The following is a 288,358-nucleotide window of genomic DNA, read 5'->3' as shown; positions in this document are numbered from 1 at the left end:
CACATCTGAGTCTGGGAGGGGGTAGCCCCACTCCAGCCTAGATGACGAGGTGAGAGGGGACCTCTCCTCTTCTCTAGCCAAGGCGGCTGCCGGCCTCTCCTGCCCTCACCCACATCCAGGGTCTGCATGCCCACTGCACTGTTTGCAGGCTTGTTCTCGGGGAGACTGGTGGAGCTGACAGCCTCACAGGGGAGAAACCTCAGCACGGAGCCGACAGGAGCCAGACCCAGGAAGACAGTCTGAAGTCAGGCAGCCCTGCGTCCTGTAGGTCAGCACAGGACTCAGGGCAAACCGGGCGTGGTCAGGAGGCACCGGACACAAACAGAAAGTCCTATGTGGTGGGAAAACCGAGACCACATGCCCCTACCATCTTGGGCTGGGGCCTGCCTTTCAGAGGACTCAGAGGAACCACTGATAATTGGATGGAGGGGAGTGTGTTTTGAAATTAAAATGGGCACAGTAGGTAGAAGTCAAGTTAATTAGAGATATGTCCCTTCCTCCTGTGAGACTGAACAGTGTGACTTTCCGAAGAAGGCAGTTCTCACGGTAATGAGGTAAACTTCAGAGGCAGCCAGCAGCACTGTTTGTTGGTGGAGAGACTGGTTTGGAAGTAAGCCCTCCACAGGCCCCATCCTGTTCCTCCGTTACTTCCCAGCCCCCTGGAAGCCAGCAGAAGCACACCAGTAGGTGGCCACAGCCCCAGGCGGCTGTGTTTGCCAGATTCCAAAGGGACAGGGACCCCCTTCGCGTTAGGGGAGGGGCTGCGTTTCCCCAGAGAAGGTTCTGGCACCTGGGCTGGACGAGATATATCAATACCTGGGGGAGCACAGAAACAGGGTGGCGCTGCAGGGAGAGGTGTCTTTAGGAGAGGCCACCATTCCTTAAAAAATGCTCATGTTGAATGCTATGGTGGCCTTCTCTGAGGGCCAGTGACCTTCCCAGGAGCGAGGAGGCGCCCCCCACAGGCAGCAGCGTCTGTAGCAGTCTTGCCCTTGTGGTGTTGAAGGCGATGGGGTACATTCAAGTAATCATGTGAGGACCCTAGTTTCAGGCCCAAATTCGATGTGACTTTGTGTATGGGTATTTTTCCTGAGGTCAAAGGTAACTGACACTTCAACACCTTATTTAAAAATAGAGGGAATTCCCTGGTGGTCCAGTGGCTAAGACTATGCACCCTCAATGCAGGGGGCCCGGGTTCGATCCCTGGTCGGGGATCTAAGATCCCACATGCCGCAACTAAAGATTCCATGTGCCACAACTAAGAGCTGGTGCAGGCAAATAAATAAATAAATATTTTTGGAAAATAGAATTATCTGTGTATCCCTGTGCATATTCCCTCATGGGTCTTTTCTGCTTTCTCCCCTCACAGTGTTTGGTGACTTACTCTGTAAAGGTTGTAAACTCTATTGAAACAGGAGGGGGCTTCCCTGGTGGCGCAGTGGTTGAGAGTCCGCCTATCCATGCAGGGGACGCGGGTTCATGCCCCGGTCCGGGAAGATTCCACATGCCGCGGAGCGGCTGGGCCCGTGAGCCATGGCCGCTGAGCCTGCGCGTCCGGAGCCTGTGCTCCGCAACGGGAGGGGCCACAACAGTGAGAGGCCCACGTACCGCAAAAAAAAAAAAAAAAAAAGAAACAGGAGGGAAGGAGGCAGAGCACAACCTTTGAAAGAATGACACAGCCCGAGGACATGACATAAACTGATTAGAAACAAATGGGTCCAAGATGGCGGACAAGTCAACTTCCACTAGACCTTGAGCCTCAGTATACGCTCACATCAGCAAGCTAAATGATACACCCACAGGAGCCATGACAGTTCCAAGACACCATAAGGATCAAAAGTGGGCGGTGGCCCAATTCCTGGAAATCCCCGCCCCTTCCTAAAATAGCTGGAACACTCCTCCCACTTATTACCCTATGAAATTACCCGCTCCTATAAAAACTGACAGCCCCATGCCCTGGTGCCTTTCTCACCTTCTGAGATGGCCCACACTCTGTCTGTGGAGTGTGTTTCTCTCTAAATAAATCCACTTCTTACCTATCACTTGGTCTCTCAGTGAATTCTTTCTGCGATGAGACATCAAGAACCTGAGCTTCATTAAGTCCTGAAACCAGGTGTGTGATCTCAGTTGGAAGACTAGGTGTTGGCCGGGTTCGAGTCCCGCCTGTGTGGGTTCAAGTCCCAGTCTGAGGTGCACGGTTTCACCATTATTTAACACATACTAAGTCCAGGCTCACAACGAAATAACTTTCCTTTGTATCAATTAGTAGATTATTGTGAATTCTTATTATTTCCTTGTGGAGCCTGAAAAGTAGTCAGAACAGAGCCTCAGGATTATTCCCTTCTTGACTTTCAGGTAATGCATCCAAGAAAGAGTCATCCACTGAGTTATTTCCCCTCATTCGTCTCCCTTCATCCAAGCTGAGGAAAAGAGACAGCCACCTGGCAAAGGTCTAGTCCAAGGTGCCTTTGAAATGTCCTGCGGAAGCACCTCTGGTTCCCCAGCATTCCTGTTAGAAGATAAGCCGTCTCCAGGTAAGTAATGCTGTTAATAACAATGTCAGTAGCCACTTGGGTCTTGATTTGTCCCCTGGGGAGACGTAGGCTCCAGGGCAGGGAGCTGGGAGGCTGAGACTAGAGATCCACCACGGCCCTCAGCCTGTTCTTTGTCCTTGAATTTCCTTTTCACTTTAATCATTCCTGGAATCATGGAGAGAAGTTTAGAGGTTTCTACAACCCAGCTCTCTGGATTTGGATAAGTCTTAACAGAACCAGCCAGGTCTTAACATTCTTCAAAGAATAAAGATCCCGTCACCAACTAGAGGGACCTGAGCTCAGAAATCGGTTGCTGCGGATCAAGGCTTGTCTTACTAGTATGCAAACAATTCTGAGTGTTCCTCAAGTCAACTTTCAATCTGGCGTTTTCCTTGGCTATCAGGTGGAATTTACCCCTGAATGAAGGTCCTCACCTTGCATTGAGTTCTAGTGAGTTTTGTTTTGTTTTACAAAGTGACCGGCACCGTCTTTGGGGACCACTTGATTGATTGATCCCCCGCAATGTCGACTTAAAAAATACACACAACCTAAAAGCTGAGAGTTATATTTTATTTGGTGGGAATTCTTAGGACTTCAAGCCCAGGAGGCAGCATCTCAAGTAACTGACAGACTGCTCCGAGGAGGTGAGGGGGGAGCCAGGTTATGTAGGAGTTTTGCAGCAAAGGGCAGGTAGTTGGAACATCAAAAGATTACTGTTAATTAAAGAAAACCAGATATCCCAAGTTAAGGAATTTAGCACTTTTGTATGTATAGGAAGACGCAAGAGTCTGGGCTCACTGAAATCATTCCTTTGATAAGTATCTCAGCTATCTGGGCCAGTATCCTGTGTTTTCACCTCCTGTGTTGCCTCAGGGCTCATGGTAAGGAGTGGCTGCAGTCTGATGGCTGCTAGATGGCAGGTATTCTTTCCTTCCTGAATTCCCTCAGGGCTCATCAGCTCACGTTGGAGGGCTGCAGTCGCTGATGACTGACTGACATCCTTTGTTTACTGATAGGGTAGGAAGTATTCCACTTCTCAGCAGCCTTCTCTTATTCACGTAGCAGATTTTTATTTTTCTCCTTAAGGGAGGACCCCAGCCCATGGGACAGTTCTGCCTGGGAAGTGGAGAAGTAGGAATGTTTTTCCCCAGTGACTAGAGCAAAGGCAGCAAAATTCCACATTTCATGGGTCCGGGGTCACGGCTACTGATGGTTGGTGTGATTCTAGCCATTACCAAGGGTATAATCTACACTTTGCCCAGTTCTCAGTCACCTCCTCTATACAGAGTCCTTCCACATCCCAGGAGTCCCCAGGGAAGCCGGGACAGGCCCACAGCAGTCCCAAACCTGAGTCATCCTGTGGGACTCGAGGGACATTGTTCCAGCTAATGATTAAGAACTCTCCAGACAATAGGGGCTTCTTAGACAATGGGTGAATTTCCAGGATGTCCGGCCCCCTTCCGAGAAGGAGGGAGATAACAAAATGTAAAAAAGGTGTCTGTCAAAGACCAATCAGGCAGCTGGGGAGAAGGAGGGAGATAACAAAATGTAAAAAAGGTGTCTGTCAAAGACCAATCAGGCAGCTGGGGACAAGTTCCCTCTCTGGTCCGAGCCTAAGCCGGGACCAATCAGCAGGAGAACACAACCAAATCTATAATTTACATACGGGGAAGTGGGAACCTATAAAACTGACATATTCGCGCCCAAAAGGGTTCCTTCTTCGACCTCCTGCGTGAGGACCAAGGAACCCCGGTGCACCGGCCTTCAATAAACCTCTTGCGTTTTGCATCGACTTCCGACTCTTGTTGTTTCCTGGGCGAGTCGAAACTCCTAGGAGACCGCGCAGGTCTAACAATCCTGTGGCCAACAACTTCCCAGGGAAGCCCTCCAGCCAGGGCCCGCCTGCTGGACGGCCTCATTTCAGACAGGGTCCCACAGGCCCCCTTCGCCTCTTCCAGGCACAGGTGTTTGTATCCCGAAGCAGCACCTGCTGAGCCCCCAGCCCACCCACTGTGCCAGTCAGGGTTCTGAGCAGGCCTGTCTTCAAGGTGGATGAGAGCTGACTCTATTTTAAGGAAATGAAGTGCGTCTTTGAGTCAAAGCATGTGATACAAATGACCTTTCTGTGGCAACATGATTAAAAATAGGCAGTTACAGGAAATTTTTCAACTCTTGAGACATTAGTGGATGTAGATGTAAAAAAATAGACTAACTTCCCTCATCTTCCCATTAGTGATGTGTGTGGGCAGACAGGGCTACTTTTTGCCGCCTTGACAGACCGAATACTGCCTGTGCGTGGGATAGGAGCATTTCTAGGCTAGCCATTCCCCCAAAGTGAGGTTGTGGAATTTGTATGTATGGTACTTACTGACTGACTGGCTCACCCAAATCTGAGTGTGTTTCATTCTTTGGGTTTGGTGGCTGGATTTTTGCATGAACAGCAAGGAGTAGCTGAATTCTCCCTTTCAGTTTGCACCCTCTAGATCAAGGGACAGCAAACTTTTTCTGTAAAGAACCAGACAGTATATATTTTAGGCTTTGTTGACCATACACTTTCCGTAGCAACTGCTCAACTCTGCTGGTATAGTGTGTGGGTAGGCAGCCACAGGTAGTATGCAAACAAATGGGCCTGGCCATGGTTACAGTAAACCTTTATTTGCAAAAACAGGTGGCAGGCTTGATTTGGGCCTGAAGGCTCTAGGTTGCCCAGCCCTGCTCTGGAGTCAAAAGAGGTGAGGATATTCACCCTCCTTCCCTGTTTTCAAGGGATGCCTGAGAATTATGCGTTTGTTGATTCGCGCATCCATTCAGCAAATGCTTACCCAGCGGTCTGCTGCCATGCCAAGCTCCATAACGTTAGTTTAGGATGCAACAGAGAACAGCACATACCAAGCTCCCTGCCTCACAGAGCTTACACCGTAGAAAAGAGGGGCGCATCCTCGGGTGCGAGGACCATGTTAGTGGCAGGGGAATGACCTCAGGGAGCTCACGGGAACCGATCTTAGTGTCTGACATGGAAGCAATCGTAAAGACTTTGGGTTTTCCTCGGTGTGAAATGAGGAACCATTGGAGAACTTTGAACAGAGAAGTGACATGATCTAACTTATGTGTTGAAAATAAATGTAAACTGTGTCAATGGTAGACTAAAGGATGGATGCAGGGATACCCAGGAGGAGGATGTAGCTGTAGCAGTGCTTGAGGAGACAGAGGGCGGTAGCGTGAACTAGAGCGGTAACAGGGAAGGGAGTGAGAAGTGTTTAGATCCGTGGTATATTTTGAAGGTAGAGCCAACACGACTTCCTAATGGCTGCGTGATGTGTGTGAGATAAAGGAGTCAAGAATATATTTGGCAGGGGGCTTCCCTGGTGGGGTCCAGTGGTTAAGAATCCACCTTCCAATGCAGGGGATGTTGGTTTGATCCCTGGTCGGGGAACTAAGATCCCACATGCCGTGGGGCAACTGAGCCCGCGCGCCACAACTAAGACCTGAGACAGCCAAAAAAATAAATAAATAAAAAAAGAATGTATTTGGCATTTGGAACATGGAGTTGCCACTAACTGGGATGTGGGAATGCTAAGGGTGGAAGCAGTGTTAAACATGTGAACTTTGAAATTTCTCCTTGACATCCAAGTGGATACATCTCAGCTTGGCATTTAGGAGAGAGGTCTGAGCTGGAGATATACATTTGGATGCTGTCAGCATAGGGAAAATGCACGGTATTTAAAGCCACGGATTATGTGAGATCACCAAGGAAATGAGAATATAGAGAAAGAAGGAGAACCAAGACCCTTGGGCAGTCCAGTATTGAGACGCTGGGGAGAGGAGGAAGAACCTGGAAGTCAGAGCGTTAAGTGACCTCACCTTACTTGCCGGGAAAATATACATGAGAACATTGCATAGTAAATGAACTTAATTTTTAAAAATCTTTAATTTTTCATTCTATATCCAAGGGACAGCTATGACTCTTTTGACTTAAGGAGGTATTTGTATTTCTTAAGTGGATTCAAGTAGGCTGGTGATATTAGTCTTATTATGCAGAGTTTTTTCCCCTAAATAAAGAAAATAATTTGCTTGAGATCTTCCAGACCGTGTTATAGGTTCACCTAATTCAAAATTGTTTAAGGAGTCTGCTTTGCACACATGCCTTGCTCTGTTTGTGCTCTGTGTCCAATGTCTAAAGGTGTATGTAACCTGGTTCGCTTATTGCCAAATAAAGTCTAAGCCAGCTCCTGGGCTGCCCCCACATAGTAAGTAAAGCTCAGATGAAAGTGTACACTTCAGACTGGGACTTGAACCCACGTGCTGGGACTCAAACCCGGCCAGAACTCAGATTGGAACTCGAACCCATGCAGCTGGGACTCAAAGCCGGCCAAAACCCACAGTCTTCCAACTGAGATCACACACCTGGTTTCAGGACTTAATGAAGCTCAGGTTCTTGATGTCTCATTGCAGAAAGAATTCACTGAGAGACCAAGTGATAGGTAAGAAGTGGATTTATTTAGAGAGAAACACACTCCACAGACAGAGTGTGGGCCATCTCAGAAGGTGAGAAAGGCACCAGGGTATGGGGCTGTCAGTTTTTATAGGAGCAGGTAATTTCATAGGCTAATGAGAGGGAGGAGTGTTCCAACTATTTTAGGAAGGGGTGGGGATTTCCAGAAATTGGGCCACCGCCTACTTTTGATCCTTATGGTGTCATGGAACTGTCATGGCTCCTGTGGGTGTGTCATTTAGCTTGCTGATGTGAGCGTGTACTGAGGCTCAAGGTCTAGTGGAAGTTGACTTGTCTGCCATCTTGGACCCATTTGTTTCTAATCAGTTTATGTCATGTCCTCGGGCTGTGTCATTCTTTCAAAGGTTGTGCCCTGCCTCCTTCCCTTCTGTTTCACAGATACTTAATTCCTATGGATCAATCTCTGCATTTTAGTTTCTGATTCTGATATTCAGAGGATGGTAGTTTGTTCAAGATCTGTGAGAATCTCAACCATCTTATCCTTGACTTAAGTTGTAAAAATAATTTGGGGGCTTCCTGTTTTGTTTTTTACTTGGAAAATTTTGGTTAACACTGTTTTTAAAATGAACAATCTTAGAGGTTTTTAAAAAATATCTGTAGACTGTATCAAATATTACGAAGGACTTTTAAAGCAACCTTGTGAAGTATGTTATGATTCTCATCTTATTGATGATGTGTCTGAGGTTCGGATGAGAATGTCATGCAGTAAGAGAAGGCCAGGACTCTCATTCTCAGCCCAGTGCTCTTAGCACAATGAAACACCTTTTTTCTAGAAGCATCATACAGGTCAAGAGCTCAGGCTAATGTGCTAGCCAGATCGCCATCTTAGAAAAGCACGTGTCTTGGCTCTTCCAGTTTTTTGTTTTCTGTGACCCCATTTCATTTAGGACTGATACTCAGAACATTAGTTGGACCGCTCTATGGCATTTAAAAGAAGGAGATAAGTTGGTATAGTTGAAGAGATACCCACATTAAACAGTTCTTTCACAGGCATGGGTCTTTGGGCAAATCAGATACAAAATGTGAGAGAGCTTGAGCTCCCTTGAAAACCACAGAGACGGCAATCACTTTTAGGGTGGGGAAGTGTAGGGTTTGCCATCCCTGTGTGCCCTGTTTACTGGCCTGGTCTCTAGGCTATCACTTAGTTTTCAAGGTGGAAATTACCCTCTTCAGCCTACTGTGCGCTTACGTAAAAAGTCAGATGATAAGCTACAGATTCAAATTCTGTATTCATGGGAAAGGCTGGGAACATTTCACAGAGGACTGCTGGTTGCCTTGGCAACCTAACAGCCCTCTAGGAGAGGAGGAGCGGACAGCAAGGCCGATGTCTGTAGGAAGACGGCTTTCTGTGATTAAGCCTTCCCTGACAACGTTTATATCTGAAACATGAAAGCCCCAAGGCTATGTTCAGGAAGGCTGCCTGACAGTCAACAGAAGACCTAAACAGATCTGGTGTGATCGCCTGAGTAGAAGAACACATATCCCTGTTTTCCCTTTCACAGCTCCACCATTTGGATGACTCCAGAAGAAAAAGGCGCGTGGAGTCATAGCTCTCGTCCAGTTAGCTTACCACCCTCCTGAAAATTATGACTTAGAAAATGGGACGTGATCTTTTAAACAAACACACCAGAATTTACCTCTTCACGTGATGGCTTTCCTTCAAAGACGTGGGGTGGAGAGGGGGCACGACTACTGCCCAAAATATAAGTGGTTCTGAATGTGCTCCTTTTGGGGGAGTACCTTCATGGGCATTTGCTAGACATACGAGACAATCAATCTGGTTAGATTTGGGGGGGCGGGCGGTCACACTCCAAGTCTGGTAGTTTTTAACTAAAAAATGAACTATATATCGATGTGTCTCCCTAGTGCCCAGCACATACTGGTAGTTCACGAAATGTTTGATAAATCTTCAGTTAACCGTCCACCTCCATCACTGGATTTTCCCCAAATCAAATCCACCTTTAAAGACTCACCAGCACCAGTAAGTCAAAAGGATATTCAGTAGAGTCTAGCTGAATTTCCAAAAGGGCACCCTAGAAAGCTGTAAGCAAGGACGGCAGCACTGGGTCAGTTACATGGTATCCCAATGGAGACAGTATTCAGTTGGTGTCCTCTTTGAAGGGGGCAATATTCACTAGGTGCGGTGGGTTTTTTTTTTTATTGAAATATAGTGCATTTACAACGTTGTGTTAACTTCTGTACAGCAAGGTGATTCAGATACATATATATTTATGTGTGTATATATATACACATATATATATGTGTGTGTGTATATATATAGATATATATATATATATATATATTCTTTTTTATATTCTTTTCCATTATGGTTTATCACAGGATATTGAATGTAGTTCCCTGTACTACACAGTAGGACCCTGTTGTTTATCCATTCTATATATAATAGTTTATATTGTTGCAGTGGTTTTAAATCATGGCCACAACTTCTTTGATACTTTTCCCGTGAAAGATGGGGTTTGTGTCCCCTACCTTGAAAGTGAGTAGTCCTGTGACTTCTCTGACCAACAGAATTCAATGGAAGTGGTACTATGTGACTACCAAGGCCAGGTCCTGAAAGGGCATAAATGCCGTTCCTGCCTTGTTGACTGGATACGCATTTTTAGAGCCTTGAGCGGCCATGTAAGAAGCATGATTACCCTGGTTCCACCATGTTGTGAGGAAGCCCAGCACACCAGGAGAGGTCAAGTGTAGATGCACTAGTCAACAGCCCAGCCTTTGAGGCATTCCAGCTCAGGCATCTGACATATGAGCAAAGACGTTTCAGATGATTTTAGTGCCCAGCTGTTCAAGTTGCTCCCAGGTATTTGAGTCTCCCCGACTGAGGCCCGAGACATTGTGGAGCAGAGACAGGCAACCCCTGCCATACTCTGTCTAAATTCCAGACCCCCCAAATTTGTGAACATAACAAAATAGTGTGCTGCTAAACTTAAGCTAGTTGTAAAACAGTAGGTAAGTTGAGCACTTAGTATGACAAGTACTGGATAGCTATTAAAGTAAGTCCTGTTATTTTAAAATCATACCTCTCCTATCTGCTGCAGATAAACCAAACAAAGATTGTAAAAACCAGGGCACTCATTTTACCATGATTGCACCCAATGGTGAATCTAAGTTTTAGATCTCATGGTACTGGTGTCTCCTGTTAAGGCTGCCATGAGTGAGGGGTGGGTCTTTCTGGGCCTTTGTTTCTTTATTTATAAGATGAGCAATAGGTAATCCCTAACGATTTCATGATTCTAAGGTGTCAGGCATGAACTGGGTGCAAAAAGTATTATTTCCACACCAAGTTTGATAGCATTATTCACACTAGCCAAACACAATAAGATAAACAAAATGTGACATAGACATACAACAGAATAGTATTTGGCCCAAAAAAGGAATGAAGTACTGACACATGCTACAGCATGGATGAATCTTGAAAACATCGTGAGTGAAATAAGCCAGACACAAAAGGAAAAATATTATATGACTCCAATTGAATGGGGTACCTAGAATAGGCAAACTCATTACACAGAGAGTGGAACGGAGGTTATGAGGGGCTGAGAGAAGGGACAGGGGAGTTCGTGTTGATTGGGTACAGAGTTTCAACATGAGAGGGTGAAACAATTCTGTACATGGTTAAGCAACACTGTGCATGGATTTATGCCACTGAATTATACACTTAAAAATGGTTAAGGGCTTCCCTGGTGGCACAGTGGTTAAGAATCCGTCTGCCAACGCAGGGGCACAGGTTCGAGCCCTGGTCCGGGAAGATCCCACATGCCGCAGAGCAACTAAGCCCGTGCACCACCACTACTGAGCCTGCGCTCTAGAGCCTGTGCGCCACAACTACTGAGTCTGCACTCTAGAGCCTGTGTGCCACAACTACTGAGCCCACGTGCCACAACTACTGAAGCCCTCACACCTAGAGCCCATGCTCCGCAACAAGAGAAGCCACTGCAGTGAGAAGCCCGCTCACCACAGCAAACAGTAGCCCCCGCTCGCCACAACTAGAGAAAGCCCGTGTGCAGCAACGAAGACCCAATGCAGCCAAAAATAAATAAATAAAATAAATACATTTTAAAAAATAATAAAATAAAAATGGTTAAAATGCTAATTTTTATGGCATGTATATTTTACCACAATAAAAACAATTTTTAAAAAAAGTTTTATTCCCATAAGCTTTGGCACTGGAGCCCTAGGCCTCTCATTGTTGTGAGGAATGAGGATGTGAACCCTTGCTCACCTTCATGCAGTCACCTAGAGGGAGCTGGAAATGTCCTCAGCCTTCTCAGTGGTCCCGAGAGACAACCCGGTCATTCACCAACAGCGATTTCCGGATGCTGAAAAGAGCCTCCAAAATTAGGTGGCTCAACACCCTCACTTTGCAAGTGAGGAAAGAGGAAATATAACTTAAGGAACCACCTTCTGTGGGGAAAAAAGTAATCCAGCTAGATACCTTCAAGTTATAAATAAACCAGATTTGGCATTCTTCTTTCTAGGGTAATAGTCTACTTTCCTCTAAAAGTCCTATGTTTAACTTGTCATTTTTGTGTTCATCATTAGGCCAAGGAAGTTATAAAACCCAGAATAGGACTCTAGTGAGATTATTCTGTTGAAGCTCTAATTTGAAATCTCCTTCTCAACATATTCATCCAGGCAGCCACTACGAATTCATTAGAGTTGGCATGAAAGATGGAGTCTCTTTGCTGTTCCTGTTACAATGTGCCTTATTGTGACATGGTGGCAGGGGCACTGAACCTGAAGTCCAATGACCTGAATTTAAATCTAGACTCTGCCATGACCTGGGGAAATCATTAAACCTCTCTGTTCTTCAATTTGCTTCATCCGTAAATAAACTGGAGGAGATAAACACTAAAATGCCCACTATCTTCTATGAGTCTGTAATTCTCTGATTATATATTTATGTTTGTTTGTGCTTTGAAAATAAGGAAGTGACCTAAATACTTGAAAGTTATGCATTGATCACTTCTGTGTTTTCCACACTTAGATAGAATTTGCCTTGGTGGGTGGGTGGTCTCATTGTAGCGGATGCTTCATTGCGTGGCTCAGATCTTCACGCCAGAGTGAAGGACTTGCTCCTGCAGCTGCTGGGGTGTTGCCTGCAGACAGCTCTCCAGTGTCAGCCCCTCTCAGGGACTTGTTCTTGGCTGAAGAGCCCCACTTTGCCTGAGGCATCCTGCCTTCCCCGGTGCAGCCTGTATCCGTTGACCGACCCGTGTGGGGTACAAAGGTCTAGGCCCTCTACCCCAACTCGGGACAGCTCTGAAAGGTTCTACGAGGTTCAGAGCTCCTTGTGGGGTTGGCTGAGGCCTTTGAAGAGACTACATCACAAGGAGCTCTGAACTTCGTAGAACCTTCAGCGTCTCCCTGTGTCCAGCCTCGCTTCCTCGTCTTCCCTCACCTGAGCTGATTCTGAGAGCAGCTCCCAATCAAAGCCCTGCACGCTAATCTCCATTCCAACTCTTTCCCAGGTAGTCAACCCGCTCATTCACTTAACCCTCCCAAGGACATTACGAGGTAGATACAAATATTAGGGAACTTGTGGAGTAAGTTTCCACAGTAACCTTTCTAGGAAAGGGTAGAGCCAGGATTTAAACCCAGGCTTCCTGGCTCCACCATCCCTGTTCTAAGCTACTATAATATTTTGCCCCCTTGATTTCTCATTCATTTCTTAGATTTTATACAAGTTTCCTCATGTGTACATTTATGAATCACTGCTTAACTACACACATATTTTCCAAGTATGGCATATGTTTTCATGTTAGTTTACAAAAGTGAATGGAAGTTTTAAAATAGACCCCCAGGGCTTCCCTGGTGGCGCAGTGGTTAAGAATCCGCCTGCCAATGCAGGGGACGCGGGTTCGAGCCCTGGTCCAGGAAGATCCCACATGCCACGGAGCAACTGAGCCCGTGTGCCACAACTACTGAGCTCACACGCCACAACTGCTGAAGCCCGTGTGCCTAAAGCCCATGCTCTACAACAAAGAGAAGCCACCGCAATGAGAAGCCTGTGCACCGCAACAAAGAGTAGCCCCCACTCACCGCAACTAGAGAAGGCCCGCGTGCAGCAACGAAGACCCAACACAGCCAAAATTAAATTAAATAAATAAATTTTAAAAATAAATAAATAAAATAGACCCCCCAAAATGACTTTCAAAATAAGTTACCTTACATATACACACTACTATATATAAAATAGACAACAAGGACCTACTGTATAGCAGAGGGAACTTTAGCTCAATATTTTGTAATAACCTATATGAGAAAAGAATCTGAAAAAGAATATATATATATGTATAACATATATATATATATCTGAATCACTTTGCTGAAACTAACACAACATTGTAAATCAACTATATGTCAACAAAAAAATTAATTAATTAAAAAAAATAGAGTTCCTAGAGTTAGGAACCTAGGAAAACATCCATCAGGCCTACATCCAGCCCCTGCAACAGTTCTTCTGAAGACAGCATTGAGGACAAGAAAGCAATCCTGTTGACATCCTGCAGGTGGAGAGAACTGAAGAAAGAAAGTCCCCCAGGGCAGCCCCTGTGGGATGATGCAGACAAGAGAAGTCGCTCTTCACACACCTGGATTATGATTCATGGTTCCTACCTTTGCTGGGGCACTGCCAAGCCTGGGACCATGAGTGATCCCAGGCGAGCCCTGTGCTGCCTGGACCCTCTCTCCCACCATGTCTACGCACACCGATGGTCTATGCCACTTTTCAGTGACCATCAGCTGCAGATAGGGATTTTCTGTTCGGAGAGGGGATAAACCTGATTATCCCCATACACCAGGGGAGCCCATCAGAGTGGCTGTGTAGCCTGACGTCTGGGGTAGTGACAGTAGACGAGGTTCCGGCCTCAGCTCTGCTCCCACCATACTCGGTGGCTTTAGAGCAGCTGCAGGCCTCATCCTGCCTCCGTTTTCTCATCAGTCAAATGAGAATAATAATATTTGTTCTTCCTTCATAGAAAGCAATTGTGAAAAACAAATGTGACATTCGCCTAGCATTGCTTGGAGGTTACAAGTAGAGTTTCCAAAACCCATTGTTGTGTCCACTGGAAATAGAAGTGGAGAATCAAGATTACTGTTTGTTAATTCTGAATTTAAAAAATATTTCATATCCTTTTCTTTCTTCCCACAGATGATTCAGAGCTTACCCTCATTGCTAAATGGCTTCACGTTTTTCTTTCTTGTGTGAGGTCTTGTTGTGGATCTATATTAGCTTAATAGTTATCTAATCCCTGGTCTAAAGGTCTCAGATTGGAGGTCAATGGAATACATTCAGCTTACAAACAGAGTGGATTTTGACTCCCATAATGTTGTGGTTATTTTTTAAACTTGAATTAGCTGACAGCAAAAATCCAGATTTCCAGCTTTGTTAAAACATACCAGAAGATCTGACCTCTTTCCCACTTTGCAACGATAGGCTGGTGCAGAGTAGCAGCTGCCCAGCCTTAGGCAGGGCATGTGGGCTCTGGTCTGCCACAGTCTCCACTGTTCCCTATTGCAGCCCCTTCACTGGAACCTAGTGTCAGCTGTAGTTCATCATCGCACTTACAAATCCATTCTGCTCCTTAAATTTGCCTGGCCCCCAAAGTCTTTTGAACCTGTCATCTCTTATTCTCAAAAATGCCACATTTAAGTCGTGGCCAGTGGCCAGTGGCCCCAAAAGCACACTTTTTTGAGGTGGTGTGGATTTGTGGTAACCCTGGTGCTCTTAACTGTTCAGGTTGGTTTAGCAACTGGGATTTGTGAGCCTAGAGGATTGATAGGCTATTTGCAGGCTGTACAACTCAGCTTTGAGACATCCTCAGATATGCTCGGATACACTGGTCATTTCTGTTGGTTGATCGTGCCTTAAAGCATTCTTTATAGGCTTCCCCTGAATGTCTTTGAAACCAATTCCATCTTAGGATAGTCTCTAAAGTCTTGTTCTGTTTCCTCATTCCTATGGCTATGGGTTATAATTAACACCCTCATCTTATATTATATCACTGTCTCATTTCTTTCTTCTGCAGTCTATGTGCTCTACTGGAGCATTGTTCATCTTCCAACAGAAGATATATAGTCAGCTGTCTCCTCCACTTATAAACCCCTACTGGTTCCTGCTTCCTAAAAGATAAAGTCTGAGCTTCTTATAAAAGGCCCTCCCCCATCTAACCCGAAACCGCTGCTCTGACCCCATCGTCCACCACATGCTGGACTCCTCCCACTTCTCCACAAGCGCCCTGGTATTTCTCAGCAGGCCGGCCTCTGCATTATCAATTCCCTCAGCCTGGACTACGGTTACCCACCCTTCTCAGGTCTTGGAATTTCAAAGACCAGTACCTTTTTTTTTTTAATGTGGGTAATGTGTGTTATTTTTATTGGGCCAAACAAGAGATGCTTGAAATCATAATGATATAATTTGTTACCATCTTGATTTCATAAGAAAACGAAAAACTGCAACACTCCAAAAGTAGGAAGAAACCTCATCTCAAACTAAAATTTCTTTAAATTGAATAAATCTACATTTTGAAAAACTTACTACCTTGCCCTTATTTTTCTCATTTTCCCCGGGCCAGTGAAAAAATTAATCACCAGCATCTGTCCTGGGCTTGCTTTTGAGACCCACTTCCCTACCCATCTTCTTCTTTCTAGAAAATTCCCACTCACCCTACAAGATCAAGTTTGAAAGCTGCTTCTTGAGTCTTTCCTGACTCCCCAGGTCAGAGGTAGGCCCTGTCCCCTTGTCTATATCTTTGTTACAGTGTAAAATACATGGAATTTTAATGGCAGTTTCTTGGGCCTGTGGAAGAGGGAGTAATACCACAGATCCCTAAAGCCCCTTAAAACCCTTCTGAGAAACCTAGGCTTCTCCGAACAGAAAATCCCTATCTGCAGCTGATGGTCACTGAAAATGGCGTAGACCACCGGTGTGGGTAGACATGGTGGGAGAGAGGGTCCAGGCAGCACAGGGCTCACCTGGGATCGGTCATGGTCCCAGGCTTGGCAGTGCCCCAGCACAGGTGGGAACTGCGAATCATAAAAGCCATACCCTCTTCTCCCAAATTTCCATTCCCTGTGGCAGCTGTGCCCGCCTCAGTCTCTCTTCTTTTTTAATAACTTGCTAAAAATAATTTTTAATTGAGGTAAGATCGACGTACAACATTACATTAATTTTAGTGCACAACATGATGATTCAATATTTATATATATTGTGAAACGCCCACCACAAGGTCTTGTTAATACCCATCACCATACATAGGTATAATTTTTTTTCCCATGATGAGAACTTTTAAGATCTACTACTAGCAACTTTCAAATGTGCACTACATATTATTAACTATAGTTGCCAAGCTGTACCTTATATCCCTGTTTCTTATTTATTTTATAACTGGAAGTTTGTGCTTCTGACAATTTTCATCCAATTCCCCCAACCCCGCCTCTGACAACCATCAGTCTATTCTCTGCATCTATGAGCTGGGTTTTTTTTGTTTTTTCTTTTCTTTTTTCTAAATATCCCATATAAGTGAGGTCGTCCGGATTTGTCTTCACAAATTTCACTTCACATAATGTCCTTGAGGTCCATCCACGTTGTTGCAAATGGCAGGATTTCACCCTTTTTTAGGGCTGACCTCAGTCTTTTTAAAACGTCTCTTTCAGCCTTTCTAGGCCCACTCCTCCATCTGCATTACCTAAAACTGCACTGGAACAGAGTTCAGTAAAGCCTAACTCTGTCTTCAGCCCAAAGGTAAGCCACTGTGCCTTAAGCACTCCTTTAGTCCAGCTCGCCACTTATCCATCTACTTAAAGTCTTGCGGCCTCAAGTAAACCGCTAAACGGGGCAGAAAGAAGTCACCTTTGCACGCTGTGCCTCACACACACACACATGCACACGCACGCAAACACATGCGCACACACACACATGCACACACATATACACAATTTAGAAAAATAAAATAATGAGTGAATGAGTGAATGAATGAATGAATACAAGTTCTGTAGCCAGTACTGACACAGTAGATGTCACTGTTCAGTTCTTGGGGACACCCCTGCTACCTTCTCCACTTGGTACATTTCTTGTTCCTATAACCACAGTCCCTTTCTCCTCTAGAATGAGGAATAAAACCTTTTTAAGACATCAGGGTAACTCCACTAGGACACCAACATCTGGCAACCCACCAACATCTGGCAACCCAGGGGTTATGGGAGACGTGATGCTGAAACATGGGTGGAAGCCATGCTCTCTCCTGAGTGCCAGTCAAAGGCAGGGGTCTTGAATGGTGGAACGGAATGGATCCCAATGTGCTTGTGAATGGGCTCCATGTGCAACAGCTTATATCAACTGCATTAGGTACTTGTTCCCATGACCCCTTTGGCCAACTTCTGGGCCCTGGCTGTCAGTCCAGTTTGAGAAGTCAGAGAGCAGAGGCCCCACGTGGGCATTGGTATGGGGAGAAATTAACACAATAACTGTACCCTGGAGTTTCTAGAAACTGCCTGTGGCTCAGCCAGGCCTGCTGTAGGTAGGGTCTCATGCCAGCTATGCAGGTTGGCTAACGAGCAATGAAATTCTGGGATGAAATCATGCCCTCCGTGCTCTTCCCTCTCTTGCAAACTGTTGGCACTGTTGGTTTAACATGTCCCTTATCTGACTGGGGAGAGGGCTGCCCAAGCCGTGGCTTGTAACACTGTGGTCAGACCAGTTGGGAGCAGAGTATGTGTGGCATGTTCAAAGGCTTCTGTTTACTTGATTCTTCCTTGTGTGTCTTGCTGCTTATTGGCAGTTCTCACACAGAAGGCAGTCTGTTTTCAAGGTGCTTGAGAAAAGAAGTACACTTACCCCCCCCCTTAAAGAATACATTATTTCTCCCCTTGGGCTGTTTGTTCAAATCCACATTGAAATAGGAACATCATGTAATCTTCCCAAAGAAGTGACATGATAACCCAATGATGAAAACATGGAGGACAATGGGTGTCTTTTCTTGTGAAGGTAGCACTCAGGTGGCGGTGATCTGGGTGACAGAAATTGGTAGCCATTGAAAGAGACTTTCTCCTTGGAGAAGAGTCTAGATCAGGCCTTTCATATACCTGATTGCTATTATTGTCTTTTACTTTTGCTTTTGTTTATTTGGATGGATAAAGGGGCAGGTGGAGCAGAGAGCAGAAGGATGTTTAGTTTTTATCAAGATCACACCTGGTTCAACATTTAACCTCTGAAAGAAGCAATATCCTTCGTCCAGCTTCTCTGAGGATAAGGGAAGCATGGTGATGGGAGACAGGGGTCTTTCGCAAATAGGTAAGCTGATGCCCCTGCAGCTCTGCCCGTCTCACAGCCCTTGGTGCCCCCAGTGAGGCCAGCTTCCTCCTGACTCTTGAGCTGCTCACGTGGTCCAGCCGCCCATGACTTCTGCTGGTCCTGGGGTGTCTGTTCTCCCCTCACCTGCTCCACCCCTGCTGGCTTTCAGCTGTCTCCAGCCTGTGGGAAGACCCTTCCACTGCTCCAGTCTAGCCTTTTGAGCAGGTTCCTTATCCCGGTGATTTAAGCTCCCAAGAAGATCGTCCTTTAATTTAGTTTAGTTACTTCTTTACAAGTACTCTCCTTCCTGGGGTGCCTGTGCCCCACCTTAGGAATGAGGCAGGGCACATCACCCATGACCTTGGAGAGTCAGAGCCCAAGGCCCATTCTGCTGCTGAGTCTGGCTCTTTCAACCCTCCTTCCTCACCTGTGCGGAGGTAGCCTCCTGGGGACCCGGTGCTCGGACCTCGTGTCTGTCAGGGCCCACCGAGCCCATCAGATTTTCTCCATGTGCACTGGGATCCCAGCTCTGGACAGGATACAAGTTCCTTCCCATGGAGCTTCTGGCAAATCAAGGGTGTGCCTAGATGATTGCTCACATGTCCTTTAACATCCCTTGATTTTTAAGGAGCTTGGCTTGTCCCCGGCACCTGGACTGTCTCTGCATCTCCCCATTTCAGTGTATCTGAGTCTTTGGCACAATCAAAACTCTGTTGCTGGAGTTTCTATGTTTATGTGACAGGAGAAACTGCCACCCTCTCCCCACCTTTTATATGAAATGGCTCTGGAGTCATTTATATGAAATGGCTCCTAGGGGATGAGAGAGCAGATGTTACAGGGGAAAAAGACCCTTTCGTGATTCCAGCGAGAGATTCCTTAGAAGAACATCAAAAACCAAACTCTCCTCCATTTAAGGCTGGAGACCACTAGCCTTAGGAGCCGAGCGAGTGCCTTGCTAATCGAGGAGCTCCTCAGGATGGGTTCAACTCCACCGTCTCCAGGAAGAATAATCATTTGTCTCTAAGAGGTGTGTTTGCTTACTAGATCAGCTAGAAAAATCCCAACAGGCCTGCAGCCCTCTTGGTGCCCTGAGTGGGGAGAAGAACCCATGAATGAGGGTGCACCCTATGGGAAGGAGTGGAGTTTTTCAGAGGGTGGGGTGAACTTATGAACAGAGACACTGGCAGCAGTGGGGGCTTGTGTTGGAATGAGAGGATCATGGATGAAAACTGAGGATGAGAAAATCAGGTTTGCAGGGGTAGGAAGGGCCCTGGGCATCCCCCCCGGGAGACTAGGTCACCAGGGGCCCCGAGGACGACTGTCCATGTGTAGAACCTTAACACTCACTCTCTCACATTGTAATTCTTCTTTTTTTCAAAGCCTCTTTTTTTTGGTAATAAAATATACATAACATAAAATTTACCATTTTAACCCTTTCTAAGTGTAGAATTCAGTGGCGTTAAGTATATTCGCACTGTTGTGCAACCATCATCACTATCAATTTCCAGAACTATTTCATCATCCCAAACAGAAACTTTGTACCCATTAAACGACAACTCCCCAGTCCTCCTTTCCCCAGCCCCTGGTAATCTCTGTTCTGCTGTCTGTCACTATGAATTTGCCCCTTCCAGGTATCTCATATAAACGGAATCATACAGTATTTGTCCATTTGTGTCTGACTTTTTTCACTTAGCATACTTAGCATAATGTCTTTAAGGTTCATGTATGTTGTAGCCTGCATCAGAACTTCACTCCTTTTAAGGATGAATACTATGCTGTTGTAAGTATATGCCACATCTTATGCATTCATCTGTTGACGGACATGTGCGTTGTTTGCGCCTTTTGGCTATTGTGAATAGTGCTGCTATGAACATTGGTGGGAAAGTCATTGTAATTCCTTTTTACAATTGCCCTCACCTTGCAGTCTGGTGGGCTACTATGGTGGAGATGAAAAGGGTCAGGTGGCATAGAGGAGGTCCTAGCCCTCTACTCTCACCTAGAACCTCTGCCCAGGTTCCAGCTGGAAGGACCACAGCTCAGAGTCCCACACAGCAACATGGGCAATGGTAGAAACCCATGATGGCAGAGGGTCATCCAGCAGGGACATTTGCAGGAGAGAAAGTGTGGCCAGTTTCCAATTACTTCTCTGTGTAGAGAATGCTGCCCAACCCCCCCGCCCCCAGAGGAGATGGGGCTACCCATCCCACACCTGTTTGGTGATTGCATTTATAGTACATAATCTGGAAAGATATGAACCAAAGTGTTTGCAGTGCTCATTTTGGAGGATGGCCTTATTGGTGATATTTACTTTCATATTACACAAAAATAGAACTATTTCTGTTTTTAAAAAATAAATGCCAGGTTGATTACTCAGATTAAAAAAATAACAAAGTATTCTATTTTAGTGCTTGTTTCAAAATACATTGTTAACATTCCAGTTCAACTGTCCCTTCTTCTAGCTTTGTCTAGCAGGAAGTTTTTCTACATCAGAATTGTCACAAATTTTATTAAGGTTTGTTTTTTAATGTCAATCTTAAAGACAGTGAATTTGTGGCATTAATTGAGCATCTATTGTGTGCATAATGCTGTGTTAGAAAACTACAAATAAGATGGGTAAATATTTATTCTCTTGAGTTGTTGTAATAAATCCATGTAATATACCTAAAAATATAAGATCTAAAATCGAATTTCCACCAACCTCAATAGAAATGCTTTTATCACATGCTGCATGTGTTTGGAAGGTAGAAAGCTTTATGCACACCCACAGGGCCAGTGTTCTTGGGGTGAAGTTTTAGGGAGATCCAGAAGGCCCTGCTGCTCCTTCACCACCCCAGAGAGCACAGGAGCATGTTGTCACCTCAGATGCTTCCATGGCAGGAACTTAGGTGAGTGAAGCAGGCAGGGTATAGGTGGTGACCATATCATTGATCTTCCAGATGTAAACACTTTTAAGGGTGAAAAGGGGAGCTATTACTAATTGCACAGGGATAACCAGCATCAACTGGGACCATCCAGGTAAATCAGGATATATGCTCCCAGTTGGATATAAGGCAGATGGAATGAGGGGACTCTAGCTCCAGCTAGAGAGCTGGTCCTCATCTAGAGGCAGTGAGATACAGCAGTCTTTAAAATAGGGCTCAGACCAAACACACAGCCACTGATGTACAATATTTGAAAGCAGATCCATCCAGTCCCCGCCCCCAGGGGGTTAAAGGAGGGCGTCTGGGCACATGCCTCCTTTTAGATATGCCACTGAAGCTCAGCCAGTGACACACGTACACACGACTCTCCCTTCTGTTACACTTAAAACTGGACACAGCAGAAATGTTCAATAATATGAAATGATGGGGGAAATCATGGTCCAGTCATATTAGCTTTTACTGATACTGTCCTTAAAGATTTTTCAGTGAGATTACCAAAAATCTCATGATATAATGTTGAATCCAAAAAAGACTACAAGATGACATATATAATATGAACCCAATTATGTGATATATATATATATATATAAATACACACATAAGCACATACATGTATATATATATGAAAGTAGGAAAGAGGTTTGTAAAAGTACAGTTTGCCCCTGGGAGATGGGTGAGGAATGATTTTTGTTTTCTAAATTTTCCATGAGGTTTTTTTTTAAACTGTAAGTATATATTGCAAAATAGGGGAAAAAAGCACTTTATATATGTGTGCGAAAGCTTAATATATATGTAGATGTGTGTATACATATACTGTTTTCTCATATGGTCTGTCCAGCACCAGTCCATCTGGCCAGAGAACCCCGAGTCATCTTACACTCGGCCTTGGCTGGTAGCCTGTGTCAGGATCGTGCAGGGCCCACGGAAGAGCCAAAAGGAATCCTCAGAAAATATCTGCTCCCTGAATTCTCTGCCCAGCCTGGTGCCAGGAAGGCGAGTGGGTGTAATCTTGTTAAAGATTAGCAGGAGTAGCTGTGTACCTATTTGCAGTGAAAAATTTGCCTATTATTACATGATCCTTAAAAATGGGCTTTCCTCTGCTGAGTCTGTTTTCTCAGTTACCTCCTCTCTTCCCTGCCCCACGCCCACAAAAAGGAAGGTTTTTGTTGTTGTCGTTTGTGCTAAAAGCAGTTCTGTTGGTGAGGTTGGATCCCATATCCCGGCCACAAAGGGGGGACCCGTTTAAGACCTCTGCCCCTCCGCGTGTTCCATGGGCAGGGAGCTGGGTCCGAGGGCTGTCACCACACAGTCTAGGAAGAGAACCTTACCTTCTCTGTTTTGCTACTGGTTCTTTGGATTAAAAAGTATCACAGAAGCTAGCAAAGTTGCCATGTTTTCCTCTTTGGATTCAGTAGCAGGATATCATATCTTCATGTGCAGTTTGTACTTCATTAGAAAGGCTTTGAGATGACATAGCAGCGTTTATATTCTTAGGTTTGATTTTACTTATTACATTTGTATTTTGGGGTTTACCAAAATTTATACCTCCATAAAATTTTTAAAAATAAGGAAAGAAATCAGAGCAAAGGGAAAATAAAAGTAAAGAAGGAGGAGACTAGATGGGAAATTCGTGCACAGGATGCCTGTGATGAGGTCATGCTGAGTTACAAAGGTTGAGTGGGACATTGAGCCGTGAGCTCCTTCATGCTTAAAGAGAATCCCAAACAGAAGAGCCGCCTTATAACTGATTCAGTCAGGAATCTTCTTTATGGTTCTAATCATTTGAAAGCACTATCAACGGGTAGCTGATACTGCGTGGAAACTGGTGGTGAAGATGGCGGAGCTAAAAGATGGGAAAAAGATGGAGAGCCTGAGTCCCCACCTGCAGGAAAGCTGTCCACCTACCAAGAATTTATATTAAACATTTGGGAGTTTGTATGTTACAGCAGTCAACCTGCCCTAACACACCCAAGAAGAGAAATCACTATTGCACACATTGGTGTCATAACCTTTTTATATGTTTGGGTTCCCTCTCTTAAGCTGCAAATTCCTTTGGAACCCACCTTTTATTGTTTTTTTAACTAAAAAAAAATTTTTTTATAACCCCAGAGAGTCTAGCATAGAGCCGTGCACACAATGAGCCTTCAGTAAATGCTGATGATAGATTCAGCGAGCTCCTAATGGGCTGAAACTGAGCCTTTGCCTTTTGTTTCCAATAGCACTTGGGATAGGATTATGTGCTATTAGTCACTTTTAATTAAGGTTCTTACTAGTAAGGAACTTGAGACCCAATATTCTTATAAAGAGTGGAGATCTAGAGGAAAGAGATAAAATAGATATGCCCAAAAATCCATTTGGAATTTCTCTGAGAGATGTTTCTCTCTTTAATCCCTGTAGTTATTGAATGTAACGGAAGCTTCAGTAGAACTTGAACAGCCTGTGAGTCGGGAGCTTGGGGTCTCTTGGCTCAGCTCCGCCACAAGTTGTGACCTTCAGTTTCCTTGCCTGTAAGATGAATAGTGGTTCCTAAGTGAAATGCTATAGATGAATGGAACATTGGCTACCATTCAGTTACATATCTGTGTCTCTATGTCTATATAGTCTCCACGTGATTTTGATGCACAACCAGATTTGGGAACCACTGGACAAGGTGATCTTAACCTATGAGTCCATCTTTTATAACATGAAAACATAAATTTGCTTTCCTGACCTGAGGTTGTAGAACTTAGAACTGGAAAGAGACAGAGGACTGAATTAACCCATCTCTTTGTGGGAGTGGGGGGAAATGAACAGTAATAACGAAACACCACTTTTAGCTAGTCTAAGGATGAAATGGAAAAATAAAAATGTTTTAAGATGATTTGGTAGAAGAGATATTTTCTTTGACAGGATATTAGAGAATTCGTCAAGAGTTATTAAACAAGGAAGTCAGAGGTTCCATTGCAGGAACTTAAATATTTGTTGATTAATCTGCTGATGTGCTAGTTCAAGCAGACAAGGAATTTTGTTGCTGTTATAAAGTCAGGGTTTCTAATTGTCCATTCAGGGAAAAAAAAACAAAAAAAACTTTGTGTTGCCCTAAGCAACCTAAATTATCTATTCCATTATTCCAATAAGCACCAAAGAGCATTTAATGTATCCTTTGGCAACCGAAGCTAGAACTCCCACTTAAGCTTCTTTCAGGCAGATATTCATGGTTACTCTTAGTTATTGAGAAATATCACATGATCCATACCCTGAACTTGAGAAGTAGACTTAAATTCTGCCCCACCCCCACCCCCCGGAATCTGAGGCAGAACACCTTATCCTTTAGTGGTGGCTTCATTCTCTGCCCCTGGGTGTTTACCATGATTCTGAGTGAAGCCCAAATGATAATGGCAGAGCTTTTCAAAATAGAAAGGGATCCAAGGTCTTTTCAAAAGTGCAGCAATCAGAAGAACTATTGATTCTGAAATTGAGCAATTTCCAGGGGGACCAAAGAATTGGCATATCGTAGTAATTAGAGCATGTCTTCTATTCAACACATTCCAAATGATTTTCCATTCAAACATATTCAAAATATATTTTAATCCAAAGTATTCAGAATGTTCCTTCTTCAAAAAGTATCTCCCGATTAGCCAGCATCCCTCCTCCCCCCAGGCAGTTGTTCCCACCTTTATTCCTTTTGGAGGGCTTAGCAGCCACTTGAATGCTCTTTGCTCTGAGTTGCTCTCATTGAAACAATGCACTCAAATTTCATGTGAATTTGAATTATGCAAATTTTAAATCATGCTGTGTAAAATAGTAATAAAATATTTGAAATAGTGCAAATTCCTTCAGATTTGTATGATCGATCCAGAAGGGCATAACAAATCCAGAACACCAACTTAGGGAAAATCCCTTGTCTGGGGGCCAACCCACATTAGCGGTAAACAGAAACCCCCAAGGGCCTTGTCTCTGTGAATCAAGCACAGGGGGTTTTGTGAGTGATTTTCGTGACTATAGTGATGTTATTTTAACATTCATCGTTTTGAGAGTTTGACATCTTTTCTATCCTATGATAGTACCATCTAAACTTTTATTAAAAAAAAAAGTACTGTTGGTGAAAATGTGCTGTAAATTACTATGAAATGGAGTTAGATGCAAGAGATAAAGAAGGCCCTAGCCGTGATCCGCAGTGCTGTTAATTTGGGAGAAAGACTGCAAACTAAAAGGGATATATTATTAAGACATTTTTTTAAAGCATCATTAAAGCAAAAATATGTTACTATGATTATAGATTTGTGTACTCTGAGAACATGTTCCCCCCCACCCATTTTGTGATTATAACTATAAGAACATTATACTTGAATTAGACAAGTTTTGAATGGTGTAGTTCTTCAGGAATGCAGTTGTCTTTAAAGCATCTTGTGAATATAGTTTGTACTCCTCCTAGATTACAATCTCTTTAAGAGGAAGCAGAAACCCCCTGCTATTTGCATATAGTCCACTCTCCAAATACCTACTAATAATCATGGTGTCTTTGTTGTAGAAGTTCTCTGTTTACAAAGCTAATTGTCTCAGTTTGCCCTCATAATGACCCTATGAGGTGAGTTTTCTTATTTTCCCCATTTTACCAGAACCCAGGGGTCTAGGTTCCTTGATTTGCTGTCACTTAGCAAGGTGTGGTAGGTTAAGGAAACTGTCAGATTGACCACTGAAATGGGAACCTACAGGCATCTGAATGGACTTTTAATATTCGCCTCATTTAAAGTCCTAAGTCTGATTCCTCCCTCCGTACATAGGCATGTTCTAGCAACACGGAGGATGAGAACCTCTCTCTGTTGGTTTACAAACTGGCCCCTGTACTCAACAGGGCAAGGAGAGACTGAAGAAAGAGGCAAACACTCCCGATCTGTGGGTGACAGGTTTAATAATTAAGGGGAGGGGCTTCCCTGGTGGCGCAGTGGTTAAGAGTCCACCTGCCAATGCAGGGGACACGGGTTCGAGCCCTGGTCCAGGAAGATCCCACATGCTACGGAGCAACTAAGCCTGTGCGCCACAACTACTGAGCCCATGTGCCACAACTACTGAAGCCCGCATGCCTAGAGCCCGTGCTCCGCAACAAGAGAAGCCACCACAATGAGAAGCCTGCGAACTGCAACGAAGAGTAGCCCTAGCTCGCCGCAACTAGAGAAAGCCCACGCAGCAGAGAAGGTCCAACGAAGTTCCAACGCAGCCAAAAATAAAAAGGAAATTTAAAAAAAAAAAAGAAAGAGAAAAGAAAATAAGCAAGGGGACTGACGTAGGACTCTTGTCTTGGGCCCTGAAAGACAGTAGGTTTCCACGTCCATCGCCAGATCTTAGAAGTTTATATAGAAGCCTTCACTGGGCTCAGTCACATATGTCATCCAGATGGTCTCAACCCACATCATTATGTCAAGGCTGTGTCCTTGGGGCAGCTTCTGGGAGCAGGGATGGCAAGCTGAACGCACATTCTAAGGACGGGGACAGGGTGAGGAGCCTCCAGTCACCTGGGTCCAGGTCATGGGTCCACCGGCAGTCACATCCCCTCCATGAACTCCTTGCACAGGCCCCTGTGTCTCTCCTGCATTAGCTGTGACTGTGGGCCTGTATCCATTTCCCCGGAGAATCTTTTAGTTCAGGCAACAGTTTCCTCTGGGGCTGGCTCCCTGTGTGCATTGATGTTCAGGGCCTGAAGTGTGTCTCTAGGGAAGGTGAGAAAGGATGGGGCTCAAGCATGTCAGAGCAGAATTGTCGTAGCTTCAGGTCCCAGCGAGAGCAGCAGTCAGGGGACTGAGTTGTGTTTCCATTCAGAGCTAATCAAGAGATCTCCAGAAAAGCCCTCTCTGAGCCTTAATTTCCTCATTTGCAAAATAAGAGTAACACTTGTCCAAACTACCTTCCAAGACTGTTGTGAAAGAGGGGGATGTTTTCCTTCTTACACTTGCAGCCTTGGAGGGGACAGACCCAAGGGCCTGTGTCTCCACAGGCAGGAAGCCTTCCCAACCTGCCAACACGTCCACCCATCCAGCCCTCCACGGGCTCCCTGGTGGGCACAGGCAGGGTTTTGTTGTTGTTGATTTTGAAAGATAAGCTCAGCTTTTCAGATTCAGAGAACAAATAACAAATATGATAGCTGGCCAAAGAAACTGAAATACATGTTTATAAGCAAACCTACTTTATTCATTTTTACAGATACGAAATTATGTCTTCTTCTGGTCTATAAACTGAGATCTATAAAATTATTCAGGTATAAGAAGTAAAATCAGTTCCAAACATTTTATTTTGAAAATGCCCAGAATAGGTCATGTAGATGCATTATTGATGAATCCTTTCTCCTTGCCCTGAAATATGCCTAGGGCAGAGGTTTGCCACACCAAAGGCCTGGGAGAGGACTTGTCCTTGTCAAACAGAAAACAGTGTGTGACTGTGCAGGTAACACAGGCGAGCAGGAGGGGCCATGTCAGCCAGGCCTGAAAAGGCTCGAAGCTCCTACAGGCGCAGCCCTGGGGAAGGGGCTGGACAAAAGGCAGCAGCCCCTGTCCTCTCCAGGCCCCCACCAGGTAGCATCTTGTCCTTGGGGGCCAGTCTCTCTTTCCCAGGCTGTCTCTAGCGTGCGTGGAATTTCACCTGAGTTCATGGATTTGTGGGAAATGGTTACACACAGTGGGGTTTGCTCCAGGGAAGGAGACCAATACGTTCCATCTTGCAACAAATTGATCCAGGCTGCCTGGAGGGCCACGTTAAAAATGAGTCTCAGGCCAGACCTGGGTGGGGCAGAGAGTGATGAGCACCCATCGCATGTAGCTGCATCCTTTCTCCTGAGCCTCAAGCTCCCTTAGGATGATCGTGGCTGTAGCAACTGAACGTCTTTGTTTTATTTTACTCTTTTTTTTTTTCTTGTGGTATGCGGGCCTCTCACTGTTGCAGCCCCTCCCGCTGCAGAGCACAGACTCCGGACGCGCAGGCTCAGCGGCCATGGCTCGTGGGCCCAGCCGCTCCGCAGCATGTGGGATCTTCCCGGACCCGGGCACAAACCCGCGTCCCCTGCATCAGCAGGCGGACGCTCAACCACTGCGCCACCAGGGAAGCCCAGCCCTGTTTTATTTTAAACACACCAGAATTGGGCATAAAGCAAGGGTGTTATATTAAAGTTCTTTATAGAGAAAGAATATATGCAGACAGGTAAGTAGATAGGTAGGTAGGTAGGTAGATAGATATATAGATAAGAAATATGTTATAGGAATTGGCTTGTGTGGTTATGGAGGCTGAGAATTGGGGGTCAGTTGGTCCAAAGGCCCAAGAACTAGGGGCATCTATGTCCAAGGGCAGGAGATGATGTCCCTGCTCCATCAGAGACAGCAAATTTGCCCTTCCTGGTGTTTTTTATTGTTCTTGTTCTATTCAGGCCCTCAACAGAGTGGATCATGCCCAGTGGTGAGGGCAATCTTCTTTACTCAGACTACCTGTTCAAATGCTAGTCTCCTCTGGAGACATACTTGCAGACACACCCAGAAAGAGTGTTTCGCCAGCCATCTGGGCATCCCTAAGCCCAGTCAGGTCGACACATAAAGTTAACCATCACTGTGTGCATTCATGTGTTGAGAACAAGGGCCTTCCATCTTATTCATGATATAAATGAATTGTGTAAATCACAAAATCCTCAAATTGCAAATGATCCAGGGGACCTCTAGATACTCTCCCCACCTGCCCCCCATTTTAGCAGCTTTAGTACTTGCCATTTTGAGGTTGAGGAGGGAGGCTCAGGGAGGTCACATGACTTGCCTGGAGCTACTTAGCCAATTAGTAGAAAGCCAGGACTAGAGCCATTTCTCTGTACTGTCCTGTCCGGGGTCACGGCTTGCATGACCTGGTTACCTGTCAGATGGGAAGGGGCATGAGGATAAGATCCTGGGACTAGGTGTCCCTACCCGAATGGGACAGGCACCTGGAGAGCACACTGAGAGGCCTTTGCTAAGAGCAGGGACACTCTGCGAAACAGAGTGAGGTCTCTGAAGGCTGTGGCTACAGAAAGAGGTGGTATAACTGACAGCTGTTGGAACCCAACGAGAAGCTGGGAGCAGGTACCGTTGGGAGATCTTGCAGGCAGGTGGGGTTTGGTGCCCTGGGGGCAGGCAGCAGGCCCCAGGCACTGGGCCCATTTTCAAGAACAGGTTTCCTGCTCCTGGAAGAGTGTCTGGCACTAGAAACTCAGAAACTCAGCCCTATAAGGACTGAAGTGGTTGGCAAGACACACACATGGATATTCAAGTTTAAGAAATAGAGCAGGAATCCAACGATCAAGTCCAAGATGGAGTCCATTTGGGGAATAAAGCAGGAGTGCACGAAGCAAGGGCCAGAAAAAGGTGCTACGGCCTTGGGCTAAATCCACTAAACTGTGGACAGGATTGACCCGGGGCCAGACTGAGGTTGAGTCTGCAGATTTAGGACGTGTAAAGGGGGCTGGTGCAGGGACAAAGGTGAAGACTGCTGATCAGGCAGAACTTGGCACTGACCTTTAGCTCAGTGCTCTTTTCTATTAATTATTTATCTGTTGGGAGTTCTGCCGAGCTGGAAACGGTTCTTCCTTTACCTAAAAAACAAATGGAAGAAAGGGTAAAGAGATAAGAGGTTCTGATCCGCTCCTGCCAGTTTGGGGAAAGCAGTGGGATGTACCCAGATTTGGCAATTGCATGTTGGATAACTCAAGCAAAGGAAAGTCACAGCCCTGAGTCTCCCTTGGCCAGGTTTCAAGTTCTTCATCCGTGCTAGGAAAATGGGCACTTTAACAGTGTAACATAGGTCATCCTTTCAAAAAGTCAAGCAGGGCGTAAAATGTAGGATCAGTCAGTGAGCTGATTGTCATGGATGCTTGTGCAGGAAGAGGGGGACTGAGACCCGTATCTGAGACAGGATAGAGGCGGGGGAAGAATACTGGTCTTGGAGTCGGAAAACTTGGGTTCTGGTCAGGGCTCTTCCATTGAAATTGCTCTGGGCAATGTCCTCATCTATGACCCGGGGACTGTACACCTCGGCCAGGGATGGGGAGTTCATGGAATCACGTCTTTGCAAGTGCCCTGAAGGAAGGTGCAGAGAATCGTTCTCTTGTACTTTCATTTCATAATCCCCTCCTTCTTTCTCTGAGACCCAGATATTCCTGGCTGGGTGAGGAGAGAGGACTCCACTTGATTTGGCCTCTGTAGACGAAGCCTCAGGACCACTCCACTATCCTGCAGGAGGTTGGTGGCTGGTCCTTCCAGCAACTACTCACCTTGTGTGTGATCACACTCCACTTTCTGAGAGCAAAAGAGAGGCTCGATTTCTCTCACTCTCCACGCACCTACGATGATTGGGATCAAGCCCTATCAAACTAGGAGAGAGGGAGGTTGTCGAGATCCAGGGAAAGAGGAGGCTGAGGTTCCCATGGAGCCCCCGAAGCTCTTTGTGACTCCCCCATACAAATGCTCTCTCCTGCCTACTTCTCCCAGGGACACATCCATTGTCCACGCCTGTGGGGCAGGTAGCTCATGCTGGCCCCCTGGAATCGGGCAAAGCCAGTAGGCAAGGGACTGGCCATCCTAGAACTGGCATGGCCCAGCACAGGAGTCAGAGGAGGCCCTTGTGGGCCCTTTCAAGGCATACGGCGTTTATTTCCTGGGCACGTTCTGTATGTCTGGCGCTGAGCTACCTGCCATCTATACATATTGAAGAGTGTGTCATCGTAGAGGTGAGTAAGATGAGGAATGTAGAAGTTAAGTGGTTGCTTAATGTTGCCAGCTAGCAGGTAGCAGAGCCAGAATCCAAGCCCAGGTCAGCTACAGAGCAAAGCCATGCTGTTTATATGACACCTGAAACCTCCTTCTCAGAGACGTGCTCATTACCTGGGCTCAGGGGGTAGGCTGTGCACTGGAGCCAGAGAATCAAAGGCTCGCAGCCCATTAGATCAAGGCCAAGAGTCCCACACTGACAACTGAGACCCTCACCCTCCCTTTCCTTCACTCCTTCCCCTCCTCCCTCCTGTTCCTTTACCAGTGGCGGAGACCCCTGGAGAGGCGGGGGGAGCTTGGGCTGGGTCTGGAGGTGCTACCAGAGACTGAGGCTCTGCAGACCAAACCAGTGAACCAGAGCTGTGAATTCAATCCCACAAGGACTCATCGAACGTGTACCACATGTGCTTGATGAGGACAGCTTGCATCTTCATTAGGGAGCAGGACATTCACCCCGAATTGTTCATGACAGTCAGGGCTGTGTCTGACTGGAGGCCAGAAGGAGGGCTGCAGGCAGCGAGGGCTCAGTCGGTGGTTGAGACCAGAGGAGAGCAGTGAGGATGAAGGGAAAGGCTCCCGAGAGGCACAGGGACCCAACTGCAGCCTGTGCAGTGTCTGCCTCAGAGGAGTGTTTGTTGAATGAATAAATGAAAACTAAAGGGTGGTTTGAATTCAGACAGGAAGAAATGAGTTGAGATGACATTCCAAAAATGAGAAAAACACCAAAGAAGTCTTAGGGGCAGGAAGCAGCAGAAAGAGGGAGAAAGGAATGGGGATAACATTGGGTAGTTGTGCGGGACTGAGAAAGGCGGGACTGGGAAAGAAGGCGGGGCTTCAAAGCCCTCGGAAGACTCTGGCCCTGCCACAGGCACGTGCTACTTGCGAGCGCGCTGGCATCTCCTCTGGGAGGCTAATGGCCTCTCGGACTTTACTTGATTCAAGCTGAGCTCTTGTCTTTCTCTGCCAAATCCCCGTTTTCACATCTTAGTCCCATGCTTCCACTTGCTCAGGCCAAAAGTCTTGGAGTCGTTCTTGACCCTTCCCTTCCTCTCACAAACTTTACATCTGGTCCACTAGGGGAGCAGGCAAGCTCTGCCTTCACAGTCTCTAGATTCTAGAACACAGCCCCGTTTCACCTGTCCGTCCACTCAGCACCTCCTGCCGAGATCACCGCAGTGGCCTCTGGGCCGACCTCCCTCTTTCCACCCTTGCTGTCCTAGTCTGTTCTCAGTGCAGCAGCCAAAGGCATTCTTTTAAGCTGTAAGTCAGATCCTGCCACTGCTTTACTCAAAACCTGTCATTGGCTGCCATCTCAGCGAAAGGCCAGCATCCTTACGATGTCCTGGGAGGCTGACGGCTCCGTATACTTCTGTGCACCCCCCACAGCCTCACCTCCCCCTGCCCGTCCCCCTTCACTCCCTCTGCTCCAGCCACGCGGACTCCTTGCTTGTCCTCCATGCTCCAGACACGCTCCGACCTCAGGGGCTTTGTAATTGCTGTTCCTTCTGCCTCGAACGCTCTTCCCCCAGGTGTCGACATGGCCTCCTCGCAGCTCCTTTATGTCGTTGTCCGGTGTCACTTGCTCAGGAAGCTCTTCCCTCACTATCTAACCTAAAACCGTATGACTCCTCTCCCTTGGCACTCGTTACCCTTCCTTGCTTTATTTTCCTTCATAAAATTTACTATAATCTGACATATTTATGTCTGTCTCTGGCAACTAGAACTAAGCTCCATGAGGGCCAGAGTTGTGTGTTTTGTTTATCGCTGCGTATCTAGCCCCTAGAACAGAACCTAGCACATGGTAAGAATTCAGTAAATCTGTGATGAATTGATGACTGAATAACAGAAAACTTGGTAGGGAGGATGCTGAAAGCAGATAACAAGAACAACTAATAATAAGAAAACTTTTCAGTTTCAGCTTGTATCTGCTTCTTTGTTTAAGCTCCACCGGGGTGTTGTTTCGTTATCTGTCTTCTCCCTGTTCAGCCCTGTCAGATGGTAGTTTCGCAGTTCCGTTGACAGAGGAAAGTGATTAGATTGTGTTGTGAGTTGAATTGTATTTCCCCCAAAAAAAGGTAGGATGTCCTAACCCCCAGTACCTCGGAATGTGGCCTTATTTGGAAATAGGTCCTCTACAGAGGTAATCAAGTTAAAATAAGGGCATTAGGATGGGCCCTATTCCAATATGACTGATGTCTTCATAAAAGGGGAAATTTGGGCATGAGACAGACAGGCACAGAGGGAAGATGATATGACACACATAGCGGGGTTGGGGGGCCGGAGGAAGAGGCCATGTGAAGATGGAAGCAGACACCGGAGTTACACTCCCACAGCCAAGGAACTCCTGGGGCCTCCGGAAGCTGGGAGAGCACCGTGGAGCAGATTCTCATCGCAGCCCCCAGAAGGAACCTACCCTGCTGACACCTGATCTGTCTTGGTCTTCTAGCCTCCAGAACCATGAGACAACACATTTCTGTGGCTTGAAGCCACCTAGTTTGAAGTGCTTTGTTGCAGCAGCCCTGGCAAATTAATACAGATGGGATGCTTCCTCTTCACCAGGCAGTCAGCCTGATTTGGGCAGAAAACAGGAAACCCAGGCCTCATCTCACCCTGATGCTGACAGGCGGGGCGTGGAGATGAACTGGGATAGATGTGGAGGGTGTGGGCCCCGGGTTTTGGTTCCCACCTCGGCCACTCCCATGCCTTATGCTGCAGGCAAAACGCTCCACCATCTGGGCCTCCGCATCATCACCTGTCAAACAAACTTTTGGGAGTGAATCTTGTCCCCAGCTCCAGCCAGCTCCAGCCAGTTCCATTGCTCTACAGCATTCTCAGAAGTCTAAAGGTCAGCGGAAGGCAAGAGGAGAGAACATTTGATTAAGTGGTGACCTTGAGGACATTTTCCAAATAACTCTTCATTTGCAGAGCCCAATTAAACAATTTTTAAAACTTTGTCTGTTCCCATTAGCTGGCTTTTCCTCAGTGTTTATTTCCAGCCTGGGCTGATGTCATTGATAAAGTGAATGGAGAGGAGAATCAATGCTTGAGTAGAGTGATAGGTCCTCATGGTAACTCCTACATTAAGCTAGCTGTAGCCTCTAAAGTTCAATTCAAAAGCAAAAGTGAGGGACTTCCCTGGTGGCGCAGTGGTTAAGAATCCACCTGCCAATGCAGGAGACACGGGTTCGAGCCCTGGTCTGGGAAGATCTCACATGCCGCGGAGCAGCTAAGCCCGTGCGCCACAGCTACTGAGCCCGCACTCCGCAACTACTGAAGCCCATGCGCCTAGAGCCTGTGCTATGCAATAAGAGAAGCCACTGCAATGAGAACCGCACCGCAACCAAGAGAAGCCCCCGCTCGCTGCAACTAGAGAAAGCCCATGCACAGCAAGGAAGACCCAACGCAGCCAAAAAATAAATAAATAAAAATATATTTTAAAAAGTATAAGCTCTACAAAAATCTCTATAATAAAAGACTATCGGTAAAGGATTTAAAAAAAAAAACAGCAAAAGTGAGAAAAAATCATGGAAAGGGAGAGGCCCAAAGAAAGATCATTTTCTGTCTGTTAGAGAATAGATTTGCACTGAGGGGCCTGAAATACTACATAATTGGCAAGCTTCCTGTCAACTCTGCTACTTTCGTCCCAGCAGAATTATATGTCAGTTGTGTAAACTGCTATAAATAATTATTGGTTTTGCAAAAATTGTATCCAGGCAGAAAAGCAAGTGTCATGTGGAGCTATTTCTCTGAAATATCCAGATTTGGAAACAGGATTAACTGCCTCCAAAACCTGCCACCCCAGCCTGCAATCACTTTAAGTGTTGCAGCAACACAAGTGCAAGCACTCCCCTCCCCGCAAAATGGGGATGGGGGGCGGAGGAGCTGATGCCAAGTTGGTCTGGACAAGACACAGCTGTTGTCCACGCCAGAAACGGGGACCTTAGAGGTTATTGATGTCACCTCCCACTCACCTCAGGCAAGTAGGGTATGATGGAATGACAGGACCTTTTCTCTGATTCATTCAACATATCCATATGCGAACCCACTACTTCCCAGCGCCAGACCCTAGAGACACAAGACAGACAATATTCCTGCTTTACAAAGCCTACAATTTCAGATAAAATACCTGGAACTTATAAGATCCGGGAAGGAAACAGAAACTAACAAGGTCACAACTTTGATAATTGATCTTTGAAAAGGTGAAATTGAGACCTAACAGATGGGGATGTGAAGATTGAGATCAAGGCCATTCCAAGCAGAGGGAACAGCGTTTGCAAAGGTCCTGAGATGAGAAAGTTAAATGTCTGCTATTGAAGTAGAAGGAAATACCTAGATAAAAATCTGCACATCGGACAGAGAATTATGGATCTAGAAGAACTACAGAGAACAATTTGCCAAACACCATTATTTTATGTTTTCTAAAGTTTAGAGAATCTCGTTACCTTCCCTGAAATCTCATAGAGGCCAGTGGACGAGGGGGACTAAGACCCAGCACTCTGGACTATCCTGTTACCAGCCCCTCTCATTAACCAAGCTGAGCAACTGAGTTTACTCCATCCCATTCTTCCAGAATATTAGTAGCTCTGTGTCATACAACAAGTGAATTGCACATTTGGAAGAGATGTAAGAGGTCATTTTATGCAATTACATTCATTCATTGATTCTTTTTTTGTTTTTTTTTAAGATGGGAAGTTTTCTTTTTTTTAATATTTATATTTTTAAATGTACTTATTTATTTCTGGCACGTTGGGTCTTTGTCGCTGCGTGCGGGCTTTCTCTAGTTGCGGTGAGCGGGGGCTACTCTTCATTGCGGTACGTGGGCTTCTCATCTCGGTGGCTTCTCTTGTTGCAGAGCACAGGCTATAGGCATGTGGGCTTCAGTAGTTGTGGCACGCAGGCTCAGTAGTTGTGGCGTACGGGCTTCGTTGCTCCGCAGCATGTGGGATCTTCCTGGACCTGGGATCAAACCCATGTCCCCTGCATTGGCAGGCGGATTCTTAACCACTGCGCCACCAGGGAAGCCCCCATTCTTTCTTTCACTCACTTTCAACTGCTCAGTGCTCTCCTCAGGGAAGCCCTTGTACCCGTCTCATTGCTACATTTCTGTCAACTGCACTTCACCATGCTGTTCTTATGTCCTGTGTACTGGTCCAGAGGTCCATGAGGAGGTCAGGATCTATCCCGAGTGCCAGAGAACTCCCAGTGCCTACTTAGCCTGGCACATAAAAGGTGCTCAATTAATATATGCTGAAAGCTGAATGAGTGACTGAATGGATAGATGGAATCAATGAAGGCTGAATATCCTCAGCTCCCTACTGGAATGTTCACCTGTGAGAACGTAGCTCTGCATTCATTCATGCTCTGGTCTTGTCTTCAAACATTGCCAATAGGGAGTTGATAAATTATTAAATGCTTGTCTACCATTAAAGACCATTAAAATCCAGTAGCAAATTTTACAAAGACCATGATAATTTCTCGAATATTTTCTCAGTTTTATTTTTGTTACTTCCAATAGGTAATATACATGCATAATTCCAAAGTCAAAGCAACATAACAAGGTGACTTTGTGAAGTGTCACTCCCACCTGGTCCCAGTTACTCTGTCCCCCAGACCCCATTCCCACCCCTCTAGGTACAGACTGGTTTGTCTAGGACTGTACCAAGCTGTACCTATTGTCTTGGTACAAATATTAATAGTGACCCCTTTCACTCTCAAAAATATCCCATTTAGGCAAAAAAAACAATTTGGTTACCCTAGCTATAGTTAACCATTTTCACTACTTCCTTCAAGCTTTTCTTTATTCAAAGTCAAACAAATAATATCTTAATATATGGCATATTTAACCATTCTGCTACTGATGGGCAGCTGGCTTATTTCCAATTGTTTGCTATTACAATCAATGTGGCAATGCTGTATCATTTACACGTGTGGAGTTGTGTCTACAGGAAAATACTTAGAAGTAGGATTGCTTGGTCAAATGGCACAGGAATCTGTAATTGCCGAATTTCCCTCAGTTGGGGTTGTGACATTCTGCAGTCCTAAAACAAGTTATGAGAAATCCTGTTTCCCTACAACCTTCCTCTCAAATGTTACAGAGTACATGACTTGATCCAAAATTAGCAACTGGGACTTAGAGGGGAACACTGTTGGTTAATCCCTTCCCCAGAACTTGACCTGGTTCCCTAGACATGCCAAAGAAATGCTAGTATATTAATATTTTGTTTCAATCAAGTGATGTAAGTTTTAAAAAAAATCTTTAAATCAAGGGCTTTCATCAATACTAAGAACTTTCAGTATTTTCCTATTTTTTTCTTAATAATTAATAGTTTTTCTATTCAATCTCCTAACAATATTATTCTAACCAGTGGTCCTTTAATCTGAGGCATACAAAATTCTAAGAACTATGGAAGATTGTTCTGTCAATAATATGTTAGGGTGCAGTAATCAGGTACATAGCACGTGGGCAGCTCTTACCCATCATCACAGTTTTCAAACCCTTTGTGCTAATGCAGTTAGTTGAGTTAATTGCCCATATCCTACTGTTAGAGTGGTCTTGCTAGAATAAAGAAAATGAGCCCATTTGGAGCAAAAAATCAGGCTCATTAGTGAAGAGTTTCTCAAACTGTGGCCCTTGGGCCACCTACTTCTGAGTCATCTGAAGTGCTTGTTCGGAGGGTAGATTCCTGGACTGGCTTTATATCTACCGAGCTTCACAATTCCAGGCTTTTCACGTCATTGTTCTGATTATTAACACTATTGTTCATAATTATTGTCAAAAGCCATGTGCAGGACACCAGACCAGTGCTCTGTAGGAACCTCCTAGCTCCCCTCACCCTGATTTTTAGAGAGGATTTCCTTTTTGGTTTTTTTTTCACTGTCTCATGATTTTTAAAAAGTATTTTGTTATGAAAAATTTCAAACATAGGTGAAAATAGAGAGAATAGTACGATAACCTCCACGTATCCATGATCAACGTTAGCAGTTATCAACTCATAGCCATTTTGTTTCATCTCTGTCCCTACCAATGGCTCCCCAACACTAGAAACCTTAGACATCTTATTTCATCCGTAAATGTATTTTAGTAAAGTACCGAAGAGTTTCTCCTGCCCCCATAGAGGAGCAGCCGATAGGAGAGGGGGCTGGAGAGGCCTGGGGTGGGTGGAGGGAAAGCACTGGAGGGGTGATGGCCCAGCGGCGTGTCCAGTGGGTCTCCTCTGGGCTGGCTGTTACCCTGCTATGAGAAGTCTGTACGAGGCACATCCTGAGATCCCCGGGCTCTAAGATGCGATTCTGTCCCGTCTCCTGAGGGGGCTGTCCCTGCTGGGGAGAAGCCCTCCTGATGTGGACAGGCTGAGTATCAGTGGCTGAGTGCAGCTTTGCTATAAGTGAAGTACTTTGTTGCAGCTTGAATATGATGCCAGACCTTTTCCATGCTTCAGTAGGTTTGGTTTCTGTATTTCATTAGCATTTTGTCCTCACTCCCTTTCCTTGCACAAGCACGTAATTCCAAAAAGCATTCACTCTTCTGCAATCCTCAATATCCTACCTGAATCGGAAGTGGATTTTTCTCCCCTTTTAAAGAAAAAGATGGCCCTATGCAATATAATAATTTCTGTTCCTGTAGAGAAAACCCAAGCGCTTCACTGACTGTGTGATAAAATGCCATTTCATGCTTTTGGAGCTGTGATTGATTATCACTTGTACAGTAGTCCTCTAAGAGCCTAAAAGCCTTTACTCCATTGTGCTACTGACCGAGACAAGCATAGCAGACAATGGGGAAACCAAAGCCCGCACCTCTCAGGTCAGTAACACAGGTGGCAAGAACCACAAACCCAAACTGCGGGCACTCCAAAAGAAACCTCTTCCTCGTCTCAGAGTTATAAAGTTTCCTACTAAATCCTGAGACGGGATGTGTGGTTAGGGTTAGGCTCTTGATTGACATTTGCCCCCAAAGCAAAGAACTTCTTGCTGTTGGAACTGCTTTTCACATTCTGATTTCTACAGGGTTTGTTCTTTTTTTTTTCTTCTCCAACATATTCCCAATAACAAGGGTCTTTCATCATTTGATAAACTGTTTAAAAAGAGATATATTTCTTCATCCTTAAGACACCATTCTGCAATCTTGTGAAAGACCGTGGTTTCGATACAAGATGCAAAGGGTTGGGACACGGGCTCAGATTTCTCAGCCTAGTCAGCACCTTGCTGTTTGACTGCTCAGGCACTTGGAACCTAAGGGCACTTGGTGGAAGCCTGTTGGGCAAAGTCAGCCACTGTGCGAGGCACTCTGGAGCAAAGAAGAGGCACCAGGTACCATTTTTCTTCTTGCCTCTTTAACAGCTTGGTAAATTGCACCTTAATAAAAATGTGAAAAAAAATGTAAGCAAAAAAAAGTAAATTATAACAACACTAAGCTACTTTTTCACCCATATAATTGACAAATATTTCAAAGAATCATAATACCCTAAGTTAGCAATGGTGTGGGAAAGGAGGTCACTGATAATGGGAATTTAAGTTGATGCAACTCTTCCGAAGAGAAATTTGGCAGGACCTGTCAAAAACCCTTTCAAATGCATATCTTTTAATCTACTAATCTCTCTCCCAAGAAAATAATCAGACTGAGTTTGAAACTGTCTGCAACAAATGTTTATGATAAGAGAAAATTAAATGTCCAAGTATGTAGATTGTGTTAAGTGAGTTGTTATAAATTTGTAAAATGGAAATCTCTGAAGTCCTAAAAAATTATTAGGTAGAGCTATATTTATTGGTATGGAAATATTCCACAGTACATTTTTTTCTTTTGCATATATTTCTTGTCGCTTTATCCCCGCTCTGTCCCTACCAATGGCTCCCCAACACTAGAAACCTTAGACATCTTATTTCATCCGTAAATGTATTTTAGTAAAGTACTGAGACCTTCTTTTGGGAAAAAGTAGCTGAACCGTGTAGTCACAACTCTTATCCTCAGATAATCACCTTCCACCATCATCCTTGGAGGATTCCATGGAGGGAATATTTCCTTATCTCATATTTTTCTCAAAAAGGTCTTGATGGAAAAGTGAAATTAGTGCAGCTGGAAAATTAGAAATAAATGACAAACTGCTAATTTAATACTGAGGTAGGTAAAAAGGAAGAAGGTCCTTTATTATTTAAAAGTCTTTGAATCTAAAAGGTATGTTTCTAGACATTACTTGCAAAGGGACCAAAACGGAGAGCAAACATTGAGATGGGTGGAGAAAATGCTTAACAACAATTAGAAATTTGGTCGAAATTCTCCCCAAACAATGCAAAGTTTGTTTTTAAATTTACAAATTTGTTCATTAAACATTTATCAAGCACCTATTGTGTGGCAGCTCAGATATATAAAGATGAACAAATAGGCTCTTCTCAAAAAGCTCCCAGGCAGAGCTTCCCTGGTGGCGCAGTGGTTGAGAGTCCGCCTGCCGATACAGGGGACACGGGTTCGTGCCCCGGTCCGGGAGGATCCCACATGCCGCGGAGCGGCTGGGCCCGGGAGCCATGGCCGCTGAGCCTGCGCGTCCGGAGCCTGTGCTCCACAACGGGAGAGGCCACAACAGTGAGAGGCCCGCGTACCGAAAAAAAAAAAAAAAAAAAAAAAAAACAAAGCTCCCAGTCAAACTGTCCTGGATTTGGTCAGGAACTACACCATGTTTCAGTTCTGGTCTATGTGGGCAAGTCCCCTTCTGCATAACCACCAGTGACCCATTCCACTCATTTTTTCACATGTTTAAACTAATTTAACTAACTGGCTGTTTCAGTGTCACATAGATATAACCTGTCTCCATATGTTGGGGTGTCCTGGCTCTCAGTCCTGGGCCCTCTTCTCTTCTTTGTACACATTATTTCCCTAGGTGATCTCATCTAGTCTTACTTATGGCTTTAATTACCATCCAAATATGATGACTCCAAATTTGTGTCTCCAGCCCCTACCTTTCCCGAGTTCCACAGTCAAATTTGCAGTGGCCTATTTGGCATCCCGCTTGGACATCTGACACACATCTCAGATCTGTCTGGGGACAATGGCGCAGATCCTGTGCTCTGGTTGGCCAGCCCTGCTGTAGCAGGTGCTAAACTCTGCCGATGCTGGCACTCCACACAGGAGCAGGAAGGAGGAGGGGCCTACCTCTCTCGGTTGTTCACTTGGCAACTTGCTTATTTCCTCGGTTACTTCTGGTCCTTGTTCCCTTGACTCTGAGCTTGGAATTCTGCCAGAAGCTCCCCTGACCCCATAGCTACCTTCTGAATGTGTTTTGGTTTAGGGTTTCCTCGGTTAATATGATCCCTTCTGCTTTTTATCATTCATAAATTTTTTCAAAGTTTTAAGTTTCTGGTTGTGCCTCTTATTTTCTCTCTCTCTTTTGAATTCATTCTTTTAATGTTTTAAGGTATTTTTTCTGAATGTTTTGCATGGGGGTAGAAACGTACACTCAGTTTTCCATCTCAATTCAATATCTATTCTCCCTTTCTTATAGATTCAGTGTTGTACTGAATATAAGCCAATTTAATAACTCAGTTATTTTGTTAATTATTGTCCTGTGCTCTAGGACTAAAATACCTTCAGGAGCTATTGAGATGTGTGGCACTACTGTACCCAAATACTAAGTGACACTCAATTGTTTGTTGAAGAAGTAGAAAGCAATCAGAGGTCTCATGGTTAATGTTTCCTTTAGCTATGAATTCTCACTTCTCACTTCCTTCACTGTCTCACTGTTGTAATTGGTGGTCTTATGTTTCATACAGTTGCCTCTCCTTTAGATAAAAAAACCCAAAAAACATGCATGTGCTTTATGAAGCTTTTGCTTCTCAACACCACCACCCCAGGGGGAAGATTTCTGTCTTTGCAATTACATTATATGGGAAACATTTCCCCAGATTATTTCTTTCTAAATATATGATGTTCTACTATAATTATAATTTTTTAAGCCTTGAAACAAAGTAAAATTGGGTTTGTTTAAGCTGAGAGCCTGTGCTTGAAGAGAGCACTATATAATTTACTTCTCGAGTTGTTCTGTCTTCAGGGTATGGGAAGAAAGAAAAGCTATGTTAACATCCTCTGATCTTAAAATATAATATCCTCCTCTACCTCAGTAGCTAGGCAAGAAGGTTGTGATGGTTAATTTTATGTGTCAACTTGGCTGGGCCATGATATCCAAATATTTGGTCAAACATTAATCTGGATGTTTCTGTGAGGATGGTTTTAGATGAGACTTACATCTAAATTGGTGGGCTTTTTGTAAAGCAGATTACTCTCCATAAGGTGGGTGGGCTTCATCCAATCAGTTGAAGGCCTTAATAGAACCAAGACTTACCTCCCCCAAGCAAGAAGGAATTCTGCCAGCAGATGGCCTTCCAACTTGAACTGCAGCATCAACTCTTCCTGGGTCTCCAGGCTGCTGGCCCATCCTGCAGATTTTGGACTTGCCAGCCTGCAAAATAGTGTTAACTGATTCCTTGAAATAAATCTCTTTATATATGTATGTTTTTTTGAAACCTCTAAATTGACTTGGAGTCCTTGCATATCCTCACAGTGAGGGGTAGACGTTACAGAAATCAGAGTAAACACTACATCTATTCACATATCTGCTTTGAGACTAGAGGTCAAAATCCCTTCTCTAGAGACCCTGTTGGGATCCACCTGCTCATTACTGCCTTTGTAGACTCCCCTAGACCACGAACTCTATTTGTCTACTAAAAGCCGTGATGGCAGCCTTGCTTCTAGTTCATTGGGCATTCCCTGGATGTTGGATTCAGCTCAATTACCAGAACCACTATGCACAGCTGTGACCTCATACCTTCACTAAACTCCTAGCATTTGCATTTGCTTCTGTCTCGCAGTCTCCCTGGACTTCCCAGTCACTGGATTGTGCCTTCATGTCCAGAGAAGTAACATTCACTCATTTCGTCATTAACTGGACTCCCAGTCCCAGCCAGTCCAGGTGTTCTGCCCTGCTTCCCACCCAGTGACCATAGTGAACACCACAGATCTTAGACTCGTTTTTCCTGATTGTCATGACAACCTTACAAATTTATGTTTGTGTCCTTTGTTTTAATTTCTAATTTAGTTCCTATATTTTAATGTTATATTCCATAATATAAAGTTGACCTTAATAAGAAGGATGAAATTTTACAAATAGGAGAAGAAAACTCTTTTCCAAAAATTCAATGCTAAGTATGTCATCACAAACTAATGTTAAACTTGGAAAATACAACTGAGACCTGAGAATTCAAATTAAAAAACTAACTGAGCAGTACTTACCCTTTTAACAATGCAGAACTAGATGTGCAGATTCTACTTGAATCAGTCAGGGGCAAGTCAGGGGGTACAAACCTCAGCAGTTATTTTAACAGACAGAATTTAATATAAAGCCTTATAAACTAGGTAACTACAGCAGCTTCCTATTGCTGCTGTAACAAATTATACCACAAATGGAGTGGCTTAAGACAGCACACATTTATTATCTTATAGTTCTGGAGGTCAGAAGTCCAAAATCAGTTTCACTGGACTAAAATCAAGGTGTCAGCAGAATTGTGTTGCTTCTGGAGGCTCTGGGGGACAGTCTGTTTTTTTGTCTTCTCCAGCTTTGAGCGATCACCTGTATTTCTTGTCTCACTGGCCTCACGTCACTCCAGCCTCTGCTTCCATTGTCACGCCTCCTGCTCTGACTCTGACCTTCCTGCGCCCACGCATGTCGACCCTTGTGATTACATTACAGATAGTCCAGGATACTCTTCCCATCCCAAGATCCTTAAATTAACTGCAAAGTTCCTTCTGCCATGTAAGGTAACATATTCACAGGTGTGGGGGATTAAGACATGGATATCTTCGGGGGACCATTATTCTACCCATCAAAGTAACTGACAAGGCAAAAACAGAACAGAAGGTACCACACTTCATAGATTGAATCAGCAAGTGCAGGAAGCAGATACCCCCCTAGGGTTCCAATGAAGGAAAGATGTTGGAATGTTTAAAACTTAGATGCTTAGAAAAGGGGCCCACAGAGCAGAAGCCTAGGCTCTGAGGCCCTGATGCTGGCAGCTGGTGCTGGTGTGTCTGCAGGGGACAATGAGGCTGGTTCTAGGAAGGTTAGGAGAGCTGCACACTGCTGCATCTGCAACAAGCACGGCTGCAGTGGGGAAGAAGCAAGGCTCTGATGCCGACCAGAACAGGAAGCAACCAGGAAGCCCACTGGAAGCCACCAGAAGGAGTAGATCCCTTTCCTCCTTCCCTCCCACCAGTCTTCCTCTAGGGCTCCTTATTGGCAGGAGGGAGCCAGCTGGCAAAAGAAAAATGTATGTGGAGTCCCAGCCCCACCGTTACAAAGCCGAACACAGAAAGTAAGTTGGAACTTGAGAGACAATAGCTTTACAAGTGACACAGAACTCAGCTTGATGAAAAGCAAAAAGCATAAATCAACCCATTGTTTATATTAAGCGTCCTGGAACCATGACTTTTTCCCCTCAGTTCCTTGGGTTTTTTTTGATACGTTGCAGCCTCAGACCACCTTGAGACATATGTATGGAAATTAGTGTTTTGAGATACACTTTATTTTTTGTGTGTGTGGGGGAGATTTTTTTAATAGATCTTTATTGGAGTATAATTGCTTCACGATACTGTTAGTTTCTGTTGCACAACAAGGCGAATCAGCCATACGCATACACGTGTCCCCATATCCCCTCCCTCTTGAGCCTCTCTCATCCTCCCTATCCCACCCCTCTAGGTCATCGCAAAGCATGGAGCGGATCTCCCTGTGCTATGCAGCTGCTTCCCACCAGCCAACTATTTTACATTTGGTAGTGTATATATGTCGATTCTACTCTCATTTCGCCCCAGTTTCACCCTCCCACCCCATGTCCTCAAGTCCATTTTCTAGGTTTACCTCTTTATTCCTGCCCTGCAACTAGGTTCATCAGTACCAATTTTTTTTTTAGTTTCCATATATATGTGTTAGCATATGGTATTTGTTTTTCTTTCTGACTTATCTTCACTCTGTATGACAGACTCTAGATCCATCCACCTCACTACAAATAACTCAATTTCATTTCTTTTTCGTGGGAATGTAAATTGATACAACCACTATGGAAAACAGTATGGAGGTTCCTTAAAAAACTAAAAATAGGGCTTCCCTGGTGGCACAGTGGTTGAGAGTCCACCTGCCGATGCAGGGGACGCGGGTTCGTGCCCCGGTCCGGGAAGATCCCACATGCCAAGGAGCGGCTGGGCCCGTGAGCCATGGCCGCTGAGCCTGCGCGTCCGGAGCCTGTGCTCCGCAACGGGAGAGGCCACAACAGTGAGAGGCCCGCGTACCGCAAAAACAAACAAACAAACAAACTAAAAATAGAGCTACCATAAGACCCAGCAATCCCACTACCGGGCATATACCCTGAGAAAACCATAATTCAAAAAGAGTCATGTACCACAATGTTCACTGCAGCACTATTTACAATAGCCCGGAGATGGAAACAACCTAAGTGTCCATCGACAGATGAATGGATAAAGGAGATGTGGCACATATATACTTTAAGTAGTGCAAGGATTCCAAACTTTTTAGAAAGGATGCACTCTTGGATTTTTTGGTTTTACAACATCCCACATGGTCTCCATAAATCCCTTCTGGTACATATTTAGTTTTTTAATTAAAGCAAATTACAACTGGTAATTCATTTGTTTAGGGATTTCATACCATTCTTTAAGACAATTTAGGATTACTCAAAACAGGAGGAGGATTTCTGGATCAAATCAGTGGATGAGTCCATCAAACCATTTCATATAATTCGGGAAAAGAAACCCATAAGGGAGACCCCCTGAGTCAGAAAGTGAAATTAAGAAAAATATATCCTGTTTTCAGAGTGAAATCTATGTATTTTCACTTATATTTTGGCCTCATACTTTAGTGGCTTGTATGAACACTGTGTTTCTTGACCCGGTTTTCAGTTTTCATATACCAGGTTTATGTTCTACAGTACTATGTATTTTCTGTAATATGCTCTCCATATTTTCAAGTTGTTCTCCAATTATAAAAGCAGGACTAAAAGAGCTCAATGTTCTTGTGTCTATCTAGCATCTTCTTCTCCATGTTGACTTCTAGAATGTACCAAGCTTGAGTGCCTGCAGTGCTGTACATGGTGTGCTCTTTCATTCTCAAGTAAACGAATTATCATGCTCTTAAGTCCTAGCCTTGGTCGGCTGGTTTTGCTTTCAACCTCATTCAGTAGACTTCCTTGTCATAATAACCAACGAATGGCTTCAAGCTAAAATACTCGTTTAACTGCTTCTAACTCTCCATCTTCACTAATTCTATTTCCTTTCTTCTCCTGCATTTATAAGTGTATCTTTTGACTTTGTACTGTTGTACTGAATTGCTACAACTCTGAAAGTTGTACTTTTACTTCAAATCATTGATTAATCACATCACTGGAACCTTTTTGTAAGCAGGTTTTTATGAAAAAGAAGCCAATACAAGGAAACAAAAATTATATCAGGAATTTTTTCCAAAAACATAGTCCAGGATAAATTGGGTCTGTGTAGATTCATCCTATTCCCATACACATTTCATATTTCCATCTGTCCAATAAAGACTCTGTTCAAATAGTGATCCTAAAAAGCTGATTATAAAGTCCTAAAATAACAAAAAATCTTGAAATATATAATATGCATTGTAACTATTGAGGTGGGAAATAATAGATTAACTTATGTAAGACTGATTTGCAATAAGAATTTATATTTAAGGGAGTTTTCTGTTTAAGAACTTTTATTTCCTTAAATCTTATTCTAGCACCACTTGATTTTCTATTATTTTTGTTGGTGATAATGTTTCTTTAAGATTTCTTTTTGTTAATGCTGCTGTGCTTTTATTTTGGTAGTACTGATCTGCTCTTAGTTTTTTTCACTCCCTCCCAGGAACCGTAGTCATCCTAATTATTATATTTTAAGTCTTTACTATTCTCACATATTTTTATCAACTACATTTGGCCCTCTGTAACCGTGAGTTCCACAATTGCGCATTCAATTAACTGCAGATTGAAAATATATACATTTTTTAAATGCCAGAAAGCTCCAAAAGACAGAACTGGAATTTGCCACACACTGGCAACTATTTACATAGCATTTACATTGTATTAGGTATTATAAGTAATCTAGAGATGATTTAAAGTAAATGGGAGGATGTGCATGAGTTATATGCTAGTACTACCATTTTATATAAAGGACATGAGCATTAGGGAATTTTGGTATGGGAGAGCCGGGCAGGGGTGTGGATCCTGGAAACAATCCCCTGTGAACACTGAGGAATGACTGTAATTAATTTTTGAATGGCAACTTTCTGTCCCTAATAATTAATTTACTATTCGTTCTTTATTATATTGTTTTATTACTAAGTAACTGCAGTGTATACCATTTCTTTTTCCCCCTCTAAATTTCTTATATATTCTCACAAATAACTTGACAGGTTGGGTTTATGTAACAAATTTCCTCACACTTCTCAGGCAAATGTACCAAAATAAGGAGATGAATATTCATAGGGGATAATATATATCCATATATATATGAATATTCATATGTATATGGAAAATCAAAGATAAAAGAAATATTGAGGAATATTAAGAGTCTATAGCTATGTTTCACTTATGTTCATTTTATGTTGTTCATATTTATGTTCATGTACATATGATTTCTAATATTTTATTTTGTAGTCTGCCTTCTCCTTCACTCTGATTCTTTTCATTTATACCTAAACATTTTTGTTCTTAGGAATTCCAGTTCTGGATGTGGTAGTGTAAATAATTTGGATTAATCCTCCTGCTGAGAACTAGAATATCTGAACAATTATTTTTTTAACGTTTGAAGTCATCAAGGAATTATGAAGTCAGGAAGAATCAAGGATCCACAATCTTAAAAAAGAAGGAAACACAAAGAGATGGTCATTGCATTCAGGTCTCTGGAGCTTCCGAAAGAGGCAGATGAGAAGCTGAGCAGCTCAACAGAGGTACTGACAAATTCATGAAGTTAGGAGAAAAACCTGGAATTCACAAACTACCGAAGAAGAGGATCCCAGGAACCCCTCTAAGCTTTGGATAAGCTACAAGGCTACACTCTAGGACTAAGTGTGAACTCTAAATGAACTGACCTTCAAAGGGACTAAAGCAAGCTTCAGATAATCTCAGCTACTAACAAGAAGAAAAACGTAAGTGCTCTATTTAAAGATACCATCATCTTAGACTCCAATTTATCTCCCAATTTTTCATATACAGTATCTGCTACTCATTAAAAAAAAAATCAGGAAAATGAGGAGACAAGTTAATGTGATAGCTAACCAAGGGGGGCAAACAATAATAAAAACAGACTTACAAGTATACAAATAATCCGACACAAACCTTAAAATAACTGTACTTAATATGTTTACAGAGATAAAAGGTGAAATTGAGAATTTATGTAGAAAACTGGAAATGATTTTTAAAATGAAACTTCTATAACAGAAAAATTTTATAATGTGCTTAGCAGCTGGAGAGAGAACAGTGAACTGGAAAATCAGTAATAAACATCCAAAATAAACGCACAGAGGAACAAAAGGATAATAAACGCAGAAAAGAGGCTAAGAAACATACGAGCTATAGTGAAAACTGTATGAGGAATTGGTCCAGAAGAAGAAGAAAGAGAGAATTAAACAGAAGCAATATTTGCCAAGATAACAACTGAGAATTTTCCAAAATGGATGGATGATATCAAACTACAGATTCAAGAAGCACAATAAAACCAAGAAGGTCACTATAAAACATATCACACCTAAGCACACCACAGTACAACTGCTGGAGATGAAGGGCAAAAAGGTGTTAAATGTAGCTAACAGAAGAAGAAAAATGAGCTTCAAAGGAGCAACCAGACTGACAGCAAAAATATCCTTCAAAAATGTAGGTGAAACAAATACATTTTCAGACAAACAAAAATGAAAAAAATTCATCATCAGCAGACCAACACTAATGAAAATACTAAAAGATGTTCTTCAGCCAGAAAGAAAATGATTCCAGCTAGTAGCTCAGAGATGCAAAAAAGAGTGAAAAGAAAAATAGAAGATAAACATAAAGGGAAATATAAACGAATATTGAGGATTGAAACCATAATAGTGAAGTCTTACGGGGTTTTAAATATATAAAAATGAAAATACATGGCAAAACCACTCTGGAAAATAATTTGGTAGTTTCTTAAAAAGTTAAACATACACTTACACGTGACGCAACAATTCCAATGTCCACCAAACGGTGAAGGTATAAACAAATTGTGGAATTTTAACACAATAGAATATCACTCAACTGTACCTAGTAACGAACTAACTGATCGATTTTTCTGAACCAGCCATCTGTGAGTGGGCTCTGTCAGTCTTTGAGGGCTGGCTTGCTGACTATCAGATGAGCTTTGATGAGCTTTGACACAGCCAAGTCCAAACTGTCACGGAATAATTTTGCCCTGGGCTACAAGGCTGCAGACTTCCAGCTCCTCACTTCTGTGAACCATGGCCCTGAATTTGGAGGTTCTATCCAGCAGAAGGTTAAGGAGCAGATTGAAATGTCACCGAACCTCGCTTGGGTGGCTGGCAGTTAAGGATACCCGTTTCTGACATCACCGCTAAATACAAAGTGACTTATAGAACTTCTCTATCTGCTAAAGTAAGTCATGCCAGCCTGATTGGACAGGGCCATACCCGAACACTTTGCCCAGGAGTCAGACTGACCCTATCTGCTTTGATTGATGGAAGGAACTTCAATGCGGGAAATCACAAGGTTGGGTCGGGATTTGAACTAAGAAGCTTAACGTGGTTTTGAGTAATGCACCAGCTTTGTCCCTGGGAATTAAGAGAAATGAACCCACTATGTCTTGACCTTAGTCAAGGTCTTCTGTGAAATTTGAAAAGTGCAAACTTTTATTCTTCCAAAAATTGTAATCTTGCCCATACTGAAGTCTAGAGATCGTAAGTCCATCCTAAGGGAGGTGCTTGAAGGCATTCCTGGAGGTTGTCACGTTTGTGCCACCTTTTAGTTCCGAAGTGTTATTTTGAGTGTGTTCCTCAGTGATGATGTAGTGTCATGTTATAAAGAAATGACATGATCCTCCAGTTTGTACATCACGTCCTGCCTGTCCCTCACTTCCTCATGACCTTTTATTATATTGGTCTCTGTGCTGTAGTGGAATCTTTGGTTTTGCATCAGAAGAAAATAAAATAAAACCATCACATTTGAAACAAAAAAAGAATGGTTTAACACCTGAAAAATTTTGTCATATTAACAGAATTAGGGGAAAATATCATATTACCTTATAGATAAGTGCCAAAAAAGAACTTGCCAAAATTCAATATATATTCATGATTAGAACTTTTAGCAAATGTAAATAAAACTGCTTGAATCTGATAAAATGCACCTATAAAAAAAACGTACACAAACATTATGATTAAATGTTAAAAACTTTCCCTCTGGAACTGAGAATGAGACAAGAATATCTGAGCCAACTAATAAGAAAGATAAAGAAAACAAGTGTAAGAATATGAACACAAGGACGAAAACTGCCCCTATTCACAGGCAATTTGGTGGTGTACATAGACTATCCAAAAAGATCTACAGCTAAATTATTAAATTTAATTAGTTAGCAAGGCTGCTGGATATACCAATATACAAAAATCAATTGTATCCTTCTATCCCAACAACAAGCAAAAAATTAAAATTTTTATTTATTTATTTTTATTTTTAATTATTGAGGTATAATTGACAAATAATGTTATAGTATTAGTTTCAGGTACAACATAATGCTTTGACATTTATATACATTGTGAAATGATCACTATGATAAGTCTAGTTACCATTTGTCATCACAGTTACGAAATTATCTTTTCTTGTGATGAAAATGATTTAAGATCTACTCTCTTAGCAACTTTCAAATACACAATACAGTATTATTTGCTATAGTCAGCATGCTGTACATGACATCCCTGTGGCTTATTTATTTTATAACTGGAAGTTTGTACCTTTTGGCTTCCTTCACCCATTTTGCCCACCCCTCACATCCCCTCTCTGGCAACCACCAATCTGATCTCTGTATCTATGAGCTTGGCTTTTTTATTTGTTTGTTTTGTTTTAGATTCCACATATAAGTGAAATCATGCAGTATTTCAAGGTCCATCCATGTTGTTGCAAATGGCAAGATTCCATTCTTTTTTTATGGCTGAGTAATATTCCTGTGTGTGTGTGTGTGTGTGTGTGTGTGTGTATCACATCTTCTTTGTCCATTCATTCATTGATGGGCACTTAGGTTGTTTCCATGTCTGTCTATTACAAATAATGTTGCAGTGAAAATGGGGGTGCAGATATCTTTTCAAATTTTTGTTTTTGTTTTCTTCAGATAAATACCCAAAGGTGGAATTGCTGGATTGTATGGTAGTTCTATTTTTAATTTTTTGAGGAACCACCATACTGTTTTCTGGAAAGCCATTTGCCAAGCAAATTGGAAAGAAAACATCAAGAGAAGTTTAGATAACATAATTGTCACAGTAATTCACCTTCTAAGAATCTATCCTTAGAAAACAATAATATCACAAACACACTTGGACAAAGGCTTATGTCCAAGGGTGTTGCAGCCTTGCTTACCATGGCAAAAGACTGAAATAACGTAAGTGTTCAAACTTAGGAGAACGATTATAGCGACACTGTCTCTCAATCAGATAAAATGTGCCTGCCAAAAGAAAATAATAAAATGGATAAATATATAACATAATTATAATAACTATAATTACTATCTATGTAAATATATTCATATTATATGTAATATACAATAAGAAATATTTTAATAAAATGGAGAATGATCATGAGATACCATAAAGTGAAAAAAGGAGATGCAAAATTGTAAATATGTACTGGAAAAACCCAAATGTCCATCAAGAAATGAATGGATAAATAAAATGTGAAACACACACACACACAATGGAATAGTAGTCAGCCTTTAAAAGAAATGAAATTCTGTTACATGCTACAACATGGATGAACATTGAAAATATTACGCTAAGTGAAACAAGTCAGGCACAGAGGGACTAATAGTGTATGATTCCATTTATAGGGGGTACCTAGAATATGTAAATTCGTAGGGACAGAAAGTAGAGCAGCGGTTATCAGGGGCTGGAGGAGGAATGAATGGGGAGTACTGTTTAATGAATATAGAGTTTCAGTTTGGGATGATGAGAAGTTCTGAAATGGATGGTGGTGGTGGTTGTACAATCTTATGAATATATTTAATGCCACTGAATTGTATACTTTTTTTTTTGACAATGAAAAAAGCTTTAATTCTGTCTTGAAGAAGAAGAAATGTTACCAGTGAATCACACACAAAAATAATTCTTTAAGCAAACAGACCACACTAGTCCTGTGATTTTTTTTTTTTTTTTGGTTGTGTTGGGTCTTCTTTGCTTTCTCTAGTTGCGACGAGCAGAGGCCACTCTTCGTCGTGGTGCGCAGGCTTCTCTTGTTGCAGAGCACAGGCTCTAGGCACGCGGGCTTCAGTAGTTGTGGCACACAGGCTCAGTAGCTGTGGCTCGCAGGCTCTATAGCACAGGCTCAGTAGTTGTGGCGCACGGGTTTAGTTGCTCCGCGGCATGTGAGATCTTCCGGGACCAGGGATTGAACCCATGTCCCCTGCGTTGGCAGGCGGATTCTGAATTGTATACTTTAAAACCGTTAAAATGATAAACTTTATGTTAGGTGTATTTTACCACAATAAAAACATGCCCAGGAGAAAAATACACAAGTTTACAGAAAATGCATGCTTTGAAATATGGGATGATGTGCAACTGATATTAAGATGTAATCTCTGGATACCGATTGATTCATTTTTAAAATTGGGATTGATTCATACAGAAAAGATGTGGAATTAAACGCCTACTATGTGCCAGTTACTCTTCTAGGATCTGGGGGTAGAGCTTGGTAAACAAGACAGGTGGCCCCTTAGGGCAGGAGATAACAAATATTGAGATTATAAGAAATTCTTTCTTTTTTATCTCTTTCTATATTTTCTAAATCCTTCTCTTGAGTATGCTATTTTTATATTTGGGGAGAAAACATAAGTGAAAGAAGAGAAGCAGTTGAGATGGACTTTCTCCCTTGGTGTAAACTCATACCCCATCCGTAGAGAGAAGAACAGGCCTGATGATGGGTGAGGGGCTGAGGGAGGAATCAGAATTTACGGAACCAGAGAGACCTGTGGTTCCTGCTCAGTCTGCCATCCTGCTTTTCTCCCTGTTATGTTTTGGGTTTTCCAGCTTCCCGAAGCATCTGGACTACAGTTACTCTGTTAATCCTGCCCACTGCATCCCATTCCGATGGTTTACATCCGTATCCGAAAGATTAAGAGCTTCGCTTTTCTAACGCCAGGATTTTATTTCTTTGAAAATAGTCCTGCCACAACTTTTGAATCATTGTGTTGGCCCTCTCTCTACTTACAAAAGGCCATGAACTGTCTTCTAGAGACTCACAAAGCCGATCTGCAAATATCAGGCAGAGGTCAGTAGACTCAGGGGTTCAACACGTCTCCACCGAGGAATCAGAGCAAAACTGAGATAATTTCAAGGCTTTGCAATGTAAGGAGTCCCCAGTGGCCTCATTTCTACATCCTGTCTCTGCCCCCAAATAAGTGACCCTAAGTTTGTTCTTTCTTGTCTGATACGGCTGGGATGAGGGGAGGAAGCTTGACCTGAATGAGTGGAATTATTTGACTTTCTTCACAAGAACCTCCCCCTCCCTCCCCTGCCAGCTCTTGCAATTCTTCTGTAACTTTTGGCCTAGGGATCTATTTTAGGCAGCCCTTTCCACACTCTATTAGAAACCTCTCCTGTTGTTGAACTAGATTTTGGAGGTGTATGAACGTCTGGTTTTTAGACTGTGAGTCCCCTAAAAGCTGATATCATCATGTTTAATTCTAGCTATTCAGTGAATGTCTAATTTATAAGTCTATGATGCATGAATAAAACTGGCTTTCACGGCTTCATTTTCATCTTATTCTTAAGACAAATTTTATTCCCTGTATTTTCCCCACAAAAAACTAATGTTTTTCTCTTCTCCATTTCAATTCTTTTCATTTCTCTTTCCCCAAATCTCCAGTTACCAGTTCTTACCACTGAAAATTCCTTCTCTACTCTCTGTTCCTGCTTGTTCGTGATCTAGCAGCCTTGCCTAGGAAAGACGGTGTGGTTTGGTGGTTATAAAGCACAGGCTGCCTGAGTTCAAGTTCTGATTCCACCACTGGTTTGTAACTTCTGTGTGTCTCAGTGACTTCATCTATAAATTGGGGCTAATTGACAAACTATGTGATAGGGTTGTTGGGGGAGGGGTCAGGAATGCAAGGCACCTAGCGTGGAATCTGGCAACTGAAGAAGGATTCAATGACTGTTCGCTGGTAGTGATGTTGCCTGAATGGGTATAAGGAATAACATTATTTAGGTAGGCAGTCCTTCCTTCATGGACTTTGTCCAACTCTAGACTTGATCCTATGAGGAGAAAATGGATCATTGACCAGTGAGGGAAAATCCAGAAGAATGGGTTTTGGCCCCAGGGGAGAGGTGACTGAGAAGGGTGACAGCTGCCACTTGTCCAGCGCCTTCCAGCTCTGGGAGCACTTCTGTGTGCCTCAGACCCCTTGATGCTCCAGCATCCCCGCCATCGGCACAAGCTCTCTGAGATTCGGTGACCCTCCTCGTCAGCTGTATGGTTCCTCCCTTAAAAGGAAGAAGCCACAACCTAGAGATACAAACCGTTTGCCTGGGGCACACAACCAATGAGTGGCAAAGCTGAGCTGAAGTTCCCGGTCTTCAGAGGACCAACCTAGGACCTTTTGGAGACAGCAGAGCTGCTGGGTCTGTTCTTCATGTCCACTTGATCCACCACATTTCCACGTAATCGACCCTGCTCTGGGGGCCTTGCCTTCCTAATCAACCCGCAGTTACATCCTTCCATCCCCCGCAGCCCTGGAGTCAGTCCTGGACGCCACAGATGCAAACCATGAGTGTCTCCACCCCTCCTCACATACCTAGGGGGCTTGAGGATAAGCCACCAGCCCAGACTGGGTCCTGTGGCCTGGCCACAATTGCTGGGCTTAGGTGACTCTTGGAGGGACCTTGTGTGAGACCTGGCAGCTTCCAGAAGCATCCAGGGGGCTCACCTAGTCCCCAGCCCTCTCTCTCCCTGCGCCCATCTCTAGCTAAGCACTGCTTCCTTAAGTCTGGTCTGTTGCCCTAGCTAGTCTGTAGGCCATGGGGAGGCCAGCCTTATTCTGAATCCCGGTTCAACTGTCAGTGGACTTGGCACCCAGCCTGGCCCCGTCTCTGGGATTTGAACTGACCCATAGTGTCACTTCCTGCCATAAACAGATGTCTGGGAACCGTGCTTCATCCTCTCGGCTCCCGAGCACTAGAAGGCTGCCTGTGTCCCCCAGTCCCAGGCCTTGCCCACCTGCTTATAGACACTTTCTTTACCTACTGCTTCAGAAACGGGCCTCCCATCCCTCTGTTCCTCCCTCCTACCACCCATTTTGTCAAAGGACCCATGATATTTTGCATCCAAGTAACCTCAATTTCAACACAACCATAGGATTGCTAATACCTCTTTATGGAGTAGAATTAGACTATTCACTCCAACTGTGACATTGGGCAAGTTATTTTACTGCTTCAAGACTTTACTTCCTTTTAGTTTTATAGTGGACATTAAATTAGGTGACATCTTTCTGCTATAAAACTCTGTATTTAGAGCTGAAACATCTTTTCTGTTACCCGAGACCTCTAAGAGAGAAAACACGGTTATTGGTCTAATGACTTTAAGTAAGTCTGTCTGTCTTCCAGGGGGAGATTCTGCACATTTTCTCTGCCGTAGACAAAGAACTCTAGTCTTTATTCCCAACTCATATCTCTCATGCTATTGTTTGAGAATGATCTTTTCTGTCTGTATAACCTCTATCATACTGGTCATTTTTTTAAATTTTCAAATCTACCTTTGACACTTCTATAAAATACCCTCAACTTGCTACATTAAGGTACTTGCATGAAAAGCATGATAATTTCCTTCAATCTGAAAGAGGTTTGGAGACCTCAAATAACCTTGGGAACGAAATAGCACCCTGATGCAAAACTGAAACATTGAAGTTCCTAGAGCTCAGCTATTTCAAAACTCTGTACTTTTGTCTCTTAATAAATGCTGTAATTCTTGGCTGAATGATTAATTTTCATAATTCTCATTTCTGTTTCTTAGACTTTTTTTTTTATTTCTATGTTTCTTGGTGGGGAAGAATTAGCTCCCACTATATCCCTATAGAAGCTTCATTAATTTAGTAACTCATTGATTCAACAAATAAACTTTTGCAATCTCCATTTACTCACATTCTTTTACCAAAAAGCACATGAGACCCATAGGCTTTTTGGGTCTTCACAACCCAAAACATCTGTTTGAAATGAAAAATTAAATCATTCCATGCTTATAGGCATGTTGATTGGTAGAAAAATTTGAATCATTATTTGGATTTTTAAAAATCCAACCCAATATTTTCCTCCATAGGGATTAACTCACCCCTCCTATTCCATAATCCTAGGAAAACAGTCAAATTAATTTCCCAGTCACCAGTGCATCTAGGTAGGGCCTTACAACTTGTTCTCATCAATGGAATGTAGAGAAAGTGATCCTGCCACTTAGGGACTAAGGAAGTTCTCTTCCCGCTTCCCCCATTCGCTGATGGATGATTCCAGGATGATCTTGGGTTGAAGACAGCAGAACTTCACTGAAGGAGCTGCTTCCCTGAATTACTATGTGGAAGGCCACCTGCCTAACACCTGATTGGACATTAGAGTTCTGGGATTGTCTGATATAGCAGTTTGCACACCTGGTGAACACATCCCTCTTATCCTTTAAGTCGAACAACTAGTGACTGCAGAGTCTTTGGAGTAAGTAGCCTTGCCTACTTGCCTTGGCCTGAGGCCAACAAGGCTGCTCTGCAGGTGATTTACAGCAAGCTGGCTACTTACTCTGCCTTCACGTCATATAATATAACCTACATCCCCTCTGCAGAATAATACAGGGCTTCAAAGCCATGAATACATGCTCTCCTTTCAATTCTCCTTGGCTGCTTGTCCATGGTGGCCAGTCCCACCAGTCAGAGTTCATCAGCTTGTCAAGATCTCTCCCAATTTTGGCATCTTATGAATATAGCAGATGGGCTCCCTGGCATGACTCGATCTCAGAAACCAAAACAAAGCACCTGTATCTAGCCTTTTTCACTTCTTCCGGTTCACTCAATAAACATAATCTGGTTTCTTTCAAAATAATACGGTTATCTGATTTCCTTCCTTAGTGGCTAGTTAAGCAATGAATCTGTCTTTCCACGAATTTACTGGGTCCTTGAGTTCATTTAAGGCTTTTCCTCTTACTCTTTCATCAGTCACAATCTCACTTCTTTAATATTGCCTGGGTTTTTCTGTTTAAATGTGCTTCCTGGTTTTTTCTGTGTGGTTTACAAACGTGAATGTCTTGGACCCTCTCTTCAGTATTTCCAGCTCAGTGCATCTTCACACCATTCTGTCTCTTTCACTGCCTGAAGATGTGTCTCACAGCATTTCCTCCTGGGTTTATCTCTTCTTTAGGAGAAAGAATTTAAAAGTAAGAGATGAATAATACAGAGATCTACCATTTCTCTGTCCCTATACTACAGTTGATATCAACTCTTTTTCTGTATCTCCCCTACTGGTTCAGGCTTCTTACAGGATAATCTAAACACCATCATTGATTGCTAAATCAAATCAAACAAGAGAATATCCAATTTGCTCCTTTTTCCTCTCACATTTCTCCTAATGTTTAAATTTCCCCATCAATCAATTAACAAATCACTTTGGTACACTTTGCCAAGAGCTTGGAGATGAGAACAGAAGAAACGCAAACAAGTTCACAAGTAACTTGTGAGGCTGATTTATGCAAAACCATTCAAGAATAAGACAGTATATGATACTAGTTGTCTAGTTATATAAAAAGTGCATTCAGAATTGTAGACGGGAGAGACCAATGTGTGCTGGAGTAAAGGAAAACTTTAATAAAGATGGGATTGGGGATTAAGACATACAAACTACCAGTTATAAAATAAATAATCCACAGGGATGTAATGTACAGCACAGAGAATATAGTCAATATTTTATAATAACATTGTAATCTATAAAAATATCAAATCTAACCTAATATCTACTGTCTAATATAATATCTGCTATAATATCATAAGTCAACTATACTCAATTTTAAAAATAAATAAATAATAAAAAATAAAAATGATTAAAAAATAAAAATGGGATTTGGCCTTCAGGAACTGTTAGGCTAGAGCAATATGAAGGACAAGCATTTCCTACGTGGGGAATATCATGAACATAGGCACAGAGGCAGGAATAATAGTAACAGCCACAGTGGGTCCTGTTTATTATGCACCTATTATGTTCCTTGTACCATGCCAGGCCCTTTACATTCATTGTATCGAGTCCTCACAGCCATCCTGGGATTATGAGGTAGGTATTTCACAAATAAGAGAACTCAGATGTAGGGAAGCGGTAGATGTCAGATTCATGATCCAATGTCTGTGCTCCACCCATTACATAGGAAGGTGGGGCCGTTAAGAAAGGTGCCACTCTGGAGAGCAGAAGGCAGTAAACTAGACAGATTGGTGAGGCTAGATTATGGAGACACTGGATGCTGGATTTGACCTGAAAAGCAACAGGAGACTGTTGTAGATTTTTTAGCACATATGTAGCATGACAAGACAGAAGTTCAAGGCCATATTCATGTTAGCTGTAGACTCTGGGAAACATGGTTAACTTGCTGAGATTCAGTAAATGTAAAATGTGTTTAACAGTAGTATCAATTCATAGAGTTGAAAGGCTTAAATGTGGTAATGTATTTAAAGCTTCTACTAAAGTACTTGACATACAGTAAGTGTTTAGTTATGATACTACTATGATACTACTACCACTGCTACCGAAGCAGTGTTTAAGGAAGATAATTTAGAGAAAAACAACAAACATTCTACTCCCTGGAGAGATGTAACGAGATGGCTTGGGCTTCTTGGGATAAGGAGAGACAGGTATGAATTTGCCAACATGGCAAAGACGAGTCCACAGGACTTGGTGACTGATGTAAGGGACAAAGGAACACAAAAGCCCAAAGACACAAATTTAGAAGAATTTGGGTGTGAAGTGTGATAACATGGCCAGAAATTAGGAAGTGAGGGGGGGAGTTAGTTTTGGGAGATAGCTGAGGAGGTAAGTTTTGGATGTTTTGAGCTTGAAATGATAATAATACATAAAGGAGTATGTACTACAAGCTTTGACAAAAAGGTGGTCTGTGGAAATGCAGATTTGGAGATTATTATAAATGTATTTATTTGAAAAGTGAAAATGAACAAGAGTCCAGTATAAAGAGAGCAGACCAGAGGACTAGGATTGACACCTGGGGGTGCCCACAGTTGAGGAGCATGATGTGGGAAAGGAGTCACTGAAAGATGAAAGGAAGGGGCAGAGAGAGAGAGAGAGATAAGACACTAATGTAGGTCACGGAAGTCACAAATCAGGGAAGAGAGTTTCCAAAAGGAGAGAGCCCTACTGTGCCCAGGGCTCCTGTGGGGAGAAAAGACTGAGGGGATTAGGAAAAGACTTCTACCATGACAGCATGGAACCCAGATGGGGAGGAACCCAGTTAGCAGGCACTGCCCATTAATGTGAGACATAAATATACAGAGAGAACGAGGCTGTAGCTAGAGGTAGTAGCAAGACAAACAGAGGAGGTTATTTCTTGTTCCTGGAGAGGCCAACACCACCAATAATCCTCAGAGTGAGCTTCCGTTCATCTCCACCCCTTGCCACGGTCATCTCTTCACGGACATGCCGCCTTTTCCCATGGCTACTAAAACCGTCCTAGTCTGACCTCTATTAACTCTCATCTTCTCCTTTAGATCTCACTATTGCTACTGCACTCATCAACTTCATCCATTGGACCCCAAACCCACCATTTCTGATGATGTTGTGGACCCTATGATCTTTAACAAGCACAACTAAGATTGTTTCTCTTTCAAAGGCATCATCAGGAATGAAGGTTATTTTACCTAATTTATTTTCTTCTGCTTAGACACAGGTATCTAAAAAACGATAGCAATTGTTATTCAGATCACTCATCTCAAGCATGCTCAAAGTTCCTTTACCTCTTACACTGTAATTGCATCATGAAATGTACCCAACAGTTATTTGGAGCATGCACTGGGAATAACCTCCCTGCCCAGCCAACTTTGTGATTCTTAGAATCCTATTTCCTCCACAAACCCTCTGCAGTTGGATTTCTCTGATTCCTGCCCTGTTTAAGCATAGGACTTCAATGATTATTTCCCATTTTTCTTCCTCCAAAACATGCTACCTGCATTCCATTTCAAGTTAACAAATATTGTGTGCCAATGAACAACGTAGATACAGTTATTGCATCGCGTAAGTAGTGTCTTATTTTCCTTCTGTTGTTGGTTTTACCCAATGAGCTAGCCTGAGTTAGCTTCATTTTATGTTACCTTCCATCATACAGGTCAGAAACCATGTCTAATCCAGCATGTGTAATGAAAGGCCATCCTCTACACTCCAGTATCCCTGCACAGTGTAATGTGCGAAATGGTACTTTATTGGTGCTTTTTGTTGATGAGTTGATAATGATTGTGACCCCATTCCTATTCTCTACAAGTTCATCTTTCATGGTAACAGCCAGATAGCCTCATTTTTCTTCCACTTCCTGCAAACCCGCTGCAGGCATCGTTAACTTTCTTGGTTGCCAGCAGCTCTGAGTTCCAGTTCTTCCTTTCAGAGAGTTTCTCTCTTAATATTTGTATCATAATGTTTACCTGCTTTCCTTGCATTGTATTCTGACTTTGGGCAGGTACAACAATTATTTTCTGATTGGAAGAATTCTCCACAGACTAGCTTCCGGTTATATAAGTTTCACACTTTGTTTCTCCTCCACCGCGCATATGTTTTCATTCTAATTCCAGATACCATAGGACACAGTCAGATCACAGTACGAGCTCTGGCCTCGGACTTTAGTATCACATTCCTGGATGAGTGTCAGTAAGCCATAGGAGTGTTTCTGGAAGTCATTTCTGCTTTGGGAAGCCCAGTAATAACAACTATATGTTGAAGTTACTGAAATCCACATCTATAAATCCCACTCCACCAAAACTAAATGTATCCATAATTCACTTTCCCCTTAATAGGATCTCCAAAATGCTCATCATCATTCCAGTGACAACTGACACAAGGAGTAATGTGATGGAGAGGAGGTCAAAGTGGAAAAGTACAATGGATTTAACCAGTTGCAGTTAAGATATCTTACCTCAAAATTTACAAAACATATGACCCTGTGAACACAATTCTGGGATCCTCTTAGGGCCTTGGAAGAAGGTGTCAGTGCTAGTGAGGGGCTCTGAAACTAAAGCTTCATTAAATTCACGGCAAATCCACCTTTCTACTCTTGTCTCTCTCAGTTTTGTTTCCTCATCTGCAAAATAAGAATAATATTAGCTTTGCCTATTTGAAAGGTTGCCATGATATATATAATAAAATTATCTGTGTTTTTTAAAAGTGCTTTATATTACATTTAATGCATCATTAGAGATGGTTCTCACATATATTTTCTAAAATTGGCTATCACTTCTCCCTTCCCACCTTCTCTTCTTACAAAGAACTTTGATGCTCCTCGCATTGGGAGGCAGAGTCCCTGTTCCCTCTCTTTGCACCTGGGCTCCTGCTCACAGCCAAAGTGATACTCTGACTCCCTGAACTAGGTCATAAAGGCGACACGTCTTCCACCTGGCTCTCTGGGAATGCTTACTCTTGCAACCCAGCAGCTGTGGGGAAGCCCAAACTATAGAGGAGCCCACATAAAGAAGAAGAGACAGCCAACCCTCCAGCCGTGGGACGGGGTCCTCATGAAAGTGGATCCCCCAGCCCCAATTAAGCTGATGTTGAGTAGAACAAAGGCAAGCTATAGATTCATGAGCAAAATAAATGGCTGTTGTTGTTTTAAGCCTTTAGGTTTTGGAGTGGTTTGACTTGACGGGAACCAACCATCTTTCCAATGAAACCCCTCTCCACTCACTCCAGACTGAACTTCTCTGCATTCCCTGACCACACCTCACAATTCCCTACCCCTATGCCTTTCTCATACCATTTCCTCTACTGGAATGTCCCCTTCCCATTGAAATCTTACCTATCCTTGATGGGCTCACTCAGTTGCCACGTGTCCTATGAACCTCCCCTCACTGCCTCGGTTGGTTGTGATATCTTCCTCCTCTCAAACCTTGAAGAACTTTGTTTCCACTAGTCATATAGTACTTATTGCCACGATTGATGTTCAGCATATTTCACTACTGGCAAGGCCAAGTACCGACCAGTCAGAAGGGGGCCTCTTGAGTTATCTATCCTGTGATTTGGTGACCCTCCGCCTTGCAGCAAAGTTGGTTCCATGTAGTCTTAGCTCCTCCTGTGGCCTGTATGCACCTTCAGGGCAGGGCGCCTCATATATTTTTGTCAGTATTCCTGTCCCCCATGAAAACATAGGGTCGTGCGTGTAATATACTATATACATTATGAATACTTTGTTGAGACTTAAAAAATAGATCCCTGACTAATAAAAGAGAAAGTCCAGAGAGTATATACAGGGAAAAAAGAGCTTAAAACTGTAAATAACTGAAAAATAAGATAAATTTTCTCAAATCAGGATCATGAAGGTTTTTGATCTGAGAGCTTGTGATCATCTAATTGCGTCTCACACTCTTGTGTGCAAAAGAATGGCTTGGGGAAAACTAGTGTGTGTTGGTGGGGAGAGAATGAAGATTCTGGATTCCACTCCCAGACATTCTGAATAAGTAGGTCTGGATGGGGCTGCTGAAATCTCCTCCTTGGTGAGACATGCAGGGGACTCTGATGCGGGTGGTCCATGGACCACACTTGCAGAAACCCTGGTTTGGTCAGATCCCCTCCATCGGTGTCTGGTTTACGCGCTCACGCTGTGTCCTGTGCCCTTTGAACTGGCTGTGGCTGCGGGCTGCCGTGGACCGGAAGAGATAGTGTGGCCAGAAAGAAAGAGAAGGTGGGAAAGCTGTAACTCCAGGGCTGTCTTTGAAGGAGAAATCATTGCCTTTAATCTGTGGGTGGTGGCTAAATGAAACAAAACACTTCACGGAGCTCAGCAGGGAAGCAAGTAGCCTGGTTGGGGAGTCTTCCTTCCGGGGGTGTCCTCAGGTGGGTTGACCTGTTTCCACATAGTTGAGTAAATTGTTGATGGTGTGCATCACCTCGTGCAGTTCAGTCTCCACCCTTGGCTACCCGGTTGCTACCAGTCCAATGCCTAATTTCATTTACTCAGAGCTAACATTAGAAGCCTGGATTCTAACAGATTAGCTTCTTCAATGCCTTTTTTCCGGAATAAAATCTATGTGGTTCTGAGTCCTTCAACTATTTAAAAATAAACTCACAGGGTCTTTCCAGCTTTGTTCTTCCAGTTTCACTCTCACCATCTTCTAGAATCCTTTGCCCAGTGAGCGAGTCTGCCCTGGAATCTGAGTCTCTGGAAGAGGCCTCTGAGTCACTGCTTACTCCTGTGCTGTCACTCTGGGGTCTCTAAGAGGCAGGGCCCCAGCCTTTCAAATCTCAATATTGCCCTGGAATAAAAACTGCCAGATGACCTGTAACTCAAACAGCTTTTTGTTCCCAGCATCTTCCTCACCTTAGAAGGCAGAAGAGGAAAGCAGGGAAGCAGTAGGCAGCTACCACTGACTCACCACGAATCATCCTCCACCATAAATTATTCAGGAACTGCAGAATAGCCATCTTCTATAAAATTTTAGGCCTTTCTGAAAACACTCTTCATCTTCCCCAATCTTTGTGCATTTTAAAATTTTCATAAATATCTGCCTGGAACATAGTCTAGCAACTGACATCCACTAAGTGATAGAGACCCTGTGGAACTTGCATACTGGGCTAGCGTGCCGTGTTCCACAAATGTAACCACAAAGATGGGGAAAGTCCCTCTCATTGCCACAGACCTTCCTTAGAGCAAGATTCCAGACTTTCTGTTGTTGGTCTTTAATAATTGTGCTTTGTTGATTTTGTTCAACTCGGGCATTCAGCATTTGTATCAACACTGTACAAAGCACTCTCTCCCACGTGAGCTCATTTCATTTTCCACAACACCGTGAGACAGGTATTGGTTTCAAATCAAGAAACCAAGGCTCTGAGAGGCTCGGTGACTCTTCTAAGGTCACAGAGCTAATAAGTGATGATCAGGAGCTTGACCTAGGACCTCAGTGTCAATTCCAGGGCACAGCCCCCCATGTCATGTGGCACTTGCTCTGTGTATGAACCATGCAGGGCCCACACAGCTTGTTCATGAGAGAAACTGGACACGGGCCTGAAAGCGGCCATGGGGGCGCACCTTCCAGACCTCCAGCTACCAGGGGCATCGCTGGTCCAGGGCACCAGCTGCCGCTCTGAAATCCATCTCTGCCTTGGCCAAGGTCTCGCTCCCCACAGGCAGCTCCCCACCGATGACTGAAGGTGGCAGGGGCGCTAGGAACGGCCCCTTCCTGGGGGACATGGAGCTCTTCTGGCTGGCTGGGGACTTTGTCTCAGGCTCCCTCTGGCTCTGCCCAACTTTACCACGACTGCGAGGAAGAGTCCATCCCGGCTTCCTTCCTCTCCTTCCCTCAAGTCCGCGGGCAGGCTCGCCTTCCTGCAGCTCCCTGATCAGTCCTTGTCTGCTGCTTTTCGAAGGCCCCGGGTTATCACAGCCTGTCTCATTCCTTCATTGCCAACGCCCCCGCAAGGCACATCTCTAGGCTCAGGAAGCCAGGGGAGGACCTAGTGTTCAGACTCTCATGAAATAGCAGATGAACCAAAAAGGCAAAAGGTAGAAAGGCTGGGCAATTTTCAACATGCATGCCCACGCTGGGCTGAATCTGTCTTTAGACATGGAATCTTCAGGGAAAAAGTTAAGCAGGGAAACTGCCACAGGCATGTCTGCACGGGCAGCCTTCTTGAAGTGGTCGGGAAGAAGTACTTTTCCTAAGCAGCTTGCTCCCAATGAAGCCCCATCTCACTGTTGGAGCTTCTGCACCTCTCTTAGGTTTCAGAAGCCGCTGTCCTCAAGACCTCTTTTTACTGACCTTTGAACTGCACGTGATGGGGAAGAGGCAACCAGCTATGACGCATACTTGTTAAAGAAAGAAATACCCGTGTTGATTCTTCCTGGGAGGAAGATGTCAGAGAAGGCATTAGTCTTTGTCTATATCTGTCATTTGAAGAAGGAACCAAGTTCAGAAACATAATCCTACACACTTTCCTCCCCTGAGTCATGGAACAAGCATACCATTCCCGTGTTCACTTGCTGAGCACACAGTGAGCCCTACCATGGCCAGGTGCTGGGTATCAGAGGAGAAATACCACCAAGTGGAGTCACCAGCACGTGTCAGGGACACATGACAAGGGAGGTTGTCCACAGAGAATGCGGGATTGAGACAGCTTGATTTACAGAAAGCCAACTTTTTTTTTTAACCTTGCCAGTAAACATATTTACCATGGTGGCAATGCTGCCATTTTAAAAGCACACAGCAGTTATCCTCCAGTGGGTCACTAATTAATCTAGGTGTGGCTGGGGACAGCTGGATACTGATCTGTGGAATGATAACACCTGTGTCATCAGGTTGCCATTGCTGGCCCTTCAGGCAGCATGAACTGATGGTTTTGCTCTGGGGCCGTGATCCTCAGAGGTTCCACCTCGCTATTGTACAGCAACCTGGAGCTCCAGATGGTCCCCGATGTCCTGAGATAATCAGTGGGCAGAGGGAGGGGTTTGCATATCAAGGAGCAAAGTTATACAGCACACTCTAGGTCTGAGCTGTCCAATAGCCACGTATGGCTGCTCAGTGGTTGAAACGTGGTTAATCTGAGCTGAGATGTGCTGTACGTGTAAAATACACAATGGATTTTGAACACCTAATTTAAAAAAAGTAAAATATCTCATTAATAATTTTGATATTGATTACATGTTGTAATGATATTATTTGGGGACATATTGGGTTAAATAACATATATTATTAAAATTAATTTCATCTAATTCTTTTTAGCTTTTTAATGTGGCTACTAGAAAATTTAAATTTACATACGAAGCTCAGATTGTGTTGCATAGTGTTGCAACTATGACCTAGGTGTCAAGGTCGATGAGGGCAGTGATTGTATCTATTTTTACTCATCTTATTACCATTGTAACCACAGAATTCAACACACCATCTAGCACTGAAAAGCACTCAATAAATATCTGAGGAACAAATGAAAATATAAATTGACAAATAGACATCAGTTCCTCATTTCTCTGAAGCCGAGAAGGATTTCTTCCCCCTCCTTACCTTAGCCTAACACCTGAGAAGGAGGTTGGAGATTTGCAAACTCTATCTCCCAGATCTGAATCTCCATTGCCAGAGCTCCCCTGAGTGTACATCTGACAGCCTGCTCAGAAACTCTGCTTAGATGGGTAGTAGACCTCTCAAACTTAACATCTCCAAAGCAGAATTATTTATTTTTTTCTCTCAAACTTGTTTCTGCCAAAGTCCTTCTAATCTCAATAAATGGAACCACGATCCACCAGTTTTTCAGGGCAAAAACCTAATCATTTTAAGTACTCTATTTCCCCCATGAATAACACCACCCAACCCCATCCAATCAAGAAACAAGTCTTGTTGGTTCTACTGTAAAATATATTCCAGATATATCCACTTTCTCCACCACTGCTACCACTTTGGTACAAGCCGCCTTGGTCTTTCACTGGCACTACTGTTCCTAATTGGCCCACATGTTGCTGCCACTGCCCCCAGAAACTCTGTGAACCATTATTATCCTTCTGACAAAGACAAAGAAATGGATGCCCAATAAACTTGACCATAAGAACATTTTTATCTGTATTTAACAAACGTGCTTCAATCAGGCACACAAACTGCGGGATGGAAACAGCTGGGGCAGTCATCTAAATATACGCTTGCCTTCAAGCAAGTATTCAGTTAGGCTGGTCCAGACAGAAATTAACTCTATTTATAAAGCTCTCTGCAGATGTAGGATCCCGAGGCAGACGGGTCGAGGCTTTGCCTATCTGTTTATTAACTGTTTGACCCCGGCCTTACCCCGGTGGTGGGTACAGTAGCCATAGCAGCATCACTCTCCATCCCGGTGCTTTTGGGCACGTCACCAACGATGCTCCCTAGCTCAGAAGCAAGCAAAGCAGAGCCCTCGCCCCTCCACTTAGAACATACAAAACATACAAATAGCTTTCAACTGCTGGATCACAGATAAAATGAATGCTCACAGATAAAAGAAATCAAACATTCATGGGACTAAATCACAGGCACATTTTGCTGACTGGGTTATTTAATGAGCTTGTACTGCTGCAGAATTGCAAGGAAAATTAGCTTAAGGGAAGAGGGACATGCTGAGCAGGAAGCTTTCCCAGGGACCTCAGCCTGTTCCCTTCCATGACAGGAGAGCAGGCATCTTCCCTGCTCATCTCTGCGATTAGACTAAGGCTCTACATCTCCATGGCCTCCCTCCCCCAGCCCCTAAATTTCACCTTGTCCTGGGACGATCCTCCTTAAACACATCCTCTTCCCGTACAAACCACGGCCATCCTCCTAGGCCCCCGATCCCTCATATCCGTCGCCAACTCTTGTGCAGTGCTTCAGATGTTTCTTAGACCTGTGGGCACTACCTGGAGCATCACGTTCTTCCCCGTGACTACACGTTTCCCAGGGGGTGGGCCGCTCTTCACTTTCCTCCCTACTCAGTCCTACTCATCATGTTCATTTCTACCAGGTTAATCTTCCAGAAGCACCATTTTTTCTAAGTCATTTTCCTGAATATGAATCTACGTAGCCCCCAATGGCCTATTCATTCATTTTAAAAAATCCATTCATCCCACAAATATTTATGTCAGGCCATATGCTAGGTGCTGGGGATGATGATGAGTGAAACAGTCTAGTGCTAACTCCCCGAGTCTGAATGAACTCTGCACTCTTCTGTGTGATTTGTAATACCTCACCATTTCTTAGACAGGCCTTTGCAGTCATTATTTCCCCAAATTGAAGTTCCACCTTTGCTCATTTTCATCCTGTGAATTTTGCTCATCATGAAAGGACTGATTCAAAGCCTCCCCCCGCAATACTTCTCTGAATTTATATTATTTACTGATTTGCTTCCGATCCTTCACTGTCTCATTTCTTAAATGCAGTTATCTTTTCGTATGTGTAGGTCTTATCCCCACAGTTAAATATAAATATAAACACCCTGAGGGGGATTCTCCCACAGTGTCTAGTTGGTAGAGTGTTTTGCAATATTTTTTGATTAATTGATTGACTTCTATAGAAATTTATTATTTGAGAGATCTACTCCATTATCAGTGAAAGTCATATATAGATATTTTCATCATCATACTCAATTATCCAATTGAATTTCTATTGTTTGGACTTTATATTAAATCTTTAATAAGCAGATATTTAATATCTATTCTCTACACTGAAAAATTGTTTAAAAATTCTATTCGTAAAGCAGGAGACATGCTTAAAGTCAGGATTTCCTATTTTACTTTTTGTTACTTCTCGTGTTTAATATGGCATTGAGCATACAGCAAGTGCCTGATTAAAAAAACGACTGATGGTAATATTTCCCTGTATTTCAATGATTGATTTCTTGTTGAACTTTGCCGTTACATTCTGATGTTGTCAAAAGTAAGATTGTTTTTTGCCCACTGCTGCATCAGCAGTGCCCAGGACAGGCCTGCTACCGGTTAGAAAGAAAAAGAATCAATGAATGTGATAGATGGATGGATGGAACGGCAGCGATTTCTTCAAGCCTAGGGTATTAGAAATTTCCTGAAGGAACTGGCATTTGAGCTGTGCCATAAAGACTAAGGAAGCTTTACATGTGTGAGATGGTAATGAGGGCAAACCTGGGCAAAGCACACATCTTAAGCAAAAGCTTGATGGACTAGAAGAGTTCGACTGAAGTTGGCAAGATAGGAAGTGATGGAAAATAAGGTTGATGACTGAAAACGTGTTTGACATACTTGGGAGTCCATTGAAGGGACTTAAGCTCCTTGAGGGCAGGGCCAGTTCAGGGCTGTGTTCCCAGAGCTTAGCACAGTGCCTGCCACCCTGATATAAGGGAATAATAAAAAACTTGTGGACGAAGGTTGACCCTTGGCCACTTCTCTGAAGTCATCCCTGTCTGTTTTCCTGGCTCACTCTTATACTCTGTTGATAGCCTTGCCCTCTCTTCTTTTAAACATTTTTATTTTAATAAATTTATTTATTTATTTGTTTATTTATTTATTTATTTTGGTTGTGTTGGGTCTTCATTGCTGCATGTGGGCTTTCTTTAGTTGCATCGAGTGGGAGCTACTCTTCGTTGCGGTGCGGTGGCTTCTCTTGTCGCAGAGCACAGGCTCTAGGTAGTTGTGGCACATGGGCTCAGTAGTTGTGGCTCGTGGGCTCTAGAACACAGGCTCAGTAGTTGTGGCTCACAGGCTCAGTAGTTGTGGCTCGTGGGCTCTAGAACACAGGCTCAGTAGTTGTGGTTCGTGGGCTCTAGAGCACAGGCTCTGTAGTTGTGGCGCATGGACTTAGTTGCTCCGTGGCATGTGGGATCTTCCCTGACCAGGGCTCAAACCCGTGTCCCCTGTGATTGGCAGGCGGATTCTTATCACTGTACCACCAGGGAAGCCCAGCCTTGTCCTTCTTAAACTTGACTCAGAGCTTTTGCACTTGCTTGTCCCATTTCCTGAAACATCCCTTATTCCGTTCTGTCCTCTCTGACCTTCCTGCTCTTCCTTAAACACGCCAACCTGAGACCTTTGCACTCGCCCTTTATTTGATCACTCTTCTTGGAAAATTCTCCCCACCTGTTTTCATGGGACTCAATCCCTTCCTTCATTTAAACCTCTGCTCAAAAAGCTCTTTCACTTCCTCTAGAAGCCTTCCCTCCCAGCCTATGTAGGGAGTGCCTCTCTCCTTCTGTCACTCTCAATCCCAACTTTTATTTTTCTATCGTTTTAATTTTCTTAATAGCATGTATCGCCACCTTACATTGTTAGAGTTGTTTCTTTACTGTTGGCCCCCTCCCTGTTAGAATGTAAGCTCTCATACGGTGGTGAGGACTTTTCTTGTTCACTGCTATTTCCCTGAAGCCTACCTTGAGCAGTGCCTGACACATAGAAAACACTTAATAAATATCTGTTGAATAAATAAATAAGTAGTTTAAGTACCTTTTTCCTAAAGCAGAAGGATTTTTTTTTTTAACTTTATTTTTTGGCTGCACTGCTCAGCACGTGGGATCTTAGTTCCCAGGACCAGGGATCAAGCCCGTGCCCCCTGCATTGGGAGCGCGGAGTCTTAACCACTGGACCACCAGGGAAGTCCCCTAAGGCCTTTTATGTGCATCCTCCAATGTACCTTTAAACTAAGTCCTAGAACTTTAAAGGTAGAATGGACCACATTAGAATTATGTTACCTGTTCAAAGCATTTTAAGATGACACCAACGAGGCCCAGACAGGTAAAGCCCAGGTTGGAAGCCAAATCACACAGTTAATTGGTGAAAAAGCCAGAACTGGAAACTTGGTCTCCCCAGGCCTACTCCAGGCTTACGTAACCCAGGCCAGTTCCTGCCATCTGCCTTCCTGAGTATAAGAGGAATGGAGATTTGAAACGCTGTTATTATTCATTTAACAGGTGTCTGTAGATAATTCACTGCTACCACCAGACTTGGTGCTATGAGCTCTGTGTCATATAAAGGTGAACAAGGCACAGTCTATATGTGTGCATGTTGCACAAACAAGTGATCACAATTGAATGTGACAAGCCCTATACCAGAAACATTATAAAGAGCTGTGGGAGCACCTCCAGAGGAAGGAAGGATTATACCCAAGGGAATGAGAAGCAGTTCTACCGGAGGTGACCTGTCAGCTCAATAAAATAAACGCATATCAAGTGCCAGGCACTGCATTGGCACGGGGCTGGAAGATGTCTAGACGCCGCGTATGCGCTGTCAAGGAGCTCAAAGCCAGGCCACAACAAAGGCCCTGCGTCTGAAGTGCAGGGTAGCACAGCTCTGGGAACAAGAAACGTGTGTGTGTGCACGTGTGCACGTGTCCTGGAGAAAGTGGTGCCTCAGTTAGGTTTTGGAGGATAAATAAGAATTTAAGGGGTTGTAGGTAGAAAGAGGAATAGATACAAAGGCTTTCCAAAGAGAAGCAAAAATACTAGTAATTATAGAGTGTTCACTTGGTGCCAAGCACTCTGTGACATATGTCATGAGAGACACCCCTTTTTTAACGTAATGGTCCTTTCTTGGATAGAAGGTGACACACAGCCCCAAAAGAGCCTACCATACTCCAGACACATCTATCCACCCATCCATCCATCCATCTGTATCTATTTATCTATCAGCATCATCTACCTATCTATCCATATCTCTCCCAGTGTTTATTCAGGAATCAGATATAGGATTTTCTTTCCTTCAGAAATTATAGTTTTCTTCTAATAAGCAGAAAACACATTTTCAAAAATATTGGCTTAAGTATTCCTCTATTAGGTTGGCTGAGTGATTATTGAGCGAAAAGAGAGTACCATGTATGGAAGACAGGACTGTGATTCATACTTAAATACCTTGAAAGGAGCTCTCTTGGTGATATATTTCATCTCGTCACCCTAAACTGTTTAAAGTGACATTCCAGGAATTTGTGGTTTGTCAGAGCAGTAGTGGCTATGAATTGGGAGCTTTAATTCTATAAACTGTGCAGACTCAGTGAAGTTTATGTACAGCTGGAGGGCTCAAATGGTGGACCTGCCAGGAATGCTCCAGAGCAGACACTCCTTAGGGGAAGCTGTGTGTACCATTGTCTTCCGTTGAACTGGGCAGTCCTACATGCTTTCAGGTTGATCAAGGAACTATTTCCTTGGCAAAAACCCACAGAAGCATTATTTTTCCTGCAAGAGCATTATTTCTTCTGTGAAAACAAAAGGACTGCAGGATTGTAATCTCTGAAGGAAATGGGGGCTGAGGGGGAAGGCTTTGTAAGTATCTACTGTTTAGAATGGAGAATATTTGACTTACTTTAGTCATAAGAGTAAAGGGTGGGATTCCTTTCTCCTTCAACTCTAATATCTTCCAACTTTATCTGTATCCTCTTGTACTTCTTTCCCTCCAGTCCCAGAAAAAGGTCTTTTCCTCTGCTAGCAGCTTTACCTGTTTTCAAAAACATTTCCCTCCCATCTCTTCCAACATTGAGGTCAGACTCCACCAATAATTCCTGTTCCCATTTTATTTTCAATCTCTTCCATTTTGCTGGCTTCTGACTCAAAGCTTGTAGGTTTACACATGCTCTAATTTCTCCCACCTTTATAAGTTAAAGCTACAGACAAAATAAATATTCTTAAACTCTATGTTCCCTTTAGCAAATATATTTCTTCTCTCCCTTATGTTCTTAAATTGAGACAAAATTGACATATAACATTATATTGGTTTCAGATGTACAAGATAATTATTTGATATGTATATATTGCAAAATGATCACCATAATAAGTCTAGTTATCACCATAACAAGTCTAGTCCATCACTATTACTATATTTTGTGTATTCTTAGCTGCATAATTTTCCAGATTTTATTTTTTAATTTTTACATCTCTAGAATCAGGATGTGAGGTACATAGTTTGCAAAATGGCCACCACGGTTCCCCTCCTTGTATCCATGTCCTTGGGTAGTTCCTTCCCACATGGATTCTTGACGTGGTCATGTGGCTTGCTTTGGCCAATGGAAGAGCAGCAAACATGATGCAAGCAGAGGTTTGAAAAGCAATTGTACATTGGGGCTTGTCCCCTTTGCTGAGTTACAGCCTTGAGACCACCGATTGAACATGCTTGAACTAGCTAACTGAAGTGGCCGTGTGGAAGAAAACTAAAGGACCCCAGCAAATAGCCTGACAACCATCAAACATGTGAGCGAGGCCATCCCTGGACCATCTGGCCCCAGTTTATCCACCAGCTGACCAGCTGCAAGAGAGAGCCCAAGAGAGACTAACAGAGGAACTGACTAGCTGAACCTGGCCCAAGTGCCAGCCCACAGAATCATAAGCTAATAAACGATCATTGTTTTAAGCCACTTAGTTTTAAGGTGATTTGCTATAAAAGCTAATCAATATAGGATGCATCACCCAACAGATGATGTCTTGCAGTTATAACGCGCAACATTTTTTTTTTCTTTTTCAGGGGTACATAAAGTAATGGTGCATCTTACAATTGATTTTGATTTAGATTGGACAAAATACGGTACTATACTCATTTGGCAGATGAGAAAGCTAGGGTCCAGAGGGGTTTTTGCCCTAGGTCTGCAACCGGCAAATTGTGGAATTTGAATTCAAATGGTCTGACTCCAAAACTTTAGCTCTTAACCTGCAAGTAGTTCCACGCAGCTGGAGAGGGGAGTGGCCAGAGAGCTGGCTGGTGAGAAAAGCAACCAGCATCTTATGAAGGGCGTCTCACAAGTTCTGATAAAGAGTTTGAATTTCATTGGTTGACAATGAGAAGCCAGTTGAATTGGAAGATTGGGGTTCTTACAATTTCTATTTGATGGACTAAAAAACAATCTTCATCCCACCTCAAGAAACAGAAAGTCTAGTGTTGTGGGAGTGCAGGATAGAGTCTGGAAGTCCTGTCCTCATCCAACAGCTCTGTGTTGGGGCAGCCCTGAAAAGCCAGGAGAGGGCCTGGAGAGCGCCTCTAGGAGAGCTGGTGGACCCTCACCCAGGAGGAAGAGGGGCAAACCCAGAGAAGTCACTGCCTGCGCAGCTGTGGTCTAGCTCTCCCTCATAAAGTTAACAGAGTCGGTGGTCCAAGTGCATTTAAAAAATAAAAGGGATGTGGGAGACGGGAGGACTATGGCTTCATTAGGGCAACTAAAGACCATGTGATAATCATCAGTAGCTCCAGAACAGTGTCAGTTTGGAGAAATATCCTCCCTCCCTATTGCTGGAAGCACAAGAGAGCTGCACTAGCAAATCTGACCAGTAGCACGGTAGCTCTGCAAAAAGTCCTGCCAACTGTGAAGCTAACGTAGCTTAATTTTCAGGTTCCTTCCTTACAGGAGCCCCTTGTAAGACCTGGAAAGGGCTCTAGCAACATGTTCACATAGTTCAATGTTTCTGCAAAATTTGCAAAAGTAAGATAATTTAACTGCAATCAGTTAACACTGTTGCCATTCTCTACTCCAAGTCCCCTCTGTCACCACCCCTCCCTTGGCAGTGCTGAAGTGGTCAGGTCGTTTTTGGCACCCAGCTAAGGGGAACTGGAGTTGGGCATATATTACTGTGGGTTTGGGGAGATATATATGGGATGTTCAGTCACTTGCACGCATATTCATAACCTGAAAGTGTAAGAAAGCCTTCAGGACTATTCTCTCTGCCAACTCACGCAGTATCCTGGCAGAAAATCTCAGGGCCAGTGCTCATATTTCCTTATCAACCTGTCCTAAGGCATCTGGAAGTATTTGGGCAATGAAAGAGAAACACAGGGTGAAAGGTACATAGCCAGAAGCTATACTACTGAAAATTCTTCTGATCAGCGTTTCTTTAAAATGGAAAGCACTGGATCTGGTTCTCATCAACAGCTAATCAAAGCTATCATTAAAAAAAAATTCCATCAACCATGCTGAAGGAAAAGAATGAACTTTCCTTCTATTCTCTCTGTAGAAAATTATATAATAAAAATATCATATGTGGTCTTCCTTCCCCAAAATCCATACTTATTGTGAGAAAAACCCCGGACAAATCCCAATAGAAGGACATTTTACAAAATAAAATAACCAGTATTTCTCAAAACTGTCAAGGTCAAAAACAAGGATCGTCTGAGAAACTGTCACAGCCAAGAGGAGTCTAAGGAGATACAACCACAAAATGTAGTATAGTGTCTGGTCAGGAACAGGAAAAGGACATTAGGTAAAAAATAAGGGAATCTGAATGAAGTATAAACTTTAGTTATAAAAAAGTATCAATGGTGGCTCATTAATGTTAACAAATGTACCATACTGGGGACTTCCCTGGTGGTCCAGTGGTTAAGACTCCACGCTCCCAATGCAGGGGGCCCAGGTTTGATCCTTGGTTGGGGAGCTAGATCTCACATGCTGCAAATAAAAGATCCCATGCGCCACAACGAAAGATCCTGCACCCCGCAACAAAGATCCTACGTGCTACAACTAAGACCTGGCATGGCCAAAAAAAATTCATTAAAACAAACATCTTGTTTTAATTCATTAAAACAAGATGGCAGAGCAGAAGGACATGTGCTCACTCCCTCTTGCGAGAGCACCAGAATCACAACAAACTGCTGAACAATCATCAACAGGAAGACACTGGAACTCACCAAAAAAGATACCCCACATCCAAAGACAAAGGAGACGCCCCAATGAGAGGGTAGGAGGGGCACAATCACAATAAAATCAAATTCCATAACTGCTGGGTGGGTCACTCACAAACTGGAGAACACTTATACCACAGAAGTCCACCCAGTGGAGTGAAGGTTCTGAGCCCCACGTCAGGCATCCCAACCTGGGGGCCTGGCAACAGGAGGAGGAATTCCCAGAGAATCAGACATGGAAGGCTAGTGGGATTTGATTGCAGGACTTCGACAGGACTTGGGGAAACAGGGACTCTACTCTTGAAGGGCACACACAAAGTAGTGTGTGGATCGGGACCAAGGGGAAGGAGCAGTGACCCCAGGGAAGACTTAACCAGACCTACCTGCTAGTGTTGGAGGGTCTCCCAGAGAGGCAGGGGCCAGCTGTGGCTTACCATGAGGACAAGGACACTGGCAGCAGAAGTTCTGGGAAGTACTCCTTGGTGTGAGCCTTCCCAGAGTCTGCCATTAGCTCCACAAAAGGGCCTGCAGGCTACAGTGCTGGGTCACCTCAGGCCAAACAACAAACAGGGAGGGAACTCAGCCCTACCCATCACTAGACAAGTGAATTAAAGTTTTACTAAGCTCTGCCCATCAGAGCTCTACCTACCAACAGTCCCTCCCATCAGGAAACTTACACAAGCCTCTTAGATAGCCTAATCCACCAGAGGGCAGACAGCAGAAGCAAGAAGAACTACAATCGGGCAGCCTGTGGAACAAAAACCACATTCACAGAAACATAGACAAAATGAAAAGGCAGAGGACGATGTGCCAAATGAAGGAACAAGATAAAACCCCAGAAAAACAACTAAATGAAGTGGAGATAGGCAACCTTCCAGAAACAGAATTCAGAATAATGATAGTGAAGATGATCCAGGACCTCAGAAAAAGAATGGAGGCAAAGATCGAGAAGATGCAAGAAATGTTTAACAAAGACCTAGAAGAATTAAAGAACAAACAAACAGAGATGAACAATACAATAACTGAAATGAAAACTACACTAGAAGGAATCAATAGCAGAATAACTGAGGCAGAAGAACAGATAAGTGACCTGGAAGACAGAATGGTGGAAATCACTGCCAAGGAATAGAATAAATAAAAGAGAATGAAAAGAAATGAAGGCAGCCTAAGAGACCTCTGGGACAACATTAAATGCACTAACATTCGCATTATAGGGGTCCCAGAAGGAGAAGAAAAAGAGAAAGAACCCGAGAAAATATTTGAAGAGATTATGGTCAAAAAATTCCCTAACATGGGAAAGGAAATAGCCACCCAAGTCCGGGAAGCGCAGAGGGTCCCAGGCAGGATAAACCCAAGGAGGAACACGCCAAGACACATAGTAATCAAACTGACAAAAATTAAAGACAAAGAAAAATTATTAAAAGCAACAAGGGAAAAATGACAAATAACATACAAGGGAACTCCCATAAGGTTAACAGCTGCTTTCTCAGCAGAAACTCTACAAGCCAGAAGGGAGTGGCACAATATATTTAAAGTGATGAAAGGGAAGAACCTATAACCAAGATTACCCAGCAAGGGTCTCATTCAGATTTGACGGAGAAATCAAAAGCTTTCCAAACAAGCAAAAGCTAAGAGAATTCAGCACCACCAAACTAGCTCTACAACAAATGCTAAAGGAACTTCTCTAAGTGGGAAACACAAGAGAAGAAAAGGACCTACAAAAACAAACCCAGAACAATTCAGAAAATGGTAATTCAGAACACACATATCAATAATTACCTTAAATGTCAATGGATTAAATGCTTCAACCAAAAGACACAGGCTCACTGAATGGGTACAACAATAAGACCCATATATATGCTGTCTACAAGAGACCCACTTCAGACCTAGGGACACATACAGACTGAAAGTGGGGGATGCAAAAAGATATTCCATGCAAATGGAAGTCAAAAGAAAGCTGGAGTAGCAATACTCGTATCAGATAGAATAGACTTTAAAATAAAGGGTGTTACAAGAGACAAGGAAGGACACTACATAATGATCAAGGGATCAATCCAAGAAGAAGATATAACAATTGTAAATATATATGCACCCAACACAGGAGCACCTCAACACATAAGGCAAATGCTAACAGCTGTAAAAGAGGAGATCGACAGTATCACAATAATCGTGGGGGATTTTAACACCTCGCTTACACCAATGGACAGATCATCCATACAGAAAATTAATAAGGAAACAAAAGCTTTAAATGACACAATAGACCAGATAGATTTAATTGATATTTATGCAACATTCCATCCCCAAACAGCAGATTACACTTTCTTCCCAAGTGCACATGGAACATTCTCCAGGATAGATCACATCTTGGGTCACAAATCAAGCCTTGGTAAATTTAAGAAAATTGAAATCATTTCGAGTATCTTTTCCAACCACAACGCTATGAGATTAGAAATAAATTACAGGGAAAAAAAACGTAAAAAACACAAACACATGGAGGCTAAACAATACATTACTAAATAACCAAGAGATCACTAAAGAAATCAAAGAGGAAATCAAAAACTACCTAGAGACAAATGACAATGAAAACACGACCATCCAAAACCTATGAGATGCAGCAAAAGCAGTTCTAAGAGGGAAGTTTATAGCAATACAATCCTACCTCAAGAAACAAGAAAAACCTCAAGTAAACTATCTAATCTAACACCTAAAGGAACTAGAGAAAGAAGAACAAACAAAACCCAAAGTTAATAGAAGGAAAGAAATCACAAATATCGGAGCAGAAATAAATGAAATAGAAACAAAGAAAACAATAGCAAAGATCAATTAAACTAAAAGCTGGTTCTTTGAGAAGATAAAGTTGATAAAGCTTTAGCCAGACTCATCAGGAAGAGAGGGAGAGAACTCAAGTCAATAAATTTAGAAATGAAAAAGGAGAAGTTACAACGGACACCACAGAAATACAAAGCATCATAAGAGACTACTACAAGCAACACTATGCCAATAAAACTGACAGCCTGGAAGAAATGGACAAATTCTTAGAAAGGTAAAATCTTCCAAGACTGAAGTAGGAAGAAATAGAAAATATGAACAGACCACTCACAAGTGATGAAATTGAAACTGTGATTAAAAATCTTCCAACAAACAAAAATCCAGGACCAGATGGCTTCACAGGTGTATTCTGTCAAACATTTAGAGAAGAGCTGACACCCATCCTTCTCAAACTCTTCCAAAAAATTGAGGAGGAAGGAATACTCCCAAACTCATTCTATGAGGCCACCATCACCCTGATACCAAAACCAGACAAAGATACTACAAAAAAAGAAAATTACAGTCCAATGTCACTGATGAATATAGATGCAAAAATCCTCAACAAAATACTAGCAAACAGAATCCAGCAACACATTAAAAGGATCATACACCTTGATCAAGTGGGATTTATCCAAGGGATGCAAGGGTTCTTCAATATATGCACCTATGGTCAACTAATCTATGACAAAGGAGCTAAGGGTATACAATGGAGAAAAGACAGTCTCTTCAATAAGTGGTGCCAGGAAAACTGGACAGCTACCTGTAAAAGAATGAAATTAGAACACTCCCTAACACCATACACAAAAATAAACTCAAAATGGATTCAAGACCTAAATGTAAGACCGGACAGTATAAAACTCTTAGAGGAAAACAGGAAGAACACTCTTTGACATAAATCACAGCAAGATCTTTTTTGACCCATCTCCTAGAGTAATGGAAGTAAAAACAAAAATAAACAAATGGGACCTAATGATACCTAAAAGCTTTTGCAAAGCAAAGGAAACTATAAATAAGTCAAAAAGACAACCCTTAGAATGGGTGAAAATATTTGTAAATGAATCAACAAAGGATTAATCTCCAAAATATGTAAACAGCTCATACAGCTCAATATTAAAAAAACAAAAATCCCAATCAAAAAATGGGCAGAAGACCTAAATAGACATTTCTCCAAAGATATACAGATGGCCAAGAGGCACATGAAAAGCTGCTGAATATCACTAATTATTAGAGAAATGCAAATCAAAACTACAATTAGGTATCACCTCATGCCAGTTAGAATGGGCATCATCAGAAAATCTACAAACAACAAATGCTGGAGAGGGTGTGGAGAAAAGGGAATCTTCCTGCACTGTTGGTGGGAATGTAAATTGATACAGCCACTATGGAGAACAGCATGGAGGTTCCTTATAAAACTAAAAATAGAATTACCATATGACCCAGCAATCCCACTACTGGGCATATACCCAGAGAAAACGATAATTCAAAAAGACACATGCACCCCAGTGGTCATTGCAGCACTATTTACAATAGCCAGGTCATGGAAGCAACCTAAATGCCCATCGACAGACGAATGGATAAAGAAGATGTGGTGCATATATACAATGGAATATTACTCAGCCGTAAAAAGGAACGAAATTCGGTCATTTGTCGAGACGTGGATGGATCTAGAGACTGTCATACAGAGTGAAGTAAGTCAGAAAGAGAATAACAAATATCGTATATTAACACATATATGTGGAATCTAGAAAAATGGTACAGATGAACCAGTTCACAGGGCAGAAACAGAGACACATGTAGAGAACAAATATATGGACACCAAGGGGGGAAACTGGCGGGGTGTGTGTGTGTGTGTGATGAATTGGGAGATTGGAATTGACATATATACTCTAATATGTATAAAATGGATAACTAATGAGAACCTGCTGTATAAAAAGATAAAGAAAATTCTAAAATTCAATAAATAAATAAATAAATATTTTTTTAAAAAAATGAAGATAAAAACAGTAAAAAAGAAAAGAGAGATAACTAATAAGAACCTGCTGTATAAAACAATAAATAAAATTAAATTAAAAAAAAAGAGACACATGCACCCCAATGTTCATTGCAGCAGTATTCACAATAGCCAGGTCATGGCAGCAACCTAAATGCCCATCGACAGACGAATGGATAAAGAAGATGTGGTACATATATACAATGGAATATTACTCAGCCATAAAAAGAACAAAACTGGGTCATTTGTAGAGAAGTGTATGGACCTAGAGACTGTCATACAGAGTAAAGTAAGTCAGAAGGAGAAAAACAAATATCGTATATTAACACATATATGTGGAATCTAGAAAAATGATACAGATGAACCGATTTGCAAGGCAGAAACAGAGGCACAGATGTAGAGAACAAACGTATGGACACCAAGGAGGAGAGCGGGGGGCGGGGTGGGATGAACTGGGAGATTGGGATGGACATATATACACTAATATGTATGAAATAGATAACTAATAAGAACCTGCTGCATAAAAAATAAAATTCAAGAATAAAAAAATTAAAGAAAAGAAAGCAAAAACTAAAAGCAAATATACCATACTAATGTTAGATATTAATAATAGCAGAAATTGGGTGTGGGGTTTATGGAAATTCTGCAATTTTTCTGTAAATCTAAAACTGTTCTAAAAAATAAATTTTAGGACTTCCCTGGTGGTGCAGTGGTTAAGAATCTGCCTGCCAATGCAGGGGACACAGATTTGAGCCCTGGTCCAGGAAGATCCCACATGCCACGGAGCAACTAAGCCCATGCGCCACAACTATTGAGCCTGTGCTCTAGAGTCCGCGAGCCACAACTACTGAGCCCATGTGCCACAACTACTGAAGTCTGTGTGCCTAGAGCCTGTGCTCTGCAACAAGAGAAGCCACCGCAATGAGAAGCCCGCGCACCGCAATGAAGAGTAGCCCCCGCTCACCACAACTAGAAAAAGCCCGCGTGCAGCAACGAAGACCCAACGCAGACATAAATAAATATTTTTAAAAATAGAGATTATTTTAAATAAATAAATAAACTTTAAAAAATCTCATATAAAGAAGCAATTAATGAGTATGCAGCCAAAATGGTAGGGGTAAAAACTTATTATAGAGGTCGGAAAAAATTGATAAAATGTTTAGATTTCTCCTAGTTTTTGTGAAGTGTATGGTGTTATAAAGTTTTAAAATTTGAAATTTATTTTTATTTCTTGTTTCAATCTATTGAAACTTTCTATTTTGTATTCAACTTTGTAATTTTCTTAATGAGGCCCCCTAAATTACATAAACTTCCAGTTCCACAAAACCTGGATCCATGCTCGTTTGATCATGTGTGAATAGTTAGAAAAGTATGTCCAGTTCAACAACTGAGTACGTACTGTGTGTAAATAGCATGCTAGGACTTGCATAGGCGTGTGGGGTGGTGGTGGTTTATGAAAATAGGATACAGTGCCTGCTCTCCAGACACTTACAGTTTCATGGGGAGACGGTTATATGTCTAACGTAGATGTCTACTGATGCCAACCCTTTCTTTAACCATCCACCTCCCAAGGTCTGGAAGTAAAAGCACATTGGCCATTATGACTTACTTTATTTATTTTAGCTGTGCCGGGTCTTAGTTGCATCACGCAGGATCTTCATTGCGGCATGCGGGATTTTTTAGTTGCGGCATACAAACTCTTAGTTGTGGCATGCATGCGAGATGTAGTTCCCCGACCAGGGATCAATCCTGGGCCCCCTGCATTGGGAGCACATAGTCTTACCCACTGGACCACCAGGGAAGTCCCAGCCATTTTTTTTTTAATTGTTCATACATTTAAAAAAAATTTTTATTGGAATATAGTTGCTTTACAATCCAGCCATTATTAACTGATGTGGCTTAGTTCAGAGGACCATGCTCAAAAGCAACAGATGTAGACGATTAATAATCATCACAACTTCACAGGGGGCAACTGCAAGTGAGGGCTTTGGAGACAAGGCCATTGTCAACCTGCCCCTCAGCTTGTCTCCAAAGGATGACTTTGACTCACTTTAGCTTCTCTAGAAGATTGATGTAGATTTAGATCTAGCTGGAATTAGCCACAAAATTCTAATCAAGTCAAAATGTAATGGGGGTGAGAACAACTGAGAAGACTCAAGCTTCTGTTAGGAAATTCGTTGCACTGAAACATCCAGTTGGCTCTTGGTCGCTCAGGTAGAGAGTCTTTTGGAAGAAATAAAGTAGAAAAGAGGTTTGAGACTGGATTCCTACTTCTACGCGAGTCACAAAATGGAACCCCCAGCTGTGGAGTCTGGAACTTTCATTTAATGAGAAGACTGAGGCCAGAGGATGGCAGTCCTTGTGACACCCTTCTAAGGTCCGTACTCTTAATCTCGTTTTACAGAGGATGGAATGGGGCTTTATGCAGGTTGGCCCAATCCCAAAGCCTGTGTTCTCAACTTCTGTGCAATACTGCCACCCATCATGTCTATATCTGATGGTCACAGGACAACCCCATAAACTGTGAAAGTTTTTGAAATGATTACAGAGCAAAGGCTTTTTAAAAAGTCTTTGTGACCACCTAGAAGAGTGGGATAGGGAGGGTGGGAGGGAGATGCAAGAGGGAGGGGATATGGGGATATATGTATATGTATAGCTGATTCACTTTGTTATACAGCAGAAACTAATACAACATTGTAAAGCAATTATACTCCAATCAAGATGTTAAAAAGAAGTGTTAGTGCCGAAAAGGACCTGAGAAATTATTTCTTCTAGCCCCCTTAATTCCTGAGGGGAAACCTGGACTTCTGGGGAGTGAAGTTGCTTCCCAGCGTCACAGAGTAGCTTCTGCCAGCGGGCTAGGAATCGAGATGCAATCCCCGGTTGTGTGCCGGTCCCGGTCTAGAGCCTGAATTAAGGGCTAGAACCCAGGGACAGGCATGCTCATTAGGAGAAAAGTGTCCCTGGAGAGGGAAGGGATAAGAGGAGGCAGCCAATGACAACTGTGACATGTTATGGGTGGAATTGAGGGCCCCCCCCCATTTATACGTTGAAGTATTAACCCCTAGGACCTCAGAATGTGACCTTATCTGGAGATAGAGTCTTTACAGAGGTAATCATGTTAAAGTGGGGTCATTATTGTGGACCCTAATCCAGTTGGACTGGTGTCCTTATATGGAGAAATCTGGACACAGGCACATATGGAGGGAGAGCCACACAAAGAGACATAGGGAGAGGACGGCTCTAGAGAGAGGCCTGGAACAGAGTCTCCCCACACAGCCTTCAGAGGGAACCAACTCTGCTCTCACCTTGATTTTGAACATCTAGCCTCCAGAACTGTAAGACGATACTTTTCTGTTGCTTAAGACACCCAGTTTGTGGCACTTGGTTATGGTTGCCCCAGCAAACTAATGCACCACAGACCTTGGGAAGCATCTGAGGAGGCACCGTGGCTGAAGGACCGGCAGGAGAAGTCAGGGGGCAAAGGAGGGGCTGAAATGATGAAATTATGGGTGCGGAGAAGGAGACACAGGCAGAGATCTAAATCCAGGATTAGCAAGTGGAAACCCATACAAACGAAAGTGGAGTCCATTTTTTTCTTTTAAGTGGAGAGTCAAGATCTAGCAGATCTAGATGAGAAGGGAGCCTAGGAGAAGTGAGCTGTTATAGAGGCCACCGGGGTGTGGGCTGCCTCACCATCAGCTTCTGGAGCAGTGAGAGAAGCCCAGGGGGAAGTCCTTAGGAGATTATCGTGGAGTCAGCTGCAGTCCGCTTTGAGGTCTCCGTGAGCACAAGTTCACCAGAATGTTAAGTACAAGTACACTTGCACGGCCTGACTATTATGGACGTGCTCTGGAGGCCGACTGCCTGAGTTCCCAGTGACTTTTGCCCTCACTAGCATTCAACCTCTCTGGGCCTCAGTTTCTGAATCTGAAAAGGGAATAATGACTGCACCCACCTCATAGGGTTATGATGAAGATTCAATAAAATAATGTGTGTGAAATGTTTCAGTAAAAGTTATCTGTCATTATTAGAGGTGTTTATTACAACAATAATTCTTCTCCTGCCTCCAATTCCAAGCAGTACTAGATAAGTGCCCTCCACGCACTGCGGGGCACAAGCGCCACTGTAACTGGGACCACCGGTATTAGAGGTTAAGGATACTGGCAGGCCACAGGTGCTAAGAGGAAAAATAACATTTGGGCTCCGAGCCTGAAAAAAATTGCGTTGGCTTCTGAAAGCCCCAAATCGGCATCGCATGCTCGCAGACAGAAGTCCTCACAATAGCACAGCCAGGACTGAGCAGTGGACAGGCCACAAGAATTGTCAGGTGAACACCGCCCTTGAGCGATGTCGAGCATGCGCTCTGCTCCACCTATACCTGGGCTCATCTGTCCGGGTTGCTTCATGTCCAGGGCTCTGCAGAAATCCAGACGAGAGCCTTCCCAGCCAGGGAGTGTGGCGAAACTCTATGTGGGGGCTGTAGTGAAATCAGGTTAAAAGGGGTTACGCACGTCGCTGCCAACGAAAATAGGAAAGGAAAGTCCTCGGGCCCCCAGGGCGCCTCCCTGCAAAAGCCCCCTCCCGCCAAGGAGTCAGCGGGGCACGCGGTTGCGGGTGGAAAACGCAAAACGGCGTTTCCCGGCCGCCGCAGCACCGCAGCCTTCCGGGCTGAGCCACCACAATTTACCCCTTGCCCTTCCTCGGACTCATTACGAAATCCACGGCAGTTCGGACGACTAGAGATACGTGTGCCCCGGGACACTCCGTGCCCTCCTGGCATGCGCGCGACCAGACGGGAAGGCGAGCACGCGGCGGGCGGGGCGGGGCGGGGCGGGGCCTGAGGGCGGGGCGGGCGCGGCACGAGCACCCGCTGCAGCCGGGCTCCAAGGCGGCGGGGCGTGGGGCGTAGCCAGCCACGCAGTGGCGGCGGCCCCCTTAAATAGGATCCGAAGTTGGCTCGGGGTCAGCAGTGGGCTGCGGTGACAGCCGGCGGTGCACGGCCGAACCTGTGGAGGAGGTGAGTGCTCCTGCCGCGGGGAGCCGCATCCGTGCCCGCTGCGGCGCCGGCGTCTCGGCGGGGCGCGGGGCTGAGGCTGCCCTGCCGGCCCGAGCCCAGGAGGTTGCGGCCGCAGCGGAGGCACGCGAACAGGGCCTCGGCTCGCAGGGACGTTCCGCTTTTCCGGCCTCTGCCGCGCAGCTCCTCGGGTTCCCGCCGCAGCGGAGGCCTCCGGGCCGCCCTAGCCGCCGCCGCTTCCCGTGCCGGAGCCGGGGATGCGGGCCCGCAGCTCCCCTCGGGCGGCGCGGGTTTGGGGCTGGTGCACAGCGTGGTGCGTGTGACGCGCGCCGCCGGACCGGGTCCTTGTTTGTGTGGCGGCGGGGACCGGCCCGGCGGGAAGCCGGACCCGGAGCTGCAGATACCAGGCGATGATTCGGCGGGGCCGTGACGGTGCTCTCTGGGCCGCGGCCTCCTTCCTGCCCCCGTGGCGGGGTTTCAGGCGCTCTCGGACCGCGCGTGGAAGCATCGGAGCAGGCGGTCTCCCAGCCTCGGCGTGACGGTGGCCCCTGCGCGCAGCGCCCGCGGGAGGGTCAAAGGCAGCATCAAAAGTCTGTTGCCACCATGTGGAAATTCTCGCGGTGCTTGCAGAGGAGTGCCCATATCCGCTGCACATGGCCGTGATGGAGTCATTTAAAGAGCCTGGCATGTTTTGAAATTAGGAAGCAAAAATCATGTTATCTATTACCTTGTAGCCTAGACGGTGACTTGAATGAACAAAGAGCCTGGCATGTTTTGAAATTAGGAAGCAAAAATCATGTTACCTATTACCGTGTAGCTTAGACGGTGACTTGAATGAACACGTGCACGAGAACCGAGAGACCGGACTCCTTCCCCACCCCACTCACTTTCAAGGTTATGGAGCTTAACTAAGACCGTTATAAAAGTGCCCTTGCCTTTGAAAGTTCAGACTTTTAAGCTTCTTGTTGATGCAGGAATATACAGAGTGCCCTAACTGTTAATATTCTTACTTTTATTTTTGACCTTTGCTTAGCATAAGAGAAACTGGTTAAATTTCAGTTTCTGACACAGATTTCACCTGTGATTATCTCAGTGTAAACAATTATTTGCTTAACACTTAACAAACAAAAAGCCAGTCAAAACCTCTGGTTTGATGCAGTTTTCAGATGGAGGTGGCAGGTTAGATTGGCTTAAAACTTAAAGTCTGAGTTGACAGTCTGGTTGGGTGGGCTTGAGAAGGTGGGACTTTCACCTTCGCTTGCCATCAGGGTAGAGCCAGTCCTGGGAGACTTTTTTTCTTATTCTGACTCAACTGGGAGAATCCCTTCCTAGTATGAAACTTGACTCCTCATTTGGAAAAGACTGCATTAGACCAAAGTCTTTCACAGCTAAAATTCTGTGACTAGAAAAAGCAAACCCTGAAGAGTAGCACACTTCATACCTCCCTCCCCCACTTAAAATAAGATAGACGCATCGTAGACCATGTGTTACAGATTTCTGTTTTCTGCATTTGCTGTAGAATGAAAAGGCTTTTATTAAATCGCCCTTCTCTCACAATTATAAGCATGTTGACCTATTTCCTTCCCGTCTCTGTTATGCATAGTTTGGCAGTATTTTTATTATCGTTGTGAGCAGCCTGACTAAAAAGAATCTCTGGGCTTTTAAATTTGGGGCATTTAAGAGATAGATACTTGTGACAAAGGCAGGTAGAGACAGGTGTCTGTTTATATCACAAAGGTCAAGTGTTCATAACTGTCTCTGCTTCTGGTTGAGCTTTGGAATAGCTGACAGTGTACCGCATGCCACAGTGTCCTGCTTGATATCCAGGGCTGGTTACATCTTTGGTTTTTGATGTAGCTGTCTTGTGGAAGTTTGGAGGAGGGCCTGGGGAAAGATCATGTTTTGTCATTACAGCTGGGGATTTCTCCTCTCTCCCTTCAAGTTTCACTTTCCTGGAAAGAGGGAGACTGTAGGAATAGTAGTAATTTCTAGATGTGATACTCAGTAACCTTGGGGGAATAGATAATTTTTTAAGGTCGGTTGCTGAATTTATTGTGCAAATTTGCCACCTATGTCCATTATTCTTTTGCATTTACTATCTGTTATAACCAAATTCTGTCAGTGTTGACAGAATTAATCACGTTTTGTGAACAGTATTGTTTGGATGATGCAATGTGTTAGACTCCCTGTCTTAGAAAATACAAAAGAACATCCTTTAAGGCAGCTCAGAGCTGTAGTTATCCTAAGTCCTCTTCAAGCTCTGCTGTCTGACAGGCCGTGGCCAGTCAGGAGGGAGATCAAAGATGCCAGAGTTTTTATTGAAGGTTATCGGTCCAACTTGATGTGCAGACAAACACATTAGAGTCACTTTGCTTTGACACTCCTGCCTGGAGGCCAAGTCTCAGGGAACAGAGAAGGTGCCAGGGGTTGAGTTTGAGTTTCAACGTTCTAGTACTTAAAGGAGCTTTGGAGAGCTTTTAAACAAGCACAAGCCCCGAAGTCATAGCTGTACGTGATGAACTAGAAGGTAGAGGCAAACTTACCAGTGCTTGTGTCCACAACTCCATGCCATTTCCTCACCCTTTCCTCATCTAAAATGCTGAATGCCAGCTCTTAAGAAATCCTAGTTTGTGTAAGCTCGAGGTGATACATAATTTGTACCACAGTGACAAGAGAAAAGGGTCACATAATTTGAGTTCGGTTCATTTTTCTGCTTTCTCACATCCTAACATTTAGGATTTCTTAACTGTGTTGGAGGCAACACAGTTATTAGTCATAACTTTTGTGGAATCAAGAGGGAAGGAGAAATATGACAGAGCCTTCTCTGAAATTTGGCCGGCTTGGAGGGGTGGCACTTTCTTTGGCCAAAAACTTAGCTGGGGGTGAGGACTCTGTTTCCCTGCTGCAGAAGAATACATGTGGCTGGAGGCCAGCGTCTTGTCTCTAGAATCTAAGATTTCAGGCCTGGTGCCTCCATGTAGTTTTCAAGTTCTAAATAAAATTTGAAAGCTGTCTAATATCTAAGTCAAAACTATTTGCCTCAGAAAATCTGTATGTATAAATAAAATTATATGTTTATATAAATACAGTATACAATAAGACATCATTTTTATAATATATACATTTAATGTTGTAATAGGAATCTATGCTTGTTATAGAAAATTTGTGAACTATAAAAAATAAATCTGGGAGTTCCCTGGTGGCCTACTGGTTAGGATTCTGGGCTTTCACTGCTGTGGCCCGGGTTCAGTCCGTGGTGGGGGAACTGAGATCCTGCAAGCTGCATGGTATGGCCAAAAAAAACCCCCAAAAACAAAAACCTCTCTTCAAGAGATTGAATATTAGTAACATTTTCATGTATTTCCTTTTGGTATTTTTCCAGATTTTTTTAAGCTTAAGTGTATATTTTTAATAGAAGATAAAACTTTTGATCAATTTTAATCACCTAAGTTATATCGTGAACAATTTTTTTCATGTTACATACTATTGAAAAAAATGAGTTTTGAAGGTGACTGCCTTCTATGGTTTACGGGATGCGCCATAATTTATTCACCTTTCCCCTATCGTTGGATATTTAGGAACAGCTGTCTATTTCAGAGCAGTTCACCAAGCTTCTTACGTATTTCAGTATATCTTTTTTTTAAGTTTGGGCAAGTTCTGCTTTAAAATTGTTGAAATTGACAATGATTTGGAAATTATTTTTATTAGTGTATGGTTTTAATGGACTTTTGGGTTCATGTGTTCTAGTCAAAAGCTGTTCAAATAAGGATTTCATGCTTTGGAAAGGTAAGTGAAAAGAAGTTAGGGCACCACAGGAGGAAATGTGGGCTGCCTTTTGCACCATTTCCTCATTCTAGAGGGACTTCTGATAAATGTATTATCTGTCCATTTGCACACTTATTTGGCCGCTGTAGAAGTTGGCACTTTCCCCACAGGTTTGTTGTGGGAAAAATATCCATATACGTAAGGCCAAAATGCCCTGAGTACCATTTATTCTTTTGTTAACCAGAGTAAAGAGAAAGTTCCTGCAGGAGCTCGTTTCTCCCTCCAGGCTCAGCTGTCAACTGCAGAGCAAGGCAGTGTCAGCTGAGTGGACAGGATGGGGGGTGATGACAGCTCATAGAGCCAGGCACTGTTCTTGGTGCTTCAGATCTGTTAACACATTAATCCTCCCACCTACCCTGTAAGGTAGGTCCTACTTTTATCCATATTTTACGGAAGGTAAAGGAGCAGGTACAGGGATTAAGTCTCCCAAACCAGGGTTTGAACCTCGGCAGTTTGGCTTCTGGGCCGGAGCGCCTAATGGCTTGGCTCTGCTTCTTGAACTTGAAGGGTTCTTAGTCCGGGGGGGCCTGGAAAGTTCTAGGTTATCCAGCAAGACTGAGGACAGAGCTGGTTCTTCTTCCGTATCATTGCTCCTTGGTCATCCCCTATCTCATTCACACGCTGTCTTTACTACCAGCGGGCTGAAACGACAACAGATTTTGATTCAGCTCCATTCGGCGAGTGATGAGATCACTTGTTACACAGCTGTGACGTTCTAGAAAATTAAAGAGTAAAAGGCTTTGCGTGCCCTGGAAGTTAGTCTTGTTCTAGATCGCGCTGGAGACTTTTAATAGACAAGAGAATAGAATTGTGGATTTGCAGGGTTTGAAGGCACAGAGGTATAGTCCAGTGGTTATGGCCTCCTTTCCCCAGGACAATTTTAGGCAGAACCCCAATATATGAAATAAATAAAAGCAGGGCTGCCATGGTTTAAGGAGGGAGGGGTGGGAATCCCAGATCACAGAGACTCGAGACGCGGCTGCTTCCTCACCTCTGAGACACTCCAGCGCACCCCAGGTTCCCTGGGTCCCTGAGCCTAACTCACTCATCACCCGATGCAGTACCTGGTGCAGGAGAGGAGGTGACTTACCAAGGTTACACACACTGTGTTCCCCTCGGGCCGTGACACACATGGCGTTTGTCCCTGGGCCCTATGCCTGCTCGAGGAACGGCTGGACCTCGGGGTCATCCTTGACTTGTGCCCCAAGATCCTGCCAGTCAGCAGGTCCTGCTTATTCTGTACCGTGCTGCCCAGCACACACACATTTCTTCCTTTCATTGTCCATGTCACTGCCCTGATCCAGAGTCTGTCACCTCCAGTTTAGACAGCAAAAGTCCTTAGTTAAAAAAAGAAGGGGAGGATGATGACTCTTCCTAACACAGAGTTCGGATCGAATCCCTCCTCCGCCCGGAAGCCTTCCAGGGCCCCTCTGGAAGGCCCCAAGTCTTCACGTAGCTTGGCTCTCGGGGGCTTCTGGGGTCTGGTTCCAACCTGCTGTTTCCCATGAGTCTCCCAAACCACCACGAGCTGGGACTTTTTTTTGTTTGTTTTGTTTTGTTTTTTTTGCGGTACGCGGGCCTCTCACTGCTGTGGCCTCTCCCGTTGGCGGAGCACAGGCTCCGGACGCGCAGGCTCAGCGGCCACGGCTCATGGGCCCAGCCGCTCCGCGGCATGTGGGATCCTCCCGGACCGGGGCACGAACCCGTGTCCCCTGCATCGGCAGGCAGACTCCCAACCACTGCGCCACCAGGGAAGCCCAAGCTGAGACTTTTGGAAAGAGACTCTGGTGGCACAGGGTTGAACCAAGGCCTCTGCACCCATTACTCTGTCTTCCACCCAACTCACCGTCCCGTGCCCCGAACGAGCCTCCCGGGCCTGTGTGCCCACCGTCCCCCGTCTGCAGTGACGTTCTTCATCCCACCCTCGTTGCCCATCGCTCCACTCTTCAGAGGCACTTTCCCCAGAGGGACCGTCGCCGTCCTCAGACTCCACATCACTCACTGAAACCCTCGGCTGACAGCAACTGGTGGTTAAAATGATGAAACACTCCCATTCCGGTTAGAAGACAGCTGCTACCCCAAGAGCCCTCACCCCTAATTCAGAAACTGTAGAGTTAGCGCCTGGCCGGGGAGGCTCTCCTGAACCCTGTTCTGGTGGTTGGCCTCCTTCTTTTCCAGTTGCTTGGTGCCAGGCTGTACTGGTTACCCCGCGTTTTGAGCGCCCCCCAGCGCCCTTCCTTTGCCTCTTCGTACGCGCATAGCTCACTTCCGCACTAGGTCCCCCAGCCACGCCCTGAGCTCTGTGCATTTAGGAGACCTAGTCACCGTTGTTTCTGTTTTCAGCAGCGTTTAACGCAGGGCCTCGCTGCCAGTAAGTGCTTAGTGTTATCTGATGATTGATTGAGACCAGGAGACATTCAGATGGACAGATGTCTCATAGACGGTGTCACTGACAAGAATGTACATTTCATCGTTCCAGGTTTGTATGTTATGATCCTGTGCAAGGCTTAGATCTTGTAGCTGAGATCAAGGCGTTGAAAATCTCCGGAGGCGCCCCAGGCTGAGTAGCTGGCAGGGACCTTGCTGTCACACCATCCAACCAACCAGCTCACCGGGGAGGGACCCGCAATGCAGAGGGTATGCCCAGCAGCCCAAGCAGGCTAGATGCCGGAGGCGGTGCCGGGCTGTGTTTCCCCTCCTGGCATGAGTCAGAGAATAGCACGTCAGACTCCAGGGCCTCTCTGCAGGGCACGCAGGGACTCTAGCTGAGGTCCCGGGACAGACCGCCTCCGATGAGCCAGGCCCTTAGCCTGCCGGGGCCCTTGCCTAGAGTCTCCTCCCTCCAGAGCAGCCCGCTCAGTCCGCTTGGCCTCGGCACTAGCCCGGGTGCCTGTGACGTGTGCTGTACTGCCCTCCCCGGCACGCTTCTTTCCATCACAGGGCGACGCGGAGTATTTTTGTCTCCCCCTGGATAGAAAGTCCGTGTGCAGCTTGGGCCGGCACTGTTACCCTGCGTCCTGGGCGCCGCAGGCTTTTGCAGGCGCTCCGGTTAGCAGTTGTATTTACCGCTGCCCGTAGTCGGGAACTGACAGAGACTCTAGCCAGGCAGGTGACAGAGAGGAGGTGGGGCGCTGGTCTCCAAGATGGGGTGCATGTGCCCCAGGTTGGGGAGACCATCTATAAGGGTGCAGGTGGATGTATTAGAACTTCTGTAGATATTTATTTTTTAGCGTTCTTTTTAAATTCATAATTGTATGTTTCATAATGTTCAGAAAATATTTGTACATGTATACAGTTTATAAATAAGTGCATCTACATATCAGGGATACATTTACTTATGATTTTTGATGCATTGTCAGAAGTTTAGAGAGCCAGAAAATTAACTCCTTCTCTGCCACCAGTAGGGCAAGACCCCTCCAAATGCCATTGTTAAAAGAAAGGAATTTGTTAGTTAAGGGGGGATAGACACTGCTTTGTGACACTGGGTTGTGATTCGTGTCAAATTAGCCTCTGACTTTAGGAGAGCCAGGTTAAATCTGGAAGATGTTTTGCCTTTGGCCAAAACTTGACAATGTAGAAAGAAGCATCTTTAGGACAAGGATTTCATTTTTTTCTGTTTTATTCATTCACTCCTGTGCGTCAGGCAGTGCTTGATGTAGAGTGGGTGCTGCCTAAATATTCTCAGTGTGTACATATGTACCTTTTTCTTGCAGGACAATTAAATATCATGCTGGGTTGGCCACTTCAAGTCAATATTTGAGTTGGCTGTCTTTGTTTAAACCTTTGGTCAGTGGCAGGTTACAGCATCTGTGCCCGTTTTACTCCTCTTAACTAAGTTCTCAAAGCTGTAGGATCGTAGAGCTAAAAGGATCGTAGAGCTAAAACGGGCCTCAGAAGTGTCACTTGAATGATAAGAAGTTTGGGATTTCCTTTTAAATTGTTTTTTAAGAATGAAACAATGCTGACAAGATGTTGATCATTATTGAAACTGAAGCTGGGGTTATTATGGGTACATGGTGGCTTCTTATACTACCCTGTATACTTTTGAATAGATTTGGAAATTTTCATAATAAAAATTTAAACAAAACATAAAGGGAAAATAAAGACCCCCCAACTAGCGTCACCTGTTCCGAGGAGGTACGGCCAGATGGGACAATCTCTTTTTTTTCCCTTCCTTCTTTTAAACACTGGGTCATTATTCTATAATCCTCTGTAACTGGTTAGATTCGTTTTGTCTTTAGCTTCCCCAGGGCTAATCACCTCTTACAGTTACCTGAACTCTGGGTGTAACCCTCGCTCACCGAGGCCTCCCTCATCCCTTCTCACACAGTGAGCCAAATCCTGCTTGAACCTTTTCTCTGTTTCTCCTGTCGCTTTCCTGCCGCACCACTGACGGTGTCCCCAGAGCTGAGATCTGTCAACGCTCAAAAGTGGATTTCTTCCAAGTTTGGGAGTAGCTGGCCTTGCTCTCTCTCTGGGTAGAAATCTGCCTTTTATTCTGTGTTCCACTCACCCCTGCTTTGTTAGCCATTTCTCTGGTTTATCTGTCCCTTTGGAACCTTGGTCTGTTTTCAGAGGTGTAAGTATCTCTACCCAACCTTGTGTCCCCTCAGCCTGCTTATCCAGGTCACTGACATTTGCAACCTCTGGGAGCTGCAAGGGCTGGTCCTGCTTCCCTCTGGCTCCTGCACCAGCTTTGCTCAGACTGCCGCCAGGCTGCTCTCCTGGGAGAGAGGCGTGTCGGGGCCTCTGGTCTATGTCACTGTTGTCCTTAACCTACCCGCCACCCCGAGTGCTGCCAGCACAGGCCGGGCCTTGACGTTTCCCCACCCCCAGCTGCCTCTGCCTGTTCCTGTCTGGCTCTCGGCTCGCTGGACTGCCCTCCCTCTGTGCTCCAGCCCATACACAGTGCTTTCTCCCCTCTGGCTCCTGGAGCCCAGGGCCCTGCATAGTTTGGTTAACTCCTGCAGGTGCGTTAACTCCTGCAGGTGTGTTAACTCTTACAGGTTAGGGCAGACGGTGAGAGCTTAGATATATATTTTCTGGGAGGGGCTTTCACCCCATCTGTCACTTTGCTGGAAGGACAGGTTACCACCCAGGGCCCTTTCTGGAGCAGGTGGGAAATACATAAATACAGGAGGAAGTGAACTGACCTGACCTAGTTATAGCTTGTTTATCTTGAGAAACTAAAAAAAAAAAAAAAAAATACAGCAAAGTACAAAGAGTAATAAAACCATAAAACAAATACCCATAGAATTGATGGGGGCTTTTTTTCTTTTCTTTTCTTTTTTTTTTTTTTTGCGGTACGCGGGCCTCTCACTGTTGTGGCCTCTCCCGTTGCGGAGCACAGGCTCCGGACGCGCAGGCTCAGCGGCCATGGCTCACGGGCCCAGCCGCTCCGCGGCATGTGGGGTCTTCCCGGACCGGGGCACGAATCCGTGTCCACTGCATCGGCAGGCGGACTCTCAACCACTGCGCCACCAGGGAAGCCCTGATGGTTTTTTTTAACAATGGGCTGTTTTCTTTTTATGTCCTTCCATCACCCGGAGTTTCTGGGTGGGTGGGATCCTGTTATTTAGTCCCAAGTGCCAGGACTGCCCGGCCAGCTTTTGCCTCCTTGAGCATCACCTTGGAGATGCTCTGTGGTGTTGGAGACAGAAGGGGCGGAGCTTCCCTCTGTTCCCCCTCCCTTCCTTGTCCCCCGGGGGCCTGCGCAGGCAGCAGGGGGCTGGCTCAGGTTTTGCAGCTCACGGGGCACAGCCAGTACCTGGACAGAGAGCTCCGTGCCTGTGGGTCTAGCGTTCTTTCATGATTCTGTTCTGCCCCCTCCCATAGCCACTACCGGAAGTTGCTAGCTTTGGACAGAGCATCTGAAGGGACCCCAGGACTTCGGTGCCTTCTCTGTGTGCAGCTGCTCAAACAAATGGACCTCCTCCTGGTCCTGAGGCCCTTAGAGGAGGGCCCCTGCCAGCTGGGTCCAGCCCTGGTCATTGTGAAAGACGTGGGTCCTGTTTCCTGTTCGATTGTTGTCCCCTCCTCTCGGGGAGCCTTCTGCTTCGGGGTTTACTTTGTGGTTCATTACATGCCAGGAAGGTAGAGAATCTTTTCTTCTGGATTGTTTAGTGGCCACAGGAATTTTATTTCTTCTCCAGCTATTATCATAACAGGCTCTCCTTGTGTTGCCTGACTGCCCCATACCACGGTGTCATTCTCTGTGACATGCAGGCCCCCAGACGTAATCAGGACCCTCCGTGTGCCCAGATCAGCTGAAACAACATGCCTGTCAGACCCACTGATGAGCGGGAAGCCTCGCCTGCAGGAGCCTCTTCTGTCTTGGTTCTCGCAGAAGCCTGGGCCCAGCCTAACAAACAGCCGCCCGGTCTCCAGCCGCTGAAGCAGAGCCGGCGGACTGTGGGTCTGCTCTGTCCAGGGCCGTTCCCTTCTCTGGCTCTTCCTGAGAAACAGCCCTGCCCCGTCGTGACTCGTATCTAGATACCACTTAACAGTAGTGAATCGCTGTTTGAAGACCAGTGGAAACATCTTGCTTCTCTTCGGAATGTTTTTTTTGAATGGAAACATTTCCTCTTAAATCCATGCCACTAAAATTTCACCCTGACAGAGAGGCTTTTAGGTGACCTGCATATCTTCACCAGGCAGGGCCTGACTATAATTATCGTTTTCCCAAGTGGATGTGCCTGACAGGTCTCTGTATCTGTGTTGAAGAGAGAAGGGAGGAGAGCTGTGCTTGGTGGTTTTTTTCTCTCTGGGGAATGCTGGACAGGTCCTGCTTCGAGCATTCCTTGCATCCCAGATGGCCACCCACCCATCCACGCCCTGGGCCTTTCTAAGGGCTCCTCACGCCAGCCCGCCATTGTGTTCCAGCCCCTGGGCAGTTTCTGTGGTTGGGAGGATTTGCTTTCCTTTCAGAGATAAAACTCACTTACAGAAGTTGGTGGCCAGCCCTGGGGTCAGGCTCTGGACTCAGCCCTTCCGCTGGCATTGGCTGTTCTATTTAAGAAAGGGGTTTGCTGTCTTGTCTTCCTCATGGGCAGCCTTGATTTGTTGTAAACTAACCTGCAATCACATGTCTGAATGGATTTCTACAAAGGAGAAGTGAGGACCCTTGCCCTTAGATGACCTTGGGGGTGACATCATACATAAGTGAAAGAGTTTGAGAAATAGGCAATGGGAAGATGGGAAAATGGACATTCTGAGGTAGCCTCTCAGTCAGTGGCTTACCATCCTGTCTGCTGGTTTGTTTCTTTCCCCTTCAGGTCCCCTGGTAGGTGCTGCTTCCTCCCAGCTCACTGCCTCATAGCAGCAGCGAGGGTGCCAAGGGAAGATGCTGAAGTTTGGAAATGGCCTGAATACCCGCTTTCTCTTTGGAGAATCACAGCTCTGTGTACACATCTTCCAGAGGCTTGCAGTAGAGAACTGGGCAGAATCACAGAGGGTCGTTCATGACTCAGGAGATGTTTGGGAAGCACCTGTTCTGGGCAGGGCACCATGTTAAGCACTGAGGGCATCTTGAGACGGTTGGGGCAGGGCTCTGGTCCATGAGGAGGGGTAGCCTCTCCCCAAGGGAAGCATACACTCGCCATAAGCGCAAAACAGGAGACGCTAAGGACCACACGAGGGCTACAACTAAAGCATTCCTGGAATTCAGAGGAAGGACTCCCGGCTTCTGACTGAGTGGGTCCTGTAAGAATTTATTCGGGAAAGCAGCCTCTGGCCTATTTGGGTAGGATTTGGACATTTTTTTTTTTTTTTCTGGCTGCGTTGGGTCTTCGCTGCTGTGCGCAGGGTCCCTCTAGCTGGGGCGAGCAGGGGACACTCTCCGCTGCAGTGCGCAGGCCTCTCATTGTGGTGGCCTCTCCTGCTGCAGAGCACAGGCTCTAGGCGCGCGGGCCCCAGTGGTTGTGGCTCGCAGGCTCAGTAGTTCTGGCTCGCAGGCTCTAGAGCGCAGGCTCAGTAGTTGTGGTGCACGGGCCCAGCTGCTCCGTGGCATGTGAGATCTTCCCGGACCAGGGCTCGAACCCACATCCCCTGCACTGGCAGGCGGACTCTCAGCCACTGCGCCACCAGGGAAGCCCTGGACATCTTAAAGCAGGACCAGGGAGGAGAGCTGTAGGTGAGGGGGACTGCGGAGTGGGTTTGGAGGCACAGGGACCTTCTTCTGGGCTTTGGGGGGCTTGTACGGTGCAGCAAGGGCAGGGGTGCCTAGGAGGAATGGAGGTGGCATGCGCTGTGACACCTGCCTCCGTGGCAGCCCTGAGGCTGGGTTGGCAGGGGAGCCCGGAGGACAGGGGGAGAGGAGGGATCGCCCTTCCACTTGCGCCAGGACGAGGGCCTAGAGATGCCTCACGGCCACCTCCGCACTTCATGGCTCCACCACCATTCTCCAGACTCCAAAACTCACCTTCCAATTCCTTCTCTTTTTTCCATTTATATCCACTTAGTTACTGAATCCTGGTACATATTTTTTTTTCAGTGATTAAATTTTTTTAAATTCTGGTAAAATATGAGTAATATAAAATTTACCATTTTAACCATTGCTAAGTGTGCAATTCCGTGGCGCTAAGTGTGCAATTCCGTGGCGTTAAGTGTGCAATTCTGTGGCGTTAAGTGTGCCATTCCGTGGCGTTACATACATTTCCAGCGTTGTATAACCATCACCACACTCTAGTCCAGAATTTCTCATCTTCCGAAGCAGAAACTGTACTGTGAAGCAGTAAACCCCCCACCCCCGTGTGTCTTTTTCTGTCTCCATGATTCACCTATTTTAGGCCCCTGGTATAAGCAGAATCGTATGGTATGCGTCCTTTTGTGTCTGGCTTCTCTCACTTGGCATAACGTTTTCAAGGTTCACCCACGTCATGGCGTGTATCAGAATTGCCGTCTTTTGTAAAGGCTGAAGAATATTCCATCGTGTGCATGTACCGCATTCTGTTTATCTCTTCACCTGTGGGTGGACATTGGGGGTCACATCCCAGCTTTTTAAAGCCCCATGTGTCCTCGCTTTTTGTCATCCTCTGCATTGTGTCCCACCTTTGTGTAGATTTGAATCACCGTGTGCCTGGGTGCCAGCACTTGCCTCTTAAGGTCCAGTGGCCTTGCCCTCAGCCCAGCCTCTAGTCCTGTTCTTGTGTGGCGCTGGGGAGGGACTTGACCTTCCCCGCACGGTTTCCTGGTCTTTGCATTGACAGTAACAGCTCCGTGCAGTGAGGACTGTTACTACACGTGCTCTCATGGGTGACTGCTTCGCACCGGCCTGACACGTGCTACGTGCTTCACTCACAGTGGCCTCACAGACATCGTAACCTCACGCTGATTTCCCCAAACATCTTCCTTCCCATCTCCCGTGCAGCTTACCCTGTCATGCGTTCCGGATTAACTTGCTCCAAATCCTTGAGCTGAGGTGGGGAGCTGCTTCTCATCCCCGGAGCCTGAAGTTACGCTCATTTTCTTAGGCCACACTCACCTCCTGCGTCCACACACAGCTCCCCCGAGACGGTGTGATGGTGTCCACAGTTTCTTTTGCACCTACTGGCACCTTGTTATTCTCTATTTTCTGTCTGTATTGTTGTTATGCAGTTTACTTCCAAGCCTCATGAATGGCGTCTGCAAGTTTTCGAAGTTTGTACCCCCAAGTGGATATTAAATCATGTACGTGTCCAATAGAAGGTGAGGTTTTCCCAAACCCTCTTTCAGTCCTCACGTTAAAGTCTTACCAAGCCTTTCACGCTACAGAGTGCTCTCTCGGGCACTTTATTTTGAACAACATCAGTAGAGGGGCACCCAGTCTTTTTTTTCATTTATTTATTTTATTTATTTATTTTTGTTTGCGTTGGGTCTTCGTTGCTGCACACGGGCTTTCTCTAGTTGCGGCAAGAGGGGGCTGCTGTTCGTTGTGGTGCGTGGGCTTCTCATTGCGGTGGCTTCTCTTGTTGTGGAGCACGGGCTCTAGGCACGCAGGCTTCAGTAGTTGTGGCTTTCGGGCTCTAGAGCGCAGGCTCAGTAGTTGTGGCGCACGGGCATAGTTGCTCCGTGGCATGTGGGATCTTCCCGGACCAGGGCTCGAACCCGTGTCAATGCAGGCGGATTCTCAACCACTGCGCCACCAGGGAAGCCTGGGCACCCTGTCTTGAAGCCACACCTGCCAATCCAAATCTTGGGTTCTTGTAAAAGTCTAAGGCAAAGAAATTGAATGCTGGCTGGGTAATTACTTCTGGGGGTTGGACTTTACAAAGGCAAGCGTTGGATATTATTATAAAAACCTTTTAAACATCAGTTTAAAAAGCAGTGAAGTATGTGGTTTAGTTATATGAATATGGACCCATAGGACAGATTTTTTTTTTTAACTGTCCTAACATTATACAGATGTGGTCCTGTGACCTGGGAGAATTTTTGCAGTGGTAGCTGCAGATGGGAGTTCAAAAAATGCTTCCACTTAACCAGCTTAAATGGAAGAGAAAAATGTGAAGATAGGCCACAGAAAACTGTTAATCCTCAAAATGTGGCTTTGGAGATTCTGAAGACCCTGTTGGAAGAAGCATGTTCAAAGACTTTGAATAAAATATTAATGAAATGTGAATAGAAAACCAGTAAATATTTCTAAAGTAATGTATATTGTTGTGTGACTTAAATATATGTATAGCTTGGTGAATACAGAGACTGTAATAAGCAGGCATTTGACCAGTTTCATCTGATCCCTAAAAGTTGATCTGTTCCAGTTGGGCACGTTATATTTAGAATCTCTTTATTTTGGGATGTATGTGATAGTGGTGGCCGGTGGCCAGTGTGAACGGGTGAGGCCTGGCCCTAATCTTACTGGTAGAAAGTCAGTCTAGCCCTATACTTGCCTGTGAAAGCTTTGTGTCCCGCTCTGGGACAGCTTTAAGGAGATGGGCAGGGAGTGAGTGTAGAATTACTCAGCTTGCCTCAACTATTTCAATAGAACAGTTTTCTAAAAACAAAGCATCTCCGCTCCCTTTGTCCTTTTAAAATCTTCTTGGAAATGGAACTGGGGATCCACACACAGAATCACTTTAATGAAAATTAGGCGGCTTTAAGGTTTACTATGCTTCCTTGGGGAGGAAAGCCCCAAGGCGGCGGATGGGGATAATTCCCTGTGGAACTACTTGCTCCTTGTGCCTGGGATCCCTGAGTGACCCAAGTGGTCCTTGTCCTTCTTGTGCTCCGGATGAGGAGATGGTCCAGGGGCAGCGACCGCCGTCAGGAATTCCCCCGTGGGATGGGGTTGGAACAGCAGACCTGGGCACCTCTGTGGAGCTTCTGTAGCTCCCACTCTCTGCAGGGAGCCTGACTGCTCCTTCGGTTCCAGAGGGGATGGTTCAAGCAAATCTAGCTTTAGGTACTTTGCCAGCCAGGGTTAAGGAGCAAGAATCCAGCGGGTCTGGAGAGGCCCCGTTGAAAGAACAGCACACGGTCTGGCTGCTGCTCTCTTGTTGCTCTCGAGGCTGAGCTGTGCCCAGCTAGTGCCGGACACAGAGGGCACTTTCAGGCCTCTGTAAATAGCCTGTTGTGCAGGGGAGGAGGTGGATAAAGAATGGCAGCATCTCGCCAGCTTGGCTTTTTGCTACTTGAAGGCGAGACGTCAGGACTTCTTCATTTGCTGCTGCCGGGGCAAGGGTACTATTTGTGTGGGTTTGTTTGAGGGCTGCATTCCTGGTGAAATAGTCCATCAGACCGCTATTATTTAGCTGGATGAAAGCTCGAGGAACTTTAGAAGGAGAGAAACATCCAGCTCACCCATTTGGGGGATTTATAAATGACACGAAGAAAATAAAATGCTAATGTAAGTATCTGTTTGCAGAATCGCAGGAGCTGTGCGTGCGTGTGTGTGTGTGTGTGTGTGTGTGTCCATAGAGAATGATGCCCTTGTGAGTCACCTCTGGCTCTGAGCCACTTTTTTCCTGGTGCAAACGGAATGGTAAGAGGTGACCCTTTGTGTACAGTGGGCCTTGAACCCACATGCTCCCAGGCCAAGGTAAAGGGGTGAATGCTAGCGGTTCTGTAGGACATGGAGAGTGAGATGGATTTCAGATGGCGAGCTCTCCTAATACTGTGGCGTGTGAGTGCTGGAGGGACCTGTAGAGGCCGCCTGCTCTCATGGTTCCTAACCTGGGGTGTGGGCTGTGGGGGGCTTGGGAGCCCCAGGTGCAAACAAGCACGTGCATGTTCTCAGTGGAGCGAGTCAGCGGCCCAGCACAGGGTAAGAATTGTTCCTGTAGAGGAAAAAGCATGAGTTTAGTTGGGTTGATGTCCCGGTCTTGGGAGATACCTTCCGGAAGCCTTGTTAAGTGTCCAGCCTCTGTTTCCTCATCAGATTTTATATTTTGATGTTTAAGTGAGACACACGATGTGAAAGCCTTTCCAAAACACCACATTGATGCTAATTGTATCATTTAACTCCTCTTCCCAAAGTTCGGGCAGATGGGTGCCAGGATTTCTGTTTTCTGACAGTCATGCAGTCCAGTTTCTATTCCCCTGCTCGTACATCTATTTCTACCCAGGTCTATTTAAAGGCGTCCTCTGCTCTGGTTCTTTGCAGTGAGCTTGTGCCAGGTTTCCCCCACCATTGGAACACTCCCCGTCATCCTGTGGTTTTAGACTCCAGCTTTATAGGAATTTCAAAAGACTCAACTGAGCGAGCTCACTTTCTGTCGGTGTGAGAGTAGCTATAGGGGAGGAGGAGCTGGCTGCCAGTAGCCTTGTGTGTGCAACAAATACTGGCCGCTTAAGCCGGCTTAAAAGCCGACTGAATCATGTTCTTAGCAAACAGCACCATGATTATATGCCTGGGCTATAAAAAACTGCCTGAGATGGTGATGTGGAAATTTAAGAATTAGGAAAAAGATTCCAACTAGAGCACCGTTGGAACAAGCATAAAATCTGGGTTTTAACCGCTTGTTGCAAGTACGTGAGTCTTGATACTTCTTAGAGACCTGCTGGGACTGTCTTAAGACGTGGTGTTTGTGTTCAGCTGGAGCATTGAAAGGCTATTTATTGTGGCTAATTTTCTTTGAATGTAGGTCTGCCTCCATTTCTAAATAGCCCAAGTGCCGTTTCCTTAAGAGCAGTTAAATGGCAGGGAAAAGATTTATAACGCTCCCCGTTCACATCGAAGAGTTCTCCCTTACGTGGATCTGCGTGAGGCATTGCCTGCGTTCTTCGCTGTGTGGACTGTAGTTCTCCCATGGACAGCATTAGCCCATTTGTTCAGCAAAGTGGACTGGCAGCTCGCTACCTGGCTGCCAGCTAAAAGGCATGAATTAAACTGCGATAGCTTGTCATCATCACCCACGAAAGATAAGAATTTAGCTGGATTGAAATCCTTAGTGTTACGGATTAGTACCTAATAAAATGTTCTTGCATGGGTGCTACTGAATCAGCACTTTTCTGTTTTGTTTTGTTTTTTTTTAAGTTTTCTTTCCTAAACTTATTTCTAGAAATAGACTTATTTCTTTCTTAGTATAATGCTACCGAATCAGCAATTTTCTGGGTTTTGTTTTGTTTTTTTTTTTAAGTTTTCTTTCCTAGACTTACTTCTAGAAGTAGACATTTCTTTCTTAGTACAATGCTACCGAATCAGCCATTTTCTGGGTTTTGTTTTGTTTTAAGTTTCCTTTCCTAGACTTATTTCTAGAAATAGACATTTCTTTCTTAGTACAATGCTACTGAATCAGCAATTTTCTGGGTTTTGTTTTTTCTTTTTTTTAAGTTTTCTCTCCTAGACTTACTTCTAGAAATAGACATTTCTTTCTTAGTATAATGCTACCGAATCAGCAATTTTCTGGGTTTTGTTTTAAGTTTTCTTTCCTTATTTCTTTCTTAGTATAATGCTACCGAATCAGCAATTTTCTGGGTTCTGTTTTGTTTTAAGTTTTCTTTCCTAGACCTATTTCTAGAAGTAGACGTTTCTTCCTTAGTACAACGCCGTCTACTTGTAGCTTGCCTATTGCTGATGCTGAATATAATAGAATATAAAAAATTAATCACTTGTTTATGACTGTGTTTGTTTCTGGGGGGATGATTTAATATTCTCACACAGGGATGTGAGTCTGTTGAACAACTCCTGTAAATTCGCACGATCTAGGTTTCATGGAAATGACTTCAGGGACTTTGGGGAGAGAGGAGGGAAGGGCAGGCTTGTGTGTAATAAATAGGGTGGGTACCTCCCATCCAGACTCGAAGTGCTGTGGGGTGATGCAGACAGCCAGATGATTGGAGGGAAAGGCAGGTGTGCACACTGTATGCATAAGGTTTCTGCGCAACCGTGGGGTTGCAATACTGTTTGTGAAATCTGACCGCTCGGGGCCAGTAAGACCTGGACTTGATTTGTCTGCTTATCCTCGAGGTCTCGGTGTAAACATCCCCTCCTCAGAGAGGTCTTCCCTGATCACTGGATCTTAACGGTGCTAACACTTACTCCACCTTGCAGACAGATACTGCTTGTTTATCTCCCCCACTAGCTGGTTAGCCCGTTGAGAGCCCAGACCAGCTCATCTGGCACTTTCTTCCCAGCTCCTAGCCCACACAAGATGCCCAGATTTGTTGAATGGCTGGGGTAGTTCAGTTCGAGTTATGAATTCATCTAGAAGAAACCTGCTGTCAGTGTACCGATAATCAGTTACTTTCTTGATCTGTCTTATGTCCGTTTGACATGACCACCCAACATCTGATCGTTCATTTCAGTGGTTTTAAAAAAAATATGCCCATTGTCTCTCCTTCTTGGGATGCTGAGCAGAAAGAAAACAGTGTCTGTCTTTGGAACTGGCACCAGCATTGACACTCACTGGTCCTGTCCCTGCCCAGTGGGGTGACTGCGCCCAGCTTCTCATTGGCCTATCCTCCCCTGTCTGTTCTCTTGGGAAGTCAAGTACGGATTTTGTCTGCTAGTTACCTTTAGCCCAGTGGGCAGCAGCACAGGACTGCGCATGTGACGGATGCCCTGAGAGACCTTGGCAGGCTGGCTAAGCACCGGGTGAGCACGTCCACCCCCTACTCCGCCCCTACCCCGCGGCCTAGTCTGTTTCTGCAGTGGTGTGTCACCCAGCAGCCAGCTGTTGGTGGCACAGATGGTCAGTGGTTTTATAAGTGCTGGTGCTTTCTCTGCACAGTTATGACCTGCAGAAATGCACTTACCTGCTCCTTCTCCGTTGTCATGTTAAAGCTCAAAATTGTCTGTGTGTCTGTGTGTGTGTATGTATGCCTACACGGGGCTGTTGTAGCACAAGATTGCATTACATTGCCTCCTAGAGAACTGACGGCCAGTGAAAGCCCCTGATATTCTGCAGCTCTGTAAAAAGATATATACGGTGATGAAGATTTAAATTTGAAGAGGATTTCTATATTTGGGAAAAAAAAAAACGATTTTCAGTCTTGGAACCTAGCTGTTTAAAAAACATAAAATAAGGAGCTCAAAAATACCGTCTGAATTAATGATAAAGGTTAACATGTCGCATTGCCAGGCAGTTTCTGAGAAAAGTCTTTCAGATCGTTTCCTAGGATTTCCTTCCCTGTACTGCCAAACATACTTTAGAGCAGTTATTCATCAATAATTTTCTAATTAGAATTATTCTTATTTGTTCTCTGTACTGCACATTAATTTTTACATTGATATATATATATATAAATTGTTTATAATATTCAATTTGAGGCTTTAATATATATATGGGGCTGTTCATCTGATTTTCTTCTGTGTGTTTTGGCTTCTTAATTTTGTATGTAAACTCCTCGTAGTTGTGTCATCTTTTGTTACCTCTGTCTCTTACTGTTCTCCATGCAGGACTAATCACAGAATGTCGATAGAGGAAATAATAATAATGCCCAACGTGGATTGAACACATTGTGGTGCCTCACACCATTCTAAGCTCTTTATGTGAACCATTTAGTCCTTATAAAAGCCCTATGAGATAGGTGCTGTTTTTATGGTTGAGGAAACTGAGGCACAGAAAGGGCAAGTGATTTGTCCCCAGTCATACAGCTGATGAGCTGGGGGGGTGGGATTTGGCTGTAGAATCTAGGATCTTAAATACTATTTTGTACTTTCTCTCAAATACTATGCTATAATCTCTCTAGATATTTGCTAGATAAATATCTCTAGATATTTATGCACACCCTTTTATTATTTATTTTAGCTATAATAGCTTGAGGAATATAAGTGACACTGTTTTGTTAGCATAGCCAACGCCAGTTTCCCCTGCGCTTATACGGCTGCTTTTGTGGGGAAGGTGAGGGGCCCACTCAAAACCCGGCTTGGTCTCTTTCACCAGCTGGGGAGCTTGTGCTGAGCTTTGTCAGAAGAAATGGAAACTGATGGCCTTCGGGTGGTTCGGGCTACTTTCTGCTCTCTGTTCTCCCCATCAGCTGTGATAATGAGAGTTGAGTGTGTTTGATTAGGTGGAAGAGAACAAGAGAGAGAATATAAGGCAAGAAAATAGTAACTTATGCCCCTTGGAACATTATATGGCAGGAATTCTGAGTGACTAAATCTTTTTAATATGGTCAACGAAAACTTTACACAAGGTGATAGAAGTAAAACGAATTCCTAAAATGTTTTTAGAAAAATGAGATTTGACAGCCAGGAAAAGACCTGGACCATCAGCCTGTGGCTTTAATGCCCCCGATTGGTCAGCCAGCGTCGAGCTGATGATCGGCCCCGGGGAGTCTGGAGCAGCATCGCGCCACCCTGGAATGAACGTGACGTTTTTCTCTCTGGCAGATATCGGTGTAGGGTGCTACCAACCCAGGACGATGCAAGCCCACGAGCTGTCCCAGTTCTTTCGGATGCCAGAGATGGTTGACTTCCGGCAGTACGTGCGCACCCTTCCAACCAACACGCTCATGGGCTTCGGTGCGTTCGCGGCGCTCACCACCTTCTGGTATGCCACACGGCCGCGGGCCCTGAAGCCACCGTGCGACCTGGCCATGCAGTCGGTGCAGGTGGCGGTAAGTGGAGCCTGGCCGCCCCCGGGCCTCTGCCTCTCTCTCCACAGGTTCCAAGCCCCATCGAAGGCGGCGTCGGGCAAGATCCTAATCACAAGCAGTTATTGGTGGGGCACTTTGTAAACTGAATGTGCTCCCCAAACAGAATTTCAGCAGTGATGAGAAGAGGAGGGCAAAAAAATAGGGCAGAGGGACACAGGCAGTGATGCTGCTTGGGTGTCTGGCCACATCACACGGAGCAGAGGCTCGTCCCGTAATCTCATGGGGCTTCTGCCCTGCGCTGGGCTCTGAGCTGTGCCCGGAGGATCCTGAGAGGGGAAAGGACAGGCACAGGGTCCCTGCCCTCAGCGGAGAAGACGGTAGTCAATTGTTAGAGAAAGAAGGATTTCACCTGTGGTTGTCTGATACCTGGAACACATTGCACAGGGGTTAAAAAGGACTCAGGTATTTGTTTCTTTTTTTGTTTTGGCTGCATACTCATTAATTGCTTCTTTATATCAAATTTTTTTTAGTTGAGATTTTAGAACAGTTTTAGATTTACAGAAAAATTACAGAATTTCCTAAATCCCACATCTATTTCTGCTATTATTAACATCTAACATTAGTATGGTACATCTGTTTTTTGTTTTTTTAAGCTTTTTTTTAATTCTTGAATTTTATTTTATTTTTTTATACAATAGCTTATTAGTTATCTATTTTATACATATTAGTGTATACATGTCAATCCCAGTCTCCCAATTCATCCCACCACCACCACCCCACCCCCGCCGCTTTCCCTCCTTGGTATCCATACGTTTGTTCTCTACATCTGTGTCTCTGTTTCTGCCTTGCAAACAGGTCCATCTGTACTATTTTTCTAGATTCCACATATATGCATTAATATATGATACTTGTTTTTCTCTTTCTGACTTACTTCACTCTATATGACAGTCTCTAGATCCATCCACATCTCTACAAGTGACCCAATTTCATTCCTTTTTATAGCTGAGTAATATTCCATTGTATATATGTATCACATCTTCTTTATCCATTCATCTGTCGATGGGCATTTAGGTTGCTTCCATGACCTGGCTATTGTAAATAGTGCTGCAGTGAACATTAGGGTGCATGTGTCTTTTTGAATTATGGTTTCCTCTGGGTATATGCCCAGTAGTGGGATTGCTGGGTCATATGGTAATTCTATTTTTAGTTTTATAAGGAACCTCCAGTGGCTATATCAATTTACATTCCCACCAACAGTGCAAGAGGGTTCCCTTTTCTCCACACCCTCTCCAGCATTTGTTTGTAGATTTTCTGATGATGCCCATTCTAACCAGCATGAGGTGATACCTCATTGTAGTTTTGATTTGCATTTCTCTAATAATTAGTGATGTTGAGCAGCTTTTCATGTGCCTCTTGGGCATCTGCATGTCTTCTTTGGAGAAATGCCTATTTAGGTGTTCTGCCCATTTTTGGATTGGGTTGTTTGTTTTTTTGATATTGAGCTGAATGAGCTGCTTGTATATTTTGGAGATTAATCCGTCGTCCGTTGATTCATTTGCAGATATTTCTCCCATTCTGAGGGTTGTCTTTTCGTCTTGTTTATAGTTTCCTTTGCTGTGCAAAAGCTTTTAAATTTCATTAGGTCCTATTTGTTTATATTTGTTTTTACTTCCATTACTCTAGGAGGTGGATCAAAAAAGATCTTGCTGTGATTTATGTCAAAGAGTGTTCTTCCTGTTTACATCTAAGAGTTTTATACTGTCCGGTCTTACATTTAGGTCTTGAATCCATTTTGAATTTATTTTTCTGTATGGTGTTAAGGAGTGTTCTAATTTCATTCTTTTACATGTAGCTGTCCAGTTTTCCCAGCACCACTTATTGAAGAGACTGTCTTTTCTTCATTGTATATCCTTGGCTCCTTTGTCGTAGATTAGTTTGACCATAGGTGCTTGGGTTTATCTCTGGGTTTTCTATCCTGCTCCATTGATCTGTATTTCTGTTTTTATGCCATTACCATATTGTCTTGATTACTGTAGCTTTGTAGTGTAGTCTGAAGTAAGGGAGTCTGATTCCTCTAGCTCTGTTTTTTTCCCTCAAGATTGCTTTGGCTATTCAGGGTCTTTTTGCCTCCTTACACGTTTTAAGATTTTTTGTTCTAGTTCTGTAAAAAGTGCCATTGTTAATTTGATAGGGACTGCATTGAATCTGTAGATTGCTTTATGCAAAGCATTTGCATAGCATTGCTAAACTGCTAAATTGCTAAAGCATTGCTAACTTTGCTAAAGCATTGCTAAATTTGCAAAGCATTGCAAATGCTTTGTATAGTCATTTTCACAATATTGATTCTTCCAGTCTAAGAACATGGTATATCTCTCCATCTGTTTGAGTCATCTTTAATTCCTTTCATCAGTGTCTTATAGTTTTCTGAGTACAGGACTTTTACCTCCTTAGGTAAACCTTAGATTTATTCCTAGGTATTTTATTCTTTTTGTTGCAGTGGTGAATGGGATTGTTTCCTTAATTTCTCTTTCTGATCTTTTGTTGTTAGTGTATAGGAATGCAAGAAGTTTCTGTGCATTAATTTTGTATCCTGCAACTTTACCAAATTCATTGATTAGCTCTAGTAGTTTTCTGGTGGCATCTTTAGGATTCTCTATGTATAGTATCATGTCATCTGCAAACAGTGACAGTTTTACTTCTTCTTTTCCAATTTGTATACCTTTTATTTCTTTTTCTTCTCTGATTGCTGTGGCTAGGACTTACAAAACTATATTGAATAATAGTTGTGAGAGTGGACATCCTTGTCTTGTTCCTGATCTCAGAGGAAATGCTTTCAGGTTTTCACCATTGAGAATGATGTTTGCTGTGGGTTTGTCATCTATGGCCTTTATTATGTTGAGGTAGGTTCCCTCTATGCCCACTTTCTGGAGAGTTTTTATCATAAATGGGTGTTGAGTTTTGTCAAAAGCCTTTTCTGCATCTATTGAGATGATCATATGGTTTTAATTCTTCAATTTGTTAATATCACATTGATTGATTTGTGTATATTGAAGAATCCTTGCATCCCTGGGATAAATCTCACTTGATCATGGTGTATGATCTTTTTAACATGTTGTTGGATTCTGTTTGCTTGTATTTTGCTTGTATAGGTTTTTGCATCTATATTCATTATATTCATTAGTGATATTGAATATATTGATATTGTGATATTGTGATATTGTGATATTAGTGATATTGAATATATCACTATATTCATTAGTGATATTGGTCTGTAATTTTCTTTTTTTGTAGTATCTTTCTCTGATTTTGGTGTCAGGGTGATGGTGGCCTCATAGAATGAGTTTGGGAGTGTTCCTTCCTCTGCAATTTTTTGGAAGAGTTTGAGAAGGATAGGTGTTAACTCTTCTTTAAATGTTTGATAGAATTCACCTGTGAGGCCATCTGGTCCTGGGCTTTTGTTTGTTGGACAATTTTTAATCACAGTTTCAATTTCATTACTTGTGATTGGTCTGTTTTTATTTTCTATTTCTTCCTGGTTCAGTCTCGGAAGGTTGTGCTTTTCTAAGAATTTGTCCATTTCTTCCAGGTTGTCCATTTTATTGGCATAGAGTTGCTTGTAGTAGGATGCTTTGTAATATCTGCAGTGTCTGTTGCAACTTCTCCTTTTTCATTTCCAGTTTTATTAATTTGAGTCCTCTCCCTCTTTTTCTTGATGAGTCTGGCTAATGGTTTATCAATTTTGTTTATCTTCTCAAAGAACCAACTTTTAGTTTTATTGATCTTTGCTATTGTTTTCTTTGTTTCTATTTCATTTATTTCTGCTCTGATCTTTATAATTTCTTTCCATCTACTAACTTTGGGTTTTGTTTGTTCTTCTTTCTCTGGTTCCTTTAGGTGTAAGGTTAGATTGTTTATTTGAGGTTTTTCTTGTTTCTTGAGGTAGGATTGTATTGCTATAAACTTCCCTCTTAGAACTGCTTTTGCTGCATCCCATAGGTTTTGGATGGTCGTGTTTTCATTGTCTCTAGGTAGTTTTTGATTTCCTCTTTGATTTCTTCAGTGATCTCTTGGTTATTTAGTAATGTATTGTTTAGCCTCCATGTGTTCGTGCTTTTTACGTTTTTCTCCCTGTAATTTACTTCTAATCTCAGTGTTGCGGTCGGAAAAAATGCTTGATATGATTTCAGTTTTCTTAAATTTACCGAGGCTTGACTTGTGACCCAAGATGTGATCTATCCTGGAGAGTGTTCTGTGTACACTTGGGAAGAAAGTGTAATCTGCTGTTTTCAGATGGAATGTTGCATAAATATCAATTAAATCTATCTGGTCTGTAGTGTCATTTAAAGCTTTTGTTTCCTTATTAATTTTCTGTATGGGTGATCTGTCCATTGGTGTAAGTGAGGTTTTAAAATCCCCCACTGTTGTTGTGTTACTGTCAATTTCCTCTTTTATAGCTGTTAGCATTTGCCTTATGTATTGAGGTGCTCCTATGTTGGGTGCATATATATTTATAATTGTTATTATATCTTCTTCTTGGATTGATCCCTTAATCATTATGTAGTGTCCTTCCTTGTCTCTTGTACCATCCTTTAGAGTCTATTCTATCTGATATGAGTATTGCTACTTCAGCTTTCTTTTGATTTCCATTTGCATGGAATATCTCTTTGCATCCCCTCACTTTCAGTCTGTATGTGTCCCTAGGTCTGAAGAGCATCTCTGTAGACAGCATATATACGGGTCTTGTTTTTGTGTCCATTCAACGAGCCTGTGTCTTTTGGTTGGAGCATTTAATCCATTGACATTTAAGGTAATTATCGATATGTGTGTTCTGAATTACCATTTTCTGAATGTTTTGGGTTTGTTTTTGCAGGTCCTTTTCTTCTCTTGTGTTTCCCACTTAGAGAAGTTCCTTTAGCATTTGTTGTAGAGCTGGTTTGGTGGTGCTGAATTCTCTTAGCTTTTGCTTGTCTGGAAAGCTTTTGATTTCTCCGTCAAATCTGAATGAGACCCTTGCTGGGTAATCTTGGTTATAGGTTCTTCCCTTTCATCACTTTAAATATATCATGCCACTCCCTTCTGGCTTGTGGAGTTTCTGCTGAGAAAGCAGCTGTTAACCTTATGGGAGTTCCCTTGTATGTTATTTGTCATTTTTCCCTTGTTGCTTTTAATAATTTTTTTTGTCTTTAATTTTTGTCAGTTTGATTACTATGTGTCTCGGCATGTTTCTCCTTGGTTTTATCCTGCCTGGGACCCTCTGCGCTTCCTGGACTTGGGTGGCTATTTCCTTTCCCATGTTAGGGAATTTTTTGACCGTAATCTCTGCAAATATTTTCTCAGGTTCTTTCTCTTTTTCTTCTCCTTCTGGGACCCCTATAATGCGAATGTTGTTGCGTTTAATGTCCAGAGGTCTCTTAGGCTGTCTTCATTTCTTTTCATTCTTTTTTCTTTATTCTGTTCCTCAGCAGTGAATTCCACCATTCTGTCTTCCAGGTCACTTATCCGTTCTTCTGCCTCAGTTATTCTGGTATTGATTCCTTCTAGTGTACTTTTCATTTTAGTTATTGTATCGTTCGCCTCTGTTTCTTTGTTCTTTAATTCTTCTACATCTTTGTGAAACATTTCTTGCATCTTCTCGATCTTTGCCTCCATTCTTTTTCTGAGGTCCTGGATCATCTCACTATCATTATTCTGAATTCTTTTTCTGGAAGATTGCCTCTCTCCACTTCATTTAGTTGGTTTTCTGGGGTTTTATCTTGTTCCTTCATCTGGTACATAGTCCTCTGCCTTTTCATTTTGTCTGTCTTTCTATGAATGTGGTTTTTGTTCCACAGGCTGCCCGATTGTAGTTCTTCTTGCTTCTGCTGTCTGCCCTCTGGTGGATGAGGCTATCTAAGAGGCTTGTGCAAGCTTCATGGTTGGTGGGACTGGTGGTGGGTAGAGGTGGGTGCTGCTCTGGTGGACAGAGCTCAGTAAAACTTTAATCTGCTTGTCTAGTGGTGGGTGGGGCTGAGATCCCTCCCTGTTAGTTGTTTGGCCTGAGGCAACCCAGCACTGGAGCCTGCAGTGTCCTTGTCCCTGAGGTGAGCCACAGCCACCACCACCACCACCACCACCACCACCACCCCCACCCCCACCCACCCCCCGCCTCTGCAGGAGACCCTCCAACACTAGCAGGTAGGTCTGTCTCAGTCTCCCCTGGGGTCACTGCTTCTTACCCTGGGTCCCAGTGCACACACTACTTTGTGTGTGCCCTTCAAGAGCGGAGTCTCTGTTTCCCCAGTCCTTTCAAAGTCCTGCAATCAAATCCCACTAGCCTTCAAAGTCTGATTCTCTGGGAATTCCTCCTCCCGTTGCCGGACCCCCAGGTGGGGAAGCCTGACGTGGGGCTCAGAGCCTTCACTCCAGTGGGTGGACTTCAGTGGTATAAGTGTTCTCCAGTTTGTGAGTCACCCACCCAGCGGTTATGGGATTTGATTTTATTGTGATTGTGCCCCTCTACCGTCTCACTGGGGCTTCTCGTTTGTCTTTGGATGTGGGGTGTCTTTTTTGGTGAGTTCCGGTGTCTTCCTGTTGACGATTGTTCAGCAGTTAGTTGTGATTCCGGTGCCTCTCACGTGAGGGAGTTGGGACTTGGAGAGTTCTAATAGGATGAGGCCGGACTGGGAGCCTGCATGGTTAATGTGGCCACAGAATTTAGGATGGGTGTGAAGAATCAAGGACATTCAAGAGGTGTGTAAGGTGGGATAGGGAGGGTGGGAGGGAGGGAGACGCAAGAGGGAGGAGGTATGGGAACATATGTATATGTATAACTGATTCACTTTGTTATAAAGCAGAAACTAACACACCATTGTAAAGCAATTATACTCCAATAAAGATGTAAAAAAAAAATCACGAAAAAAAAAAGAGATATGTAAGGTAGAGTTGGGTGCCATGGTTGTGTTTAACTTGGCCAAACAAAAGGTCAGGCTCTCATCGCTCTAAGAACCAAGCAGAGAGTGATGTTCCGTAATTCGGGCTTACTGCGGGGGGAGGTGATCGGGAAGTCCAAAGGGAGGGTCTCAGCGCTCCTGCTCTACCTTCCTTCCCTCGAGAATCTCTTTTTCAGGTTAATAGAAAAGATGAAGCAGCCAGGTGTTCACTGGTGCTTTGACTCTTTTTTTTTTAATTTTTTTTTTTTGCGGTACGCGGGCCTCTCACTGTTGTGGCCTCTCCCGTTGCGGAGCACAGGCTCCGGACGAGCAGGCTCAACGGCCATGGTTCACGGGCCCAGCCGCTCCGCGGCATGTGGGATCCTCCCAGACCGGGGCACGAACCCGTGTCCCCTGCATCGGCAGGCAAACTCCCAACCACTGTGCCACCAGGGAAGCCCTGGTGCTTTGACTCTTCACCTACTCTCTGTAGTTTCCTGCTTTCCCCTACCCAGGTCAGAATTCATTTTCAGGATTTATGACTCGCAAAAGAAAAGCAGTGGGAAACAGAGAATCACCTCATGTACTTTTAGATGTAGCAGTGAATGGTCGCCCCCCACGCCCTCCCTGCCCTCCTCTGACCTGGACTGATGGTCACGAGCAGGAGAGTGTGTCCTTCCAAATGAAGCCCTGGCCTAATTAATACCTTTTTGTTATTTATAGGGTTTCAGTTCTTTGTTTCATTTCAGACAATTTCTTGGATTCATTAATGTGAAACTCTTAAAATATATAAAATGATATGTCAGTGTAATTCATGCCAAAATGTAAAAAATAGAATGAACTACTGCTGAGGAAAGCTGGCTTTGTATTTTATTTCTAGTTAGAAGGTAAATTTAGTATTTCACAACAGCTAGTCATATACCAAACGTAAATAGAAGTTAATTTTTTCTAATATGTGTGAAGTTTTTGGCATCCCTTCTCTTCTGGCAGAGGACCTGGTGTCTCACCGTAGCATTGCCATCACTCTGAAAAGAGTACTTGGCCAGTATAGATTTAAGATATTTTTAATTAAGCAGTAACTGTGAAAATTTAAAAAGCCAAATTCTTATCGTATGAGAAATTGGAGAGACACTTACAATGTGGTTTTTAAGTTCCAGTTTAGCATAAAGTTATTGAGCCTTATTAAAATAATCATACATGTTCTCTGTAGAACAATTTAAAACTGCAGATAAGCAGAAAGAAAATTAAAATCTCTAATTCCATTACCTGGGGTATGGCTTCCTGATTTTTCTCCTTGCTTATAGGAATAGATTTAGCTCTGATTTTCAGAATTTGTAGGTCTTAGGAAGAGATACAAAATTTGCTTTGCATATCTAAAAAAGAACTTAAAATATTGAATTTGGGATTATGATACTTAGTAACATAGATACTTTTGTCTAGCTAGCATCGTCATATGGACTTGCATGGCAGAAACAGTAACTTAATTCATTAAGTGTTAATCAGGAGCCTGTCTGGCTGGCACTGTTGAAGGGGCTGATCGGCGGAATAAAGCATTGTTGCTTTGTTCCCACTTTGAAGCCAAGTAAGCACCATTTGCCCATCCCCACCTTCACACCCCCCTCCCATTTTGCATAGGCAGTTTTTTCACCCTCCTCTTCCCGTAAACTCTTCATGGCTGTGAGAATGAGAGGAATCTGCCCTTTGGGTTTGGCTGCATCTCATCACTACCCACACGGGCTGCTTCCCAGTCACACTTTTCTTTTAAAGCAGCAGCACAGTGGGGACTTCCCTGGCGGTCCAGTGGTTAGGACTCCACGATTCCACTGCAGGGAGCGTGGGTTCCATCCCAGGTCACGGCACTAAGATCCTGCATGACGCACAGTGTGGCCAAAAAAAAGGAAGAAAATAAATAAATAAAGCAGCAGCACAGAGGTTCTGGATAAGTTAAAGCTTCTAAAATTTCCTTTTACAAATCAGGGTAATAAAGTGGATGTTAGCACCCGTGCTGTAGACCTGTGCAGGAAAGGTGATACAGACACACGCTGTAGCATAGGGCAGCGAAACTGGAGTTGGCAACAGAATCCCAAAAGTCTCTCATAAATGTTTGAGCCTGGTTTGATCAAGACCCTATTTAGAGAGCCGTTGCCCTCTGTCTGCAGGTACAGCTCCCAACCTGCAACAGTACGTGTCCGGGAAGAATTCTGTCTTCCACAGCGTTTCTCTACTGTAGCTCCGTAACTTTGAGCAGGGGATGAAAGCAAGTTTTTGTGTGTATATCTGGGTTTTTTTGGTTTTTGTTTTTCAAATCACATTCACAAGTGATGTGCAAGTTTTCCAGTTTTAGCTGGTCTCAACCTGTTCTCTGGAATTGAGATCTCATGTCCCACTCGTGAAGGTGATCTTTGCTGGAGTGACCAGAAACCCTTTGGGATTGGTGAGGGCCCAGGCCGTGGTAGTTGCAGTTACGGGGCGTAGGAGAGCATTTTGGAGCCGGAAGGGACCAGAGGGACAGGGGCAGCTGTGGCCGAGGCTGGACCTGACCGCTCTGCTTGGACCAGGCGGCCTTGGGCAGCTCACCCAGCCTGACCTTCAGATTCCTCATCTGGAGAACGGAAGTGATGGGACCTTCCCTCCCGCCGTGTTCAGAGACTGCACAGATGCAAGCAGCATCCACTCGGCCCAAGAGAAGTGTTCAGTAAATGTTAGTTTCTTCTTCCATGAAGGTCTTCTCTTTGAACCCTCACATTTTATACACAAGAAAATAACTGAGCCCATAGAGGTGAAATTATACCATACAGTTAGTGGAAGTTCTGGAACTCTGTTATGCTGCCTCATTACGGTAGTTGAAAGTTATGTACTATAACTAGGACTCTGGTCGGGGGAAAAGGATAAAGCAGGATAATAAGGAAACTTTGGATCCGTGTAGGTAGGTAAATTTGATGAGTCAGTGGCTAGAGTTTCTAAACCCAGGGGCAGACTCTTCTGAAAACGGAGTTACAGGCAAATGAGTCCAAAGGTAGTAATGGAAGGAGGAGAAGGTACAGGTAGGGTAAGAAACAGAGTCTGGGGTCCCCCACACAGGTTGGATGTATCGATAGGATCAGAAACTGTCAAGAATGAGGTGGAGGTGGGGGCCGGGGGAGGGGCAGAGCGCTGTCAGAACCTGGACAGCAGCCCGCGCGAGTTGTGGTGAGCTTCTGCCTTCCCTGGACCGGGTTGGGCATAGGTGGGGTTAGAGCAGAACTCGGTGCTCATGGGGTCGTGGGCCTGGGTTTAAGGGGTTTAGGCAACAAACCATTACAAAGTATAGACGAGAACCATTGCCATTGCGGGAAGGAGGTGGCAGGAAGAGTATGTGAATTCCTCCAATTGATGAAAGATGTCTTACACGCATTGAGATGGCTATCTTCTCAAATTACGTTGGAAAGATTTTTGAGACCTACCACGAGATTATAATACACTGAAACGAAAACTCAAGTTAACTGTTTTGTTCTTAAAAATTAGAGAAGGGAATACATTGTAGCGAGTAAAAACGTTTTTATACCTTCCAGTCCTTAGCGTTTTGGTTTTTTTGGTTTTTCTTTGTTTTTTTTTTTTTGCAGTACGCGGACCTCTCACTGTTGTGGCCTCTCCCGTTGCAGAGCACAGTCTCCGGACGCGCAGGCTCAGCGGCCATGGCTCACGGGCCCAGCCGCGCCGTGGCATGTGGGATCTTCCTGGACCGGGGCACGAACCCGTGTCCCCTGCATCGGCAGGCAGACTCTCAACCACTGCGCCACCAGGGAAGCCCCTTAGCATTTTAAAGGCTTCATTTGAAGACTGTCACAACTTAGTTGAAAATGTACCTCTGGTAACTCGACCAGTCAGTCTTTAACAGTCACTGTTTAGACTTGTTACCAGGGCTTGGCTTAGTGTGGGTTCATACCTTTCAATATGTAGAACCAGTTCTCTGGATATAACTCATCCTGTCTCCGTGATGGATGACTTACTTCCACCCCAGATAACCTCATGACATCCAGGTCACATGCTGGCTGGGTGACCCTTTTGCATGAAAGGTTGAGATTTAAACATTCATATGTTGGGATATATATATGGTGAGGAACTTGCCTTAGCATTTTAATCCCGTGCTGCTGAAAGTCAAATATAGAGGCTGTGACACTCTGGATTCGATCCTCCCTGAGTCACAGAGTAGGTGTGAGATGGGCATTCATTCAGCAAATACATGGTGTGCCCAGATCAGGCAGGAAGAGGCTGCTGCCCTTGTGGAGTGTACAGTCCAGCAGGAAGGACCACCAAGGACTCCTTCCAGCCCTGGCAGAGGACAAGGGCCATCCTCAAACTAAGAGTCACATGAGTGACTTGTCTTCATGCCATAAAACTAGAACCACGGTTCTTTATCAGGAAGAACTTGAAAGAAGCAAATAAAGGTAGCACATCCAGCCTGTGGAAGACGTGCTCAGTAAATAGCAAGGCTTTCGAATTCAAAAGTCCCCTCCTCCAGGGAGGCCTTCTTGATGCCATTGCTCATCTGGACAAACCTCTGGCCTCCCAGCTCACGTGCCCACTGTGACACGGACTGGCATTCTTAGTCCATGTGTGCAGGTGCCTATGGAGTCTGTCACTGAGTAGGATTTCCCCCGTGGCTGGCAGAGTCACGCTCAACACAGGGTGTGGGTGTAAAGACCTCCTTGCAAACTGGCAAAGCAGTTTCCACACGAGAAGAGAGCAGGTCGTTGTTTGAAAGCTTTTATGAAGCTTTTATGAAGTTCTTACCCTGGACTTGTGGAGGGGTGATGATGGTGCCCCCCCAAAAAAAGAGTTGAACTCCTAGAAACAGTGAGTAGAATGGTGGTTGCCAGGGGCTGGGTGGGTGGAGGAAACAGGGAGAGGTTGGTAAAGGGTCCAGACTTTCAGCTGTCAGAGGAATAAGGTCTGAGGGTCTGATGTCTGACATGGTGACTGTAGTTGATAATGTTGTATCATATAATTGAAATTTGCTGAGAGAGTAGAACTTAAGTGTCCAAAAAAGATTTAAAAGGGTAAATATGTGAGGTGACGGATGTGTTAATTCACTCGATGGGGGGATCCTTTCACGACGCGTGTGTGTATCACGTCACATTGTCCTCTGTAGATATGTTACAGTGTTGTCAATTACACCTCAGCAAAGCTGGAAAAGCACAGCGAGGATGGCGATGCCCTTCTGGACCTGAGTGGAGGGGCTTAAGCAGCTGTTGAATTGGGCAGGATGAGGGGCAGCAGCGTCGGGACGAGCCCGAGGGGAAGCTGCAGGGGCAGAGCAAGAGGAAGGCTGTCCAGGAAGGGCAGGTGCGGCCAGATGGCGGGATCACTCACTCCTCTGACACAGCCCTGTGGGCGTGCAGAAGACTGGCAGGGCATCTGCGAGGGGCGTTAGCCTCCTCAGGCCTTGGTCTGAGCCAGGTCCACACTAGGAGGAAGGGAGGGGGCAGCCTTGTTCCTGCAGTCATGTGTAAATATGAACGTAAACGTGAACCTCATTCTCATCTCTGGGAAGCCTGGGAACAGTCGACTAGGAGAGCGTGTGAGACTTTGGAAGAATCCTTGGTATGAGGCTCTGGCTTCATATCTGTCTGGGATCCTTGTGTAGATCTGTGATTAGGCATTAACGCTCACTTACTTACCATTTGTAATTGCAAGCTTCTGTCACTGTTCCCCACGGCCTGTTCTCCCCTGTGATATGATTATGCTTGTGGTCAGGTAAAGAGGTGGGCAGAGATGTGCCCTTCTAGCCCCACCACTGGCGACCTTGCTGCTGTGAAATTCAGAGAATTTTCACACAGGTTTTCCAGAAACATCACAACTTCAGAGGGCATTTTCAGCCAGTTGCCCTAGCAGTTGGGGCACAGAGGGTGGGATGGAGGGGACACGGGTTCAAGCCCTGGTCCGGGAAGATGCCACATGCTGCGGAGCAGCTAAGCCCGTGCGCGACAGCTACTGAGCCTGGGCTCTAGAGCCCACGAGCCACAACTACTGAGCCCATGTGCTGCAACTACTGAAGCCCACGTGCCTAGAGCCCATGCTCTGCCACAAGAGAAGCCACCGCAATGAGAAGGCCACGCACCACAACGAAGAGTAGCCCCCGCTCGCTGCAACTAGAGAAAGCCCGCGTGCGGCAACGAAGACCCAACGCGGCCCAATAAATAACTAAATAAGTAAATTAATTAATTAGCCTCGCCCCAAGCAAGGTCCACTCCTGTCGAATGAAACATGGCAGACGTAGGCCTTCTGAGCCTCTGGGCAAAAACCCCGCCTTCACAGCAGCCTCTAAAGGGCCGAGCAAGGGTAAGGAACAGACGCGTTTCCTTCCGCCTGTGAGCTAGTGCCTCGCACGTTCTCAGTGGCCAGCACGCAGAGACGCTACAGGCAGGCTTGTTTTGCTGGACCAGTGTGTGTTTGTGGGAATTTGGATTTTGTGCCTCTGCACTCTCTCCCCTTCCACGGAGGTGGGAGGGAGCTTTTTCCCTCGTGCAGTTGGCTAGTTTTCTCTGGTGACGAGATTGACCTGTGTTTGGCGGCACAGAACTGGTTTGCTAAGTACTGAGTCGGCCTCCCCCACCCCTTAGGCAGGTCCTCCCGTGGGTACAGGGGGCGCTCAGGAAGCTGAAAACTGGAGAGGAAGCTGAGGTGGGGGGACAGGAAAGCCTCCTGAGGATTAGAGGGGAGTGATAGAGAACCAGACCCTCCCCAGGTGGCCACCAGGGTCTGGGCTTGTCTCCTGCAAGGTGGAGATGAACCGTGTGTGGGCGAGTTTGAACCCGGATGTCCTACAGGCTGGTCTGAAGCTCGCTCTGCCGCATTTTAGACGTGGGACTGAGACGGGAAGGTCTCCCCACTGTCTGTTTGTCCATTTTCTCATCTTCGAAGTGAATACTTCCTTCCAAACCTCCCGCACTCAGATGAGAACACCCAGCACCGGTTGTAACGGATGCTTCTGCCCCTTCTTCACTCACTGTGTGTAAAGGATCTCAGGAAGTTGGCTGGTTAAATGGTGAGCGCAAGTAGTAAACCTGAGGGTTCATGGTTGCATGGTTACATTTATGTCAACATAATGGAGGAGTCTAGGTATTTTTAAAATACCCTGTTCATTATCCTAAAACATCTGGTTGGGAACATCACCTATTGGCTGGTCTTGAATAAAGGCCCTAGTTTGCTCTGTCAAAGATCTCGTGTTGCTGGATAGAACTGATGGCCAGAGAGCCTCTAGGTCCCCGGATGGAAAAGTCTCTGTGTGCCTGTTTATAAAAGGCTGCAGGTGATGGTGGCCTGAACAGGTAAGATGCATGTGAAGTCTACATGCTGGGAGGAGTGTATTTTACATGGACGATATTGGAAAGAGCAAAAAAAAGTCATTTTTACCCCCGAGAACTGTGGTTTCCACCTGCTGCTTTTCTCCCTAGAGGTGGATTAGATAAAATCCAGCCCAGTCTTCAGCAGCCTCTTTAGATGTTACTGGGTTCTCCCCACTCCCTCTCTGCTGTCCCTTCCTTCCCCTCCTCCCTCCTTCCCTCCCTCCCTCCTACTTCCTGCCCTCCCCCAATCCATCTCCTTAGAGGAAATAAATGGTAGTAACATAATAGGTGGTTGACTGTTGGGGCCATTTTCTAGATGGAGATAAGTGGGACCACAATTTGTAAAGCTCAGGCCTTTCTATCCCTGAGAAATCCTCAAGGATGTAGTAATTTGCTTTTGCATTTATTCATTCATTCATTCATTCATTTATATTTATTTTTGGCTACATTGGGTCTTCATTGCTGCGCGCGGGCTTTCTCTAGTTGCGGCGAGCAGGGGCTACTCTTCATTGCGGTGCGTGGGCTTCTCATTGCGGTGGCTTCTCTTGTTGCGGAGCACGGGCTCTAGGCGCACAGGCTTCAGTAGTTGTGGCTCATGGGTTCTAAAGCACAGGCTCAGTTAGTTCCTCGGCATGTGGGATCTTCCCGGACCAGGGCTCGAACCCTTGTCCCCTGCATTGGCAGGCAGATTCTTAACCACTGTGCCACCAGGGAAGTCCCTGCTTTTGCATTTAAATATGGGAGTGATGCAAAATGAGTCTCACCATCAGATGTTCCTTTTTCTCAAATATTGGCAAGAGCTCTAGTGCTGGGAACCATCGATTCACAGATGTTCACTGTCTTCCTGTCCTTACTGCCCCTGAGGGGAACTTGAACTTTTATTTCCTAACTCAGCCCACGTGGGGAGACTGACCTCTAGAGGAACCTTTGCTTGTATAGCCATTGCCAAATATCCTCGTGACCGCGATTTGACGGTAGGATGGTCACTACCCACTGACTCACAATCTTTTCTTTTTTTAAAACTGGGAAAACTGTATAAACCACATTAAAGAGGAAAGAAAAAACCCTTGATCCTCCCTGACTCAATCTTATTGGCCAATTTCCTGCACATTCCACTGGGGTTGTCTGCATAGCTCTCCCTGTTTTTTGAGTACAACTGAAACCCGCACCTTCACCCCCCATCTGTAGGTTATGTCAGAAGTCCAGAGAGGCCAGATTTAAAATATTTCTTCATTTAAGTAGGTGTTCCTAGAAATAGTTGCATGTACTTGGATAACCCGATAGTTAAATGCCCTGCCTTTGAAATGGCTCAATTCTGTAGCACATATGGACATTTGAGCTTCTGTTGCACTCAGCATGTAAGCCCTCACCTTGCAGGTGTAACTAAGGTTGCTAACACCCAGGGTTTATGGGTAGCACTTTCGTTCAAGATGAACGGTAACTCGTATGCACATCAAAAATGATGAGTCCCGGGCTTCCCTGGTGGCGCATTGGTTGAGAATCTGCCTGCCAATGCAGGGGACATGGGTTCGAGCCCTGGTCTGGGAAGATCCCACATGCCGTGGAACAACTAGGCCCGTGAGCCACAACTACTGAGCCTGCGCGTCTGGAGCCTGTGCTCCGCAACAAGAGAGGCCGCGATAGTGAGAGGCCCACGCACCCTGATGAAGAGTGGCCCCCACTTGCCGCAACTAGAGAAAGCCCTCACACAGAAACGAAGACCCAGCACAGCCAAAAGTAAATATATTAATTAATTTAAAAATTTTAAAAAATATTACTTCTAATTGTGATAAAATACACATAATGTTTACCATCTTAACCATTAAAAAAAAAAATGATGAGGCCTTATGGGCATACTGTGATCATCATGGAGCAACAAAACACAGACCTTGTTGCTCGGTCTTCCCTACCCTCATTTCACTCAGCTCCTCTCCTGAAATCATAGACTACGCCTTACAGTTAAGTGACAATGTGACCTGTCACCCAGTGTTTCACCTATACCTTAAATTGTACAGTTCTGGCATAGAATTCATTTACTGCTTTATCGTCAAACTTTTGCTACTTTGCTAATTAGAGTAATAATAAATGTCTTGTCCTCGGGTTCCTTTGCCAAGATGATGGCCTTATTTGGGATGTGATTAGCTTCTTTAACTTTGATTTGGCTGTTTTACCAGCATGCCTCTCAAAGTCCTGAAGATCATATACCACCAAAACGGTAGCGTAACCAAAGAATTACTTAGGCAAAAGTTTGTTATAAAACGATACTCCAGAGCAGTGATTCTCAAAGTTGGAACTGGGGAGTTGACCTGTTGTCTTGAAGAGATAGGGTCTCCATATATCCAGAGCTAAACTTCATCTCTTTTTTCAAACCTACCCCCAATCCCTAGTTTCCTATTTTGGATAAATCGGAACTGCTGTTGTCTCAGGCCTCCGACTCTCCCTTCCTGTTTTCCTGCATCCAGTTACCTACCAGTCCCATTCATTCGTGCTTAGCGCCTCCAGTCTCACGTCCCTGCCCTAGTCCAGGCCCACGTCAGCTGGTCTCTGTCCGTCCTGTTCCGTACACTGCTCACCCTCCTTGTAGATTTTAAAGCATTACCCGTATATTCACCACTCCCCTGCTGGGGACCTTAATGCCTCCAGGCTGGCGCACCAGAGTCCCCGGAAGGGCCAGCTGAAACGCGGCTGCTGGATCACACCCCCAGAGTTTCCAACTTGGTAGATCTGGCAGAGGGCTCACTAAATGCTTTCCCTACAAGGGCCAGGTGTTACCTTGACCATCCTCTGAGGACCTCAGCTCTGGGGTGAGCCTGTGCTCTGTAGATTCTAGGCTTCTCCTCTCTATTCGTTCCAGCTCCCTCCACGCTCCTCTGCTCAGCCAGTACTCCTGGAGTCCCTCTGGTCATGTAGGGATAAGGTTTAGCTGCCTTCAGAACAAACCCTGTATCTTATTTGCCTGGTTCCCACCAGCTCTGTTGGCAGCCGTGGGCACCGCTCAGCAGAACGCACTGGGAAGGCATTATTGCTTTTGCAGAGAGACAACTGAGTAGTGCCACGGATGAGCGACCGTCCTGAGGAGAGGTGTAGCTGGCACCACGCTAGGCTGAGGTCATGAGGGCCTCTCCGTGGGCCGCCGGGCTGCCTGGGCCTTCAGGCCATGTGGTGACACGCAGAGCAGGTCGCAGGTCGGCGGGTGGCCAGGAGACAGCTATTTAATGACGGCTGGCTCCCCTTTAGCAGGCGCACCTTTTACTTTTCTCAGCGTTTTCTCTCCTTCCATTTTGTGTCTTTCAGTCTCCTGTCTCTCTCTTTCTGTCTTAGCCTCGATGCCCTGGGTCTTTGGGATAGCTTCCTGGGTTGAAGAGGCTTCTGATGTTTACTATAAAGCCACGAATTGCTTCTGAATTTTAATCTGAATATTTGTTGGTGAAATGATATAGGCTAAGAAGGACTGGCCTTGTAGTTAGGACACGTTATCAGGTGTCTGAGTAACATTCTACACATTAGTGTTTTACAGGAAAGTTCTTGTTTAACTAAAACTAACCCTGGACATGGGCACGTGATATCCCCATTTTACAGAAAAGAAAACAGACTCCGAGATTAAGCAATAATAATGCAGGATTCTCAAGGGAAGAGATTTTTCCATCTTTATGTGCACGAAGAATAACTTCTTTGCTTTTATAAAGTAGCATGTTGTAGTTAATAATTGTATTTTGGAATCATGGCTACAGGTCTTAGAAAGTTTCTGCCAAGATAAGACTGTGTGACGATGAGAAAATACGATTGGGTGATGTTTACCCCAGAAGACTATTAGCAGTTGTAGAGCAAGAGTTAAACACACATATGTAGCACATAGTAGATACTAAAAGAATGTATATAAACATATAAGCAAAAAAATGTCTAGAAGGAGCTCACCAAACTGATAACAGGGGCTAGTCATTTTTTTCCTCGACATACTTCTATACTATTAAACATTTTAATAAGTATATAAATGATAACTTTTTTTTCTTTTTTTTTTGCGGTATGCAGTCCTCTCACTGTTGTGGCCTCTCCCGCTGCGGAGCACAGGCTCCGGACGCGCAGGCTCAGCAGCCATGGCTCACGGGCCCAGCCGCTCCGCGGCATGTGGGATCCTCCCGGACCAGGGCTTGAACCCTTGTCCCCTGCATCGGCAGGCGGACTCTCAACGACCGCACCACCAGGGAAGCCCTAAATGATAACTTTTAAAAAAATATTTATTTATTTATTTGGCTGTGTTGGGTCTTAGTTGCAGCACGCGGGCTTCTCTCTAGTTGCGGAGCGCAGGCTCCCAAGCTCACGGGCTTAGTTGCCCCACAGCGTGTGGGATCTTAGTTCCCCGAGCAGGGATCGAACCCATGTCCCCTGCACTGGAAGGCAGATTCTTAACCACTGGACCACCAGGGAAATCCCCTATAAACAATAACTTAATAGGGGAAGGAAAGAGCTAATGGGAGGAGGAGTGAAGAATCCTATTTTTTAAAAAACAACAACAACAAGGAAAAGAATCCACCAGCACCTGTCTGGCTGTCTCTTTGCCTTATAAAGGGTCTCCACATTGGTCTGTCCCCTGGAGTGCATCCTGTTTCCCCATTAGCTCTGCCTCTTCAGACTGTTTCCTCTTTGAGACCTCGCCTTTTGCCCCTTCGTGAAGCCTTTCCTAGTTTCTTCCTTCAAACCTCATGCTAGAAACAATGTCTCCCACTTTTGAACTGTGCTTTCTTGTGGTACCAGAAGTCCTTGTATCATAATCTAATCTCCCCCAAGAAATTTTAAACAAAAATACATCTCTACCCCTTGCAGTATCTCTGGGGCCCCAGCATGCTGAGCTGCTCACTGGTTGAGAATTCCTGCCTCTTGAGATGACTTGCCAGTTAGGGGTTCTTGTCCATAACGGGTGTACTTTCTGAGCCAACAGATGGCAACTTAGAGGAGGGGGCACAACGGTAGCAACTCTGCCTCCTTACAAGTGCTGCAGGTCAGTGTGTCCATGCACATCCTACATTTTATAGCTGATGATGGTAACTAGTAGATGCTACCTGAGAAACTGAAGTTGGCAAAGAGAAAAAGCAGTACACATGATCTCCAAAAGAATATAGCTAACATGATGGAAGTAAAACTGAACAGTGTGTTCTTTCCTCAAGACCTGACAAAAATCGGTCTTCTGTGCTGCTGGGCACAGTTTGAGAATCAGCACAGTGCATTTAGGGGGTTGGTGTCCAGTCCTCAGACTCCTCAGCCTTGTCTGGCAGGACCAGTGCTTAGAGGTCTGTGAGCCTCTTTTCTTTTTCCCTCAGTTGCTTCCTTTTCCCAGGGGTCCTGGATGGACATGGTCCCAGCCTTGCTTCTCTGAAGCCTGCACTTGTCTCCAGGTGGATGATTTATATCAGACGCCAGCACGTCCCGCCCTGGAGTTCATCCAGCAAATGCTCACCGAGCAGCTGCTCCCAGGCCCTGGAGAGGATTGAAGGTGCACACGGTAGACTTTTATTTTTGATGCTTCCTGCTGACGTGCTTTCTGTCTGTCTGTCTTTTCCCCAGGGCAGCGATGGTGCCCGGAGATCCGTGCTCCTGGACAGTGACGAGCCCTTGGTGTATTTCTATGATGACGTCAGAACGCTATATGAAGGTTTCCAGAGGGGCATACAGATCTCAAGTGAGCATTTGACTGAATCCGTGTGACTAATGCTTCATGTTTCTCCTTCAGAAAGAGGGGTCTTTCGTCAGAAAGCCATATTTGCTCCCAACTTTCTCCCACTCAGTCTGGCTCCCAGCTCCCTGTCTCCTCCCATAACTTCCGCAGAGTGAGTCTCACTGCACACGGGTCCCGCTGGGTGTGCCCCGCGGCCAAGGGGCTTCCGTGGTCACACGTCTTTTAGCTCAGAATAGGCTCTGGCGTTTCTTGCAGTAAAGAGACCTGTTTAATTGCGCCTGATCCAACATTTCTCAAACTTGCTTGACCAGGAGACCCGTATTTTGAGAAATAAACACTGACATCCAAGGAAGCGGGGTTCCGTCAGAGACACTTGTGGGGTGTCAGCTCATGGGACTGCCCTTCATCCCTGAGGATGGCACGGAAGACCCCGGGTACCCAGAAGCTGCCCGGCCTTGCAGCCCCTCTCCCTCCTGCCCCATGTAAGAAACAAAATAGAAATAAAGAAACAAACAAAGACTCAGACCAAAACCCAGGGAGAAAACATTTCCAATCTGAATTCATTGTTTCACATCTGAGGACCACAGTAGAATCTACCTGATACTTTGTGGAATGAAAGATACAAACGAGAATCCAGGAATATTTATGTGTGTTAAAACGAGAATCTAGGAATATTTATGCATGTTAAGTCCATCCTTTTTTTTTTAATTTTTTTCTCCTTTCAGATAATGGCCCATGTTTAGGTTCTAGGAAACCAGACCAACCCTATGAATGGCTTTCATACAAACAGGTGAGTTTGCTGGCTGTGTGGCCGCCTCACGCGAGCCACAGTGCTGGAACGTGGCAGTTCTTGGAGCCGTTGAACGTCGGGCAGGAAGGAGTAATGAGCTGTAGGTCCGGTGGGCAGAGGGATTTCTCAGTGTTTATTCTGCCCTACCAGAGCCAAATAGTAGTTTTCAGATCCCTCGTTTTCACAAGTGGTGTAAAAACAGTTCATGTGTGTTGGAAATTTCACATTGCATGATGGTCTTCAGGCCTCACAGAATCTTCACGTGCTTCTGGGTTACATCATCTTCTTGTCATGTTACTGTTTTGTTCAGGTCTCAGCCTGTCAATAACCAGTATTGTGGCTGGACCAGCCCTCGTGGTTCATATTATGATTGCAAGACGCCTTTCAGCAATAACCATAAGGAAACTTGGAAAAAATAAAGCTTTCTTACTACAGGACATGGAAATGACGCAACACACCTGGGCCACACAAGCGAGGCCTCGGGTAGGGGGAGAGAGAGCGTAGAGCACCTGGGGTTCTGCTTTATTAGGGTCAAAGATGGGGGCCTAGGGTTTCAAGGGCTCACTCTTATTAATGAATTTGAAACAGAAGAGCAGGAACTTAAAGCACAGGAAGAGAGAAAACAAGTGGCTCAGACTGTCAGTTATCAACATCAACGGAGATCTGTAAAACAAAGGAGCCTCATGCGGGGAGGGGGCCTAGCTCCTTATCTAGCCTATGGCTGGTGATGCATCAGCCTTGGCTTGGAAGTGGATGGTCAGCGATCAAAGCTTAAGGCAGGCACTTGCATTACAAAACAAGAGAAAGCCCAGCCTTGGGGTTTACACTACAGTTACCTACAGTGATCTGTTCCTCTATTGCTTCTGATATATTGGCTGGAGGAGAGAAAACAGGTCCATTGCAGGTGGGATGTTTGAAGGCAGATTGGAAATCACTGGGGTTTCAGAAGTACATTTGTACATTTCAGACAGAGGCTGGTGAAGAGTAAAAAAATAGACTTAAGCTAACTTTGAATTTGTATATTTTTACTTTTTTTTTTTTTTTTTTTTGCGGTACTTGGGCCTCTCACTGTTGTGGCCTCTCCCATTGCGGAGCACAGGCTCTGGACACGCAGGCTCAGCGGCCATGGCTCACGGGCCCAGCCGCTCCGCGGCATGTGGGATCTTCCCGGACCAGGGCATGAACCCGTGTCCCCTGCATCGGCAGGCAGACTCTCAACCACTGCGCCACCAGGGAAGCCCTGAATTTGTATATTTAAATCACTTTTTCCCCCTAGCCCAGTGATTCTTAGCTTTTGGGGCTAGGAACCCCTGTAAGGTTTTTTGAAGAAAGGTCTGGACCCTCGTTCTAGAGATACAAGTACATGCATAGAATCCCAATAAGCTCTGAAAACCATCTAGGTACTCGCGGGTTCCCAGCCCTTACACACAAGCAGGAGTTGTGAAACAGTGCATGGGGTATGGAAGTAATAAGCATGTTAATGTCATTCTTGCTGTCGCCTGGCCAGTGTTGCTTTCACCACCATTGCTGCGTACGGTGGGGCACTGTGTGCCAGAACCCACAGGCTTCTGGGGCAGGAATAGGTGTGGTTCTGTTTTGTGCGGGCGTGAGTGTGGATTTAAAGTGCTCTTGAGAATTTACCAACTGAGAATAAAGAAAAGAATTCCAAATTAAGATTCAAAAAAAAATTTTTTAGTTCATTTGGGGTAAGAATGAGGAGAGGATGAGGGATGGGGGCAGGGATATAGCCCTGCCTAATTTTTATGAATCTACCTATTTTTACATAGTTGTAATTAATAGTATGCGTTTTTGTATTCATTTATCTTACTTAAAATTGTTACAAATACTCTGTTTGATATGGTTTTCATAACTGTAGTATTTACTAGCTGTAGAACATTTTCTTAGAGATTTACCATCATTTACTTAACCATCCAGCCATTGGTCTTTTTTCCCCTAGACTTTTGTGACTTTAGATAATTTTGAAATACATATCTTTGTACCTAAAGTTTTTTCAAACCTCTGGTTAGGATTGGGTTATTTCCAAAGAATAAATTCTCAAGAATACAATTGTGGAGCGTAATGATAAGAGCTTGTTCTTATTTTTTTTTTAAAGATCTCCCCCAAACTTGTTGTTTGTGTGTTTATATCAAAGGACAAGTTTTGGCTGCTTGGTTGCTCTTTATAAACACAGACACAAAGTTCTGTGTCCCTGGATTGCTTTTATAATTTTATAAAACTGAAGTATAAAAGTATAGAAACGAAACTAAAGTATAGAAACTCTGACATGTATCATCTGTGACCTGCAGCTGTTGGGGTGAAGTTCATTTGCTTTGCAGAAGGAACTGTATGATCAGTTTTCTTACAGTGAGTTCTGGTGATTCAAACCTTGAACTTTACAAAAATGTGTAACTAAAGGAATACCTGTTTGCCCCTGTTCTTCCCCGCAGGCAGTGCTGCTTCTTGGCTAAGGTATTAGGCTTGGCCATCACAGGAAGCTGTGTTCCTTGAGTTGGGCCTGATGCTCTTCCTCATTTTTTCTCCCCCGTTTTAGGTTGCAGAAATGTCAGAGTGTGTGGGCTCGGCGCTGCTCCACAAGGGCTTCAAGGCGGCCCCAGATCAGTTCATCGGCATCTTTTCTCAGAACAGACCTGAGGTATTAACCATTAGGCACTGACCGTACATGGTTTGGAGAGGTCTCAGATGGAAGAACCAGTTAGGGTTCACACCTGTCTCTGCTTCAGACCAGATTCTTTGGTCTGATTACCTCTAAGAACATGACTTTGTGTTATGCCTTAGAGAGTTACATGTATGAAAACCCAAACCAGGCCCTTCTTAGCCTTTAGGTAGGAAAAAAAAAAAATCACTTTTAAAGAAAATCAGGGTTTTTGTTTTTTTAAAATCAGGTCCCCAAACAAAAACGAGTGAAGAAAGTCTTAGAACAAATAACTAACAAAGAAGTCTTCCCACTTTAAGGGCTTCCTCTGTGATTAGAAAAATGGCATTAATAAATGACAGAGAAACTTGGATACATTTTTATCAGTAGCAAACTCTCATCCTTTCTCTCTAAAAGGTCTGGGCTCTCTCTGCCCAGATTATAAAGTTTAAAATCCCAGGGGCCATGGGGAAGGGGCCTCACTGGGAGCTGGCCTTAATTTGGGCAAGCAGACTGTTGTTTAGCCATCCAGGCCCATGCCTGGTGCTTCTGTAAACCACTGTATTAAATTACATTTAAATGAGAAGCCCTCTGGAGCTATTGCCTGTAGTGTGAGTAAACAAATAGTGGCATAGCTGGTGCAGAAAAATTCAGGCACTGGGCTTGAAGAAATTGAATTGATTCTTAGACCTACTTGGGTCCAAAAGACATGTTGGTTCAATCCCTGTGCTACTATTTTATAAATTAGAGTGGTTTCTCAGCGGTTGTTTTTAATAAATTTATTTATTTATTATTTTTGGCTGCCTTGGGTCTTCGTTGCTGGGCACAGGCTTTCTCTAGTTGCGGCGAGCTGGGGCTACTCTTCGTGCAGTGCACGAGCTTCTCATTGCCGTGGCTTCTCTTGTTGGGGAGCACAGGCTCTAGGCGTGTGGGCTTCAGTAGTTGCAGCACATGGGCTCAGTAGTTGTGGCGCGCAGGCTCTAGAGCGCAGGCCCAGTAGTTGTGGTGCGTGAGCTTAGTTGCCCCGTGGCATGTGGGATCTTCCCGGACCAGGGCTTGAACCCATGTCCCGTGCGTTGGCAGGTGGATTCTTAACCACTGCGCTACCAGCAAAGTCCAAGGTGGAGTCTTGATGCCTACGAGGGTGGGGAGGCCAAGGGAATGTCAGGAACAATGGCACGCTTGCGTGGAGCAGCATGTCTGTGATGGGGGATGAAGCATTTCACTGTGGTGGAGGGTGGAGTGGCAGGATGAGAGAGAGAGACAGCTCCAGGCCAAGTGAATGTGAGTGGGTTGTGCTTGCTCGCCATGGCCGTTGTGCCCTTATCTGTGCCGTGTGTTCTGCGGACGATGGGCACCACTGAGGATTATAAGCGAAAGAGGGACTCTGCTGCATCTGCCTTGTAGGCGGGTCAGTTGCTGTGTGGCTGATGTGTTTAGAGGAAGATGACCAGTGACTGTGTCACTTCTTTCCTTCCTCACTTTCCTAGGGAACCTTCCAGGACAGTTTTCCCGGTAGACACTGTGTCCCTCTTCCCCTAGTCCCAGGCCCTACGGCACACTGTGGCCAGATTGCTGTCCCTTAGAGCCCCAGTTGCTGTTTGGCCGAGAAACCCCAGAGGCTGCACCTTGCCAGGGACATAGAGCCAGGCTCCCCCATGGCCTCAGGCCGGCTCCAGCCCTCGCTCCAGCCTAGCCAGTCCCCACAGCCCTGCTGGGCCGTCCCAGCCAGCCTGGTGGCTCACTGATGCCCCCTCTCGCTGCCTTTTTTTTTAAAATATTTATTTGGCTGCGTTGGGTCTTAGTTGCGGCGCGTGGGATCTTCCTTGCGGCATGCAGGATCTTTCATTGCGGCATGCAGGCTTCTCTCTAGTTGTGGCACACGGGCTCAGTAGTTGTGGCACGTGGGCTTAGTTGCTCCGTGGCATGTGGGATCTTAGTTCCCTGACCAGAGATCGAACCTGCGACCGCTGCATTGGAAGGCAGATTCTTACCCACTGGACCACCCTCCCTGCTTTTTTTTAACATCTTTATTGGAGTATAATTGCTTTACAATGGTGTGTTAGTTTCTGCTTTATAACAAAGTGAATCAGTTATACATATACATATGTTCCCATATCTCTTCCCTCTTGGGTCTCCCTTTACCCTCCCTGCTTTGATCTCACAGTCCCGGCTCCCAGAGTCCCCTTACCTTTCTCTCCACCTGTCCAAATCGTGCTGCTCTTGCAAAGGGCAAGTTCGGTTACCTCCCCGACCAAGGAGGCCCACTGCAGGCTGTCTTGCCTCTGAGCCCGTCACTCTCATGCTGTTCATTCTCTTTTCACATATTTGCCTCAAATTTTCAGGCAAATTGTACTTTCCTTTTAAGAAGTGAGCAAGTGTTTTGCTCTCATTAGGAATCCCTTTGGTGCCTGGCACATAGTAGTAGATACACAGATGTTAGTTTTGCTACATCTGGTGTTTCCATGTTGAATCTCTATAGAGTATTGTTTTCCCTGGAGTGGTTCCACAATATCTTATTTTCTCACCCTGATCTTTACGTTTTCTTTAGTGGGTGATCATTGAACAGGGATGCTTTGCTTATTCGATGGTGATCGTTCCCCTCTATGACACCCTCGGGGCAGAAGCAATCACCTACATCATCAACAAAGGTATGTTTTCGGCCTTCAGGGGCACTTGGCATAGTTATTGGTTAGATACAGAGGCTACATTTGCTGATACATTATATGATAGGGATTTTTCCATTTAAATGTACATCTACCCTCCTATTCAAAAATGTAGTACTTAACCTGGTGTCAGATGTTACAGTCAAGCTTTTAGTATCCCAGAGCTGGTTCCTCACTGTGTCTCTTCACTTCCAGCTGAACTCTCTCTGGTTTTTGTGGACAAGCCAGGGAAGGCCATCCTCTTATTAGAAGGTGTAGAAAATAAATTAACACCATCCCTTAAAACTATCGTTCTCATGGACTCCTATGGCAGTAATCTGTCCGACCGAGGCAAGAAGTGCGGGGTGGAGCTCATCAGCTTGAAGGCGATGGAGGTGAGTCACCCTGCCCTGCCCACCTCGCTGCAGGGTTTCCCTGAGGTCATTTTGGCTCAAATGTGGTGTCCAGTGCGGCCACAAAGTCCCAACTCTGGCTGGTCCTGTAAAAGATGGAGAGCAGAGATCTCTGTCTCATTACCGGAAAGAAGAATTCTACCCGCCTGCCCAGTGGTAATCCATCACATTTTACAGGAAGTGTTCTCGTCAGGTGAGCTGCAGTGCTCACATACTCACTCCAGAGCACTGACAAGCCATGCCAATAAATGCTGGAAATGGGAATTCAGATTCAGGCAGAGATTTAAGTTTGTATGTCCTCTTTAGGCTTTAACACCTTTTACTTACTGATTTATCTCTTAAACGGAGCCAGACATAGAAATCTGCCTCGTTATTCCTTTCCCCAGGTTGCTTTTATAGGGTCCTGGTGAATGTCTAGCATAGAGGCTTGATTTGATTTATTCTTGTATTATATTTAAGATTCACATTAATCACAACTTCAAAGGTAACCATTCTAGGAAAATGAGTGTGGTCCATACCTTAATTGATTGTTTGACTTTGGATCCTACAAGAAGCTAGTCTCCCCAGTTTTTGGATTAAACTTCAATCCAAAACTGGGCAAGAGGAGGCCCTTGTTATTATGTGCACATCACGGGAAGTAATAGGTTCAGTAGAATAAGTCATTCTCTTTCTGAAAATATTATAAATATTTTCCTGGAACTGTTATAAAAATAGGGTTTTGAATTTTATTTACAGTTCTCCTTCTATCAAGAATTTGAGCTACGAGGAAGGATCTATAAAACTTTTCCTGGGGAACTTAGTTGTCACAGAGAATCTGTCATTTGTTCTGTCAGAGCTTCTGCCTCTCTCTCTCTCTCTCTCTCTCTCACACACACACACACACACACACACACACACACACACACACACACACACACGATAGCATACAACAGGAGTCCATAAGAGCTAATGGATGTGCTGAATTGTTAAATTGGGTTTTTAACTAGATTTTCACCTAGCATTTCCCTATTTTTGTATTTTTTACTTGTAACCCCATTTCATAATTATATCTTTTCCCCCATTTTTCCTCTTCCTGCTGCCCCCACCACACACAGACACATACACAAGCTTCTTTTTGTCTTTTTTGACTGCTCTGTATGATAAAGAAGTAATCTTAAGATTAAAATTTAGATAAGTGACCAAAGATTATAATGTAAAGTTTATATTAAAATATTTATAAAAGACATTGTTTTACACTTACCTGTATAATATGATCCATATTGGGTTTTTAAAATTTTTATAAGCAAAATATTAAATTTTTAAGCAATGAATTTAAAACTAACTTTTTGGTTGATCATGTGATCTAATTTTTATTAATGTCTATTTTTATAGCATCAAAAATAGAAACATTGGTATTTTTGCATTTTTTCTAATATTTTGTTATGAAAATTTTCAAATATGCAAATAAGTTGAAAGAATTGAGCAGTAGACCACTATATCCCACCAAGAGTCTATAATTAACATTTTAATATATCTGCTTTATCACAGATTAATCATTCTATCTCTTTATTCACTTCACTGATTTGTCTTTTTTTTTTTTTTTTTTTTTTGCGGTACGCGGGCCTCTCACTGTTGTGGCCTCTCCCGTTGCGGAGCACAGGCTCCGGACGCGCAGGCTCAGCGGCCATGGCTCACAGGCCCAGCCGCTCCGCGGCATGTGGGATCTTCCCGGACCGGGGCACGAACCCGTGTCCCCTGCATCGTCAGGCGGACTCTCAACCACTGCGCCACCAGGGAAGCCCTGATTTGTCTTTTTTTATTCATTTTCAGTAGGGTACAAATTTTATCACCCCCAAATACTTCATTAAGTAGAATTCAGTTTTCCTTCTGTTTATGGTTCTTTTTTATTTTGGCATTTGGAACCTAAAGATGACAACTTTAATTTTTATAATAGCTGTATTTTTTCCTAAATAATGACATAAGTCAGGCTTCAGGCTATAAAACTCTCTTGGAAAATAATGGACTAATTTGGATAATTTTTTTCTAATAAATTAAAAGTCTAATTGCATATAACTTGCTTTATTTTACTTAACATCAATTTTTGAAGAATTAGAGATCTTAAGAAGTTAATGTAAGAATTTTAAAAAGATGAGTGGAAATTTGGATCTGATAAAGATTATTTTAGAAAAAAGATTGGTGGAATTATCATTACTTTAACTCTTAGTTGACTTCTATTTGGATGTCAATGTTCCTATTTTTAATTAGTGGTCTGTTATATATATAATTTAAAGTGTGATTAGGATTAAAAACTGTTTAAAACTGTATGCTGGGTAGAAACTCACTGAGCCCTGAGCCCACCCATCTAATTTCCATTTATTTCTAGGCATGCTCATTCCACATGCTCACTCAAGCTGTTCGATTTTCATAGGAAAAGAATATTAATAGTTCATTAAAAAAATTAATAGATATTAAAATGGTCATGGAGACACCTTCATGAAGTAACACCATCAGAATTAGCCCTTGGTAGTAACTGGGAGTCCGCCTTTGGGAAATGCCGTACCTCAGAAATGAATCTGTCGTTCTTAACCTTCATAGCCATTCGCGAGTGGTCTTAAAGCTTCTGTCGTGGCCTGTTTTATAATTGGAGATGCCCCAATCCTTCCTCTGATCCATGTGGGGAGTACAGATAGTTGAGCCTCTCCAGAATGGCCACCAGTTAAGTCTGGCAGAGACTGATTTTCTCTCTCCAGATTGAAGATGTCAGTTCTGCAGAATGGGGTGATCACATATCTGTGCTGAGCTCTGGTTTTGGAAGGATACAGAGCAGCTGTGGTTCTCTGATTACGGTGCAGAGCCGGGCTTTGTTAAAGGCTGTGATAGGGGAGTGGAAACCAGAAGAACGTGTAAAAGACTTGGATTCCTGTCTTCTGAATAAATCCTGTTTCAAAGGCCAGTCCTAATACCATCGATATAGTTTTATATAAGAGAGAAAACAACCAGAAAATGGCTTCTTAGAACGATGGGTAAGTATTTGGGTTCAGGTTAATGAAAATTGCTGTCGTTTATTTAATTTGAAATCTGTGCTGTCTTTGAGTCAGCTGGGAGCGAATCCCACAGAAAAGTCAGCTTGAACTGACTTGATGTGACTTTTGTTCTTTACATTTAGAAAATGTTTCCATTTAAGATTTTTTTTTTTTCTCTTCTCTTTAAGGACCTGGGAAGAGCCAACAGACGGAAGCCCAAGGTGAGTGCACCATGTGCGACCCTGCCCCAGCCTCTGTGTAGCTTCCGTGTCTAATCAGCTCAGAGTCTAGTAGAAATCTTGAGTGATTATCTTATGACTTAAAGTTTTCTATTCTATTCTGATTTATACTGGCTTTTTTTTTTTTTAATATGCTGCAGCCTCCAGCACCTGAAGATGTTGCAATAATTTGCTTCACAAGTGGCACTACAGGTCAGTTTTGAAAAGGAATTGTTTCCGAGTGGTATCTGGAAGTGTATATTCCCTGCCTCTTCTTGTGGATGACTTATTCGAGCTATAGATGGACTAGAACTAGAAGAGACAGAAGTGTTCAAGCCTGTCTTACGGTAGCTCTATAAGACGTTCCCAGAATCTGAGCACGTCCTCAAACATTTATGAAAGGTCACAGTAGGTAGGATCACCCATCTTCCTGGGACAAATTGTATCCATGGTTTCCAGAAATAAAATTGCTGGATTTTCTTCTCTTACTGCTACACACACCCTCTAAAACTTGCCCATATTAGTAAAGATGGTTTAAGATAATAAGTTTCATTTTAAAGGATTGCAGATGGCTCAGAAATTTAATGTGACTAACTTTTGGCTTTCATGGGTGTACCTCACACTACAGGCATCAGAGGCTCTAATGATATGGGGTTTCTGGGCTTCTGTCATGTCCGTCATTCTTGGATGGAGTTTCTGTCCTCTAACTCTGTTCTGTTCATATGTGTTCACAGGCAACCCCAAAGGAGCATTGATCACCCATCGAAATGTAGTGAGCGATTGTTCAGCATTTATTAAAATGACAGAGGTAAACTTTGGGGATATTGTCATCTTTCTTCATATCCATTGGTTGGCATCAGGCCTCAAGGATGAAGGTGGTAAAAGCCCCCCTATCATGTTAGGCATGGGCTGTATTTGAAACACTGTCTGAAATACAGATAAGGTCTGAGCTTTCGTACATTCACCTTCTCCCAAATAGTTTTCACTGTGGACCTAATCCCCAACTCCTGCTGTGACCGTTAGGATGAATTGACAGATAGAATTTATTCCATCTTTTATATGGTAAAACTTTATTTGGATACTGCTCTATAAATGTTTGCAGGAAAGGACAGAGAAGAACTGACTCTTGTTTTTATCTCCTATTTTAGTATGGAAAAGAATTAATTTCTTTAAGTTGACAAAGAAATGTTAAATGCTGCTGAAGGCTTTTTGGATTATTATCGTTTTTATTATTTATTATGCTTGATTGGATTTGACTTCCACTTTATAAGAAGGATTAAAGCCTCAAACTTTAGTTACTTCCTATAATCTTAAAGTTTGCTTTGTAAGTATCTTAGTCTGCCTGGGCTGCCGCAACAAAATAACGCAGACTGGATGGCTTAAACAACAGACATGTATTTTCTCACAGTTTTGGAGGGTAGAAGTCCATGATCGAGGTGCCAGCAGGTTTGGTTCTGGTGAAGCCTCCCTTCTTGGCTTGTAGACCGCAGGCCCCTCACCACCCCTCCCCCGACCTCTCCTCTGTTTGCATATGGAGAACAAGAGAGAGGTTTCTAGTGTTTCTTCCTGTTCTTACAAGGACACCAGCCTTATTGGATCAGGGCCCCACCCTCATGACCTCATTTAACCTTAATGACCTTCCCTGTCTCCAAATACAGTCACTTTGGGGGCTAGGGCTTTAACATATGACTTTGAGGGGGATGGTCACAATTCAGTCTGTAACGCCAAAGGTCTATTTCAAACTTGCCGTTTAAAAAAGTACTTATTGAAAAATATAATGAATGCCTTTCCCTCATATCCTTTGCACACTTTTACATAATTTGCTTTTGCAAATTACATGTCTCTGGGAGGGCTCCATACGGTCTACTTTTCGTGGTAGGAGCCTGTGCTTAATGGTTTCGGGGAATGGGCACCTTTGGCGACTGCAGAAGCTCAATCTCACTTTCACTTATACTTACACTTTCTTAATCCTTTTCGTATATACTTTCTAAACAGAGTTCAACATTTAGTACCTTACCAAGTGAAATTTTAATTTCCTTATTGACCTTCAAAGAAAACTTAGAATTCATGAATCATTGAAGTAAATGTTTACAGTTAATGTTAATATTAAGATTAATAATTTGTAATTTATAATAATAAAATGGAAAATTCCTGGAAATTCTCATGCTTTTCTGCCTATCTGGTGTCTTTGCTTTCCAGGGTGCATTCGTTGCTTCCTCAGATGATACTTTGATCTCTTTCTTGCCTCTCGCCCACATGTTTGAGAAAGTTGTAGAGGTAGGCACTGAGTTTTATTTTGTTTGTGCATATGTGTTTGGTTGTGTTCTGCTAAGTTGTTGTGTTTAACAGAAAGCACTTGTCTTGAATGCTAGTGACACAGACATTTCATTTTTACCATTGCACACATGCATGAGTGGTTCACGCAGATAAGTTTGAGTGTGCAGACTGTCCTCTACGTAGAGAGTTCTTTGCTCAGGCCCATTTTAGAAATTGAGCTAATTATTTAAGAGTATAATTTTTTTTCTGGGTCCAGATACTTGAACTTTAATACTCATTTTAAAATTGGAAGCTCAGACTTTTGAAGGACACGAATATGGACGTGAATTCAGAAAGATGAGCTGTGAATGTAGAATTTTTATGAATACCATCCCACAAAGGCTGGTGAGGCTTCAGTTCTGTAAGAAGTCTCTATTTTTTTTTTTTTTTGGGCCACGCCATACGGCTTCTGGGATCTTAGTACCCCGACCAGCGATCGAACCCGTGCTCTCTGCAGTGGAAGGTACGGAGTCCTAACCACTGGACCGCCAGGGAAGTCTCTATTTTTGACTGCTTGTTCATAAGGCACAAGTTGATTCCAGATTCATTTTTTCAGCAATATTCCAAGTGCCTTTGGCAAAGCGGGATGACCTTTAGCTGACCTCTGCCTGAGCTCCTCATACACGAGTGTGTGACTAATTTAAAAACTGACCAAGAACCATCTTTTTTCCTTCTTGGACAGTTTTGGATTGTATGCTTATAGGAGAAGCAGTGAGCACTGCTCACTCATTTAATGAATGTTCACGGGGCACCAGCTGTGTTGCAGGTACTGGGCAGGTGTTAGAGAGAGCGGGGCAGCTGATAAAATCCCGGCCCTTTGACTAGCTGCTGCCCTGTAGGATTCACTTCCCCCAAAGGATCAAGGATCTTCCATCAGATACTTGTGTCTCCTGCACGCCTCAGGAGACCTTGTGAGTTTACAGAGTGATTGCAGACGTGTTGACAGTGGAACTAGTTTTCAAAGTGTGCCCAGGAGGCAGGCCACACTGAACAGAAACCTCCGAGCTTTAATTTTTAAACAATGAACCTTTCTAGTTGTTTCTGCTTTCAAGCCTGAGACCGTTTGTACTTCCGTTGCATCATCTCTTGAATCTCTCTTTCTTTTTAAAATTTAAAACAGGCAGACTCTTTGTCAAGTGCCTGTGGCTTGCCAGTGCAGCTTGCATCAGACAGGAAAAAATTCAGGCACTAGGTTACAGCTGAATGCAAACTGCTGCGGTACAGATGGCCTAGTGCCTCAGCCGCAGCGTATTCTGACTACTCAGAATTTTTTAGTTAGATTCAGATAGAAGAGATGAGACTTTAAAAAGCTAAGGCAAGTAGCTAAGTTTTTCTGATGAGAATAAGTTAGACCTAAAGTTTCTAGAAGGCTAAAAATACTTGGATTATCGCATACCATGTCATTCATTCAGCAGATATTTATTATTGAAGCTAAAATAGCAGAAGCTCTCTGATAATCACTGAAAACCACGTTCCCTGGTTTCTTACTAGTCCTTTTATCTTCAGGATAATCGAGAGCGATGCCACATGCCCGTGTTGTACAAGGACGCAAGCACGTTGTTTTAAAAGCTCCCTACATTTAGGAACTTTATGATTTCTGGAAGCTGGTCTGAAATGCTAACACTGGAGCCTTGTGTGTCTGTGTGTGTTGTGTGATGCCTGCTGCAATGATGACATGTTGGATGTTTCCATTTACCTCTCTAGTTTTTGATGCTGAGTCACGGAGCTAAAATAGGATTTTTCCAAGGAGACATCAGGCTGCTTATGGATGATCTCAAGACCCTTCAACCCACCGTCTTCCCTGTGGTCCCCAGACTGCTGAACCGGATGTTTGACCGAGTAAGTGCCAAGCGAAGAGAAGGGGCAGAGGTCCAGACCTTGAGTCCAAGACCATGTGTGACCATGGCCGCTGCCCTTACTCTCTCGAGGGACTGCAGTTTACCCCTCTGCTAATAAAGCTGAGTGCTTTTACCTCCCAGAGCTGTGAGTGACGGTTATAAGAGAAAGTACCTGTGGACACACCTTGTCAACTGGAAGGCACAATACAGGTGTGAGGTGGAGCTTGTTTTATTTTCATGATAAACTCTTTGAGCCTCTGTTTTCTCATCTTTACAGTGGACTGTTACCTCCTCCATCTCATAAAGATGCTAATTACATCATATGAAAAGACTTTATAAATTGTAAAGCCCCACTGCATGAAAAATATTACTTACTTAGCCACCCTGAGAGACGTGACTAAACCAAGCCAGGGACCAAGAGGAGATGGTGAGCCTTTAGAGCACAGACCCCACAGCTGGGGCAGGACCCGTGTGGTGTGAGCAGTCTCCAGAATGAATTTGGACTGGGCAATTCTAATACTCTTTATTTTGAGACATGGCTTTCATCATCTATGAGAACCTTCTCATTTTTTTAAAAAATTTATTTATTTTTGGCTGCGTTGGATCTTCGTTGCTGCCCACGGGCTTTCTGTAGTTGCGATGAGCGGAGGCTACTCTTTGCTGTGGTGCGCAGGCTTCTCATTGCAGTGGCTTCTCTTGTTGTGGAGCACGGCCTCTAGGCACGCGGGCTTCAGTAGCTGTGGCGTGCAGGCTCAGTAGTTGTGGCACATGGGTTCAGTAGTTGTGGCACGCGAGCTCTAGAGCGCAGACTCAGTAGTTGTGGCGCATGGGCTTAGTTGCTCTGCGGCATGTGGAATCTTCTGGACCAGGGATCGAACCTGTGTCCCCTGCATTGTCAGGCAGATTCTTAACCACTGCGCCACCAGGGAAGTGCCAACCTTCTCATTTTCTTAATAGTTCTTTTTTAAAAAACTGTAAAACAGCTTTATTGAGATATAATTCACATTACATGCAATTCACCCATTAAGTGTACAATTCAAAGGTTTTGAGTTCATTCACAGAGTTCTGCAACCATCATTACAGTCCATTTTAGAACATTTTTATCACCTCAAAAAGGATGTGGTATCATCCTCCACCCTGCTACCTCCCTCCACCACCCAAAAAACTCATCTACTTTCTGAATCTATAGACTCCCCTATTCTGGATTTTCATGGGAATGGAATCATGCAATATTCTTTTGTTGCTGGCTTCTTTCGCTTAGTATGCTTTCAAGGTCCATCCATGTCATAGCATGCATCCATACTTCATTCCTTTTAATGGCCAAATAATATTCCACTGCATGGATACAACACGTTTTATTTATCCATCCATCCATTGATGGGCATTTGGGTTGTTTCTGCTTTTTGGCTATTATGAATAATGCTGCTGTGAACATTCACGGGCAAGAGGCTGTGTGGACATGTGTTTTCATTCTCTCAGGTATGTGCCTAGGAGTGGAATTGCTAGTCGTACAGTAACTCTGTGTTTAACTGAGGAACCGCCGGTCTGTTTTCTAAAGCAGCTGCACCATTTTACATTCCCACCAGCAGTGTATGAGGGTTCCAATTTCTCTACATTTTTACCGACACTTGTTATTATCTGACTTCTTAGTATCTCGCCATCCTACTTATTGTGAAACCTTCTTGCTTCTTGACTTAGATTTTTGCTCAGGCAAACACCACGCTGAAGCGATGGCTGTTGGACTTTGCCTCCAGGAGGAAAGAAGCTGAGCTTCGCAGTGGCATCATTAGAAACAACAGCCTGTGGGATAAGTTGATCTTCCACAAAATACAGGTAGCACATTGACTCACAATGGTTATTTGTCATGTAAACGCCTTTGCGTTTCAAACTTTCTGTGAGGGCTCTTTTTTTTTTTTTTTCAATTGAAGTATAGTTGATGTACAATATTATATAAGTTGCAGGTGTACAATATAGTAATTCACAATTTCTAAAGATTATACTCCATTTATAGTTATTATAAAATATTGGCTATATTCCCCATGTTGTGCAATATATCCTTGTAGCTTATTTTATACCTAATAGTTTGTACCTCTTAATCCCCTACCCCTATATTGTGTGAGGACTGTTTTTAAAAGAGAAGGTGAGAGGGAGAATTTCTGGCACATTTCTAAAAACTAAGGACAAAGCCATTAGCAAAACCTCAGTGTCCAAGATAAATCTGAACAGTGTTTAGCTATCCAGGGCAGAACAGGAATCAGGTAGCATAGCCTTTCTGATTCTCCATTTTGTTTTACCGTTCTGGAACTCTTGAGGTATTTTTTTAGGCATGAGTGATAAAGAATACGGAATAATATTATGTCCCCCAGAAGGTGGTAGTTGCTATAAACCCATGACACTCTTGTTCTAATTCCTTAAAACACCTGCAGGTATAGAGGTGTTGCTTTATTTTCCACACCTGTCGAGAGTGAATGGAGTGGTTTCGGGTGGAACCAAACTCCAGTCAGGTGTCCCCCTTGGGGTGCCTGTGCGTCGTCGGGCGCAGTGAGTTCTGTGCAGCCTGCAGACAAGGAGCTGGTGGGTTAGAGTATCGGGGTTCCAAGAAGGAATCTTTGAGAAGCCCGCCACCTTCCAGTCACTTGCCCCTCACCCTCTCCCCTCTCCCTGCCTTGCAAGTCGAGCCTGGGAGGAAAAGTACGGCTGATGATCACAGGAGCAGCGCCCGTGTCCGCCACCGTGCTGACCTTCCTGAGAGCCGCGCTGGGCTGCCAGGTGAGGCGCCTCCCTCCGCACCCACCCCTGGTCTCGGACCGAGTCCTGCCCAGGAGTCTGCTTTCCAAAAGGCACTCTTCTTCTCCTCCGTGTGCCGTATTGTTGTTTGGAAGATCATGTTATTCCTAGGTTGCTTGGAGAAAGGGGTATAGGCACACCTCGGAGATACAGCAGGTTCAGTTCCAGACCACTGCAGTAAAACCAATGTTGCAACAAAGCCAATATCGCAGTAAAGCCAGTCACGTGAACTTTTTGGGTTCCTGGTGCAGATAAAAGTAATGTTTACACTAGTCTGTAGTCTGTTAAGTGTGCAATAGTATTATGTCTAAAAAGCAATGTGTATATCTTAATTTAAAAATACTTTATTGCTAACCGTCATCTGACAACGCAGCGTTGCCACAAACCTTCAATTTGTAAGAAATGCAGTATCTGCAAAGCGAATAAAATGAAGTGTGCCTGTATATATCTTTTACCCCAGGCAGAATATGCATTTGTGTCTACCGCTGGGTGATTTTCTCTAGGGTGAGGCACAGAAGATGCCTTTAGATCAGGTGTGAGGGCATGGGGATTGGCAGTAAGTGATAAGGCGACCTGCAAAGCATGCAGAGACCCTTTCTTAAGGGGGAGGGGGAGCCAGCAGAGACTGGGTGATAAGTAGGCGAGCCGACGGAGCGAGTGAGTCCCTGGGCAGGTGGTGCACGGCGTGACCTGTGAATGGCATTGTCTCCTACGTGGGTGAATACGTTGGGTGCTGTAATAAAGCGTGTTGTAGTGTATGGGCTGAGGTTACCAAACGAGCTAGAGGAACTCAGTTACTGAGCACTTCCAGCAGAGGTGTGACTGTCCCCCTCTCTTCCTGTCCCACCTCTTGGTGACCCAGTTCTACGAAGGCTATGGACAGACCGAGTGCACTGCCGGGTGCTGCCTGACTGTGCCTGGGGACTGGACCGCAGGTATGATGGCAGGACTTTCCTTATTGGGATCTTACTTTTGGCATTGGAATGACTGGAATTGGGTTAATAAACCAACTTAAACAAGTGCTGTGTCTCTGATGATTAGGCCTTGGGGTCAACAATCTTGGAAACCAGGGGGCCCTGTGGCAGAGTGGGATGTGACTTTGAGGCTCTGACTGTCAACCTGGGTGGGTGGCAACAGAGACTTACGTAGATCCTGAAGGTCACATCTAGAGATGGTGTTCTTTATACCAGGTTCAGAATGTTTGGCCCAACAGAGCTTTCCAGGAATTGATTGGGGCCTAATTATTTGCTGGTAAATTTTAATTAAATTTCCAGAGACTCCAGACAGAAATAAACACAAGTCCTTTGTCCCCAAAGGAAAAAACAGGGGAGGACAAACTGTCCTGCCTGAGGTTCTGCCTCAGGAGTTTATGATGCATATTATATGTGCTTCATCCCAGCGCCCCTGTGAGAGAAGCCCTGTTACCTCTGCGAGGACATGACTGATTGTTGGCTAAAAAGCATGTCAGTAATGTATAAGAATTTACACAGCTTTATGTTTTGGAGCCAGGATTCCAACCCAGGTCTGACCACAAAACTCCTGTGCTTTCCCCTGTCCCACACCGGCAGTGTATTCTACGCTGTGATAAATAAATTCTGTGATTTGTTTGCTGTTTTACACGTATGAGCATCTAATGACATAGATCCTAGTATCAAGCACTTTCTAGTAGCATAATTCCGCTGCGATTGGCACTAACAGTCTGTGAACCTTTTTCATGGTGTTTGTTTAATATTTTTTTTAATAAATTTATTTATTTATTTATTTTTGGCTGTGTTGGGTCTTCGTTGCTGCGTGTGGGCTTTCTCTAGTTGTGGCGAGCAGGGGCTACTCTTCGTTGCTGTGCGTGGGCTTCTCATTGCGGTGGCTTCTCTTGTTGTGGAGCACGGGCTCTAGGCACATGAGCTTCAGTAGTGGTGGCACATGGGCTCAGTAGTTGTGGCTCACATGCTCTAGAGCGCAGGCTCAGTAGTTGTGGCACACGGGCTTAGTTGCTCCGTGGCATGTGGAATCTTCCCGGACCAGGGATCGAACCCGTGTCCTCTGCATTGGCAGGTGAATTCTTAACCACTGCGCCACCAGGGAAGTCCCTGTTTGTTTAATTTTTAACTCCTGGTGCCTTACCGGCTAGAGAATTTGAATAGTGATTTCTTTAAGCTAAAATTATCAAAACATAGGAAGAATGACTTGTGATGCTCTTAAAACTTAATCTAATATCTGTTACTTTTGTTTTGGGAAAAGAACCCAGTCCTAGCACTGTCTGGCAAGAGAGTTAAGTGAGTTGTGAAAAGAATCCCTGTCCTGTCTTCATAAACTTACATGTAAAACATGTTCGTTTATAATCAAGGGAATAAGGCCGTATTAGTCAGAATCATCTGACCCGTCAAGGTCTGTTCTTATAGAGAACGGGGACGTGACCTCTGTATGAGGGAGAGCAGGGCCCTCAGATCATGGGAACCAGGTGAAAGTTTCAGGAAACCTGCTTCCAGGTGTTCAAAGAAACCCTGAAAATGAGCAGCCAGGTCATTTATACTTTGAAAAATAATTTGGAGCGTCAGACTTGGGAAAGCTCCCTAGGAGACATTGGACTGTTTTTGTCTCTTTTCTAGGAATAACCTTTGTAATTTACCAGGGGGAGACAGGCTGTGATTGCCGAAACCAGAGGTTTATACCCTCTGTTCTCATCGTGAGTGGGCTTGTTTGTGATAAAAGTGATCTGTCCTAAGGATATCGGTAGTCACGGTAGGAGTGATCATCTTTTATTTGATATACAGGCCATGTTGGTGCCCCAATGCCTTGCAACATTATAAAGCTTGTCGATGTGGAAGAAATGAATTACATGGCTGCCAAGGGCGAGGGCGAGGTGAGTGAAATCCCGCAGTCACCCCCGCACTGCGGGCTCCTCCAGTAACCAGCCACCTCTCAGCACCACAGCACGTAAAGCCACTGAGCTTGGTGTTGCTGGTGACCCTGAGTCACACAGGCTTCTTTTTGACAGTACATTTATGCCTAACTCGCAGGGCGGGTAGGGAGGTGGGGGGCTCTAATGCCTGCCTTCTGCCGCCAGCCACGATGGGGCCGAGGGCCCAGGAGGGTACAGAGGCTCCAGGGCCTGAAGTCCTGGGCCGCGGCTTCCTGTCTGCTAATTGCCCTCCATGCCTGTTAGTGAGCTACTGGCTAGAGGAAGGAAGGCCAAATTGCTTTGGGATTTTCCAGAAGCTCTGATCCAGAGCCTAGGGTGAGCGTGAGCCCTGGAACTTGACTACAGCCAAGGCCATTATGGAAGGGAAGTGGGGGATTGGAGGTGCTGCCACGATGCCAGCGGGGCTCTGGTAGCTCTGGGAGACACAAACAAACACACACACACACACACACACACACACACACACACACACACACACACGAGGTTTCTCTGGAGAAGCCCCAGGCAGTGCTCTTAACAGATCATCTGTTTCCCCCTCCAGTTTTGTTGAGATATAATTGACACCTAGCACGGTGTGAGTTTAAGGTGTACAGCATCATGATTTGACTCGCATATATTGTGAAATGATCACCGCAGCAAGTTTAGTAAACATCCATCCTCTCATAAAGATACAAAAAAAAGAAGAAATGTGGTTTTTTCCCTTGTGATGAGAACTCTTTAAGATCTGCTCTCTTAACAACTTTAAAATCTTCCCTATGGCTGTGCTAACTGTAGTCGCCATGCTGTACATGACACCCCTGGTCCTTATTTATCGTATAACTGGATGTTTGTACCTTTCATCCACCTTCTTCCAACTCCCACGCCTCCCTCCCGATCTTTTCCCCTCAGGTGTGTGTGAAAGGGGCTAATGTATTTCAAGGCTACTTAAAGGACCCAACAAACACAGCAGAAGCTCTGGATAAAGACGGCTGGTTGCACACAGGGGACATTGGAAAGTGGTTACCAGTAAGTGGTCCCCTCCCCTGTTCACAGACACTTTTGTTCCACCGTAGGGAAGAAAAAACCCCACGTCGCAGTGGCACCCTAACTTTCCCTCCCCTTTCTCCTCACCGAGTGGTGGAGCGTAGACCCTTCCGTCTTCTGCAGGAAACAGGCTTATACTTAGCATCCTCGTGTAGCATTTTCACTTTAACGGCAGCAAATATGTTTTGTTTTGATGCTTGACATCCTTTCTGGTTGCTGCTTCCGGCTTGAAATCCAGAGACACTGTGTCTGGCTTTTCACATTTCACTGCTGTGCCTTGATGTTGAGGCCTTAGTTAAGGTCTGGGGGCACTGCATAGGCTGCCAGGCATGTACGACAGGCGAAAATTTGTGAACACACATGTTTCTTAGCATTGTCATCTCGGTAAAAACAGGATAAGTACTTAGAGGATCAGGCCATCCCTTTGAACTTAGCCTCAGAACCGTTTACTATAGAGAAATACAGAGTCCGTCTTGGGAGTGAGTTGCTTGTGCAAAAAGCCGACCTGTAGGTTTCACCACTTTTGCTTGTTGTGGTGACACCACTGCTTTTTAAAGTTGTTACTGTGCTTAATTGCAAGCACTCAAATGGCTAGTGTAATTTTTATTATTGTGTATTGTTCTAGTCTTACAGGTGCTTTATTTATTTATTTACTTATTTATCACCTATGAGGAATGATTACATAGAAATTCCCCTTTATTTCTGCTGTTCTTGGACAGTTTGAAAAAAGGAGAAAAACATGATGACCATTGGTTTAGGGAACATTAGTTTTAGAACTTCTTTTTTTTTAATTTTTTAATTTTATTTTTTTATAGAGCAGGTTCTTATTAGTCATCAATTTTATACACATCAGTGTATACATGTCAATCCCAATCTCCCAATGCATCACACCACCATCCCCCCACCATCACTTTCCCCCCTTGGTGTCCCTATGTTTGTTCTCTACATCTGTGTCTCAATTTCTGCCCTGCAAACCGGTTCATCTGTACCATTTTTCTAGGTTCCACATATATGCATTAATATACGATATTTGTTTTTCTCTTTCTGACTTACTTCACTCTGTATGACAGTCTCTAGGTCCATCCACATCTCAACAAATGACCCAATTTCGTTCCTTTTTATGGCTGAGTAATATTGCATTGTATACATGTGCCACATCTTTATCCATTCATCTGTCGATGGGCATTTAGGTTGCTTCCATGACCTGGCTATTGTAAATAGTGCTGCAATGAACATTGGGGTGCATGTGCCTTTTTGAATTATGGTTTTCTCAGGGTATATGCCCAGTAGTGGGATTGCTGGATCATATAGTAATTCTATTTTTAGTTTTTTAAGGAAGCTCCATACTGTTCTCCATAGTGGCTGTGTCAGTTTACATTCCCACCAACAGTGCAAGAGGCTTCCCTTTTCTCCACACCTCTCCAGTATTTGTTGTTTGTAGATTTTCTGATGATGCCCATTCTAACTGGTGTGAGGTGATACCTCATTTTAGTTTTGATTTGCATTTCTGTAATAATTAGTGATGTTGAGCAGCTTTTCATGTGCTTCTTGGCCATCTGTATGTCTTCTTTGGAGAAATGTCTATTTAGGTCTTCTGCCCATTTTTGGATTGGGTTGTTTGTTTTTTTAACATTGAGCTGCATGAGCTATTTATATATTTTGGAGATTAATCCTTTGTCCGTTGATTCATTTGCAAATATTTTCTCCCATTCTGAGGGTTGTCTTTTCGTCTTGTTTATGGTTTCCTTTGCTGTGCAAAAGCTTTTAAGTTTAATTAGGTCCCATTTGTTTATTTTTGTTTTTATTTCCATTACTCTAGGAGGTGGATCAAAAAAGATCTTGCTGTGATTTATGTCAAAGAGTGTTCTTCCTATGTTTTCCTCTAAGAGTTTTATAGTGTCCAATCTTACATTTAGGTCTCTAATCCATTTTGAGTTTATTTTTGTGTATGGTGTTAGGGAGTGTTCTAATTTCATTCTTTTACAGGTAGCTGTCCAGTTTTCCTGGCACCACTTATTGAAGAGACTGTCTTTTCTTCATTGTCTATCCATGCCTCCTTTGTCATAGATTAGTTGACCATAGGTGCATGGGTTTACCTCTGGGCTTTCTATCTTGTTCCATTGATCTGTGTTTCTGTTTTTGTGCCAGTACCATATTGTCTTGATTACTGTAGCTTTGTAGTGTAGTCTGAAGTCAGGGAGTCTGATTCCTCCAGCTCCGTTTTTTTTCCCTCAAGACTGCTTTGGCTATTCGGGGTCTTTTGTGTCTCCATACAAATTTTAAGATTTTTGTTTTAGTTCTGTAAAAAATGCCGTTGGTAATTTGACAGGGATTGCATTGAATCTGTAGATTGCTTTGGGTAGTATAGTCATTTTCACAGTATTGATTCTTCCAGTCCCAGAACATGGTATATCTCTCCATCTGTTGGTACCATTTTTAATTTCTTTCATCAGTGTCTTATAGTTTTCTGCATACAGGTCTTTTGTCTCCCTAAGTAGGTTTATTCCTAGGTATTTTATTCTTTTTGTTGCAGTGGTAAATGGGAGTGTTTCCTTAATTTCTCTTTCAGATTTTTCATCATTAGTATATAGGAATGCAAGAGATTTCTGTGCATTAATTTTGTATCCTGCAGCTTTACCAAACTCATTGATTAGCTCTAGTAGTTTTCTGGTGGCATCTTTAGGATTCTCTATGTATAGTATCATATCATTTGCAAACAGTCACAGTTTTACTTCTCCTTTTCCAATTTGTATTCCTTTTATTTCTTTTTCTTCTCTGCTTGCCGTGGCTAGGACTTCCCAAACCATGTTGAAGAGTAGTGGTGAGAGTGGACATCCTTGCCTTGTTCCTGATCTTAGAGGAAATTATTTCAGTTTTTCACCATTGAGAATGATGTTGCTGTGGGTTTGTCATATATGGCCTTTATTGTGTTGAGGTAGGTTCCCTCTATGCCCACTTCCTGGAGAGTTTTTATCATAAATGGGTGTTGAATTTTGTCAAAAGCTTTTTCTGCATCGATTGAGATGATCATGTGGTTTTTCTTCTTCATCTTGTTCATATGGTTTATCACATTGATTGACTTGCGTATATTGAAGAATCCTTGCATCCCTGGGATAAATCCCACTTGATCATGGTGTATGATCCTTTTAATGTGTTGTTGGATTCTGTTTGCTAGTATTTTGTTGACGATTTTTGCATCTATATTCATCAGTGATATTGGTCTGTAATTTTCTTTTTTGGTAGTATCTTTGTCTGGTTTTGGTATCAGGGTGATGGTGGCCCCATAGAATGAGTTTGGGAGTGTTCCTTCCTCTGCAATTTTTTGGAAGAGTTTGAGAAGGATGGGTGTTAGCTCTTCTCTAAATGTTTGGTAGAATTCACCTGTGAAGCCATCTGGTCCTGGACTTTTGTTTGGAAAATTTTTAATCACAGTTTCAATTTCATTACTTGTGATTGGTCTGTTCATATTTTCTTTTTCTTCCTGGTTCAGTCTTAGAAGCTTATACCTTTCTAAGAATTGTCCATTTTCTTCCAGGTTGTCTATTTTATTGGCATAGAGTTGCTTGTAGTAGTCTCTTAGGATGCTTTGTATTTCTGTGGTGTCTGTTGTAACTTCTCCTTTTTCATTTCTAATTTTATTTATTTGAGTCCTCTCCCTCTTTTTCCTGATGAGTCTGGCTAATGGTTTATCAATTCTGTTTATCTTCTCAAAGAACCAGCTTTTAGTTTTATTGATCTTTGCTATTGTTTTCTTTGTTTCTATTTCATTTATTTCTGCTCTGATCTTTATGATTTCTTTCCTTCTGCTAACTTTGGGTTTTGTTTGTTCTTCTTTCTCTGGTTCCTTTAGGTGTAAGGTTAGATTGTTTATTTGAGATTTTTCTTGTTTCTTGAGGTAGGCTAGTATAGCTGTAAACTTCCCTCTTAGAACTGCTTTTGCTGCATCCCACAGGTTTTGGATGGTCGTGTTTTCATTGTCATTTGTGTCTAGGTATTTTTTGATTTCCTCTTTGATTTCTTCAGTGATCTCTTTGTTATTTAGTAACGGAGTGTTTAGCCTCCATATGTTTGTGTATTTTACGTTTTTTTCCCTGTAATTCATTTCTAATCTCATAGCATTGTGGTCTGAAAAGGTGCTTAATATGATTTCAGTTTTCTTAAATTTACTGAGGCTTGATTTGTGACCCAAGATGTGATCTATCCTGGAGAATGTTCTGTGCGCACTTGAGAAGAAAGTGTAATCTGCTGTTTTTGGATGGAATGTCCTATAAATATCAATTAAATCTATCCGGTCTACTGTGTCATTTAAAGCTTTTGTTTCCTTATTAATTTTCATTTTGAATGATCTGTCCATTGGTGTAAGTAAGGTGTTAAAGTCCCCCACTATTATTGTGTTGCTGTCGATTTCCTCTTTTTCAGCTGTTAGCAGTTGCCTTATGTATTGAGGTGCTCCTTTGTTGGGTGCATATATATTTATAATTGTTATATCTTCTTCTTGGATTGATCCCTTGATCATTATGTAGTGTCCTTTCTTGTCTCTTGTAACATTCTTTATTTTAAAGTCTATTTTATCCGATATGAGTATTGCTATTCCAGCTTTCTTTTTTTTGTTGTTGTTGTTGTACGCGGGCCTCTCACTGTTGTGGCCTCTCCCGTTGCAGAGCACAGGCTCCGGACACGCAGGCTCAGTGGCCATGACTCACGGGCCTAGCCGCTCCGCGGCATGTGGGATCTTCTCAGACCGGGTCACGAACCCGTGTCCCCTGCATCAGCAGGCCGACTCTCAACCACTTCACCACCAGGGAAGCCCTCCAGCTTTCTTTTGATTTCCATTTGCATGGAATATCTTTTTCCATCCCCTCACTTTCAGTCTGTATGTGTCCCTAGGTCTGAAGTGGGTCTCTTGTACACAACATATATACTGGTCTTGTTTTTGTATCCATTCAGCGAGCCTGAGTCTTTTGGTTGGAGCATTTAATCCATTCACGTTTAAGGTAATTATCGATATGTATGTTCCTATTACCATTTTCTTAATTGTTTTGGGTTTGTTTTTGTAGGTCCTTTTCTTCTCTTGTGTTTCCCACTTAGAGAAGTTTCTTTAGTGTTTGTTGTAGAGCTGGTTTGGTGGTGCTGAATTCTCTTAGCTTTTGCTTGTCTGTAAAGCTTTTGATTTCTCCATCAAATCGCAATGAGATCCTTGCCAGGTAGAGTAATCTTGGTTGTAGGTTCTTCCCTTTCATCACTTTAAGTATATCATGCCACTCCCTTCTGGCTTATAGAATTTCTGCTGAGAAAACATCTGTTAACCTTATGGGAGTTCCCTTGTATGTTATTTGTCGTTTTTCCCTTGCTGCTTTCAAAAATTTTTCTCTGTCTTTAATTTTTGCCAATTTGATTACTATGTGTCTTGGCGTGTTTCTCCTTGGGTTTATCCCGTATGGGACTCGCTGCCCTTCCTGGACTTGGGTGGCTATTTCCTTTCCCATGTTAGGGAAGTTTTCGACTATAATCTCTGCAAATATTTTCTCTGGTCCTTTCTCTCTCTCTTCTCCTTCTGGGACCCCTGTAATGCAAATGTTTTTGCGTTTAATGTTGTCGCAGAGGTCTCTTAGGCTGTCTTCATTTCTTTTCATTCTTTTTTCTTTATTCTGTTCTGCAGCAGTGAATTCCACCATTCTGTCTTCCAGGTCACTTATCTGTTCTTCTGCCTCAGTTATTCTGCTGTTGATTCCTTCTAGTATATTTTTCATTTCAGTTATTGTATTGTTCATCTCTGTTTGTTCTTTAATTCTTCTAGGTGTGTGTTCTTTAATTCTTCTAGGTCTTTGTTAAACATTTCTTGCATCTTCTCGATCTTGGCTCCGTTCTTTTTCCGAGGTCCTGGATCATCTTCACTATCATTATTCTGAATTCTTTTTCTGGAAGGTTGCCTGTCTCCACTTCATTTAGTTGTTTTTCTGGGGTTTTATCTTGTTCCTTCATCTGATACATAGCCCTCTGCCTTTTCATCTTGTCTGTCTTTCTGTGAATGTGGTTTTTGTTCCACCAGTTGCAGGATTGTAGTTCTTCTTGCTTATGCTGTCTGCCCTCTTTTATGGTGCTTTATACTCCGAAATTTTTATTGTTTTGAAGAATACCCCCCCAATTAATTTCAGAGTACCCAAGCTATTTATTTTTTTCATAGACATTATGGTACTTCACCGTGGTTCTTTTTTTTCTTTTTCTTAATATTTATTTATTTATTTATTTATTATTGATTTATTTTGGCTACACTGGGTCTTAGTTGCAGCATGTGGGATCTTTAGTTGCAGCATGTGGACTCTCAGTTGTGGCATGCATACAGGATTTAGTTCCCCCACCAGGGATTGAACCCAGAACCCCTACATTGGGAGCTTGGAATCTTACCCACTGGACCAGCAGGCAAGTCCACCCAGGCTATTTAGAAATAAATTAAGTCCCTCTTTCCAGACTCAGGAGGGATGAAGTATCCGTTCTAATTCTGACTATGGCTCTAAGGAGCACATCTCATAATCTCCCTGGACCTCAGTTGGCTCCCTTTGGAAACGGAGGAAAACTGATGTGGGCTGAGAGAACTTTCCAGTGGATGACCCTCCGAAGCGAGAGAGTGGCCTCGGGTGGGGATGGGGTTTTGTTTACGGGAGATGGGGAGGTGGGAGCTACTGGCATTTGGCGAGTCTGGTCTGGAGATTCTCGCATCCCCACAGTCATCATGGGGGCAGCTGACAGCCCCTTCCTGCCCCCGCCCTGGAACAGGGACAGAGGGAAGTGAGCTGCTGCCTCTGCAGCCCCTGCTCTGCGCAGAGCCCTGTGGGAGGATGAGCGCGTCTCAGCTCTCGAGGACCTTTACCCCATCGAGCGGCCGATTCAGATATGAGACAAAGTGAAACTTGCTGAGCTGAAGGGAGCAAGTGGGGTGCTCTGGTTGGCTGGGAGTGAGGGGGGCTCCCAAGTCCCTTCTCTGTCTCTCTACTCTGCTCAGTGGCCTGGGGGAGGTTACATAATCTCTCTAAGCCTCAGTTTCCCTCTCTGCAAAATGGGTTAACAGCTGACCCCTGCCAGAGGTTATTAGGATTAAATGATAGTGTACAGGAAATGCCTGCTGCTGGGGGGAAAGCAGCTGCCGGACCTGCTCACAGGCCGCTCCCCGCCCTCCAAACAGAATGGCACCTTGAAGATCATCGACAGGAAAAAGCACATCTTTAAACTGGCACAAGGAGAGTACATAGCTCCGGAGAAGATTGAAAACATCTACCAGCGAAGTGAACCTGTCGCTCAGGTGTTTGTCCACGGAGAGAGCTTGCAGGTACGCACTGCCCCAGCCGTGAATTCTGTGGCCGGCGTGGCCCGGGCCTAGAAGTCCAGGGCCTTTCAGTGTGATGGGAAGTTTGCGATGGGTGTGAGTTGACTTTCATGTCTGATGTGCTGGAATGTTATCAACACGTTACTGGTTTTTACTGCTTGGCGTTTCTTTCTTTTCTCATCTATTTTGTAACTGGAAATTTGTACCTCTTATTCTTGGCAATTCTTATCCAGAAAAGTTTTTTTCTCTTTAATTTCATATTACCAAGGGAAGTTGGATAAGGATACCAAGGGAGTGGGTAAAATAAGCTTCTAATTTAATTATGAGGGGAAATATTGATACACAGGTTATAGGAAAGTTTAGAATTTTCAAACATATTAAACCCAACTTGTTATGATATGTCTCCTACGTCATTTTTGAGCAAATGGTGGTTGTGAGCCAACATATCTTAAAGTCGAAAACCAACATCAGTATTGCAATGAGACATCATTTGCTAAAATTTTGGACAGATGGTGGGAAGGAAGAGAAGGGTGTCTGGTTTCCTGAGGGTTAATATTTCTACAAATCTTGAAATTTTCAAATAATTTTGGAAGAATATTTTCTTACAAGAAAGTGAACCTATGTTTCTTCGACCTGGAATCATACCCATGCCTCTAATTTTTATTCAGTTTCATTGTCTCTAAATTGTAAAGAATGAGGGATTAGAGTTTTTTCTAAATGAATCTGCATACATTTTCTCTTTTTATAAAGCAGTTATCTGATATCTATCCCCTTGTTTGCTTATTTGACCCTGTTTTATTTTTTAAAATATATATGAGTAAGTAAAAATTAGGGTTTTATTAGGTTTTGATTTCCAGTGGTTGTTTTAAAACATTTATTGCAAAATCCCCAATGCTGTCTATATTTCAGAGGCAGGAGTTAACCTGGGCCCCACAGACTCTGGGGCTGGTAACATGCTCTGAAAAGAGGATCTGTAACTCCCATCAGATTCTCCCAGGGGCCCAGGCTGCAGATAATAAAGAACCACAATTTTAGAGCATCTGGATCAAGCCCGTTAATAACTTACTTGTCTCTGTTAAAGGCATTTCTCATAGCAATTGTGGTACCAGATATTGAGACGCTAGGTCCCTGGGCCCGGAAGCGAGGCTTTGAAGGCTCCTTTGAAGAGCTGTGCAGAAGCAAGGTAGGTTCTGAAGTGTGCAGCCTACTTCTGACCCGCCCTTTGCATTAAGTGCAAAGTTCAGGGACTCCCGCCAGGGGAGTAAGGATCTTACTTTTCTTGCCTTATTAGGGTGTCCAAAAAGCTGTTCTGGAAGACATGGTGAGACTTGGGAAGGATGCTGGCCTAAAACCATTTGAACAGGTAAGACTTGCATCCAAGTGTATGAATTCCTGCAAAACGGGGTTTTGACTGGAGGATGCTTTTTGTGAATATATTATAGAAGAGGATGAGGTGACGTAAAGACATCTGTGCGGAAGGGATAGTGGAGTGGTTTGGTAGGGGAGGGGATTTTTGTAACCAAGGGTGTGAATTCTCTTCCTGGAGGTCAGGCTACAGTCCTGATTCTGTACTGACAACAGGCCACTGCCCTTTGTTGAGACAGTGCAGCGGGACCTGGCCTGAGAGGCTGGCTTGAGTCGCCCAGAAGGGTCTTTATCCCTTGGGAAGCTTAAGTGCTTTTTAGACTCAGGTGGCCTCCGTGCCCCTTTCCTCCTTTGACTGCCTGGTTTCTTTGCAGGTCAAAGGTATTAGTCTCCACCCTGAATTATTCTCTGTCGACAACGGCCTTCTGACCCCAACGATGAAGGCTAAAAGGCCAGAGCTTCGGAAGTATTTCAGGTCACAGATCGATGAACTTTATTCCACCATCAAAATCTAATGCGAGGAAGGAAGTTGGGAAGAGGCCGCATGCCTCCGCGGTCTTCTCCCGCCCGTGGCCTCAGTGGGTAGTTTTGACAAGAGCAAGTAGGGAAGGAGCGTCTTGTCTGCCTCGTGCGTTCAGATTCTCATCACAGGAAGCTTAGAGGGAATGGAACACTGCCTTATGGTCACGTCGCATTGCAGACCATGTTCACGGTGATACATAATTTCCAAAATGAGCCTTAAAAAAATTGTAAAGGGGAAACTATAAATGTGCTAAGTTATTTACGACTTCCTCAGTTTAAAAAGAGGGTGAAAACTTGTCTCCCTTTTTTGCTAACCAAGTGGTTAGGACTTTGCTATTTCTGAGATGTCTGCTACTTGCTGCAAATTCTGCAGGTGTCTGCTGCTCTGAAGAGTACCGTGCACTGGAGGGAACCGTCCCTTATAAACAAGAACTGTCCCAGCTGCAGGAAGTTGCAAGTGGACCAGAGGTTTTTTTTTAATCCCTGCCACCGTCCCCTCCCCATCTCATGTGACCCTTCTGATTAACCCCTGTCACTCCTGTTGGAGCAGAGGATGGACCTAACTCAGAACAATGCAGGTATGGATGGATGGCCGCTCACCAGACCGGGTGGATTCTGGCGTCCACAGAGCAGAATATTCACCGACCCTCTTCTCGAGACCCGATTCCCTCCCTCCATCCCTTCCCAGGGGTTATAAAAAAAATCTGCCTTAGACTCTGCAGTGAAGACAAGCATTTCAACAAGGAAACAATGACCTGGATCAGCCATGTTCAACTGTGACGCCTGAAGAACTGTCCACTTTATCTTCACTGAACCCGTCGCTCTGTCTGTGATGGTTTTTAATGTGGTTTTCATATCAGAAGAGTATGTTGTGATTAAGTGGCTTTTTTCCCCCAGAATAAACTCTCAGGCAAGGCATGTCTTTAAAAATATTAAGGGGGCTTCCCTGGTGGCGCAGTGGTTGAGAGTCCGCTTGCCGATGCAGGGGACACGGGTTCGTACCCCGGTCCGGGAGGATCCCACATGCCGCGGAGCGGCTGGGCCCGTGAGCCATGGCCACTGAGCCTGTGCATCCGGAACCTGTGTTCTGCAACAGGAGAAGCCACAGCAGTGAGAGGCCCACGTACCGCAAAAAAAAAAAAAAAAAAAAAATTAAGGGAGTAGATACACTTGGGTACTTATTGAAATGGATGGTAATTAATAAATGCTCTTCTATCATAATGCTACCTGATTTCTATGAAATGTATTTGACAAGCCAAAATTCTAAGACATAGGAATCTGGAAAACTCATTTCCTGGGATTAACTTCTCAAGGGATTTTTTTTTTAAGTTAATTTGGGTAATTAACAGCATTTCACTTTACTGCAAGTCTTTGCCACATGTGACTGAATTTAGTTGTCATTTATATGTTGAAAGCAGTTGTTTGTGGATATGTGACTACCTGTATTATACAAGCACAACAGGGTTTGCCCTAAAGAGTTGTCGTTGTAATAACGCTATTTGGTAGCCTAGCTTCATACGTGCATTCTTAATTGCACAAGAAGTCAATAATTTGTCACAATGGGGTTTTGAATGTTTGCTTTAAGTGTTGGCTATTTCTATGTTTTATAAACCAAAACAGAATTTCCAAAAACAATGAAGGAAACCAAAATAAATATTTCTGCATTTCAAGTGAGTGAAACCTCCTTTTTGCATCAGGTGTCGCGTTCGGCGTCGCCTCTGATGTGCACAAGCGAAGAGCAAGAATGACTTCAGCCTCCCAGTTCTTTCCTCCCTCCCAGGTCTGCTTCCTAGGACGCAGTCATCCCAACATTTCCAGTTGCTGACGCCGGGGCCCCGGCCAGCTCCCAGCAACGGCCCTGCTATGTTGCAGAGAAGAAAGTCTTGGTGTGAATAACATGGATATTCTTGAAAGTGCAAATTCTCGGGGGGAAAGCGACAGTGCAGGAGGCATCGCTGCAGTTGGTGGTCCTGGGGTGGATTTCATTCGGCCTCGCTGGAGTCATTCTCTCCCTGTGGAACTGTCGGAGAAGGTGCCCCATTGACAGCAGCCGACTGTTTCTTTTCTTCTATCACTACCCTACGCTGTCATTTTAAAGATTTTCTTTTCCAGAGGTCTTGGTTAATCACCCCCTAAGTTTTTCTGTAGCCTGTTTTCAGTCCTCTTTCCCTGCAGTCTTGGGTTTGGGGTGCTGATGTCTGCTTTCTTCCTCTAAAGCTCGAGCCCTGTGCACCCCCTCTCTGGTAAGATTCCTCATACACGGGACTTCCCTGGCGGTCCACCTTCCAGTACAGGGGGTTTGGGTTCAAGCCCCGGTCAGGGAGCTGAGATCCTACATGCCTCAGGGCCAAAAAACCAAAACATAAAACAGAAGCAGGGCTTCTCTGGTGGCGCAGTGGTTAAGAATCCGCCTGCCAACGCAGGGGACAGGGGTTCGAGCCCTGGTCCGGGAAGATCCCACATGCCACGGAGCAACTAAGCCTGTGTGCCACAACTACTGAGCCTGTGCTCTAGAGCCCCTGAGCCGTAACTACTGAAGCCCGCTTGCCACAACTACTGAGCTTGCACTCTAGAGTCCGTGCTCCGCAACAAGAGAAGCCACCGCAGTGAGAAGCCCGCACACCGCAACAAAGAATAGCCCCCACTCGCCGCAACTAGAGAAAGCCTGCGTGCAGCAACAAAGACCCAACACAGCCAAAAATAAATAAATTTTTTAAAAAACGGAAGCAATATTGTAACAAATTCAATAAAGACTTCAAAAAAAAAATGGTCCACATCAAAAAAATCTTAAAAAAAAAAAAAAAAGCCTCCTCATCCAGTCTGCCTTTTAGTTAGGTTATCAAGTTCCTCGTGTCTTTTTCTGCCCTGCGCCCTCTTGCTCTCATTCCCTCACGGGAACTGTGACCTTTCTGTCTCCTCCCTGGGCTCCCAGCACAGGACTTAGCAACTGGTGGGTGTTTGTTAAATTACTCTCATTTGAACAAATATTTGAAATTTTGAACCAAGCTTCTGTAATGAGGTTGATAGAAACACTGTTTTGTTTTCTTTTTAAAAACAATTCTGGTAAAATACACATAAGATTTATCATCTTCATCATTATTAAGCATACAGTTCAGCGGCATTAAGTGCGTTCACACTGTTGTGCCACTGTCACCGCCATCCATCTCCAGAACTTTTCATGTTGCAAAACTGAAACTCTGCCCATTTAAGTAATAACTCCCATTCCCTCCTCGCCCCAGCCCCTGGCCACCGCCATTCTGCTGTCTCTGAATTTGACTACTTTAGGTGCCGCATATGTGTGAATCATACAGTGTTTGTCCTTCTGTGTCTGGCATATTTCACTTAGCATAATGCCCTCGAGGTCTATTCGAGTTGTCTCTCACTTTTTATAGCTGAATAATATTTGTACAATTACACCACATTGGGCTTCCCTGGTGGCGCAGTGGTTGAGAGTCCGCCTGCCGATGCAGGGGACACGGGTTCGTGCCCGGGTCCGGGAAGATCCCACATGCCGCGGAGCGGCTGGGCCCGTATGTCCGGAGCCTGTGCTCTTCAACGGGAGAGGCCACAACAGTGAGAGGCCCGCGTACCGAAAAAAAAAAAAAAAAAAAAATTACACCACATCTTGTTTATTCATTTGTTTTGTTTTTTGGGTTTTTTAAATTTGTTTATCTTTTTATTTTTGGCTGCGTTGGGTCTTTGTTGCTGCGCGTGGTCTTTCTCTAGTTGCGGCGAGCGGGTGCTACTCTTTGTTGCGGTGCGCGGGCTTCTCATTGCGGTGGCTTCTCTTGTTGCAGTGCACGGGCTCTAGGTGTGTGGGCTTCAGTAGTTGTGGTTCGCGGGCTCTAGAGCGCAGGCTCAGTAGTTGTGGCGCACGGGCTTAGTTGCTCCACGGCATGTGGGATCTTCCCGGACCAGGGCTTGAACCTGTGTCCCCTGCATTGGCAGGTGGATTCTTAACCACTGCGTCACCAGGGAAGACCCTGTTTTGTTTTTTTTAGATTTTTTTTTTGATGTGGACCATTTTTAAAGTCTTTATTGAATTTGTTACAATAGTGCTTCTGTTTTTATGTTTTGGTTTTGGCCACAAGGCATGTGGGATCTTAGCTCCCCAACCAGGAATCGAACCCGCACCCCCTGCATTGGAAGGTGAAGTCATTTTTTTTAATTAATTAATTAATTATTTTTGGCTGCATTGGATCTTTGTTGCCCCACATCCTCACTTTACTTTCTGTTTTCTGTTTTTTTTTTTGATGACGCCCATCCTAATGGGTGTGAAGTGGTATCCCATTGTGGTTTAGATTTGCATTTCCCTAATGCTGATGAGATCGAGCATCCTTTCGTGTGCTTATTGGTCACTTGTGTATCTTCCTTGGAGATGTGTCCTTTGCCCATTTTAAAAATTGGTTTTTGCTATCGAGCAGTAGTAGTTCTTTATGTATTCTGGATATTAACCCCTAAACACTGTTTCCAATTCTTAACTTTCATGGTACACTATATACAGTGGCACTCCATCCCCCAAATCAAAACCATACCTCAAGCCCAGGGGTCTCTGTCTCAATCCGGCAGCAGTGACCCTGCTGCCCTGAGAGTTCACCTTGCCCTCCCCGCAGGTCCAGCTCTGACACACCCTCACTCTGTGTCTAGACTCAGAAAAACAGTTTGTTTTTAAGTATATTTGGCATTTGGTAGTTAAAGTATTTTTGCCTCACTTCTGCTTTTTAGATTACTTGGAGTAAGAAGAAAACGAAGAAGAACTAAAATGTGTTGAGTGTTGCCACGTACCGGGCACTCTTCTGAGCATCTTACACAGGTGACCTTTTCATGTTTGCAACCCTCTGAGCCAAATGCCCCTGGTGTCCCCATCATACAGTGAGGAAACTGAAGCACACGACTTGGGTCAGGGTCATTCACTGAACAGAGTTGGAGCTGGGCAGTCTGCCTCTGGACACTGAGCTTTCAACTTCACACCGTGGAGGTTTCTTGTCTGCCTGTACCCGTAACCTCCTGACAAAACGTGTCATTGGATTGTTTCTTGGTGCCAGCAGTTATGCCTCTAAGCTTTGGTCCAAACGGTTTTGATTCCTACCTAATGGTTGTTCTTTGTCATAGCAGAGGCTAGTACCACTTCCCAGTTTTATACTGGTTCATGGGTCATCAAAAATTAAATATGGTTGCTCTCTGTGATGTTGGAAACCCCAAATCCATCAAGGACCAAAAGTTAGGTAGAACCTGCCGCTCTATTTCAGGAGGAAAGTAAGTGTAGAGCTGGGTCACAGACCTGTGGCATGTTCATGAGGTCCCTTGGCCGTCCTAGGAATCATCAGCTGCGGAGGTAGTAACAGCTCTAAGGGGCTGTGGGCTGGCTCTGGGTGGTGAGCTATGCTGCGCTCTTAAATTCTCAGAGGGGTTACATGGTGTGATGGTTAGCATTCTGGACTCTGACTTACGTTCTCATTTAATGCTCACAAAACCCCTGTGAGGCGGGTGATCCACCCATAGTTCTGTGTCTAACATCAGCTAAGTGCCAGACACAGTTCTGTGCTATGGGGACGCAGCAATGAGCACAGCAGACAAGATCCTTGCCCTGGGGCAGCTGACTCTCTAGCCGAGAGAGATGGACAGTAAACAGGAAAGCAAATGAACAACTTCAGATTGCAATGGGTGCCTTGAAAACAACGCATAGAGTCTTGGCGAGGGGCCACAAGGGCCTATTTTAAGTGTTGGGGTCAGAGAAGGTCTCTTTGAGGAGGTGACACTTGAGGTGATAACCTGAAGAATGAGGAGGAACCAGCCTTGCAAAGCTTTGGAGAAAGAGGTTTCAAATAGCAGAAGCAGTGAGTGCAAAGGCCCTGAGGTGAGAAAAAGCTCACTCTAGTCCAGGCCCTGAAAGGAAGCCAGTGCGGCTGCGGCATCGTAAGCACAGGGAAGAGTGGAACCGAAAGCAGTTAGAGAAGAAGGAGGGCGGGTTACCAGGCCTTGCAGCCCAGAATGGAACCTGGATTTTTCTCGGGAGGAAACCAGTGAAGGGTTTTGAGACAAGGAGTTCGCTCCCTGAATGAACCCCTTCTGGTGGCTGCAGAGGGATCAGAGGAGAAGCACGGAAACCCAGTCAGGACAGGCTTAAGTGTAAGGCAGCCTGAACCAGGTTGGTGGCAGTGGAGATAGAAGACAGTCGAAAGCAGCTGGAGGTGGTACCCGTCACGTGGGGAATCAGGAAAAGGGAGGGTTCGGGGGTGAGCACCGTTGGATGGATGGTGGAGCCCTACCTACCGAGCCGGGAAGACCCCGGGGCGTTGGTTTTGGGAAGGGAATCAAGAGGTTGGGTTTGGGCAATTTCCATCTGAGGTTCCTGCTGGACAACCACATAAAGATAGATACGAGTCTGCACCTCGGAATAGGGGTCCCCAAGCCCCAGCACCAGTCCGCAGCCTGTTAGGGGCGGGGCCGCACAGCAGGAGGTGAGCGGCGGGTGGGGGGAGGGCGGAGCTCCATCTGCCACGCCCCATCGCTCGTGTTACAGCCTGAACCTTCCCCCTCCCCTCCCCCGTCCACGGAAAAATCGGCTTCCAGGACACCGGTCCCTGGTGCCAAAAAGGTTGGGGGCCACTGCCTCAGAAGACGAGTCAGGAGACAACAGATTGCAAAGTCCGCAGCACAGGAAAGGTATTTCAGGCTGAGGGGCTTTAATCAGGCAACCTGGGGACCGGGAAACCTGGATAGGAAATCGAGGCGGCCCCACACGGAGCCCTGGGGACCTCCACAGTGGGGCGTTGATGAAGGAGCCAGCAACGGGGGTTGAGAGTCACCTGCCATGAGGAAGGTAGGAACCAAGCACGTGGCATCCCTGAAGCCCAGAGGGAGAAGTGTTTCAGAAAGGGAGGGAGGGGCGAGCCAGTTATGTGGTGTGCTGCTGTAGCAGGGAATGGCGTCCACCTTGGCAATGAGTGTCCAGCGGAGTGGGGAAGCCAGCAGCCTGCTGGAGTGGGCTGAGGCCTGAACTCCTAGGAGCCAGGAAGAAGGATGGACAGCTCTGTCTTGAAGTTTTGCCGTGAAGGAAGTCAGATGAGTGGATGGATGGTAACTGGAGAAGAAGGGGAGGTGGAGAGGTTGGCTCTTCTTTGCTGGTGGTGGTGGTTTTGAAGATGAGAGATACAGAGCGTTATGATGTGATGTGATGATGATGACCTATCATCACAGAAAATGATGATGCAGAAACTAGGGGAGAACAAGGCTGTCCGGAGAGCGGGAGGGGTTAGAGCCCACAGTCAAGTGCAGAGATCGGTGGGATATTTCAATAGGATGATTCTTGCCTTGCAACAGGAAGGGGGCTAGGGAATGCGGGGGTAGATACAGGTAGATCCAAGGTGATTGACGCAGAACAATTAGGGAGCTCCTATCTGAATATTTCCTCTTCTTCTTTTTTTTTCATTGAAGTATCATCTCCTTGTTATGCGTGAGAAAACTGAGGCTTGGAGAGATCGGCTGACTTGTCCTAGCAAGTGGCTGAACTGGATTTTCTGACTCCAGGGCCTCTGTGTCTGGGCCACCTCCCTCCTGACCCTCCCCCTGCATGGCGTGATGCCCACTGCCCTGAGCGTCTCAGGGGCCCAGTCGTCATGTTGGATGAGTTTTCTTAATTAGCGCCTCGGGTGCAGTTACAGTCTCCAGTGCACTTTGAGTCCGGCTATGCAGAGGGGCAGGGTGAATGCCAGGGACTCCGGACCTTCCTTTTTGTGTTTCATCCATATTCCCAGTGATTGTTGCTTTTCATGGCAGCAGAAGAGAAGCTGCCTGTCTGTCCCCAGCTGCTGGGCAGAGCAGGTGGACAGAGGGCAGAAGGCTCTGGCAGCACCGTGACAGGTGAGGGATGGATCTGTTAGCCAGTCAGGCCCCGAGCATCCCTCCCGTCCTCCAGCCTCCACCCCCTCCGCGGTTATTTTGGACGGTGGCCACGGCTGTGCGTGTGACTGAAGGGGACTCTCCTGTGGCTCACAGCACTGAGGATGAGCTCTGTGTCCTCTCTGAGCAGAGCGAGCCCGCCTCCACCCACCCCCTTGCCCAGCCGCCTTTCACTCCTGTATCCCACAGTGGGTGCTCAGACCTGTGTTCATCTTGATCTCACCCCTTCACCCAGCAAGAGGAATTGGAAGACTGACCCACCTTCCTTATTATCCATACATTTGGCATAAAAAGAAATCTAGAATTTTCCTTTTGACTTTTAACTCCTTTGCTGTTGATTTGCTCGAATGGTGGCAGTCTTGCTGGGTGAATTCTGCTTCTTGGCACCATTCTTCAGGTACAGAGAGATTCTGCTCTTGCCTGGAAGCAGGGTTTTTTTCCACAAATGTATTTTGCATGTAAGTTCTTAGCCACTTTCTTTTGCTGAGATTTTTAGGGAGGGGACCGTTTGGGCTGTCACATTTCTCTAACACAAATCGTCCTTGCTAAATACGAAGGCTGCTGGATTTTCCCCCAAGAACCCTGAGCAGGCTTCCTGCTTTCCACGGGGCTTGCTGAGCTGGACGGTGAATCACGGGCGCGACAGCAGTGCTGCCCAGGGGCGCTGGAGTCCCTGCTCGGCTGCGACACTCCTGGCACGGGTGCGGAACCAGTTGGCTCACGTGCTGCGTCGGGCCACGTGCTCGGACACAGAGGGACTCTTGTTTTCGAGTCTATTGCTTCCCCGCACCCACGACACTGCTGCCCCTACCCCATGGGCTCCTGCCGGCTGCCCGGCCCTGCCTGGGCGGAGCTGTCACCAGGCCCTGCGTTTGGGAGAAACTCCAGGGCAGCCCCAGGCAGCTTGGCCACTGCCCCTGCTGCTGCGTCCCCAGCTGTGCATCAGATCCACCCAGTTCCCTGCATCCCTTAGTCCTCCCACCCAAGCAGGGCGGCCGCCTCTCCTGCCAGGACAACCGCGCCGGCCTCTTACTCCGCCTCCTTGCCTTCGATTTTGGTCTCTACTAACTCACCCACTTTCCCTCCACTTTGCAGCAAGAATGATTTCTCTAAGTCATGTGCCTTAATCATGTGATTCACCTGCTTAATCATGTCGATGTTGCCTATTGCTCTCAAGCCTGAACTGCTGAATGTACTTAGAAGAAGGCTTGGCAAATGTGATTGCTCATCAGATCCCCTGGGGGAGAGTAAATCTGGAATCAGGCCTGAACTTCTGCATTTCTAATAAGCTCCCGGCTGAAGCCAGCGCTGCTGGCCTGTGCATTGCACTTTGAGGGGCAAGGAACTGGAGGGCCCCTGCCTCATCTCTGGCCACCTCCCCGACTCGTTCAACCATATGGGGCTCATTCTAGCTCCCAGAATGCATGATGCTCTCACTCGCCCCTGGGCCTTTGCACATGTACCCTGCCTCGAGCACTCTCTTACTCCCCCCCGTGGCTGGCTCCTGTCCTTTATTTCAGTGAGATTATAGGTGTCACTTCCTCTAGGAAGACTTCTCTGATTCTCCAAGCCCAGGAAACAAGTTGTCGAGCATGTTTGTGGCTGGCAGTGGTGTGAGGTGGAGGGGTAGGGTGATAACGATCTTTTCATGCCAGGGCACAAGGTCAACGGGGTGAGTGAGCTAGATCATGAGGTACAGGGTGGCAGCCAGAGGGCGGGGGGAGCCGTTTCCTTCTACAGAAGGCTCTAGGAAGAAGATTTTTGTGTCACCTGGGGTTAGAGGGAAGCCTGTCTGACCTGAGCTTGTCTGAAGTGTCCCTGGCTCTTCCACTGCCCCCTCCTACCTGCTCGCTGAGCAGAAAGGATCCCTGAGGAAAGGACCCTGCTTGCCGGGAACGTTCTGAACAAGGTCAGCCTCACAACTGTGTGTCTCCTCAGGCCACCCGAAAGTCATGTCCGAGTGAGCAAGGTCATCACAAGGATGAAAACTTTTTCCAGAAAGTTCTTTTTTGACCAGAGCTTGAAAGTGAATCATGGAGACAAGTTTCTACTGTAGAAATTTTATGTCCCTTTTTTCCTTAAGAAAATCTTTTTCTTTGAGGTGTTCTTCCATTTTCTTTTCTCTTTCTCCGCTTATGTGCTCCTTTGATCCTTGTACAAGTTATAAAATTATTCCCTTCACAGATTGGAAGTTGGGTTTTTTTGGCTAGTGAAATCCTGGATTTTGCTAGAATGTTCCTGCCAGGGTTCCTGCACCAGACCCTCTGAGTCCTGCAGGGAGCTGGGAACGGAATCTGAAACATGAGACACAGCATCGTCAGGATGTAGTGATCCGACCTACTTAGCCATGTGATCTCAACTTGGGTAGGAGAAGTGCCAATTAGGTCTGGAAAAAGTAGAACATTAGTTACAGAGCAAACAAGTTTAGTAGCCGGGTATCAGAGCCAGGGCAGTGTTGGAAAGCACATGACCTGGGGAGGGAGCTAATGTCTGCAGTTTGCTCCGATGGAAAAATCTTTCTGCCCTCCAACTTAAAGGACACCGAATAGTACTTCCTTTCTGATTTTTTATTTCCCCTTTTTCTTAAAGGGGGGCATCCAAGGGAAGGTCTCTTTCCTCCTGGCTGCCCCCCCCCCGCCCCGGCTCGCCCTCCTGGGATGTTTCAAGTTTGTTTTGCAGTGTTGTAGTTGTAGATGTCAAGCCGTTGGTCTGTTTGAAACAGATAACGACTTTAGTTTCTTCCCAATGAGAACTGCCAAGTTTAGTGGGTTATAACTGTGTACCCAGTAATTCGCAGGTGCTGTAAGAAGTTACAAAAGAAAGTCGGAAAATTGAAGAAATAAATGATTTTCTTTCCCACGATAGAAAATTACACTCTTTGCCTTAAGGGAAACTTACAGGAATGGATTTGATAAATTATGGAAGAGGATTCTGCACATGAAGGGGAAAATGAGTTGAGCAAAGGCAGTTAAGATGTCTAGTCCTATTAATCTTGAACCCACTTTGAACTGACGGTAAACATTATTGACAATGTCTGAACATGGGTAAGTAGCTCTGGTCTCTGGTTACGTTTTCCAATCTCCAGCCCATTCTTCCTCTGCCCCCTAGTGGACACAGCGCTGAACAGAACATGTAACAGAAGGAGCTCGCTAGAAAAAAAAGCAAAGAGGCACAGAAAGAAATGATAAGCCCTTCTATCTGTCTAGGAACCTCCAGATTCTTTATCTCTTTTTTTTTTTTTTTTTTTTTGCGGTACGCGGGCCTCTCACTGTTGTGGCCTCTCCCGTTGCGGAGCACAGGCTCCAGACGCGCAGGCCCAGTGGACATGGCTCACGGGCCCAGCCGCTCCGCGGCATGTGGGATCTTCCCGGACCAGGGCACGAACCCGTGTCCCCTGCATCGGCAGGCGGACTCTCAACCACTGTGCCACCAGGGAAGCCCCAGATTCTTTATCTCTTATCTTCATGGTAATCCTATAAGATAAATAGTAATATTCTCATTTATATTTTCATTAAACATCAAGCTAATAATTCCAAAATATAGAACTAATATATAGATCAACCTACTCCACAGGGAAGATATATTTCCGCAGGGAAGCGTCCATACCTAACCATTCAATTTACTCCAAGGATCCAGGATGTCTTGTAGTTCTTTATTTTCTGTATTTGTATTATAAAAGCAGTAGTTTTTTTTTTCATTTCCCAAACATGAAAGTATATTCCATAACTTAACGACCCGCCTCGTAGGTCCTGCAGTCCCTCTGAGCTTCCCCGCGCCGCTCCGGGTTCCCCCGAGGCTCCAGACCCGCTGGCTCCACTCCTGTGTTTTCTGCCCCCATCCGCCCCATCCTGAGCACTGTCCCTACTTCTTCACAACCCCAGTGACACGTCCTATTAGTTCTAGCTCTCTGGGACCCTGACTAATACAGGTAGGCATGTCACGAAAGCTTCCAGTTAGAGTAAATCTCAGGCCTTTTTCTGGAGAAGGAGTGCTGGGACATAGCTGCTCTCTTTCTCTGAAGGGTGGAATGCCGACGGGAGACTTGGAAGAGCGCCAGGTGCAGGCTCTGGGCCAGAATCCTCAGATCTTGTGTAGCCACAGTCACTTACCTCCTGTGGGGCTGCTCCTTAGTTTCCCCATATGCGCAGTGGGATTCTGGCGCCTACCACAGAGGGTTATTGAGAGGGTTAAATGGCTTCATTATACTAAACACTTGGAACGATGCCTGGATCATGGTACATGCTCAGTAAGTCCAGGCAATGATGATGGGGATGGGGATGGGGATGATGATGGCAGGACCCAGGCTGAGGAAAAAGCTGAGGCCCAAGAGGAGCAGGGAAATGGATTCAGAGCCCTGATGGCTTCTCCAGCCTCTAGATCCAATTGACAGCCATCCTACCGCTGGACTTTTCAGGGACACGAGCTCATAAATTCCTTTATCATTTAAACCTACTTGGGCTGAGATTTTACTTCCATCCAGGGTGCTGAACCTCTTCCTGTCTTAACAGAAAGACAAGAAGTACAAGCACAAAAGGTTTGACTGTAACCCCTTTCCTGGGAAATGGAGCTATATTTCCACACTCTTACCGGTGACAACTTTCAGTGATTCCAGGAACCCTATTTCTATGCATCAGAGGGGAACTACCTTCAAATCCTCACAGGTGATTTACTCTTCCGTGGCAATTGCCCAAATGATTCCTGGATGGGGTGAACAGGTATTTCACTGAAGAGGAATCAGGAAGGACCTATAAACAAGGAAGAGATGATCAACTTAAGGGAAATGCAAATCAAAAACACAATAGGATACCATTTCAACTTGCTAGTCAGGGAAAAATATTTAAGTCTTGAAAATTCTAAGTATTGACAAGTATGTGGAGCCAATAGGGCTTTTATACACTGCTGATGGGGCTGTAAATTGTACCGTCTGTAAAACGGTGCGTAGAACTTGGCATTCTCATATAAAGCTGAAAATGTCTTTATCCCATGAGGCAGGAACAGTACTACTAAGTCTATTCTTGTCTCTTAGATATGTGCCCTGCAAGACACTTACAGGAATGTTTAGCATGGCATTGCTGGTAACAAACAGCAAAATGACTGAAAACAACTGATGTTTCCATACACGGGAGAATGGATTAATAAAATGTGGTGTATTTACTTAATGCCTTCCAAAGACAGTGAAAATGAATAAATGACAGCTACATGCGTCAATGTGGATAAAACCTAAAAATCATGAGGAAGAAACAGCACTTCCAAAATACATACCAAATATCATTTATATAAAGTTTAAAAACATACAATAAGGCTTCCCTGGTGGCGCAGTGGTTGAGAGTCCGCCTGCCGATGCAGGGGACACGGGTTCGTGCCCTGGTGCGGGAAGATCCCACATGCCGCGGGGCGGCTGGGCCTGTGAGCCATGGCCGCTGAGCCTGCGCGTCCGGAGCCTGTGCTCTGCCACGGGAGAGGCCACAACAGTGAGAGGCCCATGTACCGCAAAAAAACAAAACAAAACAAAACATACAATAATTAATACATCATTTAGGGATATATCAAGGTAGAAAAACATGGGAATGAGAAACACAAAATCAGAAGAGTGGTTATCCGTGGAAGGAATGACCGTTATTACTTTCCTAACCCAGTGGTGAGCACATAGGTGCTCCTTTTTATCTTTACGTTATATATGTTATATTCTTTAGTACGCATGAAATATAATAATTTTTATTGTGGTAACTGTACATGACATAAAGTTCAGCATTTTAACCATTTTTAACTGTACAACTTAGTGTACTTACTTACGTAATTCACACTGCTGTGCAACCATCCACCATTAACCACCTAGAACTTTTTCATCATCCCAAACTGTGCTTTTGGCTGTCACATCCAAGAAATCATTGCCAAGGCCAATGTCGTGAAGCTTTTGCCCTATGTTTTCTTCTAAGAGTTTTAGCTCTTACAATTAGGTCTTTGATCCATTTTAAGTTCATTTTTATTTATGGTGTGATAAAGGTCCAACATCATTCTTTTGCAGGATAGTACATTTTTAAACACAAAGCAAAGAATCAGAGAATATTAAAAGGGGCCCTCCCCATTTACGAATGAAGAAACTGGGGTAGAAATAATAAGCCAAGCTCACACCACTGCCTCAGGGCAGCAGCAGGGTAAAAGTCAAAGCCTATTTCCAATGCATTACACTAGACAACTGCGCAGGCGCCTAAGCACCCAGCGCGCCCCGCCCTGGGTTTGGATCCGCCCCTCGCGGGAGAGCGCCCTCCGACTTTCCGGCACTCGCTCCTCCCCTTCCTCGCCCCCTGGGGCGGGCCCTGGCGGCTCAGGAGCGCGGAAAACGTGCGCGGCGGACGTGGGGTGAGGGAAAACCCGGGAAACCTTTGGCGTCTCGTGGACCCGTCAGGAACTCCTTGTAAGGCGTAAACTCCAGCTCCGCTTTCGCGCTGTGCCAGGCCGAGTTTTCTCTCGCGCTCTAGGACGGGGAGGAGCCCTGGCCCTGTAGGACGCAAGCTCGGGAGGGGGCGTGCCCGCGTGCTCGGCCCGGATTGGCCGCTGGAAGCAGCGCGGGGTTTGGCGGGAACTTCGGAGCTGCGCCGGCGCAGTGAGCGGTAGGCTGAGATGGCCCCGCCGCGGCAAGTGCGGCTATCGGGGTAAGTGCTGTGGCGTCTCGGGGCGCCGGGCTGGGGGTTAGGCCTCTCGGAGCTGTTCGTGCTCCCTGGCTCTGCCACTGTGCAACTTGTCCTAGTGACTAACCTCTCAGGGCCTTGGTTTCCCCGTCGGTAAAATGGGAATAATAATATTCCCACCTTGGAAGGATTACGGTGAGGTTTAAAGGAGTCAGGTTAAAACCGTGGCCGGCGGGGAGGAGAGAACGTTGGCTGGTGTCAGCATTACTTTGTGTGGGTGAGTGTAGCCTAAAGTAGACTCCAGATATTTTGAAACTAACAAATGATGAGTGCCTACTACTTGCCAGACATTACGTTCTAGTGACGCTTACACTCTGGCTGGTAGTCAGTATTCTTATTTTCAAGACCCTGCTTGTTTTTGTAACACAAACCACAGACTGTAAAGCTGAACTAAATCTCCCGCCGCGGGGGCCCCAGCTGCCGCTTGTTTTTCTTAAAGAGGGCCTCCAGCCGGGATGAGTCAAGCATTTTTTTTTTTAATCAAAAAGGGCTTGCATTTTTAAATAGGTTACAAAACTGCTGTCTAAAATGTTATTCTTCATGGACTCATGGGCACGTGTCTCGCTGGCGGCGTCTGGAGTGCATCCAAGGCCCTGTGTTGTCCTGGCTGGAGGGGCCTCGGCGTGCCTCGCGCTCCGGCTGGTACTCAAGGCCTTAGGAGTTCCACCTGGGCCGTGGGAAGGCGGTCTGGAGAAGGTGCATTTGTAGATGCGGGTGAGGGTGCAGGCAGCCAAACAGCGTAGGGGCCAGGCTGGAGCAGGACGAAGCAGGGCAGTTAAGTAAACGAGACTAGGCTCCCGTGGCCAGTGGGGAGGAGGGTTGGGAAAGAATAAGGGGCCTGAAACTCAGCAGACAAGAGTGAAACTTTATCTGATAGGCCAGTGGGGTTTTTTCTCTTTCTCCCTCCCTCCCTCCCTCCGCCCCCCACACACGTATACACGTACATATTAACATTTTTGCCTTTGAGACTCCTGAAATCTGTTTATCCCTCCCCCTAAAACGCACTAATGCGCATACATCAAAATATTTTACGTATGTTATCACCGAGGTTTCCATCTTTTGGGAGCCTCACCTTGCTCCTAGCCTAAGGTGAGGAGGGAACTTGACCACTTTTTTGAGCACAGACAAGACAAGAAAGGGTGGAAAGAGTGGGTTAAGAAGTTGTATGATCTGGTTTCTCGTCCTATCACTTGGCTGTGTGACCACTGATGTCACTTAACTTTTCTGAACCCCAGAATCGTAAAGGCCGTAAAACTAGTATCTGCTCTACCTTCTTTTTTGGGTCTGAGAATCAAATAGAGCAGTGGTTTTCAAATGTGGTTCCACCGGGAACTTGTTGGACATGCAGACTCCCAGTGGCCACCCCAGGTTTCCTGAATCAGCGGCTCTGGAGTTGGGGCCAAGCAGTCTTGTTTTTACCAGCCCTCCAGGTGATTCTATACCTGAGGATTGAGAACCACTGCTCTAACAGTTTTCCAACTTTTTTTTTTTTTTTTACTGTAATTCACAGTAATGATGTTTTACATCACAATGGGTACACAAACGTGCATGTACGCACACACGTAATAAAACCGAAGGTTTAAGAAATCTTATGTTTTATATTCTCTTGTATTTATTTTTTTTAAATGCTGGGGGAAAACCTTAAAGGACATGATGGGGCAGTTGATGAAACTTGGATATGGACTGTAGATTAGATAATGATGTCAGTGTTAAATTTCCTGATTCGGAAGTTGTACTGTGACTACACAAGGTAACACCCTCTTAGGAAAGACACACTGCAGTGTCCCCAGTTTACCATACACAGACACACAGGAAGCAGGTGAGACAAAATGTAAACAGTTGGTGAAGCAGGTAAAGGGTATACAGAAGTTTCTTAGAGTATTCTAAGTTTTTCTCTAAGTTTGGAATTATATCAAATAAATACTTGTTCCACAAAGAAATACTCGTTCAGACACTAAACGGACTTTGCTCTCCGCTAACGGGTGCCTGCAGGGCACTTTTGAAAGTCAGGGCCTGTGCGTGGTGGTGTAGGGCATCCCCCCAGCCCTGGCACCATGCCTGGACCACAGAGGATACTCAAAGCATAGTTCCTGGCGGGATTATTTCCTGCCTTACATATTTCCACTTTTTCTTCTGGTCACTATTGTCATATCTTGTTTACTTTAAGCTCCGTTGAAGGTACGCAACTTTATCCTTTTATCCTAATGCCCACTGGAGGGAGCCTGAAGGGCGGAAAGAGGGCAGCTCTGGGTTTGAACTGATGCAGATGCTAACGCAGGCTTCCCTCCTTCCTGGCCGCGTGTGGCTTTGGGCAAATACACATCTGGAACGTGGGATTCACTTCTACCTTGAGGACTGTTTCAGAGCTAAATGAGAAAATGTGTGTAAGAGAGCCAGGCACGGATGGAACGGGGGTCCAGTGCCTGAGAAAGAGAGATAGCTCTCTTGCTCGTTGCTGCAGAACGCCAGCCATTGCTGTTGATTGCGACTTGAGGGACAAGGATGACGACAGCGTTAGTTTTCTGTGTCCCTGAGGGCAGAGCTATGCTATTTATACGTAGGTGTTATGAGTTGCCCTATAAAAAATTTAACTCAGTGTGTGAGATACGGGTTCTACTTTCTAAAAGGATTTTGCCATTACCTGAATTCATCATGTGCACATTGTTAGTGCAGCTAACAAGGAATGTAGTTTGGAAAGAAAATGCTTGGATGAGGTGTAATTCTGGTGTTTCCCCAAGTTATTTTTAAGTATTTCCTAACTCTTGTGTGTGTTTTTGCTGTTTCCTAGTACGAGATATTCAAAGAACACTGTAGGAAGAACACATTCCACGAAAGATGTAAGTTATCTTTTTTATATTTTAATATAATTTTTCTCCTAATTGACAATACAAAATAACGTTTTATAGGAGACTCAGTTTCGTAGACTTGGTAAGCTCAGTGTTTTCTTGTGAAAAAGCATATTCCTTTTCCTCCTACTCTTTCCAGTATAATGGAGAAAATGGCCATTGCTAACGTTTTGAATCTTTTTCTGGGCCTAGGCTGGTTTCATTTTCATTTGGATAATTTCGACATTTCGACATACTTGAACAATTGTACAATGTTCTGTGTTTTGCTTTTGTCACTTGTAGCCATTTCTCCATGTTGTTACAGTTTTCCACAGTTTGATTTCATAATATTCCATTTAGTTTCACATTCGCATGGTATTTTTACTTCAGGGTGGAGTCTTAGAGTAAATGTCTGTGGAAGGCAGGTGCATTTGTTTAACCCTCTGGCTAGCTCGCTTCAGAGTATTTTCCAGCGGCTTGTCCAACTGGCCTTGGAAATTCACATGAACGACCTCTGATAGTGCCTGCTTGGGGGTGCCCGGGCGTCGGGAGCTCTCCCTGCTCTGTGCCCTTCCCCTGGTTTTCTCTTTTGCACGGTCTCTCCCCTCTGCTCCCCTAACCCCCTCCCCGTTTGGAGGGGGCCCTTTTCCTCTCTGGAAGGGTTTCTTCAGCTTTCCGGTCCTCTTCCCTCCTCGGGAAGGCAGCTGCCTTACACGGGCCCATCTGCTTGGGGAGGATGGAGGGTGTCAGCTCCTCTTTGGCCTTCGTTCTACCCACACACACTCCGTGAAACATTTTTCCCTGAGGGTCTGTGAGTGGTAGTGTCTGTTTTGTCTCTCAGTTTTATTCCATCTCCTGCATATCTTCCAGGATTTCTCATATTTACCTGTGTGTTAATCGCAGCCCTTCACCTTTTCCTGAGCTACTGTGGGTGTCTCTCCATTTTCTGTATGTTATCTTCCATTGGGATTTGAGGGGCAGTCTTTCTGGGGCTTATTGGTATATTGCCCTGTAAGCCCTCGTCTCTCTCCTGCAATCAGGAGTTTTTAACCTCTGTGTTTAGGAACTTTCATGGGCATGTGTCTGGGGCGAGGCCCACACGGGCTCAGGAGTTGGCAGGCTGTGGCCTGTGGGCCGGATCTAGCCTGCCTGCTGGTTTTGTAAAGCCCTGCGAGCTAAGGGTGGTTTTTATATTTTTAAATGACTGAAGCAAAGTCAAGAGTGTCTCGTGCCATGTGAAAATATGAAAGTCAAATTTCAGTATCCACACAAAGCTGGATTGCAGCCCAGCCGTGCCGCTTCTTTCTGCGTTGCCACTGTCTGCTTTCACACTGCGACGGCTGCGCTGTGTAGTGGCACCAGTCCCCAAGGCCCGCAAAGTCTAATATACAGGTGACCCTTGAACTGGGAGGGTCCACTTCTACCCGGATTATTTTCAGTAGTAGGTTCTACACTATCTGCAGTTGAAACCGCAGATGTGGAACCCCGGATCGGGAGGGCCGACTGCAAAGTCACACGGGGGTTTTCGGCTGCGCAGAGGGTGGGCGCCGCTGAGCCCTGCGTTGTTCAGTGGTCAGCTGTGTTTACCCCCTGTTCCTTCATAGAAAAGCTTCCCAACCCCTGCCTCAGATGATCAGAAGAGCCTCTGCCCCCCAAGAGTGTGAAGGCTCACTTCTTAGGCAGCGGTGATAGCGGGAGGATCCTTGCCACATAAATCAGCTTTGTAATGTTCATTTTGGGAGGGCCAATTCAATGACTTTGAACTTTATTCACTTTTAGGAAGCTGGCCAAAAGCACAAGCCTACCGATGTATTTGATTTTCCTGATAATTCTGGGATCTCAAGCATTGGCAGGCTGGGTGAAAATGAGAAAGATGAAGAACCCTATGAAACCTTTGGTTAGTATTTTAAATCTTTATCCTAAAATCTTTAAAGTGGTTCAGGCAACAGCGTTTAGGCTAGTTACTAATAAACATATACAAATGCCTTCAAATACAAAAGCGAGGTTGTCTGCACATGAATACAATGTTCTGGGGAGTATTTGGTAATGTGAATTAATTTTTCTCACTTCTAGGTACGTTGGAACTAAGAACTCTGTTAAGTGTTGTCAAAGTGGAGCTCTCCTAGTAGCATTTGTCAACAAGCCAGCCACATTAGGACACCTGTTGTAGACCTTTATAACAAGAGGAATATAAAATATATTTCTCACTTCATACCTCCAGCAGTCATTCGGTAAGGGGCTTTAATTTAGGAAGGAGCAGAGGGATAATTTTTCCTTTTCTTAAACACACTGAGGCAGAGGATGCTTCAGGAGAGCTTCACCTGTGTTCCTTGGAGTGTTAGGAAGACAGGACTGGTACCTGCTGACCAGGGGTGAGTTGTCCAGACGGGACAGCTTCTGTCAGTGTGTCACTGGCCACTCTAGAGGCCAGAAATGATACAGAATGTGCCATGTGCGCCCACATCTAGAACAGCAGTAGTCAGACATTTTTTGCCAGAATAAGTTTTAAGGGAATTTTGAAAACATACAACTTCTCACGTATTTTTAACTTGGCATCTAATATTTCTAGTCTAATTTTTGTTAATAAAAGAAAATATTGTACATTTTGTAGGGTGAAAAGTAATCATTACCAGAATACCCCTTTTATTATGACTTGATAAAAATGTTTTAACTACTCATCTAAAAGAAATAATTAAAAAAATTGAGATGTAATTCACTTGCCATAAAATTCACCCTTTTAAGGTGTACAATTCACTTTTAGTATAGTCACAAAATTGTACAGCCATCACCATTTTCTATTCCAGAACGTTTTAATCACCCCAGAAAGAAACTCCATGCCCAGGAGTAGTCACTCCCTATTCTTCTTCTCAGACCTTGGCAACCATAAATCTACTTCCTGTCTGTATGGATCTGCCTATCCTGGACATTTCATTTAAATAGAATCATACACTATGTATGTGGTCATATGTGACTTGCTGCTTTCATTTAGTGTAGTATTTGCAAGGTTCATCTATGTGGTAGTATCAGTACTTCATTCTTAAAAATTTTTATAGTTCAATAATCCATTGTGTGGATAGACCTCATTTTTTTTATCCATTCATCAGTTGATGTACATTTGCACTGTTTTCACTTTGTGGCCATTATGAGTTATCCTGCTGTGAACATTCATGTTCCAGTTTTTTGTATGGACATGTGTTTCTATGTCTCTTGAGAATGTAGTCGTCCCTCAGTATCCATGTGAGATTGGTTCCAGGACCCCCCGTGGATACCATAGTCCGAGGATGCTAAAGTTCCTTATATAAAATGGCATAGTGGGGACTTGCCTGGTGGTCCAGTGGTTAAGACTCCACACTGCCGATGCAGGAGGTGCGGGTTTAATCCCTGGTCAGGGAACTAAGATCCCACATGGTGCGTGGTGTGGCCAGGAAAAGAAACAAACAAACAGAAGATGGCATAGTGTTTGCATATGACCTGTGCACATCCTCCTGTTCACTATCAATCATCTCTGGGTTACTTATAATACCTAATACGATAGAAATGCTATGTAAGTAGTTGCCTGTGTGCAGCAAATTCAAGTTTTGCTTTTTGGAACTCTCTGGAATTTTTTTTTCCCCAAATATTTTCAATCCCTGGTTGGTTGAATCTGTGGATGCAGAACCCATGGATATGGAGGGCCAACTGTACACCTCAGTCATGTGGTGATTCTGCTTCAGCGTTTTGAGGAAGTGTTTACACGGCAGCTGTACCACTTTGCATTCCCACCAGCTATGTATGAGGGTTCCAGTTTCTCCACATCTTCATCAAATCTTGTTATTATCTGACTTTTTGATTCTAGCCATCCTAATGGGTATGAAATGGTACCTCACTGTGCTTGTGTGGTAAAATATACATAACAAAATTAACCATTTTAATCATTTTGGTGTCTGGTTCTGTGGCGTTAAGTGTGTATGTCGTCGTGCAGCCATCACCCCATCCGTCCTCAGGACTTTGTCCTTTCCTTCCCCTGAATGAAACTCTCTGCCCAATAGCCGACGGCACCTTGCTCCCCTCTCCCTCTTCTAGCTTTCTGTTTCTGTGAATTTGACCACTCGTGTGAGAGGAATCATACAATATTTGTACTTTTGTATCCTTTTTCTCATGTAGCATTATGTCTTTAAAGTTCATCCATGTTGTAGCATGTGTCAGAAGTTCCTTTTTTTTTTTTTTTTTTGCGGTACGCGGGCCTCTCACTGTTGTGGCCTCTCCTGCTGCGGAGCACAGGCTCCGGACGCGCAGGCTTAGCGGCCATGGCTCACGGGCCCAGCCGCTCCGCGGCATGTGGGATCTTCCCGGACCGGGGCATGAACCCGTGTTCCCTGCATCGGCAGGCGGACTCTCAACCACTGCGCCACCAGGGAAGCCCTCTCTGTTTTTTTCAATAACACCTATTCACATGGATGTGCGGTAGTATCTCAGTGTGGTCTTGAGTTGGATTCCCCTGATGACTAACGTTGAGCATCTTTTCAGTGCGCTTATTGGCCATTTGTATGCAGGCACACCTTGGGAGATACTGCGGGTTCGGTTCCAGACCACTGCAATAAAGCAAATATTGCAATACAGTGAGTCACGAATTCTTTGGTTTCCAGTGCGTATAAAAGTTATGTTTACACTACAGTGTAATCTATTAAGTGTGCAATAGCATTATGTGTAAAAAAACAATATACATTCCTTAATTAAAAAGTACTTTATTGCTAATCATCATCTGACAATGCAGGGTTGCCACAAGCCTTCAATTTGTAAAAAACACAGTGTCTGCAAAGTGCAATAAAGCAAAGTGCAATAAAACGAGGTACGCCTGTATCTTCTTCGAAGAAGTGTCTGTTCACATCCTTTACTTGGGTTGAAATCAGGTTATTTAACTTTTTATTGTTGAGTAGTAGGAGTACAGCTTGTGTGACTGGTTACATATGGAGATTAAAAATTGGTCTGGTTTTCTTTTTTTCCCTTGTTATTCCCAGTAGTAAAGTAAATAAAGCCCTTTGCCTAGTTGAGGCCAATACAAAGTATATTACTAACTTTAAAATTGTGCAGTTGCTATGTTCATTATATAAGCAGCTGAAACGTTTAAATCTGAGAACGTTTAAATGTGTGCAGCACACTACAGCCTGAGAGTGAAGAGATGGGTGCTTGGCCGTTACCAGGCGCCCCTGCAGCCATTCACTCCACTCTGGTGGCCTCCTCCTTCCCCCGCCACAAGCCCAGGCCAGGCTGCCGAGGCCTCTCCTGTGACCCCCCTCTTCCTCAGCAGGTAGGAGCATCCTCCCACCAAGGCCATGTGGTCTCCTCTCCTTTATCTCCGTTTCTCCATTATCTCCTTTATCTTCATTCCAGTTAACTTATTTTTTTTTTTTTTTTTTTAGTTTTGGCTGTGTTGGGTCTTCGTTGCTGCACAGACTTTCTCTAGTTGGGGCTACTCTTTGTTGCGGTGCACGGGCTTCTCGTTGCGGTGCACGGGCTTCTCACTGCGGTGGCTTCTCTTGTTGCGGAACACGGGCTCTAGGTGCGCGGGCTTCAGTAGTTGTGGCTCGCGGGCTCAGTAGTTGTGGCTCGTGGGCTCTGGAGTGCAGGCTCAGTGGTTGTGGCGCACGGGCTTAGTTGCTCCACGGCATGTGGGATCTTCCAGGACCAGGGCTCGAACCCGTGTCCCCTGCATCAGCAGGCGGATTCTTAACCACTGTGCCACCAGGCAAGTCCCCATTCCAGTTAACTTTTTACGCTTAGCTCAAGGCTCTAGAGTAAAGGAGAGAGGAGGGGAAGTGCGGAAGGACTGGTGTCCCTCCCCAAAGGGCTAGTCGTCCACAGATGTCGAGTGCCCACCCTGCGCCAGGCACTCGGTGGGGTAATGGAGTTGCAGGAGTGGGGCAAGCACTCCAGACCTGAGTTTATTGTTCATGCTGTGTCTCCCAGGTAGATGTGTGATGCTCCATCAGGTGAGGAAAGAATGTCAGACCTCCTGTTTATCTTTTAGCTCATTTAAAAGTTTCCATATAATATATAAGGACAGTAAGGTTATAGCTTAACTATCCATGTATTTATTGGTGAAGTGGTTTACATTTTTTCTTGTTGAGGTGTGAGATCATAAGCAGCATATGTAATTGGTTTTGATTTTGTTAGCCATTTAAACACAGGTTGCTTTATACTCCAGTGTGAAGGAACAAACTTGAATACTGCTCAGACAGCCAGACTTCTGAATGCCCTTTTTAAAAAAATCTTTTGTAGACCCTCCTTTACACAGCACTGCTATATATGCTGATGAGGAAGAATTCTCCAAGCACTGCGGATCATCTCTCCCCTCAACTCCTCAAGGAAAAGAAGCAAAAAGAAGGTACGGGTGGATCTCAAGCAACTGTTTACTCATGGTTAATGGGATTTCTGAGGCGTTCTTTAAGATACAAGCTTATAAAACCAAAACTCTTTAAAGATCTTTTGAGCCAACTTATGTTTTCCCTCAAGAAGACTGGGACGTGAAAAGGCAGTTTTTCAGTAATTGACATTACTTATAATAACTGTAACTGACACCTGATTATCCTAGAAAACATACCAGTGAAGGTGGTTTAGCTTTGAGGTAAAACAAAGAAGGAGGGGAAAGGTTTCAGGAGCATAGAATTTTAGATGATTTTGAGAGGTCCCTTTAATTTACAAATATGCTTAATTGTCACAAAAGATATGTTTTCTAGTTCAGGGTGGGAATAGGGAAGAGAAGCTGATAATCCCAAAGGAAACGCAGTCTGTTGTAAATTTCAGCTGCATGGTCCCTAAGCTGCATTGATTTGAGTTTTCAGATTTATGTGGAGGCCTGAGTCAGGAAAATCTTTAAAAATGACACCAGAGGCAACTCGAGAGCACATACAATGAAGAAGTCTTCAGTAGCTGCAGTACTAACTAAAAATTATTAGCTAGAGCAAATCCTTGACTTAAGGACCTCTGTTAGGTAATAGGTCAGTTCTAGTTACTATATTTTGAAAGTAACAAAACTGTATTTTTAAAACAAATATCCCACTTGGGCAGAAATCTAGATGAGGACATCTTTCTGAGGTTCTCTGCACTGGGGAAACCTTATGGTACTTGGTTATTTCGGAGACTCCAGTTTTTCTATGAGCTGTTATTGGAAATTGGTAACAAAAGCCAAATATTTGGAAAACCGCACAGTTCATTTTAAATGGTGGTGAATGTAATTTTTCAAGAAGAATTTTTGAATAGGTGACAAATTCACATGGTTTAAAAATATTAAAAGGTTAATAATAGTCTTTACGTCCTCTCCACCATCACCCAGCTCCTGCATCCACTTCTTCCTTCTCCCCCACTATTAATTTCTTATATGTCTTTTCACAGTTTCTTTGTGCACATCAAAGTAAGAATACAGAGTTTTAACCTTTTTCGAAAAGGCAAGATACCTTGCTACCTGGCTTTTTCCGCTCTCTGTATCTTGGAGATCTTTCCATGTCAGTGCATATGGAGTTTCCTCGTTCTTCTGTTCACAGTCGCAGGTTTTCCACAGTTTGGATCTTGCATAGTTTGTTTCCCCAGTCCTGGATCGACAGGCAGTTGGGTTGTTTCCGGTCTTCTGCTGTCACCAGCAGTGCTGTAGTCAGTAACCTGGCACATATGCCGTTTCACACACGTGCCTGTATTTTTCACATATGTGCCTATATTTCTGTGGAATGTGTTCATAAGGGAAATCCTCAGTCAAATGAAATATGTTAGCAGTTTTCATAGTTACTGCCACGTTCCCACCAGCGTGGTATCAGACTTGGAGTTTTGCCAGTGTGATATGCTGTCTCAGTCTAGTTCTAGTTTGTGTTTTTCTCATGACTGAGTTAAATAGCATCTCTTATATGTTTCACAGGTCCTTGAATTTCTTCACCCTCTTTATATCCTTTTTCCATTTTCCTAGTGTTGGTCATTTTCTTCTTGACTTCTGTGACTTCATCTGAACATGGGTGAAATTAATCCTATTTGTCATGGACAACTCCTGGCTTTCTGTTGTGTAAGTGGATTGAGATTGTGCCATTGAGTAGGACAGGGCTACCTAGGAGATTGAGTACTCCTGTCATCGTGAGGCGGTCATGAACTTGGTGTGGAGATGTTAGAGAGACTGCTGTGTATTTGGGTCTGGTGTTCCCAGGAGGGGCTGAGCTGGAGTTCAGACTGAAGTGGTTTGGTACAGGAGGTGTAGGCACGGGTGAGCGCTCCCAGGGAGAGACGGTGGGCCGAGAGGAGGCGGGGACCTGGGACCACCCTGCAAGAAAGCCTGGCATCTGTCCAGGTGGAGAAGGAGCTTGCAAAGCAGAGAGAGGACCAGTGGCCAGAGGGGGGAGGAGGAAGCCAGGAGAGGGTTTGTGCTCGGGAGAGGCGGGGTGGGTGGTGAGTAAGTGTGTGTCCTCAGGAGGACCAAACGCCAGTCGGGGAAGGTCTGAACACATGGGTCGGTTTAACAGTGTGGATGTCCTTGGTAATCTTGGTTTTGGTGGTGTGATACGTCCAGACAAAAAACTTTATTTGGGTAGGTTAGACCGGGCTTATATATGGATACAGAAGGAAGTCCGGGCAGAAGGGATGCACGGGGAGGGGCGCGGGTGGGGAGAGAGGGAGCGCACGGCAGCGTTCCCCAGGACTCAGGCGGCATCAGCAGCCAGGCCCCCGGGCCTGTCCAGGGCTGTTGGGTTCTTTGTTCCCAGATCTCCTCTCCTCTTTCTGTGTCCGCAAGTCTGCTCTCACCCTCTCCTCTCCACCCTCCCCCGTCTTCCTCTCGTGGCTTTAACGACCCAAAAGCTGCTGACCCCAAGTCTCCCTCTTGCCCAGACTCTCCCGAGGCCCCAGCTGTCCTGCACCTTGGCCACGTTTCCCTAGATGCCTATAGGCACCTCGGGCTCAACAAAGCCGAAACCAAGCTCCATCGTTCCTCCTTCGTCTGGTGTCAACAAGCTCCTTTGGTGTTCTCTAGCTTGATGGCCCTGCTGTCACCCAGTCACCCCACAGAGCTGTCTGGGAACCGTTCCCGGTACCTTCTGTTCTCTGACCGGCCTCCTTTGTTCTGGCCTGTGACTCCCTGAGAATCTGCTTTTCTTCTCTCCGTACACCCTCCGCCTCCCTGTGGCCACGGCTCAGGCACCTGCTGCTGGTCCCTTCGTCTGTGCGACCACCACCACCACCCCCCGCCCCCACTTCCAGTGCGTGTGTCTAGCATGGGGGCCTTAGCTCCCTCACCCCCAACTTGTAGGCGTGGTATGGGGGCCCCCTGTGTCTGTCTGGCTCCTCGGGTAAGTAGACCCTGAGGCAGAGTGAGAATTGAAGAGATTTATTAGCAACATCAGGGAAAGTTACAGGTGGAAGAATCCGGATTGCGCAGAGATGGCCCCAGACTGCAGCACAGCTCTCACAGCTCTGGCCGACCCCAGGTGGTGGGCAGCTCTGAAGGGAAGGCTGGGCAGCAGTGGCTGCCACGCGAGGGTCGCCCTGGTGCGGCAGCCGAGCACAGGCAAGTCTGAGCAGGACGCTTCTGGCCGCCTCGGAGCCTCCCCAGCCCTGGCCTTGGGCTTCTTCCATAGTGTTAGCTTCTCTTTAGCAAGACACTCGCTCTGTACTCTGCTTCCCGTACGTCAAACGGGCCGGGCTGTTTTACACCCCTGTGCTTTTATGTTTACTTTTCCTTCTTCCTTAAATCCCCTTCCCTTTGTTTCTTGGCCTGGAAAAGTGTTCTCAAAAGTCATCTCAAGTCTCATAACCGTGATGTGTTTCCTGATTCCCCAGCCATTTCTCCACATCTCCTCTGCACTCACTGTCTTTGGCCTTCCTACTAGTCAGTGAACCCATTAAAGGAAGGCTCCTCATTTTTCAAGTAATTTTATTCCTTGTACTTGCATTTTGAGGTTGGTGTTAAATAAATGTTTGTTGAATTGAATGAAAAAAATGAACTCTCACCAGAAGTTTAGGGTTATTTTTTCCTTTTCAAAGGATGAAAGAAGGTATTCCCTTTTCTATCCCCTGAGCATGGGCCTAGTGTCTGTGGATTAGTACAGATGATGGCCTGTACACCTAGGAGTGGTGATGGGGAGAAAAGAGCGGTTCTCAGACAGGACCATGAGGTACTGCAGTTACGGGACACTTACTTGCCTGCCAGCACTAAACTGATGTGGCCTGGGTGTGGGAAGGTGTGGGAGATGACCAGTAAATCTGGGAAGGTGGCAGGCCCACCCGTGACAGGTGGGAAATCTCCTTATAAATCGAGCTTGTTTTTGTGTTGGAGGAGCAGCATTTAGAAGACATACGTCAATAAAAATGAAATGTGTGCAAGATATTGATGGTTTGTTCTTTGGTACAGTTCGGACACTTCTGACGTTGAAGCAAGTGAAAATGAGTCTGTAAAAATTAGTGCAAAAAAGGTATGTAGGCGTGTTCTCCTATCTTAAATTGTAAGATATTTCATATCCAGTTAAGTTGGATGCAAATAGAGAAAATGTTCTGTAGCAACATTTTTCATAAAGAGTATATAATGTTTTAGAAGATTTTTTAATAAAAATGAAATATTTTTATATCTGAAGTGTTTTTCATTACAGAGATCTCAAATCCCTGTGTACCTTGTACCTTGTCAGTTTTCATAGTGTTCGTGTAATGTGTTTAGATGGTGGTTTACAAAGGCAGAGTGATTTGTTGGGAGTGTCTGCTTGGAGCCCTTTAGTCAAGGTTTCTTGTCCTATCCGCTCATCATGTTGCCATCTTCCTATTGCGTTCAGTCTTGAAGTTTAGAGATAAGAAATGTGGACTTTATGGTTATCTAATACAATAGGAATGATAAGCATCTGTACTTTCAAAACAGTAATGCTGTTTTCTTGACATAGCCAAGAAGAAAACTCAAGCCCATTAGTGATGAATCTGAAAGCACTGAAGAAAGTGATGTAAGAAGAAAAGTTAAACCAGCAGAGAACTTAAGTACACAACGTGAAGCTGTTTCAGCTACAGCATCTTCAGAACCTTCAGAGAAACCAGCTGAATCGGTCACGCTTAAAAAGGTGGGACCCCTTGGTGCCAAGCCCTCTGTTGAAAAAGAGACCCTGGAAACAGAAAGTCAACTGGTAGGAGAGTGTCTGCTATCCCCTTGGAAAGAAAAAAAGTTGATAGAAAATGTCTAGGAGGAAAACAAAGCATTTTCTCTTTTTCCTTCACTTCTTTTAAAAGATAAGTTTTACACTTTTCTTATTATAAAAATAAGTTTATTTTAGAAAATTTGGAAGGTATGGACGGGCAGATAAAATCACCTATAATTCCATCACCCCAAAAATAAAATAACCACCACATTTTTTGGTCTATACTCTTCAATTCTTTATTGAGCTTTTCTCACCCTAAGTGGAACCATATCCTTGTCATTAAGTATTCTACATACCATTTTAATAAATGCATGACATTTCATTCATGAACGTGCCATAGTTTAATCTCTTACTAATGAGCAATTGTAATTTTTAAAATGTAAGTGCTTTGATGATTTTCTTTTCTAGCTAAATCTTCATGCACATCCTTGATCATTTCCTTAGAAGAAATTGCTATGATAAGATTTCTGGGTCATATGTATTCTACTTTAAGATTCTTTTTTTTTAAATTTTATTTATTTATTTACTGGCTGCCTTGGGTCTTCGTTGCTGCATGCGGGCTTTCTCCAGTTGTGGTGAGCGGGGGCTACTCTTCATTGCAGTACTCGGGCTTCTCACTGTGGCGGCCTCTCCCGTTGCAGAGCACAGGCTCCAGGCACGCGGGCCTCAATAGTTATGGAGCGCAGGCCCAGCAGTTGTGGCTCATGGGCTCCAGAGCGCAGGCCCAGCAGTCGTGGTGCACGGGCTCAGCTGCTCCGCGGCACGTGGGACCCTCCCAGACCAGGGCTCGAATCTGTGTCCCCTGCACTGGCAGGCAGACCCTCAACCGCTGCGCCACCAGGGAAGCCCCTATTTTAAGATTCGTGACATATCAATATATAGTATCTTTTAATCAAGCTTTTAATATGTCATAATATGCTGGCACCTTCATTTTGGCCCATTGAAATGGATTTCAGGCTTCTGAACTCCAGAACTGTGGGAGAAGAAATTTCTGTTGTTTTAAGCCACGAAGCTGTGGTCGTTTATTATAGCAGCCACAGGAAATAAAACATCACCCAGTGACTTTCCCTTTTCAGTAGCATGCTTTTGGGTTCTAGAATTTCCAGAATTTCCTTTTTTTTTTCCCATAGTTTCTACTTCTTGGCTGAGATTCCCTATCTGCATAATCATTAAGACCATCATTTCCTTCTTTGGACATATTTATAACAGCTGCTTTAAGGTCTTTGTTTTCTAAGTCAGGTAGAGTCAGTCCTCTGTATCTGCAGGTTCCACATCCATAGATTCAACCAACCGCTGATTGGAAATATTTGACAAAAAATTCCATAAAGTTCCAGAAAAGCAAAAGTTGGATTCGCCAGGCACCAGCAACTCTTTTCATAGTATTTCCATCATATTAGGTATTCTAAGTGATCTAGAGATGATGTAAAGTTTATAGGAGGATGTATATAGGTTACATGCAAATACTACACCATTTTAGAAAAGAGACTTTGAACATCAGCGGATCCCCATGGGGGATCCGGGAGCCATCTTCCTTGGATATTGAGGGATGACTGTATCTGGGCTGTCTCAGGGTCAGCTTCTTTTGAGTACTTTTTCTGTCTGGACTATAGGTTACATCTTTTGTGTAACATTTTTAATCTGACACTCTGTGTATTGCACATTGTTGGTAGGTTGTTGAGGTTTTGAGCTGTGTCTTCTTCTGAATGCTGACTTTCATTCTAATAGGTATCTTAATTATTGGCTGATCATCTTGAACTGCTGTAGTGTGGTTTATCCTTCGTTAGGGCCAATCTGTGGAAAGCCTAAGGTGTCTTCCAAGCCTCTCTAACTCAGTGGGACTCAACCTCTGTAATAGTTCTCAGTAGCTGCATAACAAAATACCACAAATTTTGTGACTTCAAACAACATACATTTATACCTCACAGTTTCTATAGGTCAGAAGTCCAGGCTCACCTTAGCTGGATTCCCTGCTCGGGGTCTCAGAGGCTGGAGTCAAGGTGCCAGCCAGGACTGAAATCTCACCTGAGGCCCAGGGTCCCCATCTAAGATCATGCAGCTATTGGTAGAATTCTGATCCTTGCCGTTGTAGGCCTGAGGTTCTTGTTTTCTCTCTGGTTAAAGCAGGGTCACTCTCTGCCCTTAGGTCCTGGTCACGTGGCCCTCTCACAACATGGCAGCTGACATCTTCCGAGCTAGCCAGAGAATCTTTCCAGTCTGCTGCAGTGGCCTTTTATGAAACGTAACCTAATCGAGGGAGTGACCATCCCATCATATTCACAGGAGCCACCCACACTCAAGGGGAGGGACGTGTCCAAGTCATTGGGGATCTTGCTTACCACACCTCCCGTCTGTCTCCCTGGTGAACCTGGCCAGAGATTGGTTTTAGGCTTTGTTAGGGTGAGTCTAGGGTAGGCCTTACTCTAGAGCAGTGCTTCTCAACGCTCTTCCATTGTTGTCCTCCCTAAGAAGCCTTTTTAGACATTTTTCCTAACCATCCCCCACAGTTAAATTTTAATATCATAAATATACTGTGTATCTGTGTATATACTAGGTACTTCGGAGGGTCACAAACCATTGTACTATCTGAGAGTTTCTGGCCTGCCCCCTTGGGAACAGTTTCACCCTGTTTGATATTGCATGATCTAGGGTACCGTTCTTACCCCTAAGTTGTGGTCTCTCCCCAAGCTCAGCTGGATAGACAGCTGTTAACTAGTTGTTAACTAGTTGTTAATGAGGTCTCTGCATTTTCTCCATCTGATCTCCCCCAGAATTTCTTGTTTGTTACTACCTGTTATGTTCTTAATCCCACGATAGCCACGTTCCAGTATACTCTCTGTAGCCTCACGCGCATGTGGAGTAGGCGGTCAGGGGCTGTCGGGGACCCGCACCCAGACCTGTGCCCTTCTCCCTGAGCAGCTTACTGCAGGTCTCTGCCTCCTGCGGACGAGGGTTACCACTCTCTGCTGGGACTGGGCCTGCTGTGCTGCTGTCTCAGCTGTCCCCAGGCGTGCGGGAAGGCCGGCAGCCAGAGTCCACCTTCTGAGTCTCTCAGGCTTGTTTTGCCTGTTGTCCAATGCCTGAATGAAGGTGCCACCCCTCTCCCCACTTTATGGCTGTTTATGGCAAGAGGGCTAGTTCAGAAGCTGTTACTTCCTCTTAGCTTGGAGTAGAAATTGAGCTGATTCCACACATTATCTTAAATAATAAAAGTTCAGTTTCCTCCAAGGCACCCACTGAAAGTTTTAATTACTTTTTATCTTGAGGTGGTTTAATTTTTTTCAGCATTTCCTTATATTAATTTAGATAATTTATATAATTATTAACTTAGAACAAAATGAGAATTGTAGCTAAAATACTGACAATGTCTGATAATACTGTCTTAATTCTGGTTTTAAGAGAAACTCCTCTTAAATAAAAATCTTTGCTGTGGTTTTTTTTGTTTTTTTAAGAAAACTCAGAAAAAGAAGATGTTTCGTGGCAAAAGGAAGAAACCAAGAAGTGAAGCCACAGACCTGGGTATACAATAGTGTTTTATACATAGTCAATCATTCAAGAATTTTTTAAAAATATATTTCTTAATTTGATAAAGTAGTAAATTTAAGTATATAAAATTGTTACTTTAAAAAGTTAAAAATATGTGACTTTGGAGTAACTGATTTTCCCAACATCATGAAAACTTTCAACATACAACAAAGGACAAAGAATTTTACAATATATATTCATAAACCCACTACCTAGATTTTACTGTCAAAATTTATTATACTTGCTTTAGCGCCTATTCATTAATCTATTTTAATTTTTCATAACATAGTATATACTCTTTTCATACAACATAGTATGTACTCTTTATAGAAGGCTTCTCTCACTCAGCATAACTTTGAGATTCATCCATGTTATTTTACATCATTTTTTATTGACACAGTTTATTGAAAAATGGGAGGAAAATAAAGCATTTTCTCTCTTCAGTTCTTTTAAAAGATAAGTTTTATATTTTTCTTATTATAAAAATATTTTAGAAAATTTCAAAGGTATGGAAAGGAAGATAAAATCGCCTATAATTCCATCACCACAAAATAACTACCATGTGTTTTTGGTCTTTACTCTTCAATTCTTTTACTGAGCTTTTCTCACACTAAGTGGGCTCAAGTCCTTGTCATTAAATAGTCTACAATACCATTTTAATGAATGTATAATATTTTGTTCACAAATGTACCATAGTTTAGTTAATCTCTTATTATATTCCTACAGCTATCTGAATCAATACACTCAGTAACCTTTATGTGCCCTAGAAGTGGCCTATCGGGTAGATTAAAACTATGAAAATACAGTTAACAAAGATCTCAATCACCAGTAGTGTTAGATAAGAGCAGACTGTTAAGTAAAGACGCAGCAAGGTAATTAAAAGGCAGCAGTGCTTTAGGCTGCTTCAGCAGAAATGGGAGAACCAAGCAGACGGCAGTTAGAGGGTGAGGTACAGACGGGGGTTTGTGAGACTGACCGGGAGAGGAAGAAGTGAGCATGTCTCCTCCCATGTGCTTCTTCAAAAGTTCTCGCTATTTTTAGCAATTTGGTGGAACTAATTTCATTGTAGGCTTTTAGAACCCTGGACCTAGAGCTAAACTGTTGATAATTAGTATATTAAATTGACTTATCCTAATGTTGTAGATACTTCCGACTGTGTACCTATTTGGTGTTTAAAAGAAAAGAAAACCAGTGATATCATGGAGTTAGATGTCGTTTTGTCTGCATTTGAGAACATCCTCCTAGAGTATAAGTAAGTCTTTTGATATTGTGATATATGTACCTAATAAATTTCCCTGGAAATAGCACTTATACTCACTCCACAGCTTCTGGTATGTAGAATTTTCATTATCACTGTTTTGCATATTTTTAAACTTCCATTATGATTTTTTTCTTTAAGCCTGTGAATTATTAAGTAGTACGTTTTTGTATGTCCAAATATGTGACTTTTTAATTTATATTTTTGTATTAACCTTCCATCTTAAATAGTTACAGTCAAATTTCATGGACTCTGGTGATACCTATTTTTGAAATATTGAGGCTTCCTTTATGGCCTGGCACATAATCTGTGGGAAAGCTGTAATTAGTGGTTCTATGTAGAATCTCTAATTATTTTATCTATGTAGAATCAGTATTACTCAGTTTTTCCTGGTACTTCTATCAATTTATGCTATTTATATAGAGAGATTATTTTATTAAGACATCATGTTTAAAATTGCTCTTTTATTTATTACTTTATTTTTGGCTGTATTGGGTCTTTGTTGCTGCATGTGGGCTTCCTCTGGTTGCAGCAGGTGGGGGCTACTCTTCGTTGTGGTGCGTGGGCTCTAGGCACGCGGGCTTCAGTAGTTGTGGCACGTGGGCTCAGTAGTTGTGGCTCGTGGGCTATAGAGCGCAGGCTCAGTAGTTGTGGTGCACGGGCTTAGTTGCTCCGTGGCATGTGGGATCTTCCTGGACCAGGGCTCAAACCCGTGTCCCCTGCATTGGCAGGCGGATTCTTAACCACTGCGCCACCAGGGAAGCCTTAAAAATGCTCTTTTAGATTGAACATTTTATCCTTATGTAGTGACCCCTTCCATTCCTAAAAATGCTTTTTGTCTTAAAATCTATTTTATCTGATACTAATATGTCACTAGATTTCTTTTGCTAATATTTGCCAGATTTTATATTCTTTTATTTCCAACCTTTGTCTCACCTTAAACTTTATTATTTCTTATAAAATCTTTTTAAAATCCAAAGTGTCCATTTTTGAATTCCACCTGTTGACTTTAGCCCATTTACATTTATTTTAATTATCCATATATTTAGAAGAATGTACTGATCCACTGTTTTTACTTAAAAAAATTTTTTTTTACTTTTTGATGTTTTAAAATCCTGTATAACTTTTTTTTTTAAAAAAATAGAATTTACAACTCCCCACCAATAAGGTTAGAATTTTGGCAAGCTCTCATGTCTTAGTCTTCTCACCCTTACCCCACCCCAAAACCCATCACGTTTATAATACTTAGAGACTTTAATTCTGGGAGAAGGGCTATCACAGTTGATGTGAAATGGCTTCTCTTACCTGTTTCAACGTGGGTTCTTGACTTTGAACTTGCCAGGGTACTGCAACTTCTCAACTGGTTTCTGGAGTTTTCATAAAGGCTTTTCGGGCTGTAGGTAGTTGTTAAGTTGGTTTCCCTGTGGGGTTTCCTATTCCACCGTCTTCTGATATCACTAGAAATACTCCATTTTTTTTTTTATGAAAACTTCAAAAATCTGTATTCAGATGTGTAGGCCTTCTCTAATGTTATGCTTCGCTTCTGAAGAATTAGGCCATGGGTTTAGTCCCCTTAGGCTGGGTGACATTTCCTCATAGATTTGCCCCAAGAAAAAAATAACTGTAAGATAAACTGTCACACGAGATTTATTTTTGATTAAAAGCACAGTACAGTTCATAGTGGCACACTGTGCCGAGGCCGAGTAGGGCTGGCTGCCGCCCTGGCAGTGTGTGCACTGCTCCTGCACAGTCACTGTGGGTCTGTGTCCAGCCAGAGTGAGCCAGACGGGAGACTGGGCTCTTTTGTCCCTGATGACAGGGACTTGAGCCAGTTTTGGGTCAGCTTTATAGTTTTTGCAGAACTGAATGGCTGGCTTCTGGCTACTTACTCATTGGTTAGTCCAGATGTGTTATACAATTATTTCTCCAGTTATAGCAGGAAGGGAGGAAGGAAGGGGCTAAAGTCTGCTGGTCACTGGATCAGGCAGCAGAAAAAGAGAGGGATTGGCTGTAAACATTGCTTTCTACATGGCTTAGTGTCACCTGTGGATGTGGCCGGTGTCAGGGAGTGCTGACTACATACATGAGGGTTCGGGGGAAATATTTCCTGTTCTTTTTCTTTTGTTTGTTGAGATGTTTCCAGTATTTTTTTAAATCTGACAAAGGGCTGCAAGCTGACCATGCCATCTTAGATATTCAAAAGGGCACATACCAAACTGTGTGTGTGTCTATGGGTGTGCTAAACAAATGCAACACCCCTTTCAAAATCCTTTATGTAAACCTAAGTTTAACTTTCTTTATTCTGCTATAGACAGAAAACGGACTCTAGAATTTGTAAGGAAGCCATCAACAAATTTCATTCTAATTTGAAAGAAGAACTCATCAAAATGGTAAGTTCATTGACATAAATTTGTTGGTCTAGATATTTTTTACTAATCCTGAGCAGCATACTGTTATCTTAGAAAAGCTTGCGTTTGCTGGCAATGTGGTAAAGAACTCATTAGAACTATACACATTTCACATGCTGTTTTTAAACTAGATGTGGTTATATTGTAAACTGATAAACAGTTAACTGTGGAAAATGCAGGCGAATATTTATTTTTTGTTTTGTGTAGCTTAAAGAAGTCCAGATGTTGAAAACTCTGAAAAGGAAGAACACTAAGGTAACTCACTTATGTGATTAGAAACACAGTCCTGTAGAACGTGCACATATGTAGAGTTAAGTAAAGACCTGACTCTGGGTTTTACGACCTTGAGAGTTTGTATAAGATCTTTTATCTGTTTAGTCAGGCTTTTCTTCGATTGATCAGATAAGTATCCTGCAAGCTGAATGGCTCTCAAGCCCAAAATGGCCACTTATGTGGATAAGTATTACGTAATGTATATTTATCACTGCTGTGTATGTCAAAAACCTTTTAGACTAAAGAATTGTCTTATGTGTCAGGTAAAAGGGCAGCCTGGGAAGAATCCTGGGTTAAGGGTCAGGAGACCTCCTTTCTTGTCCTGGTTCTGCCCCTTCAATGCACTGTGTGCCACTAGGTTTGCAAGGAAACACGAGGCCCTCCTTGCCCATCTGTTTGTAGTTGGACCACTTGACATCCGATGTTCTAGCTCCTAACTTGCATGAACCTACGTGTAGAAGCACAGCTCCCCCTCTACACTTACAACAGAAGTGGATTTGAAATGTATACGTTTTCCTTCTGGTGATTATAAGCCTTTGTTGTTTTTCAGTTTTAGTCTCCTGTTGGTCAATTCTGCATTTCTTATAAGCAAGCAGGAGTAGTCTGAATGTCCAGCAGTGGAATATGAGGTAGTCACTAAAAGTGATAGTTGAGATAATACAGCGTATTATATTGAAATGTCCTTTTTAAAATACAAACTGTGTCATGACACTCCCCTGCTTCAATATTTTTCTAGTGTCCTAGATAAAATGGAGACTCCTTCCTTTATAGCTCACAGGGTGGTAAAGATCTGACCCCAGTTCCTCTTTAAAGTTGTCCTCAAGTGGATACCCCTGTTCTTTCCCTTCACAGCATGTATCACAAGTTGTAATATCTAGCTTCCCTATTAGACCAAAGTTCCATGATGGTGAGAATGGGGTTTGTCTTGTTTCCCACTATATTTCCAATACAGTGTACAAGACAGTGCTCAATATTTACAAAATTAATTTAACTGTTGTGTTACTTAGATGATCTCAGATATCGAAAAGAAAAGGCAACGTTTGATTGAAGTCCAGGATGAACTGCTTCGGTAAGATAATATCAAAATCCTCTTTGAGAACCTACAAGAAGGATTTAATCACGATATGCCATGCGAGGCTTTGTTGTAAAACTTGCTGCTGTGCTGCCTTTAAACCCCAGGCTTCTCTGAGCTTGGAAGCTCAGTGAAGGCAGGCTTTGCTGCCAAGTGGAGAAGCTGTGAGCAGAGGGGGGTTCAGCAGTGGCCCGTCCCCCCATGAGAGCTCTCAGTTCTGGCCCGAGGCAGCCGAATTAGAGAGTTAGTGCATGCACAGACTCTATCTAGAACCAGACTGCCTGGCTTTGAATCTAGGCTCTGCCACTTACTGGCTGTGCAACCTTGGGCAGGTTACTTAACCTCTCAATGCCTCAGTTCCCTCATTTGTAGATGAGCACAATGATAACTATACCTCACAGGGTGTTGTGAGGTTTAAATGAATAAATATACAGAAAGTGCCTCACGGAGACTGGGATACAGTAAGTTTTGTATTAAGTGTTAACAGTTTTTGTCAATCTTGTTGAAAGGTATAGCTTGGCATGGCACTCGTGTGAGTCCATTCCCAAGTGTTGGGCCAGGACAGTTTCCACCAGGGCTGTCTCCATGGTCTGGTTAGGAAGACTGGAGCACAATCCATCAGCTGGTCAACCAACTAGTATTTTTTGGTGGTCTTCCATACAGACAGGACTGCTGTGTGAGCTGAAGGGTTGGTAGTAAAGCAGTAGAAGAATAAGCATATCAGATATGCTCTCTGCTCTTAAGGAGTTTAAAATAGCTTGAAAAAGTGGTCTTATCAGAAAAGACAACCTATAATTAAGTACTAAGTTTTAAAGATGAGATGGCCACAGAAGTTTAGAAGTGGGAAAAATTGGTTGTCTAGGCCTTTGGTTTCCAAATCTAGTGTATGGACAGGTGCTGCTGGCCCATGCTAAAGCTTTCATTGGCCCAGGCCAAAATAAGAAAGATAATGAGAGGAAGCTTTTTAAGGTGTTAGCTGTGTGTGTTGGGCACTGTCCTTTAAATGCTTTACATACTAACTCATCGCTGTAACCCTGTGAGGTAGGTTATTTGGCCATATAAGACAACTACAGAAGACTCATCTGTCTTTGAGATCTACTGTTCCTTTTCTAGATAGAATTTTAAAAGTTGAGAAGTATAGTATTTTGAAAAGGCGCAGAAAGAGAAAAATGTATGTCATTATTGTAACTGTACATGTGAAAGACCTAAGGCACAAAGCAGTAACTGACCCTCAGCCACCCGCCTAGGAAGTGAGGGAGCCACGGTCTGGTGTCTGCTGACTGGCTCCAAATCGAGCAGTCCTGCCCACAACCCAGATGGCACAGTGAGTTTTCCAGAATGCAGCACTTGTTCAGTGTACGGAACTGTTATGAGGACTTTTCTTTTGTAAAATGGTATCAGAGCATATTTTTTTTATATCTTCATTTGTGAGAATAAAAGATGGTAGCCTCTCCCCATCCTTTTATAAATTGGTCCACGAAATCCAAGTTATACCTTTTTATTTTATAGGTTAAGAAACTAATAATCTACTGAGAGAGAGAAAGCAGGTTGCCCAAGGTCACACATTTCATCCAGGCACTGAGAGTTTTTCCACTGGTTTTATTAGACCTTGGAAATGGACAAAATTTCAGCAAGAGGAAGGGGCAGAGGGAAGGCTTTTTGTCCATACTTTTACTGTTAAACTGCAATGCCTGTCTACTTCCGCCTGGGGCGCTAAAATCTTTACCCAAGTGTATGTTTTAATTCAGTAGTTCCCAAGACTTTAAAAATGACTCGATGAATTTTAGGACATAACAGGCATACTCGTCTGTGGGCTTCAATGCTGAGCACTCAGAGTCTTTTCTGTGTGTTGAGTCCAGAGTTGTTCACGTTTGTAATTTCAGAGCCAAAGATACCTCGGACCACCTAGGCCACCTTCCCTGCTTAAAAAGCTTCACTCAGCACCCTGACATACTCCATCTCATCTACCTTATTAGGCTGTTGTTACACTTTATGTCATTTATTTTCGGGAAAATTTTTTGTTTGTTTTAGGTTAGAACCAGAGCTGAAACAACTACAAATAAAGTATGATGAACTTAAGGAGAGAAAAGCTTCCCTTAGGAATGCAGCATATTTCTTGTCTAATTTAAAACAGCTTCATCAAGATTATTCAGATATTCAAGAGGAAGAACCAAATGTAAAGGAAACGGTAACTTCAGTTTTCACTTTTCACTATGCTTCAGAAGATACGGGGCATTTGCATGCTACAGTACAAGAGCTATGGAGAGGCAGCGTGGGTGTTGGTGTCTACCCAAAAAGCATCACTATAAATTGGTGAAAATTTGTTATCACCACTTCTTTAGCTAATTAATTAAGGCCAGAGGAGTAAAGAAAAATCCAGAAACATTAATTTTACTAAGATGTTATACTTAAGCTTCAGAGAACTGAATTTCTTTAAGGGAAGTGTATCCTCTGCGTACAAATCTCAAGTGAACAGCTATGCTTTATTACTGTAATTGTCGTCAACGTAAGACCACTCATACATGTTATAAAGACCAATCTCTTGTTCCTTGTTCACCCCATACTTCAGTATCTTTTGTATCTGAAAAACTAGCCATTATCCCATTATAAATGGTAGGTGTAATTTTAGAAGTTGAGAAATATTAAAAAGGCATGTAGTAGGGAAAAATGTAAATTTTTTTTATTGAAGTATAGTTGATTTACAATGATTCAGGTGTACAGCAAAGTGATTCAGTTATATACATATATGTATATAAGAATCTTTTTCATATTCTTTTCTATTATGTGTTATTACAAAATATTGAATATAGTTCCCTGTGCTATATAGTAGGTCCTTGTTGTTTATTTTATATATAGTAGTATGTATATGTTAATCCCAAACTCCTAATTTATCCCTTCCCACCGCATCTTTCCCCTTTCGTACCGTAAGTTTGAATCTGTTTTGTTAATAAGTTCATTTGTATAACTTTTCTAGATTCCACATGTAAGTGATATATTTATATGACATTTGTCTTTCTCTGTCTGACTTACTTCGCTTAGTATGATAATCTCTGGGTCCATCCACGTTGCTGCAAATGGCATTATTTCATTCTTTTTTATGGCTGAGTAATATTCCTTTGTATATATATATACCACATCTTTATCCATTCCTCTGTGGATGGACATTTAGGTTGCTTCCATGTCTTGGCTATTGTAAATAGTGCTGCAGTGAACACTGGGGTATCTTTTCAAATTATGGTGTTTTTTAAAAATTAATTAATTTTTGGCTGCACTGGGTCTTCACTGCTGCATGCGGGCTTTCTCTAGTTGCAGTGAGCGGGCTTCTCATTGCTGTGGCTTCTCTTGTTGCGGAGCACGGGCTCTAGGCGTGCGGGCTTCAGTAGTTGTGGCACGCAGGCTCAGTAGTTGTGGCACACGGGCTTAGTTGCTCTGCAGCGTGTGGGATCTTCCCAGATCAGGGCTTGAACCTGTGTCCCCTGCATTGGCAGGCGATTCTTAACCACTGTGCCACCAGGGAAGCCCTATGGTTTTCTTCAGATACATGCCCAGGAGTGAAATTGCTGGATAACTTGGTAGTTCTATTTTTAGTTTTTGAAGGAACCTCTGTACTGTTCTCCATAGTGGCTGTACCAATTTACATTCCCACCAAACATGTAGGAAGGTTCCCTTTTGTCCACACTCTCTGCAGCATTTGTTGTTTGTAGACTATTTGATGATGCATTCTGACCGGTGTGAGGGGACACCTCATTGTAGTTTTAATTTGCATTTCTATAATTAGCAATGTTGAGTATCTTTGCATGTGCTTTTTGACCATATCTGTATGTCTTCTTTGGAGAAATGTCTATTTAGATCTTCTGCCCATTTTTTGATTGGGTTTTTTTTTTGATATTGAGCTGCATGAGCTGTTTGTATATTTTGGAAATTAATACCTTGTTGGTTGCTTTGTTTGCAAATATTTTCTCCCATTCTGTGGGTTGTCTTTTCGTTTTGTTCATGATTTCCTTTGTTGTGCAAAACCTTTTCAGTTTAATTACATCCCATTTATTTTTAAAATTTTCATTACTCTAGGAGGTGGATTCAAAAAGATGTCACTGCAATTTATGTCAAAGAGTGTTCTGCCTACATTTTCCTCTATAAATACTACACTAATAAAGAGTTTTATAGTATCCAGTATAGAACCGGGTATATCTTTCCATCTGTGTCCTCTTCAGTTTCTTTTATCAGCATCTTAATTTTCAGAGTACAGGTCTTTTGTCTCCTTAGGTAAGTTTATTCCTAGGTATTTTATTCTTCTTGATGTGATGATAAATGGGATTTTTTCCTTAATTTCTCTTTATATTTCATAGTGTATAGAAATGCAACAGATTTCTGTATATTAATTTTGTATCCTGCAACTTTACCAAATTCATTGATGAGCTCTAGTAGTTTCCTGGTAGCATCTTTAGGATTTTCTATGTATAGTATGTCATTTGCAAACAGTGACAGTTTTACTTCTGTTCCAGTTTGGATTCCTTTTCTTTTTTCTTCTCTGATTGCTGTAACTAGGACTTCTGAATAGAAGTGGCAAGAGTGGGCATCCTTGTCTTGTTCTTCATCTTAGAGGGAATGCTTTCAGCTTTTCACCATTGAGTATGGCATTAGATTTGGGTTTGTCATATATGGCCTCTATTATGTTGAGGGAAGTTCCCTCTATGTCCACTTTCTGGAGTTTTTATCATAAATGGATGTTGAATTTTATCAAAAGCTCTTTTGCATCTACTGAGGTGATATTATTTTTATTCTTCAGTTTGTTAGTGAGGTATATCACATTAATTTGTAGATATTGAAAAATCCTTATATCTGTGAAATGAGTCCCACTTGATCATGGTGTGTGATTCTTTGAATAATGTATTGTTGGATTTGGTTTGCTAGATTTTATTGAGGATTTTTGCATCTGTGTTCATCAGTGATACTGGCGTGTACTTTTTTGAGATATCTTTGGTTTTGGTATCAGGGTGATGGTGGCCTCACAGAATGATGAGTTCGGAAGTATTCCTTCCTCTGTAAATAGTTTAACTCATCTCTAAATGTTTGGTAAAATTCACCTGTGAAGCCATCTGGTCCTGGACTTTTGGTTGTTGGGGGATTTTAAATTACTGATTCAATTTCGGTAACTAGTAATTGGTCTGTTCATGTTTCCTGTTTCTTGCTTGGTTCAGTTTTAGTAAACTTTGTAGTTGGTTCTGATTTTTGCTGCAGACTTTGCTACTGTTATGATAACCAACTCAGATTAATAGAAATATTTAAATTATAGGAAAAATTTGTATATTTTATATAAAATTATGATATACAAATATAACGTATACATACATCTTATTCTTCACTTCCAAATTCAACTTCAAAGTTTTGATACTGATCTAAAAGTTAGGTTCAGGAGAATAAAGATTTGTTTATATTCAGGATATTAGAGATCTGGAAATAGAATGTTTTTAATTTTTTTTGACAGTACCCAACTGGTCTAAAGCTTATTTGGAGTTGGGGATTTTGGTTAGTAGAAGAAATTAACAATGACATTGGTTGAATTTGAACATCATAACTTGGATGAGAACTGAGACTTAGTGACTGCCTTGTTTGGAATACATCTTACTAACATCTTGTTCTGTGCAAGCCTTCAGGCGTTCTGGACTTCTGTTGTAGCAGCTGTGCGTTATGCTTTCAGAGTGTAGATGCTGGGGTATATTGTCTTACCTCTTCTCCTAAACTAAGAATCTAGCACCAAATGTTAGTTCTTCCCCTTGCCCACCCCCCCTGAGAGGAGGTGCCCCATGGTAGCTTGAACACATTAGGCTCTCAAATACTTGTTAAAACTGAATTGCCTAGTAATAAGGTAAGTGATATTCTAGAAAAAATTCCATTATTACTGGGTGGTAGTCAGTCTGACAGCTTTTCTGCTTAATTTCACTTCCAAGAAAATCACCTTGAAAACATAAGCAACAAACTATCATAAGTATGATACAGCTGTCGGGTGACTTTAGTCACTCACCCTTAGATACAAATTGCACCGTGATATTTGGCTTTGTTAATTATTTCAAAATCATGAGTTGAGCTTTGTTTTCTATTTTACATTGGGTTTGTATTTAATTTTGTCTTTAATCATTAAGGACAGTTTGGATTGGCAACTTTTAAGACACTTTACTGATCTTCCCAGTAAGTAATTTTTCCAGATGATGAATTTTAGGGACCTGCTGTTCTCGTTCCATCAGTTCTTATAGTAAAAGTAAATCTTCCATATGGTTTCCTGTGTTTAAAATAGCATGAGATCAAGCCGACCCCACAGAGCTCTAGCTGACTTGCCCAAACCAGGTCATACCCTGTCCCAGGGATGATTTTGTTTTAAATAATTCAGATGCCACAGTTCTTTGAGCCAATTTATCTCCCGGGATGATTAGCTCAAGCTTTGCAGAGCAGTTCCCTTGCAACCTTACTTATCAAATTGTCCTGAGGCAATGAATTAAAACCAATTTTATCAAAAAAATGAGAGGAAAAGTGATTCAGAGAAACCTCTATTAATATTGGTATTTGGGGGCTTCCCTGGTGGTGCAGTGGTTGAGAATCTGCCTGCCGATGCAGGGGACACGGGTTCGTGCCCCGGTCCGGGAAGATCCCACATGCCGCGGAGTGGCTGGGCCCGTGAGCCATGGCTGCTGAGCCTGCGCGTCCGGAGCCTGTGCTCCGCAACGGAAGAGGCCGCAGCAGTGAGAGGCCCGCGTACCGCCAAAAAAAAAAAAATTGGCATTTGGTCATAACATTGAGCTATGTAAAATGGATAGGGTTCTAAAAGTTTTTGATATTTGTTATTCTGAATATTTTTCCCTCAACAGTATAATTCATCCAGCCTTCCAGCTCTGCTATTCAAAGCAAGACCCCTTTTGGGAGCTGAAAACCATCTGCAAAATATCAACTATCAATTAGAGAAGCTCCTTGACCAGAAATGAGACCAGTCTACTAAAGTGTGCACATATAAAGATTGTCTCATGCTACTGCCTGTTACCTTCTGAAACTGTATGTATTTTTCCATAAAGGAGATGGGGGAAAAAAACCCAAACTTTATTAATTTGAATTGAATATTTCTTTTGTCATGTTATAGCAACATTCCCAGGTACATTTTAAAAAAGTAAACTTGTCTAATTGTTCAGGTTGGTTGTATGGTCTTGTCACCAGAATTTAATATTACTTTGTCATTAAAATTAAATGGCTAGATATAGTAGTTTTAGAGGCCATAGTTAATTTTTCTGTTAATGTCAAGTGATGAGTTTCAAAATGTTTTAAAATGTTGACACCTAGTCAGCCCTAGACATACAAAAGTTTTACTGTAAAAATAAACATGCAAAATTAAGCTGATATGAACAAAGACTAATAACTTTGGTTAATCAAATAAGGAGACTTATACTGAATTTAAGCACACTGGAGCTAATTTTCAATAAAACTGGTTTACTTCAATAAATAAGATTTGGAAGCAAAGTAATAAAACTTAGCTGATACAACAGGCTTTATAAGTTACTAGTTTGTTATTAAATGTTTTCAAGCAGATTACAGCCTAGTTATGTAAGTGTCCATAATTAGCTACTCTTGTAATACTTCTATAATTAGTTCATCAGGAATTTCATCAATTCCATTATAACCGAGAAGACTGTTCTCTGCAGCTTCTGCCAATTCAGCATCTTCTGTAGCCTCCAAAATATAAGCATCATCAATGCCATTATCCCAGTCAGCATCAGAAAATGTACCTTTTGACGATGCACTAGATGACGGTTCATGAGGATTCTTGGTTTCACTGTCCCTTGTTTCATCTGTTGTAAACTCCTCTTCCTTTAGTTCCAAAGGGGAGGGAGAGTAGAGTAGGAAGAAAATACTGCTTATTCAGACAGAATGTATGATTTCACCATACAGTCGATCTCTACTGAATTAAAGTATTCAGTTCAACAGATATTAAATTGAAAACACTGGATGATATTGTCTCCAATACAGTCACCATGGGGATGGGCTCACTGTTGCTGCCTTTGTGGCACACTCTTGAAACTCCAAATTTAGAAATGCCTGCAGTTCCTGTGGTACATTCTTTTCAGTGTACACAGATGGGGCTACAGCAAAGGTAAGACTGATTTTTTTAAAAAGTGGATAGTCTATCTGAAGGCAAACTGGTTTTTAAAATGTATCTGCTATCTTAACATATTTTTCTCTTTAAAGTATTTTAAAAATTAACATGGATTGAAAAAAGTTATGAACAGTTTTGAGACAACTGTCAAAGTACGAGTGTGGATTTGTATATTAAATAATATTGTATCAACATGAAATTTCCAGAATTTAATAATTTCACTATAAGTATATAAGAATGTTCTTTATCTCTTAAGTATGTAGCTGGAGAATAAGAAGGATTTTGATGTCTGCAACTTATTCTGAAGAGATTTGTTATGAACTGAATGTTTATGTACCCCCATCCTCATGAGGTTGAAATCCTAATCCTCAATGTGATGGTATTAGGAGGTGAGATCTTTGGCAGGTAATTAGATCATGAGGGCAGAACCCTCATGAATGGGATTAGTGCCCCCGTATAAAAGACCACAGAGTGCTCTGTGATCCCTTCTACCAGGGAAGGACACAGTGAGAAGACAGCTCTCAATGACCCAGGAAGCTGACTTGAGTCCGCCAGCACCTTGATCTGGGACTGACTGAGAAATTTGTTGTTTTTAAGTCACTCAGTCTAAGGTACTCTGTTATCGCAGCCTGAAATGCCTAGACAAAATTCATCAAAAATGATGATGTGTAATGTGTACAGTAGAGGGAGAAAACAAGTGTGGCCAAATGTTTAACAGGTCTAGAGGAAGGGCATACAGGAGAGTTCCTTGTTCTGCTGCAACATTTTTGTAGGTTGGAACTTCTTTTAAAACCAGATGAAGCAAGAAATGACAAGCAGAAATGACAAAATATTAACTGTTAAAACTAAGTGATAGGTTTCTTATTTTAAATAAAAAGATAAATTAAATCCAAGCAGTGGTAATACTATACACCAAAAATACTTTCAACTTGGCATTTCTGAGGTATTACTGGATAGGCAGGAAAAAAAATCAGAAACCACAAACATGCATCAAAATAACACTCAAAATGAACAAGGATAAAATATTCTTCTTAGAGGCACAATTTTAAAAATCTTTTTTTGGTTATCTCTTTAGTTCACCAGAGAATCTGGCTATCAGCTATTTTATATCCAGCTCCTACAGATCAAGAATGAGATTTCTACCATTTCAGTATGAATTTTTTCAGGAGACTTTTTAAAATCAAATTTAATAGGTACCAGTCAATTATCTAGACTGTAAACTCAAGCACTAATTCAGCTTGTAGCAGGTAACTTTCATTCTAACCGTAACACTATAAACAAAAAGGCTGATTGATGTGGGGGAAAAAACACTAAAAAAGTCTAGAAAATAACATGACAAAAGAATACTTAATGAAAAGTTCTTGTAAAATATTAATAAGACCCCATATAAAAGTAGAGGGCAGTTACAGGCAATCCATAATAGAAACACATAGTAAATCTGATGAAAGTTAATCTGCATTAATAAGTGTAAATTAAAACACCTGAAATACCACTTTATGCCTACCAGGTTGGTAAAGATCAAAAGGCAAAAACAAGCAATGTTGGCAAGTGTAGGGTAATAGGTACTCCCATAAACTGAAATCTAATTTCCTGTCGTTTTTGGAGAGCAACTGGTGATATGTATGGAAAATATCTGTGATAGTTTAAGTAGGAAAAAAAAGCCTACAATATAGTACGTATACTATGACTAAAAAACATGAGGAGGGTACACAGGTAACAAATTCTGGAAGATACAGACCACAACATTTACATCAGTTATCTGCATGGTCAAATTATAAGTGACGATGCTTTTTTCCTTTTGTGCTTTATGTATTTTCTAATGTTTGTGTACAATGAATGTGAATTACTTGGGTAAATAAAAGTTTTAAAAAGAAAAATATTGGTTTGGCAATCTATACCCTTTGACACAGTTCTACTTCTAGAAATTCTTCTTATAGTTTAAAGAAACAATATATTTTGTTATACTTTGTAAAGCAAAAAATGAGAAATTTATTAAATGTCTGAAACTGGTTAAATAGCTAGCTAGCTCCATTAATTTCTTATGTAGCAGTGGGAAAAAATGAGGTTCATATTATGAGATTCGTGCTGAGATGAGACAATCACTACAACATATTCCTAAGTGAAAACAAGGTACAGAACAGGGTGTTTAAACAGTATCTGGACACACCTGGACACCATTAGCTCATTTGCCATTATACCAAGAACTAGTTAGTAATGAGAAAGAAACTAAAAACTGCACTTACCTCTTTGAGAAGAAACAGGAGACGCACTTCAGCAGGTAATGGGAAACCTGAATCAGAAAAACAGTAGAACTATTATATAAATATCTAATTTTTACTTTGTGGTAAATGTAAAAATTAGTAACTCACAGTCAGATTTGAAGTTTTCTGCTTTACATATAGGGTCATGACATTTTTGATACCAAACTTCATTTTTCAGGTCAACCAAAATCCTTTACATTAAAAAAAGAAGAAAAAATTATTTACTATCTAGACTTGATAGAAAACAAAATTCAGCTACATGCCATTTACAAGAGATATGCCTAAGACTTAGAGATGGAGAAAAGTTAAAAAGTAAAAGGATGAAAATAGACATTAACTTGGCAAACCATGGTTGCCAAAAGTATCACACAAAATGAACTTCAGGGCAAAAATTACATACTGACAAAAGTTCCTCCGAGGAATATACAATTCCCAACTTCTATCCACCAAATAAGAGAATCTCTAAATATGTGAGCAAAACTGACAATTTCAAGGGTAAACAAATCTTCAACCATAAATAAAGATTTTTAAAAACTATTCTTTTGATAATTGATACCAAACAACTCCCCAAAACTCAGGATATCAAAAATTTGAGAATTTAAAACAATTATAAAAATTGACTATGCTAGGTACAACATGAATCATCAAGTTTAAAAGTATTCATTCACACAACACATTCTCTGACCACAAAGCAAATTATTTAGAAATAAGCAACAAAAAGATAGCTAACTAAAACTCAGAAATTTAAAGGTTTTTTTGTTTTTTTTTTTTTTGCAGTATGCGGGCCTCTCACTGTTGTGGCCTCTCCCGTTGCGGAGCACAGGCTCCAGACGCGCAGGCTCAGCAGCCATGGCTCATGGGCCTAGCCGCTCCGCAGCATGTGGGATCCTCCCGGACCGGGTCACGAACCCGTGTCCCCTGCATCGGCAGGCAGACTCTCAACCACTGCGCCACAAGGGAAGCCCTAAAACATTTTTCTTAATAACCAAATGACTCAAGGAAAAACCATGATGGAAATAAGAATATGCTTAGAACTGAATGGAACTGAAATTACATATTAAAATATGTGAGGGGAATTCCCTGGCAGTCCAGTGGTTAGGATTCCATGCTGTCACTGCCGAGGGCCCAGATTCAATCCCTGGTCAGGGAACTACGATCCCACAAGACGCGTGGTGGGCACCCCCCCCAAAATAAATAAAAAATAAAATATGTGAAACAGAGCCAAAGTGATCTTTAGAAAGAAATTTAGAATCCTAAAAGCTTAGTTACAAAAAAAATGGCTAAACACAACTTACAGAAGTAACAGAATAAACCTTAATAAATTAAAAGTCAGGAAGTAATAAAGAGCAAAAATTTAGAAAAATCAACAAGGACAAAATGTGAAGACTAAAGAATAAAATTCTTTCAAGATTAAACAAAAAGAGGTAAAGACATAAATATTATTAGAAACTGAGATATAACTACAAATGCAAAACATACTAAAAATGTACTATTGTGAACTTTTTCCAGTAATGCTGAAAATTTTGGTAGAAGAGACAAAGTACTAGATAAGAATAAACCAAAGCAAGCAAACTTAAAGAAAACGTGAACAATCCTATAACCACTAAAAATTTTTTTTTTAATTTAACTAGTAAGGAAACAATTGTTAACAGTCTGTGTGGTATTGGGACATTTACCAAGGAGAGAAAAATGCTGGCAACCCAGTCTAATGGCCCCATAAACATTCCAATAGACTTCCTAATAAACAGACTAATGCTACAGTTCCCAAACTGTACACCAAAGTGCCCCAGAGTGACGTAGGATATTTATCTTTCTAGGGAAACGGTGATACCACATCTGTCAAGCACCCCGCAAACTACTTGCTTGTAATTCATAGCTTCAATATATCACCTTTCTTCATTCCTTTCAGTGATGTCCTATCTTTGTAGAGCTGGGTTTTTTGGTGGTGGCTGTGATGATAAGCACCATAAATGTGGAATGAGACGTGACAGTGCGGGTGGCAGTGTCCAGCCTAATTCCAAGGTTTAAGAGTTTATGCAGTGCTCAAAAGGACACACATCCCATTAATAATTACATTTAAGGAGGTTCAAAAGGTCCAACTTCCAGGTATAAATCAGTCAGTCATTGGGATATAATGTACACATGGTGACTATAGTTAATACTACTGTATTATATATTTGGAAATTGTTAAGAGTAAATCTTAAGTTCTCATCACAAAAAAAAACAAAATTGTAACTGCATCTATCCATGGTGATGGATGTTAACTATTTAACTAGACTTATTGTGGAGATCATTTTGCAATCATGTTGTACACCTGAAGCTAATGTCAATTATACCTCAATTTAAAAAAATGAAATACAAATATTTTCTTTCAATTGATAAACATTTTTTTTCAAAGAGCTACTAAATTATTAGGACAAATACTAAGTTGCTTGAAACTGATTAATAAACTGTTAGGTATTTCTTTTGTCCTTGGAGCAATGTGAAAAAATTATTACAATACTAAGGGCAACATAACTGAGAAAGTCTGGGGACCGATGGCAATTTGCTAAGTTGAGAGTCCTTATCTACGTAGAATGTTCTTCACAGGATGTTTCTGCATATGGTAAACAAACCTAGAGTCTGGATTTATAAGGCATGGCTCCCTGGACATGTCACACATGCTATGTAACTATGAATATAAAACACAGATGTTTCATAACTTCAAAGCTGCCTGCTGTGTACAGTGACTGCTCACTTCTGCCTCAGCTTTCAACCTGAGTTAGAGAAAAGCATCCAGTGCAGGAAGGAGCTGGGTCACCGTGCCAGATGTCCCAGGCCTCACTCTGCTTCACCTGTGCCTTTGCTTCCTTATATCTTTAAAGCTACTAGTAAAGCTTATCATTGGGTAAGATCTCTGATTCGTATGAGTGAGGTTTGACAATCCAATCCTCAAATTTGTTAGTAATCAGGGAAATTCAGATGAAAACTACAATATCATTTTAAACTCACCAGATTAGCAAAACAAATTTTTTAAATCTAACAATAGTAAGGTTTTGGTAAGAATATGGATCAGTACAAAATCTGAAAACACTGCTGGTGGGAGTGTAAAGTAGTGTGACCATGTGGAAAAATAATTTATTATCTAATAAAATTAATAATTTAATAATAATAAATTTAATAATTTATTATCTAATAAAATTAAATATGTGCATATCTATGACTCAGCAGTTCTAGTTTTAGAAATATTTTGAAAAACTTGCATATGTGCACTAAGTGATATATACAAGACTATTTGTAGCTTCACTGTTTATAGCAGCAAGCCAAATAGTAGGACAATAGATGACCTGGTATATTTATATTTGTATAATGACATCATATACAATGATGAAAACAAGAATAAGCAACAGCTACATGCTGCAGTATAGTATGGATGAACTTCACAAATACAATGTTGACCAAAAAAGCAAGTCAAAGGATGCAATTTACCTAAGATTCAAAAAAATGTAAAATGAAATAATACAGTTTGGAGATACAAATATATATGGAAAAACCATAAAGAGAAGCAAGGGAAAGATTAACACAAAATCCAGGATAATAGCTATAATCTCTAAACAAACTGGGGCTGGGCCCACAAGGTACTTCTGAGGTTTGGATAAATTTTGTTTCTTATGGTGAGTGACAGATATGGCAAGTTATCATTTTAGTATTAGTTCTTAAAATGTACATATATCAATACATTATATACACACTTTTACATATATGATGTATCTCACAGTTAAGAGAAAGAATATACTGTGGATACATAATACAACCTGGTAATTCTTCAGAAAGAAACATACAGCAACCTAAGTATCTCAAGAAGTTAAAAGATGATCATTGTATCATAATGATTTTCTGGAAAACTTTCATGCATAGAAAAAAGACTAAAAAGATACACCAAAATCTTAACCATAGATATTACTGGTTCTGGGACTATGGGTGGTCTTGTCTTTTGTGTTTTTCTGTTACAGCTTTCTGCACTGAGCATATAGTTTTTAAAGTTTTTTTTTCTTTACTGAATTAATCTACATATATAATATAGCACTGAATAATAATATCGAAGATGTTTTCCGGCTTTCTAACAAAAGCTTCATGATCATTTTCTCATATCTGGCCCATGTGCTATAAAAGCTTGATATATCAAAGTCTGAGCTTCAACATTATGTATTAAAACATAGCAAAATTTCTCACATCATAAATGATAACTACTGGGTTTCTATTTCATCCCTATTCTAAATATTTCCTTATATGATTTAAAATTCTTATGGTTTTACTTCTTCCTTTACTTCCTCTCCTTTTGCCAGGGGCATTTAAAAGAAAACTCTAAAAACAGGGCGTGGCATATACAGCAAGCACCCAATAAATACTGGTTCCCTTCTATACTATTCTTTGTCTTGAACATGTTAACGTAACCTTAACTCCAATTCTTAAACACTGATGGAGTAGTTTCCTTCTGGTCCAAATTTGCTCACTTTTGATTTGACTCCATAGGTGTCAAGGGCCAATGGCTACTACCTCTCATTTCTTTCTAGCCCCACTTAATTCTACTTTAGTTTCCTCAAAATTTTACTATTTAAGGGATTATTTTACCAAATAAAGTACAAATAAAGATATGTGCTAGAGGCAAGGTAATAAGAAACTCAAATATTAAAAAACACAAACCAGGGCTTCCCTGGTGGCGCAGTGGTTGGGAATCTGCCTGCTAATGCAGGGGACACGGGTTCGAGCCATGGTCTGGGAGGATCCCATATGCCGCAGAGCAACTAGGCCCATGAGCCACAACTACTAAGCCTGCGCGTCTGGAGCCTGTGCTCCGCAGCAAGAGAGGCCATGATAGTGAGAGGCCCGCGCACCGCGATGAAGAGTGGCCCCCGCTTGCCACAACTAGAGAAAGCCCTCGCACAGAAACGAAGACCCAACACAGCCAAAAGTAAATTAATAAACTCCTAAAAAAAAATAAACACAAACCAAATAAAATATAAATTGAATTACAACTAAATCTATTATAACAAAATCACTTTTATATTCTCATCTTTAAAAATTATAAACGTTTAAGATATAATACTGGTTAAACACAGAACTCAAACAATATTACTTACATGATATTATTACTCTTGTGGGCTCTTCCAATGTTTTCACACCAGCGGTATTTACAAATATCATAAACCAATAATTCTTCTGGGAAAAAGTAGTTCCAGCGCCGAATTCCTGAACCACAAATAATGTTTCTAAAGATATTATTATTGTATCATATAACAGTTAATTAAGAATAAGACTGTTTACCTCCTTTAATGCCATTTTTATTCACCAACAAGAGAACAAATTGATCAATTTCAGGGTAAGGTGAACACTGAAAACCTTCAATGGTTTCTACTGCAACAAAAAGAAAAATTAATTATAAATCATAACGGCTAAAACATGAGGAGTTACATTTTAAGTTGTTTAGTACAACCAGGGGTTTTGCAACCTGCCCCTGCCAGTTCGTTTTGGTTTTTTTTGGCCTTCTCTGCAGTTTGTCTTTTAGTCAGTCATGGATTCTTACAAGGAAGCAGGTAAAATTCAGACCTCTCAATTAAATCAAGTTTTAGCTAATTTGCATAAAAAGCATTTAGTATCACTTCGGTTGCTTGCTTCATTCTGATAAAGAGAAAAGCAGTCCCTTGCATCCAGGAGCTGTCCTAGTATTATCATTGAGGCCTTGGTGTTGCTACAAGCTGGCTGGGGACTCACAGCTCAGCCCTGGTGTTCTCCTATTAATCATAAACTATTTCACAGAACTTCAACATCAGATAAGGTCACTCTGTGGCCATGATGATTCAAGACATAAATGAACACCACTCTGTACTCATGTATGAACACAGACAAAATATGAACATTTTCCAAACCACAAAAATGACCAAGTGCCCACCTATCTTGTCTAATGTAAGTAGCTGCTCCTTCTTTGCCAATTGTAGCTTTAGTCTCTCTGTAGTCAGCCTTCCTTCTAGATAAGATTTATCAAGATATTTAATCATAAAATTGTCACTGACAGCACCCAATTCAAAACAAACACACTTCCTTGGAGACTTCAAAAGCATCTAACTCAAGCCTGAATCCTATAAGTCCTTTCTAACACCCTTTTACTGAGATGCCCTCAGTTTCCTATGGTGTGCATTCTCCACCATGGTGACCAGTAATAAACTCAGCTTACCACAGGTGTGTTCTCCAGTGCTCTTTAGCTGTAGAGCACTGACATTCATTATATTTTCTAAGACTCTAATGGAATAATTAAAAATAATTTATTTAAAATCTTACTTAAATTTAAAGACAGAATACTCTTCTTAAAATAAAGCCCGATTTCACTTACAAAAATAGTACACATAATTTAAGAAATTTTGGAAAATATATTACAGCAGAAATGAGAGGAATGTCTAGAAATAACTGTTAAACAACCAGAGGAAAATAAACATAAGAAAATGTTATCCATATTTTTAAAATAAACCTGTGATCATACCTCACATATAATTTTGAGTCTTAACGTCATAAATGGGCATTTTTCGTATTATATAGGCTTTATAAATTTAAATCAAATGGCTACAGAGTATTTTACAGTATGTAACCAATTTTACAGTATGTAACCATTTTGTTGTACATTTAAATTTTCAGTTCCACTACTATAAATGATAGCCCAAAATATGCGTATAAAAATATTTACTGGAGAGTTTATATATATCTTAGAAAAAGATCTATATTTTCTTCAGTATAGGAATGAAGAACACATAGATTTTGTGAAAAATTATATGGCCATTAAAAGAATGCAGGGCTTCCCTGGTGGCGCAGTGGTTGAGAGTCCGCCTGCCGATGCAGGGGACACGGGTTCGTGCCCTGGTCCGGGAAGATCCCACATGCCACGGAGCGGCTGGGCCCGTGAGCCATGGCCGCTGAGCCTGCGCGTCGGGGGCCTGTGCTCCGCAATGGGAGAGGCCACAACAGTGAGAGGCCCGCATACCGCAGAAAAAAAAAAAAAAGAATGCAGAAGCTCTCCATATACAGGAAATATAGGAAAAGCTCTACTGGGTTAAACAGGCAGTTATTAACAGTGGTTACCCATCTTTGATTGTGGACAGAGGGGTGAAGAGAACTTTGTTTTTTCATTTTAATATGCTTTTTATATAAACAATCTACATTTTCATATTTTCCCCCAAAATACCATAAAATGAAAATTAGTAAAGAAGCTTAAAATACATCAATTTTTATACTTTTTCCATTTTGGATAGAAACCCAGTTGTTCTGAAGGATCACTACATATGAATACTTAAGATTTAAGATTTATAAGCAAAATAAATTTTGCATCCTTAAATTTTCATAGGAAATTGTTTTCTTAAAATTACCTGAAGTACTGGTATGGTTAAAATTCTTAACTCGTTTATTTTGAGACATGTCACATGTCAGAATTCGTAAAGTATCTGAGAATCTGAAGAAGAAAATAGGTACAACAAAAAGTAACAATATATATTAGAATTAAAGAGACGTGACTACCGAAAGGACACAATTTCAAATAATTTCATAATAAAATCCTTTGTTCAACAGATAACTGTTCTAGGATATTTATGCCACATTTGCCTACAAAAGCACCAATCCAACCCATACAAAAAAAGAGTAGTTTGGTGATCATTTGAAACTGATGCTTTCCTCTACTACAGAGTAAATCAGAAGACACTAGGACTGCTGAAGCTGCAGAATGAACTATTCCCCAAACATACAGAGCCTTTGAAATTTATGTTAACAAAGTCTGGATAATAGTAAGAAAAAGAGAGGGATGAAATCAAAGGGAAAATAGATTAAAATTAACTGAAAGTGAAAATACATTCATAACCATAAAGAATTTAGCCTTTATTTCAGGAAGAAAAATACCTGATATTTAGTTGGATACACAAATGACAATTAAGATAACTCTACTCAGAAGAACTCTCCACTTCTGTAAAATTAACATTGAAACTACAAAAGAAATGAGATTTGGTAATCAGGAGATTACCTGTACTTTCAGGCTGTTATTAGAGACCAACTGTGTTGCTTTTCCCATACATGACAGAATGTGACCTTATTCTGGTGCCAGCAACAGTGGGGAGCAAGAATCATGTAATTTTTAGGACCATGCTACCTCTAGAATCTCAGATATGACGAATAATTAACATTTATTGAGCAGAGACCATGTGCCAGGCACTGTTGTAAGCACATACATACAGCTCTTATTTAATCCTCACAACTCCATGAAATAGATGCTAATATTATTTCCATTTTAAAGGTAAGGAAACTAAGACTTTGATGTTACTTCTAAGATTTGTTATGAAAACTCAAATAGTCCATAAATATATAGAGAAAAACAATGTATCTTCCCACCCTCCTGAGTAACTGCTATCAAATCAACATTTGGACACAACTTGCCTTATGGCAGTGTATTTTAAGTATTTTTATTAAAATTTATCTCTATGGAATTTCTCTTTAAACTTATATGTAGGAAAGGCAAAAAGGAGAAGAATCAGAACAAGTTAATTCAGCGAGGCAATTCAGCCTGATCTTTAACCACATGTCCTACACTAACAGAAATTGCCAGCCCAGAGTGAAGGGGAATAAAGGCATATATTTCTGTTGAAAGATGTCTTTCACACTTTTTAAAAATGTCCAAAACATGGGAATTTAAATGTTCAGTAACAGAACTGACAATAGAGTATATCAGTATAATGGAAAATTATATACACATCAACAATTTTATTTACAATTTACTGTTGGTAATTATTAACTTGACAAATATTCATGACATAATGTTGAGTGGATAAAACAGGTGACAAAACAATATAAATAATGATCTCAAGAAATATGTTTTAAATGAAGGAGCTATGTAAATTATATTTCTGTATGTGCATATATAAAAAGAAAATTAAATGTTAACAGTAATTACATTTCCAAATGCAATACAAGTCATTTTTCATTTTTATAGAATCACTTTTAAAAACTGGAAAATATATCAAATATAATCATAAAAGGATATAAAGAGAAAAATGGTTAAAAAATAACTTTTACTATTATTATTTACTGGACAAAAAAGAACAGTTAACGTAGAATTTTAAGAAATGACTTTCTTTTACTCAAGATATAAAAAATTTATACAATTCACATTTTAGTAATATACAGTACCATTCACTGCTTAATAAATATTCATGAACACACAATGATTTAATTCTGGTCCTATATACCTGACATTGCTGACCAAAGCAGAGAGGAAATATTGATTTTCTTTGGAAATATTCTCCGATTGTACAGGATAAAATTTGTTATCTTCAGCAACCTCCAAAGGCACATACTTTCCTATTTTTGATGATTTATACAGTCGAAAGTTTCTATTTCTTGTATAAACTCCTATATCAAAAATTAATAAAACAATATGAATGCATGTTTTCAGTGATTTGTTTTTATAGTCAGCAAATATTAAGTTAATTCTGTATAGTATTATTAGAAAAAACACCTGGTTGTGGTTCAAGATAGTGACGTAGGAAGATCCTGAACTCACCTTCTCCCAGGGACACACTGAATCTACAGCTATACATGGAACAATTTCCTGTAGAAAAAAATCTGAAAACCGGAATGGCCCCTTCACATCAGACAAACGACAGAGAACTCAGACGGAAGCAGATAGGAAAGGCTGAGAGGCACTCTCACCATAAACCCCACCCCAGGCACGGCAGCACAGTCAGAAGGGAACGCAAACCCGGAACTTCTCCCCAAGGCGTACAGGGTTCATACCCCACATCAGGCACCCCAACTTTTAAGACCAGCACCTGAGAGATGAGCCCTCCAAACACCTGGATTTGAAGACCAACTTGGCTCACACCCACGAGACCCACAGGGCCATGAAAACTGAAAACGGCTCTTAAAGGGCTCACGTGCAGACTCACCTGCCCCAGGGTCAAGTGCAGAAGCAGCCCATTGAAAAGCGCCCATTTGTTATGTGAAAGAGACTCATTTACTAATTTTAAAGCACTGGTCTGAGGGGCAAGTCCTGTTGGGATATTCTCTAAGGATAGAGGCTGCTGGGTACCTCCTTCCTGCTCTCCTTCTGCCTTGCTAAAGCTGGAGGGAGCCATCTTTCTTTTTTACTTTATCAGCAGGTGCCGTCTTCATACCACCCCTCTGCCTTGCTCCAGCAGTGGGTACCATCTTTGTGCTCTCCCTCTGCCATGATCCAGAGTGCCAGTAGCTCCCAGAGGGGAGCTTCTACACACATCTGCTGCCCTGGTTTTCACAGCTGGTGACACACTTTCTGTGGCTACCATCCAGATACTCTTGATCTCCTGGCTCTAGAGGTTAGGGAAGCTTGTGATCCTGGGTCCCATGGAGCTGTAACAATCAGAGAGACAGCTCTTGGTAGACTACCAGTCCCAGAGTACTGCATAGACAGCAGACTTAAACATACCCCCAGTCTTTCTAACAAAGAGGCCTATTTGCTTGTCCTGGAGCTTAGGGGCTCTTAGGGAATGGAGGCCAGTGGACACCATCTTGGCACTCTCCCTCCACCTCACTACAGCTCACCAGTATCTCTCAAAAAGGAGCTTATACACTCATCTGGAGCCCCAAATTTTGTGACTCCTGCCCAGCCAGACTGCCTGGCTCTGGTGACTAGCAGGGCTTAGGCTTGTGGTCCCACAGGAGTGTATATATTTGCATTTTTTAAAAGCTGCTGCCTGAAGGTCTGGCTTCCAATCAGCTTGAATCTAGGTGCTGACTGAGATCCTCCCCTTTGGGGCACTGACTGCTCTTGGCACACACTCAGTTACTAGGAGCTATTAAAAATATAATAGGGGGCTTCCCTGGTGGCGCAGTGGTTGACAGTCCACCTGCCGATGCAGGGGACATGGGTTCATGCCCCAGTCCGGGAAGATCCCACATGCCGTGGAGCGGCTAGGCCCATGAGCCATGGCCACTGGGCCTGTGCGTCTGGAGCCTGTGCTTCACAATGGGAGAGGCCACAACAGTGAGAGGTCCGCATACCACACACACAAAAAAAAAGTGTATATATATATATATATATATATATATATATATATATATATATATATATAAAAAATAGGCTGCTTGGACAAGCACAGAGGTTTGTGACAACATGAGCTAAGACACGACTGAATAATAAAGTTCATCTTCTACACAAGGCCAACCCTTCAAGACTGGGAGAAGTGGCTGTTGCATCTAATGGGTAGAAACCAACACAGAGAGTCAAGCAAAATGAAGAAACAGAGGAATATATTCCAAATGAAAGAACAAGATAAAACCTCAGGGGAAAAAATCTTAATGAAACAGAGAAAAGTAACTCACCTGATAAAGAGTTCAAAATAATGGTCATAAAGATGCTTGCTGAACTCAGGAAAGAATGGAGGAACACGATGAGAACGTCAACAAAGAGAAAATATAAGAAAGTACCAAACATAAATCAAAGAACTGAAGAATACCGTAAGTGAACTGAAAAATACACTAGAGGGGTTCTATGGCAGACTAGATGAAGGAAAAGAGAGGATCAGTGAACTCGAACACAGGGCAGAGGAACTCATCCAATCAGAGCAGCAAAAAAAGAAAAGAATGGAAAAAAAAGTGAAGACTGCTTAAGGGATTTATGGGACAACATCAAGCAGACTAACATTCACATTAAAGGAGTCCTAGAGGAAAAAAAAGAGACAGAGACAGAAAGGAACAGAAGACTTATTTGAAGAAATAATGGCTGAAAACACCCCTAACCTGGGGAAGGAAATGGACATACAGATACAGGAAGCCCAGAGAGTTCCAAATAAGATCAATCCAAAGAGACCCATACCAAGACACATTATAATTAAAATGCCAAAAGTTAAAGGGAGAGAATCTTAAAGTAGCAAGAGAAAAAACTTGTTACATACAAGGGAACCCCCATAAGACTATTACTCCAGAAGGGAGTGGTATGATATATTCAATCTGGCTGACATAAAAAAAAATTTCCAACCAAGAATACTCTACCTGAAGTTATCATTTATAATTGAAGGAGAGAGAAAGTTTCCCAGATAAATAAAGGCTAAAGGAGTTCACCACCACACCACTAAACCAGCCTTGTAAAAATATTAAAGGGACTTCCTTAAACTGAAAAAATAAAAGGGGTGTTAATTAGTAACAAGAAAACATATGGGGACTTCCCTGGTAGTCCAGTGGTAAAGAATTCACCTTCCAATGCCAGGGATGCAGGTTCTCTGGTCAGGGAACTAAGACCCACATGCCGCAGGGCAACTAAGCCCACGTGCGCCACAACTTCTGAGCTCACGCACCTCAAACAGAGAGCCTGCGTACTGCAAACTATAGAGCCTACACGCTCTGGAACCCGAGCGCCAGAACTACAGAGCCCACGTGCCCTGGAGCCTGCACGCCACAACTAGAGAGAGAAAACCCACACACCACAACTAGAGAGAAGCCCGCACACCACAATCAAAGATCCCACATGCCTCAACAAAGATCCTGCATGCCATAACTAAGACCTGACACACCAAAAATAAATAAATAAATAAGTCCTTTTTTTTTTTTTAAGAAAGAAAGTATAAATCTCACTGGTAAAGGTAAATATATAGTAAAGGTAGTGGATTAAGACTTATAAAACTAGGGACTTCCCTGGTGGCACAGTGGTTAAGAATCCCCCTGCCAATGCAGGGACATGGGTTCAAGCCCTGGTCTGGGAAGATCCCACATGCCACAGAGCAACTAAGCCCATGCGTCACAACTACTGAGCCTGCACTCTAGAGCCTATCAGCCACAACTACTGAGCCCACATGCCACAGCTACTGAAGCCCACATGCCTAGAGCCCATGCTCCACAACAAGAGAAGCCACCGCAATGAGAAGCCCATGCACCACAACAAAGAGTAGCCCCCACTCACCGCAACTAGAGGAAGCCCGCGCGCAGCAACGAAGACCCAATGCAGCCAAAAAAATTAAATGATTGTTATCAACTTAAAATAGACTGTTATAAGTTATATGCAAGCCTCATGGTAACCAAAAAGTAAAAACCTATAGTAGATAATACAAAAAATGACAAAAGGAAACTAAGTATACCACTAGAAAAGTCATCAAACCACAAAGGGAGAGAGCAAGAAAAGTAGAAGGGAACAGAGGAACTACAAAACAGCAGAAAACTATTAACAATATGGCAATAAGTACATACCTATCAATTAAGTGTAAATGGACTAAATTCTCCAATCAAAAGATACAGAGTGGCTAAATGAATAAAAAAACAAGACCGGGCTTCCCTGGTGGCACAGTGGTTGAGAATCTGCCTGCCAATGCAGGCAACACGGGTTCGAGCCCTGGTCTGGGAAGATCCCACATGCCGCGGAGCAACCAAGCCCATGAGCCATAACTACTGAGCCTGTGCATCTGGAGCCTGTGCTCCGCAACGAGAGGCCATGATAGTGAGAGGCCCGTGCACCGTGATGAAGAGTGGCCCCCGCCTGCCGCAACTAGAGAAAGCCCTCGCACAGAAACGAAGACCCAACACAACCAAAAATAAAAATAAATTTTAAAGAAAAAGATTCCACATCTTCGCGCAACGTTGGCTTCCCTTTAAAAAACAAAAACAAACAAAAAAGCAAAACAAGACCTATCTATATGCTGCCTACAAGAGATGCACTTCAGACATAAGGATACACACAGGCTGAAAGTGAAGGGGTAAAAAAAGATATTCCAAACAAAGAGAAGCAAAAAGAAAGCTGGAATAGCTATACTTGTATCAGACAAAACAGACTTAAAACAAAGACTGTAATAAGAGACAAAGAAGAGCATTACATAATGATAACTGATTAAGGGATCAATACAAGAAAAGGACATTTGTAAATACTTATATACACCCAACATAGGAGCATCTAAATATATAAAGCAAATATTAACAAACCTAAAGGGAGAAATAGACAGCAATACAATAATAGTAGAAAAATTTAATACCCCACTTACTTCAATGGATAGAGCATCCAGAAAGAAAATCAGTAAGGAAATATTAGCCTTAAAGGACACATTAGATCAGATGGACTTTACAGAACATTCCATTCAAAAGCAACAGAATATACATTCTTCTGAAATGCACATGGAACCGTCTCCAGGACAGATCATATGTTAGGCCACAGCAAGTCTTAACAAATTTAAGAAGACTGAAATCACATCAAGCATCTTTTCTGACCACAGTGGTGTGAAACTAAAAATTAATTACAAGAAGAAAACTGGAAAATTCACTTGTATGTGGAGATTAAATAACATGCTAATGAGTAAACAATGGGTCAACAAAAATTAAAGGAGAAATAAAAAAATACCTTGAGATAAAAGAAAATGGAAACACAACATACCAAAATGTACAGGATGCAACAAAAGCAGTTCTAAGAGGGAAGTTAACAGTGATATAGGCCTACCTCAAGAAACAAGAAAAATCTCAAATAAACAATCTAAAATTATACATCAAGGAACTAGAAAAATAAAACCAAATGAAGCCCAAAGTTAGTAGACAGAAAGAAATAAAAGATCAGAGCAGAAACAAATAGAGACTAAAAAAAAAAAACAAAAAGATGAAACCAAGAGCTGGTTCTTTGAAAAGATAAACAAAATTGATAAACCTTAGGTAGATTCATCAAGAAAACGAGAGGACTAATATAAATAAAATCAGAAATGAAAGAGGAGACGTTACAACTGACACAAAGGATCATAAGAGACTACCATGAATAATTATATGCCAACAAATAGGACAACCTAGAGTAAATGAATAAATTCCTAGAAGCATACAACCTGCCAAGACTGAATCATGAAGAAATCGAAAATCTGAATGGACCAAGTACTAGTAAGGACACTGAATCAGTAAACAAAAACCTCCCAACAAAGCAAAGTCTAGGATCAGATGGCTTCAAATGTGAATTCTATCAAAGATTCAAAGAATACCAATCCTTCTCAAACTCTTACAAAAAAACAGAAGAGGGAACATGTCCAAACTTACTTTACAAGAGCAAAATTCCCCGAAAACAAAACTAGACAAGGATACCATAAGAAAAGAAAACTACAGGCCAATATCACTGATGAACATAGATCAAAAAATCCTCAACAACATATTAGCAAACCAACTTGAACACTACATTAAAAGGATCATACACCATGATCAAGTGGGATTTATTCCAGGGATGCAAGGACAGTCCAACATCCACAAATCAATCAATGTGATGTAACAACACATTAACAAATGAAGGATAAAAATCATATGATCATCTCAACAGATGCAGAAAAAGCATTTGACAAAATTCGACATCCGCTTATGATAAAAACTTTCAATAAAGCGGATACAGAGGAAACATACCTCAACATAAAGGCCACATATGACAAGTCCACAATTAGAAATACCCAGCAGTGAAAAACTGAAAGCTTTTCCTCTAAGATCAGGAACAAGACAAGGACGCACACTCTCGCCATTTTTATTCAATGTAGTATTGGAAGTCCTAGCCACAGCACTTGGGCAAGAAAAGAAAGAAAAAAGGCATCCAAATTGTAAAGGAAGAGGTAAAACCATCATTGTTTGCAGATATATTGTATACTTGATATTATACAGGTCTGCCTCAACTAACAACTGGTTACATCCCAACAAATAAGTTGAAAACACATTTAATACACCTAACCTACTGAATATCATAGCTTAGCCTAGCCTACATTAAATGTGCTCAGAACACTTACATTAGCCTACAGTTGGGCAAAATCATCTAACACAAAGCCTATTCTGTAATAGAGCACTGAATACCTCATGTAATTTATTGAATAGTATATTGAAAGTAAAAAGAACAGAATGGTTGTCTGGATACAAAATGATTGTGACTGATCTTATCACCTGACTGCACGGCTGACCGTGAGCTGCAGCTAACTGTCACTGCCCAGCATCACAAGAGGGTATTATACCACATATCACTAGACCAGGAAGACATCAAAACTGAAAATTCGAAGTACGGTTTCCACTGAATACATTACTTTTACACCACTGTAAAGTCAAAAAATTTTAAGTGGGGAAAAAAAGTGGTAGGTCAAACCATCATTAAGTCAGGGATCATCTATATGTAGAAAACCCTAAAGACTCTACCAAAAAAATGTTTGAATAAATGAAGTCAGTAAAGCTGCAGGATACAAAATCAATATACAGAAATCTGTGGTGTTTCTATACACTAATAAAAAACTATCGAAAGAGAAAATAAGAAAACAATCCCACTTACAATTGCATCAAAAAGAATAAAGTATCTAGGAATAAATTTAACCAAAGAGGTGAAAGACCTGCACACTGAAAGCTACAGGCATACTTCAGACCTACTGTGGGTTAAGTTCCAGAACGCCACAATAAAAGCAAATATCAGAATAAAGTCACACGAATTTTTTCGCTTCCCAGTGCTTATAAAAGTTATGTTTATATTACATTATAGTCTATTAAGGGTATAATAGCAGTCTTTAAAAATACACATACCTTAAGAAATACTTTGTAACTAAAAAAGTGCTAACCACCATCTGAGGCTTCAGCGAGTCATCGTAGTAACATCAAAGATCACTAATCATAGATCATCAAAACAATAATGAAAAAGTATAAAATATTGCAAGAATTACCAAATGTGAAACAGAGACACAAAGTGAGTAAGTGCTGTTGGAAAAATTGCGATATCAGTGGTTGACTCAGGGCTGTCACAAACCTTTAATTTGTAAAAAACACAATATCTGTGAAGTGTCATAAAACAAGGAATGCCTGTTTTATTTCCAAATTCTTATACTTGGTTGTCAGGGGTGCTAGAAAGATATGCAATACAGCAGGAACACTTCCTATTCTCAGCCTGATTGGCCTGGTAATCTTGCTTATAGCTTAAACCTCCTTTTCTTCAACTTGTAGACACTGAAGCTCTCTGAGTTGCTCTAACCATCAATGGCAAAAATGCTGCTCTTATGGTTTTTCAAATCACAAGCTAGAACTCAACATAAAAATGAGGTTTAGTTCACCAAATTGGAGCTCAGCTGAATTAGGGGTCCTGATTGGCCTGTGTGTTACCTAAACAGGCTGAGGTCCTGTGCCAGTGCTTCATACATCCTCAGATTCAGAGACCAGAAGCAAGCAGGGCAGAAGAGAGCACAGCTGAAGAAGCCACCAGTTTTATCATAGGAGGAAGTTGATGAAATAACCCTGCAAAGCTCTTCAGTGCAGAAAACGCCAGGCTTACTTTGCCACCTAATAGCTCCATTTTTACATTGTACCTATTTTTACAATTTATTTCATCTAATTAAACCTGTCAGCAGCACTGGAGACTGCTATCCAACTGTCCCCTGTCATGAATCCTGTGAACATTTCAGAGCAGGAGCCAGCCACAACCATTCTCTTCTGGAGCTCAGGCCAGCCTGCTGCTTAGGTCCCACAGCACCCCTTTAAGATCTCCTAACAGAAACCTACTAGATTTCCTGCACCTGAGCTCACTGATCACATTCTGCTAGTGACCCCAGTCATTGCGGAGCAGTGGTGGTAGTAAGAATCCTAAGCAAAGTGACAGGTGGACACTGACTGGTCTCTCACAGAAGTACACAAGTCCAACAGACAGCTGTCAATTCTACTTACCTAGATCTACAAAAAGATGCTTTTCTCCAACGTTATTCTTCACAATTAAAAATGAAAGATCAGGACTGCTTTGCTTAGCTGACCCCAGCCTCTCCAGTTTCTTTGAATTCGTTGTCCAGCTCTCTCCCATATCCTTATCTGTGGACTTTTTGCTAAAGGAAATTCCTTGTTTAACTGGTGTTTCAGAAAAATGGGAAAATTCATGGCCCATTGTCTCTGGAGTCATATCATCATCTTCACTAGCAATTAAGTGAAAAGCAGGCTCTAACATTTTTCTCACAAAATTACCTAAAGGAAAAATAAAAAGGTTAATCTAATTCTTTTCTGCAAACTATAACAAGATCTAGGCACAAATCTACACAGGACAATTTTACACAGTAAGGCTTCTACTTTCAATTTCTGGTTTTAAAACTGAGTTGTTGGTCTTCCCTGGTGGTGCAGTGGTTGAGAGTCCACCTGCCGATGCAGGGGACACAGGTTCGTGCCCCGGTCCAGGAAGATCCCACATGCCGCGGAGCGGCTGGGCCCGGGAGCCATGGCCCCTGAGCCTGCGCGTCCGGAGCCTGTGCTCCGCAACGGGAGAGGCCACAACAGTGAGAGGCCCGCGTAACGCAAAAAAAACAAACACAAAAAACCAACTGAGTTGTTATTATAAACTGTAACGCACCTCTCCTATACTTCCTTCCTCTTGTGTAATCATTTACTTTTTAAATTCCCTTTGACAGGGGAGTTTGGTGTAACTTGTAAACAAATCATCTTAGAAGGGAAGGTTTATGTGAGACAATTTGTCAATGTTGGTAGTATGGGCCTGGGCCAAATGCTCTGTCACCAAAAAAGCACCATTTTAATGAATACAAATTGAGTAGAATTTACAATCACAATCAATGATTAAAGAATGCAAGGTTCCGACTGGAGGGGTGGGATAGGGAGGGAGACGCAAGAGGGAAGAGATATGGGAACATATGTATATGTATAACTGATTCACTTTGTTATAAAGCAGAAACTAACACACCATTGTAAAGCAATTATACCCCAATAAAGATGTTAAAAAAAAAAAACTTTGATTAGGATTTAAAAGGATTTTGAATTGGATACCAGCTGAATATTTTCTTTATTACTGAATAACGTCTTCTATTAAAGCTTCAGTGTGTTTAATGTTAAAAAAAAAAAAAAGAATGCAAGGTTTACACAAGTAGACAGTGCTGCCACACTCTCCCCACATCAGCAAATTTCTCAGGACTTATATCTTCTCTCCTTCACTCGCATGACGCACCCCAAGAACCTGGACATTCACAGCCATCAGTTTAAGGTTCTTGCTCCTCCTGCCTCTCCCGATAACTGGTCATGAGCAAGTTGTGGCCCAATAACTAAAGTCCAGAACTAAAGCAAGTAAATACATCTATTGTATTTCAACATTTATTCTAAGAGCTCTAAATGTGAGTGGCGCTATCTTTACATAGAAAAGATGGTATGACAATCCAGAGCTTCTTTCAACTCTCATAATTTGTATCATAAAATCAAATAACCATCTGGTTAAGTTGCTTCACGCATAACAATACTGGAGAAATGCACTACCGTAAGAAAAACTTAACTTTAGTCTTTAAAATTGGTATAGTCTGGGCTTGTCACTTTATTTACCAGACAGCTTGAACCCTTAAATCATAAGATACACATGCTCTAAGTTCAAAATTCTTTCTCCAAATTAGACTTAATTACTTCCCTCCTCAAAGAAACAAATCCACTATCTTCTAAAACTAAAAATCAAAATGAAAGCAAAAGAATTTGATCCTTGCAATCATATACAGACATGATTATCTCTGGAATGAGGGAAATAAGGTAAACACTGAGTAAAAAGAAATCATGATATATCAAAGGACAATAAAGCAGTCCAAACATAAATTGATAAAGTAAATTTTCCTGGAAATGTAAAATTACACCTACTTGACACCAAGAAGGCGTGGCTGCAGAACCAGTTGCCAAGACTGTGCTTAGGAGGCCGGGCTAGGACAATGGACGGTGTAACCACCTTAATACTAACACCGGCTCCAGCAAATTACTCTGCTTTCTGCTGCCCTTCCCAATAGTATCACCCTCACCTCATCATTAATACAGGGACAATTTTATTGGCTGGGAATAACTCAAAAGAATGTATCGATCACAGAAATTTCAGGTTCTATGGCAGGCTGGTAGGAAAGTATTTCAAGGAGATCAAATTTGTACATCTTGCTAACATTCTATGATCTTACAGTTCCTAATTCCTCTTTCTGAAAGGTTGACAAAAGGAAGTGGAAATGTCACCAAGAGATACATTGAGGGAGGGGAACCAACGTGGTGAATCTGACCTATTTCATAACCTCTGCATCTCTGGTTCTGACAGTTCGTAATTCTGGAGGACCGAAGCCGCAGATGGCATCCCGTTTACCAGGTCTGTCCATGTCTCCCACTCCAGCCACACTAGCTGCTCCCCAATATAGTCACGAACTCTTACCTCTACACTTTTGCTTACGCTGTTCTGACAGTAAAGCCTTTCTTATCTTTGCCTGATGGAATCTGATTTAAAGCCCAGCTTCAACGTCAGTAGGAGACACTGCTCATTACTCGTCAAATTTCCACTCTCCTCTTCCGCCTAGCAGCAAATCTCCATGCTTAGCCTCGTGGCTAGGAGCCAGAGCAGACCACAAGGAGTAAATAGGAATCAAAGAAATACCTGCTTAGGACTCTACCCCCGCACCAGACAGCAGAGCCACCTAACATTCAGTCATTCATTCAGCAAATATTAAATGACTTCTTGTATTTACGGTAGCTGCTGCTGCTGCTGCTACTGTTATATTATTATTACTGATAAAGACATTACTGTCTGGTAAGCTCTGGAAATACAATAGTGAATAAGAAACAATCCATGCCCTAAAGAAACATTAAGTAGACTAGAGAAGACAAAACAAGAAATTACCCCCAGGAAGTGGTGAACCCTTTGGCATGATAGGCACTGGGCACGCTCTGCAGCCCAGAGGGAACATGAACCTAAGTCTTAGGGTTTTGGGATGTGACAGAAAAGGCTTCTCAGATGACAATACCTACACTGAGTCTTAACAGACCAGGTGAACTGGTCAGACAGCAGCGTCAAAAAGTGCAGAGGCCTAAGGACTAGAGAAAATGTGGCCCCCGTGGGAGCTAAGTGAAGGACAGTTAGAAGTGCCAAGTGGTGAGAGATGAGGCCAGTGCACAACGGGCCTCATCATGCAAACTAAGACACCTGGACTTTTCCCTGAAGGCAAGGAATAATCCTGGAAGGGTTTGAGGCACACAGTAGTATGATCAGATCACTCTAGCTAGCTGACTAAAGGAGTAAGCAAGACACAGCATTTCCACTTGGGTAACTGGGTGAATGGTCGTACCACTCGGATATACACCTCACAGGAGAAGGAGCAAGTTTGGGAGAAAAGATGAGGAGACTGGTCTAGGACACACTGAGTTTCAAGTGTCTGTGTGGGGATGTTTAATGGGAGAACTGTCTTGGCTGCACATAAAGACTTGAGTCATCAACACACAGATGGGAACTGAAGCCATGACGGTGGATGATCATTAAGGTTACAGATGGAGTGAACAAAGGGACAAGGACAGATTCAACAATTACTAATATCCAAGGGATGAAAGAAAGAGAGAGAGAAGAAATGTCCAACTAAGCTAACAGAAAATGGGGAGATAATAAGGAGTCCTAGGTATACAGCACACTAGGCCACTGTGACCTAGTGTTACCCTAATCTAGCAATTAGACGTTGACTTTTATGCCAGTCTTTTAGTGACTATGTTCATGCCTTTTGCCTTTGGTACTCTGGAAACTGTCAGACACTTGTTCTGAAATGGATTACCTGTTACCTGAACTTCAGTCAATCATCTGCTTGCCCTACCCCTGCTCTGATACACACTCAGGATTTTTGCTTTTATTCAGACCTTGGTTTTCAGTGTTCCCTTTCTGCCTATCTGTTCTCCTTTGGACTGACTTCATTTTATACCTGGGCCTATATCTCTAAATGTCCAGTCCTGGAATTAATCCTCTGGTTACACTTTCAGGCTTACACATCTACACTTTTCTCCAACCCTAAGATTTGGCCTGGAACAATAAATAAGGCTTCGTTAGTGTGGCCTGGAACCCAAGCCCAGTTCTCATGTACTAAAAGCTAAGGCAAGGCTAAAGCGAAGGTCAGAAATCCAGATCTGAGTCAGCATCACAGATAAGACTTGAATTAGGCCTCTCCTGCATTACCCAGAAAACTTCTGAAAGGACTCCTGTTGGAACAGAAACCAGGACCAGGGCATACATGGCCATCCCAGTATCTACAGCAAGAGGCACTAATGCCAAGGATATCCTGAGTACATTAATGTGTCTAAAATGTATCTAGAATAGGAAGATAGATCTAGAACTAAAGGCCAATCCTGAAAACATGAAAAATCATGATTCATTTTTTTAGGACAGGTTAATGACCATAAAACCTGACAAATAAAAAACTTTAAGAGCAAAGGGAAGCTTACGTTTTTAATATAACTGTGACTTTTTAAAAAAAACAGTACACTTACCAACATGAATATTATCTTTAAATGCCACATCATGGAGTTGAAATATTAAATGGCGGCTAAATTTTTCATTGGTGCTAGAATCCAAGTTGAGAACATCTTCAGCTGAACAACTAACCCTGTAAAACTGTTGAAGTGCTCTACAAACATGCTGAAAACACAAGTAAAACATCAATAATTAGTGTTTTTTGTTTCAAAATTTTTCCATGAGCAAAATTCAAATATCTTGGTACAAGTCTAATCTGTTTTTTATTTTGATATCAGATTATTACATAACAATTTTACTGAATTACTTATGTACTGAAATATACATATTTAAATTATTATACATGTTTATGTTAAAAATGCATAGGCTCGGGCTTCCCTGGTGGCGCAGTGGTTGAGAGTCCACCTGCCGATGCAGGGGACACAGGTTCGTGCCCCGGTCCGGGAAGATCCCACATGCCAAGGAGCGGCTGGGTCCGTAAGCCATGGCCGCTGAGCCTGCACGTCCGGAGCCTGTGCTCCGCAATGGGAGAGGCCACAACATTGACAGGCCCGCGTACCGCCAAAAAAAAAAAAAAAAAAAAAAAAATGCATAGGCTCTCAGGGTTAAAGGCCTCTCAGAATTCAATTTATCTTATACATTAATCTCTAAAATCAAAATAAAAATATTTCTTTTTAAGCACCTCTTTTTATAAATTTTATTTATGTATTTATTTATTTGTTGTTTGGTTGCACCAGGTCTTAGTTGCGGCAGGTGGGCTCCTTAGCTGCGGCATGCATGTGGCATCTAGTTCCCTGACCAGGGATCGAATCCAGGCCCCCTGCATTGGGAGCAACAGAGTCTTTATCCACTGTGCCACCAGGGAAGTCCTAAGCATCTCTTTAAATATTATCTATGAGTTAAAAAGTCACAATTCCATTGTTTCTAGTTTTAGTTTTCAGAAAGTTGCTCATGCACACTAAGCCCAAATCTACTTCCGAGAATGTGGCCTCCAGGGCTAGGTGATGCTACTAATGAAAGCAGTTACGCATCATAGGAAGGTAGCGAGCACAGGGTTAGGAGCACACGATTAGGAGTCAGAAAGGTTTGAGTTCTGGCTTTGCCACTTACCAGCTCTGTCGCTTTAGTCAAGTCCAAACCTAACATTCCTCAACTGCAAAATGGGATAATAATAGAACCTAACATTTCAGGTTGTTGTAGGGAGCAAAGAGAAAATGGGAGTAAAGAGTTGGCCCAATGCTGGCACACGTAACTGCTTAAAAGCATCAGCTGTGCAGCCACAGAACAAGTCACTTCTGAAGCCTCAGTCTTCTCTTTTGCAAAACGAAGGTACTAAGAAACACCACACAGGTATGGCACTGGCACAAAAACAGAAATATAGATCAATGGAACAGGACAGAAAGCCCAGAGATAAACCCACACACATATGGTCACCTTATCCTTGATAAAGGAGGCAAGAATATACAGTGGAGAAAAGACAGCCTCTTCAGTAAGTGGTGCTGGGAAAACTGCACAGGTACATGTAAAAGAATGAAACTAGAACACTCCCTAACACCATACACAAAAATAAACTCAAAATGGATTCAAAACCTAAATGTAAGGCCAGCCACTATTGAACTCTTAGAAGAAAACATAGGCAGAACACTCTATGACATAAATCACAGCAAGATCCCTTTTGACCCACCTCCTAGAGAAATGGAGATAAAAACAAAAATAAACAAATGGGACCTAATGAAACTTAAAAGCTTTTGCACAGCAAAGGAAACCATAAACAAGATGAAAAAACAACCCTCAGAATGGGAGAAAATATTTGCAAATGAAGCAACTGACAAAGGATTAATCTCCAAAATTTACAAGCAGCTCAATATCAAAAAAACAAACAACCCAATCCAAAAGCGGGCAGAAGACCTAAATAGACATTTCTGCAAAGAAGATATACAGATGGCCAACAAACACATGAAAGGATGCTCAACATCACTAATCATTAGAGAAATGCAAATCAAATCTACAATGAGATATCATCTCACACGAGTCAGAATGGCCATCATCAAAAAATCTACAAACAATAAATGCTGGAGAGGGTGTGGAGAAAAGGAAACCCTCTTACACTGTTGGTGGGAATGTAAATTGATACAGCCACTATGGAGAACAGTATGGAGGTTCCTTAAAAAACTACAAATAGAACTACCATACGACCCAGCAATCCCACTACTGGGCATATACCCTGAGAAAACCATAATTCAAAGAGACATGTACCAAAATGTTCACTGCAGCTCTATTTACAATAGCCAGGACATGGAAGCAACCCAAGTGTCCATCGACAGATGAATGGATAAAGAAGATGTGGCACATATATACAATGAAATATTACTCAGCCATAAAAACAAATGAAATTATTTGTAGTGAGGTAGATGGACCTAGAGTCTGTCATACAGAGTGAAGTAAGTCAGAAAGAGAAAAACAAATACAGTATGCTAACACATATATATGGAATATTAAAAAAAAAAAAGGTCATGAAGAACCTAGGGGCAAGACGGGAATAAAGATGCAGACGTACTAGAGAATGGACTTGAGGATACAGGGAGGGGGACAGGTAAGCTGGCACGAAGTGAGAGAGTGGCATGGACATATATACACTACCAAATGTAAAACAGATAACTAGTGGGAAGCAGCCGCATAGCACCGGGAGATCAGCTCGGTGCTTTGTGACCACCTAGAGGGGTGGGATAGGGAGGGTGGGAGGGAGGGAGATGCAAGAGGGGAAACATGGGGACATATGTGTATGTGTAACTGATTCACTCTGTTATAAGGCAGAAACTAACACACCATTGTAAAGCAATTATACTCCAATAAAGATGTTTAAAAAAAAAAAAAGAAACACCACACAGGGTTATCTTGGAATTAGCAAAAATGTCTGTACACTGCCAAACACTTAGATACCGAATAGTTATGCAGTAAATTGTGTTTATTAATGTTATTTTGGTATTATAGCATACCACCTCCCATCATGCTCTCTGATCCTACTCTTCTTCAGTAAATTTTTTCTCAGAGAAGTCTTCCTCAATTTCCTTATCTACATCAAATTGCCCCATATATATTCTACCTCTACTTGTAGTACTTACACAGCTGCAATTTTTGTGATTATTTTGATAGGTTTCCTCTATATCATAGAGAATATCCCTCAGGATCTGTTCTCTCCTGCTTCTGTAAATAGAACCCTGATTATTAGCTAGATATGAGGTCATCGAGAATAAAGACCATGTTCCCCAGACTCCCTTGCAGTAAGGTGTGGCCATGTGATTAAGTTCTGGCCAACAGGATGTGAGCAGAAGGAAAATATTCCACTTCTACATTATAATCTTAAAGGAAAGGGGCATGCTCACCCCTTCCCCATTTTCTACTGTCTAAAATGTAGACACAGCAATGCTGAGCCATCTTGGACAATGTAAATAATGGCATCTTAGGAAGAGCAAAGCAATAGGCCTAGTCCCCTAATACAATGGAGTCACATCCAGGTGTTTCATGAGAGAGAAATAACTTTCTATCTTGTTTATGCCCCTTTAATTTTAGGTCTTTATTATGGCAGCTAAATCTATCCTAACTTATTATCCTCCATTACATGATAAATTCTGTGAAGGCAGAAATCATGTCTTTTTGGGCTAGCCATTGTATTGTTAGTGCCTAGGCACACTGACACTAAGAGGGTGAAAAAATTTTGATAAATGAATAAAGTCTAGTTATGTACTTTGGAGCTATACAGAATAAATGTAATAACTGTAGATAATAAAAGTAATTGTAGTCCCATTAAGTTCTTTTTTCCAAGTTAAATTTTAAATAAAATTTTAAGTTACAGGGAATATAGCCAATATTTTATAATAACTATAAATGGAGTATAGTCTGTAAAAATTTTGAATCACTATTGTACACCTGAAACTAATATATTATCGTAAATCAATTATACCTCAACTTTAAAAGTTTTTAATTTATTTAAATATTTAAGTTGTAAAATCCAGAAGTTAAAAATATATGATTATTTGAGCAATGTTACCTGTCAACATAGTTTTATAAAATGCTTTAGCACCAGAAGTCATTCCATCTGGCAGAAGTGGCTTACTGGAATTGTCAGTTAAAAAGTGTCAGTATCAAAGGGCATTACATATTATCACTAGTTATTATTAGCCAGTTATTTATTAACCATCTGTTATGATAACAGCTAACCTATGCCTCCTCACACAGAGACGCTAAAGGAAAAGTACTCTTTGTATTATACACTTGTTACATACACAGTAACCAGTAAACGAAATTAATTTCAATATAATCATTTGTAAAGGTTATATTAAGTAAAATAATCCTAATAACTTTTCTACCAACATGAGTGTGTTAAATTAAAATGCTGTGTAATTTTAAACTCAGATTTCTACAACTTTTTCCAACTTTTGTTGATGTTAAAGATGAGTTGTTCAAGACTAATTTGGATAAGATTGTATAAAGAATTAGGAGGAAAAAAATTTAAACAGCTACATGATCTTTGCCGTACCAGTGTTTATTCTTGTTACAAATGGGATTTGCACTAGTGTTGATTCCATTAGGGATAAGTTTCTAGTTTCTAATACAATGAAGTACTAATACTTCTTTTTTTAACAGTATCACCATATTAAAGTGCCAGTGAAAATCTCTGAACCTTAATTCCTTGGTGGCCACACAGAGCCCACTTAACAAATCCTACCTTAGACTGTAGAAGTGTATCATACACTAGAAAAGAGTCAATATCTATGGATTATTAAAAACGTAATTAAGGTTAAAAATTAAATACAACTTACCAACTATAATGAAATAAAACATTTAAATTTATTTTTAAGGGTCCAATGGCTATCTTAAGAAAAACATAACTTTTCTGTTGTTTTTTGGGAGGGCTGGGGGGAACTTATGTATATTTCTTTTGCTTCAAAGTCAGGAGAAAGCTGACATTATGATTTTTTTAAAAACCAGTATTTGCAAACATTTTTCAAATAAATTTAAAATAAAACATGTAGAGATCCGACAAAATCAGCAGATATTTTTAATCAAAAACATTCTAATTTGGATGTATTTTTAACATTATAAAATGAGTCATCTACAGCTAACATCTAAAACAAAAAATAGTTAGTTAATACCTACTTTGAGTCCAAATAATAGTCAATATAATTTTAGTACACCCTAATACAATCTTAAAAGATTTTATAAACGAACCTAATAGAGCTTAGTTGCACAAGCCCATATTCCTTTTATTACTAAATAATAAAAGGAATATGGGTTGACACTGCTAAATCAAAAATATATACTAGAACTACACTTTTTCTCTTTGTGAAAAACAAAGAGAAATGATAATTGTAGTTCTAGACCAGGTTTTGCCAGTAACTAGTTGTTGGAGTTGGAATTAAGTCTCTCTAGGCTTTAGCTCCTCATTTATGATAATGTAAGACAGAAGAGTTTCCAAAATTTCTGCCAGCTCGAAACTTCTGATACTATTTTTATCAAAATTTTCTTGAAGTTTATCTTAGTACTCAATTTTTCAGTAAAAATTACTTCACCTAATCTTCACCAGAGTCCACTATTTGTCATACAAAAGAATATATAATTAAGAAACAGAAAATTCCCAAACTGCCACCTTTCTCAGTTTTTTGGGGTTTTTTTAATGTATTTATTTTTGGCTGCATTGGGTCTACGTTGCTGTGCGCGGGCTTTCTCTAGTTGTGGCGAGCAGGGCTATTCTTTGTTGCGGTGCACGGGCTTCTCATTGCAGTGGCTTCTCTTGTTGCGGAGCATGGGCTCTAGGCACACGGGCTTCAGTATTTGCAGCGCATGGGCTCTAGAGCGCAGGCTCAGTAGCTGTGGCGCACAGGCTTAGTTGCTCCGCGGCATGTGGGATCTTCCCGGACCAGGGATTGAACCCATGTCCCCTGCATTAGCAGGCGGATTCTTAACCACTTCGCCACCAGGAAGTCCTCTCAGTTTTTTTTGATACAGCAATATTACAAAATATATGGACATAAACTGAACCTTCCTCCTTTCCAGAAGTTTACTCAGAGAAGTGGCATTAAGAAACGAAGTCAAAAGGAAGAGTAACAAGAAAAATGAGGAGAAACACAGAACCTATATATTACATAGGTTGGATTCATTTAATGACTGAATGAGTGAATGAAAAGACATACAGGTAGATATAAGGAGAAAAACCTGAGTCTGTAATTTACCTCAATGAGTAATGCAACCATCTTTTTCCCATCAGCTCCTGGATTGGCAAGTCTGTTAAATTCCAAATCAAAATAAAGCTTGCACACAGCATTTTCAGGAATGACTTCATAGCAGTGTAAGAGATTTCTTCTGAATTGAATAATTCAAGATTGTTAGGTTTATATCTCATACCTTTTAAATCACAGAAGTTGCTCTTGTATCTCAAGATAGTATATAACTGTGATGTAATGACAGATAACTATGACATAATGAAGACAAGATAAAGTGAACAACTGCTTACCACAGGTTTACAGAACACAGTATCAAGAGTTTCCATCAAACAAGATCTAACAATCATTTTCTGTAACATTATTTAACTGGAAAATATAGCCAACTTCATACTGCTATTTATTCACAGATAATTTTGATATCAGGTAACACTTCTACATTTGTTTTTGGTATCACCATGAAGCAAATTTTGTTTAAGAACGTTCTCAAACTGTGATCCCACAATCACATATTCTTGGGATTCCATGAATTTTTTAATGAGAATTTTTAAGTTCCATATTTTCATTAGGAATGTTTTAAAAACTGGTTACATACACTCTGAATCACCTGACTTCAATGAGCTTTCAGTGCTCACATGTGCAGTTTCATTCTCACTGGTATCAAGAGGTATGACTTTAAGATGGGTTATTAAGAAGAAATGCTGACTTGATTAGTAAATGATAAACTGCTTAGTGCCATCATATACAAATAAAAGGTTTACAGTAATTTGAACAAGGAAAAGTGATGGTGGGAATTGTGTCATCACGTGGTACAGGAATTCGAAACACACACAATTTCTCTCTCCTAGCACCTGGTGAGATAATTCAGTGTTTCTATCACAAGGAAACTCCAGAATTCAATTCTAATAGTAAAGTAGTAACTAACTGCGTGACTGAGAACTATGAAAGCCAAGGCAGCCTGATTTAATTTCACAAGCATTTCCAGATGAAGTAAATGTAATTTAATGTGTTGTGCTTTAAAAGCTACTTACCGGGATTTATAGTAAAACCAAAGTTGAGTATACGTTGTTACGAGGTAAATATGTTGTCCATCGCCCACTTTGTATTCCAAAGCAAATACATGAACGTCCTTTACAAAACCAAAAATAATATTCAAAAAATTAGTAAAATGCAAATTTAAAATCAACTGTAGCTATTAAATGTTCATAAAGATTTTATTCAAATTTTCAAAAACTGGAACATTTGTATTATTGAAAACAAGAAAATTAATCACTAAATCTATGCCAATCAAAATCTAGTTATTTGTATTTATTTATATTTAGTCACTCAGGTAATAAATGTTCAAGGCAGAAACAATTAGAACATCCAGACTAAAACAAAGAAAAATCATTTTTCAGTCACTCGTTTTACTTCCTATTATAGTTTTATCTGCCAGTTTATGAAAAAGAACTTATTTTTTTAAAACTACCTGAACATTATTGTAAATAATTTGGACTAAAGTTAATAAATTTCCTAGAGTATATAAAAATACATGAGAACCATTTTTAAAAATATATTCGTATGTAAATCTTAAAAGCTTAAGGAAAGTTTTAAAATGCAGAACAAGTAACTATAAATTATTGTTTCTCATAGAAAAGGAATACACAAGTTCTTTTGTTTCCACTTAGCTAAAGGTAGCTGTTGAACCTATAAAGGAACTAAACTTCCATTTTCATGAGAGAAATCATAAAAAGACTAAGTTATCCGATCCTATTAAAAATCTTCTCAAGATAAATTTTATAAACTGATGATTGGTAAATCCAGCAATCATACAGCTATATTTTTTTAAAGTCAAGATTAAGCGAATCTGTATTTTAATTTCTGATACCTGAATTAGGGTTACACAAAATGCACACAAAAGGCTTTTCTTCTATTTCCTAAACTATTCTGATGAGATATGAGTGAGCTTCTGTTTACCAGGGAAAGAAGGTCCTCCTCCCTAGAAACTTATAGCATTTTGAGTTTTTATATATAATCAATTTTCAGAATCACAATATATTTATGCTGGATTTATGTTGGATAGATGCATCTTTTCGTTATATTTCTCTATATTCCCCACAATGCCCAACAAAAAAAGATGTGCAATACACACCTGCTTGTTTATTTTTGAGAACCATTCCCTTTGTGAGGCTAGAATGTAGCAAGCACTTCTTCCTCCCACTTTCCTGATGTGTTGGAAATTATGATAAATCCACTCTACTACTCCAAAGCACAAAAGGGACAGTAGAAAGATAGAAACATGTGTGCTTTGGTACTATGATTTAAGTTTTAGGGCTTATTAACTCAAATGACATTTGAGACATTTTCATTTGCGATTGTTTAAATTCAAATTTCCAATCCCTAATTTCATCCTTAAAATCTCACACTCCGGGCTTCCCTGGTGGCGCAGTGGTTAGGAATCTGCCTGCCAATGCAGGGGACACTGGTTCAAGCCCTGGTCCGGGAAGATCCCACATGCCGCGGAGCAACTAAGCCCGTGCACCACAACTACTGAGCCTGTGCTCTAGAGCCCGAAAGCCACAACTACTGAAGCCCGCACGCCTAGAGCCTGTGCTCCGCAATGAGGAGGAGCCCCCGCTCACTACAACTAGAGAAAGCCCGCGCGCAGCAACAAAGACCCAACGCAGACCAAAAAAAAAAATCTCACACTCTACTTACTCATTTCCTGATATTTCTGTGGGTATTATTTTAGTTTAACTCTTACACTCATTCTATTATTTTTCAGTCCATGAATACAGTCACTTCTCCTCTAAGCATAGCTTCATTTCTATGTCATTACAAATTTTTTAAACTATTTGGCACTAGATATGTCATTTTTTTCATTATTAATATAAAGTAAATGGTTAATGATTCATGGATATCTTTCCTAAATAGTACAAAAAGATCACAATTAAATTCTTCCGGTAAAATAAGTGGACTGAAATGAAGACAAACAACAGATTTTTTTTGGAAATCTTAAGGTATAGTAGCCCTAAAAAAAAGATGAGAAAAATTACCTCTTTACAACTTTTAACAAAATTAAAAGCTTGAGTTTGCCGATGAAATAGTTTCCAAATGGATGGTGGTTCTTCTGGCTTAGACAATCTTGGTCTGTATACCAAGGACAATGGTTCCCTCTCATAATGGGATGCTCGTTCTTCAATTTGCTTCAGCCTTGCTTCCCATTTTCTCTTCATTGGTTCAGAAGTATGGGGAGACTAAATCCTATCCCAGGTAGGATCTCTGTGAATTACTACTAAAACAAACAAACATGGATGCCAGTTTCTTTGTTTAAAATATACTTTGTTTGGTAAAACTTCAAAGCTCATTTCTGCTTATTTCTTTGCTTTACAGTTTATGTTTTGCATGAAGTTTTGCTGTGAAACAAGGACAGGGCTGGTTATCAGAAATCTTTAGATCCTGGCTCTTCCATCTAATAGTGCTACAGTTTTGAACAGGTTAATGAAGCTCCCTAAATTGTAATCAGCTGCAAAATGGGAATCAACATTTTAATGTAGTTATCTTGAGGATACTTGTCATAAGACATGAAAATGTTCTGCAAATTCCAATGCCTCATGTAAATATAAGAGTTTTTTGCATCACTATGGTTTTTATTATAATCATTTTGTTGCATCAAGTGCCATGTACCTCACCCAGATGGTGGGCATCATTCCAGTGCTATTATTTCTTAGTGTAGAATTCATTTCTAGGCACCACTGTCTAGTTCTTAGCTCCCTTTTCCTCTTTTTCCTGCCCACTGCTCTTCTTTTCTACTCAAACAACTATTAGTTGGGAGGATAACCAGTGTATGAGTGGGAATTACAATATTGGCTAGTTTTGGTTTGGGATGTATGGTAATCATAAGCATGACTTAAAAAAAAAGAATAAATGTTAATCTGTTAACTTAATGACTACTTTTGTGATTAGTCAATTGAAATGTTTACATTTTAACCCTTGTTTCCTAATGATACATGTTTTTGTTTGCAAACAATGCTTCCATGTTAGCCATGCCAAAGTAAGGGGACCAGGCAATACCTTTCCAATTTGGGATTACGGTTTACTTACAAAGGAAAAAGGATAGGTTTTTAGAAGAGGGGGGAAAAGCTTCCAGTATAGAGAAAAAATGGGGACAAATTCTCTGGCATTCCTGCCATCAAGAGATGCCATCTAAGCCCACTCCCATACAGACTCTTGGCCATGTGACTTGCCAATGTCATATCGACAAATGTGAAGCAAGCAGAGGTTTAATAAGTGCTTTTGCATTAGATTTGGCTATCATGGAGTCCTGCTCTGAGATCATCATGCTATAACTCTAGCCTCACAGAGGATAAAAGGTCATCTGGAGAGGAACCAAGGTACCCCAGCTGATAGCAATCACCAATTACCAGATACTGAGTTAAGCCACTTTGGATCATCCAGCCATCATCTGAATTCAATGCTTGAGTAAGCCTGATTGAGTTCAGGTGAGAGATCCAGCAAACTGCCCAGGCAACCCACAGAACTCTAAGAAAAAATTAATTTGTTGTTTTTAAAGCCAGCAAGTTTTGGCCTGGGTTTTACACAGAAATAGAAATAACTAATAGTTTCCTTCTTCACTAAAATCATCTATGTTGTAATTTATGTATGTAGAAAACAGATATATTAGGTTTTAAGTGACATAATATCATACACTAAAGCATTTGAAGGTAAAATCCCTATTTACCTTTGTCAATGCCTATCTAGTACTTGCACTGATAAATATGCTCTTGAATTTTAGCAGAAAACTTTGCAACATAAACTCACTGGCAAATGAAATATTCCCTGGAAAGAAAAATAGAATCACCCAAAAAAGATTAAGAGAGGGTAGGAGTATCCTAATGCATTGTTAGAAAAAAAGGCATATTATCCACAGATTTCAAATCTGACTCCAACCATAACAGACTTAAGATTATACTCTCAGAATTACACTTAGTCCACATGGATATTATAAATTATAAGCCAAGAAACAGAAATAAAATTCTAAAGCTATCAACATAAATTTCATAACAGATTTGCCTAGGAAAGGAATACAATTTCTTTGGATTGAAGAGATGGGGCAATTTTTAATACAACTGTGTTAATTTTTCAATATATGTGACAGGGCTCCTTATTGCTAAATAGATTCTGAGTATTAGTTTATTTAATCTGCTTCACACACAGATAAAAATCCCCTCCATTTAGACAACCTAACTGAGAAACTTTCTTCTAAGAAACTGACTTTTAATAAAGCCCACCAATTACTTAACGAAGAAAATAAACACATAATGCGATCAGAGGTGAATTATGACTCTAGTATCTAGCAAATAACTGACTAGAAGTAACCATGTGGATGTTCACACTTAGTTACAATGACATCGGGAAAATTTTTTCTGGTTTTGTAAAAATATTGGTATGACCATGGGAATATATCATATATGAAAGTCAGTCACAATGGAAAACCAGTTTAACACTTACTGGACTGAGGAAACCACGCATGTCAACAGAAAAAAAGAGAGAAGCTCAAAATATGTTATGCTCCCTTGTTATTTACACAGTTTTAAAATTTTAACAGCTGGGCTGAAAGACAACTGGGGCTTAGACTCTTCAAGCAGCAGGGTTGAATATTAAAAGCAAAGGAAATGGAGAACAGGAAGGCATCTGGCATTCTCATTTTGGACTATCATATTCCTCATGCCTACCCCCCGGGAGAACATATCACCATTTCAGAAATGCTGGTGGGGAAACAGTGCTGTCTTTTTTTATATACATATAATTACACATGAAAACCCCTTTTCACACAGGGACCATAACTACTTTTGTAACAGTTTCCAAGACCTAAAGAAAAATATTTGTTGTATTTTAAAATAGCAGGCTTAAGAGCTCTATTATTTATTTCTTAGCATCGCACGGGAATGATTGTTTAACCATTTTTGATACCAGTTTCAAAACTAAAGGTGGTCAGGCTAGAAAAAAGGTTGGCTTAGTCTTTTTAGAGTAACTATAGTGGGAGAAGGGACAGTGAGAGTGAGGGTGAAGAGATGACTCAGCCGACCTAAGCAGTCCTGGTTTCCAGAGGTTTATGCCTACACTTGTTCATCGGTGACACTTGACGGCCTGGTCCCCAGGAGCAGCTGGACCATGCGGCCCATGGTTCACGAGTACTGGCTTCTAGGGTCAGATGAAGCCTGCCTCGCATGGCTCTCTCTAGCCCAGTTCTCCTAGTTTCTTTTCTTGTCTAATCACAAGTCAATTCCTATTCCCCAACTCGAACTTCTCCCTCTGCCCTGAGAATAGATTCAACAATATCTTGTGTTTTCTGCATATATGTTCCAGTTCTAATATTTAGTAATGTTCTGGTATTTGGCAATGTTTTCTTAATATAATTCCCTTTATGGCCTCTTGTAATACATTTATACTATTTCTCCCACTGCTAAAGTATTCATAATAAAGTATGTGATTAAACTTCATTTACAGTAATAATAGTTTACTTCCCAGATGAATAACACCTTACAAAATTATTAAATATACTAATTGACTTTTTCTTTTCTTCTTTTCCTACTTCAGTCACCTTGCCTGTCTATGCTTGAACAGAGTAACTCATATTTAAATTTCCCAAAAGTCTCCTATAAGGAAGAAAACATCCAGTGGAACACTGTTTTTTCCAGTTCCACCTTTCTACCATCCCCACAGGATCTCCCATCCAAAGAGCCTAATTCTGCCAGACTAATCACCCTTAAGACCATTTTCAACAGCCAAGACATGGAAGCAACCTAAATGTCCATCGACAGAGGAACGGATGAAGACATGTGGTACACATATACAATGGCATATTACTCAGCCATAAAAAAGAACAAAATAATGCCATTTGCAGCAACATGGATGGACCTAGAGATTACCATACTACGTGAAGTCAGACAGAGAAAGACATATATGATATTATTCATATGTGGAATTTTTTTAAAAAATGATACAAATGAACTTATTTACAAAACAAAAACAGACTTCCAGATATTGAAAACAAACTGATGGTTACCAAAGAGGAAACGGGGGTGGGGGTTGTAAATCAGGAGCTTGGGATGAACACACACACACTACCATCTACGAGACGGATAACCAACAAGGGCCTACTGTACAGCACAGGGACCTCTACTCAATACTCTGTGATAACCTATACGAGAATCTGAAAAAGGATGAATATATGCGTAACTGAATCACTCTGCTCTACACCTGAAACGAACTCATTAGCATTGTAAATCAATTATACGCCAATAAATTTTCAAAAAGACCATTTTCATAGCTTTTCCTAGGGACACTCATTAATGATTCAGAGCATCGCTTAATGCACGCTAAAGTTTACCTCGAGAAGTCCAAACTCTCCAGAATCTGGCCCTCAACCACTTACCCATTCGACTTCTTCTTGTTCAGCCTTCTCACCAAATGAATGATGATGACCACTGCCTGCACCTGGCCCACTCCAGGAGCCCTCCTGCATGTTTCCCTCCCCTGGAATGCCCCACTCACCCTTCCTGAAGTCTTCCCCTCCCAGGCCCAGATCAGGTTCTGCCACCTGAGACACCTCTGTAGAAAGAAACTTCCGACATTGCTTCTAGCCAGCTATTTTACTATAATTAAAGTTTCTCCAAACTAATAAGGGTCATTTACACAAAAAACCAGAAAACCACTGCTGCTGCCGCTGCTTTAACTACAGCATAATTTTGGTAAGAAAGTTTAGCACAGGAAGGGGTCTGTGCATCACTACGGGGTAATAGGACTGGTTAAAAAAACTAGTACACTAGTGCCTGCCTTACAAATAACTGCATGCCGACCACCGTGCAGGTTGGGAGTGGGTCCTATTCTTCAGTTTTACTGCAGCAGAAAAAGGACTGCCAAACACTGGTCCTCTCTCAACCTGGCAGGGATAAAGGCCTAGGTTTTATTCCTAGGATCTGAGTTTAACTCGTGTAGCCCTTAACAAGAGCAAACTACTTAGCCTTTTTAATTACGCCCAGGTGGAAACTGGAATTCCTACCTGCAGGGGCTGCTGAAAGAAAAAGAAAATGCATTGCCACAATGTGAGAACACAGATAAGCATCCAAGGAACGGTAGCCATACTCAGAACCACGTATATCTGTGAACAAAACGGCGCCCTCATTTATACCCAAGTAAACAAAAGTGCTGGAAGTGGGCGAGTTCTTCACCTGGGGCCCCTGACTTGTCAGAATGTCCTGAACCTCTTGAAATTTGATGGAGAATTTCGTGCTCAATTGGGTTGGTACATTCTTCTGCGAAAATGCCTCAGAGTCTGAAAAGAGTTCGTGACCCAAGACAGGCGGAGGCCCAGCTGGGCGGTTAAAGCTTTTGGTTTCGGGACAGGGAATTCGGGGTGACCTAGGGGAAGGCCTCCGGTCGCCCGAGGGGAAGCGGGGACTACCGGCAAGCCGCGACCCGCTCTCCGTCCTCCCGCAGGGCCTGCCCGTGACTCCCTTCTCCCTGCCCCCGGGGCCCGGCGAGGCCTTCGGGTTTCCCTCCATTTACCTCCAGAGACGTTCGCCGTGGGCGGGAAGCCGTGGGTCCTCTGCGGCTGGCAGGACACGCAACCCGCCCACTGTGGCGGGACCGAGTTTTCAAACCTGGCGCGGAGGCGGGGCCGGGGCGGGAAGTGGGGAGAGCGCGGGCCAGTGAGACGACAGCGTTCTGGGGTAGGACGGGGACTGAAAGGGAGCGGAGGCCGGGAAAGGCCTAGAATGGCCCGGAAGCGTGCCTGGAAGCCAGGAGCCCCCAGGACCCGTGACTGGGCGGTGCTCTCGGGCTGAGCGGCGTTCTCAGGCTCGGCGGGACCCGTGAAGGGGCGGTGCTCTCGGGCTGAGCGGCGTTCTCAGGCGCGGCGGGACCCGTGAAGGGGCGGTGTTCTCGGGCGGGGCGGTGTTCTCGGGCGGGACGGGGCCTGTGAGGGGGCGGTGTTCTCGGGCAGTGGGAGCCGGGTCCTGACTGACGCATCGGCGCGGCGCGGAGCTCGCAGAGCTGAGGGGAGGGGCCGGGGTGGGGCCAGAGGGGGCGGGGCCTGCTCGGGCGCCTACCTCTGAGCGCGGCTGCGGCGGAAGCAGAGCAGGAACCGATCCCAGCAGAGCGAGTCGGTGGCAGCGCCGTGGGGGCTGAGAGGTGAGATATGCCCTCGACGCTTCTCGCTTTGGCGCCATAGGTCCTGGGCTGGTTCCCTCCACTCTCCCAAGCTCAGCGCCTGCCCCGGGGAGACGGAGGAGACTGACCTGGTCAGGGCGGCGGATCCTTTGTTTTGGCGCGACAACGGGGGCGGGGACGAGCCCTGAAGTCCGCAGATCGAGAGACCCGGCCCAGGGACGGGAGGCCGGGCCGCGGAGCAGAGATCCGGCTGGAGACGCCGAGCCTGGGGGACGGGAGGCCGGACCAAGGATCGAGAGGCTGGGCCGGGGGTGGTGGGAGACCCGCGTGGGATGTGGAGGGCGGACAGCGGGAGGCTGGGGAGCGGAGACCCAGCCGGAGACGCCGAGCCCGGGGGACAGGTGGCCGGGCCGAGAATGGGGGGTGTCGGGAGACCCGGGTCGGGTCGCTGAAGCCTGGTAGCAGGAGGCTTGACACGGGTCTCTGAGCCGGGGGAGGAGAGGCGCGGGAGGCCCAGGCGGAGGCGCTGAGGCCGGGGGGTAGGAGGTCGGACCCGGGAGCGGGAGGCAGCGGGGATCGAAGGCTGAAATTTTAATCGGGAAGGTGGTGAGGAGGCTGGGCGCGGAGAAAAGATGACCTGAGGTCAGGAGGCGGGCTGGTGCTTTCCTAAGGGCTCTGGCCCTCAGGGCTTATCCTCCCATTGCTGGTGAGGATTTGGTCTCTGCTGCCTTCTTTGTCTAGATATTATCAGGTTGACGGGTGACTCCGCTTTCCAAAGAGGTAGTTTCAAGTATTAAACTCCTATTCACTTTCAGACCTGAAGGCCTCCATGCGTCCTTCTAGCTCCTGCGGGTGACTATGTATCCATGGCCCAAATCCCTTAGGCTTTAAAATCCCCTCAGCCCATGTTGAATAAGAGTGCCTTAGTCACTCTTGTTTTCAGTGGGTGTGCTCTCAAGCCTTACTTCCCAAGGCAGCTGTCTCTTTCCCAGTTCTCAATAAGGGGCTCCCAAGCCAAGAAACTGGGAGCCAACCTTATCAGCTTCCTCTCCCGGCCCCTCCAGTTAGCCGCCAAGCCTCCTGGCCCTCCTAAATATCCACTGGATCTGGCCGCCTTCTCTCCATCTCAGATTTAAGCCACCCTAAGCTCTCAACTGGCTACAGGAGGCCCCTCTGGCCCCTCTCCAGTCCATTCTTTATAGCACAGGCTGAGGGATCTTTACAGAATAAAAATCCAGAAAGCTGTTCCTTTGGTCATAGGATAACCCAGTCCCTTAACACGGTTAACAAAGCCAAGCATAGGTTGGCTCCTTGGTCCCCTTCCCCTGCCTAATCTTTCATTATGGCACCGTTTCACTTTCTGCAGAGCCATTGCTGACCTTAACACTAACTGTTCTCTGCCTGGAACACTCTTGCATTCCCTCTCTCTTCCCATCACCACACACTTGCTTGAGGAACTCCTATTTATGTTTCTGTTCTCATTAAACATTTCAATGTTAAATCTAGCTATTATGTATTCCTTTGGCATCCGTCTCATCCTAAGAGGAAAGTGTCATATCCTTTGCAGTTGCTTATTTTTACACTCTCCCCTATTAGCTCCTAAGCAAATTCCACAAGGAACTGTGTTTTTCTCGTTATCTTGTTCCGTATTGTCTTTCCCCATATTTGGGGCCTGGCACAAATGAATGCCAATACTACAGTATTATGCTTTTTAATAATTATGCCCTATGTAGAAAAAAAAAATCCTATTTTAAGGTTGCTTAGCAAATTATAATTAAATGATGCGGACTAGAAAGGAATGGTAGAGTTGAAATGCAGAGTTGCTGCAACAATGTGTTTATATAAGCAGGATCGTATTAGGTGCTAAGCAAGCTGCATAGACCAGCCTGTGGCAAAATGCGCTCAGCCACTTTGAATGTATTGTAGTTACGTGATGTCTAAGAAGGAAATACAAAGCTTAAATCATCCCTATCCCAACCTGATGGTTTTGCTTTGCTCTTTTGCAATGAAGGCTTTTGAAAGTTAGAATGTGTTTTAATGAATGAAGGAATGAACAGTTTATTGGAGTGTAGCAATAAAACCTGTTCCCAGTAAGAAAGAAGTGAAACATTGTATCCAATTACATCAGATTTGATTTGCTATCCTGAAAAAGAAGTCTTACCTCCTGCGATTTTTTTTTATTATTATTTCTTTTATTTTTATTTTTTATTTATTTATTTTTTTTGCGGTATGCGGGCCTCTCACTGTTGTGGCCTCTCCCGTTGCGGAGCACGGGCTCCGGACGCGCAGGCTAAGTGGCCATGGCTCACGGGCCCAGCCGCTCCGAGGCATGTGGGATCTTCCCGGACCGGGGCACGAACCCGTGTCCCCTGCATCGGCAGACGGACTCCCAACCACTGCGCCACCGGGGAAGCCCCCTCCTGCGATTTTAAGAGACTGACATCTGATAGAGGCAATTATAATGCTTCTTTTCTGTTTTGCTTTCAAATCCAATTTAACACAATCTCCTATTGGTTCATCCCCCTTCTGATGCTGGAAAGCAGTCTTTAGTTTCATGAATGGCATTAGGTCAGTTCTGGTGCCCAGTATCAGATAGTTCTTTAGGCTCTGCCTCAAAGATGGGAAGCACTGGTGTTGGATCTAAAAAAAGATGTGGAATTCTTAGACTGTTAGATACTGGTGTACACATTTAACAAATACAAATGTAATGGAGGGGGATAGGTACTCTGCTGTCATAGGACCCGAGGCCACATCCCAAGGGCAACACTTCCTATTTCATCCATAAATTAGGCAGGAGTAATATACATACCTCGCAGGGTTATTATAGGGATAAAATGAGATAATGTCTGTGACAGTGCCTTGTAAATCTCTTAAGTAATGTTGTTAATTCTCTGCCTATTTTGATCTTCAAGTTGCTTATAGAGTTTCTGCATTAGGGTAGAGTAAAATAAAGTTATCTATTTTGTACTGAACACTGGCCATCTGTCTTGTTGAGCCACTTTTGAATACAGTGAGCGCTGGTGCGAGTCACACATAGGGGTAGGATCTTGGTCTCCACTACTTCAAACACTCAGGGTTTACGACTCTGCACACAGTTGGTGTTCAGTCAATTGTTATGGTACAAATGACAAATAAATAAATACCACTGACCCTGGCTTTTCGCAGTTTCAGACCTTCTCTGGCAGGTGGTTGTAAAACTGAATCACTTCTAGAGGAGTGATTCTCAGTGGGAAGGAGGAGGCCTTACAGGTTATCTATAATTTTTATAAAAGGCATCCAAGATCCTTCATTCTACATTTATTTCATAACACAATATTTAGGTCTGCAAGGACTTTTGCATTTTTCCTTCTGCCCCTCCAGAGATACCATCTTAGGACAAGACTTAAGGTAGGTGAGGGAAACAGACCCCTTGCACTTAGTAAGCATTGTGTCCTTTCTGGCTTGTGGCTTTTGAGTAGTGGGGAAGCCCTCCTGTCTGTGTCTTCCTGGTGGTGTGGTCCTTGCCAGAGAAAAAGAAGGAATGGTTTTGTTTGTGTGGCACAACTGAACTTACTTAAGTTTCTTCTGTATTTAATTTTACTTGCCATGTGTGAGATTCCTCCTTTATTACAAAATAAATATTAAAAGTCTGACTTTTACCAGGCCCAATGACAATATCCAGTTTGGTGACTCTTCCCAAAGCAATTGCAGGGACCAGATGGGAAATGATTTCAATAAAACCTCTAGTACGTCACAGCAGAAATCTCCTCTTGTCCAAACTGTTGTGAAAAAAGTATTTTCTTCTTTCTGTTTCACTTACCAAATCTGGAAACATGACTGCTTTTGAGACTTTGTCCTCTCTAATTGGTAATAAATATAATCCCGATGTTTTTCAAGTTCTTTGGCCAAAGTATGGGCCACCCTCCTTGTCTGTAGGTTCTTGACCAGATATGGAGGGCCAATTCTCCTACACCGTTGTACATAAAGGACTTGAGCGTCTGCAGATTTTGGTATCCCTGGAAGGAGGAGGAAGGGGGGTGTCCTAGAACCAATCTTCCATGGATACTGAGGGAGGACTGAATAATCTCCCCACAAGTCATAGTGAAAAGGCTTCACCTCTCCTTTAGAGGCAAATAGAGACATAGGAAAAAAGTGTCTGAATGACATCCTAAATGCTTAGTATGAAAGTTATTCATATTTTGTGAGTAATTTTACTTTTAGAAGTAAATTACCCAGTGGCACCCAAAACACCATAAACATCATTCCTGGTTTCTTCGTGAGTTGGAATGAGTGCACTTTATACAATTTCACTGTCCTTGCAGTCAGTTTCTATCATGTTTATGTATGCTTCCTCTCTCATCTTAGTGTTTCTAGGTTGTGGATTTTTGTTTCCTTTCTTGAAATTATTGATAGCATTGCCCCTCCTATGTAGAACTAAGCCATGTAGAAGTGTGGGAAGCTGACAGATCTGAGTTTGAATCCAGGCTCTGCCATTTAAAAGTTACTTAACTGCTTTCAGCCTCAGTCAACTGAACTATAAAATGGAAATCTCATTATGCCTCGAAACATCGTTGGAAGGACTAACTAGAAACACGTAAATAATGAATACATGCATAGATAAATGTACCTTTTAGCTCAGAGTCTAGCCCCTATTAGCCAACAGTAAGAGGACCTGTTATTACACAACGCTCAAATCACATATTGTGTTATGATTCTTTGGGCTTTTCTTTGGCTACCTGTTTTGGTAAATTTTTACTTATAATTTTTTTGAAGATACTCGTATTTGTGGAGATGATTCAGAAGTGAGTGATGTTGGTTCTTATGTCTCATTTTGAGATTTAAAACCCGTTTGGTAGGGCAAAGACCAGGTTTTAGACCTTACCTCAGTTTCCTTATAGGACAGGCACCAAGAACAACCCACTGATGGGTGACAGGTTAACTAAGTAGGAATAACTTAAACTGGTTATCCTAATTTAATATCTCATTTTGAAATTCTACCATAGGCACAACTTTCAAGCCATTTTTTTAAAAAAATAAATTTATGCATTATTTGTGGCTGCGTTGGGTCTTTGTTGCTGCGCGCAGGGTTTCCCTAGTTGCGGCGAGTGGGGCTACTCTTCGTTGCGGTGCGCGGGCTTCTCATTGCAGTGGCTTCTCTTGTTGCAGAGCACAGGCTCTAGGTGTGTGGGCTTCAGTAGAGGCTCGTGGGCTTAGTTGCTCCTCGGCACGTGGGATCTTCCCAGACCAGGGCTCGAACCTCTCTCTGTCCCCTGCACTGGCAGGCAGATTCTTAACCACCGCACCACCAGGGAAGTCCTCAAGCCTTTTTTTTTTTTTTTAACATCTTTATTGGAGTATAATTGCTTTACAATGGTGTGTTAGTTCCTGCTTTATAACAAAGTGAATCAGCTATACGTATACATATGTTCCCATATCTCTTCCCTCTTGTGTCTCCCTCCGTCCCTCAAGCCATTTTTAATAACAGGTTGTTGTTGGTTATTTTTCCTAAAATGTTGATACTTTGTAACTTCATATAGAAATTTCAATTTTAGAAATTAATTTTTATTCCTCTCTTTGAACTCTGTAGATAATTTATTCTGTTTAACTTCATTGTGGCATTATGCAACGGTCCCTTTAGTTGGCTAACCACAATAAAAAATTGGGAAATCATTGCAACTTTTCACTTTAGGAAAACACAGCCTGAAATGCTTATGTACTTTAGAGTGACAGTAAATTTCTACTGACAACATTTTTTAACTTTTGAGAAATCTGACTGCTGTAGCTTCAGTGGCAAGTATTAAAGGGATCTAGGAACTCAGAGACCTGATTCTAAGACCCAGGTTCCAGGTTGCCATCTAATGTCAATTGATCTACTTAGAACTTCTCTGGGACCCAATATATGTCTAGAAATTTATTATCATCAGCATCCTGAACTGATGGAAAGAATTACATACTCAGTACAGTAAGAAACAATTAGCGTTAAGTCCATTGCGGTGCTACAATATATTTGTTATTTTTATTTTATTTTTTTTTACTTTTTAAATAGCTTTATTAAGACATAATTCACATACTATACAGTTTATCAATTTAAACTATAGAATTCAGTGGTTTTTAGTATATTCACAGAGTAATGTATCCATCACCACAATCAATTTTAGAACATTTTTATCACCTCAAAAGGAACCTCATAACCATCAGCAGTCATCCCCAATTTCTATCCAAACCCCTAAACTTAGGCAACCACTAATTTACTTTCTGTTTCTATGGATTTATTCAAAATTTCATTCTTTTTTCTGGCTGAGTAGTAATTCATCATATATATATACACACACACACACACACACACACAATATATTTTTTAAGCCCTATTGTATATTTTCCTATTTGTGTTTTGTCAAATGAAAGTGTTCTAAGAACTTAAACTCTCGTCATCATATAGGGCATTTTTTCCCCTTGGGGGACGATTTTTTTTATCCTTCTGAGATGAGATCACCATGTCCAGAATAACTTACATTCAGCCAGGCATTAGCTAATGGAGGTGAGGTAATGCTGAGTGTCACTCTTAAGTAAGTTCTGCAGGAACCAAAGCTCTGCTCCCAAGCGTGTGGATTTGGTGCTTTCACGTGGGAAAAGCAGATGGTGATGAGCAGAAAGCAAATGTGCGCAAGTCTGATGCAGTGAGGATTTTATTTATCATTATATAAATTTTCCGTAGTATATGAAGGTCAACTGACAGGACTGGGTGAAACAGAGACTCCGCTCTTGAAGGGCACACACAAAGTAGTGTGCGCATCGGGACCCAGGGGAAGGAGCAGTGACCCCATAGGAGACTGAGCCAGACCTACCTGCTAGTGGTGGAGGGTCTCCTGCAGAGGCGGTGGGGGGTGGGGGGGCTGGCTGTGTCTCACCATGAGGACAGGGACACTGGCAGCAGACAACCTTTTCTTTCAACTAAAGTCAAATGTGTTTGGCTTTCAAACCATTGTCTCAGTTTGGAATTTAAATCTCTCTTTTGAAACCCAAAACTGAGCAATGACTTTTTTGTTCTAGTCATTATCTGCCTTCTCGCTGATTTCCAGTGTTTCTAGTTTATAAATTACACACAGTAGGCTCAGAAAAACTCATAATTACTTCTTTTTCTGTTTGTTTTAATATTTTTGTTGAGTTTGGTGTCTCTTTCATGGTGTCAGTTTTGCTTGAACAGTCAGTGATTTCTTGGTTATTCCCTTTTTCTGTCTGCCTGTGTTGCTTGTGATGGGACACTGGGATGGCTGGACTTATCTTCGGAGTTTAGGTGCCAAATCAGTTGGGTTTGGCAAACAAGTTGGATGCCAAACTCCAGTTTGTGTTATTTGCTAATGTGGGTACTCTGTTTACCAGGTTTTAATGTACACTTTTATTCCTTAAAACCTGCGGGGAAATACTCTGACTACTCACTATTCAGCCAACCATAAGAAAAGAAAGGGACAATCCCTCAACTGCTCCAAATGCAGCTCACCAAGAGATGACCCTAAAATCCTCCTTCCTTCCACTTCTACCCACTTCTATTCCACTTCTAATGTTCTCTCAGCTCAATTTCCCAAAATCATTCCCGTCACCTCAGGAATCTTTCCCTGATATTTCCTACTTTCTGTCTCAGCAATTCCTCAAGATTTCTGCTCCAGGATCCTTGTTGATTGCATATCAGCAGAGTAAAGAAAGTGAAATAGGATGAGGGAAGACATCTGGGAGAGGTGACCTTTCAATAGAGACCCGAGTGAAATAAATCATATTATCTTATATAATATTATATAACATAATATATCGGTGAGACTAGTATTCCAGGTAGTGGGAATAGCAAGTGTGAAGACCCTGAGAGAAAATTATTTTTAAGCCGTTCAAAGAATCCAGTGGGACCAGAATATAACATGCTACTTGCTTATTGGTGGAATTGAGAGAGGAAAAACCATCACTATGTCATGGTATGAGAGTAACAAATACACACACATAAAAAGCAATCCAGGACTTCCCTGGTGGCACAGTAGTTAAGAATCCGTCTGCCAGTGCAAGGGACACGGGTTCGAGCCCTGGTCCGAGAAGATCCCACATGTCACGGAGCAACTAGGCCCATGCACCACAACTACTGAAGTCCAAGGGCCTAGAGCCCGTGCTCCGCAAGAAGAGAAGCCACCGCAATGAGAAGCCCATGCACTGCAATGAAGAGTAGCCCCTGCTCACTGCAACTAGAGAAAGCCCATGCACAGCAACGAATACCCAGTGCAGCCAAAAATTAATTAATTAATTAATTTTAAAAAAATCCAAAACAGAATAAAATGAAAATACAAGAAGGGTTCTAATTACATGCTAAGTAAATATATAGGTGGAAGAGATTAATTCTGGCATGGTGGATCAGGTACGATTCTGTGAAAGACTTTAAAGGAAGGGGTTTATTTCTTTATGTAAAAGTGTGAGTTTGTTTGTTGACCCTGCCACATGACTTCATAAAGTCGTCATCATTGGTTAAAAAAATTTAAAAAAAAGGGAACAAAATACGTCATAGTATTTGTTCCTGAGAAATCCTTATCAGATAGAAACTGTTTTAAATACTAGTCTTAAAAAATTCAGATTTTTTTTTCTTTCAGCCATCAGCTACCTTACTGAAACAAAATTGTCTATTTGATGTCTAATATTGGAAATTATTAATTACTATTACTTGTATTAAGGCTAATAAAGCTGAATCGTTTTTAACTTTTTTTTTTTTGTTGTTGGTTTTTGTTTTTTTTTTTTTTTTCGGTATGCGGGCCTCTCACTGTTGTGGCCTCTCCCATTGCGGAGCACAGGCTCCGGACGCGCAGGCTCAGCGGCCATGGCTCAGCGGCCATGGCTCACGGGCCCAGCCGCTCCGCGGCATGTGGGATCCTCCCGGACCGGGGCACGAACCCGTGTCCCCTGCATCGGCAGGCGGACTCTCAACCACTGCGCCACCAGGGAAGCCCCAGAGTGATCTTTTTAAAGCATGCTGTCCCTCCTCTGCTTCAAGCACTCCAATGGTTTCTCCTTCTTGCAACAAGGATAGAATCAAAGCTCCTCTTGGCTCCTGAGGTCCTATATGATCTTGCCTTTCCCACTTCAATTCCCTTCACTCCTTCCCTTCCTTTTCCATGCACTAGTCGAACTGGTTTTCTTTTCTGCACCTTGAATACACGAAACTCTTTCAGGGCCTTTGTACTTGCCAGACGTTTCCCCAGCAAGGCAGCCTCTCGAGGTGGCCTCTATGTCATTTAGCTCTTTCTGTCAATGTCACCTCAGAGATGGCTTTCCCAGCCTCCTCAGCTAAAGTAGCTCACACTACCAGTCTCTCTATTACTCTACCCTATTTTGTTTTCTTCATAGCCCCTATCAGTATCTGAAATCTTATTATCTGTAATTATTCTTCCTTTCTAGAATGAAAGTTTCTTGAAGGAAGGAATTTTGTTTTGTCTTCCACTCTGTCCTAGAGCCTAGAATGGCACCTGGCACAAAGCACATGCTCACGAAGTATTTGCTTATTGACTACAAGATGATTCATCCCAGTTGTACACAGCATCCTCCCTTAGTTTTCTAGAAAAACTGCAGGAAGTAAGATGATAGAAAAGCAAAGAGCTTTTGTAGAAATGCACAGCAAAGACTGACTTTGAGAGAAGGTGAAACGCTACCCTCTTCGGTGGTTCCAAAATGGTGACACTTCCTCTCCATATTTTTTTCTCCATCTTCCCCCACGATAGGTGCACACAGTACTTAGGGACAGAGGAGGAAGGAACTGAGCTTTGGAGAAGAGAAGAGATGTCTCAATTTTTAAGAGACCTTGAAAGGGGGGACTTTGGTAACGGGGAGGTGTGGGAAGATAAAAAAGTTCTGGAAATGGATGGTGGTGATGTTTATACAACACTGTGACTGTCCTTAATGTCACTGAACTGTACACTTAAAAATGGTTAAAATGATAGATCTTATGTATATTTTATCACAGTTTTAAAATTTTAAATTTAAAAAGGGGGAGGGAGCCTAGGACTTTCTGTAAAGGCTTTTGTGGTTGAGTGAGTCCTTTTGACGGGGTGTGTATTCTTTTAAGATTTCTGATTTTAGCGTGGGAATTAGGTTAAAAGTTCTATTTTGATTGGAATTTTTGAGATAGGCAGGACTTCTAGAGGCTGGAGAAAAAATTTTTGTCATTGTTTTTCTGTATTCTTTATTTAAGGAGGCAGATTGCCATAGAAGTACCTTTGCTTTGGGGAAGCTAGAGAAGACATGGTAGAACTCCAGACAGGTAGTAAGGAACTGGCTTCTTCAGAGGCAGTAGGGAAGAGTGGGAAGAAGGGGGCCTCCATCACTAAGCTTTGCGTCTGTGGACAAAGCCACTTAATCACTAGGAGTTAGGTTTCCTGACTTTTCAGATTGTTGGGAAAATAAAAGATAAGATGCCTAGCACAGTACCTGCTGTATAATAAATGCTCCGTAAGTGAGAGCTGCCTTGATTAGAAGGACTCACTCACTGTGGGAGGTAAACAGAATTGTCTGACAGAAGAATGAAAGCAGGAACTTTAGTTTTTACTTACAGGTTTCCTAAAGCCGGTCCACCACCTTAAATGAGAAAGTGGGATTTTCATGTCTAGTTTAAGAGTAAAGATTATGTGGAGGTTTGGAACTTCCTGGTGCTGAATCTCTTGGGAATCTAAGCATCGTAGAATAGTGTTATGTGAGGTACACCGTTCTTGGTTTTTGTTTTAACTGCATTGAGTTGGAAGGCAGAGTTCTTACCAATGACCAGATCTGTTGTAATAGAAACAAGTTGCAGTGTGTATCTTGATCTGGTGGGGTATCCAAATGTAAAAATGTATCAGGGGCTTCCCTGGTGGCGCAGGGGCTTCCCTGGTGGCGCAGTGGTTGAGAGTCCGCCTGCCAATGCAGGGGACACGGGTTCGTGCCCCGTTCTGGGAAGATCCCACATGCCGCGGAGCGGCTGCGCCCGTGAGCCTGCGCATCCGGAGCCTGTGCTCCGCAACGGGAGAAGCCACGGCAGTGAGAGGCCCGCGTACCGCAAAAAAAAAAAAAAAAAAATGTATCAGGCTGCACACTTCCTATCTGTGCACTATGTGTACTTCATAGCTCAATTAAAAACGAAAGAGAGAAATGGGCGACCTTATGCATACCTTTACAAAGGATTGTTCTCAGGTTTGACTCACAGAAGCCTTGAACAGTAGAGGTGAAGCTGGGAGAGTGATGGTACTGCTAATATGAAAATATTCGTATAGTGTGTTTATTTAGAGAAATAATCATTGGAATAATTAATGCAGTGATCTTATAATGGCTGATTTTGATTAACATCTATTTTCTTTATATTCTAGTTAATAAAAGTATCCATGGAGAACAATGAAAATTCAGTGGATTCAAAATCCATTAAAACTTCAGAGACGTGAGTATTTAAATGGAATCTCATACAAGCAGAGAAAGATGGGTGTATGTAGTACAGCAAACTTTGAGGAAGCAGAAAGAATATGGGCTTTCAAGCCAGAGAGGCCCAGATGACTTCCTACCTCCTGTGACAGCTGCATGGCTATACACATGTTAAATTATCCTCTCTGAATCTCCTCCTTAAAATAAAACTTTCACGGAACTGCGGGGAGGTGGGAGGGTGCCTGACGTGTAGTCAGAAACCCTGCCTTAGTAGCAGAAGGATGACCCAGGAGAGGCAGAGGCACCCTCCGAATCTCTGTGCAGGATGAGAGGTTTGTGTTTGGGGGAGATTTTTTGGCCTCCTGTTTATTTGTGAGTTTTAAGGCTAAAATAAAATGCCAGTTCTCAGTCTGGGGAAGAATTGCCTGGTTATAGATTATCTTTTACCCTTTGTCTCAGTCTTCCTTTTTGGAATATTCTGCTCATTAATGCTTCCAATAACCAGCAGGTGGAGAAAGGGAAAAGATAGAACTCAAACACTCTTAATTCATGTCTGTTATTATCCATTTGGGATCTCTTGTGGTACATTTAACTCTAAAAGTTTATTTCTGGGGTCCAGTATTATTATTTTGGACCATCCAGGGAATTATAAACTAATTTTAGTACTAAACAATACTGTTACAGCAGAGCTATTAACAGGTTACCAATAAAGATTTTTGCAATATTTGTTTAGCAAAGGAATTTGCCTAGAAATTAACCTTTTGAAAGGCAGTCTCATTTTAGAGGTTTCTTGCCTTTTTTTAAACCCTTTTAAACTGATTTACACATTTTCCTACCTTTTCCTATCATACAGAACATAATTTACTATTTTAAAAGGTAGTAATTTACTATCCTTTTCCAACAGTATTTTTAGAATTGCATATAATGTGAAATACTCCCAGGTTGAGTGTGTGGGTACATGGACGTTAGGTATCAGTTTTTTGCTGTTGTTTCCTGATTCCTGGTCCAGGTCAAGGATCAGGTTTGCAGACTATTTTGGTCAAGTTTTATTGAAGCATAGCCACACCCATTCGTTTACATATTGTCCTGGGCGACTTCCACCAGCTGGATGGAGTGGGCTGCAACAGAGTCTGTACAGGCAGCCAGCCAGCCTAAAATACTTAATATTTGGCGCTTTGAGAAAAAGTTTATTGACCCTGGTCTAGATAACAGAGGTTTTTGGATAAGTGACCTTTAGACAAGTATTTTCAATTATTTACAACAGTGATTCTATGTAGCAATAAGTTATTAGTTTGTTCAGTGCACAGGGTTTAAGGAACAATTTAGGAATTGTGATAAATATTGTGTTTTGGGTCATAGTTGCCTTTTGTTTATTTCCCTATCATTTCAGGGTAATTTTTATGATTTCACTCTTACCTTGAAGGATAAAGTATTTTAGAAAGTTAAAAGAAATTTAAGTATAAAATGAATTTGATGAAATTTTAATAAAATTTAGAGGAAAGCAAAATATAGAGATTAAAAGTCTGAACTCTGAAGTTCAACAGATGCTTTCAGCCTTGGGTCTGACACTGTATCTTCATAACCATCAGCCTCATAGTGGTCACTTCCTCATCTGTGAAATGGGTTTTTGTGAAATTTTAGTGAGGGAAAGCCTGTTGCACACAACTTGGCATATTATATTCAACAAATGTTAACTGTTCCTATGTGTTAGAGAAGTTGTGTCAATGTGAACAGCAGCGTTGGTCATTTCTCTCTTTGTAAACTGTTGTTTGATTTCCAAACAGAAAGATCTTACATGGAAGCAAATCAATGGACTCTGGAATATCCTTGGACTATAGTTACAAAATGGATTATCCTGAAATGGGTTTATGTATAATAATTAATAATAAGAACTTTCATGAAAGTACTGGTATGTATCATAAGATAGTTTTTAATCCTTTACAAGTATTTGTACCATTTATATTTGGTGTAGTATAAAAAACAGAATTGATGTTATTATTTAGTAAACTAATGACACAGAATAGCCATGAAGTAGAGATAGAGCAGGACCCCATGGGTCCTACAATTCAACATGAACTCTTAATCTTCTACCCATCATCAAAATCTCTCCCTCTTCTATCTGTATGTTTATCTCTTCTGCCCTGACTTCTGTGTAACCCTTGCTTCTTTATCTTCCTGCTCCCTCTTTCATGTTAATGGAAGGATCTCAACAAATAGTAAGTAGAAGTATTTTTCCATTCCAGGAACTGTGCAAGGCACCTCACAGAAATTGTCTTGTTTAATTCTTAGAGCACCTCTGAAAACTAACCACCATTAGATGCCAAAAGGTTAAAAATCCTTGCACAGAGTCCCACAGATGATTTAGTAGCAGAACTGGGACTCAGCGTTGGTGCTCTGAATCCACTTTCTATGCCACTTCACCTGTGCCTTCATTCATTCTGTTGACTTTCTCTTCTTCCCCCGAAAAGAAGACAGACTCCCCAACCTTAAAGAGACCTTTCTTTTACCCTGCTGCCTCTTAAGCTTTGATCTGATTTTTGTCTCCTTCCCTAAATCTTAAAAACACGTACTTTAAACTTGCCATCTTCACTTCTTTCCATCCCTTTGATTCTGTTTTCTCTGTTTCTACCTCAACCGCTCTGTAGAAGTTGCTGTTAGGTTCACCATAGCCTGATCACCAGATCCCGTTCTCAGTCTCTATACTATGTATAGCTTGAATCTAATAATACTTTCAGAGGTTTTTTTTAAGAGAATGTAAAAAATAAAATCCCTCACGATCCTAAAAAGCTATTTAACATCTTACTGTATTACTTGATATTTTTTCCTTGACAGTTTCTTTCAAAGCTTAATTTTATCCATAATAGTAAGCAATATTGTATTTTGCTTGTTCCATTTAATGTAATATAAGCATTTTTTGTGTTGCTGTATAATTTTCATATCTGTTATTTTAATGATTATATAATATCCCATTCCCTAAATATAATGTTCACTTGACTTGCATAATTTACCATATGAATGAACACTTTGGCTGTTTCTTCATTTTTCATTTTTAAATTGGTGCTGTGATAATTCTTTGAATTTGCATATTAATTGTATTAGAATTAATTTTAGTTAAGGAAACTAGAATCTGCTGATTCAGTTTAGGAGGCTGTCTACCAGAGTGCTGGTGAAAAGGGAAAGAAGCCAGATTACACTGGAAAGATAAGCTGGATTTGATGTTAGATTCATTATAAGGAGTGAGGAAAAAGTAGTTGAAAATGAGTGTCTAAACCTGAATGGCACCATTTGTATTGCTTTCGGCTCCAAGTTGAGATACAACCTTCAACCGTTAGGTATTCTGCCTCACGTTGCTAGTTATAATGCCCTCGTCCCATAGAATTTTACATTGTTGAACTTATTGGAGTTTTTTTTTTCCGTCCAGTTTTATTGAGATATAATTTACACACAGCACTTATAAGTTTAAGGTGTACAGCATAATGATTCGATTTCCATAGATCATGAAATGATTATCACAATAAGTTTAGTGAACGTCCATCAACTCCAATAGATACAACATTAAAGGACTAGAAAAAAGCTTTTTTCCTGTGATGAGAACTCTTAGGATTTCCTCTCTTAACAACTTTCATATATAACATACAACAGTGTTAATTATGTTTATCACATTGTATGTTGTATCTCTAGTACATCCCGAGTACTTACTTATCTTTAAAGGGGGAGGGGGAAAATTGTTCTACTCTCCCCCCAAAAATACTTAGGCCTGTAGTCTGGCTTTAGCCTTAGAGTGAGCCCCTTTTCTGCTTTGAAATTTGAAGATCAGGTTCTCACAGCCACCTCTGGCAGCCTGGTATTTTTTGTTCAACTACTAAGTGGCTCACAAACCAGGACCAGAATTCAGTCACCTTGTCACACAGCTGCATGGTGTCCTCAGCCTTTCCAATGTCAAAACCTTGATGAGCTTACTTTAATTTTATAAAAACAATATATGGCCATAATATACATTTCAGAAATTACAGATTAGCAAAAGAAAAATTGAAATCACTCCTAATCACACTACTCAGATAATCAACAATAATTTGGAGCTAGAAACATCTAGGCTTTTTTCTATGCATATGTGTTAAGTTTACTCAATGTGTGCCCTCCCCCTGCAGCACTTTAGGGTTTTAAAATCTGAATTCACTGTTCAGTCAATCCGTACGTGTATGTGGACGGCGCTGTAAAGGCATGAGGAAAGCCCAGGACTCCTGGGTACAGTCCGCTCACCAGCTTCAGTACTTTGTTCAAGTTCCTGGACTCCTCTGTGCTCCCACATCTGTGCAAATGAAGCCAGTCATGATAACGGTCTCATGGTGGTTAGAAGGCTTAATGGAGACCACGCAGAGCAGAATGGCTGATGAACAGTGCTAAAGTGGCTAGTGGTTTGTGGGGTTTTTCCTGAAAAGGTGTTATGAAAGTACTAATGTATCTTAGAATTGTTGGGAACTTGAAATCAAAGAAATAGTTCCTCTGAGTTTGTGAGGTGTGTATTGATACATATGTGTGTGTGGTGGTATATGTGTGTTTGTGTATGTACAATATGTATGTGTGTGTGTGTGTGTGTATATATATATATATATACTTATAATTTTTTCTTTAAAGTAGGATCCTATGCTTTTTTTTTTAAATGACCATTTTCCCATGGCAAAATTTTGTCTACAAAATTTCAGTGGCAATATAGTCTCCCATTATATAAATGACTTTTAATTTATTTAACCAAACCTCTCTCGTTAGGCATTTAAGTTTGTTTTTCACTATCTAAGCAGCTGTGAAAGACGTCTTTGTGACTGTAACACTATAACAGTTTATGTTATGAAGTGTCTTATATGCTAAGAAATGAAAGAGACTTTGTGTCACCATGATCAGAATATTGAATTTTCTTAGCATTTGCAAGGAAGAGTTTACTGTAGATTGTGTGAATCACTGAGTAGTTCATTTCAAAGCAGTTTATGGGTCTTTTTTAAATTTATTTTTATATATTTTTTACTTTTGGCTGCGCTGGATCTTCGTTGCTGCACACGAGCTTACTCTAGTTGTGGTGCGCGGGCTTCTCATTGCTGTGGCTTCTCATGTTGAAGAGCACGGGCTCTAGGCGCGTGGGCTTCAGTAGTTGCAGCATGTGGGCTCAGTAGTTGCGGCTCGCGTGCTCTAGAGCGCAGGCTCAGTAGTTGTGGTGCATAGACTTAGTTGCTCCGTGACATGTGGGATCTTCCCAGACCAGGGCTCAAACCCGTATCCCCTGCATTGGCAGGCGGATTCTTAACCACTGCGCCACCAGGTTAAGTCAAATTTTTTTTTTTTAATGCAACTAAAAGTAACTTTTTCTGTTCAAGGGATGGCATGTCGGTCTGGTACAGACGTAGATGCAGCAAACCTCTGGGAAACCTTCACGAACTTGAAATATGAAGTTAGGAATAAAAATGATCTTACATGTGAAGAAATTTTGGAATTAATGTACAGTGGTAAGAAATAATGAAAAGAATGATCTTCATTGTCCAATTTATGTTACAATCTAGCTGTAATTATACACATATAAAAGTAAAGCATGAGAACTGTGGAACTAAACTGTACACAATCCTACTCTCTCTCTCTCTCTCTCTCTCTCTCTCTCTCTCTCTCTCCCCCTCTCTCTCTCTCCCCCTCTCTCTCTCTCGCTCTCTCTCTCTCTCTCTATATATATATATATATATATATTTTTTTTTTTTACTCTATATATTTTATGTAAGTAAAACAAGTTATTCATACCAACTCACTAGAGTGGTTTGAGGTGTGTTGCTCTGCCCTAAGTTGGGTTTACATGATCTCTCAGTTCTGTTCTCAGGTTTCTTCATCTTATTCCCATACAGTGCATATGAAATGGTTGAATAAAATTGCATTGGTTTTCTGATGGTTTTTCTTGTTTGTGAACGTTTTCCCAGTTTCTAAAGAAGATCACAGCAAAAGGAGCAGTTTTATTTGCGTGCTTCTAAGCCATGGCGAGGAAGGAAAAATTTTTGGAACAAATGGACCTGTCGATCTGAAAAAATTAGCAGGTTTCTTCAGAGGGGATTGTTGTATAAGCCTAACTGGCAAACCTAAACTTTTCGTTATTCAGGTAAATATATAACTGAGCAACCTGGTTATTGAGGATTCATTAGGGATTAATTTACTCAATTGTGGATTATCAAAAAAATTTATTTTTTTCCTTGAAGCTACTGAACTATTGTTAGTTTTTTGTTTATTTAAACTACCACTTAGGAGATAGAGAATAAATTTTAATTTTAGACTTCTAGCAAAAGGATTCTGCATAATTAACATCAGTTTTTACAGAGCCTTTGCATTTCTTAGAAATAACAGTTGTACATGTACACACATATTTTTTAAAATAAATGTTTAGTTTCCTTTTCTTTTTTTAAACTTTTTAAATAAATGTTTATTTTCTAACCTCTAGGCTTGCCGAGGCACAGAACTGGACTGTGGTATTGAGACAGACAGTGGTGTTGAGGATGACATGGCCTGTCAGAAAATACCAGTTGAGGCAGACTTCTTGTATGCATATTCTACAGCACCTGGTAAGAAACTTACTAATACTGAATGTTATATGTAGATTTTAAACAATGAAGAGTGTGTTCCAAAGGCTTTCATGATTTTGATATCCATAAAAAGCCAACTTGGGGCTCCCCTGGTGGCGCAGTGGTTGGGAGTCCGCCTGCCAATGCAGGGGACACGGGTTCGAGCCCTGGTCCGGGAAGATCCCACATGCCGCGGAGCAGCTAGGCCCGTGCGCGACAACTGCTGAGCCTGCGCTCTAGAGCCCGTGAGCCATAACTACTGAGCCCATGTGCCACAACTATTGAAGCCCGCACGCCTAGAGCCCATGCTCCGCAGCAGGAGAGGCCACCGCAGTGAGAAGCCTGCGCACCGCGGCGAAGAGTGGCCCCCGCTCGCTGCAACTAGAGAAAGCCTGCAGGTAGCAACGAAGACCCAACTCAGCCAAAATAAGTAAATAAATAAATTTTTTTTTAAAAAGCCAACTTGTCTGTATTTTAGGGTACCTTAACCACAGACAAGTCTCAAAAAGTTGTCTTTAGCAAAGTTGGGCTAGAAAATATGCATCTATAGGAAAGCATACTTACATAGTGTCATTCATGAACTTGATACCACATGGAAACTGTATTAAAACATAGGACAAGTCAGAGCTTTGCCCACTTCCTGGAATAGGAGAGAACTGTGTTTTCCAGGAATTCTTTGGAAGATAGGAAATTGAAAGGATAAGCCTGAATAGCATATGCGCAGGTAGAAATGGAATGAGGGAAAATAGAGTTAAAAATGATTTATGAATAGGTTATCAACCTCCACTTTTTTGTGGTTGTATTATACGTGTCATCATATAAATAAATATTTATTGATCATACAACTGTTTACTTATACAACTAAGGGTGTCACAAAGTTTGGAAATATAGGGCAAATGTATTTTTAAACAGTATTACATTTTTAAATATAGTCAATGTGACTTCTTTTAACCTCCAGGCATCTTTCCAGATAAAGTACTTTCAAATTAAAAGCAATGGATCCAGGGAATTCCCCAGCAGTCCAGTGGTTAGGACTCATTGCTTTCACTGCCACGGGCCTGGGTTCGATCCCTGGTCGGGGAACTAAGGTCCCACAAGCCGTGCGGCACAGCTGAAAAAAAGGAATGGATCCAATAGTTAATCTGGAAAAAGAACAATAAATACACTATTTCCCCTTTTTGGACTTTTGAATATACTATAATGTGTTTATTATACTCTATTTAGATGCCCTGTAGACAAATTTAGGACACTCAAATATGTGTGCATATGTAAGCAGGTTATTTCTTGGATAAGCCAATAATCTGATTGCAACACGATGCTACTTATAATGATACTTTTCATTTCTTTGCTTTTGCATCTTCTGCACGTTACCCTTTTCTTCCCTATTGGAAGGGAAGCCCAGGAAGTAAAATTCTCAGTAACTCAGTGGTGAAGTTAGTCCACAACTCTTTTCCTTGTCGAAGCAGAGGTATACATAAAGCACCCATTTGGTTTTTGTTTTGTTTTCCCCTGGAATCAAAGGTGTCATTCATTCATTTATTTATTTATTTATTTATTTATTTATTTTTATGGCTAATAATACCTATGGATGTTTATGCTTGTTTTTACCTTCATGATTATGTTGTAATTTATTAAATCAGCTAACATTGGATATCCATGATATTTTGGTTACATTTTGCCTTGTAGGTTACTATTCCTGGCGAAATTCAAAGGACGGATCCTGGTTCATCCAGTCACTTTGTGCAATGCTGAAACAGTACGCTCACAAGCTTGAGCTTATGCATATTCTCACTCGGGTTAACCGAAAGGTAGCAATAGAATTCGAGTCCTTTTCCAATGATTCTACTTTTCATGCAAAGAAACAGATTCCTTGTATTGTGTCTATGCTCACAAAAGAACTGTATTTTTAATCACTGAAGAAATGGATGATTTTTTTTTTTAATCTGTATGCCAAGTGAGGAAACGGTGTGACTGATAACTATATTTTCCTCTCTCATTTAAATCTAATCTAATCCCCGAGGTGATACATGGAAATATGTCACTTTCATAGCAATAAAACTACTATGAAGCTACCTCAAACACAATCAGGTAGTTGAAATTGAATTTAATTAAGAATAAATAAAAATGGATAATGGTACAGTCATTATGAGAGGAAATGATTGTAAATTAACAGCTCTCATAATTAGCAAGTTTTAGTGATTATGCTATGCTACAAATTTTCAAGGAATTATGGAAGAATTTAAACATTGCTGTAATGTGTTTCAGTGATATTGACAATGCTCTTGTTTCAGAGAACATGTTCTGGTTTTTGTCAAACTATAGACATGATGATGTGGAATAATGTATCCTCGAACTTGGTGGTCCATGTGCATGGTCAAATGCTTGAAGACCTTGATCTTAGAATTAGTATTTGGAGACAAGACAATAGTATTTTTACATCACCCATCTGAGCATATGGTGTTGTGATGTCTGTCCCGAGCATGTCCTTGTTGTTAAAAAAAAAGAAAAAATTATGTTTAGTATTGAAAAAGGAACTAAATGTTTTACTTGAGAATATGCAGGAAAACTAAGTTGACTCTCTCAGGTTAAATGCAACATTAATAGAGGGAGACAGAGTTAGGACTATAAGGTGCTGAAATGCAACTCTTCCCACCAGCTGCTGGGCCTCGCATTCCCACAGAGTATCTGAAGGGCTCTTATGCAAAACCTCAAATTTTGATCACACTGATAGCAGCATGAATTGAAGAAATTCTATAGGAACATACTAAAATACAACTTACAGAATACACAGTGAGGTGTGAGGAAGAAACAGTAAATCAATCAGCTGGGCACTTTTAATTAGAAGATGGCTTGAGCCTGAACAGGGACACAGCGCAGCCTATGTCATGAAGGCAGAGCCATAGACTACGGCTTCAGGAAAAGGAATGCTGGCTAGTTTCTTCATGTACATGGAGGTGTACATGGAGGATGCTCCCAAGGCAAGAAGCTCCAAGAAAGTGAACCAAATCAAACTTCTGAAATGGAAATTTTCAGAAGATGGTGAGAGTCATAATAAAAGTTGTAGCACTTTTTTTTTTCAATTTTTTCAATGACAGCTTTTAATTGGATGTTAAATTCTTATCTGCCTTTCTGCAGATAGCACATTATATAAAATACAGCTAGCACCATTACCACTGTACTGGATACACTGAATAACAATTCACTTCTCACTTTACACCGAGGGGGAGAAGGGCTGCAGTTGTCAGCCTGTCAGAAATTAAGTATGTAAATTAATGCTTAAGTGTATGAATATGAATATGATATACAAGACGCTCGGAGTGTTGTTAGGGGAAAATCCTGAGGTCTCTCCCCTTCAACGATAACAAGTGCTCAGTGACCTTGACAGACGGCACGCAGACATGGGTGTGGCCACGTGTGCACTTGGCCACCAAGCTTTGGGAGCTGAAGTACTCCTGAAGAGCAAATCCTGGACTCCTTCTGGAATGTCCCTTTCTGCCATCCATGAATGTCAGCCCATAAAAGCAATTTCATTAGCATTTCCTCATTTTCCAATATAAGCGGTGAGTGTGGCCCAATAATATGGGCCCTCAACCATCCTTTGCCAAGGATGGGAAAAATCATAGCACTCTTTGTAGTAAAATTTTTGAGCATGTTAAGTTGTATTTTGTTGACATTTATAATCAAAGGAGAATGATACTGTTGTGATCATATACGGTTCTCTGAAATGAAAGGACCATGGCATGCAGGACGTTAGCAGTCAGTCTTCCCTCCTTTGGTGCCCAGGGAAACTGAAGGCCAGAGAGGAGAAGCAGCATGGCCCGAGCTGGGGACAGCAGGCTAGGAGCCTCCTAGCTCAAGAGATGTTGAGCCGTCCCTGCATCGCTGTATCCCGCTGCTTTTCCGTCTGACATTTCCTGTGAGCCTTCTTTTGCTGAAAGAAAGGAACTCACATTTATAAATGAAAGCTATTTGTTTTGGCTATGTCTGTAATTTTTTCGAAGTCAATGAAGTATCTTAAAGTGTGTTCCTGTGTGACAATTTTTTTTTTTTTTTTTTTTTTTTTTTTTTTTTTGGCGGTACGCGGGCCTCTCAGTGTTGTGGCCTCTCCCGTTGCGGAGCACAGGCTCCGGACACGCAGGCTCAGCGGCCATGGCTCACGGGCCCAGCCGCTCCACGGCATGTGGGATCCTCCCGGACCGGGGCACGAACCTGAGTCCCCTGCATCAGCAGGCGGACTCTCAACCACTGCGCCACCAGGGAAACCCCTATGTGACAATTTTATAAAAAATTTGTTATTATGAATTTTTATTTCCAAATATAAATTTTAACTTAAAATTACCATCACATTCAAGTGTTTGTTGTTGTTTCTGATGTGCTACTCGCTGAAATTAAAATATTTTTAACCAAGTGCTTGATTTGGAAGGGCCAGAGAAGATGCAACAGGACCCTTTAATCAAATACTTTGAGATGGTGGCAAATTACCGAATAGGATAAGCAGCCTTCCTTTTCTCCCAGGTCCCTCTCAGAAGACCATTTCTAAAGTTACCATGATGCCAGGAAGGATACGAAGTTTGCAGAGATCACAGCCCCTAAATATGACCATATTTTTGTTTGTTTCCTTGCTTGGAGGAATGGGGAGTAGCAGAGTATAAAGGATATTGCTGAAATGAATCACTTCAACCCATAAATTTTTAGTAGGGTGAATAGAGGGTGGGGGGAAGAACTGGGGGTGGGGGAGGGTTGAAAAAAAACCTGTGATGTCCCCAGATGGTCAGCTCTGGGAGAGGAGCTGTGACAGGGGAAGAAGTCCCCTTTGTGTTTTATGTACCTAGAAGAGAAATATGAGAAAGTGCAAACATGAGTGGTTTACATTTCTTCCAGTATTTCTATAGTGAATGTACATTACTTTTAAGTCAGAAAACTAATAAAATTCTCTAATTGGGACTAGGGGATTCCTGTTTCCAAGGAGTAGAGGGTGACATGAATAACTCCCTTAAGACTCTTTTAAAGCTATAGTTCTGTAGTACGTTGATAGTAGAGCCCATTCTAATCTCTGCTAAATAAAGAAGTCTTCAATATTAAAAAGAAAAATACCAAGGCCAAGAACCCAATAGAAAAATGGACTAAGGGCCATGAACAGACAGTTCATAGAAAAACACCAAATGTCCCTTATACCTCAGATGAAAATCTTAATCATCACAAGAGAAATTCAGATTAAACTAAGGTATCATCTGTCATCTAGCAGACGGACAAAAGACCTCATTTGACAACATTCTGTTGGCTGAGCTGTGGGGAAATGTATCCCCCGTTGGTGGGACCGCACAACCGCGTGTGGAGGAGAATCCGGCAATACCTATCCAATTATTTACTCTTGAAGTAGCAATCTCAGGTCTTGGAGCTCAAACTGCCCATACACCCGTACATGTACAAAAGTATATAAGCAATGATTCACCTTAGCATTCTTTTACAGCAACCCAGCTGTAAAAACGATAGGTTAGATACACTGTTGCATCCACACAGTGGAACACGACTTGCTGTAAAATAGAACGAGGAGGACCCTCTTGAACTGATAAAGGTCTCCAGCATGTATGATCAGGTGGGAAAGGACGAAACACAGAACGCCATAGACAGTATGCTGTAATTTGTGTAAAAAAGGTCTAGGGGGCGGGGAGAGCATAAGAATATGCGTAAAGCAACACCAGGAGGATAAAGGGCACTAATACAAATGTAAATGGTGGATGGGAACAGGGATGGAAGTGAAATTTCTTTTGTGTTGACTTTTCTATATCGTTTTGACTTTTTGGAACCGTGTCAATGTATTATTACCTGGCTTCAAAAATGGAATCAAATCAAGGGGGGATGGGGATGGCACAAAACTTTCAGGAATGAGAACGTGGTTCCATACGGGGGTAGGGCTGGGAGGGATGCCATGGCTGTCCATAGCCATGTTGCAGGATTTTGTTTAGCTTGTTTATTTTCTTCTTTGCTTCAACCTCTGTAGGTATTAGCTGAGAAATCGTAACACGCTTGATATTAGAACTTGAGCCTAAAGTAATACTCAGCATCAGTTTTTTATAGCTCAAGGAGCAAACTAGACTATTCACATTCGTTTCTTAATTCACTCTCTAGTTGTTCCATCCTTATCCTTTGCAATATGATTGTAATAAATTATCACATGATGAGGCAGACCAAGAAATATCCATCAAAGAATTTTTGTGCACAGAATCTCTACCGTCTGCTACGTTGATAATTGAAAGAACTGAGGAACTGAAATGCTTAGGGATGTTCAGAAAAAGCAAGCATCTCCCTTTCAAGAAAATGTTTTTCCAGATTTAAAGTTGGTGCAAAAGCTATTAAGTAGCATGTTTGAGCTAAGAGGCCAATGTCTGATCTACACCTTATGCTTTGGTTTTAGGTGACTTAAATGTCAGCTCAGGGACCTAGCAGCCTCATATACAGTTTCCCAAGAGGGAAGCATGTTTGGCCAATGTATTGAAAGCTAATTCACTGATTTTACTGAAATATTTCCAAAGACTCATTTCTGCCTGGCAGGTTTAAGGAGCATTGAGGAGGCCACTGTGGGTGGAGGGGAGTCAGCAGAAGGAGAGCAGGTGAGGCTAACAGGGAGATGCTGCAGAGTGGGGCCTTGAGGATGCTATACCTACAGATCCCACCTAGGGCCAGAGTACTAGTGCAGCGGGAAGAGGCTCCAACATCTAGGGACCCAGGAAAGGAGACCGAAAAGGACGGCCAGGGCTGAAGGTGGGGAAACAGGAGAGTATAGGGTGAGAAAGCCAAGGGAAGAAACTGCTTCCCGAGGAAGTGGCCTGCCGGGGCAAACTACTGAAAATTCAGAGAAAATGAACGTTTGAAATATGCATTGGATTTGTGACAGGAGGTTATAGGTGATCTTGACAAAGGGGATTCTGTGCAAATATTGAGGCAGAAGCCAGCTTAGAGAGGACTGCTAAATGAGTGCCAAGTGAGGAAACGGAAATTAAAAGTACAGAAAACTTGAGAAATTGCCTTCGAAGGAAGGGTGGGGTTGGCGGGAAGAAGTAGCTAGAGGGGGAAATGAGTTGAAATGTTGTGTTGTGTGAGAGATTTGAGCATGTTTAAATGCTGATGGCGAGAATCCAGTCCGGAAAAAGACTGAAAATACTGGAGGGAAAAGTAACTGACAGCGTAGGGTTCCTAAGCAATGAGAGAGGGTTAAATCTGAGCTAATTGTGGGGATGCAGAGAGGAGGTGAGGTTTTTTTGTTTGTTTGTTTTTAACGGGAGGAAATATGAGAAGCTGGATGTGAATAAAGCTAGGCTTGTAAGTTTTGTAGCAGGAGGTTATAACACTCTATTTTTTAAGAAGTAGAAGACAATGACTGTGCTCCAAGTTAACTGTTCAAAGGGTTAGAAGAATAAGGAAGCTTTGAAACCATTGTCAAGAGCTGGAGAGTGAGTTGACGGGAGAAGTTTAGTGAGATCGCTGGGCAGCGTTTAGGACCCAGTTGAAACCAGCGATGGTGAATCACAGTGGTACCAGCCTGCCCTGTTGTGGGGTTTTATCTAGGATAATTCAGCTGCTTGGTATGTGTTGGCTTCATCCAACTTTGGGTATTTTCCCACATTTATTAAAAAAAAAGAGGAGCCACGGACTTCAGGAGACTGCAAAATGAGTTACTACTCAACTGATGGACCATGGAGCTAAGCTGGAGAGACGGGGCACTGAACACAGAAGGGGGTAATTTTAGGGAATAAGAAGAGTGGTCTGTGGCCTGATGGTCCTGATGAATTTGAAGAACCCTCATCGTACAAGCAGTGGAACAATAAGACTAAAAGGATTGCAGATTGTAGTCAGAGAATGGATGGGAGGTGGGGCAAATTCAATCATGAAAAAGATGTGACTGATTAAGTTGAAGAGTGAAGTAGTATGAAAGACCATTTTGGAACTGAGGTCATGGAACTAAGGGGTGAGAATGCTGGATGTGTCCTCCTCCCTATGGGCACTGATTTGCTGAAATGAGCTTCCATGTGCAGGAGTATAGTATAAGATAATGTGATAAAATGTAGTTTTGTTTATAAACCTTTGCTTTTAGGGGACTTTTAAAAATCCACCTTCTGTTTCTGCCAATTAACACTGTTTAAAACTACCACCTGTTATCACCATTCATAAAAGAAAGGGCATTTTAACTCCCACCTCCTTCATTTCCTCCTCACTCCCAAAATAAGGAGGGACATAATCTCACATTTTCCAAGGTCCCTGCTCATTTTTAAAGCTTAGAAAACATAACCAATAATTCTGCTCAAAACTTTAAAATATATATATTTTTGTTTCCAGTTTGTAACTGGAACATAAAATAGACAAAAGCACCAGGTAGAAATCGTAGTTGCCTGTTTCCAGCCAATGCTGCTGGGTCTCTGTTTTGAACATTTGCTTCCAGAGCTACTGTTGCTGATGCAAATTCTGACGTAAGAGACTGAGCAATAAAATGTGCAAGTGGTGTCTGTTGAGAGTTTCAATTATTTGTAAATCTGTGAGAACGGGTTGAACTCCTGCGGGGGTAAGTGATGGGGGCAGTCTGGGTACCAAAATCTTGTTCTGCACCCACGCCTCACCCTGCTCTCCCCATCTCCTGCTCGCCCTCCTCGTGGCTCTCTGTCCCCAGCTGTGAGCTTGGGACCTTGCACTGCGAACAAATCAGATTTGTCTTGTGTGTATCAGCTCTGGTCTGATTTATCATCACACCCTTGACCCAACCCAGGCTGATACAAAATTAAATGATCTAAATATTAAAAGTCTGTCCATTAAGGACAGATTCCATTTGCCTGTTTTCGTTTCAGTTAATCCCTGTTGAAGGTACCCTTGGTACCTTCTAAACAAATTTTTTTCAAAAAACCTTTACTGTGAGAAATTTAATATGAACTTTTTGGGTATATCTCTCTGATATTCAAAGCAATCAAATATCCTTTATATTTCATTTGAATTTCTCATGTAAGTACAAAATGGGACAAAATTAGAACCTGATTTACCCCCTGGGTTCTCTCATCTCCTCACATGCCCTCAAGCATAGAGCAGAATTAATATGTTGAAATAGTTGAACCAAAACAGTGGTTTGGTTTACCCAAGGAAAACATAAAAAAGATAGGCTAGACTCAGAGCCACTATAATACATTCACATCCTTAAAGTTAACCACTAAAAGTGTTAGGGATTCTCTTTCCAGTTTTCTTCTTGAAAGCCATCAAGTCACCGATGGAAGCTTATTGGGAAAGTTTATCTATGAGCCTTAAGGGCATCTGCTCTGTGTTCAAGCCCTGATGTAAAAGTCCCTTCAAACCACTGCACTGATATCAACTTGCTTTGTTGGACGGGAGCATAATTTTGAATCACATCAAGTAAATTCTGGGAAATTCCTAGTTGACACCTGCACTGTCTTTGAAGGTCTTATGTTTGTTGGGCAACCCATTTTTTTCAGCATGTGAAGCTTATAGGTAAACTATGACTAAGAAATGTTTTTCACTAAATACAGTCACAGTTCATTTCAGCTCAGAATTCCCCCCCGCCCTGCTTCACCTCCCACGTGCCCACTTCCTCCACTGGGTTGGTTTCGTGTAGTTTGGGTAGTACCAGCTCTGGAATCCGCTCGCTAGCTGCCTCTTCCCCAGTCTGAACTCCAGTTTCTCTTTCTCTAAAATGGGGGCAATAATATCTTCCTTCCAGTAGTAGTGACATGAGAATTTTTAAAAAGATAACGATGGAAAAGTTGTCTTGACAGATTAAAGCTCTAGAGAACCATGGCAGGTTATTCTACGTATCCATCAGTTTGCTGTTGTTGGAAATGCCAGTAGAACTAGGGAAACTACTTTCTTGACTTATCTGTACTTAGAGCTCTCAACTTTGTGCCCCTTCTATTCTAAGTGAGGCTTACATACCATCCTTCTTGAGCCAAGAAGAAGGGGATAGGGGTCTGGGCTTCAAAGGGCAGGAAGACAAATCACAGGAAGAGGAGAAGAAAAAAATGTCTGGTAAACAAATGTTTGCCTTGCCTTGCAGATAAGTCTTTCTGATATAAAAGTTCTCTCTAGTAATAGCTCTTTTGCCCTTAGATAAAGGGCAACAAGCCCTTTATCTAAATTCCTTTATCTAAATTCCTTTAGGCAGTTAAGGGAGAGGCAAAAAGCTTTTCCAGAGACTGCCGGGTCTTCATTGCCTTCAGGCCAAAACATCCACATGTCCAAGTGGCTACTTTGGGGTGGCATATTCTGTTTCCCCTCACAACTTTCTCATTTAATGACAAAACGAAAACGAGTTAGTAATGAGTTTGAAGTCCCTTATTCAAGGATTTGGGGAGCACAGCGTCTCACAAGCAGTGGAACCCACTTCCGGAGGGATTTTGGGCAAGAAGGAGGTTTACAGAGAGAAGAGGCCACGTGGAAACAGCACGACTGGGTAGGAGGGTGGGGATTTCCTTACAAAACTAGCAGGTCCTGTTTTCTAGGGTAAAGTAAACTAGCTAAAGCTGAGTTGGAGGATTGTGAGTGGTGTATGTCAGGCTTCCTTGGCAGGAGTTTCTGGTAAAATCAGGCTGATTTAGGCTTAGATCTGTGACATGGGTGGGGTCACTGGATACGCGAACTGTCTTTATCACTCTGTTAATATGTCAAGTTACTTGAACCTCAGTTCTGCTTGGTAGTGGAGAACTCATCGGTTTAGGGCAAACCCAATCCACTCAGAGTTAAACCATCCAACTTGGGGCTCACTCCCTGCCTGGGAGTTTGTGAAGCATCATGACACGCAGGGAGGAGGAGGTTGGAGGTATCTGGTTTTCCAGTGTCACAGGTGCCCCGTGGGTCCTGCTGAGATTAACGTCATTCTGTTTGACTGTCCTCTCCCCCTCCCCACCTCTCTGGCATCCATCAGGACACCTGCATTCCCGTGGGGTTTCTGCTCTCACGATGTACTCTGCGGCCACTCTGCGTCCTCTCATCCCCAGTCACGAGGCCCTTGTTGGGGAGGAAAAATAATTTTCCCTCTACCCTTCTGAGTTCTTGGCTGAGGTCCCTGTAATAAAAGACAGATTCACAAGACAATAAACGAACAGAAGTTTATGAACCTGTGTGTACATGGGAGACACCCAGCAAAACCGAGTAACTCCCCAACATGACCTAAACCACTGGCTTGAATAACCTCTTCACTAAAGACAAAAGAAAGAAAAGAGAGGGGAGCTCAGTTATGGGGACGGTTGCCAGGAAGAGCAAGGTAAACAAGGGTAAGGTTTGTCACACAGATTTCAGTCTGTACCTCCTCCGTTGATAGGTCCCTTGTGATGAGGGTTTTCCTTCCCTTCCTGGTATGGAGAGGGAGAGAACCCTACAAGTGGAAATTTCCTTTGTAAATGCACATTTCTCTTGCAAAAGAGTAACTTCTCCTTTGTTTTCAGAGCTTCTCCTGTGTCTGTAGTTTCTCAAACGAATCCTATGCCAAAGAGGTATTTTCAGGGCGGCATATTCTTCTGCTGCCCTTCACCCATCAAAGTCAGCTGCATCTCAGAGCACAGAGGAAGGTTATTGAGCTGTTTCCTGAGCCCTGGTGGGACAAGCAGGGTGTCTGGGAGGCTGCCCCCAGCCCACCTACTTAAGCCCTTTCTACCGCTTATGCCTTATTCTACACCTACCATGATGGGGCGGGCGCGGCGGGAGCTTCTCCTTCAGGGATCCAAGCAGGAAATGGGGTGCCAGTCTGTTCTAAGTTGCAGAACCCCAAATTTAAGGGGCTGCACAGCAGGGCTCCTTCTGTGAGGCCCTCAGCATGGACTCACCCCGGCTCTCTCCTCACCAGGTCTCCTCCCTTCCCCAGCTCGGAGGAGTTTCACCTGGTGGCGGGGAGGACGGAGAGGGAAGAGGCAGATCAGCCTTCTCTGTCTGTCACACCTGGCCTTCAGCTGGTAAACATCAAAACACAAGAACTTAATGCGACAAGTCTCCTTGGGGCCATGAAGGCCTTGCGTCTCACAGCCAAATCGACAGTGCGGGAACAGGAAGTTGTGACAGGGTGAAAGGAAGTGAGGATGCAGATTTTGCCACATGTGCTTATGACAGTAGCTACCCTTATGCAATTTCTCTATGCCAAGCTCTTCACAAACAGTATCTCCCTTAATTCTCACAATAATCTTAGGAAGTAGCATTATCATCTCAATTTGCTAACTGAAGTTGAAATTTTGTAATTGAAAGCTCAGAGGTTAAACAACTGGCCTAAGGTCACACAGCCTGTGGTTGGTAGTGCCTGAACATGAATCCAGGCATTTCTGCTTCCCAAGTCGTTGCTCTTTCTACAATCCCCCGATTACTCACTTCTTTAAAGGACACCGAATGAAAACACAAGCCAAAGCATGCACCTGGAATCTAGAAGGGAGCGTGTGTCTGTAAAACAGATTGGGAAAACACCTTACACCTGATCCTCAGAGCTTTGTCCTTGTGAGATACTGCATCAGCATGTGTATGGAGAGTTGGTCAAAGTGATAGACGATCAGAAAGGATCTTTTCTTGGTGGGGGTCGGGGGGAGTAGCTGGAGGAGAGAGCAGAAGAATGCAAGATCTCAGATCGTTATGAACAATGTGAACAAATGGCAGAGACTCACTTTTCCAGAACCTGCCCTCAAGATGACCCACAACTATACTTTAGTGCATCACTTAAAGAAGCCACCTTAAAGGAGGGTAAACAAGCCTCAGGATAGAGCTGGCACACTACAGAGTTGGAGTCAAATTTGGTTGAAAATGGGCAGACCCCTATCCTGTGATGTATACACTGGTTTTCTTAACTAAAAAATTTCAAAGTCTCTTGGCAATGCATTTAACACACCATAATTTTCTTTTTTGCTTTCCTTTTCGATTTTCTATCCAACTCCATTCTTCTTTCACCCATCTGTCACCTTAGGATCCAGAAAGCAAAGCAGCAGCAGCTCCTATAGCTGGCGGAATGAAGTCGGGAGCACCTGTCCATGGTGTTGTGTGTGGGTAGCAGCAAACATACATGAGCAAGAAGACCAACAAGGAGAGTCTGGGCTCCAGGCATCGCTCCAAGCAAGGAGTGACTGCGTGAGCATGCCACAGAGTTGGGCAACTGGGAAGCCGAATGATGATGTGGCTTTTAGGAACTCAAAAACAAAGTGGAGGTCAGAAACAGGAAGGAGCCATTGTGAAATTGAAAGTTCCCTGGCTTTGGGATCAGCAAGGTCCAGTCACAAAGCCTGATGTCTCTGCTCGTTTACTACATGACCTTGGGCATTTTCGTTCACCCCCGTGAACCTCAGTTTTCTTATTCATAAAATAATTATAACCATAACATCATCCTTGCAGTGTGGTTGGGAAGGTTAGAGAGGATGCATATATAGCACACAGCTTAGGACTTCACAAGCAATCAGTTCTCTCCTACATCAAGGCTCATGTATTTCCTAAGGGATCATCCATGGCTTCCCTCAGATTCCTAGAGCTCATAATAGGTTGGATTCACTGCACGTATGTACGTGCAAGGCGGCTGTGCTAGTGCTGTGAATTCAAGGTGCAAGCAGCTTCTGCAGAAAGCTGCAAGAATGTGAATACGGATTGGTCCCTGCTGCTTTCATTTTCTACCGATGCAAAACCATTTACCACACACTCAGCATCTTAAAACAACACGTTTATTCTCGCACAGGTTTTGTGGTCTGGAGTCCAGGCACAGTGGAGCTAGGTCCTCAGGTCAGGGGCCAACCAAGCTGAAATCAAGGTGCCCGTGGGCTGTGTTCTCATCTGGAGGTTTGACTCAGGAAGAAACCATTTCCAGGCTCATTAAAGTTATTGGTAGAACTCAGTTCCTTATGGCTGTTTTCTGGCTGACTGTCAGCCGGACATCACCCACAGCAACTATGAGCCACCCTCGGGTCCTCGCCTCGAGGGCCCCTTTACAGGCGGTTCATGACATGCTGTTTGCTTTTAGGCCAGCAGGAGGATTTCTCACTTCAAATATCTCCTCCCTCCAGAGAAGGCCCAGGCCCCCTTTTGAGGTGTTCACTTGCTCAGGTCAGGCTCAGCCAGGATCATCTCCCTTTTGATTATTCACAGGCAACCAGTTGGAGACAGTTACATCTGCAAAATCCCTTCACTTCTGCCACGTAACCTAACCTATGACAGGAGTGAAATCCTACCATATTCCCAGGTCTCGCCTGCACTCAAGGGGTGAGAATCATACAGGGCATGGACACCAGCAGGCAGGAATTGGGGGGGCATCTGAGAATTCCACCCACTGTGCCTGCCTGGTCATGCCCAGCTCCAAGTGAGGGCTGAGGGCTGAGCACGGAGGTGAGTAACACTTGGTAGACACTTTATGAATCAGCTTTGATTCAGCTGGAAGTTCACCAGGTGATTTTTCTTCTTGCTAGATTAACGTATTCTACAGAATTACAGCAAAAAAAGTCCGGATACCACACCCTGAAAGAAAATTGTCCTTTTAGGAAATGTTTTGCCCTGGAGGAAGCATCTCTTACCATCTCAGACACCTTCCATCCTGTTCTGCAGACTTCTTGAGGCTGTAATGTACATTCACAAGAATTCAGGTCACGTGGCCTGAGATCTACTTTTTAAAATACTCTCAATCTAAATATGGGGAAACTAAGGCCCATACAGGACTAAATTCACCTGGCCCCCTTCTCTGGGCCTCTTGCAGTGATGTCATGACCAAAATGTCCCTGCTGTTTAAGGAGGGACGTATCATTGAGTAGGATTCCTAGTAGGTGGTCTAATGAGAAGGTGACCACCAGAAAATGGAAAAAATACTAGCCAGTGTGGGGTGGGTTGAGGGATTTTCCAAATAAAATTTAATGTCCTGATGACTACCACTATAAAGAGAAAGAGATGGTAAAAGTTCTTTTCAAATTAATTGAAACTGAATTATTGGAATTAATTGAGGAATATTTCTTTTGCATAAAGTCTTTTTTCCCTCATTTTCAATGAAAGAAATTTTGTATTAATATTAATAGGCTCCAGGTCTATTGGGATTAAAACAGCTACAAAGTTATCTTGTTCATTACCTCCTATCCAGATCACTGAAACCTGATTGGTTTACCAGTCTCTAGTACCCCTCCAAAAGATTTTTACATCTCTTTCAGGCTGAGCTTCTTAACAACACCTGGCAGTATTAGTTTTCCCCTAAAGAAGGATTCCCCGGGTGGGATAGGGAGGGTAGGAGGGAGACGCAAGAGGGAGGAGATAATGGGGACATATGTATACGTATAGCTGATTCACTTTGTTATAAAGCAGAAACTAACACACCACTGTAAAGCAATTCTACTCCAATAAAGATGTTTAAAAAAAAAAAAGAAAGCATTCCCCTGTGCTGAAAAAAATGTGGGGTTAGATCTGAGGAAGACCTGTCGGGGTCAAAAGTCAAATGGGAAGAGTGGTTCTGGGTCTGTACAAGAGAAGATCCCAGAGTCTGTCCTAACCCAGCACTCCAGTGCAGGGAATTTAAAGAGCTAAGATGGGGGGCCGTGGGGAGTGGGCACGGACTAGCTTTACCAAGAAGTGCCATCGGCTGAGCGTTGCACCGAAACCATACTGGCCTGGAGGGATCCTCATCGGTGTTGGAGGCAGGGACCCCGGCCAGAGCAAGGATGTGATGTGAAGTAATGAGATTCTCATACCCCGCCGCTGGTAATGCAAACTTGGACAGCCACTTGTGAAATCAGCTTGGCACTTTCTTAGAAGTTAAATATCCACTTATTATATGAGCCGCTCGTTCCACTTCTAGCTGTTTATTCAAGAGAAAGAGAGATGCATGTCCACCAAAAGACTGGTACGTGAATGTTCATAGCACCTTTATTCATAAGGGCCCAAAATGGAAATAACACAAATGTCCATCAAGAGGTGAATGGATACACAAACTGAGGTATAGTTGTACCATGGAATAGTCATCACCAGTAAAAAGTAACAAACTACCAATATACACAACATGGTTGAATCTTAGAGGCATCTTGCTGAGTGAAAGAAGCCAGACAAGAGTACATACTATAAGATTCCACTTAAATAAGGGATGAGAACAGGCAAAAAACCAAGCTCTCAGTGAGAAAAATCATATTACTACTTGCCTGGGGAAGAGATTAGGATTCTAGAAACTGCAAAGGGGCAGAAGGAAGATTTTAGGAGGTAACGAGAATATTCGATATCTTGATGGTGGTGATGCCTACATGGGTGTATATATTTGTCAAAACACATCAAAGTGCAGTCTTAAGTGCATTCAATTGTATATAAAATATTCATTATTAAATATTAAATATTAAACCAACCAAAAGTTGATTTTTTTTTTTTTTTGGCTGCGCCATGCGGCTCGTGGGATCTTAGTTCCCCGACCAGGGATCAAACCTGCTCCTTCAGCAGTGAAAGCGAGGAGTCCTAACCACTGGACCACCAGGGAATTCCCAAAAGTTGATTTTTAAAAAATGACCCAGGTGCAGGGTTTCTACTGGAGAAAACTCTGATGAAGCGCACTCTGTGCATCCCTAGAGACCTCTGAAATTTATGCTGTGTGTCTCAATTCCAATGGAATTCCTATTTAACTGATACAAAGATACTGGAGAGACCAAGATGGAGTCAATTCACTCTTCTTATTCCTTCTGCTAGAAAGCCTGGATGTTATAAAGCAAATATAGAAAACTCTGAAAGGGGAGAGGAGGAGGGAGACGGGGAAGTGACCTCAGAACCCAGGGAGTGATGTGGCAGTGAGTTCCCTGAGTTTTCTTATTGTCTCATGCATCCTGGATTGAATAACAGAGAAGCTGGCAACACAGAAAGGGCAGTGGGTGCAAACCAAAAAAAAAAAAAAAAAAAAGCTTCCAAAGAAAGGGGCAGCCTAGGAAGACAGAAAACTTTTAGACAATAACCAGCCCACTCAAGCCAACATGACAGGAAACGACCTCGCTCCACACTGAGCTGAACACCAAGGGCACCCAGGCAGCAGAACCTCTTCTTCCTCAAGTGAGTACTGTTTCCTCTTAAAAAAAAAAACGTGTTAACATTTTCAATGGCACTGGCTATGCTTTGAGGTAATGATGGTTATAAAACCATAAGGGTGTCTCACTTGCGCAGGAGGTGAGATGTCCAAATGGCCCTTCTATGACCACCTCTGTGACGATTAAATTGCTAGGTCGCTAACACAAGTCATTGCTATTCCTTGTCCCCAGATTGGACCCTGGAATTAAAAAAATGACCAGTCTTCTCTGACAACACTAAATTCAGTGGGGGAAAATACTTAGGAATCTGTTAGGGTGACTTTGTTCCCAAATTATCTTTGGCACTCCCTCGATGGCCACTTGGTACTGCCAAAAAATTACTTCCATCTCCCACTAATTTAACTCACAGCTTGGCACACAGGAACAAAGAAGGGGTTCTGTGAATAATTAGATGTGAGTAACATGCTCTACAGTTTTGCCGGTGGAGCTCACCAGGACTGTCAGAACTGCCCTATTTTTCAAGCTTACAGTAAGAGAAAAACCTTAAAGACAAAGAAGGTAGCTCATCCTTCTCCTGGAAGGATATTTGTAATTATTCAGACGATCTATTCAAATAAAATGTTATCCTTATAGATATATGCTCCAGTAAATAAAATGTTATCCTTATAGATATATGCTCTAGTATCTTTTCAGGATGGGTAGAAGCAGCTCACATTCAAATACTTATTCAGCAAGTTTTAAAAGACTGTATTCCAACATTTGAAACACCTTGTCCATTAAGAGCGAGTGGGATTTTTATGGGATGGTGTAAACATTTTGTAAAGCCCTATACATCAACAATGCCTCCACTACCCAACAGGAATAGTAAAATATCAAAATTGCATTTTGAAAAATAAACTTGCTATGATCTGTGTTAAAACTGGCCCTGGGGCTTCCCTGGTGGCGCAGTGGTTGAGAGTCAGCCTGCCGATGCAGGGAACATGGGTTTGTGCCCCGGTCCGGGAAGATCCCACATGCCACGGAGCGGCTGGGCCCGTGACCCATGGCCGCTGAGCCTGCGCGTCCGGAGCCTGGGCTCCGCAATGGGAGAGGCCACAGCAGTGAGAGGCCCGCGTACCACCAAAAAAAAAAAAACCAAAAAACAAAAAAACTGGCCCTGGACTTCCCTGGTGGCGCAGTGGTTAAGAATCTGCCTGCCAAGGCAGAGGACACGGGTTTGAGCCCTGGTCCGGGAAGATCCCACATGCCACGGAGCAACTAAGCCTGTGCGCCGCAACTACTGAGCCTGCACTCTAGAGCCCGTGAGCCACAACTACTGAGCCCGCGTGTCACAACTAATGAAGCCCGTGCACCTAGAGCCCGGGCTCCGAAACAAGAGAAGCCACCGCAATGAGAAGCCCGCACACCACAACGAAGAGTAGCCCATGCACCGCAACGAAGAGTAGCCCCCGCTCGTCGCAACTAGAGAAAGCCCCTGTGCAACAATGAAGCCCCAACGCAACCAAAAGTAAATAAATTTTAAAAACCCCCCAAAACTGGCCCTGCCTGTAGCGCTTATAAATATGAAATCTATAGCTTAAAAAAGACAGGCACTCTCGCCATATGAAATGTTAATTTATAGGATTTTGGGTATTTCAGGCACTTCTGGAAGAATAGACGTGAGCTGAATGGTGCTGTGTTGGATTATAACAATACCTCTGAGGTGTGATATTTCATTCACAAGTAAGAGAGCTCTACCAATTGTTCTGGATGATCGTGAGATAACACTGGTTTCACATTTGGGTTAATCAGTTTTCACATTGCCTAAAGGTCACTGGACAGGGTTTTATCAAGCCCCACGAACGAATATGGCTGTCAAATCCTAAGTTCTTATATCTTAAACCCCTACCTCCCATAATAAGCAGATGTCAGTCCCACTCATTTCATAACTCTTGGCATTAATGTCTCTTTTTCTCCCTAGACACAGGGGTTAGCAACCCACTCTCCATCAAGTTCAAAATCAGTAGTGGCATCATGGTGTTTTCCCAAGGGTGACCTGAGGCTACAAGGACAAAGGACAGGCCCGTTACTCTAACCTAGACCTGCCAAAGACTAAAATTCAACCTGTGTTCCAAGCTTCCTGAACTCTAAGTAAGTTCATTCTGATACAATTTAAAGACTCAAGAAAATCCCCAAGGAGACATTTTCTTCAACCTACCTGTTGTCAACAGGAAGACAGGTCTAGTGACCATCACATGTATCAGCAGCACACGATAGTGATTACACACCAGGATATTTGTTATTTGCTGCATTGCTCCATCTAAACTTTCTGGTCAATGAATCATGGCAGAGAGGTAAAGGGAATTCACTCTTAAAGACCAAGTCTCACCCTCTCTGGATACCATGTCTTGACCTCATTACTGTCACTGTGGTCTTATCTTCAGGAACTAAACATACAATAATAATTTGTTCCTTTAATTGTCACACTGATATACAAAATACTTAAATGCTTCTAAAGGCAGGGTCTGCGCTCATGCATCACAAGGCACTATGGGAAAATCCCCATACAAGAGGACCTTTTCACCTAAGATGCTGCGTGTGACAGTTGAACAGCAAAAGGCTGAAAGAACAAAGCCCTCCAAATGTTATGGGTAACACAACTAGTCTAACTTCACAGAGTTTGTACTTTCCCTTTTCAACTCAGTGGAAAAAAACAGAGATAATTAGCAACTGAAGATTGGTGTGCTAGGCCATTGATGAATCTGTATTGTTAGAAACTAGCATTTAATCCTACCTTAGGCTACTTTAAAAATCCACCCAAACACTTGTAGAGTAAGTATAGTGCCACTGTGTTCTAGATGACAGTTACAATTGGAAAGGAAATAATAGTTTACATGAAACATGAATACTTAGAACATGTTGCAGGAACTGAACCTTTAAAAGCACATATTCTGGGGACTTCCCTGGTGGCCCAGTGGCTAAGACTCTGCACTCCCAATGCAGCGGGTTTGATCCCTGGTCAGGGAACTAGATCCCACAAGCTGCAGCTTAGAGTTCACATGCTGCAGCTAAAGATCCCGCATGCCGCAACTAAAAGATCCCGCATGCTGCAACTAAGACCCGGCACAGCCAAATAAATAAATAAATAATTTTAAAAATAAAAGTACATATTCTGAATTTTCTCACCTGGATACTAACAAATAGTGAACACTATATATTTAAGAATAGAGTTGGAAAAGAAATCTGAAGAACCAAAGGTAAGAAATCTTACAAGGAATCAAATTTAAAATAAAACATTGCTAAAGAGGTAATGAAGAATTGTAGAATAAGAAAATGACAAGAAGCCCAATATTCCATTTGTTAAAAATCCTTTTCTGTTGGTTTACTTTTCTCTGTTTTTAAAATGACTTAAAGTACACAAAATGGATTCATCATAATCCTTGGTTCATGGCACATCTTGGTTCCTAGGTCATCCTTGACTGTTCCTGGGCCTCTATGTAAATATATTTGAGTGCATTTGAATAAACCAGTGATCACCTGTGAACCCACCACACAACCCAAGAACAAGAACTCTGGCCTAACATCTACTAACATCTGCTCTACCCCTGTTCTTCTCCTTGCTTCATACCCTCCAGCCCAGGGGTAACCACTGCCCTGAATTTATGCTTATGATTCCTGGGCTTTCACAAAAATGTTTTATCGCATATATATGATTGCTTAAGCAACATATTGCTTGGTTGTTTTTCTTTTTTAAATGTATAACTTATATCCATTCTCCCGTTAATTTACCCATTCTCTTATGAATGAACATTTGGTTTATTTCCAGATTTTTGCTATTATGAATGGCACTATGTGAGGGGTTTTTTTTGTTGGTTTTTTTTTGTCTTCCAGTACACATGGGCAAGTTTCCCTACAGCTTATACTTAGAGGAATTTTTCTGTCATAAAGTATGAGAATGCTCAACTTCATGAGATAATCCAAATTGTTTTCCAAAGTGGTGGTTCTAATTTAAACTCTGACCAAATAATAAATAGCTTTCTCTTCATATTTGATCCACAATCTCTCCATATTTGGTATTGTCAAACTTCTTAATATTTGCCAATAGAATAGACGCAAAACGTCTCATTGTTCATTTTCCTAATTACTGAGATTGAGCAATTTTTTATGTGTTTATTGGCTGGATGTTTCCTCTCTGTGAAACTCCTATTAATGTCTTTTGCCAATTTTCTATTGTTGTTTTTCATTAATTTGTAAGAGCTCCTTAAACTGTGCTGACATGTTAATGCTTTGTAGGTTTTATGTGCTGCAAATATCTTTTTCCATTTTATAGTTTCTCTTTTCACCGTTTGATGAAAGAATTTCTTAATTTTGCTATAGTCCAAAATTTTAATCTCCTTTAATAGTTAAATGCATTTTTGCATCTCACTTGCTTCTACTTTCTACTAAACATTTTAACATTTTGCTTCTGACATTTAAGAATGATCCTCTGTGGATGGACCTAGAGACTGTCACACAGAGTGAAGTAAGTCAGAAAGAGAAAAACGAATACCGTATGCTAACACATATATATGGAATCTAAAAAAAAACAAAAAAAAGGTTCTGAAGAAGCTAGGGGCAGGACAGGAATAAAGACACAGACGTAGAGAATGGACTTGAGGACACGGGGAGGGGGAAGGGCAAGCTGGGATGAAGTGAAAGAGTGGCATGGACATATATACACTATCAAATGTAAAATAGATAGCTAGTGGGAAGCAGCCGCATAGCACAGGGAGTCAGCTCAGTGCTTTGTGTCCACCTAAAGGGGTAGGATTGGGAGGGAGACACAAGAGGGAGGAGATATGGGAATATATGTATACATATGGCTGATTCACTTTGTTATACAGCAGCAACTAACACAACATTGTAAGCAGTTATACTCCAATGAAGATGTTTAAAAAAAAGAAGAATGATCCTCTGGAATTAATTTTTGTATATGGAGGGAGTTAGGACTATAATTTCATTTTTTCCCTATACCAGTAACAATTTTTTTCTAGTTGTGCTTATTGAAAAATCCCTCCTTTCCTTGCTGATCTGCCATGCCATCTACATCTTATATCAAAGATTAAATATGTGAGGACTGTTTGGGAGTTCTGTATTCTCCTTCATGGGCCAGTTTCATTGGTCAGTTTGTTTATCTTTGTAGAAATAACACACTGTCTTAATTGCTGTAGCTTCATAAAAGTTCGGATGTTGGGCAGGGTAAATTTCTTCTCTTTCCTCTTTAATAATGTCTTGGATGTTCTTGGCTCTTGTCTTAATGATAGACTTAGATTATTGCTATGATCTGTGAAATGTAACCTACAACCTTACAATTCTGCAATTCAAATGAGTTGTTTTACTTAATAATCAGTTGCTCTGTTTAATTATATTTAAATTGGCATAAATATTAGTGAGGTTTCTTGTTAATTCAGAAGAAGCTTCACCTTCATTGACCAACATGACTTATGCATTAGGGTGTGATAAATCGCCCAGCTCCTTTTTTTTAAATCATAGCACGCACAGAAAATAACATTTCTATAGCAGATAGGGGTTAACGGACAACAATGCTTGTGGCCTAAGATAAATGCCCAGGGCTCCAGGCCAAACTGAGGCCTCCCTGATGGCTGAGAGCATCAGTAATCTCCACACACATATAACACACGGTCCCCCAGAACACAGATCAAGATGCTCTGCGTTATTCAAATGAGTACTTGACACTATCTCATTTTAATTAAATAAATAAGCATTTACATATATTTAAAATAGGTTGGATCTGTGTCCCTTTACAAAAGCAAATTGCTTAAATTAAACCACAGGCAAAGGCAGAGTTAACCTAAGTTGAGCACATCTGCCTTCTGTGAGATACTATTCCAAAATCTAATTTGAATCTAACAGAGTGCCAATAAAAAGTTTAAACACTGAACAAATTAATTTATATATTATTTTACTTTAATTTAGTTGCTTATTTCTATGACTTTACTTTTCTAAAAAGTGCTCATCTAATAAAAAATCAACGATCATAGCAAGGATGAAGAAGATGGTAAAGAGCCATTCCCAACCCCACAGCCTACAAACCACCATCGTTAATAGAGGAAAATACATGCCGTTCACCCTCTGGGCTCATAGACGGATAAACAGGAAGACTGAAAGATAGATGATGGAAGGGTGGATAGACTAAAGTAATTCTGAATAAATGGTAACACTATAATGCTAATTTTGATTAAAAGTTTTACACTTAATTGAATTTTAAAGCTCTATTGTTTGGTACATACACATTTAGTGTCTCTATGTCTTCTTGGTGGATTTTTAAAAATCATTATATAATAACCCTCTTTAAATTTTTTTTTTAATAAATTTATTTTATTTATTTATTTTTGGCTGCGTTGGGTCCTCATTGCTGTGCGCGGGCTTTTCTCTCGTTGCGGCAAGTGGGGGCTAGTCTTCGTTGCGGTGCGCAGGCTTCTCATTGTGGTGGCTTCTCTTGTTGCGGAGCACGGGCTCTAGGCACGCGGGCTTCAGTAGTTGTGGCTCGTGGGCTCAGTAGTTGTGGCCTGCGGGCTCTAGAGCACAGGCTCAGTGGTTGTGGTGCACAGGCTTAGTTGCTCCGTGGCATGTGGGATCTTCCCAGACCAGGGCTCGAACCCGTGTCCCCTGCAGGTGGGTTCTTAACCACTGCACCACCAGGGAAGTCCATTTAATTTTTTTCTGTTATCAATATACCACTACTCTTGCTTTCACTATTTTTCATGTTAGCTTGACAAATCTGTTTTTATCCTTTTACTTTCAAATTACCTATGTCATTGTGTTTGAAGTGAGTTTCTTGTAGACAGCACATAGTTGGATTACACTTTCTTTTCTTTTTAAAAATCTATTCTGGGGCTTCCCTGGTGGCGCAGTGGTTGGGAATCTGCCTGCCAATGCGGGGGACACGGATTCGTGCCCTGGTCTGGGAGGATCCCACATGCCGTGGAGCAACTGGGCCTGTGAGCCACAACTACTGAGCCTGCGCGTCCGGAGCCTGTGCTCCGCAACGGGAGAGGCCGCGACAGTGAGAGGCCCGCGCACCGTGATGAGGAACGGCCCCCGCTCACCGCAACTGGAGAAAGCCCTCGCGCATCGACGAAGACCCAGCGCAGCCAAAACTAAATAAATAAATTAGTTAATTTTAAAAAAATCTATTCTACTAATCTCTGCCCTTTAATTAGTATGTGTAGACCGTTTCCCTTTAAAGCAATTATTGAAATGTTGGAGCTGAAGTCTGCTACTTTATTATTTGTTTTCTGTTTGTTTCCTATTTCTCTTTTCTTGTTTTTTTGTGGGGTGCCTGGCCTCTTTTTTCAGGATTCCATCTTGTTTGATTTGCACTTTTTTTGAGCATATTGCTTTGTATACCTTTCTTTGTGGTTGCTCTAGGTATTACAAGATACATACATGACATCACAATCTATTGATTTTGATGTTTAACTGCAAGTGAAGTATTGAAAACTTACTTCCATTTAGGTCCTTTTAACCCCCTACTTTTAGAACATAATTCTTTTAAGTGTTTCTTTTACATATATTGAGCACCAAATAGACGCTGTTTTAATTTTTGCTTCAACCATCAAATATGATTTCAGAAACTCATGAGAAGGATAGCTTACTATATTTACCCATATTTTTACCCATTCCCTTGCTGTTTTTTTTCTTTCTTTTTTTTTTTTAAATAAATTTTAATTAATTAATTTATTTATGGCTGTGTTGGGTCTTTGTTGCTGTGCACGGGCTTTCTTTAGTTGCGGTGAGCGGGGGCTACTCTTCATTGCAGTGTGCCGGCTTCTCACTGCGGTGGCTTCTCTTGTTGCGGAGCACAGGCTCTAGGAGTGTGGGCTTCAGTAGCTGTGGCACACAGGCTCAGTAGTTGTGGCGCACGGGCTTAGTTGCTCCGTGGCATGTGGGATCTTCCCGGACCAGGGCTTGAACCCGCGTCCCCTGCATTGGCAGGCGGATTCTTAACCACTGCACCACCAGGGAAGCCCCTTTTCTTTCTTTCTGAAATCCCAGGCCTTCTTCTGTTATCATTTTCTATCTGGAGAACTGCCTTTCACCATTCTTTAAGGGTACGTCTGCTGGTGACACATTGTCTTAGTTTTCTTTCATCTGAGGATGTCTATTTCTTTTTCCTTCCTGAGGATGGTTTCTCTGGACACAGAATTCACATCACCTATTCCTTTCTTTTATTACTTGAAAAATGTTGTGCCACTTCCTGCCAACCTCCATGGTTCATGGTTTCAGATGAGTAATCTGCTGTTATTTGAATTGCCGTTCCCCTATAGGAAATGTGTCATTTTTCTCTGATTGCATTTAGATTTTTTCCTTTGTCTTTGGTTTTCAGATGTTTGATTACAATGTGTCTTGGCATGGATTTCTTTGATTTGGATTTCATTCAGTTCTGTGAATCAACAGGTTTACATCTTTCAGTCATTATTTCTTCAAATGTTTTTTTCAGTTCCCCATTCTTTCTCTCTCCTTCTGGGACTCCAATGACACAAGTAGTATAACTTTTGCTATTGTTCCACAGGTCCCTGAGGCTCTGTTCATTTTTTTTTTCCCCAAAAATATTTTCTCTCTGTTTTTCAGGTTGAGTAATTTCTAGTCACTGTTCTTAAGTTTTTAATTTTCTGTCATTTACACTCTCCTGTGGAGTCTATCCAGCAAGATTTAAAAAAAATTTTTTGAGTTGTCATATTTTGTTTGAATTTAACAGAAAAAAATAACTGAAGCAAAAGTGAAGTCAATGCTGACCTTTAGAACAATTTTTTTTCACTCCATGACTAGAAAAAGCTATTCCCTCAGTTCCCTTCTTCTCAATACAGAAAATAGTAGCAGGGCCTCTTAGAAATTATGGCAGGTCTTCGATTTTAGAGACACTCTTGTTCTTTACTGTATCAAACATGTTAAAAGGATCACATATTTCACATTACATATAATTTTCCTATAAAAATATCTGAAGGGATTTTAATAATACAGCAATGAAATTTTTATTAATTTTCATTTCTTTTTTTTTTTTTTTTTCATTTTGAGACAACAGTGAACATTCTTGGAAGTCCTTATGGTTTTGTGGTCCTAGACTCTGCACCTGTGCTGTCCAATGGCTCTGGACTCATTTTGTTGATGAGAGTAGGTTTGATACCTGGCAGAGCCTTGTCAAAAATTTTTTTCTCTATCATTAACCAACATCTCCTTCTGAAGTTTATAGCCTGGCATTATACCCTTTTCCATGTTGGTTACTCCAAGGCAATTATGCTGTTTCTTTTGGGGTGATTTATATCATTAGGTATTGAGGGAGGTAGATTCTGTGATCCAACTTCATTCAACCTTCTTTAAAAGTGAAAACTATCATTTTTAGTCCTTTCTCAGAGACACCGACATGAAGACATTGTTAGCTTTTGATATTTTAGAATGTGTCTGTCATTCCTTGGTTATCACTTGTTTAGGTAACATTTCCCCCTAAATTACTAATTAAATCCCAATTAAATTAATCCTAAATTTTGGCCTGATTCTTTCTTTTTAAATGGTTCAAAATTGCTTCCATCTTTTTAACCAAATTTGCCCAAATCTAAAGCATTATTCCTTTTGTTTACCTACTGAGGATGAATATATTTCAATTTACTTTTTTTTTTACTTAAAAAAATTATTTATTTATGTCTGCATTGGGTCTTTGTTGCTGCACGTGGGCTTTCTCTAGTTGCGGCGAGTGGGGCTACTCTTCGTTGAGGTGCGCGGGCTTCTCATTGCGGTCGCTTCTCCTGTTGCAGAGCTTGGGCTCTAGGCACGTGGGCTCTATACGCAGGCTCAGTAGTTGTGGCACACAGGCTTATTTGTTCCTGGGCATGTGGGATCCTCCCAGACCAGGGCTCGAACCCATGTCCCCTGAATTGGCTGGCGGTTTCTTAACAGCTGCGCCACCAGGGAAGTCCCTCAATTTGCTTTTTACTGAAATTTGTTAACACAGTTGGATCAATGCATATTGCCTCTTTTCCATCTTCCATTTTGATGACAAAGACACCCAGAGCTCTGGACACTATTTTCTTTTCCCAATACTGCTTGCTAAGTTTTTTCTGTTTGCTTCATTACCACACTTCCAACTATTTTCTATTTAATTTGTAATTTGGCCTGTTTTAAAAGTTTTCCCTTTCCATTGTTTTGTTCTGGCAATCCTATATCTAGCAAGTTAGTTTTTCTTCTCTGATATCTCTCGTGTTTGATGCTGTTAATAATATTATTGTAAAAAGACAATTTGTTGCTACTACACTGATATTGGAAAAATAATAAAGTGGTAAAGTGAATAGGTGTTTTTTAAAATGTGACTAGTAGGCAAGTGGGTTTTTTGTTTTTTTTTTTTTTGGTGGTGGTTTTTTGTTTTGTTTTGTCTTCAAAGACTACATTTAAAAGTTTATGGAAGATGGGGAAAATTATCTGTTGAATGTTGCATCTTGTGACCTCAGGCTTACTTCAGGCTTTGACAAGGACATCAGCCTTCTTGGGTGTTTGCATCTTAAAAGAGGAGCCTGGAGCGGCAGATATGGAAGGTTTGTTTCAGATATTAGGAGAGGGAAGAGAGTATCCCTGTACTCCTCCATTTTCATTTTGTTGAACTGCTATTGTTTAGATGGAAAATATGAAAAATATCATTATACTGCCTATTATCGTGCACATCACACTGTGTAATGATTTGTTGATTGTTCATTCCGGGGCAAGAACTGTGAGTTCTTTTAGTCAAAGGCTCTGTATTATTCACCTTTTTATCCCAAGAGCCTAGAACAGTGCCAGGCTCATGGCTCATTTCAATAAATGTTTGCTGAATAATACTTGGAATATTTAAAACATCTTTCCATGGTCTTGTGTTGAAGGTTAAAATGTGATTTTCCAGTGCTTGTACATAAAAGGTGTTTATTCATAATCATATGGATGCTATTCTAATTTCTGAAGAGGAGGACAAAACCTAGGTTATTGTGGCATTGTTTCTAATGATGGGTAATTGTCTATTCTCATGTCTGTAAATGTCTGTTTCCTGGAGGCCCTAATGCCTGTGTCCTGTCCTGGGTGTGCCTTTTTACCTCCACCACTAGGGGGCAGCACAGGTAATGAAATCAATTCCCTCCGGTTACACCTTGCAGTATCCCTCCACACCAGTCTGTACAAAATAGCCCCTTGCTTGTAGAAAACGTTATTGAATAGCAATGTGCAACCATTTCAGGTTTTAGGATTCTTTTTTCCAAATCTATAGAAAACTCCAATACATTACCTTAGACTATAATCCGATGACAGAATCTCATGTTTTAAGTGAGGAATTAGTCAAAGGTTGCTTCCGGCTCTAAGACGACTGGTTTCCCAGGTTGATCTTCTCTCTGCCACCCACCCCATTTTTGGTTTTGAAATGTGGATGGAAATAGGAGGTGATCAGGTTCACCTTCAGGTCAGGAGTGGCTGAAGGCCTCAGGGCAGAATCAGGCTGTGAGGAAGAAGAGCCCCATGACCCTAACTAGGCCTCCTATTGCATGGTGACCCTATTTTCTTTTGCTTTTTCTTTTTTTTAATTTGCTTTTCTCTTTTAATCCTCTGCCTGCTCCAACTCAAAAAATTGCCGGAAATTGAACAGAAGTAAGCTGTCAAAGAGTCAAGGCAAGCCAGCCCCAGGTAGCAGGCTCCCTCCCACGGGGGCCAAAGTCTGGGCAAAGGGGTCTCTACTCAGAGCCATTAATAAAAGCTGGTGAAGAATAAGGTGGTTCTAGAGGCTGGTAATAACCCGGCCCAGAGGGGCTTTCTGCAGTGGCGCACACCTAACAGGGCCAGGCTGTGCAAGAAGAGGTGTTGACTGGCCTTGTCAAAGAGCCCCTTCTCATGGGCACCCAGGCCCTGGATGCTACGTGCCCCATAGGAGGCCCCGGATTCACACAAGGTACCCAGGCGACAGCAAGTAGCCCCTCGCCTGGCCACAGCCGTGGATGGTCTGGGACCCTATTTTCTGAAGCTTAAATCTGGACAATGGTCTGACAAGAGGAATGTGTTTCCAAATCTCATGTCAAAAATTTGAAATGGGACTGTCCAGGAAAATCTGGAGTCCACAGTCTTCAGCATGATGGTCAGCTGTAAAAAGTGCTGTTTGCACTTTGTCATGTTCATTGGCATCTTTTTTTTTTTTTTTTTTGCGGTACGTGGGCCTCTCACTGTTGTGGCCTCTCCCGTTGCGGAGCCCAGGCTCCAGACGCACAGGCTCAGCGACCATGGCTCACAGGCCCAGCCGCTCCGCGGCATGTGGGATCCTCCCGGACCGGGGCACAAACCCGCATCCCCTGCATCGGCAGGCAGACTCTGAACCACTGCACCACCAGGGAAGCCCCTCATTGGCATCTTTGATGTCAAAATTAGTCGCAGCTTTTCGCCTTTGGTCTGCTCCCCCTTCTTGTTCATTTTCCATAAGCAGCTCCTTCCATCCTGTCTCCCAACAGG

General features: G+C 42.8%; 4 protein-coding genes, 1 long non-coding RNA gene and 1 pseudogene across 16 annotated transcripts; 4 read left to right on the top strand and 2 right to left on the bottom strand.

The window, feature by feature from the left end:
• Positions 1-49,373: 49,373 nt before the first annotated feature.
• On the top strand, positions 49,374-50,258 carry LOC117310059 (non-selective voltage-gated ion channel VDAC3 pseudogene; annotated as a pseudogene).
• A 34,960-nt stretch (positions 50,259-85,218) lies between these two features.
• Positions 85,219-157,547, top strand: ACSL1 (acyl-CoA synthetase long chain family member 1). Of its 2 annotated transcripts, none has more exons than XM_019921487.3 (21): positions 85,219-85,378; positions 105,948-106,174; positions 125,949-126,063; positions 126,786-126,850; positions 129,402-129,503; positions 132,055-132,154; positions 132,365-132,543; positions 135,752-135,784; positions 135,943-135,994; positions 136,516-136,589; positions 137,981-138,058; positions 139,802-139,936; positions 141,634-141,768; positions 142,609-142,704; positions 143,585-143,657; positions 145,494-145,582; positions 146,531-146,647; positions 153,846-153,989; positions 155,068-155,169; positions 155,278-155,349; positions 155,726-157,547. In XM_019921487.3, the coding sequence occupies exons 2-21, from the start codon at positions 105,980-105,982 to the stop codon at positions 155,864-155,866; spliced, it is 2,097 nt and encodes a 698-aa protein (XP_019777046.2). In that variant the 5' UTR covers positions 85,219-85,378; positions 105,948-105,979; the 3' UTR covers positions 155,867-157,547. The 2 variants fall into 2 exon arrangements, with proteins under 2 accessions (XP_019777046.2, XP_033704625.2); XM_033848734.2 differs by lacking the exon at positions 85,219-85,378 and adding an exon at positions 91,659-91,679.
• Positions 157,548-170,174: 12,627 nt separating this feature from the next.
• Positions 170,175-202,781, top strand: CENPU (centromere protein U). 2 transcript variants are annotated; one of them, XM_004312648.4, is made up of 13 exons: positions 170,175-170,428; positions 173,253-173,301; positions 175,069-175,186; positions 179,548-179,653; positions 183,650-183,710; positions 184,167-184,400; positions 187,862-187,928; positions 189,078-189,186; positions 191,504-191,582; positions 191,808-191,855; positions 192,881-192,942; positions 194,977-195,133; positions 199,806-202,781. In XM_004312648.4, the coding sequence occupies exons 1-13, from the start codon at positions 170,397-170,399 to the stop codon at positions 199,917-199,919; spliced, it is 1,236 nt and encodes a 411-aa protein (XP_004312696.3). In that variant the 5' UTR covers positions 170,175-170,396; the 3' UTR covers positions 199,920-202,781. The 2 variants fall into 2 exon arrangements, with proteins under 2 accessions (XP_004312696.3, XP_019777029.2); XM_019921470.3 differs by having other exon boundaries at positions 170,181-170,428; positions 184,167-184,337.
• PRIMPOL (primase and DNA directed polymerase) lies at positions 200,399-240,684 on the bottom strand. 6 transcript variants are annotated; one of them, XM_019921466.3, is made up of 13 exons: positions 240,325-240,684; positions 234,810-235,048; positions 232,806-232,903; positions 231,787-231,916; positions 225,574-225,721; positions 220,999-221,286; positions 212,595-212,757; positions 210,732-210,814; positions 208,645-208,734; positions 208,461-208,569; positions 203,449-203,531; positions 203,323-203,369; positions 200,399-200,793 (listed from the first exon to the last, which is right to left on the bottom strand). In XM_019921466.3, the coding sequence occupies exons 2-13, from the start codon at positions 234,987-234,989 to the stop codon at positions 200,548-200,550; spliced, it is 1,665 nt and encodes a 554-aa protein (XP_019777025.2). In that variant the 5' UTR covers positions 234,990-235,048; positions 240,325-240,684; the 3' UTR covers positions 200,399-200,547. The 6 variants fall into 6 exon arrangements, with proteins under 6 accessions (XP_019777025.2, XP_019777026.2, XP_019777027.2 ...); XM_019921467.3 differs by having other exon boundaries at positions 234,810-235,045; XM_019921468.3 differs by lacking the exon at positions 240,325-240,684 and having other exon boundaries at positions 208,645-208,731; positions 234,810-239,282.
• A 165-nt stretch (positions 240,685-240,849) lies between these two features.
• Positions 240,850-275,204, top strand: CASP3 (caspase 3). 5 transcript variants are annotated; one of them, XM_033848766.2, is made up of 7 exons: positions 240,850-240,948; positions 252,267-252,334; positions 254,100-254,224; positions 257,682-257,810; positions 258,267-258,442; positions 258,779-258,899; positions 271,828-275,203. In XM_033848766.2, exons 2-7 carry the CDS (start codon positions 252,282-252,284, stop codon positions 272,142-272,144), a joined length of 921 nt encoding a protein of 306 aa, XP_033704657.1. In that variant the 5' UTR covers positions 240,850-240,948; positions 252,267-252,281; the 3' UTR covers positions 272,145-275,203. The 5 variants fall into 5 exon arrangements, with proteins under 5 accessions (XP_033704657.1, XP_033704659.1, XP_033704658.1 ...); XM_033848768.2 differs by lacking the exon at positions 271,828-275,203 and adding an exon at positions 263,415-263,598 and having other exon boundaries at positions 240,856-240,948; XM_033848767.2 differs by lacking the exon at positions 271,828-275,203 and adding an exon at positions 260,586-263,243 and having other exon boundaries at positions 240,860-240,948.
• Positions 261,967-271,909, bottom strand: LOC117309981 (uncharacterized). Its single transcript, XR_004524254.2, has 2 exons — positions 270,196-271,909; positions 261,967-269,955 (listed from the first exon to the last, which is right to left on the bottom strand). It is a non-coding gene; the product is annotated as an uncharacterized lncRNA (long non-coding RNA).
• Positions 275,205-288,358: the final 13,154 nt, after the last annotated feature.

This window comes from Tursiops truncatus, chromosome 21 (genome assembly GCF_011762595.2).
Source record: "Tursiops truncatus isolate mTurTru1 chromosome 21, mTurTru1.mat.Y, whole genome shotgun sequence".
NCBI lineage: Eukaryota > Metazoa > Chordata > Mammalia > Artiodactyla > Delphinidae > Tursiops > Tursiops truncatus.
This window is presented reverse-complemented; position numbering and strand designations above follow the sequence as displayed.

Coding starts and splice junctions, on each gene's coding strand:
- ACSL1 (XM_019921487.3), top strand. CDS start 105,980: ATGCAAGCCCACGAGCTGTCCCAGTTCTTTCGGATGCCAGAGATGGTT. Junction 132,155..132,364: donor CACCTACATCATCAACAAAG/GTATGTTTTCGG, acceptor CTTCACTTCCAG/CTGAACTCTCTCTGGTTTTT. Junction 136,590..137,980: donor CATTTATTAAAATGACAGAG/GTAAACTTTGGG, acceptor TTTGCTTTCCAG/GGTGCATTCGTTGCTTCCTC.
- CENPU (XM_004312648.4), top strand. CDS start 170,397: ATGGCCCCGCCGCGGCAAGTGCGGCTATCGGG. Junction 173,302..175,068: donor GAACACATTCCACGAAAGAT/GTAAGTTATCTT, acceptor ATTCACTTTTAG/GAAGCTGGCCAAAAGCACAA. Junction 179,654..183,649: donor GGAAAAGAAGCAAAAAGAAG/GTACGGGTGGAT, acceptor TCTTTGGTACAG/TTCGGACACTTCTGACGTTG.
- PRIMPOL (XM_019921466.3), bottom strand. CDS start 234,989: ATGAAGAGAAAATGGGAAGCAAGGCTGAAGCAAATTGAAGAACGAGCA. Junction 231,917..232,805: donor TGGTTTTACTATAAATCCCG/GTAAGTAGCTTT, acceptor TATTCAATTCAG/AAGAAATCTCTTACACTGCT. Junction 200,794..203,322: donor TCCTGTTTCTTCTCAAAGAG/GTAAGTGCAGTT, acceptor TTGGAACTAAAG/GAAGAGGAGTTTACAACAGA.
- CASP3 (XM_073798680.1), top strand. CDS start 252,282: ATGGAGAACAATGAAAATTCAGTGGATTCAAAATCCATTAAAACTTCA. Junction 252,335..254,099: donor TCCATTAAAACTTCAGAGAC/GTGAGTATTTAA, acceptor ATTTCCAAACAG/AAAGATCTTACATGGAAGCA. Junction 257,811..258,266: donor TTTGGAATTAATGTACAGTG/GTAAGAAATAAT, acceptor ACGTTTTCCCAG/TTTCTAAAGAAGATCACAGC.